At 42.3% G+C, this 228,401-nt stretch overlaps 3 protein-coding genes across 17 annotated transcripts; 2 read left to right on the top strand and 1 right to left on the bottom strand.

Annotated features, from left to right (window-relative positions):
- Positions 1–13,429: 13,429 nt before the first annotated feature.
- CABYR (calcium binding tyrosine phosphorylation regulated) lies at positions 13,430–22,222 on the top strand. Its single transcript, XM_074943115.1, has 6 exons — positions 13,430–13,449; positions 14,964–15,145; positions 15,252–15,305; positions 18,017–18,325; positions 20,610–21,257; positions 22,189–22,222. Exons 2-5 carry the CDS (start codon positions 14,998–15,000, stop codon positions 21,251–21,253), a joined length of 1,155 nt encoding a protein of 384 aa, XP_074799216.1. The 5' UTR covers positions 13,430–13,449; positions 14,964–14,997; the 3' UTR covers positions 21,254–21,257; positions 22,189–22,222.
- A 1,538-nt stretch (positions 22,223–23,760) lies between these two features.
- OSBPL1A (oxysterol binding protein like 1A) lies at positions 23,761–159,563 on the bottom strand. 12 transcript variants are annotated; one of them, XM_074944484.1, is made up of 28 exons: positions 159,482–159,563; positions 149,440–149,562; positions 140,451–140,536; positions 133,260–133,334; positions 128,827–128,938; positions 125,403–125,488; positions 122,741–122,885; positions 121,005–121,072; positions 120,880–120,924; positions 119,022–119,095; positions 118,843–118,906; positions 114,783–114,881; positions 113,085–113,207; positions 105,756–105,837; positions 98,113–98,219; positions 71,936–72,098; positions 56,393–56,570; positions 50,580–50,655; positions 46,687–46,821; positions 45,861–45,958; positions 43,584–43,766; positions 42,688–42,795; positions 42,514–42,603; positions 42,108–42,234; positions 35,235–35,351; positions 34,115–34,238; positions 32,209–32,299; positions 23,761–24,880 (listed from the first exon to the last, which is right to left on the bottom strand). In XM_074944484.1, the coding sequence occupies exons 2-28, from the start codon at positions 149,558–149,560 to the stop codon at positions 24,778–24,780; spliced, it is 2,880 nt and encodes a 959-aa protein (XP_074800585.1). In that variant the 5' UTR covers positions 149,561–149,562; positions 159,482–159,563; the 3' UTR covers positions 23,761–24,777. The 12 variants fall into 12 exon arrangements, with proteins under 12 accessions (XP_074800585.1, XP_074800584.1, XP_074800587.1 ...); XM_074944483.1 differs by lacking the exon at positions 159,482–159,563 and adding an exon at positions 159,063–159,348; XM_074944486.1 differs by lacking the exons at positions 43,584–43,766; positions 159,482–159,563 and adding an exon at positions 159,063–159,350.
- An 18,546-nt stretch (positions 159,564–178,109) lies between these two features.
- Positions 178,110–218,603, top strand: IMPACT (impact RWD domain protein). 4 transcript variants are annotated; one of them, XM_074944498.1, is made up of 11 exons: positions 178,110–178,319; positions 180,666–180,794; positions 181,653–181,705; positions 182,333–182,395; positions 188,346–188,431; positions 192,413–192,544; positions 192,879–192,973; positions 203,978–204,051; positions 208,157–208,247; positions 212,102–212,236; positions 217,973–218,603. In XM_074944498.1, the coding sequence occupies exons 2-11, from the start codon at positions 180,666–180,668 to the stop codon at positions 218,039–218,041; spliced, it is 927 nt and encodes a 308-aa protein (XP_074800599.1). In that variant the 5' UTR covers positions 178,110–178,319; the 3' UTR covers positions 218,042–218,603. The 4 variants fall into 4 exon arrangements, with proteins under 4 accessions (XP_074800599.1, XP_074800597.1, XP_074800596.1 ...); XM_074944496.1 differs by lacking the exon at positions 178,110–178,319 and adding an exon at positions 178,368–178,505 and having other exon boundaries at positions 192,416–192,544; XM_074944495.1 differs by lacking the exon at positions 178,110–178,319 and adding an exon at positions 178,368–178,505.
- Positions 218,604–228,401: the final 9,798 nt, after the last annotated feature.

The raw sequence follows: 228,401 nt of genomic DNA, 5'->3' as shown, positions 1-228,401 counted from the left end.
CACCTTAGAGACTAACAAATTTATTTGAGCATAAGCTTCAGCTCACTTATCAGATGCATTCCTGGTTGTCCATGAAATAACTGCACAAACCACCTCCCTTCTCAGTAATGATCACAAAACAACATCCCTATAGCAACTATAGTAGCTGCCTACAAGGAAAAATATTAGGAAAATATGTAATATATGTTTAGATGTCTTTAGTGCAATTTATTAGCTGGAGATAAGCAGCCGCCAGTGCCATCTGACCAGGTAGCTATTCCTGAACCACCACCAAGTTATCCATGGGCCACAATTTGGGAATCTCCTATGTACTCAACTCCACTAATCTTTAATAGTAAGAAGCAAGATACCAGTATATTGTCTATAATTCTCCATGCTGCAGATATTTAACGACAGTGGTTGATCAATATTTAAATGGTTTAGAACAAAACAAAAAGCTGGGATTTGCAGCCTTTCTATCTTAGTTATAACTTGAGCAGGTGCCTGTACAACACTGCCTCAAATTGTAATGTTTCAAGGTTATCCGATCAATCATTTCAAGAATTAAGTATACTCTGTGGGCCAGAGCCTCATCAAAATGAATAGAGTGCAAATTTATTCTAAATCAATAGGATTACTCCATTTATAACAGAGGTCTGATTCTAGCCCATTATGTCCAATGCACAATCAAAACATTGCAAACAAGTACTCTATGTTGATTCATCAATCATAGGACTTGCCTTAGTTCCACTGAATTGCATGTACCTGTATAATTTTCATCTATGTCAAAGCAAACAAATTATGTAATAGTAAAAATAACTCTGCACTGAACAACTGTGTCCAGTTCTGGTGCCCACAATTCAAGACAGATGTTGATAAATTGGAGAGGGTTCAGAGAAGAGCCATCAGAATGAATAAAGGATTAGAAAACATGCCTTATGACAATAGACTCAACAGGTTCAGTCTATTTAGTTTAACAAAGAGAAGGTTAATCGGTGACTTCATTACAATCGGTAAGTATTTATATGGAAAACAAATATTTAATAATGGGCTTTTCAGTCTAGCAGAGAAAGTTATAACACAATTCAAGGGCTGGAAGTTGAAGCTAGACAAATTCAGACTGGAAATAAAGTGTAAATTTTTAACAGTAAGAGAAGATTAACCTTGGAACAATTTATCAATGGTTCTGGTGGATTCTCCACCACTGACCATTTTTAAAATCAAGATTGGATGTTTTTCTAAAAGATCTGCTCCAGCAATTATTTTGGGGAAATTCTCTGATCTGTGTTTTATACAGGAAGTCAGACTAGATGATCATGATGGTCCTTTCTGGCCTTGGAATCTATGAATCTGTGAACCCCATTTACAAGATACACTGGAAAAACAATGCAACCATTTTAAGAAAGACCAAAATCCTGTAACATAGTGTGTTGCGAATGTATATTCTCACTGAAGGTTAATTCAACCACTGTGCCCAATAAAAAGAACAGGAGTACTTGTGGCACCTTAGAGACGAACACATTTATTAGAGCATAAGCTTTCGTGAGCCACAGCTCACTTCATTGGATGCAAGTGAGCTGTAGCTCACGAAAGCTTATGCTCTAATATATGTGTTCGTCTCTAAGGTGCCACAAGTACTCCTGTTCTTTTTGCGGATACAGACTAACATGGCTGCTACTCTGAAACCTATGCCCAATAGTAGTGCTTCTAGGGAAAGGCAACTGGTAATCTACTGTGCATCTTAAATGCCTACATGCTCAGGGTTTACATCCTGTGCTTGGGCTATACCACTACTTTCTCTTAGAGGAATATCCCTTCCAGTTCTGTGTATTCCATTTGTTGTTGGCAGAGCGTGTTTTCACAAAATGCTTGGTGGTAGTGACCACACACCTACATAGGATTAGAGCAGGTATTCTACTGTGATGTGACTGATCAAGGAGAGAATCCTGAAAGAGACTGTAGGATCAGTATGTTCCTCTCTTATGGTGCAGGAGTCTGTTTCCTAATAAACTACCTGAATTCTCAGCTTGACCTTCAAAGACAATAAAAATACATAAGAGCTGTGCTAGGTATAGCTCAAACTCAGACCTTTCCTGTCCCAAAGTCAGGATTGAAAACATAGATCCTGACAGAGAAGATTTTTCAGAGTTCAGCAAGGGCCACAACTAAAGATGCGTAGACCCTGAGGCTCAGCAGTGTATTGTGGTACCTATGGCATAGCTCCACATGTGACGATCTCAGTAGACTTTGTAGTCTAAGTGGTATCAAGCCGTACAGACTCTTATTGCATCAGATGATGGACAGCTGCTGAGGCTTTCCTGGCTTGGTGGCAGACCAGAGACAAACTGCAATTATTCATAGATTGTTAAGGCCAGATAGGACCATTATGATCTAGTTTGACCTCCTGCACAGAACAGGTAATAGAATTTTGCCCAGTAATTTCTGCAGCAAGCCCATAACTTCTGACTGAGCCAAAGCATGTCTTTTAGAAAGATGTCCAATCTTGATTTAAAGAGTTCAAGTGATAGAAAATCTGCCAGGTACCTAAGTATAAGTTATTCCAATGATTAATTATCATCACCCTTAACTTACACAGGATTTCTAGTCTGAATTTGTTCTAGCTTAAGCTTCCAGCCATTGCATCATTTGTCTGGTATGTTAAAGGCCCTCTACTATCAGAAATCTTCCTATGTAGCTATTTATAGACCATGATTAAGTTACCTATTAAACTTATCTTGAATAAACTAAATAGATGGTTTCTTTGTTGTCTCAGGGTATGTCTACACTATGAAATTAGGTTGAATGTATAGAAGTCGGTTTTGTAGAAAGCGTTTTTATACAGTCAATTGTGTGTGTCCCCACACAAATGCTCTTAAGTGCATGTAGTTGGCGGAGTGCGTCCACAGTACCGAGGCAACCGTCGACTTCTGGAGCATTGCACTGTGGGTAACTTTCCTGCAGTCTCCGCTGCCCATTTGAATTCTGGGTAGAAATCCTAGTGCCTGATGGGGCTAAAACATTGTCACGGGTGGTTCTGGGTACATATCATCAGGCCCCTCTTCCCTCCCTCCTTCCGTGAAAGCAAGGACAGACAATCGTTTTGCGCCTTTTTTCTTGAGTTACTTGTGCAGACGTCATACCACGGCAAGCATGGAGCCTGCTCAGCTCACCGTCACCGTACGTCTCCTGGGTGCTGGCAGACGCGGTACTGCATTGCTACACAGCAGCAGTTTATTGCCTTTTGGCAGTAGACAGTGCAGTATGTCTGGTAGCCGTCGTTGACGTAATCCTGGGTGCTCTTTTAACTGACGTCGATGAGGTAAGGGGTGCCTGAGCAAACATGGGAGTGACTCAGCCAGGTCATTTCCCTTTTAAGTTTTGTCTCATGGCGATTCAGTCCTAGTGCACTGCCGGTGTCTTTTAACCAGCAGCCAGCGGAAGATGATGGCCAGCAGTCATACTATACCATCTTCTGCCGAGCACCCAGGAGATGACGATGGCTAGCGGTCGTACTGCACAGTCTGCTGCCAGCAAGATGTATAAAGATAGATGAAGTGGAACAAAACAAGAAATAGACCAGATTTGTTTTGTATTCATTTTCTCCTCCCTCTGTGAAATCAACGGCCTGCTAAACCCAGTTTTGAGTTCTATCCTTGAGGGGGCCATTCTGTTTCTCACCCCTTTGTTGATTTTAATTCCCTGTAAGCCAACCCTATAAGCCATATCGTCAGTTGCCCGTCCCTCCATCAGGGCAACGGCAGACAATCGTTCCACGCCTGTTTTCTGTGCAGACGCCATACCACGGCAAGCATGGAGCCCGCTCAGATCACTTTGGCAATTAGGAGCACATTAAACACCGCACGCATTATCCAGCAGTATATGCAGCACCAGAACCTGGCAAAGCGAAACCGGGTGAGTAGGTGACATCAGCGTGGTGACGTGAGTGATGAGGACATGGACACAGACTTCTCTCAAAGCACGGGCCCTGGCAATGTGGGCATCATGGTGCTGATGGGGCAGGTTCATGCAGTGGAACACCGATTCTGGGCTCAGGAAACAAGCACAGACTGGTGGGACCACATAGTGTGGCAGGTCTGGGACAATTCCCAGTGGCTGCAAAACTTTTGCATGCATAAGGGCACTTTCATGGAACTTTGTGACTTGCTTTCCCCTGCCCTGAGGTGCAAGAGTACCAAGATGAGAGCAGCCCTCACAGTTGAGAAGCGAGTGGCAATAGCCCTGTGGAAGCTTGCAACTCCAGATAGCTTCCTGTCAGTCGGGAGTCAATTTGGAGTGGGCAAATCTACTGTGGGGGCTGCTGTGATGCAAGTAGCCAACGCAATCAAAGATCTGCTGATATCAAGGGTAGTGACCCTGGGAAATGTGCAGGTCATAGTGGATGGCTTTGCTGCAATGGGATTCCCTAACTGTGGTGGGGCCATAGACAGAACCCATATCCCTATCTTGGCACCGGAGCACCAAGTCGGCGAGTACATAAACCGCAAGGGGTACTTTTCAATAGTGCTGCAAGCTCTGGTGGATCACAAGGGACATTTCACCAACATCAACGTGGGATGGCCGGGAAAGGTACATGACGCTCGCATCTTCAGGAACTCTGGTCTGTTTCAAAAGCTGCAGGAAGGGACTTTATTCCCAGACCAGAAAATAACCGTTGGGGATGTTGAAATGCCTATAGTTATCCTTGGGGACCCAGCCTACCCCTTAATGCCATGCCTCAGGCTTTGGGAGTATATCCAGGGGAGCCGCGAATGCCAGGGCAAATTAATCATTAAACATGCTTGCTTTTAAACCATGTATAGTATTTTAACAGGTACACTCACCAGAGGTCCCTTCTCCACCTGGTGGGTCTGGGAGGCAGCCTTGGGTGGGTTTGGGGGGTACTGGCTCCAGGTCCAGGGTGAGAAACAGTTCCTGGCTGTCGGGAAAACCAGTTTCTCCACTTGCTTGCTGTGAGCTATCTACAACCTCATCATCATCATCTTCCTCATCCCCAAAACCTGCTTCCGTGTTGCCTCCATCTCCATTGAAGGAGTCAAACACAGCTGGAGTAGTGGTGGCTGAACCCCCTAAAATGGCATGCAGCTCATCATAGAAGCGGCATGTTTTGGGCTCTGACCCAGAGCGGCTGTTCGCCTCTCTGGTTTTCTGGTAGGCTTGCCTCAGCTCCTTAAGTTTCATGCGGGACTGCTTCGGGTCCCTGTTATGGCCTCTGTCCTTCACGCCCTGGGAGATTTTGACAAATGTTTTGGCATTTCGAAAACTGGAACGGAGTTCTGATAGCACGGATTCCTCTCCCCATACAGCGATCAGATCCCGTACCTCCCGTTCGGTCCATGCTGGAGCTCTTTTGCGATTCTGGGACTCCATCATGGTCACCTCTGCTGATAAGCTCTGCATGGTCACCTGCAGCTTGCCACGCTGGCCAAACAGGAAATTGAAATTCAAAAGTTCACGGGCCTTTTCCTGTCTACCTGGCCAGTGCATCTGAGTTGAGAGCGCTGTCCAGAGTGGTCATAATGGAACACTCTGGACTAGCTCACGGAGGCCAGTACCGTCTAATTGTGTCCACAGTACCCCAAATTCGACCTGGCAAGGCAGATTTCAGCGCTAATCCCCTTGTCGGGAGTGGAGTAAGGAAATCGATTTTAAGAGCCCTTTAAGTCGAAAAAAAGGGCTTCGTCGTGTGGACGGGTGCAGGGTTAAATCGATTTAACGCTGCTAAATTCGACCTCAACTCCTAGTGTAGACCAGGGCTCACTGTAAGGTAGGTGTTCCAGAACTCCTAATAATTTTTGTAGCTCTTTTCTGAACCCTTTTCAATTTGTTGTCATTTTTTAAAAAGTGTGAACACCAAAACTGGGTGCAGCATTCCAGTAATGGTCTCACTAATTCCATTTGCAATCATAATGCCACCTCTTGACATCTACTTGAAGTCTCCTTATACATCCAGCGACCACATTACTTCTCTTCACCCTGGGAGTACATGTTCAGTTGGTCCACCATGACCCCTAACTCTCTCAGTCACTGCTTTTCCAAGCTATAGGACAAGGACTAAAAGTGTGACTTATATTCTCTATTTCTATATGCATGATTTTGCATTTGACTGTATTAAAACACGTGTTCAAGTGAGCTCGCCTTACCAAGCAAGCTATATTGCGCTACAGAAATGACCTATCATCATTTTCCAGTCCACCAGTTTTTGTGTCCTGTTCAAACTGTAGTAGCGTTGAATTTATATTTTCTCCCAGGACATTGATAAAGATATCGGATAGCCTTGGGCTGAGAATAGGTCCCTGAGAGCCCCCACTAGAAACATTGCATTGGATGGTGATTTGCAATTTACAATTACTTTTTGAGATCTAGCAGTTAGCCAGTTTAATCCATTTACTATGTACTACATTGAGTTTGTATAGTACTAATTTTTTGTATCAGAATATGAAACAGTACTAAGAAGTCTAAGTATATTAAGTTACCTTTATCAACCAGACATAATCTCATTTAAAAAATATATCACATTTGTTTGATAAGATCTAATTTCCATAAACCCACGTTGAATGGCATTGTTCTTTACTGATTGCATCCTATATCACCCTTTCCATGATTTTGCCCAGATCTGATGTCAGGGTAACTGCCTTATAGTTATCCAGGTCATCTCAATTACCCTTTTTAAATATTGGCACAATTTTTTTTTCAGTCCTCTGGAACTTCCCTAGTGTTGAAAAATTTCTTAAATATCACCAATCAAGTTCTTTAGCCAATTCTTTTAAAACTCATGGATATAAGTCATCCAACCTTTTGCTAATTTAAAAATATTTAACTTTGTTAGTTGCTGTTTAACATTCTACGTAGTTACTGCTAGACTAGAAGTATTTAGTTACCTGTAATTAGGAATGTACTTCAAAATTCTCCAATTCAAATTATTGTAATTATTACACATGCAGCTTGCCTAGGGTGGAGAGGCCATGTCAGGGTTTTCCCCTCCCAAATCCAGCAACTGTACAGCAACTGGTGAAGAGCCCCTAATCACTTGCTTAACTGCTGATATCCCAAAATGGGTGGTCATGATTCAGGGAGACAACTAGGCCACCATGATTTATATAAGCTAGCAGAGAGAAATACAATTATGCATCCTGTGAGAGCCCCATAGATGTGCGATTGTGCATGGTTCCATGAAACATTCCTAATGGCCACCTCTATGACAGCTATAGACAGGTGGAGGTGATCAGTCATGGACTCAATCAGGTTGTCTACCTGAATCATGACCACCCATTTTGGGAATCAAAGAGTGAGGAGGTAGTGAATTGGGTCTTTAGGAGTGGGATATGAGAGAAAGACCTAGTCATATCACCTCTGGACAATTATCTGTGGCTTGTGCTCTATACTGGTCAGTAGCAAAATATTTAGGCTTAGCAGAATTTGATTATTTTTATAATTTCAACAGATAATTATTTTTAAGCTTTTTTTATTTTTATCAATGTAAACATTCACAGTTGCAGGAAATTATGGGGATGCCAGCAAATAATTATTTAATGACTGTAGATGTTGAGATTGTATATTTTGACATATGATGTTGACAAAGTAAATATCCCTAAATAATAAGCTTTCAAGCAGCACTTTTCCTGCTTTTACTATCTGTAAATTTTGATTTATCAATGGAAATAATGTTTGTTTGTGTACAGTGAAATTGACATTTGTTGAGATTTCCAGATAAAAATCTAATCCTTTCAATATTGTATTGGAAACAGATTCCTGTTCCATCCACTGATGCCATTTGTAGCAAAATTCCAAACCAAATACAAGAGAGACAAATGGGAAAATCCTTTTATGCTTTTACCACCAAAGACAAATATGGTTCCCAACTTAGGGTGACAGTGGGTTAACCTTTTAGATTCAGAGACTTGCCACATCTGATCACAGAGACCCAAGGCACCTCTTTACACTCCAATTTACGATACCATTCCCTATGAGCATGACTCCTGACAAGGTAGAAGTCTAAAGCTGGGGTGTTTTTGAAAAAGGTGTTTCATCTCATCCTAATTGCTCAAGGGAATCTGTCAGAAAGACTTAGTAACAAGTAAGAAAGGTTTAGTTATAAGTTGTAAAAGGTATCTGAGGATCCTTTTCATGCCCCACACAAAAACTGCTCATTTGCCTTCATTGCTAGGGTCAGTGTTAAAGATAAATTCAAATCCTTTGGCTGCTGTTTTGGCCTTTAATTTAATATACTGAAAATAGACCAGTTTCTTTGCAGTGTCAAGTTGTCAGGTTCATTGCGGCTTGATACACTGAAACCCTTCCTATTAAATAGCCTTTGTATTATAGGCTATTTAATGTTGTCTTAACTAAGCTGATACTTTTGAATCTCTCTGCACCTGTGAGTTAGTTTCTTTCACGGAAGTTCATTTTTCTGCGGGAAGGCACTTCAGCTGGTAGGAGTGAACTTCATGCCCTAATGTCTGGTCCAATTTATTCTAAACTCTTCAAGTAAAAGTGGAGTGGTGGATTTATCTTAGGCTGCTTCCAAAGGTGATAATGGAGTTCGACATAAATGAATCAGTCATCCAGACTGATTTCCCCTTCACCACACATTCTCAACCTGGAAAAGCCTGTCTTCTCAAGCTCAATACAGATGAGTCTTTGTTTGGTGTGGACTGAAGGTCTTTGAAAACCCACCGAGCTTTTTGTTTCAGTTGACACTAACAAGTTTTGCTTTTTCCAAGAGGACTATGTTTAAACATCAGTTGGGTTGCAATTTCACTGTTACAGCTTTGCACACCTGGAACCTGAAAGTTATGTCAAAGCCTCTGCTGTAGGAGGCAGGTGCATCCAGGACACTTGTAAAGCAGCCATTGTGGTCTTTTCTGCATACTAAATCCTATTGCTTAGATTTGGCTTCCAAACTGGAATCCATATGTAGACTGCTTTGCCAGGCAGGGGGTTACCTTAATTGTCGTACCTCCCACACCCATGAATTTTATTTATCTATTATTTTAGTCCTCTATTAGACTTTTAAGATGATGTATCTTATTTCTCCATATGTGAAAATAAATCTAGTTACTCTTACTAGTCATGACCTGTTCACTTTATTCGTTGTTTCTCACTGCCTGTTTCAGTAGTTGGCCTTTTTTCTTTTAGAGACGTACTTGGAAATTTTAAATCTCTCCTTTACTACAACAACAAAGTTTAAAACACAGCTGTGAAACATGATTGTGGGCCCAGATGTGTGTTGTTTGCGTGGCCATAAACAAGGTATAACTGTGCTAGGAAAGCATGTTCAAACCTAGGTATCTACCAAGGTTAAAACATAGCCCCAGCCATATTTGGTTGGTTTCTGTTTTAGTTTTTTTTCTGTTTATGGCAAGCAAACCTACAACAATTATGCTATACCAATACTTCATATTTTAACATGGTTATTTTTGTAGTGTAGTCCAGGTCTTTATTGTCCAAGAGTGAGAAGCCTTTGAGAGGAGGAGTTTCTTTAGTGAAGAGATAATTAGTTATGTGATAGGGTTTTTTTTTTTTCTGATGGTACACTTCTCAGTGGATTACCACGTATGGACCTTCCTACACACCAACTTGTAGGTTCTGTGACTTCATATTAATTTTTTATTGTCTCTTGCTAGGGGAATATTTTCACCTCTCATTCAAAAGGAACTGATCACTTTAGGCAGCCTGAGTACTTCACCAGAGATGGCACAAATCAACTGCCACTGCATCCAGCATCTTAGAACCTCAGAGCTATCGGAATTCTTGCCAAGCCTGAACAGAGATATAAGGACCCAAGAGTACAACAGAAGGTATGTAATTACTACTTTTCAGCTTTCATGAAGAATCTTGTATGTCATGCATATATTTTATCTATGTAGGTCTTTTTCAGAAGTTAGCTTACGAGGTAGTTGAATTTCCCCCCTTAGTGCCTTAATAATCCATTTCAGAAGCTCAAATTAAGCAATTAGAATTAAAAATTATCTTGACAAACTGGAAAAATGGTCTGAAATGAATAGGATGAAATTCAAGGCTATTAACACTCTTTTTAAAGTTTCAAAATATAGGCCCCTATGGTGTTTTGACCAGAGACAACAGAAATAAAATTACAGTATGTGGTTGGATCTGTTACTTGTGAATAGAAAAGGAGTACTTGTGGCACCTTAGAGACTAACAAATTTATTCGAGCATAAGCTTTTGTGAGCTACAGCTCACTTCATCGGATGCATCCGATGTGAAGTGAGCTGTGGCTCACAAAAGCTTATGCTCGAATAAATTTGTTAGTCTCTAAGGTGCCACAAGTACTCCTTTTCTTTTTGCGAGTACAGACTAACACGGCTGCTACTCTGAAACCTGTTACTTGTGAATGAATTCCTACTGAGTTTAATGTATTATAAAGAGCTTTAAGCAACAAAATAATGAGCTGCTTCAAATGTTTAATGGCACTAAAATACTTTGAGGTTTTTGAACTGAAATATACAACTTAGTCTAAATTGCTAACAATATTTGGACATCCTAACCTAGGGTGGTGGTGTTTTTTAAAACCTATCATATCACCCATTGAATGAATTTCTTAGAAAGAATCTGAAATACGTAATGTTCTGAAGTGCTGACAGGCCACATGGTTCACTAAGATTGTAAAAAGGACCTAATTTTCAGCAATTTTATTTTAAAATTGTATTATTTTTCCTTATTTCCTTCATTCCCAACTTGTAAATGTGAAAATATTTCACATCAAGTTGTTTTATAGACTTAAATTCTAACTGATTTTACCTGCCAATTTAAATAGTTTTATTTAATAGTAATCCATTAGCAAAATTAAGGGAGAAGGGTTGAACAACTGCAATATACTATATGAGGTCATACTATTTTAATAAATAAAAAATGTAGAAAACCCAATAATGGTTTGTTCAAGTCAATCTACACAAACTTATTTATTAAGGTCACAAAAACTCCTACCCATACCTCTGACTAAAAGTTCAGATATGACCAGACAGATTAAATGTCCTCAACAAAAGGGAAGTGCCATTTTTATAGAAGAAGGAAGAGGAGGCTTGTGTGGTTGTTTATAGTAGGGGATACAGAAATGGAGTAAAAATGTATTTGGAAATCTTTGAAAGGTAAGGTTATTGAAAGATTTCAGTAATTCTAATTGTCCTTGGATGCCAAGGTGATAGACATGTTAACAGAACTGTGACACCCCTTCTCCTACCCCATACATACCTTTTAAATACACAAACTCAGGCAACTCCACAGAATAACGTTGTCAGTTGACCAAGCCTTCAATGCAATATGCTGATGTCATGAATTGCAATATTCCTTAGAAAGTTTCCTACGAGCTAGATGTGCTGTGTGAGATTTTATTTAAGCACCCACTGAAGTGCTGCTAGCCTAGTGCAGCTGAGTTTGTTGTAGGCTGTGTCTACACTACGGAGTTACTCTGGCATAGCTATGGTGCCATAGCTATGCCATTATAATCCTCATAGTGCAGGTGTGCCTATAATCTATATAGGTGTGATATTAAAACTACAGAACTCTTTCAGCCCCCAGAATGGAAGGGAGTGGGGGAGGAAGGCACATGAAATAAAGCTCCAAGGGCTTGTCTTCACTGCATGGTAGTTTGAGCTATAACTCACGTTTTGCCCCTAACCCAACCCCCATCCACACACAACTTTCTAGCTCAAGTTAAGTGGTGCTTTGAGCTAACTGGCCCTTCAGGGATGGGGTGGGCTCGAGTGCTGCTGATGCTGAAGCAGTGCTTAATTTTTGCCAGAGCTGCACCCTGGCACCTCTAGGTGTGGCAATTCAGAGCCCCAGCAACTGTGCTTGCCGTGTCAGTTATGAAAGTAAAAAAAATTGCTTGAGCCCCAGCACCTCTTTCATTACAAATTAAGCACCGTGCTCAAGCTAGTAATGTAATGGGGATACAGCAGCTGAGTTAGAACGCAACTACTAATCCAGTTACTCCAGTAACCAGTTCACTGGCCATGTGTCTATTCACTTGAATTAGCTCCAAAGGAGTAACTGGACTAATGCAAACTAACTGTTGCAGTGAAGACAAGCCTTAAGATACCTGTAAGAGCCTGGCAAAGCCCTTGTTTATAATGAATTGTCTTCTGCTTCTACAAACAAGCCAGAAAAGAAGTTGCCCTTTATGATGTGGTAATTTGTTTTGGGAGCCTGGTACAGAGGCAGTTGTGCTAGAGAAAGTCTGGTCTCCAGCTGAGGCAGGCCAGATCTGAACTCGTACTGTTCTGGGTCACGTTTTGGCCAGAGCGCCACCTAGACCCAGCACAAAGTGGAAAGTCTGATGAGGGCAGTGAAGGCTAGCACACTGAAACTCTGATTTTAGGATTATGCTGACTTTGACAGTCTGTCATAGTCAAGGAAACTGAAATCTACTGTAGCAAAATCTCCAATCTGTTTTAACTACTCCCCTCGCTTTTCTCCTCTCCTATTATTTTATATGCAATGGGGGTGAGAAACGTTGGTATGTTTAGTTTTTCAGACAAGTAGTTTTTAATGTTGTTCACAGGTGAAAGCCTGAGTTATGTAAGAAAGCAGAGCTAATACAATCCTAGTTAATAGTCGCTACTACAATTCAGTCTCTGCAGTACTTCCTCCTGCTTACATGAAACCCTAAGAGCAGAGCAGGCACTAGGCAAAAGCAGACTAAGCTATTGCTTAGGGCCCTGAGCAGCTTTGTATGATGTGGTGGGGGGAAATATTCCTGCTTAGGGCCCTCAATGGGCTAGCACTGCTCTGCCTAAAATTTCCAGTTTAGAATCGGGAAAAAGCCTATGGCAGCAGCCTCATCCAGGTGCGTTTTGCGGCTGGTTTTTAAAATTTGGCATTTCTGAAACTTTAAAAAATTAGACTGGTGGGGACATTTTTATACGGGCATAAAAACGTAGAAGCTCCTGACGACAAAAGCTCCCCACCCCGCCTCATGCAAGGAAAGCCCGAACTTCTAGTTCGGGTGGGAGGAGGTCATCATGTATCTATCAATCCTTTATTTACAGACGGGGGCCTGGTTGTTTTCAGACGGTATTTCGGTAACCCAGACCCAGCGTGGAATGGTGGAATCGAAGGAGAAACGAAGCTGGGCCCAGTTTGTCAGTTTCTCCCAGCTGCAGAGAGCGGGGAAGCCCGGCGCTGGGAGCAGCGGGCCAAGAAGCCGCCACCTGTGCCCTGAAGCCAGCTGCTAACACGCTCCGGGGAAAGCGCAGGGGCATCCCTGTTTCTCATTGGCTGTGAGCCAGGGGCGGCCACGCCCCTCGCCATTGGTGACCAGCCGGCCAGGGTAGGTGTGTGCGGAGAAGACGTTGTGACTTCACAAATGGAACTCCGTCACCTCCCCTGGCCCCGCCCACCACGACCCCCCACCTATAAAAGGCCCCGCCTGCGGCGGACCCCTGTAGAGGAGGCTCCGGCAAGGGAGGCGGCGGCGGAGGAAGCGCAAAGGTCTGGGCTGGAGCCGCTGACCCCCGCCCCGGTTGATATTCGGGGGCGAACAGGGGGCAAGATTTCGCCCCCTAGTTCGTTCAGTTCGATTCCCCGGGGCCTGTCCCAGGCGGAGAACACGCCCCGGGTGCGGCGGAGCCGGTCCCGGCTGTGCAGGGCGCTGCCTGGCCGAGCCGAGCCGAGCCAAGCCGGGGGTCGTGGCGACGGACCGCGCCGCCCACGGGCACTTTGAGGAAGCGATTAGCTAACACTTGAGTGTAACGCCCCCCCCCCCCTTTCCATCAGGGATCTCCCGGCCCTTCATTGGTGTCTGTGCCAGTCCCACCTTGCAGACGAGGGAACCGAGGACAAGTTTTTAGCTCAGTGTCTCGTAAAATCTGGATTTATAAAATTAGTGGCTGAATTACGTTTAAAATAACCCCAAAGAGAAATTGAAGAATTCAAAAGTCCTTAAGAAACTGGTGATGTCCCTGAGAGCTGGTGCTTTAATAGGAACTCGCTGACTTCGTTTTGGGAAGTGGCTGAACTTTTCTGAGCCACACGTTGGGTCATTACACAAAGTAAAGCTATTTCCCCATGTTTATCTTCCCCCCGCCCCCGCCCACTGCTCAGACGTTCTTGTCCACTGCTGGAAATGGCCCACCTTGATTATCACTACAAGAGGTCCCCGCCCCCCTGCTGGTAATCGCTCACCTTACCTGTTTCAGAGTAACAGCCGTGTTAGTCTGTATTCGCAAAAAGAAAAGGAGGACTTGTGGCACCTTAGAGACTAACCAATTTATTTGAGCATAAGCTTTCGTGAGCTACAGCTCACTTCATCGATCACTCTCCTTACAGTGTGTATGGTAACACCCATTGTTTCATGTTCTCTGTGTATATAAATCTCCCCACTGTATTTTCCACTGAATGCATCCGATGAAGTGAGCTGTAGCTCACGAAAGCTTATGCTCAAATAAATTGGTTAGTCTCTAAGGTGCCACAAGTCCTCCTTTTCTTTTTGCGAATACAGACTAACACGGCTGCTACTCTGAAACATCACATTTGAACGGTCATTCAGGTTTGGGAGTGGGAAGGGGAGTGAGGGATCATCTGGTCATTTGCAAACTGCAAGGAAATTGACACCATTGAACTGTTATATGTTGTTATAATAGAAAACCCATTGGTAGTTAGGTTTCAGAGTAGCAGCCCTGTTAGTCTGGAGTCACAAAAAGAAAAGGAGTACTTGTGGCACCTTAGAGACTAACAAATTTATCTGAGCATAAGCTTTCGTGAGCTACACTTCATCAATGAAGTGAGCTGTAGCTCAGGAAAGCTCATGCTCAGATAAATTTGTTAGTCTCTAAGGTGCCACAAGTACTCCTTTTCTCATTGGTAGTTAGTGTGTCTTGGGGATTGAGAGGGCCCAGAAGAATCAGCATCATCTGCCATGGTGATAAAGCCTGGAACTAGACACGTGTATTATGGGAACCCTAGGGGGCTACACACAGTACTTACTCAGATATTTTTTGTTGTAGTTGTGAGAGAGTGATTTGTCGCCAGTCGACGAAGATGCATTCTTCAAAACCCAGGCTTGTTGTTCCATATGGCCTCAAGACTTTACTCGAGGGAGTGAGCAGAGCTGTTCTTAAAACCAGTCCAAGCAATATCACTGAGTTTGCAGCTCTCTACTTCAGAGAGCTAATTGCATTTAGAGAAGGTTTGTTCTTGCTTATATGCTGTGATACTTATTCAGTACATTTGAAAAACTGTTATTGCAGAATGCTAATCAAACTGTCCATCTTAATTTATACTTTTACCTCCAGAAAATCCTAATTTGGATATAACAGACCTGGTTAGAGAATTTCATTTCACAAGAGGTAAGAAAGGTGTCAAATGCTGCTCTTATTAAGCTTCTGTGTTTTAAAATACAGTGTATTGTGATTAAAACATTCAAACCTGCATGGTCATGAACAATCCCCTTTAAATGATCTTTTGACCATTTTCATTATGAATAGTAACTTAAAGTTATTTAGGATCTGTCATCACAATGTACCTTTACGAAGTATGGGCCTAATTTTATGAGATGCCAAATGCCTTCCTTTGACCCCTCACAGGATGGGACCCTAAAGTACATACAGGAATCCCTGCAGACAGATGCCTTTGGTGCTGCAGCTGGGTAGTGGGGAATCCAGGCTCCCAGTTTAGGGTCTCGTCTACACAATGCTTGTTTTTGGCACTTGAAGTGCCATATTTACATTTAGCAAAGAATTTCTCTGGCAGAGATTGTAACATGACTGTGTCACAAGGGGCCAAATCTCAGTTGTAGGGTACTAGCAGGTGTTGCATTAATGATGTCATATATCAGAAATTAGTCTGGTCTTATTGGCCTGGAGACCCATCAGTCATCTGCTTACATCGTCTTGAACTGACCTTTCACTCACCTATCGAGTCCATTATGACCCAGTCTTCTCGCCTCAGTTTGCTCACCCCTGCCCCTCCCCCTCTATTCAGTTGCATGTGACCCTGTTGGAGTTGTAAAGGAAGTTGTTGGAAAGGTATTCAGTCGTGGGCCACAAAAATGGCAGGCTTTTCTCCTCCCAGCCTTTAGATAAGGGGAAAGGGTGCTTCTTGGAAGCTAAGGGTCTCTTCCCCCCTCCAGTATTTTGTCATGACGCCACAGGCCTGGACCAGGTCTCTAAGACTTGCAAGTTGTCTTTGTGACATCACAGGTAGAGCTGTGCAGAAAGAAAGTTTTGAAAATGCACCTGGCTCCAGCTAAAAGGACTCTCAAACTACTTCGGTAGCTTGGGCTGGTGCTCTGAGAGAATAGATTATTACTGGTTGTGTTTCTCAGAACTGACAGGAGGCCATGTGGTCTAGATACCAGAGTAGGAATCAGAAGATTTGAGTGCTGCCCCCTTACCTGCTACAACTTCGGGCAAGTCACTTTGCCTCTGTGGCTCTGTTTTCGTGTCCTGCTCTGTCTGTCTTGTCTATTCAGACTGTCGGCAGTTTGGGACAGGGATTGTTTCACAATGTCTGTACAGTAGTGCCTAACACACGGACCCCAATCTCAGTGGGAGCCTCTTGGTGATACAGTAAAAACGAATCATAATGACTAACTGAAAGGTAAGAACAATGCAATTTATTAAGCAGTGTGCTGCACACCTGGGCATTAGGTACAGGGAGAATGATCCTCAGCGCTCTGATGCTGTGTCCTAAACTGGTGACTGCCTTTGAGTGGATTAGTCGATATGCCCCAGCACAGAACAAATGCTCCTGGGAAAGCAATAGGGTGGCTGGTGGGGGAGGAAAGTGCTAAGGACACAAGGCAGCTGTTGTGCCTGTAGAAGATCACTTACATGTGTTTATCTCCTATTTTTTCTGCAGCTGTGAAGGGCGCTTTCTGATTGTGGGGCTGGGTTGTAAATGGTGTGTGCATTGAGAGAGGCTGGGTTGCCAGTCAGTGTGTGTAATTTCGAGAGAGTTTTTGCTATTAGAGTTTAAATTTGCCATGAATAGAGGGTTCTAGATTTGTTATAGCTCTTCTGCATTCCTGCTCCTTCTTCCTCTGGAACCTCTCTGGGTGATCTTATCCACACGTGACATTAGGTACCATCTCAACACCAACTCCCTCCCCCTGCCCTCAAGATCTCTCTATCTCTCTTCCCTGCAGTCTCCCACTTCCCTCCATGCGGTGCCATTTTTGCATGTGCAGTGGCCAACAGACTAAACACAATTGAAAAAAGGAGCTCCTTCTCTTCTCCTCCTCTTTTTCATGTTTTCAACCATGATACCCATGAAAATCCCATCAGTTTTTCCTATTTCTCTCTCCAAAATCCACCCCCCCATCTCTACTGCCAAAACCTTGCTCCGCATCTCCCACTGACACATACACGCTGCTTCTTTACGTAAGACCTGTGGGGCAGGGGCTATGCAAACACTCCAGTTTCATGGGATTTGTGATGTGTGTCCCCAACATAATTTGTATGAATCCAGAATGCTTTGATGCTCCAGGTAGGTTCCAAAGGGAATGATACATTTCTCAGGTTAAGTACTTGCTTGTAGTTGGATTGATTTGCCTTTTCCTATCGACTCTTCTGTTTTTTTTGCTCACAACTTTTTTTTTTTTGTGGTGGTGGTGGTGGTGATGGTGTGGGGAAGAAGATGGCTGCTATGATGTGAGGAAAGGGAGGGTGGGTTTAGCACTAGTAAAATTTTACATCTCCTGCTCCATGACTTTTAGCCTGTGTGTTAACAGGCAAACAGAAATCCCATGGTCTACCTTTTGAATCTAGAATGACCTGAGAAATTCACTTGAAAGCAGGGGTAGTCAATAGTTTTTTTTTTTTTGTCAAGGTCCAAATATCTTGGTCAAAGTGTAGTCAAGGTCCCGACTCCAGAGAAAATAATAAAAATAAATAAAAAGATTTCAGGGTCAGTTCAAAGCCTCTGGTGGTCTGAATTTGGCCCGCAATCCGCCTATTGACTACCCCTGCTTTAAAGCCTTGATAAAGTATTAAACAGGCAGGTTGTACAGCGATCGTTGGAAGCACCTGCTAACTTACTGTTGCGTTCTTTTAATTAGTAGAGGGCTGGACTGATAGAATGCCAGAAAAGAGAGCTGACCTTGGAGACCAGTTTATGCAAGATATAAGTGTGGTGTCTCCACTTTCTGAGGAACCAAAACGAAAGGAAAAATCCACAGACACAGAGGAGGACCAGTTGCACGAAGGCCCTGAACCTGAATACAGCAGCAAAACTACCCAATACCCATCGACTCACTGCGAACTTTTAGAAAATGAACCATCCCCTACGGGACCTGAACCATCCCCTAAGGGACCTGAACTTGCCTATGTCCCAGCCGATCCTGCACAGCTTGCTGCACAGATGTTAGGTAACACTGATTCTGTTCATTCTATGAAGGATGTGGGAACAAGTGTGCAGTCTCTTCCTGAACTGTCTCTGAGCTCAGAGAACACAACAGCTGCACCAGTAGAAGGTGCTGCTGAAGACGCTACACTTACCCCAGCCACTGAGGGTTCTGCAGAGTCTGTTAGGCTGGAGTCAGCGGTTCAAAGTCAGGCCTCCGTTGTCCTAGGGCCCTCCAGCAGTCAGGCTGAACGATCAACAAGTGACGTAGATCAAGCTTCCTCAAACCCCTTGCAGGATGAACCACCACCACCTGCTCCTCCTCCACCACCACCACCACCACCTCCTAAAGATCCATTAGAGGCTGTGCCTTCCCAAAGCGAAATTGAGGTTACATCAACCATTCAGGCTATGCCAATACATACTGATGATGAGCCCGCTACTGAAGGAGAGGTTCCACCTTACGTAGAGCAGTTCCCGCAGCAAATAGTAATTCCCTTTTTAGAACAAGTAGCTTGTCTAATAGAGATTCAGCAGCCACTAATGCCTTCACTAAATGCAGGTCAGTTTACATGCACTAAGCTCTTAGATCCATCTGCAGATGATGCAGAATGTGACCCTGAAAGAATGGAAACTACAGCGCAAATGGCATCAGCTGAGCAAGGTTTTATTATGTCAGGTAAGAAAGCCGGATCTTAATGAAAATTTCATATTCCAGGTTAACAGTGCTGTAACTCAATCGCTAAATTATTAAATGCAAGCACCTATGCCAGTGCAAGGCTATGGGAGAGATTGAACTTCCTCACTTTAGGGCACGTAAGGAGCTTTGGTTCCCTCTGCAATCGCCTGGCCCCAATGCACAGATATTAGATCTCTCTGCAATTTGTTCCAAAATGTGTGACTAATTGTGAGTAAGACCTATAACTGCTTTTGGATTAGTGTTGCCTGCATCAGAGGAACATGCGTTCACAGGTTCCTGCAAATTGATTTGTTGTGGCATCAGAGGTGCAGACAGCATTTACTCCAGGAGCCAGAGTGGGAAGCCCCAATACAAAAGGTATGTGGAGGTGTGCTTTTGAACAGCCCTGAAAGGGTCTTGCTGAAAGTGAGCCGCACAGTTTGAGGCAATGGCAGAGATTTAAGATGAAATACATGTGCCTTGTGGCTGAGGAAGGGTGATGCGGGGGTGGCCAGAACTTTGAATGTGGCCTCACTTTGAAAGATTTAAATCCTAGCCATTGCATTAACATAGAGTTTTTGCATTTAAAAAAGAAATGGTGGTGGTTGCCTGCACTGTCCTGTTCTGCAGATGGGTTGAGGTGGGTGGACGAGGCACTTGGCAGGGGGTTCTGCAGATGGGAAGAGAGTCTGGCACTTGTCTTCCTGGTGAGGTGCCACTGGAACAAACTCCTCACCTGACAAGTACCCTATGCACAATCTCTCCTCCCAGCTGCAAACCCACTCTTCTCTGTCCTCTGTGACAAGTGCCCAGCCCACCCCCTGCTCCCAGCTGGAGAATCCCTCCTGTGTCCCCTTCTCCAGTGAGAAGTGCCTGCCTGACTCCCGCTGCTACTGCAGAACCCCTCTTGAGCCCCTTCCAGGCCCCAGGAAAGGTAGAGGTGTTAAGACGTATCAAAGCATGTTACCGAACTATTGTGTTAAGTAACACCAAGGGATTTGCATGGCTGAAGTAAGGAATAACTGTGTTGTGGTGCTGTAGTTGTGTTGGAGGCAGCATACCTCTTCTGATCCCTGTCTGGGTGTTGATAAACTTTCTTTCTGAGATTATTATCCTTTGAAAACATAGGCTGTAAAACGTTAAGCTCCCATGGTACTTTGTGTGGCAGCTAAATAGAAATTGCTGTTAACTTTGGATGTCCAGCTATAAAAAAATATTAGCCTGGGTCCATTTTTCATGCATTTTTCTGTTTGGTTTTAATAAACCAAAACATTTAAGTAAGTTTTGACAAAACTGACTTCTGGGTGGGGGCAGACTGTAGCAATTCCCCTGATGCTGGCCATTCAGAATCTCTCAGGCTTGGCAGCCCAAAAGGAAAATGTCAAAAGTTAAAAGCCACTGAAAAGAGGGACTTAGAACAGGAAGAGTTAACGGTCTCTTTGGCCATAACTCCAGCACCAGTTCTGCTGCTGTTCTTTTCATGTCAGCTATGCAAAAATCCCAATCAGTCTTCTCTAACATGCTTTCTTATGGCATACGTAAGTATAGGCATGTTATATGTAAGAGTTTGCAATATGATTGCAATTCATAGCTCCTGATACCAGCAATTTTTAAAATTTTTATTTTATAGCAATGGCAACAACCGAAGCGGGACAACCACCACCATATTCTAATGTGTGGACTCTCTATTGTCTAACTGATTTGAGCCAACAAGGTCGAAAGTCACCACCACCCCTTCCTCCTGCTGGAACTGGTGCTCCTTATCCCCAAGCAACCCTCTATATATCTAGTGGGAAGGAGCAACAACCGTTCCTACAACAGCAGCTGACACCACAAGGTCCACCACCACAAGTATCCTCTCCAACTTATGTGATGATGGAAGAAGGCAAGAGGGGAAATGCACCACCTTTCATATTAGTGGGCTCTACAGTTCAGAATGTACAGGACTGGAAGTCTATTCCTGGCCATGCTGTCCTTACACAGCATGATACGAGTGCTGTGAGGAGATTCACTACAGTACCTGTACCAGTTGCCAGGCCAGCAGATCTGAAAATGGCCACTCCAAACCCCAATTTTAATGCTGCACAAGAAACTGCTAGACCACCAACCCCCGTTTTTCTTTCAGTTGCCATACCCTTAGACGAGGTAATGTCCGCAAAGAGGGGTTCAGCAGCTGGTGATAACCAAGCAGCCATAAATCCCTTTGCAGGAAGCTATGGTATAGCAGGAGAGATTACATTTACTTCTGGCCCGGTCCGCAGAGCAGACTCGTGAGAAGGTAGGCAGTTTCATATTGTGGTCGGGCCTGCTAGGGAGATGTTCACAACTTAAGTTTTGCTTTATAGTCAGACTTCTTTAACCAGAGGCTGAAGTTTTTGAACTTGGAGGCTTAAAGTTAGGCTCCTGAAATGTAGCCTGGATTTCAGAGTTGCTGAGGACATAACTTCCACTGAACCTAAGCTTGCTTGGCTCTGGCTACCATTCTAGCCACCAGTGTAGTTTGACTTGAAGCCAGTTTGACCGTGGTTGGGACAGTCTAATTCCTCTTATCATTCTGATGCACTAATGCAAAGCTACTATACTTGGCATACAGAGGAAACACTGACCCTCTGTCCCCTAAATGAAAGTAGTGAAAGACTTCTGATTTTAGATCAAACCTTTTTGGAGCAAGCAGTTTTGAGCTGGTTTCTCTGTTGTACTTGGCCTTTGCAAATCCTATAAATTGGTAGTTAGATGAAAATTAGCACATCAAACCTGTCAGATGTTTGAAATGGGAAATCAAAGCAGCAGCCCCATGCACTGTAGATTTATACCCCATGTGCATGGTACATGCAGGTGTAAATTCCATCTTGAAGATATAGGCCCATGAAAAACAGCAGTGTACATGTAATGGTGCAAGGGGCTAGTCATCCCAAGTACAATCCTTAAAGAGGTGGTGCTAGTGTGGCTACACTTCTGATTTTAGCTTGGGCAGAGCTAGTTCAGCTCTGTCTCCTCCAACTGGCATATACATCTTCCAACTCTAGTGTAGGCAAGCCTGCCATGAGCAATGTCTAGGATGGTAGAGTGATATTTCACAGCTGGCCCCCTGTGGATTGGTAGTCAACAGCCCCTCTTCTCGAAAGGCTCATATGTGTGTCAGGGATGAGGGGGGAGAGTGAGAAAACAATGCTCTCTGTACTTAACCAAATTAATAATTTCTTTAACAGGCTAAGAGGAGATGTCATGTGAACAGCCCAGGATGGAAATCTGCATCTTAAAATAATAAATTAACTTAATACAAGCACTCAAAACGAATGCAATCCATTAGAATGCCTTTTTTTTGCATTTCTCGAGTGTTGGCAGAATACAAACAGATTGTTGACGAGAAGTAGATAATGAAGCTTCCAAGGGGGGAAAACATCCACCAGCAGCACAGGCAATGTCATTTATAACCCAAAAGAAAAGAATGCTTCCCCTCGGTGGCAGGGGCATTTGATTGTCTGAGGCCCCTGGAGCTGTTTAGCTAACAGACAAGTGCACCATGTAGTATTTTGTAAACATACATCCATAAGAAAACCACAGAATAAATTGATTTCAAATTAGTTCCACACAATCCCTTTCCAGAGTAGATCACTCCTTATGCAACAGATCTGTTCCTGGCATAGATTCAGAGTCAAAGCTGTGGACTTGACAAACTCATTAAGCAATGTCCTTATACTTGGAATGTCCCAAAACAAAGAAATTACTGCTGGGGGTGTGGCACTAATTCAACACTGTTTATTTATTAAGTGAGGGAGTCAACGAGATTAAGGGTTAAAAAAAAAAAATCTCACTAAACAGACAGATGCAGCCCTGTGCCATACAAGAAACCAGTGCTCGAGGTGCTTCAGTTAAAACCCATTATAATGGACCTTAGATTTGCCATGGAAGACACAGTATAGTTTTGCTATAGCTTTGGAGTCTCAAGTTTATTTCAGTGTCAGTGATCACTTGAGAATGTCATTTCTGGGGGATTTTAAATGTTTAGAGAAGATGCCGATTTTAATTATCCAGCATCTTAATCTTAAGAAAATTGCTTTGTGTTTGTATCTACAGCCCTAGTCTTTATGCCTTGTGAGTTCCCTAGTGATTGCTCCTCCTCTTGGTACCTGCTCTTTTTAAAATGTAGGAAGCAGGTAGTCATCTCTGCCCCAGCTTGAAAATAAAGGAAACCACTAGGAGAGGGGCTCTGGAGTAGATACCAGCTTCTGGATAAGAAACTTACCTGGGAGGTATATGCCACTGAATAATGGAGAGAAATAGGGAAAGAAGCAATCTCTTCAAACACACAACATTTGGAACTGAGTCCCTTCACTGGATCTTAATCAGGTTCAAAAAGCCCTAGGTCAGTGTTTGAGTCAAGGGTGTCACATGAGGCTAGTGGGGTGAGGGATGATTGGGAGATAAAGTTTCCAGAATAATTTCAGGATAGCAAAATCCCTCAAAGTTTGAGACCAACTTTAGTAGAACAGATTACTTGTAGTGATGCATGAGAACCCAGTATGATTCAGCTCCTGCAGTGAGAAAGTGTTTTCCTCGTTTGCTGAGCACAGTTCTTGCCACGGAAATCACTGCAACGACATACTTCATGAACACAGAACTGCAAGCTTTCAGACACTTCAGGCTAAAGCCACACTCAGCAGGATGGCTTTATAGGAGCAAAGCCCTCTACCTGTATCAGCTGATGCAACCCCTAGTATTAAAAAAAATAATGAATCTGAGAAATCAGAGCATTGGAAAGCCTTTATTTAGTAGCAATTAATGTAACACTAACCTCCAGACAGCAATTAAAATAGTATACAAAGAGCAGCTGGAAGCTCTGTACCCCAGCTCTGTATAACCATGTATTTCTATAAGATTTAATGCACCCCAATTAAAGGAGTTAAAGCTGGTGTGTACAGCAGTCTCCATATAGGTGCCTTACTGACTTCAAACCACACTTTCTAGGAGGAAGTCTTATGCATTTGTACAGTGCACACACAGGTGCAGTTTAATTTCTCCAGTAGTTCTGTTCCACTGGGTCCTGATTTTTAAAAAGTTTTTGCAATTGTACAACGATGGTGCCAAGCACCTGTATTTTCTAGTGCAGTGAACAGATTTTTTTTTTTAAACCTCTTACTAGCGTTCAGTTCAGATCAAATTTTTAAATGGCTCTTAATTCCTTAACAAAATGAGGCTGGTAACAAAACATGAAAGAACAAATTCAAAACACTGCACTAAACATGGAATAAATACTTTGAGTAATGTTACCAGCATAACCTACAGCGTGAACATTTGGGGGATAGTAGTTCTGGAATCACTGACCAGAATCCAGGATTCTGAGAGAAAGCCATCTTATGAAAGTTAAGTAAATCTTTACAAAAATAACTTGCCCTCTCCTAGCTTTAAGCACAGAATAGTGCAATTCGTACCTGTGCTTTTAAACATTTCTGTGCCACAATAAATCCACCCCAAAGGGCTGTTGTGCCAGCATAATCATTAAAAGAAAGGATTAATAGAACACCTTCAAATGTTCTATTTGCTATCCACCGAGACTTAACATAGATGTATTCAGCAAATATGGTAGCGCTAACCCATCAGAAAAATGACAGCTCTGAGAAGTTCTGTCCATGTTCTCCTCGCCATAGCCTTTCAAATCTGTACCACCATATTTACTGCAGGAGATACTTAATATCCTGTTCAGTAACTTCTCATCTCTTGGAAAAACTGACTAGAAACAAGGAAAATTAAAAAGATTAAGACTTAATTTGCATTAGTCACGGCCTCCCTTTGACATTTTAATAAATGTCAGGTAAATTAAAGTAGCTTCTGTCCCAGTAGTTGCCAGAGTAAAGCCAGTCCTGTGCACCAGTGTAGGGATTGGGACCTTGATGGAACCACCTGTAAGAGAGGACAGTGGGTCTGTGACTGAACACATTTCATTGTAACAAAGTTCAAAGCCGCTTTGTTGCATCTTTCATGGTGGTTTTCAAACTAGTATACTGAGAATTCAGTGCTGCATCCCCACACTGTTTTAAGTCAGTTCAGACTGTCTTGATTTGCTAGACTTCTCCCTTACAATCCCAGAATGGTTTCTGGCTGAAATCAATGTGGATATGTTGTGATGAGTAGGTGTTAGAGACTGTTGTACAAGAAACTATTTACTTCAAAGCAGTTTTGAAGAAGCCATTTCTGGCATGTATTTAAGAACCATTTATTAAACAAGGACACAAATACACTGCAAACACTGCATTCCTGAAAGCAGAAGTCTATTATTTCACTAGCATCCTGATTTCCCCAAGATTTTGAAACCATTATTTTGGTAAGTGTCAAATACCACAGCTCATGATAATGGGGAGTGGTGATTTGCCTCCCAAGAGCAATACAGCACTCTTGATGGAACACATCATACAGAACAGTTCCAGCAAGTTTTCTGCATAGTTATAAAATACCGGTGTTTATGTGAGACATACACCATAGAGCCATTCTAGGGCATGAGATCGGTCTCATTTGCAGCAAGTTATTTTCATCCTTCCTGGTAGATTCTGCTTGCCTGTTGCTAGAAATACTAGGGTTTCACTTATTGTTCAAGTCTGAGAATGTTTTCAGCTCTCCAGTATATACACAAACAGTGATAGTTACACAGTTGTAAGGTAAGATGTATGAAGGAGCCATACTATTGATAAGTACACTTCTGATGTAGCAGGGAGTCCCCTTTTATGGCCTGAGTGTCAGCAACTCTCCTCCCCTCCCCCCAGCAGTACGACATCATAAGATACCCAATGGTATGTGTTCGTTTGTACATTATACATCAGGAAGCACATCTTACCACAGCCCAGATAAGTCTCACAGGTATTCCCTCCAATACAAACACCCCTATTAACATAACATGCAATATGTCAACCTTCTCCCCAGTCTTTAAATCTGTGCCCCGTTAGTCATCTCTGCCTCACACCAACATCATATTGCACAGCACCAGCCTTCAGAGGGGTGAACTAGATTTTTTTAAAAATCTGCCTGTGTATTTGCCAAACAAACAATGATTGTGGCATCCAAGTGCCCCTGCTGTAAATGGCTTTATGGCTTACACTTCAGCCTCCTTTTGGAGCTTAATTCACCCCAGAACAATCCTTGCTTTGTAAATGCCACTGCAATTAACATTGTCTCAAGCATAAAGGAACTATTCAGCATCACCTTAAGGTTTCGGAAAGATTGAATAAAATGGAAGTTGAGCATATTGGGGTTGTTTAGGAATATAAATTTTGCCTTTTAAAAACCAGAAAGGCTGACAGTGTTTTATATTTATATATACACACAGTACATTCTATTATGGTCTGTTACATAATCAAATGAGGTTGCAAACTGTAGCATGTTCTATCTGGATTTAAAAATGTGGTGACATACATCTACTATACCTTGTACAAGTCTTTAAATCATTCTTATTCTGTGCCAAGTACTAGTTAAGCTGAGCAGGAAGGACTCTGGAAGATGCAGCAAAATCGTTGCACGACTTATATCTGATCTACTACTCATAGTTCACACATTTCAAGACCACAAGGGACCACTGTGTTCATTTAGTCTGATGTCCTGTATAGCACAGGTCATAGAAATGCCCCAATAGAATACCTAGAGCAGATTTTTTAGAAAGACGTCCACTCATTTTAAAAATTGCCAGTGATGGAGAATTCACCGTGGCCCTTGCTAAGTTGTTCCAATGGTTAACGGTTAAGACCCTGTTAAAAATGTACACCTTATTTCTAGTGGGTGGTGCTGTAGAAGCAAAATTTAGTTTACTGGGAATAGTGTTAGGGTTCATGCATCCAGTGAAGTTAGAATGGAGCGGGGGCTAAGGTTGCGAAGGATATAGGGTATACTAGATCAACCACTACCTTGGGAGTGATTGGAGGAGAAAGGAGAAAGGAAAGGAGAGCACTAATATTGCTTGCAACAGCATTAGGTGTTCAGTGAGTTTCAGTGAAAGATATGGTCTTTGTGCCAAGGAGCTTAACACAGTCTTTAGACCATTGGCCAAGGTTTTCAAAAGTGGATTAGTGACTGTTTCTGGAAAAATCAGGTATCAAACAGAGCACCCAAACAAACCCCCTCTGATGTCAGGCCCCTTTAAGGTGTCTCAAATTGGGCACCCAAAATCACTAGTCCCTATGAAAATCCTGCCCATTATGAAAAGAGTAGACAAAAGACGACCGTAGTCGACAAAAGGATAGGGATCTTGCCCGAAGGAGTGCACTTTTCTACAGTGCGTAGTTAATGATGGTTGCACCATAGACTAGTCACTGCAGATATTAAGCTATGTATTCCCTAAACAGAGGATTGAAAACATTCCTGGAAATATGTAGAAGGGTTCATCTCAAAATATGGATTGTTTTCTGCATAATTTTCTTAAATAGGGAGACCACAAAGCAATCTAGCTTTCCATGACCATACCTTGATCTTCTTATCAGAAGTGCCAAATGTGAATGCCATTGTCCAAACAGATGGGTTCTAGATCCTAGCAATCCTTGAAACTTTCCCCCCTCTACTTTGTTTTTTATTTCAAGTAAACTGAAGAATTCCTGATATAGAATGATAATGGGGAAACTGACAGGAAGAGTCTGGAATGCATGCAGTACCTACCTATTGCAATTTGTGTACTTATAGTAGTTGTTAAGGTAAGGAAACCTCGAACGCACACTGGATTATTCACAGTCACTGAAACAAATAAGCCCTGGCATTCTGACAAGGGAGAGGAGACCAAGTGTGTCCAGAACTTCACCATATATTAACTCAAAAGAATTACAAAAACATTGTTCTGTGCTAGTCTTAGAGCAAGCCAAGCCAAGCACTTTGAGAAAGCAAGCAAAAAGTGGGAGTGGGGTGGGGAGAGAAGGAAATCAGACAAGTCCAAACCTGGGACCCTGGGCTGTTGGATGACTTCAGTTGGAAAAGGAAAAAAAATGCACCTCAAAGTTACAACTAGACATTCTGTGTAAAACAAACAGTACGATTACGTGGCATTACCACTCAGAATGTGGGTGTGCAGAAGAGTCGGGTTTGCTTACCAGTGGAGAGTTCTCGTACTACTTATAGACCCAACCCCAGAGGCTATGTGGCACTCCAGAAACACTGCGCTGTTCCGTTACAACGCTTGTCTTGGAATAATATCATTAAACATTTCTCAAAGGATGGAATACAGCCCACCACACTTAACTGTGTGCTAGTTAGCAGAGCTCAACTTCTGGGAAAGAGAAATAGGGTGATGAGCCTCATGAGTCTGGTGCAGAGCCCACTGGAAACCTTCAGCTAGATTTTTCTAGTCTAAATTTCAAAGCAGAATCGTCTGTGTCAGGGTAGAGCTATACTGGCTTGCTAAAGGGTAGGAATGACAGTAAAAGGCTTTGAAAAAGATATACTTGGGAAGGCCCATTCCCCACTGACTTTTCTGAACCATGTTGCAAATTCCTTACTCTCTTAATTCCCTTTTTCTCTATGGGATGGGGATTTAAATCTTCTCATCCTATTGCTTTCCAGGTTCCCTCACATTTCTTTTGCTGTCCTGTTTTGCACAACTACTGTAAAATAAATCCCAGTACTGAGTGCAAAACGAATGAGAGATTTGAAAACAACTGCAGAATAAGTTATTTGTGCCCAAGGCAAACTGGGGTTCAATGGCAGGTAAGGACTGGAAATAAAATAACTGAAATGAGGAGTAGGGAAAGTGCAGTGGGCTGAGTTTTAGGCTTCATATTCCTGCAGCTGGACTTCAGCTGTCCACTCCACACCTTAGATCAGGGGTCAGCAACCTTTCAGAAGTGGCGTGCCGAGTCTTCATTTATTCACTTTAATTTAAGGTTTCACGTGCCAGTAATACATTTTAATGTTTTTTAGAAGGTCTCTCTCTATAAGTCTATATATTATAGAACTATTGTGGTATGTAAAGTAAACAAGGTTTTCAAAATGTTTAAGAAGCTTAATTTAAAATTAAATTAAAATGCTGATCTTACGCCGCCGTCCCGCTCAGCCCGCTGCCAGCCTGGCGTTCCGTTCACCTAGGCCGGCAGCAGGCTGAGTGGGGCCGGCGGCTGGGACTCCGGCTGGCAGTCAGAACCCCAGACCGGCAGCAGGCTGAGCGGGGCTGGCGGCCGGGACCCCAGACCAGCAGTGGGCTGAGCGGCTTAGCCCACTGCCACTCAGCCCGCTGCCAGTCGGGGTTCCGTCCACCGACTCCTGCCAGCCAGGGTCCCGGCTGCCAGCCCTGCTCAGCCTGCTGCCGGTCTGGGATCCCGGCTCTGCCCACACAGAGTAGATACCTACCTTCTCCCTGGTTCTAGCCCATTCTCTTCCTCTCTTTCTGCACTGAGCTGAGGGTGGGAGTGCACTGAGCACAGGACTGGGGGTGAAGGAGCAGGCTGGGGTGTGGGGCAGGATTTTTAATGGCACGCTGCTGCCTGCCGGGGTCCTGGCCTGGGTTCGGAAGCGGGTGCTGAGCGGGGCCGGCAGTTGGGACCCGACAGGCAGCAGCGTGCCATTAAAAAAAAGTCTGCTGGCGTGCCGTCTTTGGCACATGTGCCATAGGTTTCCGACCCCTGCCTTAGATATACCCTTCCTTGACATCAGAAGAAAGGCTAGAATAGTGGCTGTGGACCATTGAGGGCCACAGTGGAGCTTCAAATTCCAGTCATTACACCAAAGGTGGCATGCTGTTGGACACCAGAGGGGTCGTGGAGGAGAGAAGAACGAACAGGGAGGACAAGAAGGTTGTTAGTGTACAGGAATCCTAGCACAGAGGAAATTCCAGCCCACTGCCAGAGTATTTTAGGTTTATTTTAACAGGCACTTAGTTCTCTGCAACAAATAACCAGCAGGTTTACTATCCCAGGTCTTCAAGTCTGGAAGTAGGGGAAAATTGCTGATACTGAGGAGCCTCATTATACTTCATGCTGCTGTGCTTTTGAAGCTGGCATCAGTTTTCAAATTCAAGGGGTGATAGGCACTTTAATCTTCTAATCCAGAAAGATGAGAGCTGCTCAAAGCCCGATAAAACAGACTATACAGTCATCTGATTGGTAACAAGTGTTGGCACAGCACAGCAGGTGCCCCTTCAAATTATTTGTAAAGGGGCCCTGAGTTATCATAGCACTTAGTGCTTCAGGTGAGTAACTTCCACTATCAAACAAGCTGAAAAATGGTATTGCCAAAGCTTTTCAATGGCTTCCTAGACTCAAGCATGAAGAACATTGAATAGCACTTACATCCTTCCTACAACGTGTATTAAAAAAAAGATGAATTTAGGAGAAACAAAAGGAGACAGTGCACAACACTACGACTTTGTAGCATGTGTTGACCGAGTCCAGAGATAAAAATTTGCTTTTATTTTTTGCTTTGAAGACATCCTGTGTGGGTTTAAATTCTTATCTTGTTTAGCCATTAGCAGACTCATCTTATTCCAGGTGGCAGCTTGACTCCTCCGTTAAAACGGTGTTCCGTACAGTGCCATGTAGCTTGTTTTTAAGGCTCTAAATATCCAGATGAAGAGTAGGATACATTCACAGTCTTGGAGGGGAAGGAATTTGGGGGGTCTGCAGAACTGGAGCTCTATTTTACTAATTTATAAAGATTCTAATGACTTGCAACTAGGTTTAGTTGGCAATAGGGTAACAAGAAGCCTGCGTGAAACGCTGGAGAGAAGGGTGAGTCAGTGGGTGGCACTTAGACTCCATGTTCTCTACCACATTATGGTTAATGTGCAACCCCAAAAAGATCAGGGAAAGTCAAATGGATAAATAAATGCTCCAATACCCTTCTGCTTTCCCATATCCCCTACCTACAGCAGGTTGGTGGTAAGTTATTGGACTAAAAGGTTTTAATGTCAAATGCTGGGAGCCCACGTATCCTTATGAGGGACCTATGTATTATGTAGGTCACAGAACTCTCAGTTAAACTACTAAAATTTAAATTTAGAAACGGAAGGCTTAAGATTTCAATTACAATCTGTCTGTATAATAGAACCTAAAAGACACTGGGAGAGCAAGGAGCACCAACAGAACACTTTCTAAAGCTGTTCTTTATTCAGTGAGGAATTCAAGAGCACATGTACATAGAGTTAGATATGTTACTGAAGTGGCTTTTAAGCAAAAGTTGGAAAAAATCTAGCAGAATGACAGATCTTGACAGACGGAACTTCAAGTTTCAAAGTTTTGTTTATATAATCTGCATAACTGGCTCACAAATTGTGGTAAAGTTTTATGGTCACACATCTACTATTCACACAGGCTTATGCCATTCAAAATGATTGGCTTTCCGAGAGGAGACACAAGGTCGGGAGAGACTGTTAACAAGAAAACTTTAAGGTCACACAAACAGTTCAACACCTAGGAATCATGGCCAAGATAGGGTGCAAAGTGTTTCTTGAGGTGGTGGGAGGGAAAAGAGTTATGAAATCTCAGCTCTCATTCAGAATTTTTCCCCAGCCCCCTTCCAGTTGTGACGTTAGCTAGATCATAAACAGCTGCAATAGTCAGGTACATGGACCAGGCAGCACATTGTGCCAACTTGGAGGAAGCAAAACCGGTCATAGGCTGGATAATGTGAGTAGTGTTTTAAATAAATATGCTTGATTGCTTACCAATAGAGTCCTTGGAAAAGGAATAATCCTTTGGTTAGTTTTTGGCACCGATGTGCACCCACAGGAATAAAACTGGGTGGTTTTTAGGGAGTCAGGGATGTGAAGATACATAACTCAATAGTTAACTGGAGGAATCATTACAAAGAGAGGAGCTCCCTTCTCTCTGGGGCCAAGCACATGGTCTCCTCTACTATTTTCATCTACTGATTGCGTAGGGAGATCAAATCAAACCAGAATCTCTTCTATTGCGGGGCAGAGCACACGTGTATTGGTCAGTTGTACAGCATCACAGACTGCACGTGTCACAGGGAGCGGGCGTCAGTGGCAACAGCTGTGTTCTTGATGGAACAAGTGATGCTCAGCAGGCATGACCGGCTGTTTAGAGACTGGTGGGGGGTTAGTGGGAAAATGAAACAAGGCTGATGTTATAGTGAGCCCAGTACATTCCTCACTAAAATCAGGCATGACAAATACTCTGACCAAGATCTCAAATAGGATAGTAGCAGCAGAGCTGAAGAGGTCATCAACTCTTCCGGTGATTGAGAATAACCTGTGTGTGGACAGACACCTAATCTGAACAGCCAAGAACTTTATCAAATGCACTGACCTTGTTTTCCAGTCTTCCTCTGACTTGGACCGGTTTTTGCGGACAGCCCTTTGTTTCTCTTCTAGCCTTTTTTTCTCTTCACTCGCTAGATCTGAAAAGGAACAGAAGTTGAAAAAAAAAAAAATCTTAGTTTCCTGATCACTTTTATTGAAGCCCCTGTTATAAAGACTCAACTTGTTTCCAACACTAATTGAGTCAGATCATGCCAGTTTTAAAAGCCTCCTTTAAAGAGCAGACCCCGCAAAGCACAGAGGCAATATTAGGAGAAGCATTTCTGTTTTAGAAGTAAGGCCAACTAGAGGACAAGCTCTGCCAGTCAGATTGATCAATCAAAGATGGGTCTTGGTGTACACCCAAATTGCGGGTTGAGCCATGACCTAAGGAACCTGAGAATTTGTTCCAGTTCTTGAGAAGAGGGGCTTTATGATTCCCTTCAAAGAGAAAATGGTTACATTACTGGACTGAATTAAGATCTGGATTCAATCCCCACCTGTGTCACAAGTTTGTGTGATCTCTGTCAAGTTGCTTCATATTTGGACCTTCAAATGATCAGAGTTTAAAACAGTTACCAAAGTGATTCTCCTGATTTACAGCCTCTCTAATTTCTCCAGCTCCACTGGCTTATCGCAGCACTCAGCATGTGGCAGTATGACTGCTGAGCAGAAACAGATACTACCACCATTACACAGCTTGCAGATATTGATAGATCGCTGAATGTTAGTACATTCTGTAAATTAAGAATGCAATACTAAATACTTTGGGTAAATATGGATGCAATATAGTATGAGTCACTTCCACTAGCCACAGAATAATCCAATTTCCCGGAAAAAGGTAGAGACTGATTAGACAGGTCAAAGGAAGCAACTTGTCTACACTATATTTTTAAAAGCCTCAAAAGATCTCATTACTGATCTTTGAGAACTCCTCAGTACCACAGCATCACAATGCCCAGCTACTATATAATCCATAGATCTCGAAGTGCTTAAAGCAGGTGAAAAAGTGTTATCCTCATTTTACAGGTGCACAGATAGAGGCACAGAGGTGAAGTAACTTTCCCATGGTCACCCTCCAGGCCAGTGACACAGCTGGGAATAGAACCCAAGTCTTTAGTCCCCGAGTTCCATCCCCACGCTGCTTTCATACATATAAATGTTACAAATCAGAGTATCGAGCACCAAACCATGCTCCTCACTATACAATCATCAGTAAACACTGCACTGACACCATGGTGATAGGCATCTTAGACACTTCTAGATTAAGAGACACATGCAATTTGTTCTAGTTTCACTTAGACTTTCAGAGGAATTGTTTGTTTCTTCCTAATGAAGTCTATTTTTTTCCTCACCCTTTTGCTGTGAATAATTTTAAAGCGAGCATGCACTTCTTTTGAGGGGAAAGCTTAACTTCAGCAGTTTCAATCACATTACTGAAATTGGTATTTTGGATTAGTTGATGTAAAGAGACTATTTTATAGTGGAATAAAGGAAGACTTTGTACAGCGGCAAGTTCTAAACATCATGGCAAACTTCACAACTTTGCTATTGCCCTTCATAAAAGGTCCAATTTAAAAGCTTGACAAGGCAGCACTCTGTGCTTTCTATCTGGCCTCAGTCTCTTCACTCTGATAAATTTAATAAAAAAAATTAATGCTTATAATGAAAGAACGGGTAACATGCCTGGCATAAAGCTTATACATTTAAGCATATTTTCACCTCACCTCTACAAGGATATATTTCAAAGGCATATTCCACCACCACCACCACAAAAGAAAAAAAAAAAAAAAGGCAGCTTATCGGTAAAGATGGCTTTTTATTGTTTAAGGCAGTATCTGTAACCTTTCAGTTGGAGTTCCCAGGACTCTTTCAACTTTGACAAGTTATTTTGTATTTTTATTTTTTAAAGTTACCTATTTCACCATTTTCCATCGCTCGGATATCTGGCCGTAACCGGCAGTCAGTTTTAGGAACAACACTCTCCATTTCTTTATCCAATTCATTCAAAGCCATAGCAAAGCTAGTGAAATTGTACATCTGAAAGAGAGAAACAAAAATTAAAGGATTGCGTTCTGAAAGTTTTGGCTGCTAAGAGTCTTCACACATAAAAAGAGCTTTTCAAAAATCAAAAGAGCACCAATACGTAGTAACATACAACCGTAGCCACTTTCTGATTGCTGAGGTATTATACAGTAGTAATGTGAAGATGCTAGCAGGGTGAAAATGTGCCAGGTATAACTGGGTGAACCTTTATGCTCATGTCTAATTAGAATGAGATCTGACTAGCCAAATAGAGGGAGGGAGAAACAACCTCTTTGTCTTTATTCATCCTCCAGGGGCTTTCCTTACCGACTCTACTAAAGCAACCTACCCTTCTCCCTATATGCACCTACATGACCACCCTGCCCTATTTTATTTTTCTGCTTCCAAATCTCTCTAGCTATACATCTACTCATCTGTCCTGCTCAGCTGTCTGTCCAGCTCAGTAGATCTTCATCACCCACTCACGTTATGTAGCCTTCCTCTGACTTATGGGTTCTTGTACTCCATGGTTTGTCTTACATAGCTTTTGCAGACTCTGCTCCTCTATGGACACCTCTGATGAAATGTCTCATGCACTGGCTGTCCTGCACTAAACCTGCCTCCCAAATGGATGGCAGTACTTAAGTGGCAACAGAGTGGGATAGTGAATTCTCCAGGCCACCGCTAAGTAGAGCAATTGCCTAATTCATCATAATCAGTGATTCTGTGGAGAAGAAGTTAAGCTAAGCTAGAAAGAAGCCATGCGTGCACGCTGGTCTGTCCATCTACAACAGGAGGCCTACATATTCAGTTCCACATTACATAGCTCATTACAGTTTGTGTTGGGAAAGTTCAAGATCATTGCAGCAAAAATTGATTTTACTGGAAAGAGTTATTTTAATCACTGCATCATGAGCAAGGGAATTCAGTGACTAAGATGTTTACTGTACATTTTACAGTTTAACAACAAATTGTCAAAGCACCAAACATTTAACCAGAGCCCTGGCTAACCTGAACTGAATTTGGAGGTCTTGGAGCTATCCTCCAGAGTAAAATACTTCCAGGAACAACATGCACACTTTCTGAATCTGGCAAAGGCATCTCATCTGGTTCTTCAGAATTTCCCACCTATAAGCAGCACAGATACAAGAAAATTTAGCTGAGTCACAATAACCTTAAACACAAACCATAGAACAGTCCTACACAGTGAAATGAGACTAAAGACATAAAAAGGCATGAAACATGCCATCATAGAACACACATTCACTGCCCCAATACTTATTTTACCCCCTAAGGTTACGTCATCCTTTTAACACCCACTGGCTTTTCTAGATGCATGTCAAGATTAGAAGAGCCATCAGCTCCTCAAAGAAATTAAAAACAAAAGTTTTTTTTTTTTTTTTTACATTTATTTATTCCTTCAGCGTGCAGCTACCGAGAAATAGGTGCTTTCAAATCCACATTTTGAAGTTACTATTTGTTTCTCAGCACCATAGAGAACACTCATGTTAGGGATTCCCCCCCCGCCATTTACAATATAAATCAATTTTGGTTTGATTTATGCTGAAAGTGCAGACCACCTTTTCTTTTTCCTCCTACATTAAGGAAACATGCATCCTACAGTCTGTGTATGTGTAACTGCTGTATTATTGCTGTTCAGCAAGTGAGGTCTTCGGTTCCGTTGACATTATGATGTCAACAGTGAAAACATGAAACACATTAAACATATGCTCTTCTGAGAATAGACTACCTAATCTAGAAGGCTGACTGTGAACTGTCAAGGTTGATGCACACTGGCTAGGATGACAGTGCTGTACCACAGTTAATACATTTCTGGGAATACTGCTTAAGTTTCCATCCATATTAGCTAGAGTAGTAGAGGGTAATGATAGGGGTAGACTGTTCTCCAACTGGTTAAAAAGGTGCTTTGGTCCAGCAGCATAGACAGAACTGAAACACACATTAACCAGCGTCCTTAAATTATACTATAAACCTGAAGTCCCAAGCTGTTGGCAGGGTTTGGTAACAGCTCAGTCACAACAGGGCAAACAGCTTGGTCAGTCCCTATACTAGACTAAACCATAACGTGTTATGCTGAGCTACTGGATGACAATTTTTGTCCCAGCATGTTAGTTTATAGGTTAGTTCTAGATAAAATATGATTCCACCCCAGCATGGGAAAAGCTTTAGAGATCTTTGGAGATTGTTTAGTAGAAATCTAAGCAGACAGATGAACACAATGAACACAGTTTCCAGTTATGCATAAGCACAGTCTAAGCCCTGTTGTGAATGAACTTGGTTCTATGAGGGTTAGGCTAGGCAGTGTGGACAAGGCCATTTGCTGTATCTGCATTTCAGCACTCAGAGAAACTTAAGCTAGTGTACGGTTTTGAACCCTTCTGACATGACTTGGGTCCATCCATGCCACCAAGCCAAACTATTAAAACTTGGTTTAGTAATGAGATTATTGAAAACACCAGACCAAAATTTTTAAGGTGGCTGCAAAGTAATCAGAATGTCATGCATAGTAGATTTACTCCCTTGGCTGCTGCCAATGCAGCTCGCAGTTGGATATTCCTGGGCTGTGCTAGCACACTGATTTCCAAAGAGTTGTTAGTATCCATTGCAGAACAGAATGACAAAGAAATTGACGTAAAATGCTACCAGATCGAAAGAAAGAAGCCCTGCATGAATAACAAACTAATCCATAAACAAGGCACCAGACCTTTTATAAATTTTACTGTTCCATGGAAGCTTGTAAATAGTTGGTTGTGTGTTTCAGATTGTGTTTCAATATGCACATACACATTACCGAAGTTACAATGAAGAGTGACTACAAACTAGAAGCACATTTCAGCTGTTCTCAGCAGTTCCCTGGACATCACCTCAATTGATGCATAGAACTGAACAGTGCAGTGTTTCTTAACCAGAGGTACACATACCCCTGAGGGCATGCAGAAGTCTTTCCAGAGGTACTCAACTCATCTGGCGGTTGCAAGATGGGTTTAGGAGGGTTGCAAGTGCAGGGCAGTAGCCCAGAGCCCCATGCCACAGGGGCTAAATTACATGCTTCAGCCCTCGGTGGCAGGGGTTAAGCTTTAGGCACACCACTCAGGGCTCTGGCTTCAGAGAAGGCTCACAAATGAAAAACAGGCTCAAGTATCAAATTTATTTTATAATTATATGGTAAAATGAGAAAAAGTCAGCAATTTGTCTGTAATAATGTGCTGTGACACTTTTGTATTTTTATGTCTGATTTTGTAAGCAAGTACACCTCTACCCCAATATAATGCGGTCCGACATAATGCGAATTTGGATATAATGCGGTACAGCAGCGCTCCGAGGAGCAGGGCTGCTTTACTGCGTTATATCCGAATTCATATTACTGCAAGCGGTTCCTCTGCGCCCCCCCCCCCTTACTTGTTGCGGCCCCGCTCCGCCCCAGCTCGCCTTCGCCTCCTCCCACGAGCGCACCGCAGCTCCGCTTCTCCTCCCACCCAGGCTTGCCGTGTCAATCAGCTCAAGCTCTTGCTCAGCTGATTGGCACGGCAAGCCTGGGAGGGAGGGAGGGAGGGAGGGAGAAGCAGAGCTGCAGTGTGCTCATGGGAGGAGGCAGAGCAGAGGTGAGTTGGGGGCCGCAGCAAGCGAGGGGGGGCACAGAGGAACTGCTCCCCGCCCCAGCTCACCTCCACTCTGCCTCCTCCCCTGAGCATGCTGCCGACGCTCTGCTTCTCCCACCCCCTCCCTTCTAGGCTTCCCACGCCAAACAGCTGATTGGTGTGGCAAGCCTGGAAGGGAAGGAGGGAGAAGCAGAGCTGCGGCGGCATGCTCAGAGGAGGGTGAGGAAGTGGAGATGAGCTGGGGCAGGGAGCGGTTCCTCTCCCTACCCTGATATAACGCAGTCTCACCTATAAGATGGTAAGATTTTTTGGTTCCCGAGGACCGCGTTATATTGGGGTAGAGGTGTAGTTAACTGAAGTGAAACTCTGGGTACATAAGACAAATCAGACTCCTGAAAGGGGTATAGTCGTCTGGATAGGTTGAAAACCACTGGAATAACATACCCATCACTATTCTGTATATTAATAACATTAAAAACTTTCCAGACTGTTAAAATGCCACTCCAGCTTCACTCTCTTTAGGCTTCTAGGATTCCTAAATTCAGTAGTGTCCAGACTTCACCTATCTTACCTGAGGACTGCAACCAGCACACACAAGAAAGCTGACTGCAGCTGCCCCCATCTTTAATGCAGAGGTGCAGTCTGCAGCATGGAAGATCTCTTGAGTTTCAGGGGTCACAGCTGGTCACCCTGGTTTAATGGTGTTACAGCCTTAATATAATGAAGGAGCAGTATTCATTTCATTCAATCTGTCTGTGTGTTAATAGGATATCCATCTCTGCATATAGAGAGAGACCAGTCTAATGTCTCAACATCTTTTTGATTAAAAGGATAGCAAGTTTTTTCACAAAAAGATTTTATCCCTATACAATCAAAGGCTTTATGGGAAGGTCCAGGATAATCTGCTGATGAGACATTGGCCCCCAGCAGCACATCCAAGTAGGTCCCCTAAAGAAAAGGAAAGTGAATCTACATGATGGCAGTACTAAGAGCAGAAGTAGTAGGAAGCCATGAGATTTTGGAAACACTTGCTAGGTGAGGCTTCCCATGGGCTATATATTTTCATGGTACTGAAGCAAATCACTTGAGCATGAAGTGGTGAGACACATCTGATTGTAACCCTTAAGTCACTTGGAAGCTCAGAGTGTGCTTGAAGCAACATCAACTCCTTGAAGCACTGGCACTGTGTCATCACCACTAGAAGGTGAAAAGTGGGTTGCCATGGAGTTTTTGAAACTAAAAGGAACTGAAATCCTTTGTGGTCCTTAAGACCCAAGGGGCTAGATCCGCAGTCAGACCTAGGCACAGCACTTACTTTTTAGGCACCTTGCCACTTGAAGGAACCCTCAGCCATGTACCCAGGCTCTCTATACAATGTATGGGGAGAACGAGATGCCTAAGCATGGGATTCACAGAAATCAGCAAGCTGCCTAAGCTAGCCAGTAAGAAATGCTGAGGGGAAGGGAGGGGAGGGGCCTAAACTGAAAGGTAGCCAGACACCCAGCTTTTGGCCCAAGGGAGGCACCTGTCTCTAGACAGGATTCACAGCCATCAAAGAAATGTAGACCCAGAAAGGATCTTGAGAAATCTTAAAGTCCAGACCCCTGCCCTGAGGCAGGACCAAGTAAACCTAGACCATCCCTGACAGGTGTTTGTCCAGCCTGTTCTTAACCTCCAGTGATGGAGGTTCCACAACCCCCCTTGGAAGCCTATTCCAGAGTTTAACTACCCTTATAGTTAGAAAGCACTCCAGCTGAGGCCTCACCACTGCCGAGTAGAGCGGGAGAGTTACAGCCCGTATCTTGCACACAACACTCCCGTTCATACACCCTAGAATTATATTAGCTTTTTTCACAACTGCATTACATTGGTGACTCATTCAATTTGTGATCCACTGTAACACCCACCAATCCTTTTCAGCAGTACTACCACCTAGCCAGTTATTCCCCGTTTTGTATTTGTGCATTTGACTTTTCCTTCCTAAATGAAGTACTTTGCACTTGTCTTATTGAATTTCATCCTGTTGGTCTCAGACCAGTTCTCCAGTTTGTCAAGGTTATTTTGAATTTTAATCCCGTCCTCCAATGTGTTAGCAACCCATCCCAGCGTAGCTTCATCTGCAAGTTTTATAAGCACTTTCTCCATTGCATTATCCAAGTCATTAATGAATAGATTGACTAGTACCAAACCCACTCGTAGAATTAGGAGCCTAAGCAAAGTTAGTCCTGTTGCAAAAAACCAGCACATGAGAGAGAGACCCTATTTTAGCTAGTAGCCCAATGGTTAGGGAACTCACTTGGGACGTGGGAGACCTGTTTTCAAATCCCTGCTCTGACTGATTTGGGGAAGGACTGCAACCAAGATCTCCTTTCTCCTAGGAGTGCGCCCTATATGGTCACACTCTCTGGCCCAAAGAATATTCAATTTATACAAAATGGAACAGCTTCAACAGGAGAGACAGAATCCCACATCAGAATATCCCATAACTTGGTGATTTAGGCACTCACCTGGTGTGTGAAAGACTAACGATCAGATGGTGAACCTTGTTATATTTATCTGCTCAGTCCTGACTATGTTTTGTGTGGTTTAGGAGTGCTCCAAGCACACCTACTGGATTGGGCTATGCAGGCGAGAGAATGGGGGAAAGCCCAGTTCAAAATCCATGCCAAGTCTTAGACATGAGCTAGGGCACTGAACTGCTTGGCAACATCAGGACTTAGTTGACTTTTTGAATGGCACTGGCAGAAACATAGGTGTCTAGGGGACTCTATTACTGGAAACTTCAGCACCTAGGGAATTTAGGCACCTACAGAGTTAGGCAGTGACTGAGTGGGGGGTTCTCAGGGGCACCCAAGTGGCACCTTCCAGGATGCTATTTGTGCATGCTTTTTTTCAAAAAATAAAAAGAAAGACGATGCTTCTCTTAGAGTCCTGACAGCTCTAAGACACTGTCAGAAAAACATGTTTTCACTAGATTCTTTGTCTAGTTTCATTTGCCAATTTTCAAAGCAGTTGTAGTTTTAATTAACATTCTTCAGAAGATTTTGCATTTTAAGTTATTGTGCCAACTCCCAAGATCAGACAGACTGGAAACCTGATCTGGATGTCAAAGAGTCTCTTCCAGTCAGAGAAGTGGAGGGAAAAAGACACTCAAAAGTTAGCTATAGAGAATGGAATAAAATTCTGACTAGCAGATTCAGTGAAATGGTGTATAAAATTCTCTTAATTAAATGGTGAAAAGGCAAAGTAGGCAAGTATATTTTACTAACTAAAAGCCCATGAGAAGCCAAAAGTAACCTGAAGCTTGAGCTTCGTACACAAAAGTACTTCATTCATAGTAATCTTCAGTACTGCAAGGGAAAACAAACAAGTAGATGGATGATAACAAGTGTGCAGGGTATATTTTTCTTTTCTCCTCCTCCTCCCAGAGGCTCAGAGATGCAGCCTCAAAGAGAGGGTGGTAATCCCCTGAGCTTTAGAACTCTCCTGTACAGCAATAATGTAAATCTACACAGGCATACTTGCCTTTAGAGTAGTTAGAATCTAACAGGGCAAAGGAGTAAACCAAGCATGGTGATCTCCGGTGGCATGGAGCGGTTCTCAGATTTTTAGTAAAAATGTTTTCTCGTCATTTAAGATGAATGGTGGCAAGTATGTATAATTACTACAAGAACCTTCACGGTCACTGGTTTAAAAGAGCGTGTTTCTATTGAAAGAATTGTTAAGGAGTAACATAATGGTTTACAGAAACACGAAGAGTAAGATTTCCTGGACAGTGCAGACTGTAAAAATCCTTGCAAAACTTTCAGAATATGACATTCCTCCAAGTTATGAAATCTTTCTGAACAGACCCTCATCTATCCTGCTTACAGGCCTGAAAAGCATCAGGTTGGAGTTTCCATACTAGATCAGACCTATGGTCCCTCTAGTCCCCTATCCCACCTGGTTACTCCAGAGGAGGGTGAAAGAACCCAACAATAGGCAGATGTGGGGAAATCTGCTCTCATGAAAGTTTCATGTTAATCTTTAATAATTAGATATTGTCTTAAACCCTGAAGCACAAGGATTTTAACCCTTCCAAAACTGTTTGGATAATAGCCAGAATTATTATAATTAATCCATATAATGTGTCCAAACCCTCTTTGAATCTTACTAAGAAAAAGTCAAACGAAAAAATATAAAACAGTAACAAGCCTAAAGGCACCTTAGACTGCTAAGTGTTCTATTGTGCCTTTCAGACACCACCTCTTTACATGTCTAATACCTGTTTACTGTTTTTCTTCTCTTCTGTATTTTTCTTGTCATTTTTTTTGTAAGCTTCGAATGTAGCTGGGTCAACACTGTACAAGCACTCAGTCCATTTCCCATAGAGTGCACAAACTTTCTTTTTGCTGTAAAAAAGACTAATTTTAGGAAGAGCTTAAACAAGTTATGAAGTTAGTTTTAGTGTTTTCAGATTTTAATATTATGAGAAAGGATTCTAAGAACAGATTTAAGACTGAATCCCCATCTTACTGTACATTATAGTTACTAACAAGATGAACACACCCCCGCCATTGGCACAGTATATTGTAACAGTATTTAATTCCAACAGTTCCCACATATATCTATGTTAGAAATTTAAGTAGCATTTTATTAAACAGTAGGTCTAACGAAGACAGGATTTTTACCTTTTGTCTTGAATGTAGCCTTCAACTTTGTGTAACTCCTTCCCAAAAAGCCCACATGGTTTGAAGTTTAATACACACTTCTCACCAGTTCTAAGGAAGAAACATTTAGCTCAAATTACTTTGCAATAATTTGTTTAAAAACGTAGTAAACTAACAAGTCATGTTCCAGCTTACTTGTGATTAGTTATTTCGACATTTCCATACTGCTCAATCCAAAGTTTACCCACAATAATATTATGCACACAGCAAGTAGGATTTGTCCAGGTGTAGGCTTCATCGTGTCTGAAAAAACAAATGGAAAAACAACTGCTGGCATAATCACACCTTTGAACAATATACCTGAGTGACTCTACAGCAAGTATCTGGCTTTGGAACTCTATTAGTTACTGGCAGCAAATCAAGGAAACAAGATGCACCAGCCATGCATGGTGTGGCAAAAACAGGAGACGCTGCTTGATTTTGTTAACTGCTTAGCATGGCAGCTTCAGTGCATCTGCTACTGGCAAATCAATAGGACTACTTACAGTAGTCAAGTTAAGCACGCATAAGTGTTTGCAGGATTAAGGCCTTAATTACCTGAAGCCTATACAATTCAGGGGTGCCAGTGAACTGTACAATTGTTTGGAATGGTGTTCAAGCCATTTTGGTCCCAGGATACGAGAGAGACAAGATAAGTAAGGTAATATCTTATTGGACCAATTTCCAATGGAAGGGACAAACTTTTCAACTTCACAGAGCATTTCCTCAGGTCTGGAGAAGGCAACTGGAGTGTCCAAGGTAAATACAAAGCAGGACACATTGTTAAGCATAAGTGGTCAGACATGCTGTAGAAGACCTTTAAAAATGAAGTGGGCAATAAGGGTTAACAAGCAGTAGGGCGTGTTATAAATTATTGTAAGGAGCCATAAAAGCAGGAAATCTGCAAACTGCATAAAAAAGACTGTCTGCTTTATCTATATGAAATAGTGGATATATTAAAGGTCATCTTACAGCACTGGAGACTAGTATATAAGCCTTTATTCTGCACAGCCTCAAAACTAAAGTCTAATATAGTAATCTGGCCAACTTACTCAAGAAGTTCCAGAGTTATAGTCCCTTTAGGTTCTGCTTCCACACTCTTGCCCCAGAACTTGAGTTTAGGATAGATTGAGCCATGAAACACAAAATCGTTATTTAAGCCTTCAGCATAGAAAGCACTGATTGGTGGGTGATGACTAACTTGTTCTGAAAGGAGTCTAAACCCAAGATCATCTCTAAAAATAAAATAAAAATAAAGTTTTCAGGATCACTGTTCTCCGCAGTTCTCTGAAATGCAAATTTCGTGAGTTTCACTGATACAACTGGTACTATAGTGAAATAATTTCCTTTACCCATTCTGAAACAAAATTAAAGTTATAGCAATTATGTATGGATCTAGATATTTAAGCCACTGATTAGTTTAGAAACACTCACTGCAACACAGATCTCTTTGTGACGCTGCAAGACCCCAGAGGGCCCTGGTGCAAGATAAGTTAGGGGATCTCTTCCTGATTCTGAAATCCACTCCGTCCAGCTCCCACAACGCCCCAATTCAGCTCTCCAACGCCTTTCTAACTTTCCCATAGCCCCAGTCCTGTCCTTCCATCCCACAGCTCCTGCCTAGTTTAAAATGAAGTTTCAGGAAGAGAGGGAGAAAGGAACTTCAAATTGAACTCCTAAACTAGTTATGCAAACTAGATCAAAAAGTTACAGGAATAAAAGAGATGTTTCTACTATGACCCCTAATGCTAAAAAGTCCAAAAGTCAAGGAAGAGCGTTTGCAACAGGTTGTTCCCACCCTGAATACATGGTCTGGAAATTTTAAGGATCTGAATTAGAGGGAGAAAGCTTCTGAAGAATCAAGAGGTACTTTTAAATGGAAAAATAGATTAGCATCTCCAGCATATTATCCTCCCATGACCATTAGAGCAGCAGGTCAAGGAGCCTTTTGATACACTTTCTGTTCCTTGCACTGTACTAGGTGCTGGTACCTGGTGCTTCCCCTTGGGGTAGGGATTCAACACACACAAGGAGGGCCTGCTGGGATGCAAGTCACAGGAAATGGGCTCCCACATCCCTAACACTGCAGCTCAGACCCCCACCCCCAATTCTTCCTGTGCTGGCAGCTTTGTCTCCACTTCCCCCCACATCCATAACCCCCACTTTGTGCTGCAGTGCCTAGGTTCACCCCACCACATCCCTGTGCCCTGCTGCTGCCACCTGTTTCCTCTTCCCTACCACAAGGTGTTCTGCTCCCACACCCCTGCTAGTCCCTACTGCCACTCTGCCAGCTCCCTCATCTTCATCCCTGAACCCCACCCCACTCCTCCTGGCTGCCTGTTCCCATCACCAGCCTCTCCCTCACCCACTCCCTTGGGCTCCTCCTCATCTGCACCCTACGTCCTGGCCCTGCATTAGTGCCTGCAGGGGCAGCTCAGTGCCTGAGCGCGGGTAGCTGTGCACCCTTGCAGCACAGTGCCTGCACCCCACATGACTCAGGCTCCTGCACAAGCTTGGGACAGGGGTATCAGCAGCCAGGCCCTCTGCAGTGCAGGGTGGGCAAGAGAACAGCACATTGGGCAGTGCCACCTGCATCAGTACTGCCACCAGCAGCAGCATCTGCTAGTGGTTGGGTCCCCATAACTTCCAGGGCTCTGGTGCGACTGTACCACTTGCACCATTGTAGCAATGCCACGGTGTCTCTCTCGCTCTCGCCCACCAGACAAGTTCAACAGAAATACTAACAGGCTTAACTATTTTTAAATGACAAAATTTTTGACGACACATTGCAGCATCTGCATTATGTATCTGACTGATGAGACCCCAATGTAACGCGTAAGCAAGAGCGACCCAAAACAGAAGGGTCTTAGTTTATTTTTTAGTTCTTAATGAAAAACATCTGTTTGTATATATTACCTAAGTTTGTGTAACAGTTTAAAGGACATTTGCACAACAGACAAATTGCTTTTCAGGCAATGTGTGTTTACATGGTAAGTCTTTTTTTTAGTATAGATCTGAAACCTAGGTTTATACATTAAAAAACTGATATTTTTCTGATCACTTAGATTATATTAAGGCTGCTTTCAAGTAAAAAAGACACTAACTTGCCTGTAAAAATTGCTCTGGGTTGAAAAGTTGTGAGACTCCCATAAAGAGGAAGTAACAACAGAAACGCTGACAACCTGCACTGTGAACACTTGTAACAGTTGCTCCTAAAATGCAGCCCATTTTCAAACACACAAAGCAATTCTCAAGCCATACAACGTGTTTACATAAACCCACAAATTCCATAACACACACTTTGGTCTTAAATGCAGTTTCTTTGTTACCTGACTAATTCGTACGTCTCTCCAAGAAGTGGGTTGAACGGTTTTCCTGTACGTTCCCACTGTGAGGCAACAGCAGACACAGCAAATGCAGCTACACACTGTTCAACAGAATATTAACATATATCATTCACCTTTTGGAGTTCCCTTTGACACTACTTTAAACATAAAATTCTTCTATTGCACTTCATCTTTCTCTGTTAAATTTATTCTGTCTTTGGCATAAAAACTGCCTCCCAGATGGGCCTGGCAAGTTTTGGAAAGAGTACAACAGACCATAATAGTTTTGCAAAAAGCTCAGAAATATTAAAGCCTTTAAAAATTGAACACACATTGAGTTAACTGAACAGCCCTAGCTAACAGAACTAGTAAAGCAGTTCCATGTGCACCAGATTACAGCATCTCTCCTCTCCAACAGAAGGTTTAACAGGCAGCAGATTTAAAACAAAATTATGTAACTTCTTCACACAATGCACAGTCAGCCTTTAGAACTCATTGCTGGTGGATGTTGTGAAGGCAAAAAGTACAACAGGGTTCAAAAAGAGAAACAGCCAAGATGGTCAGGGATGAAACCCCACGCTTAAACCTCTGACTGCAGAAGCTGGGACTGGATGACAGGAGATGGATCACTCAGAATTGCCATTCTGTTCACTGCCTCCGAAGCATGTGGCACTGGTCACTGTTAGAGACAGGACATGGGCTAGATGGATCATTGATCTGACCCCGTATGGCCGTTCTTATATTCTTAGCTGAAAGAATTTGTACCACAGTCCAACCTGTTCAAACAGACCACCACAAGCATTTTAAAACACTACTACAAGTAAAGTACCTGCATCCTCTCAACTGTGCCAGAAAGTGAACTGGCCTGGTGGATGAGGTATGTATGTTCCATATATTCTGTAAGTCGCTGTAGGAAGCTCAGCGGCTCATTGAAAATAACTGGCATAGTGATCTTGGACAGCTCCTGACACAGGATAGAAATTTGTGTTAAAACTGAAGAGATTAAACACAATGAACTAAGTAACAAGAATTTAATTGGCTTATTAGAGAGATAAGTCACGCTAGCCTAGTGGCAGTACAACACCCCTTGACCTGGCCAACAACTTCTGAAAGAAAGAGACCCACATCTCTCAAGCTAAGCCTCTACCTTGCATTGGTGAAGATGGCTAAAGAGAGAAGTGTATCTATGTCCCTAATGGGGAGGAGGATCAGGAAGATGGTGGGCATAGAAGAGAGGGGATTTTCAGGACTTCAAAGCCTTTCAAAAGAGAACACCAAGATTCAGAAACACTATTTTTAGAATAGGCACAGGCCATCTGATTAGTGAAACAGGCAACTTTGGGGGGAGGGGGATGGCGGGCATGAGAAGCAATAGGAGTAAGCTTCTGAAATAAACCATACTTGATTTATCAAATATTTCCAAGTTAAAAAGGCTAATAAGGTATGGTGTGTAATATGAATAAGTTATGTAAAGTCTTGAAAGAAAACTATACATTCTTGCCTTAAAAACTGACCAACCTAATGAATCTGGAATATTTAATCTCCAGTTCAGACAATATTTATTTTACATCATTTGTTACATCTGTTGGGCAGACTGGTATGATTAGATACTCCATCAAACTACAAAACTCCACTAGAGGGTTAAAAAGTTAAGGGATTTATTTAACTTTGCTTTAATGAAATAGCACTGTAGAACAACAATCTAAGACTCATTCTTCATACAATTCTGAGAGGATGCTGTCAAGTTTCAGCAAGAAGAAAGGGGTTTACTTTCACTAATGGATCTGTTTAATCGTTGTGCTAGATAGTCTTCATGTTAGCTGCCAACAGGTTTTATATTAATCAACCTATGCAAATTAACATCTGAAGGTTTTTGTTTTTAACTCAGACTCATAGATATTAAGGTCAGAAGGGACCATTATGATCATCTAGTCTGACCTCCTGCACAATGCAGGCCACAGAATCTCACTAACCCACTCCTGCAATAAACCTCTCACCTATGTCTGAGCTATTGAAGTCCTCAAATCATGGTTTAAAAACTTCAAGGTGCAGAGAATCCTCCAGCAAGCGACCCTTGCCCCATGCTACAGAGGAAGGCAAAAACCCCCCAGGGCCTCTTCCAATCTGCCCTGGAGGAAAATTCCTTCCTGACCCCAAATATGGCGATCAGCTGAACCCTGAGCATGTGGGCAAGATTCACCAACTCGACACAGTTCCAATAGCAACCTAAGGATATGTCTTCACTGGCAGCGCTTTAATGTGGCTGTGTAGTGGCGGCACCAGTGCTCTCCCAGCTCTGTAAAAAACAAAAAACAAAACCCCCCCCACCCCCACAAGGTGAGTAGCTACCAGTGGTGAGTGTGTGGCTCTCAGTGCTGGTGCACTGTCTACACCAGTGGTTTTCAAACTTTTGTACTGGTGACCCCTTTCACATAGCAAGCCTCTGAGTGCGACCCCCCCTTATATATTAAAAAAGTGGTTTTAATTTATTTAAACACCACTATAAATGCTGAAGGCAAAGTGGGGTTTGGGATGGAGTCTGACAGCTGGCGACCCCCCATGTAATAATCTCGTGACCCCATGAGGGGTCCCGACCCCCAGTTTGAGAACCCTTGGTCTATACTGCCACTTTACAGAGCTAAAACTTGTAGCATTCAGGGGTGTGTTTTTTCACACCCCTGAGCAAGAAAGTTGCAGAGCTGTAAAGTGGCAGTGTGGACAAGGCCTAAAAAATGACTAACCTTCAACTCCCCAAAAAAAGAGAGAAAAAAAACATGTTTTGAGGCAGCCAGCATGAAAATGAATATAACCTAAAAATTTAGTTTAAATTTGGGCCCAAATGAATCAGGAATATCTTCCAAGTTCTAATGATTTATTTCTAAACTAGTCAAGCTTTTAAAAAATTTAAATTAAATCATTAATTTATAAACATACAACAACATTTTGCTCAATTGCTACAAAAGTAAACTTAACATCCAAGTTAAAACCCCTCTCTCTCCAAGGTGGTATTCTAGATAAGACTTAGTAGTAAACAAAGTTTCACAAGTAAGAGTGGGCCTCATTAAGTATGGAAATAAGAAATTGGCAAAGAGTATTTAAGTCTAATAAAAATAGAAAGAATAGAGTAAAAAAAGTCAGAAGACCTATACTTTGACAGATTTAAATATAAATCTTTAGTGTTGTAACATTTTAGTACATGGTCATTTATTCCCCAAATGCAGTTTTTCCTGCTCTTCAATTTCCTCTGAACCTCATTCACCACTTATTTCCAATATGGTGTTCCTACTCTTTGGGAAACACAGAATAGGGAGAAATCTGCCTATCCATGACCAGCACAAACAGATGTCTCAAAGATCTTTGTCAGCCATTTGCCAGAGCAGAGTTTAAGCCTAAGAAAGCGCTGGCTTCATTTTAACTGGTTCCTTCTTCCAGATTGCACAGAAGCCTTTTCAGGTGTCTTTCTGTGAACAGCACAGAGGAGCTACGTTGCAGAGCAAGCTAGACCTGCTGCCAACAGCCGTTTGTGTAGCTTTAAGGTTGCACTCTTATCTGATCAGAATCATAGTGCTTCCTAAGTGAAAGTCCATGTGCTCTGGAGTTCAAAACAACTTTCCTGAGCCATCTTATCTCCTGTATGGACTTTCAGTAGGTTTCTTGCACATTGTGTCTGTTTTCTGATTGCAGTGGAAGGGGAACAAGTTTTTGAAGTTATTGTAATTCTGATAAACAGGAAAAACTTACTCCCAGAAAGTGCTTTCACCTTGTGGCTATGCAGATTCTTAGTAAGGCAACTGTGTAACTTTCAGTTTGGCACATTGCACTTTAGAGAATGAAACCTAATCATTGTGGCCAAGATGAACCTGCCTACATGGTGGGGTTTCATAATGGAAAGAAAAGACGACTTCCCAATTAACCATTAACTAGGAGTGGGCTTAAAATTTATAGATAAGGCCAGAAGGGACCTCTGATCATCTAGTCTGACTTCTTGTATAACAGAGGCCAAAGAACTTTTCTGAATGTATATTAAATATTTGTGACTTGGGGCTCGTCTTCACTATGGGGGTAAATCGACCTCAGTTACGTTACTCCAGGTAAATGAATAACATAGCTGGAGTCAATGTAGCTTAGGTCGACTTACCCCAATGTCTTCACTGTGCTGTGTTAATGGGAGACACTCTCCCGTCGACTTACCTTACTCTTCTCTGGGAGCTGGAGTTGACAGGAGAGCACTCTGGCATCAGTTTAGTGGGTTTTCATTACACCCACTAAATTGACACCCACTGTATTGATTGCAGCACCGATGATCTCCCCGGTAGTGAAGACAAGCCTTAGTTCTAGTCTACATTTATCAAGCTTCAATTTCCAACCACGGGATTGTGTTATACCTTTATCCACGAGAATGATCCTGGCTGACCCGTCACAGAGCTTCCCAGATTTGATTAAACAGACCTAGTCACTAACACATCTGAAGTACTGTGGTGAAACTGGAAGGTTTTCTACTACAAGTATAAAAGGAGACTGGGGAGAGCTCTGGATGGTACAGGATCCTCAGAGGACTAATAAGAGAAAATGCCTTTGCTCTATGGAATCAATTGGCTCTTGGAGTCACCCTTGGTCTTTCTGGTTGTGAGCTTCTCAGTTCACATTTTGGTCCTCTTTAGAGATAGCCACAACCATAACTTATCACTAATTTCTGTATCACAACTTATATATTTTACTTACCATTCCAATACATTTTCTTAAGATACTCCAAATACTAAAATCATTCCTGGAAAACATTGGAGATGGCAAGCTTGTTCTAGAGGGGGGGAAAAAAGCAAACCACATTTATTTTATTAATCTCTTATCAAAATAATCTCAGTTGTGAACAAGGCTGCAGAATGTATTAATATTGTTCTAGTTTTTAGGCGTTCAGAATTGACTTATTGATAAAACAGGCCTACACAAGTTCTTTATGTTATGATAACTTTTGGGAGCTTTCATTAAAAATTGTTAGGTGACTTTCAATCAGTGTCCCTAGAGGACACACGCAACATGACGTAAATACCCTAAACCTTAGTGGTTTTAGTCAAAGAAAATTGTTTCTCTCTAAAGAAAGCAATAGTTCAAACAAATCTATCAAATGCTGGTGTTAAAGGAGTGGAAAGAATTTTGTACATCAGTTTCCAGAAGAGTGCTTAAACATGGTGCTGTCACCATGCTGGTAAAATCTGCCTCTACTTTGAAAATGTATATTCATGAAAGAAGCTGAAGATAATCCAGTTATATGTGAACAGGTTTCAGTTTTGTAGTGTTATCAGCAAAAAGACTAATTAAAAAGTTATATTTAGCCAATAAATGACATTTATTATCTGGACTGGAAAACAGTCACGGATAGAACAGAAAAGTAATGGAACAGATGAATGTACATCTTTCCTTAGACAGACAGGGCTAACATACATGCTTAAGCAAGGTTTATATGTAGTTTTAGACCAAATGGCTTTAGCATGGTTTGGTGCTTGGTGGGTCACGTGGGCTTAACCTAGAGCTTCACAGGGGCGAAAGCCTAGTTCTTTAAGCTGCTAAGACCACATCAACAATGGCCAGCTAAACAACATGAAAGTTAAGCACAGTTTTACGTCTTATGTAAAAGGGACCTTAGTCCAGATAATCCCAATCAGAAGCCTGGTACCATGAAACAATTACCCATATCAGGAAGATAACAAATCAGAAATCTTATCCAAGGCACTCTCAAACCACATAGTGCTAACACCACCACAACATTTCACTCTACAGTCTCTCTTAAGTCGCAAATTTATGTTAACTTTGGCCAAATAGTCAAGCACGTGCCATGCTCCTTTCCCCCAAATTAATGAATTAAGTGTTTTCAGAAATCTTTAGTGCAGCAATTTTTTTGTTCTTTGGTAGAGGTTTAAGTGAATCATCTTCCTTTGCAATAGCAAAAGCATTAATTTCTATGAAACTTCATTTGTTGGGTCACTTACCTCTCTCTTTTGCATGCATCTTTCACTGACACTTCCATAACAGAAAAGCCGTACAAGGGCTGATACTTTAAATTTTCAAAATGTGAAATACTGTTCTCAAAACCAGTAGCTATACATGCATGAAAAGATATTGAACAAAGTCTGGCTTAAAGCAAAGAAATGCCCAGTCTTTTACAAATATATTGCCTCCTACAGTATATAGGAATCTGTGGAAAACAACTTAAGTTCTGTACTAATTTTCCACAACTATCCAACAACATATATTCACCTTTTGAAGTGTGGGAGTTTAGTGAAAGAGGAAATCGGTAACTAATGGAAAGCTCCTTTTGGATCAAACATGAAAGGAATCACAGATCCTTATATTTTAATAGATCTGCTATTCTAAACTTCAGTAATCTGAAATGAAGTGAACTGGTCGTCCTGAAGACTAAGTGTAAACATTTCCTTTGTTGATGCTTTTATGTGCGTGTCCAGAAGAGGACAGTGTCCACCACGTAGTTAAATTTGATTTGTAGTATTTAATTAAAGAATAGACTGGAACTGAGGCAATTTGTGAAGTGTACGTACTATTTAGCAATGAGCACTTCTGCACAGAAAGCTATGAATATATTTTTCTAGCTTGCCGATTTATATAGGAGGATGGTTTTAAGAGAGGCTGGCTGCTAGCAACATATAATCAGCAAGGGATTGTTTTTCAATAAAAGTACCCAAATGTTCCTCTCAAACTCACTCTCGTATATAAATCACCAAGCTAGAAAAAAATCATCATTCCTGTGTGTGAAAGTAATCTTTCATGGATTAAGCCTATTTCCTTCATTGCTTATAATTACATCAGCTAAATTTGAAAGTGATGTCTGCTGTTTTCTCCATAATGTGCTCATATTTATTTTGTTGCTGCAATACCAATTTTGAATGGATCAAAATGTTCTTTCAGGGGTTAAAAATTAGAGACCTAGAGATATAGAAAATTAAAGACAGTCAAATATTAGGCCTAACCATATTGACAGTGTCCCAGTGAATAAGAGAAGGGTTGTAAACTAGAAGTTTACCTTCAGTATCTCTAAGCAGATTTCCTTTCAGAAGTCATTTATAGAAGGCAACCAGATTAAGAAAGTTTCAGAAAGCTAACTTTAGCTTTGCATAATGAAAATATTTGTTCTACTGTAAAGAATAACTAGCAACAATAGTGGCATGATTTTAAAGGGTTGCTCCTCCAAAAAAAATCACTTCTGTCTGAAAAGCATTACCAGTAGGTAAAACAAAAGATTAATATTGTAGTTACAGTAAATTTATTTTTTTATCTTGTTTACTTTATGCATTTGACATTGTTAGAGTTCGTCTCCCCATATACAAACTTTCTCGTGTGTGAGAAAGACCCATGAAGAAAAAACAACAAAAAAACAACAAGTCAGGGAAGCTCAGTGGCAGCTGTAACAAGCTACTTTTCAAACCTTCCCCCCCCCCTTTTTTTTAAATTGGCTTGATTTCAAACTGTGCCTTTAAATTTAAGTGACAGATTAGACTATGAACATTTCCAGACTAGTCATATTTCGGTACCATTCTTTTTGCTGTTTTTCAATCTTCTGGGTTGAAATAAGTGAAAAAGGCTTTGAACACGTTTTAGCTTGAAGAAGTCCACCTCATAGATCAAACTGGCACCACATCTCATTAAGTTCCCAATTCTAATTATTGAGCAGGTGTCCTGTGCTCTATATCAGAATTAGTTATATCACCCATATGCAGATCAGATGGATGCAATGTCACTGAGCAGCATCATATAGCAAATTAGCAGCACATTCAACGTTATCTTTGGTTTCAGAGTAGCAGCCGTGTTAGTCTGTATTCGCAAAAAGAAAAGGAGTACTTGTGGCACCTTAGAGACTAACAAATTTATTTGAGCATAAGCTTTCGTGAGCTACAGCTCACTTCATCGGATGCATTCTGATGTTATCTTTGATATTTTCAAGTTACATGCTACCACCTTTCTAGGAGGAGTCAATGACAATAAGAATTTCAACAGCTGGAGCACAACACTCAAGTGTTTCCCAACAATTACTCCTTGATACAATCAGGTTATTCATATTAACAAAAGTGATCACAACAAGGAATATTCCTCATACCAACTAGCTTTGTTTTTCCATTTCCTTGGCTCATCAAATTTATTCGTATCGCTCTAAAACTGAAATAAAGGCAGATGAGGGCCCAGAATGCTTTTGACAGCAAACATTGGAGAATGGGCTGGTAAAAATGTTAGCAAGCTGGATATGCAACATTTGTTCAAGGATCTCCAGCAAGACTTAAGTTGAAAGGCAAAACAAAGCAAGCAAGAGTTAAAATACTGTATTAAAAAAATCTAGGCCATTGAGATACACTAGTCTGAACAGTGTCCAACGTAAAGGAAACCAAATAAGTAACAGTGCCAGCAGTTACGTCAAACTACGAAGATGAATCTGTTTACTCCTTTTAGAGCCCAATTCAGGAGTTCTCCTCTTGCATATTTAAAGAGAAGTGAAGCTAACAGAGGTTATTAGGTGCGACATATATCTCCCCAAAACATTCTAAGCTTTGTGTGTTAGTTTGATGATCACCATCTAAGTTTTTGCACTTTGAGGACAGACTGCATCTAAAGGATATATTCTAAAATAAGCATCCAAGTAGTCTGCATCTAAACAACATTTTGTAAAAAAGTGTGCCTACTGGTCCAGTTACATAACATGAGCAGAACTGCAGTTCAGTTGTGGTGTAATTATGTCACGCAGCTAAACGCATTAGCATTGACCAAGAATCCAAAGACAGATCAAAACACTGAACAACTTCTTCCGCCATGGAAAGTTCTCTTCGAGGCAAAGTTTAGATTTGCAGTGCTCTGCGGGGGAACCTATTTGCAGACACCAAATCCCAAAGCGTCGCCAAGGTGCCAGGTAAAGAGCTGACGTTACTATGTAATATACAAGATATATTCACTATCTGAGCCTTTCTTCAAGCAATGTGCCACAGCAAATTAGAAATTGTTACAAAAATGGTTACAGCTAAACCAGTTTTATGAAGAGCACTAAACATTAAAGGCTACAGGGCAAGACATGCAGCTAAGGGATGGAAAGGGAGCCTAGTGATCAAAAAGTTTAATGAGACACATTTGTAGGTGGAAAGTGGAGTAGTGTCAGGGGACTGAAGAATGAATAATGGAGCTTAGAGGCTCTAGTCACCTCTTGTTTACAATTCTGACAATATAATTTTATAACAAAACTTGTGGAAACTAGCCAAGCTATTGTTTCCTATACTTTGAGAAAACTGGCTTTCGTTTAAACTTTTCCAGTGGATTGTATTTATATACTGTAGCAAACAAATGCAGCTGTCATTTTTACAGAGGGTCTTAATGGTCCTCTCCCTCCCATCCCAATTTCTCAGGCAACAAAGGGGGGATTACAAGTCTCCATTCTGAAACATCCACTGTCACCGAACATTTTCCTCCCTCCCTCCAGCTGCTACTACAGGACTTTCAGGTGACAGGTGAAGGCACAGAGAAGAGATATCACCAATAATAAACAAAAAGTAGTATCATTAAGAGGTCTTAAAGGAACAACACAGTCTGCCAGCATCTTTGCCTGACCCTAGTACTCAACACTCCTTGTCTTTGCTTGGTTTGGGAGGCGCTGATGTTCAGAGGTGGAACCTGACATCAAGTCTCCCACATTACCATGCACTGCAATGGCCCCAGAGATTTAGTTGTGAAATGCAGATGTCAAGTAACTAAGGTACCTCTTAATGCACTTGAGCGAAAATGCTATTTTAATGCCTGCCTTAAGAAGTATTATCCCATCTGTTAGTAATTGTGACCTTGCTTATTTCCAAAGGGCCAGTTATAGATTGGTACTTTAAAAACATGTCAATGTTGGGAATGAACTGTAATGTACACGTTAAATTGCCTCTGCACTGAAACTTGAGAATAGTGGTATCTATTACATCTCATTAACTCTGGCCCTATTGTCCTCCTTTACTGGCAGAGACATGAACAAACAAAAATGGATTAATTGGACTGCATAAAATGAACCTACGCAATGTACATAAGTTTCAAAATAAAACCGCTGTGTTTAGACTTCAGTTTATTGTGATGTCAAGCTAGCAATATTGCGATTCAGTCTTAATACAAGTAGGGAGATCAAGTGACTGGAAACTAAAAAAAGCAACAGGATGCACAAATCATTAAAAATACATGATGAAATAAGAGCTAGCATCGATTTCAACAAGACTTTAAAATGAGTTAAAACATGTCCATTTTAAAGCATTTGCTATCTATATATAAAAAAAATGTATACCCTTGCTTACTAGTTAAAATGGAATGGTATATAATAGTTTACTTCAAAATGGTGATAGTCTGTTAATGTAGGAGAAAGGATTCCTTATTAAAAGCACAGAGTAACTATCTGCTTTTCATTTATCATACCGCAGGGAAAAATATCTACAATTATCTTTCACAGGAGTCTCATGGTTTTTGCCTACATGGCAATAAAGTTTACAGTATATCTTTAAAAAGAATAGGCAACATCCTACCTGTGTTTTTTGATGCCGTTAGACAGAGACTCTCCACCACCACCACAGACCTTTCCACCTCCACCACGGACCTTTTCTTCGGACATGCTGGAGGTTATTGTATTGTTGGACTCCACGCTGTCCTCTGAGTACGTTGTTACTGTTTCAAATCCACTTAATGATTTTTCAGATTCTGAATCTGCAAGAGAGCAGGTGCATGTTAATGAATATAAACTTCAATGGTAGACTTCACAGACTAACAGAGACCTTCTACCTCATACAAAACTCTGAAACCTAAGTAGGTTACTTTGTTCTGATGACAGCATCCGTCTGGTAACTACTAGTACCTCAAGACTTCTGATACGCCATACCTAGAAATGGATTAAAGGATCCTGGGTCTTTTGAGATGGGGGGGGGGGGAAGGGGGAGAAAAAGGGGAGAGAAGAAGATAGTGGGACTGCGAGGAGAAGTAGATACGCTGGAGGGTAGGGATAAGATACAGAGGGACCTAGACAAATTGGAGGATTGGGCCAAAAGAAATCTGATGAGGTTCAGCAAGGACAAGTGCAGAGTGCTGCACTTAGGACGGAAGAATCCAATGCACCGCTACAGACTAGGGACCGAATGGCTCGGCAGCAGTTCTGCAGAAAAGGACCTAGGGGTTACAGTGGACGAAAAGCTGGATATGAGTCAACAGTGTGCCCTTGTTGCCAAGAAGGCCAATGGCATTTTGGGATGTATAAGTAGGGGCATTGCCAGCAGATCGAGGGACGTGATCGTTCCCCTCTATTCGACATTGGTGAGGCCTCATCTGGAGTACTGTGTCCAGTTTTGGACCCCACACTACAAGAAGGATGTGGAAAAATTGGAGAGAGTCCAGCGGAGGGCAACAAAAATGGTTAGGGGACTGGAACACATGACTTATGAGGAGAGGCTGAGGGAACTGGGATTGTTTAGTCTACAAAAGAGAAGAATGAGGGGGGATTTCACCTACCCTTTCACCTACCCGAAAGGTGGTTCCAAAGAGGATGGATCTAGACTGTTCTCACTGGTAGCAGATGACAGGACAAGAAGTAATGGTCTCAAGTTGCAGTGGGGGAGATTTAGGTTGGATATTAGGAAAAACTTTTTCACTAGGAGGGTGGTGAAACACTGGAATGCGTTACCTAGGGAGGTGGTGGAATCTCCTTCCTTAGAAGTTTTTAAGGTCAGGCTTGACAAACCCCTGGCTGGGATGATTTAATTGGGGATCGGTCCTGCTTCGAGCAGGGGGTTGGACTAGATGACCTCCTGAGGTCCCTTCCAACCCTGATATTCTATGATTCTAACGCACACGCACGCGAAGTATGTCAGTTTTTACTTAAAGTTAATCCATTTTAGGTCTTATTTAAAAGTCAGTGCCAGTGTCACATTAAAACTACTGGCTCAGCCAACCAGAAACTAGTGCTAGTTAATGAAGTCGGTATTTCAGAATTTAATTTTAAATTAACAATTTCTTGTTCTTCCCCTACTCAGATTGCACATGAAGTACGTGTTAAATGTATTTGTTCTAACTTGTACGAGGTGAATTGAAACACACTATTTCTTTTGTTTATCATTTTACAGTGCAAATATTTGTTATCAAAAATAATCTACACCGATTTCAGTTACATATATGAAAATGTAGAAAAACATCCAAAATACTTAATACATTTCAACTTGTATCCTATTGTTTAACAGTGCAATTAAAACCGCAATTAATCGTGATTAATTTTTCAGTTAATCGCGTGAGTTAACTGCAATTAATCGACAGCCTACTTTTTTTTTGGCAACCGCATTACACTGTTGACTCATATTCAGTTTGTGATCCACTAGGACCCCCAGAGCCCTTTCCACAGGACTCCTTCCCAGGCGGTCACTTCCCACTTCGTATGTGCGAAACTCATTGTTCCTTCCTACGTGGAGTACTTTGCATTTGTCCTTATGGAATTTCATCCTGTTTACTTCAGACCGTTTCTCCAGTTTGTCCAGATCATTTTTAATTTCAGTCCTATCCTCCAAAGCACTTGCAGCCCCTCCCAGCTTGGTATCATCCACAAGCTTTATAAGTGTACTCTCTCTGCCATTATCTAAATCATTGATTAAGACACTGAACAGAACCAGACCAAGAACTGATCCTTGAGGGTCTCCACTCGATATGCCCTTCCAGATTGACTGCAAACCACTGATAACTACTCTCTGGGAATGGTTTTCCCAACCAGTTATGCACCCCATCTTACGGTAGCTCTATCTAGGTTGTATTTCCCTAGTTTGTTTATGAAACGGTCATGCGAGACAGTCTCAAAACACTTACTAAAGTCAAGATATACTATAACTACCGCATCCCCCCTATCCACAAGGCTTGTTACCCTCTCAAAGAAAGCTATTTGGTTCGTTTGACGCTATTTGTTCTTAACGAATCCGTGCTGTTACTTATCACATTATATTATAGGTGTTTGCAAACTGATCGCTTAATTATTTGTTCCATTATCTTTCCAGATACTGAAGTGAAGCTAACTGGTCTAATTCCTCGGGTTGTCCTTATTTCCCTTTTTACAGCTGGGCAAATATAGTCCATTTTGCAGTCCTCTGGCATCTCTCCCATCTTCCATGACTTTTCGAAGATGGTCGATAATTGCTCAGATACCTCCTCAGTCAGCTCCTTGAATATTCTAGGGATGTATTTCATCAGGCCCTGGTGACTTGAAGACATCTAACTTCTCTAAGTAATTTTTAAACTTGTTCTTTCCCTATTTTAGCCTCTGCTGTTACCTCATTTTCACCAGCTTTCACTGTGTTAGACGTCCAATTTCTACTAACCTTTTTGATGAACACGGAAACAAAAAAAGTCATTTGACGCTTCTGCCAGTTCCACGTTTTCTGTAATTGTCCCCCCCATTAAGTAATGGGCCTACCCTGTCCTTGGTCTTCCTCTTGTTTTTAATGTATTTATAGAATGTTTTCTTGTTACCCTTTATATCTCTAGCTAGTTTGATCTTGTTTTGTGCCTTGGCTTTTCTAATTTTGCCCCTACATACATGTAGTATATTTGTTTATATTCATCCTTTGTAATTTGATCTAGTTTCCATTTTTTGTAGGACTCTTTTTTGAGTTTCAGATCATTGAAGATCTCCTGGTTAAGCCAGATTGGTCTTTGCCATACTTCTTACCTTTCCTATGCAGTGGGATAGTTTGCTCGTGACCTTAATAATCTCTCTTTGAAAAAGTGCCAGCTCTCTTGAACTGTTTTTTCCCTTAGACTGGATTCCCATGGTATCTTGCTTATCAACTCCTTGAGTTTGCTAAAGTCTGACTTCTTGAAATCTGTTATCTTTATTGTGCTGTTTTCCATTACCACCATTCCTTAGAATCATGAACTCTACCATTTCATGATCGCTTTCACCTAAGCTACCTTCCACTTTCAAATTCTCAACCAGTTTCTCCCCATTTGTCAAAACCAAATCTAGAACAGCTTTCTCCACCTTCTGAAAGAAAAAATGGTTTCCAACACATTCCACTATACAATACACTTGTGATATGCCATAAGACCCCAGAGAGGAAAAGGAAGAGGTAGACTTGCTTATTGTATGTACATAGTTTGTACTGTTGATCACTTACAAGGCTATCTTAACCTTTGACCCCTCTCTGGTCTGAATACAGCCCCTCAGATACTAGGGTCTCATGCCCTTACCTTGTCTAGGATGCAATCTTGTGATTCTCCCACAGGGGGCTGTAGCCCAGGGCACAATCTATCAGCCAGGATTATTCTGTAGGCTTAACTACGTTTGGAACCTGTGACCAGCGGTAAACAGTGACCAGATAGACTTCTTCAAACAAAGTATTGTCTATTTACCATCAAAAGAATGAAAGAGAAAATATGCTTATCTATCTTACTTGGAGGCTTGCTATCCCTCAGCACAGACTCTAGGCAAGTCCCTCTTTACTCCAGACCCCTGACTTCCAGGGTCTGTGAAAGCCACTTCTTGTCAGCAACTCTCCACAAACATTCACCCCCTCTCCTTTTATCCCCCCTACCCACAAAGAGTTTTGTCTCAGCTTCCAGGACTTTTAGTTCTCCTGTGTTAAACTGGAATTCATCTTAAGCTAGTCCGCTGAGCTCAAACAGGGGGTCAGAGATGGGACAAACCAAATGGGTCTACCATTCTCCTGCTTGCATGGAAAGCTATTGTCCTCTTTACTGAGTATCTATTGTCAACCCCTCTTGAATTAATCCCTTGTACTCATACAGTAACCCCTCTCTTACAGCAGTCAGATTTGGAGCTGCTCTAGTGCTCTTCTGTAAAACCTTTGAATATTATATGTTCTGTCACAGATTGATCACTAGAGAGGAAGGGGAATTTCTAACTAGCTGAAAAGAAAGCCAGTCCACATCGTGGAAGCCAAAATTCACAAGTATCAGAGGACTGACCAGGCAGCAGGAGGCCCTTCTAGGCCATGGAACTATAGCTATGTGACAGTTATATCAAAAGTACACTGACAGCAGGCGTGGTGAAGGTCACCAAGACATTAATCAAGGGAAGATAACACGCAGGCGAACCCTGACAGCCTAGGATGAACAAGAGTGCTAATTTCTAGAAAGGGGAATTCAGATAATAAATATATCTGAATAAGAGAAGTTGCAACACACAACAATGCACATGGATTAAACTGAGACCAAATACTAGACCAACACCAAGGCAAGTAACAAAAACATTAGCCTGGGGAAGAAATCCACATATGTCTAAGCAGGAAGCTGTTAACCAAAGATCAATTCTTCAAGTTAATGAAAGCTACAAATGAAGTACAGTGCCACGTGCATCTTTAAACAGCATAACCGCAGCCACACTAGCAGTTTGCAAGGATATAGTTAAAACCATGTTTAGACCAGATCTAGAGATTAAGCACTACATGAAAAGATGAGCCAAATCAGGGCAGTTTTAGTTTTACCAAAATCCAGCTTGACATTTTGTTTTTACCAGTCTAAGAGTTTTGCTTTGTGATTTACAGTCCACGTTTCCCTGCTTACTTGCGACGTTCAGAAAGAGGTATATCACCCCTCACCGCACAATTTACACCTGTTTAGCCAGTTTCTGCACTGCAGACACTAAATTTGTGATTGCAGAACCTCCAAATTTGAACTCAGTTTAGATATGCCTCCTGAAGTCTGTATGGTTACCCAAAGCTTATCCGGATAATTCATCTTGCTAGAGGATACCATTAAGCCTTGGAAAATTGTGTCCCCACACAATACTTCTTCCCCGTTCAAGCACACTAGCTAGGTTTCGGGGAGTCTACATTTAAGTATCTGACTCTGGGATGAAAAGCCACACTGCTGCTATTTAACTTTGTTTTTATGCATTTTAGTAGTTTCTGCATGTTTTCCCAGTATGGGAGGTTAGAGATACCTGGAAATGTTGTCATCTCAGTCTGAGAGCTTGTCTACATGGGGACATCCAGGAAAATTAATCCAAATGAACTAAAAGGTGTGAATATGAAGTGGATAGTTAAAATCACATAAAATCCCTATGTGGATTTTGTTTTTCAGCATTAAAGTGGCCTCAACTAAATTTCACTTTATTCACTTACTTCCAGAATGAATTAAGTGAACCTGAATTGAGGCCACTTTAATTCTGAACAAGGGTGTTCACACATGGGTTTGACGCAGTTTAACCCACTTCAAATGCACTCGCTTTTAGTTTGGGTTAGTTTTCTGGACAACCCTGTGTAAACAAGGCCTGAGTTAGCCTCTGTCAGCAGAGAGTTCAGATTTACAATAAGCACCATTTAATACACTCCAATGTCAAGACATACTAAATCAGAAATGTCAGTTTTACTATAAAAATTTGTTTTGTGTAGGTCAGAGCTCCTTTCAGAATCTGACATAACACCCAATATTTACTGGCCTTCCCTGCTGTACCACTGGATGTTATGATGAATTATACATAAGCACATAAACCAAAAATAGCATTAAGAGAAAAGCCTTAGCAAAATGGCATTTCTTCAGTAACTGACCTCAACGTATTTCTAAAAGCAGTATATAGTAAATATGCAAACAAGATTATAACAGGGACTTTCATTTGTAAAATGCACGAATGTTGTCAATAGGAAAAACAACAAGGAGTCTGGTGGCACCTTAAAGACTAACAGATTTATTACTTTAAGTAATGAGGGCCACAGATTCTAAAATGGGTCTCCAACCTGCTTAAGTTTTGGGGGGCCAAAACACAGACCTGTCAGTTACTGGCTCAGAAATACATTCTTCATGCAGAAGAGTGAATTGAGATGGCTTCTACAGCTAAGACAAGACTGTGTTGTAGCTAATTAAGTTTAAAAAAAAATTGAAATATGCCTAGTGCATAGAAAAAATGGTTACTCACCTTCTCATAACTGTTGTTCTTCAAGATGTGTTGCTCATATCCATTCCAATTAGGTGTGTGCACGCACTGTGTGTACAGTTCGCCAGAAGGTTTTTCCCCTAGCAGCACCCATCGGGTTGGCTCTGGAGCCCCCTGGAGTTGCATCTTCATGGCGCCACATATAAGGCCCTGCTGCCTTGCCAGTTCCTTCTTAGAAGGATAGAAGATTAGGGTTGGAAGAGACCTCAGGAGGTCATCTAGTCCAACCCCCTGCTCAAAGCAGGGCCAACACCAACTAAATCATCCCAGCCAGGGCTTTGTCAAGCCAGGACTTAAAAACCTCTAATGATGGAGATCCCACCACCTCCCTAGTAACCCATTCCAGTGCTTCCCCACCCTCCTAGTGAAATAGTGTTTCCTAATATCCTACCTAGACCTCCCGCACTGCAACTTGAGACCATTGCTCCTTGTTCTGTCGTCTGCCACCACTGAGAACAGCCAAGCTCCATCCTCTTTGGAACTCACCTTCAGGTAGTTGAAGGCTGCTATCAAATCCCCCCCTTACTCTTTTCTGCAGACTAAACAAGCCCATTTCCCTCAGCCTCTCCTCGTAAGTCATATGCCCCAACCCCCTGATCATTTTTGTTGCCCTCCGTTGGGCTCTCCAATTTGTCCACATCCTTTCTGTAGTGGGAGCCCCAAAACTGGATGCAATACTCCAGTTGTGGCCTCACCAGTGCTAAATAGAGGGGAATAATCACTTTCCTCGATCTGGTGGCAATGCTCCTACTAATGCAGCCCAATATGCTGTTTGCTTCTTGCCGGATACTCCAACAGCAACAAACAGCTGGTTCGACTTACAAAATGGCTTAGTTCGTTCAATAAAAAAGGCCAATGCATGCCGCATATCTATGGAATGGAGCCTCTGCTTGCGACTATTGACATGGTGTTTCGTGAAAAAGACTGGAAAGAATAGGTCTTGATTAGTGTGGAAATTCGAGACCACCTTCAGGAAGAATGCCAAGTGGGGTCACAGTTGCACCTTATCTTTGGAGAAAATGGTATACGGAGGGTCGGATCTGAGAGCCTTGAGCTTGGACCCCCTTTTGGCTTATGTAGCCTTTTTGGTTGCAATAACGTTATAGGAAAAGGTAGAGGAGCGAGCACATCGCTAGAGGCTTGAATGTCCCCCCCCCCTTCAGCCTTGAGAGTATCAAGTTACGGTCCCAAGCGGGGGTGGCTGCTGAATAGGATATAATCTGACCAATCCCTTGAGGAACTGCTGCACCATTTCGTTAGTGAAGATGGTGCGTCCATGCTCTCCTGGGTGAAAAGCTAAGATGGCAGCCAGGTGAACCTTTATCGAGGAGTGAGACAAGTCCTGCTGTTTCAACTTTAGGAGGTAGTCCACGACAAAGGGGACCGACGATTGTGTTGGAGGGATACGATTCTGTGAGCACCAAATCGTGAATCTCTTCCACTTGGCTAGGTTAGTCGCTCTGGTTGAAGGATTTCTGCTACCCAGAAGAACCTCCCCCATGGGGTCTGAGCATGTAAGCTCTAGCGGGTTCAACCACACAGCTTCCAAGCCATGAGGTGGAGAGATTCGAGATTGGGAAGTTGAAGCCATGCGCGTTGCTTATCCTCATCCGTGATGAGGTCCGGAACTAGTGGTAGAGTGAGTGTCCACCGATAGCTCCAGTAACATGGTGTACCAATGCTGATGCGGCCAGGCCGGTGCCACTAGGATCACTGAGGTTCCGTCACACTGGATTTTGAGGCGACCTTGTGAATCAGAGGTATGGGAGGGAACGCGGAGAACAGGCAGTCCTTCCATGGAAGGAGAAACACATCTGCCGACAAATCTGGGCTGTGGTTTAGGAAGGAGCAGAACTGTAGGCACTTCCCGTTGGCCCTTGTGGCTAACAGATCGATCTGGGGAACTCCGCACCGCTGGAAGATATTGTTTATTATGTCCAGGTGGATAGATGACTCGTGGTTATGAAAAGACCTGTGAGGTGGTCTGCTAGTTTGTTCTGCAACCCTGGAAGCTAGTACACTCCATACTTTTGGAAGCGTCCTATGCAGAACTCCCACAGTGTGAGGGCTTCCTGACATAGGGGAGAGGAGCATGCTCCCTCCATCTGTTGATATAAAAATATCGCTGTTGTATTGTTTGTCAGGACCAATATGCACTTGCCCTCCAGGAGAGGCCGAAAGGCCTGACATGCCAGCCAGACTACCCTGAGCTCCCTTATATTGATGTGAAGCATCAATTCCTCCTGAGACCAAAGGCTCTGAGTTCTGTGCTCCCCAAGGTGTGCCCCCCACCCTGTGGCTGAGGCTTTGGTGGTCAGACATCGGGATAGATGGGTCCTTGACTAGTCAGTCATCTGCCTTTTCCAACTGACATACATTTGGTAAACACCAGAGGTGCCGATGATAGGCCAAATGGTAGTACTGTGAAGTGGTAGTGGGAACTCCTGACTGTAAACCTTAAGAAGCGCCTGTGAAGCAGGATTATGGAAATGTGGAAGTATGCGTCCAAGTTGAGAGCAGCATACCAATCTCCTGAATCCAGGGACGGGATGATAGTGGCCAGAGACCATTCGAAACTTTAGTTTCTTCATGAACCTGCTGAGATTGTGCAGGTCCAAGATGGGTCTGAGGCCCCCTTTTACTTTCGGAATTAGGAAATACCAGGAGTAAAACCCCTCTCCCCTGAGCTCTGGCGGAACCTCTTCCACAGTCCCCGCTGATAGGGAGGGTTTGTACCTCCTGAATGAGAAGTTACTCATGAGAGGGGTCCCTGAAAGCGGGTGGGGTGGGGGGCAAGGAAAATTGGAGAGAATATCCCATCTCTACTGTGTGAAGGACCTAACGGTCTGAGGTGATTTGGGACCATGCTCAATAGAAATGGGATAGACATTCCAAAAATGGGAAAGAAAGATCCAGTTGAGAGGTGGGTATAATGCCCTCGGGCGCATCCTCAAAAGGTCTGCCTCGGGCCTGGTGGCTGCCTGGACAACCCAGACCCCGTTATTTGGGGATTGGGGTTGGCAATGGCAATTCTGGTTTCTGGGACACCTACAGTTCTGGTACTGCCTAAACTGCCCCGGTATGGTCGTGTCGTGGGTTGAGGCCTAAATTGTCTACACTGGGTGGCAGGGGAGTCTTTCAGACTGTAGAGTATCGAGCCTGTTTTTTCCAAAAATAACATGGCCCCCTCGAATGGTAGGTCCTGAACTGTCTGTTGGACCTCCCCAGGGAGGTCCCAAGGCCTTCAGCTATGAGCATTGGCACATTGTGATGCCCAAAGACATTGTCTGCGCTGCAGAGTCCGCAGAGTCTAACACCGCTTGCAGCAATGTCCTGGTGACCGTCTTGCTCTTATCCACGAGTGCCGAGAATTCTGGATTAGAATCTGTTGGGACAAGGTCCGAGAATTTGGACATTACATCCCATGACTTGAAAGCTATAAGGGCTAAGGATCGCCTGCTGATTTGCGATATGAAGCTGGAGCCCTCCGATGTAGTATATCTTCCTCCTGAAGAGGTCCAGCTTCTTTGCATCCTTAGCTCGAGAGGTAGGCCCTTGCCTTTCCCTCACGTTAACAGCCGTCACTACCGAGTCCAGCGGGGGTGGGGGTTTGTGGTTAAACAAGTATTCATAGCCCTTCGAGGCCATAAAGTACTTTATCTTGACTCCCTTAGCTGTAGGAACCAGAAAGGATGGTGTTTGCCACAGGGTTTGTGTTCTCTCCTGAATGGTCAGGGGAAGGGCCACCCTAGTGGATCCTGGCTGGGGATAAAATGTCCACCATTGGGTCTGACACCTTGGTGACCCCCTCCATCTGTACCCTGAGATTCTGAGCGGCCCGCCTCAAAAGTTCAAGGTGGGCTCTGCTGTCAGGAAGGGGAGGCCCTGAGGATGTTCCTGCCACTGAGGAGGAGCCCGAAATTTGTGAGGCCTCCTCCTGTCCATCTGGCTTCTCAAAACACTACAGTTCCACCCGCAAATTGGAGTCTGCTTTGGTGCCGGCCCCGGTACCGGTTGCAGCGGCAGCACAGTCCATGATACTGAGTGTAGCCGCGGTGCCGGGTGCAGTACCAATTGTGTCGCTGGCGGCGGTAGCGGTGGCTGATGCCTAGGAGAAATCTCTGGCCCTTCTCTCAGATGTGACCGAAAAGAAGTGTACTGAGGTGGACCCATAGGGACTGGTGGAAAGCCCATGGGGTTCAAAAGGGCCACTGAGTCGGCACCTGAGCCAGTACCTGTCATTGTGGTGGCCAAGGTACCGAAGGGAAAGTTTGGGTCATCCCCGCTGACTGGGAGTGCCAGTGGCTACGATGTCAGCTTCCCTGGGACATATAAGTCAGTGTCCAATGTGGATTCCGACGAGCCCGCATGCAGAGACCATGGTGGCACCGTGCCTGTCGGTGCTGGGGAATCTGTGCCGGGGCAATGTAGATCATTGCTGAATCATAGCTGGCTTGCCGCTGGACTTCACTGGTGGCCCCTGAGTCATTTGTGGCCTCAGGACTGGTGCCGTGACACCGTGGCTGGGGGACTGCAGACCTGTCAATGTTATCAGGTCCTGCGCCGCCTCATAACTCTTGGTGTGGAAGGGAGGTCCAAATCCTCCACCTGGGTCTCCTCTGGTGTTTCTGGACCCAATGGTCCCTCCCATGGGCCTGGAGTCAACTGTACTGGCTGCTGAGCTGGAGGGGAGGTGCGGTCTTGCACCCGACTCCCTTCCTTGGGTTCACGTTCCCATGCGTGGGAAGGGGAGTGCCCTCTATCAGTCTTCCTGTGCTGCTTCTTCGGGGGAGAAGAAGGAGGAGACTGAGTGGTGCTGAAATTGATCCTGTGCCGTGCCCGGCACCGGGGAATGCTGGTGCCGACGGTCTCTGACCCCAGAGTCCTTCCTCAGCATCTGCCGGACCAAAGCCGGTGCACTGCGCACTGATGCAGAGGAGCTCAGTGCCGTGTCCATGGGGCTCAACTCAGACTGGGGGTGGAGAGCTGCTTCCATTAGCAGTAACTTTAGTCTGTGATCCCTCTCCTTCATGCGGGGGCGAAAGCTCCTACAGATCTTGCACCTGTCTGCTTGATGGGACTCCCCCATACACTTTAGACAAGCTGAGTGCGGGTTGCCCCGGGGCATAGGTTTCTGGCAAACCCCGCCCGTCTTAAACCCCTAGGTCCAAGGCATGCCCCAGACCCGGGATAGGGACTGGGAAGCGGGGAGGGAAACACCTCCCAGTACCTCAAGTCCAGATGTCTGTCTAACTACAACAATTTTTAAAAACTGTCATTATTTACAAAAAATATGCTAGAGGATTGCTCGAAGACGAGAGATGAAATGCTCCGACGACCGCCACTGAGAATGAGAAGGAACTGGAGAGGCGGCGAATCGGCACGGCCCTATATGCAGTGCCATGCAGGCACAACTCCAGGGGGCTCCAAAGCTGATCCCACGGGTGCTGCTACGGGAAAAGCCTTCCGGTGAACTATGCACGTGGCACGCACACACACCTAATTAGAATAGATATGAGCAAGCACTTGAAGAATATGAACTTTGTTGTTCATTTAAAAAACAATACCATCCCTTACCTTTCCACAGGGCAAGTCAGATCTGTGAGTTCTATTATTTCAAGTGTAGACTTCTACTAGCTCACTAATTTGCAAAACTGCAGGTAAATACTTACATAAAACAGCTCCTACAGAGGGATTTTAAATTGGCTGTTCGCAGCTCAGTGAGGAAGAGAATTTGGCCTAAAAAGCAAGTCACAGCTGAAGTAGCCATGCATATAGGCCGTTTCCTGATTGAGGTACTACAGTGTGCCATACCACCCTCTCAAAGAACACTGACGATGCCTGTGTCACAGCCTGGCCCAATCCACCAGTCTGTTGTGAGTGCACCCAACTGCTGGATCCTATGTACTTCTAAGCCAAATGGGTCTGGACAGGGACTAGTTACTGTTTCCAGCTCTGGATGTGTAAGGCATGCTCTTACACCTCTTGTCTGAGCCTGAGCCCTTCCCTGGCACATGGGACTATGCAATCCTGCCACCCCAAACCCTGGAACCAGGGCCTCAGGCTTCCTGAGCCTCCCTAGTTGCTTACTGTCAGACTCCTAGGCTGTGGTGGTCACTCTGGACTGCTAATTTAATTCTTTCAGGGTCAACGTGGCAAGACCACCACAGAATGGATTCCAAATTCAAACTGGAGGTCATCATGCCACCCCCACACATCCCACTGCCAAAGCTCGCGTGTCAGCTTTGCTGTCCTTTAAAAAAAAAAAAAAAAAGGGACAAAAAAACCCCCCCCACACCCCACAACACATGGAGGACCAAGCAGCCAACTTGCAGATTTCTTCCCAAGAAGTGCATCTCAAACCTACTCCTCCAATTCCCGGATGTTTATTTTTTGGCTATATATAATGTTATTGTGCATGGAATTCCAAGCCACTGCTTTTTCTTTCAGGGCAACAGTTAGGGACAGGAACAGTGGTGAGATATGGAGTTTACTTTAGGGCTGAAAGCTGGGTTCACATAGAGAACTCTTGGCCTCACGACAAAAGCAGCAGTGGTGGTGCTCTGTGGCTACCACTCCAAATTAGAGCTGGCTGGAAAATTGAAATCCCTTCCTGTGGAAGATTCCACATTTTGGAAAAAAAAGTGTCCTGACGTGTCAGAAAATATGGGCTCCCCCCCCCCAGGGGATTCAAGGAAAGAAAAAAAATGTTTCTTGACAAATAAACAATCTCAGCTTCCCAACTGCCCACCTGGAAAGCTCTTGTCAATTTCCCTTTCCTCAAGGCTTTCAGGCAGGCAGCCTGGGAAATGACACTTCCGTTTTCCTGACAAAAGTTGAAAATTTTCAGCTAAGGTGAGTTTTTTCCCCCATGAAAAAGTTCTGTTTGAGAAAAGGGCATTTTTCAACAGGAAAATGATGAACTCCTGACCAGCTATCCTCCTAATTCCAATAATTGTCTGACTGATATAAATGTTATTAATGAAGGCATTTTATAGATCGGGAACAGAGACACTCAAAGATGACCAGTGGAATGGAATACCTATCTTAAAAGGAGAATGGAAGAGCCTGACTTGTTCAGCCTAGCAAAAGGCAGGCTGAGGGGGGAAATAGGATTGCTTTCTGTAAATACATCAGGGAGATAAGCACCAGAAAGTCCGTCCTTTAGCCTGAAAAGATATTCTATGTCAGTACGAGCACAAATGGATATACACCGACCATGAACAAATCCACGTGGGAAACTGGAAGAAGGTTTCTAACCATCAGAGTGAGGTTCTGGAACAGCCTCCCAATAGGTGCATTGGGGACAAACAGTTTTGAGAGCTAGACAAATTTATGAGCAGGATTGCATGATGGGGTTGATTATGATGGTGAGGGGCAGGGCTCGGCAGTCTTGTGGGTATCTTCTGGTTCATGTTTGGAGTTTCTAAAAATCTCATGCTTCAACCGGTAATCTGCAGGAGTCAGGAAGGGACTTCCTGTGCTCAAGTATGCACGCGCACATATACAACATACTGGGTTGTGGGTTTGTTTCCTTCCTCTGAAGGATTAGAGATGGCCACAGCTGGAGACTGGCCCACACCATCCAATATCCCTTTCACTGGTGCTTGGCTGCATCTAACTGATGAACATATGTGCTGTCAGGACGGAATTTTCCCCCAGGTTACATTGACAGCGGCCTTAGAGGTTTTCCACCTTCTTCTGTAGCGTGGGATTCAGTTTGCTTGCCATGATCATCTGGGAACACGTCACTTGATCAATTCCCAGCCACTGCAGGGGCCTCAGGCATTGGTGCACTTTGGTCCCTCCTATTCTCTACCTGTGGAATATAGTTTTAATCTCCTAAAGACTAATAATTTGGTCTAATTTCAGTTGTTGGGTTTAATGAGGGTGCTGAATGGTTGGGGGCTTATAATATACAGGAGGCCAGACTAGGCCCCTTCTGGCCTTAAACTCTGTGACCAGACTGAAATCCCAGGATTTCAGAAAACTGCACCCCAAATCTGCATTATTCAACATCAGTCAACTCCTGCAGTTCAACCACAAGAAATCCTTTTGACTGGAATAAGATGTTATTACACCAGAGTTATGACGCCTAAGTTATAACACCAGACTCAGCTACCACTATGGGTATGCCTACACAGGCATAAGAGATCACAGCATGGCTGGCCCAGGTCAGCTGACTCAGGCTGTGGGGCTAAAAACTGATGTGTCGACACATTCGGGCTCAGGCTGGAGCCCAAGCTCTGGGACCCTCTACTCTCGCAGGGTCTCTGAGCTCAGGCTCTAGCCCTGTGGTCCCCAAACTTTTTACTTTATGCCCCCCTGGGAGCCAAGAGTGGGGCTGTGGCTGCTGGGAAGGGAGGGGAGGGGCGTGCCACAGACAGGGGGTAATGGGCTGGGGCTCAGACTGAGTTCAAACCCTAACTATGTTCAGATAAGAATCTGGACACTTTTTTGATCTAGTCTTTCCCTAAGAACACCCTAAAATATATTTGAAGATATAAAAATACATGCACACATCCTACACCCTTACACCCCAGACAAAATAAACCAATCTTCAGAGAAACAGACCTATGGAGGCACAGATGTCATTGTGCTCAGGTGCTTTTAATTAAAAAATTGCATTAAAATTTTAGTTCAATACTGACATTTAAGTTATGGGAAAGAGAAGGGGAACTGGCACCTCAAACACAGTCATCCATCCCCCAGCCTGTGACTGGGGACAATCTTTAGCTCAATCCATAATGAAACACTGTAAAGAAAGCAAAAAGGTTTCTGTGAGTCATATCAGCTGTAATTGAAAGTTTCTTGGCTTGTGTCTTTACAGAATACCCTTACATTTTACTTGATAGAAAAAGGCTGAGGGAAGTAGTAGCCATTCTGGTGATCAGCCCTGCCACAACCAAAGTTTTGCGAACTCTGCTCCTGGTAGATGGAAACATGCCACAGTTCTAGGCCCAGATTCAGGCGGTACTTAAGCACTTGTTTAACTAAGTACATGAGCAGTCCTGCTGCAGTAAAGCAAATGCTGAAGTACATTTCCATACAAGGTGCCCTAGATGGTACAACTAGATTTGGACCCCTCCCATTTACAAACAGACACACAGACATTTGCCACATGTTCAAGTTCTGGATATTATTTGCTTACCTGAAACAGCATCATAGAACTGTTCTTCACTAAGGATGCTCAGAGGCGGTGATCCTTTAACTAGAGACTGCTCTAATTCATGGTGTTCGGTGGCTAGTGTCTCTAGTGCTTCTGACAAGATCTTGTTTTTCTCCTGCTCATGCTCCAGTTTCAAATTCCTCACCTATAAGTAGACACATGTATGAATAGAATCTATCCTTCAAATAGCTTTGAGAGACACATTCTTGGGAGAGATGAGATTTTAGTTGGTCTTTGAACCAGTTATTTACAATAGAAACTGAAGTAGCTGTAGCAGCCGTGTTGTGTTATTTGTGGATTAAATGAGCGATATTACAGGATAATTCTGTTCCCACATGATGATTTTTTGTCTCAGCATTTTTTAAACTATAGAAAAGTTTCTAGAAAAAGAGATTAAGGTTTATATATCAGAATTCTGCAACGGAATTCAACAGACAGCTATTCGGCTGACATTCCAAACAATTACTAAGTTTTAAACTATGTTTCCCAGATTTGTTTGTAGTCAGAATAAAAAAAGCCCGTTCTAGCGTTTAAACTGGATTTACATGCGGCAAGCCACTTCTACTGTTCTGCTCCAATTAGTATAATCTGAATTGCATTTCTCAGCAGGGGTGAGTTACATAGGTGCAAATATTTAATCAACATTTTAAAAATTGGAGTGTGTTAACCCCTAGAATTACTGTTTTCAAGTAAGTTAAGGAAGTGAAAGAGGTGAGATGAAAGGAGGGGAAAGTGTGACCGGCTGATTTGTCTCTGATGTAATGCTCCTAACACCCCATTGTAAACTGTTCATAGAACAGCCACAAACTGACATGAGCAAGGAGACTGGGGGGGAGGGAAGAGGGCAAGAAGAGACTGGCTAGCAGATGGGTTTTGCATTAAAAACCCCCACACATACTAAACCTTTGTTATTTTCCTGTGGTGCTACAAGTGTCACTCTCTTCTGAGCTCCAAGAACTACTAACATGAAAGCAGTAACATATCCCTACTAACTCTCCTCCTCCCTGTGCTATTCCCTCCTTTTCTTTCCTTTTAGGGGAAGATTTACACTTGGACCTCTCCCAGAAAGCCTCCCCCGCCCCAAAAAGCCCTCCACCTGCTGCCTTCCCTCCAATCCAAAGACTGCTTCAATCTTTGACTTTCTCCACCCCCCCACCCCCGCTCTGCTTTTCCTCGAGATCCCCAGTGTAAAGGCATTCAGCTTCCCCTGCTACCGCCTTTCCCTCATTTCCTTCTCAGGGTCCCCTTCGTATCCCCCTTCGCAGCCCTCCCAGTTCTCACACGCAGTTAACTGAAACAGCATTGGAGCAGTTATAGTGACTCAGTTTCAGCTTATTTTGTAAGCAAGAACTGCTTATGTACCAACATTAACTAAAATTATAAATAATCATAATTTTATACATGTAATTTACTTGCCTCCATGCTTTTTGCAGACTTTTTGCACCAATCTCTGCTTAAACAACGAAAGCTGATTAGGTCAGTTTCACTTTTGTTTATTGCCAAGTTCACTTTCAGCATCATTGTGCTACAATCTTTGGGTCTCAAACAAGGCAGCATGTTTGTTTAAAGTCAGCTGTGCCCACAATTTATAAAAAGATTCAATGCAACACTTCACTTGGGGGTATTTTAACAAAATGTACGTTAGTTTCCTTAAATTTTGCCAGTTGAATAGCAAGACTGTTAAGTTCTTAGGTAGGTGAAATGCTAAAGTTGCAACTTTACCCATGAAAAAAATGTTAGAAAGACATCTGAATACTTATTATGAAAGATTGCAAACTAAAATGTAGCCTCCGGTCTTTACCACAAGATAGTGATAAAGGGTAAAAATTTCAAAATGCATCCAAGTCCCATTTTCAAAAGTGATTTCGGCTCCTAAGTGCCTGTGTCAAATGGAACTTATGCCCTTTTGAAAACTATCAAAAGTAATTAACTAAAGCGAATAAAATCCAGGAAGTCTCAACTAAAATGTTGTATTGTGAGAAGATTCCAGCAGCACCAAAGGATGACAGTTTGAGGAACAGTAGGTGCCATACGTGCTCCAATACCAAGCCCAGTAATTGAGTTTCTTTTCTTTCACGGGTAGAGTCAGAATCTTAAAACAGCTCTTCTACAATCCTTTAGTCTGCTTGGTCATTCATGGAATGTTACTCATAATTGTGTAATGAGTACCATGCCCCAAAAGTGAATTCTCCTTTCTCAAAAATAGCCAGCTTTGCAGCAATAATGGTCTTCTTCCATAAATTGCCAGGCTTCACAGCTGCTGAACACTTATCCAAACAAATACTTAAAGCTCCTAATACCTAAATAAAAAGTTTCTCCCTTGTGGTCCTTGTAGCATTAGACAGCAGCTAAAGTAAACAAAGTGAGGAAAAAATTAGACTATTCAAGTCAATGTGACTGGAAGTTGAAAATTGAATTCCTTTGTTTTAAAAGTTAACTCAGAGGGAAAGGGAAGAAAAAAAAAAATCTAATTTAAGATAAAATATGGGCCCTGATCTTATAAGTTTAATAAAGTGGGCAGATACCTATGTCCACACAGAGCCCCAGAATTTAAAGAAGTCCACCAGTTTGGAGCTCAGTGCAGGACAGGAGACTAAATGAGCAAGTCTTAAAGACGAAGGATGATTTTCAATGAAAGAAGATTCCAAAAAGCAGCTGAAATTCCATAGAACCTACATCCTATTTTAAAGTGAAAAAATTGGTTCTCCTTCCACTTTTAGCCTCTGATTCTTTTACTCTAATTGCAGTTCCCTTGCACTGCCTCCACATAATCTATATAAATGCAACCACCAATGGAAGATAAACGTCTTTGAAGCCTAACAGCCCCTCCCCCAAGTAAAAAATGCAATGTGTTTATTGGACCATTCATGCTCAGTGCTATTTTATTTTCTTCCCACTTGCTAATGACCAGGCATATAATTTACTTCTCTTCTACAAGAGTGCTTCCACTGCTCCAACATTCACAAATCCACCTTGCGATAAACTGCTTGCAAAGACAGGCTACTTTTCTTCAGAACTAAATGGGCCTGGTCCCTGATTCTAACAGCAGGAGTTAGAGCATTGCTCCAAGGCAAGCCACTCCTTCCACTACATTAAGTTCTTGCATATTTAAAAAAAAAAAAAACAAAAAAACCAAACATAAAGCAACTGATTTTTCAATCATTTTGAACTCCAGCCTTCTGTAACGAAAGACTGCTTTGGTTCGAGTCTTACAAAATTGCCCATTTGCTATGTTGGTTCACAAAACTCAGTCCAAAATTCACATTTTGAGTGGAATGCAAGTACAAAATACTGGCTGAGGATCAATGAAAGTAAGTGGACACTAATGACCATCCCTTTCCCCATCAAAGTCTTAACAAAAAAAAAAAAAAAAAAAAAAAAAGTCTGAAAAAGTGTCCCAATAAGTACTGATGAAGCAGCAGAAAAGCAAGGCAGAGCCTCCATTCCAATTTAAAGTTACTTTCCCACTATAGTATCTTCAGGGCCAAAGGCATTCCCACCCCCTGCCTCTCCACCATTTATAAATAAGATTCTATTGGATATTACTAGCATTTCATTCAACTAGACTTTGCAGACAGACAAGGGAACATACTCAGCATGACAGTTTCCAGAGGAGTTTCCTTGTATTTATTTGTATCATTCTGTTTTGTGCAGTCTCATTCATTTGCTTCCCTTCCACCTTTCGTTTTAGAGCAGTAAGAACAAGTTCAGTAGCTGCTTTTAATGTAATCTCACATTGGGATTGAAATGTTATCGATCTCAGTGCGTGCACAGTTCTGGAAACCCAGTCCAAGTACTAGAGCAATGTATCCCTACCATGCATTCCATTCATATTCTCTGTAAAGTGCAGCTTGTGCTAGAGTTGTAGCAGATCAAGAATACAGATTTCAACTATTTCCACTGTTGAATTATGAGAGTTTTGAGATCAGCGAGATGGGTTTAAGACAAGTTAACTATTTCAGTTAGGCTTTCTGTATCATGATATGGGAGTATAAGATTACAGTAACAGTTTGTAAATCTGATAGTTTCAACAATTAATCCATCTAGCCTTATCTCAGAAAGAATGGCAATGATTTTACCTGTGAGACTATGAACTGCACTACTCTGTCACTGCAATTTTTGTTAAAGTTTAATACCTACATGGTCTTCAGTTACATGGGTCAATAGGGCAGGGACCATCTTTTTATTCTGTGTTTGTACAGTGCCTAGTAAGCGCATTCCTCATCCATGACTGGGCTCCTAGATGCTATAGTAATACAAATAATAAATATATATACACCCATACCCACTGGGACAGCATAAGAACTCTAGTTACTAAACAGAAAATTCTGCAGCCTTCATTAGACTGAGTTCAAATTACAGCTGTAAGTGTGAAAAGGAAAGCTGCTGGGCCACAAAGACATTTTCCCTGAAACCTGCTGGTATTTATTTAGAGCAGTTTGGATTAGACTGCTCTAATACAGTGCCCATCTTCCAATTCATATCACATCATATATCCCAATTCAATAGAGCCAATGCCTTATGTGGTATTTTATTTTCCAAGTTAATTTAAACTGAGGTCCATTAACAATGGCATATTCCAAAAACAGGCAGAATCATACCATTGATCTTTGGGACTTCAGTGCCACAAATACATGGGATCATATAAGTGGCATGCTAGCACAGCTGCAAGCAGCCCTATGGAAGTACTACATATCAACCAAGGCCTGAGGCAGCTGGAGAGGATGGACAGAGATGGGAAGGAAGAAATCTAGACTTGTCAGGAAAAAGAACTAGGCCAGCAGCTGTTAAAGATGGAGATGAGTAAAATAAAGTTTAAAAAAGAGCAAGACTTAATTTTTTGGCATTTCTGAAATATTACCTGTCTTTATGGAGTTAAGAGGGCAACATGGCTCATTTAATTTCGCTTTCTGAAAGAACACAATCTTAGACGAGTTAACAGAAGCTCTACATTTGGACATTCTGAATTGTGAAGGATCTTCTTCCTTCCCAAACATATTTCCCTAGAATTATCTGTAGTAATGCCCAGCTTCAAAAAGCACATTATTATATTGCACTTTTCCAGGTATTCATTGTCCAATCTTGTTTAGCAGTCTACCTAAAGTAGCATAGTCTACCATGACAGAACTTCTAGGTTCTCCTCTTATCTCTGCCACTTACTCACTGTGCTAGCTTGGGAAGAGTCTTTCAACTTTCCTTTCAGAGACAGTGTAAAAATACCCATCCTATATCAGAGAATAGTTGAGCCTTCGTGTTTGTAACACACATTAAAAGGCACTACAGAATGGCACATTAGTATAACAGAAAGACTGAAGAAGCTCCACAGCCAGACAGTATTCCTTCAAAGAACCCCTTGGGGAAGAGTACCATTTCAGTACTGAGCCTCCATCAGCCAGAAAAAAAAAAAATTGAGCCATCAAGGTAATTGTGTCTTCAGTTTCTCTTGAGATCTCAAAAAAAATCTAGCAGTAAGAAATCTAGAGTCTTTTGGGAATACTTACTACAGAGGGTAGATAACCCATGAGCACAGGAAAATTACTGCCCACTCAGCAAATGCTCTGTAACAAACACAAAAAGAGTACATTTTTGATCGCTGCTCAAATGCTACTTATTAGAGTCAGGTCACAACTGAAAAAAAGACAGGCTGCAAAATGGTGATGGAATGGCACAATTAAGGTTTGAGATCATGGAGCACCATGACTAGAAGCAACATTACACACCAGTGGATTACCAGCTTTCCGATGGAGGTACAGAATCAGTTTCTAGTTCTGGAGAAGTTCTGGTCTTTAAAACAGGTTGCTTGTTCTTTGGGTCAGCAGTTCTTTCTGGTACAAGACCCAGGCTTTATGGAAAATCTCAGAGGTTGGAACAACAGTGCTGAATCGATGTCCACCCACCAGGCTTTAGGAAAAAAAAATTTTTTTTTTTTTTTTTTTTTTTTTAAAACCTCCCTTTCCTCAATCTTCCCACCTTTAATCAATTTTGCCCTGTTGTCCACTTCAAGACTAGTTCTGATTATCAGCCCTTCAACTTGCAAGTTCTGCATTTCACCCTACTGCTGTTTGAGGAATACTATTAATTTACCAAAAAACAAGTATTCCAATAGACTGCATGATATAATGGATAAGACCAACCCTTTGGACACACAATGTAAGGTGAAATGTCTCTCTAGTTTCAATTTTTTATAACAAAGATTAATATTCTTTTGTTACTCATGCTAAAAATTTTAAATTATTTCACCATATTTAGAACTGCTCATATATGGTTTTTAAGAAAGAAGCTTTTCTTTAGTTTCCCATTAAAAGCCAAAGAGTTTTCGCAGAAGACGTTTACCAAAATCAGAACCATCTTCCAGAATGAAAGTTCTTGCAGAAAATTTTTATTTTGATCTACAAAGCTAGTCTTTATTTTAAAGTGTTGCAGCCAGCTCCAGTCATATGCATCATGAACTTATGTAAAGCTACCAATATAGGGAGCAGTAGGAATCAAAATAGGGGATTCTTTGACTTGTGATATTTAGCATTAAATATAAGATGACCACCAAGGAAAGTTTAAGAGTAAAGTTTAAGTCCGCCTTCAACCACAGAGAGATGTCTGAAACATGCACACAACTGTATGTTCTGTACAAAAAACAAACCCATACAACCGCTACAATGTGGCTCATTGTTTCCCTTGTGCCAGTTTCTCCCCGCATAGTCCAATTATTTTTGTCACTATCAGTTTGAACTAGCGTTGAGTAATTTATCATTCTACTACTTACAGCTTCCACATTTAATATTTGGTGTTACTTGCATCTATGCAGTTCTAGCTGTCTGTTCAAACCTAAAAAGTTCAGCTACATCTAGTGACTGATGTCTTTCAGTATCTTCCCCATTGATAAAATTATCGGAACCTTCCCAACATCCTCTGAGCAGCACAACTGTAAATATGTGGAGATTTCAAAGACGGCACAGAGTCCTTTCTTATTAACTAACATGTTTCTGAACATTAAGAGTCACATAAAGGTACCCTGCAAAGTCAGTGGCATGATGAAGTGCTTTTAGGTTTTCTACTGCATAAGTACATGACTGAGAAAGTTTGGTCTAGGTGTCTGCTGAAATGAAAGCTGAAGCCAGTTGTTACATATACAGCAGGATGCAGTTATAAGTTTATACTGCAGGTACTCCTGGTTTTAAGCATACGTTTGCGTTTCAGTAAAAGCAACTATTCTGGCAGATAACTGAATCATAGAATGAAGACTTATCAGTGTAACAGTTTATATGGCATAGCAGAATTCATGGAGTATTAAGAGTCTTCCAGTACTGAAAAATACACTTTGAAAAAGCTTTCACCAACTTATTGCTTTAAATGGTAGCTTTCTCATAAGCTAACCCACTAACAATAAGGAAGATTACAAACCATCACATTGTGGCCTCACTCTGTCAAAGCAAGACAGCAAGAGCCTTTACTGACTCCAGTAAGTCCTCCTTGTAGCTTTTAGTAAACATTTTTTTCTTAAAACCATTACTGTCATGTTGGTATAAACCAGCGTATTGGAACGTGGAGCTAAAATTGTCATAATCCATCATGCTTTGTTGCAATAATCAGTTCTTGCTCAGAGAGATGCCTGCTCAACTCTGATAACATTTACTGTTTACTCATTTCAGAGAGAAATTTATAGAAAGAATAGTTGTGTGTCACTAACAAGTGACTTATGCTGCTACTAATGGGTACACTTCGAAAACACAAAACAAGATGTTGGGTGATTAATCAAGGAGGTAAGCTGAGCACATTGACGACAGGTAAAATGTTACAGAGACTGTATTACAAAAGCGCATCTTGGTCTGCATCATGGAAATATGGCCGATCGATACCATAGGCTCAGGGTTAGCTCACCACATTGTGCCCAGGATACTTTAGTCAATCCGACTAGGAAAACTCATTAGGCAAAGATGATATTCCTTTCCCTTCCTGGCTCAAATGCAGGAAATACTCACTTCAAATCGAAAGTTTCTTCAGTACATCCACCTAATCTGTAAATCCAAAAAACTAATCCAGGCATTCTGACAATCTACTTCACCTCAGCCTGATCCAAAGCTCACTGAAGACACGACAAGCTTCACTGTGGTGGTGATAGAAACACACAGGCGGTAAATTTCACAAGACTCTCACTGGAGATTTGCCCCACTAGGCAGCTGACACTTCTGAAACAAAGTCCCAAAGTTTCCTGCAGGAACTCTCCACAGCCTTGCAAACAGCCTTTCTATATGCAGTCTGCTATACCCTGACCTGGAATTCAAGAACCAACCCCTTCCCTTGTGGGGTCCATTTCCTTTCCCAGGTGGATAAGGTCTCTCCAATTGTAAACAAACCATCAGCATGGCCCACCCCAGCAGTTTAAAGTAACCCTACTAAATCCTAAAGTTTATAGAAAAAGGTCTAAAAGACACCAGAGTGCTCTCGATCACTGCACCTACCATTATGCTGATAAACCACTTTTCCCCAGAAATTGCAAAAGGCTCAGACTGGGGCCAAGATGCATCTCAGTCAGCTTGCTATCAATCTGAATAAAACTGAGGTGATAATGGTGTGTTTAGGGAGGCACCTAGAGGATTTGACTGAGGTTAGTTAGCATCGCTCCTTCAACCGAGGCCACATTTATGGCCAAAATTCACCATTTAGGGGACTGGTGTATTCCTATTTCTAGATTATCAATATTTCAGTGACCAAGATTCCCCCCCCCCCCCATTTATCTCTGGAAAGGAGACTGACCATTCCTCTTGGACATGGACCTTGCTATCATAATCCCTACCTTTCACATTTATACTTGACTACTGCAATATGTTCTACTGCAACTTCTGAATAGGTTTAAGTTAGTACAAAATACCAACTGTGTTTTGAACTGCGTAGCCCTCTGGGAGCTTGTGACCACACTGCTCCACAATCTGAACTGGTTGCAATTCATGTATTTGTTTTGAACTAAAAAAAAAAGTCATATGGCCTGGGACCATTCTCTCCTTGCAAGATCCTATTTCGGTTAATATCAGCAAGAGTACTGGAACTCCTCTGGTATACAAGAGGGAGCTGCTATCAGCAGGACATTTTCCAAGAAGGTCCTGTGACTGAAATTCACCCCAACCATCCCTGCAGGAGCAATACACCCCATAGTCCGTTGAGAGCCAGGGCGAAGCAAAGGCCATCTTTCCAGAAAGCCTCTGGGGAAGGCTGAAATAGCTTGGGTTAGGAAACCGATTTGTTTCATGTTTTCTGGCCTTGCAGTTGTATTTAGGGGAAGAACTGCTGTTTTGATTCTACAGTGGTTTTTGCATTGTATTTCTAATCAACAGTATGGTTGTCAAGTCTGGGATAGGAACTCTTGCATGCTTATCAAAGTCAAATAAATAACCACAGACCCTTTTCAGAAGGTTTGTTTTTTTTTTTAATTAGAGATTTGCAGTGGGTACACATGTAGCCATGTCCCCCTTCAGAGTATTTTTGCACTTGCCTTTTATTTAGATGACTGAGTTGCTGGAGGAGAGGTTCAGCAATATACAAAAACTCTAATCTGGGGTTAAAACCAGTGATAGATGCCAAAATAGTGCATTCTTCCCCCATTCTATTTACTCCAGTCTTTTTAGTCACATACTGATTAGCCAAAACACTAAGACTCATTCAAAATGAATCAATTTTGTCCATTTCCAATTAGTATTTTATTGCTATGCTATTTTGAGTTGAACTGAAATCAATACGGTTGGTGCTCAACTACACAGTACCTTTGCCAAAAATCTTTGTACATCACAGCACATGATGTCAGCACATCTTTGGGAAGTAGTGTTTTGTTTTAGCGTAACTTGCTGCAGAACCAGAAGCGAGTTAAAAAAAGCAAAAAGCCGCCCTTACAAAATGAGACCCCCTTCCTTCAACACACTACACCCATGAATAACCTCATGCATCAAACAGTAGCATCAGTGGAACTGTTCACATGCATAAGATTACATGTTAAGCATTAAACAAGGTCAAAGGTCATAAGCTTTAAAAGATTTTCAGTGATGGTAGGGTGAATGAAAGGGATGCCTGTGAGAATAAAATGTTAACTTTTACCCACAAAAGGTGTAAGATCTAAAACAATCCCTTGCCACTGCACCTTTTAAACTGGTAACATTTCCTTTCTGATTTTAAGATTTTATAAGTTTAACAAAATAAAAGGAGCGTTAAGGACAAGCTATATTTCCCTTAATACATTTAAATTTTCAAAATATCAATGACTGCAGTTATCAGAAACATTTTCCCCTTTCATCCCTGATGAAAATGAAATAGTTCTGTCCACTTATTTCAACATTACTTGTTGATGCTTTTCCTGTCCAGGCAGCTATCAGGTTCTTTTGCTGATTTTGACCAACTCCTCCACCCACAAAGAAAGGAAAGGAAAAAAAAAATGCTTCTGCACAGGGATTTGAGCATCATTACCAGAGATGTGTTTAAAGTTTTAGAGTAAATGGCGCAAGACTGGCTGCTTTCAATGACATCCTACCTGTAAATTTAGTTCTCAGCACTGCAAGTTCCAGATTCTGAAGCCTCATTAATTACTTATGAAGGCTGGCCAATGTTATAAAAACTGTTCCGTAGCCAATGTTGCATATTTCTTAATCTTTTATAGAAGTGTGTTTGAAAACATTTAGTTTGAGGCTTTATTTCCATGGTATAACTTGCTGGTTTTATTATGTATCTTTGGTAATTGGGGAAGTCTTAAGAAAGATCACGTACCATGAGCCAACTGACCATTTATCATACTCCCAGATACTCCAAATACTCCATCCTACAGAATGGCTGTAGGATGGAGTTGTTCCCCATGAACTCTTGTGTGGATGTGGGAGATGGTGGGTTTTTTTGGGGGGGGGGGGCGGGGGGGCGGAGGGACAGCTCTGGGATGGTTTTTTACAGTCCAAACAGTCAGCTCACTACTTGCATGAAATTTCCATTGAAGCCACTAGGCATAAAGTTTGGCTCTTAACCTACGTGAGGCCATTAGATCTGGAAGACGTAAGAGCATTCAAAGAAAGAACATTTATAGTTGTATCCCTACTGTGATATTTCGTTTGCGCCATTCAGATAATCAATTTTCACTCTAGTTTCTAGTCAGTTTCACCTAGTAGATATATTTGAACACACACCCAAGAAGCTTCAATTAGAGATCAGCTTCAATTAGAGATCAGCTGCAATTTTAACAGAAGAATTTCTACTGGATAAGTGTCACACCATATAATTACCTCCACAAAAGTTATGCCTGTTGACAGTTTAAGTAGACAGGAAACGGTGGGTGGACATGGAGACTGAATTACTCCTTAGCTAAAGAGGTGGCCCTTGTAAGGTCAGGGTGGAGCACATGAGCAGAAGGGTGTGAGGAAGCCTGCACTGTTATATCTGTTTGTAATGGAGAAATTCTGTCTCCAGAGCTGTCAGACCAATAGTTGTCATCAGCACTATGTTGAGTAAAAGAGCCAACTGCATTTGTGAGTACTCAAATACAACAGATAAAGCTAAGTTTACAGTGGCAATGCTCTTCTTACCCTTGCTATCCAGGATATTCATGACAAAACGTGAATACGCTAATATTTTAAGACAAAACCTTCAGGTCATTGCTCATTTGCAGCCATATTCTGCCCTCAATTTTCACACAACATAAGTGACACTTTGTTTGTAGACTGCTGATCGGCTCTGCCCATGTAACAATGCCGTCATCCACCTTTTTGGTGCAAGACCAAAAAACATTTATTCACAGAAGTGTATGACTTAGTTTAAATCTTTTAACAAGCAAATTAAATAAAGAGTGGCATAAGTGCCCTTTACCCACATAGCTTTTACAATTTACTGAAAGGGATTGTGATGGGGCAAGGCCAGATGGCTATAGAAAAGTAGTGGGAGATAGATATATTAGCTCCAGGCTAAAAAAATCCCTGGTACCAGGTAAGTGAAATGGCAGCTGCTCCAGGTCAATTAAGACACCTGGGGCCAATTAAGAACTTTCCAGAAGGCAGGGAGAAGGCTAGGTTGATTGGGACACTTGAAGCCAATCAAGGGCTGACTGAAACTAGTTAAAAGCCTCCCAGTTAGTCACGTGGGTGTGCATGTCAGGAGCTGTGGGAGGAAGTTGTGCTGTTGGAGAGACTGAGTAGTACACACCATATCAGGCACAAGGAAAGAGGCCCTGCGGTAAGGGTGAAGTGGAGCTTGAGGAAGTGAGGGCTGCAGCCCAGGGAATTGTACACGTCATGTTTCTAAAAGGTTAGCTACCATAGCTGATACTATTAGGGTCCCTGGGCTGGAGCCCGGAGTAGAGGGTGGGCCCGGGCTCCTCCCCACCTTTGCCCCCCGATTAATCACTGAGACTGGGAGACAGACTGTGCAAGGAAGGATAACTTCTCCTCACCTCCCTTGCTGGCTTATGATGAAAATGGCTCAGTAGACTGACCCTTGTCTCTAGAGAGAGAAGGGTTAGGTGGAAGGTCACAGTGAGCCTCTGAGGCTAGCGAAATCCACCAGGAAACGCAGGACCCACGGCGGCAAGGACAGAACTTTGTCACAGTATCTGGCTGTTAGAAATATATAAAAATATGTTTTTTGAGGGTGATGTGCACAAACGAAAATAGCGATTTTCAGAATTTACACAGTTCTATCATTTGTGAGTAATCTAGTATTCACCACCTATGCCGTTAACAATACCTGCAATGACTCAAATCAGAATTAAAAAATACAGTTCTCAGAAGACAAGGTAATAATTTGGAAAGGCACAATATTTAGAACCACATTTTAAGATACAAAAGACTTCAAGTTTAGTCATATTCCAGCTGTAACAAAAAAGTTACCAAGTGCACACTGCAGGAACTTGAGCTAAAGCAGACAACAGGCCAAATTCTGCACTGATTTGCACCTTGTGCAATGCTATAGACTTTGCAAGGGTTAAATTGAATACTTAAGTCCACACAGTGGTTGTGTGTGAAGAGGCAAGCTGGAGGTCACAGAGACTGAAAGGCCCACTTTTTGAAGTCCAGCAAAGTTCTGACATGCCTTTTCCTGATTGCCCAGCTTGGCACCCACACTTAGCAGCTCTCCACTGTTGCGTGCAACTGCCCAGCAACCATGCCGGCCGGCTGCACATGCCAGACATGCTCTGGCCTGGAGTAGACAGGAGATGATGGATTTCCTGGGCCTGTGACGAAGAGCTGTGCTTGTACAGCCTCTATGGAGGAGCCATACAAACATGGACATCTACAAGCAGATTTCACAGGGGAGGCAGGAGAAGGGGTATGACAGGGACCAGCAGCAATGCCACATGAAAGCAAAGGAACTGTGGCAGGCATAGCAAAAGGCCAGGGAGGCCCAAAGTCAGCCCACTGTAAAAGCATCAGGTCTGTAACTTAGCAAAGAGCTGCATGCCACACTTGGCAAAGACCCCACTGCCACCCCGCAGAGCACTGTGGATACCTCTGAGGAGCCCAAGCCACAGGCCCTTGGCGTGAACAGCAAGGATGAGGGACATCCAACCTGGGAGTCCAGCTACGGTGCGAGCCAGGATCTATTTGAGATTCCACTGCAGCCCAGTCAGTCAAGCATGGGGGAGCCCAATGCAGGGGAAGGAATCTCAGGTAAGCGTGTAACTGCATTTCCCATTATAATGATGTACTAATGGCACCCCCACCTTTACAGGACACAGCTATCAACTTTTCATTAAACGTATTCATTCTAGAAGAGGTAGCAGTACAACCAAGAGAGGTGGAGAATTATCTGCTTTTTATATCCCTGCAGAGTCAAGCTAAAGGGGCCATCCAGAGCAGTTTATGCACACAGGGATGTCCACTGAAGTCTCCTGAGACATCTAGATGAAACCGTCATGGAGGTGCTCTGCAATCCTCTCCCTCCGTTTTCTAGGGATGGTAGCCTCGTTTCTCCCTCTGTGGAGGAACACTTTCCCATGCCCGTCAGCAACAACTTTGGCAGTCACCACTGCAGTAAACAGATTAGCAGCATATGGGCCAGGGCAGCTTTGCGATGCCAGCAGCAACTGTGCTCTGTGCCTTTGTTACCCTCAGGAGAGGGAGATCAGCTAGAAATCACCACCGCCGGTGGAAAATGGTGCCAGTGTTCAGTACCATTGCCCTATACTCAGAGTTTCATGCAATCAATGACACCAATTTTTTAAAAAGGCTCCAGAGGCGATCCTGGCAATGACAGGCTAGACAGCCTAACTTCAGTACCAGGCAAATAGGTGGAAACTATAGTAAAGAACAGAATTATCAGACAAACAATTTGTTGGGGGAAGCGTCAACATGACGTTTGTAAAGGGAAATCATGGCTCACTAACGCGTTAGAATTCTTTGGGAGGAGGGGGTGTCAAACATATGGACAAGGGTGGTCCGGTAGATATTGCGTATGGACTTTCTGAAAGCCTTCAGAAAGGTCTCTCACCAAAAACTCTTAAAGTGAGCAGTCATGGGATAAGAAAGAAGGTCCTCTCATGGATCAGTAACTGCTTAAAAAAAGACAGAAAAAGGGTAGGAATAAGTGATCAATCTTCACAATGGAGAGAGGTAAATAGTCTGGTCCCAGTACAGATCCTGGAGGGACATGTGTTGTTCAAAATATTCATTAATGACCTGGAAAAAGGGGTAAAGAGTGAGGTGACAAAATTTGCACATAAGTATCTTGAGTAATTTTGTAAGTTCAAAGCAGACTGAAGAATTACAAAGGGATCTTACTAAACTGGGTGACTGGGCAACACAATGGCAAATAAAAATTCAATGGTGGTAAATGCAAAATAATGTACCCTGGAAAACAATCCCAGCTATACATACAAAATGAGAGAGTAAAAATTAGTGATTATCACTCAGGAAAGATCTTGGCGTCATTTGTGCATAGTTCACTGAAAATATCCACTCAATGTGCAACAGCAGTCAAAAAAAAAAAAAGCTAACAATGTTAGGAACCATTAGGAAAGGAATAGATAAGACAGAAAATATAATAATGCCACTATATAAATCCATGGTATGCCCACACCTTGAATACTGCTTGCAGTTGGGGTCACCCCATCTCCAGAAAGATACATTGGAATTGGAAAAGGTACACAAAAGGCAACAAAAGTGATTAAGGGTATGGAACAGCTTTGATGTGAAGAGAGATTAACAAGACTGGGACTTTTCAGTTTGTAAAAAGACAACTAAGAGGGGATATGACAGAAGTCTATAAAATCATGACTGGTGTGGAGAAAGTAAGTGCTATTTTATCCTTCACATAACAAGAACCAGGAACCACCCAATGAAATTTATAGGCAGCAGATTTAAAACAAACAAAGGAAGTATTCCTTCACACAACACAGTCAAACAGTGGCACTCATTGTCAGGTGATGATGTGAAGGCCAAGACTGAAAGCAGGGTTAAAAAAAGAACTAGGGGCTTTTCTTCACGTACAGCGCTATTGTAGTGATTTAGTGAAGACACTCCTATGCCAATGGGAGAAGCTCTCATGGCAGTGCAGTTAATCCACCTCCCTGAGAGGCGCTACCTATGGGAGTGGGAGAAGTTCTCACGTTGACATAGTATGGTCTAAGTGTAGGGTTACGGTGGTATAACTACACCACTCAGGTATGGATTTTTCACACTCCTGAGCCACAGTTATGCAGATGTAGGTTTGTAGTGCAGACCTGGCCTAGATAAGTTCATGGAGGATAGCTCCATCAATGGCTGTCAGCCAAGAAGGGCCAGGACGCACCCCCATGCTCTGAGCATCCTTAGCCTCTGACTGCCAGTGGACAACATGGGATGGATCACTTGATTGCCTGTTCTGTTCATTCACTCTGAAGTACGTGGCATTTGCCACTGTTGGAAGACAGGATACTGGACTAGATGGCCCATTGGTCTGACCCAGTTTGGCCATTCTTATGTTCACTGAGCAACTCCCTCATCCCAGCAAGCCACACTCACTGTGGCTGGATCTGTGAGGGGCACCATGCACAAGCACTCCAAAACAGAAGCGTCAGTAAGCATGTCTTGTTAAAATGTCAGGGGAGCAAGGGAATGGAATTCCGACTCAACTTTCACTTTCCATTGTAACTAGACTGACAAGGATATTTGTTTTATCTGCAGCTGGTGCTGCAGCAGCCTTGAGGGGGTTCCCACGCCACACCGTCAAATCCCTGAGCCAGATAAGGAGGGGGGGGGAAAAGGGAAAGAAAAGACAACGACTCCGGAGGACATGTTCTATGAGAACCTGCATCAGACCATGAGCAAAGGGCTTGGAGGGTGAACACTGCAGACAGCCTGGAGAAGAAAAGATCAGAGAGGAGAAAGGCCCAGATGTTCCATCAAGAAAAGGAGAGGGAGATCCACCAGGACATAAATGGGGCTTCTCTGGCATCAAAACACAGATGCTGCAGACTCTGGTGGCCCTATATATTCAAAAATCCCAGCCTTTCCTCCCTTTACAGTCCACGGATAACTCCATTACAGTACCTCCCTACACCCTCCCCCCCACAACATTCCACATCGGATTAGAGGCCACATTCCTGCCTCTACCACTCTACCCCAGGGGACATTAAGGACAACCACAGCTTCACATACACCAACCTGTAAAAGCTACAGTTGCTGTAAGTATAGGTAAAATGGGGAGAGAGGCATGTCCTCAGGCCCTCAAGGGGAAAGGCTGGAGTGGAGGACCACCCCCCCCCACTCCTAACAGAACTATAAACTACTGAGATAAACTACACTAGAAAGCATGGGAAAACAAGAAGAACTCGTACGCAAGCCACTCGCAGTACGTCAACCGTCACAGGCAGTAAGAAGGAACTGAGGAGGGGCCAGGTTGGCAGGGTCATATATTGAGCGCCATGAAGGCACCACTCCAGGGGGCTCCACAACCAACCCAATGGGAGTTGCTGGGTGAAAAATTTCCGCCAACTGTGCATGCGGCGCACACCCCCCCGACTGGAACGGACGTGAACCAGCACTCAAAGCAGCAGCACACTTTCCATGGTGCACCCCTCTGCATCCACAAGCACTCCTGACGAATACGTGCAGCACCAATGCAAGGAGCCAGTTGTGGATGTGCACAAAATGATACACCAACCGAGGCTGCTTTATGTCAAGGTAACTTGAGTCAACCAAAGGTTGTAGTGTAGGCTTAAGTGTTAATACATTTTGTGCCTTTGGCCGCCATTCTTCCCATCTTGAGCTAAAAATAGTTCTGTTCACTCCAGAGGAGAGGGGTTCTGTATTCTACAGATTGTTTAGTCTCTGCTTGCAGAACCAGATTGTCCAAAACCACATTCCTTAAGCTGTTTGGGCCTTTATGATGTCACAACTGTACACCAACTCTAAGATTTCGTTCTGAGGTTCTAGCCGTAAAATGCTGTGGGGATATTTTGTCGTTTGTTAATGTGGGGAGAGGAAAGATATTTACCTGGGGCAGCCTGTTGGGAACAGAAGTGAAGCAAGGAGAAGAATAAGAGGCTACATTAAAGAAAAAAGACAGTTTTTAACCATCCTTTAAACTCCAGAATCCTGTGTAAAGCAGTTCCTAGTGAAACATTGCATGAATTCCACGGGACTGTTTAATAATGGAATAAAACTAACAAGCCATACTCCATCAGCAATAAGCCACTCCAGTATGTGCATTAGTAAGCAGCTAATGCACTAGAGTGGCTGAGGGCATTTTCCCTTCAGTCTCATATCTCAAGTTGATCAAAGCCAGATTTAAACTAGCCTGTGTGAAAGTTTGTCTCACCCACAGAATTCCACTGTGGTTAAACAGCTAGAGATGCTGAATCTTGCTGATAGAAATTATATGCAAACACACTACCTAGTACAGTCAAAAATCAAATTGCTGAGAGAGGACAACTTTTTTTTCCCCTTAAATCAAAACTCATTCTTCAAAAAAAGTATAATGAAAAAACATTGCATCAACTGAGCTTTTGGCAAGGGGGTAACAATCAGAGTTTGCATTTTAACTATCAAAACAGAAGCATATCAGTTATTTATATGACAGTAGCACCCAGTCACAGGTCAGAACCCCATTGTGCTAGGCACCGTATAAAACAAGGATCTCTGTTCCAAACAACTTACAATAGCAATAGTGCACTGCAAGTGTAAGTCTTTAGCCTCTTTTTTTTTTTTTTTGGGGGGGGGGGGGGCTTTCCTATGCTAATGCCCTATTTACCTCATGGAAATTTGAAATTATCTTGTAGTGCCAAGTAATGCTGGTAGCTACAAAGTATTATTATTATTTTTTTTTATAAAGTGAGTAAAGAAATATGAAACATGTATAATGGTACCAAGAGAAAAACAAAATATATAATGGCACCAGACTTTGACTGTGCAATTACATATTGAACAGGTTAGACTGACTGTGTATCCTAGGGGACAGACCATCAGCTGTTCTGCACACAGCTCACATACTTTAAACCTGGTCCAGGCACACAGGCTTGGAATCAGAAGAACATTCCTCAACCACCCTACTTAAGGCAACTTAAGGCCTTGGGCTTACTGGACTTCAGCAACTCTCTCCCCGTAATTATGTGAAGGAGGAAAGAGGATCCCTCTAACATGGCTAGTTTTCCCTCTCTCAGGACATCGGTGGGAAGAAAAAATTTTAAGCTCTCCTGCAGGGGTGGAAAAGAATATTACATACCATGCTGTCAGGACACACTTTATAAAAACTTGGAGCCAACAAGATGTGCTCAGCTTCACCCTTATGCCTCTTCTCACATGCAGTAGTCCATTTTCTCTCCCTCCCACTCATGTCTTTCAGACTAAACTCTTTGGGTAGCAGGGACCAGGTGTTCTTTTAAGTATTCATATCCTCAGTACAAGGAGCACCTCCGATGCCTGGAGCCTTTGGGCACTAATATAATACGTTAGTGATAAGTTTTTTGTAAGGCTTATCTCATCAATAACTGTCCTCCCATACCATATAGGTGTGCCATTCTTTGATGTATATAGTTACTTTTTTGATATAACCCAAGGTGTGAATTTAAACCAATATGGTTAACCAGGTTAACTGCTTATGTTGACACTCATTCTGGTATAATAAAAAAAATAGTTCTTTAATTCAGTTTGTCACTTGAGAAAAGGGGTTTATCTACTTACTGAAAAAAGTGACTCCTCTAGAAAAGCCTCCAGATTGGGATGTGGCAGGGAATGTTATATCAGTAGGATTACACTGGTATAACTAGATGAGTTTTACTGGTAAAACTTGCTGAAGCCGACAAGCCCTAATTCAGATAGCAAACCCTAATGGTAGGGACTTAAACTTTGCATTCAGCATGGTGATATTGTGTGACATGGACTATGATAGGAAGACCCTTCAGATCTAACAGACAACAGCAGAGAAGCCAGCTGTACATCAGAACATTTTAGCTGTACCAAAGGTCCCAGTCAGTGTCAAATGTTTTCAGTCTAAAGAAAACATATGACTCTTACTCTAAAGGGGCAAAGGAGGCACAATATCTACTTTGCAGCAGATTTTTAGTCCTGTTCTATCCCTTTTGCTGTGCTCAGGTGCTGGAAAGAGAGCAGAAGTGACCTGCAAGTTTCCCACTGGGTGCAAGGGAGAAGGGAGCATCCCCAGTGCTCCAGAGCCAGCTTCCATGCCTCCTCCTTTATGACAGGTGGCAAGTCAGAGGTTGGGAAGAGGGCATGGCCACAGCACACTGCATTCTGGCTATCCCCAGAGGGCACAAGGTCCCTTGTGGATCACAACCAGCCGGTTTAAGTAGAGCAGTGTCCAGACTGCTCTCACCTGAGTCAGGGCTGGAAAAGGGAATCATGGAATCAGTAACTGGTTGCTGGTTCTCAGCTTTATTCCCTGTCTTCCAGACGTCCTGGATGACTGTGAGGCATCCTTCATTAGGTGCTCCTCTAGACTCAGAAAGCCAGTTGAGCTTTTATCCTTCTGTTCCAAGGGTCCCACAAGACTGGCAAGCAATGTAGCAATCAGAGCTGCTCTCCTTACTTTCCTGCACTACACTGAATGGGCAGTGGGGGAAGCTGCTGTCCCTTTGCTACAGTTGCTCACAGTGCTCAGGCCCTGGGCATCTGAGGCTGTAGGGGAGGCACCCCATACTTTCTCCCCATAGGAGGCAGTGGAGCCTATTCAATACACAGTACAAATCAAACTGGGGGCAGCTCAGTTTTCAACTGACAACTGAGTCAGTTACCGCAGTCACCCTGAAGGATAATTTAGATCTCTGATTTTCACAAACGGGCTCCTGAGTCACAACATGGACACCCCTGCGCAAGGAGCTGTACGGGACAGAGAGTTTTATGTACTGGAAGAACATGCAATCCAATTTAAATATAGGCGTGTAAAATGAGAACACAGAGTGAGGCAACACCGACAAACATTTACAAGGCTAGACTTGGGCATAGCTTGAAGTTTCCAAGCTATTTAAAGCAACATGAAACAAATAAAAAGCAATCACCTCTCCACTGGCCTTCTACATAGACATCATACTAACAACTGGTATAAGCACTATCATTCAAATTGCAAATGCATGTATATGAACAAGTTATGCTAATTATGCACATGTGACTAGTGAAGTACCACACCTTGATATATCTACCCAAGTTAAACATACTGTGAATGGTTCCTGACAAAAGTTAGTGCAGAGAATGCACAAAGGGAATGCATTATTTTGGATTATGTACACACCAAGCCTAATATTTGACACGGACTAAAATAATCTGCAAAAATAAACTTGCATTTCCTCATTTACCATCTTTAATAAAATCTTTCAGCCATTTATCAGTTAAATTATCTTTTGGAACTTTTACCACAGGCAGTGAAAAAGATTCAGGCAAGTTAACTAAGGAGAAAACTGTTGAAACTGAAAACAGGCAAGAGTGCAAGTAAGTTCTCAATCTTTAAAAATTTTAATTTTTAATTTTTAAAGTCAATTTTAAGTCAATAAAGTCAATTTTAAAATCCTGTTGTATAAAGAGGTTACTACCTCTGTTACTAATGCCACCTTTGATCATAAGAAGTGAATTTTACCAAGATCTAAATTACTATTCAGCACACTTTTTGTATTTCTATAGTGCTAGAGGATGAAAAAACCAAGTTACATCAGCTTTGCTTTTGTTTAATCAAGCTTCTCTTTCAGATTATTAGTGCTGCAATAAATGAAGTTCTAATACTGTGGAAAATAGATTTTAAAACCTGTTTATACTGAATTTAGATAATACCAGTCTGCAGTTTTAGGATTTTGGGGACATTTAAGTAGAGCTCCTTTAACTGTGCCATTGCTACAGTAATACAATAATTTAGGTTACTAATGTCATTGTCAACAACCAGGTTAAACTGCCCCAGATTGTAGTTAGAATGCAAGTTCAGCTAGGATACTAGATCCAGCAGGAGGGAAAAGCTTGCTTCCAACAAGATTAACTAACCTTGTGCTAGAGTCACCACCGGAAACATTCCAGGTTTCGCTTGTTCTGATGATGGAGCTTCAATGACAAACTAGAGGCTTCAGTAAAAATTCAGACTGAAGATAATCGAATAGCTTCCTAAAATCACTCTTTAGTCTTTTTAATGGTTTAGTGAATACTTTTAGATGCTCTATGTTTAGAGTTTCAGCGTAGCGTCAACAAGGAGAGCAATAAAACCTATTAACTTTCAGAAGGTGGACGCCAAGGCAAGTAAGTGGACAGGTTTGTAGTTGCACAAAAGACACATGAATAAGGAGACGGTTAGCGGCTAAGCACCTCTAAAGCGGGAGGGTCCAGCCTGTTCACCTTGCCCCGTGTCCTGGCCATACGCGGAGGGCCAGTCTCCTAGTGTGCAGGGATAAGAGCAGTCCCTCCCATCGCCTCCACGTCCCGGCCGGCTCACAGGCTGCTGCAGCTGCTCCCCCCAGATTAGAGGGGACGCGAGCGCCTCGGGTACCTTGTGCCCTGGCTGCCGGGTCCCGCAGTGCCCTGGCGCGGCTCTCACAAGACCCAGCGGGGCGCTGCCCGGGCGGAGCTCTCTGCAGCTGGCGGGGGCATGGCGGACACCCGTGCGCCGCGCTGCTGCTGCCGGCTCTCAGCCGGCCGCTCCCGGCTCCCAATCCCAGCCAGGGACCAGGGGCAGTCCCAGCCCCTCCGCGGGGCGTATCGCGAGAGCCGAGCGGGGCCCGGCGCAGGGACAAGCCGGTTCCCCGCCCGGCTCCGGAGCGCGGGGGCATTGCACCACTCCGAAATGCCCCCGGCCCTGCGCTGCAGCCGCCAGCAGGCGGGGCGAGTGGGAAGGGCCAGGGCTGCCCGGGCTGTCGCCGTCCCCTCCCGCGGCCCATTCTAGCTGCGGGCGAGAGACAGAGACCGCGGCCGGCCGGCCGGGTCGGGGAAGGCGATTCCCCAACGCGCGGCAGAAGCTAACGGCGCGGGCTCGGCCGGCTTAGCCCCAGTTCCCACAGGGTCGGAGCTAGCGCTGTGGGTTCAGAGCCAGCCCGGCCGGGAGCCGCAGCCCTTCTCCCTAAAGCACTCTAGGGAGAAGTGGGGTGTGCTTAAAGGGTTGGTCTAGTCATGTTCCTGCATTTACAGCGCCACCCCAGTCCCTCTTGTAAGGTCCCGCCGCCACACTTCGCGCATCAGGTCCATACGCATAACCTTATCCCCACCGCACGGGCCCTTGGCTGATTCCTAAATGCCGCCTTCGCTTTCTGACAAGCTGCAGCCAGGCACTGAGCGACCTTTACCAACTCATCCAGAACGTGCAACGTTTGTAAAAAGGTTTTTAAGGCTTTCTACCAAATCAGCTTTACCCTTCATAAATCACCTTGCCCAATCTGATGTGTTTTTTTTTTGGGGGGGGGGGGCGGCGGGGCAGAAAAGAGAGATCGAGCGGGCAGGCTGAAGTTTTCTCACAATGCAACCAAGAGTTGGAAGCTGAACTCCCATACTAGTTTAAAAATGCAAAGGTGGAAGGCATATAATTTATAATGCATTAGTAAGGACTCTCAGACACAGGAGTACCATTGGTGTATGTACTGTATAATTATGCTACAACTTCACACAGGAAGGGGTGGGCTATGGAGAAGAGGACATTCCTTCTTGCTAGTTAACATTTTTTCCAAAGGTCAAACACTGGACCCAATATGATTGATACACAGCAGCATTCTAAAAAAGTTAACTTTACATTCTAACAAGTTTGCAAGCTGCACTTTTTAGTACCCGAAAAGGTTAAATTATGATACACTAGAAAAAGATCAATTTTTGATAAAAACTAGATAAACTATTGAGCATGAGATAAGGCATTTCCTTCACAACTACAAATTTGTAGAGAAAGGTGGCATTAAATAGATTACTGGCTGCAAAGTTCAACAAAATTAGTGCAGTAGACACTGTACAATGAGTGCGACACTGGACATTAGGCAAGGAAGAAGTCTGATTAAAGAGCCATAAAAAAGGGCAAGGAACTGGGATCTAGAGAGGCTATGAAAACAGGTAGTGATTATGAAAAGAGGTCCAGAGATTGCAGCAGACATGAGTGTCAAAGAAGCCCACAACACATCTGAAAGAGATTCCAAGACCCTTTGAAAATGATCCTTAGTGAAAGGAGTTTGACAGTCCAAGTTAACTCTGCTTTGACTGTCCTGTTAGCAGAGAGGTGTGTGTCAGGAGAGGAATTTTTGAAAATAAAAGTGTCCTGATTTCATGATATCATTCTTGGAATCTCTTCTGCTTATGGTCTTTATCTAGATAGATGTGTTCCATGAATGATACCAACTCAAATATAAACCTTACATGAGAAGAACTCCATTGTTTACACAAAAGTAGTGTGAGTATTCAACACATGCTGGCAGAAGCTAGAAATATGTAGCTAGGGCCAAATCCTTTTTCCAGGGCAGAGCCCAAGAATATGGCATTTGTACTTGAGAGATCAGCAGGAACAGGAAGACTATTCACGTAGCAATAATGTTCCTTTTCTTGAATGGAATTTCCAATAGAAAGTTAAGTTCTGGTTTTTAGTAGCAATATTAGTTTAAGTTGAGCTCATCAGAGACAGGAGCAGTCAACTGAAAGTGCTCTGTAAGGCACCAAGCTCATATCTCCTTTTCAATATTTCACGAGCTTTCTATATTAAGATGTGAGATGGTTAGAGCAATGCTATGAAAAGGAATTAGAATTTTTATTGCCTGGGCATTTTAAGATTCTTTGAATAGTTTGGTAATCATAACAAACACAAAGGGGGAACAATAGATTACCAACATGAAGTACTTATAGTGCAATAATGACAATTATTGTAAAAAACAAAACAAAAAAAAACTTTGCCACCTCTTTCATGAAAACAATTATGCTATCAAGCCCTTATTTGTATCATACTATAAAGGTTAAAAATATGAACAATTTAAAATCTGGTACCCTTTTCTTAGCTTCATATGGTATTTATAACATTACTTTGCTCATTAAAATAAAAACAGAGGAATGAATTTAGCTTCACATAAAGCCGGCATACCTACCAAATATAATCACAAAATCAGAACCACCTCCCTCAATCACAAATGGAGTTTTGAAAAGTAGGTATTAAAGGAAAATTAAACTAGATCTATTACAAGATAAACAGATCTTTCATCACTCATTCCATTATGTTGTATTTTCACTCATGCAAGCATAGCAGGCTTGTGAGTAAAGAAGTAGTAGGTTTGCATTAAGACTTTTCATTCCTATCCAAGCCTTGACAATGGATCCAGTGTGTGGCCCATTGCTAAGGAACTAGAAGTGACTCACAACACCAACACAATCTTCCCTATTCTAAGATACAAATGATGATGAAAAACAAAGCTGAACTGAGGAGAGTGTTATAACAGGTCAGGAGAACAAGTCTATGTATGGTAACTTGGTTATAAAGCACCCGCCAGAGATCAACATTAAAAAACAAACATGCAGTACGTGTGCGCTGAAGTACTGGAATTACACTTGTGATACAGGAGGGCCAGGGAGCAGTGGGAGAGTGCTAGAGGGGAAGATATAAGCTCAAGGCTAATTCATAGATTCATAGACAGCTGCAGCAGGACAGAAGCAGTAATTAAGGCGTGGTTCCCTGTAGACTAGGGAAGGTGGCTGCAGGTTAATTGGAGCACCTACAGTCAATCAAGGCCCTGTTAGGAACCTAATAAAACCCCCTGCTTCAGGCAGACAGGGGGAGGAGGAAGGAGAGAGGACTGGAGCTTGGAGGTGTGTTGAGAGATTTGGAAGTCCTGAAGTAAGGGAGACTCCCTTGACCCCACCATCTAAGGACCGAGGGTAACCCCACCTAAGGGGGATGAGGGTAAGAAACCTGCAGGGGTTGAAAGGGGCTTGAACTCAGAGCAAGGAACAAACCCAGACCCCTCCCCCGCTTCCCTCCTCTACCACCTTCCCGGGCTAGTAGCAGAGCCCTCGGCACCCAAGAGCAGGGGCAAAGGGTGACATCTTAGCTCTCTGCCAAGAAAAACGCAGGACCCACCAGACTAACATCGGCCATCTTGCCACACACTCAATAGTATAAACAAACAGGGTGTTATGACAACAAGCCCAATGAGTAGGGGGTGGTACTGAAACTAGAAATACACACTAGGAATTCCCTGGAATAATAAAAATGCTGTTAATATCTCGGACTTAACCAATTCCAGATAGAGGGAAGAATCTGCATAGGGCCCTGCACATTAGTAACAGTAAGTACAATAAAAAGGACACAGCTTTTTAAAAACTGTCCATGAAAACAACTAAATTGAGAGACCTTTCCAAATACATGTGGAAGAAGGCAGAACAGTTGAAAAGACTATCAATTAATCTGTACAATATGCAAACAAACCCAAGATTCTCTTTTGTATTGATGCCTAGCTGCAGAGGAAAATGCTAATTTCATTGATGTACCAGATTCCACTTGGTGACTAACAAAATGCAAGACAACCAGTCTGGTAAAGGCAGAAGACTTAGAGGTGTATTTGGTTCAGCGCATTAAGTAAGCAAGGCAGCTGCAGGCCTGAAGAGAAATTTGGAGCCTTGGCACATCATGTTTGATGGGGTCTCTGCCCTGCTAGTTTATTTATACCAACACATTTTGGGGGCCCAAGTACAATTGTCCCCCTTTCCTCTGCCTCTCATTAGTTCTGGCTTCAGTGATGCTCTTAAAATAGTTTATGCAATAAGGATGTGAAGTACAGCAATACATACCCCTTCCTGCTTTGTGAAGAGCTTAAGGCAGTTACTCAGAGCCTCACAAGTTTCTTTTGATACTTCAGAGACCACTTCAATTTTCTGAAGAAATGAAGGAGGCATTCCTGAAAGTCAAAAGTAACAAAGGTGAGCTGTTTTAGGAGACATCTTAACTACTGATTTTGCACAACTGTTTACTCCCAAACAGTCAACTAAAAATCCTGTGTATTTTATGTGCTACATCAGTGCCAGAACAGTAGAAAATGCTCTGTCTACAATACAGTGTACAAGTTAATATTAGGGAAAAGTTTCTTCCCCTTGTCCCGAACTTGGGAAAGGTTGCAAAAGGTAATTTATTCATGAGTTGGATACAGTTCCACTGCACAGCTTGGCTAGGAACACGAGATGGGAGAACTCTGGGCTTCATAAGATTACCCAGCCCTAATCTGCGTCCTTCCTTTTTACCCCTTCTCCAGGAGTAAGGTGTAAAGACCTCTCCTGTAAAAGTATTGCATGATCTGTAGTCCAAGGATGGTGTGCAGTAGTTACTGCCATCATGTCAGACCAGGAAGCTGAAGAAAACCCAAGAGGCCACACTCAAGTTGGACAACCAAGTCACCAAAAACAGGAATCAGAAGAGAGACTGGTAGTAAATATCAAGGAGAAGAAGGAAAATCTTCAAATGAAGGCCAGGACAATACCTGATGGGGTAAATGGTACAAACAGCACAAAAATATCCCCTCTTCACACCCTGAATATAACCATCCCAAATGGATATGTAACAGAGGGTGGAATCATTAGCGCTCAGGTCCTTTTGTAACTAATTGTCAGCCTGTTATGCAGGATAAAACTCAAGACTCAAGTTTCCCTTTGTCCTTGCTGTAATCCCCTTATTCATGCATATTAAAAATGGAATTACTAATTCCAAATTAGAAGAAAAAGGTTTATTTCATCTTAAAAATAATAGGGTTCATTTAAAAACCACCACCAGCAGCAACTATGTTGTACATTTGGGCAATAGCAAATTAAAACACCCATACACGCATCTGGTAGCAAAAAGTGATATACCCTTTATATTCTAAGTTGAAAGGAGAGCATGCTCAAGGCTATAGTGGTTTGTGGCAAGCCTGGCTTCCGCATCTGTTACACAAGCCATTTAGAAGCATTATATTCATTGCACTACTGCTACGAAAGCAGACAAGAAAGTAGAGGTAAGTTTGAACTAGGTGTCTGAGTTCGCAGCATTTTGAAGCGGTCAGATGGTCTTGATAGTGACTACACAGGAGACACAAGTACCGCCACAATCAGTCTCACTAAAAAAAGTAAGTACTGTTCTGGTGCAAATACAAGAGTCTGACAATTCAGTGCTGCCACAGTTATATGACATCCTCCAGTGTCTTTTACAAGCCACACAAGAGCAATTTTACCCAGCATGCTAGAAACTACCCTAGATATTACATGAGTGTTTGTACTTTGACACGTTGCAAGAAACTTTTTGGCTTGATTAGACCTATATATATTGTGTAATACAAGGACTTCCATCTCTGGAGCCTCTAATTAAAACTCAGAGCGCACTTAACAGTTCTAACTGTGACTATCAAGTTGGACAGGCACCTTCCAAAATGAAAGATACAGGCAATATTCTACTTTTCGCCTCTCCTACATTCAGTTGCTTTCTTCTTACTTCACCCAAGCTCTTCCTCCAATATTGTTGTGCGTTTGGCAAAAAAAAAAAAATTTAGAACATGGTCCAACTATGGCCAATCTTAGGCTCATTTTAGGCTTTTCCAGTAGTTAGTTCCACAATAGAGGGCCATCTTGCAAAAGTCCCATCTTCAGTTCACAAGAGTTTCGCCTTGGGAAAGGCTAGCTATACTGCCCCACGGGAGCATGCTTGTCTGACACAGTCCGACCACAAGTCACTGAAGTCCTTCAGTTCAAGACAACACCAATTCAAGGCAACGGTATGCGATCTGAGAACAGGTGCAAGCCCAATGTACTGGTGCAATGCTTTCTGTTGTGAGCCACTGAGATTGTGTCCTAGACTGAATATGTGCTGTCTCTCCATTTCAGTCCTAGATAAATGGAGTTACAGACAGACAGTGATAGTTGACAAATACTTGTGGTGGGGTCACCTCCTGAGGGGAACAGGCACAGTTTCCTGTAACATTGGAAATGGAAAGATGCATTTTCTATTACTGCAATTGGTTATCAGGCTTAGCAATAAATCCATACAAGTCTGGATACAATCTGAGGGCATACTGCCTTGACTGATGGCAAGTTAAGCACCTTAGGATCAGAGGTACTAGCTCTCTTCCAACCAGGAAGGACTTCTGCTTTATCTACATTAAATTTCAGGTTGTTGCTCTTCATCAAAATGTTGGTCGTCTTATACTAAAAAATTCCAAGGACTTCCTGATGCAAAAAAAACCAAACAAACCAACCAACCACATGCATGTTGTAAAACAGCTTAAAAAAGGGGTGAAAGGGAAGTGAACAGACCATTTTTGTAATGGAGCCATAGCACACCTATTTCATGCTAACAAGGTAAAAAGGACCATACAATGCTGTAGTTTTGGCCCCATCAGCATGAAGGAGAAGAACTGTACTTTATTTGCCCTTTAATTTGTTTTGAATATTTGACTTTATCACCTTGTATAGTGGTCAGAAACCTGACACATTCAGATGGAAAGCCAGTGATAGACAGTATTCTTCATAAAACTAACTTTTTTACTTCATCTGGCTAGTTTGGACATTGTTAGTGGTCCTCTATTTGATTTCCACTGCATTAAACCCCACCCAAATTAAATACCACTGACTGTTTGACTAACCTTAATGGTTTATTTTTAACAGAGTTTAGTAGTTGCAAAGCCAGTTCTAATGAAATACATATTTTAAAAAGATGAACACTAGCCTTAATATAATTCTGTTTCCAAAGACTTGGAATCACTGTGCATGTCTACTCCTAGAACCAGCTAAAAGTGGTATTGGCAAGCAAACAGAATTCTACAATTGCTTCAATATAGACAGCATGCTCATTTGACAAAGATGTGTTTTATGTAAAAGTTAGCCCTGCAGACAACTTGGACTGCATCAAGGTGGGTTTCTTGTTTGGTAGACCACTACCGGCAAAGGCTTGGCTGGCCACATGCTATCCCGTTAAAGACAATGGGTTTGCACAGGCATTAACAAGCCTTGCGGATAGAGGGGAAGTAGCAAATGTGGTATATCTTGACTTTAGTAAGTAAGGCTTTTGATACTGTCTCGCATGGCCATAACAAAAACAAACAAAATAACCTAGATGAAGCAACTATAAGGTAGGTGCATAACTGGCTGCAAAACCATTCCCAGAGAGCAACTATCAGTCATAGGCACTGACTCCGTGGGTGCTCCGGGGCTGGAGCACCCATAGGGAAAAATCAGCGGGTGCTCCACACCCACCAGTGGTCAAGCTCCCCCTACTCTCCTTACCTTCTCGCCGCCCCCCCCCCCCCGAGCATGCCACATCCCTGGTACTTCCCAGCACTTCCTGCCCCCGCCCCCCCGGCCACTTAACAGCTGTTTGGCAGCACTTAGGACTTTTGGGAGGGAGGGGGAGGAGCGGGGACGCGGCACGCTTGGGGAGGAGGCAGAGAAGAGGTGGAACAGGGACAGGCACTTGGGAAGGGGGTGGGGCGAGGGCGGTGCAGAGGCGGGGCAGGGGTTGAGCACCCATCAGGCAGAGGGGAAGTCGGCGCCTATGCTATCAGGCGTTCACAATGAATCACTTAAAGATTATGGACAATACCAAAGCTGGGAGGGGTTGCAAGTACTTTGGAAGATAGCATTAAAATCAAAACGATCTGGTCAAACCGGAGAAATGGTCTGAAGAAAATAGGATGAAATTCAATAAGGACAAATGCAAAGTACTCCACTTAGGAAAGAACAATCAGTCGCACACATACAAAATTGGAAATGACTGCCTAGGAAAGAGTACTGTGGAAAGGGATCTGGGGGGTCATAGTGGATTATAAGCTAAATATGAGTCAACAGTGTAACACTGTTACATCCCAGAACGATGTTTGCTTTTCTGCATTAGCAGGAATTTTGTAAGCAAGACAAGAAAAGTAATTCTTCCACTCTACTCTGTGCTGATTAGGCCTCAACTGGAGTATTGTGTCCAGTTTTGGGCACAACATTTCAGAAAAGATGTGGACAAATTGGAGAAAGTGCAGAGAAGAGCAACAAAAATGATTAAAGATCTAGAAAACATGACCTCTGAGGGAAGATTGAAAAAAACCCGGGTTTGTTTTGGCTTAAATTGCAGCAAGGGCAGTTTAGGTTGGAAATTAGGAAGTTTTTTCTAACCATCAGGGTGGTTTAGCACTGGAATAAAATTGCCCATGGAGGTTGTGGAATCTCCATCATTGGAGATTTTTAAGAGCAGGTTGGACAAACACCTGTCAGGGATGGTCTAGATAACACTTAGTCCTGCCATGAGTGCAGGGGACTGGACTAGATCAGTGGTTCTCAATTGGAGGTCCCTGAACCCCCCCACAAGCCGGGAGCAGCGCGGAGCTAAAGCTGGAGGGCCCCCTGCCCCGAAGCCAGGAGCGGTGCAGGGCTGAAGCCAGCAAACCTCCACCCCCCAAGCCAGAAACTGGGAGCCCCCCCCCCCATACACAAGCCCTAGTTACCCCCTGCCCATATGTGCTGACTTTTGGTTTTGCAGGTGGGTGCCCCATCCTAGCTCCGCCCCCTTCCCTAAGGCCCCACCCTCACTCTGCCCCATTCCTCCTGTTCCTGCCCCTGCTCTACCCCCTCCCCTGAGCATCTCCTGCCCACTGCTCACTCCCTTCTGCCCTCTCCTGCCTTGAAGGTGAGGTGTTTGTGTTCGGGGGGCCTCAGCCTCCCCCTGAAACTGGAGATTTTCAGCATATTTACACACTTTTCATATTCTGTTATTGAATGTGTGTCTATCATTGGCATCTTAATGTAATTAAAATAGTAATGAAATATATCATTACATCATCATGAATTACAGTATATTAAAATCATTACACTCAGCTACAAGCTGTCTTCACTAACATCCCAGTTTAAAGACATTGTGTTCACACCTGCTTAGGGCCTGTTTGGGAGCTGAGGGCCACTGATGGTTGTGGAAAGAAGGTGGATGGGAGGGACAAGGAGTGGAGAGTCTTTCCCCTCTCCCTGTCCCTTTTTCCTCTCCCTTTCCGTTTCCCTTTCTCTTGTTTCTTCTCTAAGTCCTTGCTCCACTTCCTGATGTTCCCCTTCTTGCTTCCCACCCATGTCCCTTTTCCCATCTCTCTCTGCTCCCCACGTCCTGGTGGCTCTGTCTAGTGCCTGCTCCCACCCACCCACTCAACGTGGCAGAGGAGGTTCCCCCTCCTTGGGTGGGAAGGTTGCCTAGTAGTTAAGGCACAGGTCTTGGGCTCAGGTGTTCTGGGTTTGATCCTCTGCTTTGCCACAGACTCCCTGCTTAGCCTTGGGAAAGTCACTTCACCTCTGCGTGCCCTAGATCCCACCTGCCAAATGCAGCTAATGCTGACAGTGCCTCCTAGGCTAAATCCATTCATGGTTGTGTGAAGATAGGGGAAATGTAGACACCAAGGTGGGTAGATTTGGGCTGAATTTCTCCACAGCTGGAGAGTGAGAGCCAGCTCTGCGCAGGGGGGACGGGAGAGAGAAGAGCTCAGGCCAGTTCTGCACAGAGTGGGGTCTCGGGCTTCTCTTCCCCCACCCAGCACAGCTCCTGCCGGGATCCGGGGCTTCTCCTCCCCGTAATCCACCACTGCACCCAGCCCTAGCCTAGCTGGGCTCCCTTGGGTCACCTGATGCCTGCTGTGGCCGGAGTGAAGCCTGGCTGGCAGAGAACAACCATACACATGGACATCAGCCCAAGAGGTGTAGGGCGGCCCTAGGTGAGCAGGGGCTGGCTGCACTGCTGCTGATAGCCCAGCATTCCTGCCCATGCCTAACCTTAAGGCTTCTTTTTTTTTTTTTTTTGTGAGACTCACTCGGCCCCTGTGGGAGCAGGGAGGTGGGAAACAGCTGATCACAGCTGCACGCAGGCTGCCCCTAGGAAACAGATCAGCCAAGGCACCTGCAAAACAGTTGATCCCTGGCTGCCAACAGCTGGTAATGCCAGTGGGTGCCGAGTACCCAGTATTTTTTTTCCTGTGGGTGCTCCAGCCCCAGAGCACCCACAGAGTCGGCGCCTATGCCCCTTGCCCACACAGAGCCCCTAGATACCCCTTTCCTGCATCCTAAGTGATTTTCAAACTTTTTGAACCGAGTCCCCCCCTTCAAGTTATATTTTTTTGGTTGCATCCCACCAGAGCCCAGACAGGCTGGGTGGCCTCCTGAGTGAGTCAAGGGGGTGAAGGTGGCGCTCCCTCCCTGGACCCTGCTGCTGTGTGAAGCTGGCTCAAGCCCCACCAGCTCTTGCCTCCCCCCAAATAGAAGTAAAAAATATGCCTATGCCCAAGGATGCCCCCAGCCTGGAGCCCCAAGTTCCCTCCCCTCCTGCCCCCTCCGGGCCCTGGCATTTTTAATAGCATATTGAGGGGGGCCTTAGCAAGGAAAGAAGGTTAAGAACCCCCTCAACTCGATGACCTCTTGAGGTCCCTTCCAGTCCTACAATTCTATGATTAACAACTAGCACTCTAATTTGAGCTTAGTACATTTTAACCACTAGTAGAAGTAGTAAGGACTCAAATATACACAAAGGCCAGATCTGTTTATTAAAGATGTTTGTTTTTAAAGCCCCCACTTTTCAGATAAATATAAATTTGAATTCTCAAATTACCAATTTTAAACCTTAAAAATCCATTGATTTCAATTTCATATTATGCATATATGTACAAGGCACTAGCCCGAAACAAGAGCAAGTCAGGATCTCTTAAATTTGACGCCTGTACATAATAGCCAATAGCATACAACAGCAGAGTTCCAGTTAAGTGTCCAATGGAAACAGTATGTGATTTACAAAAATTTGTGAGCTCTTCCCAACCTGCTGTGTCCCCTTTTTATACAAGGACGCTGGAATATATGCCATCTCACTGACCCATTAGTTTCTTTATTACATTTAATTCATCCCCATTCCACAAGGTCAGTGCACCATAGTTTTTTTACTACAATGAGCAAATACATCATACAAATTGAGTGAGGAGAGAAACTAGAAGCAGCAGCTGATCTCTTGGCAGCAAGGACGGTAGCAAGAGGGCTTTTGGTACCTTTAAGGGGACAATAAAAGCTACTGCTCTTGTGTTGTAGAGCCATTTAAATAAGTGATTCCAAAGCAGGAGGAGCTCACCTATACACTGAGTTATCCTGAAAATACTATTTATGACAAGTTACACCATAGTACAACTTCCCGGAGGCTTAAACTAACTGCCTCAATGGATGTAAAACATCAGCAGAACCACTAGCTATTTAGCTATTATAATGGTCAACCTATTACTTACTTGAAAACGGAAGTATTCAGTCTCAATTTCTAATTAAAAAGCAGTGGTCCTATATTCACAGGCATCTTATGTTTCCATTTTGGTGAAGTTTTATTTGACAAAAGGGTGGACTTCCTGATTTTTTACCAAGTGGTTTATTCAACACAGAGCATGTCAAGAAACTGCAGAAAGAGTTACAACTGCTAACAGTGTTACCTTTAGTGGTGTTGCACGATTTAATCATTATGAGGAAGTTGGAAATCTCTTTATCTAGCCTTTGTTGACATGTTTGTGCCTTCTGCAAACAAAGATAAAAAGCTATTTAAAACATGTACCTCTAAATGGAAAAGAACTTCTCACATTCTATTAAACGTACTGAAGTTTTCTTAAATACAAGTTAGAGATACCTAACAATTTGAAATAAAAGTTGATATAAAACCACTTTTTTCTTAAGGTAAATCAATAGATGACTGGTGCCTCCCCATATTGGGGGGGCACCAGCTAAATGGGAGGACACAACCTCCCCATGCATCTCTGCCTCGCCCAGAGCCCCCATGCTCTCCCCCCCCCCACATTACTTACGGGGGGGGGGGGGGGGGAAATGGGCTCTGTCCTCCCACGGCACTGGCTCCCCCCAGCACATTCAGCTGCTCTCCCTGGCAGCCAGGCCCAGGCGGGGAGAGCCTGGCTGGGGAGGCCACGGCGGCAGCCTGCTCCCTGCCCAGGCTCAGCTTCTGGGGATGGGCGTCGAGCACGCCAGGAGAAGCGGGGGACTCTGGCTTGCTTGGCTGCTGTCCCTGGAAGCGGAGCCTGGAGAGGGGGCAGCCTGCCACCCCCACAGCCAGACGCTCTCCCAGGCAGCCACTGGACTGCACCAGGCAGTGTCCCAGCATAGTTGGAGAGGTTCTGGCCCCACCCCTTCCTCTCCCTGCCCAGGTGGCTACTGGGGAAGCACTGGACCCTCCATGCCCCCCCGCCCCAGTCTGGAGCATCCTCAGTGTGTAAAAAAGCTTCATATGTATTTTTCTCTCTCTCAAGAGGCGTCACTGCACACTTGAATGGCTATATCCAAAACCACTTTAATTGCAGTATATAAATGTCAATAAACTTTTTAGAAGCAATCAAGTTTTGTTCAGAGACCAACAGTTACATAAGCTATTTTCCTCCCTATTTAGTCTTGCCTCTTAGGGCATGTCTACCCTGTACTCTAAGCCCAGGCCTGTAGAACACGGACTCTGTTTCCAAGCCTGTGACCGAGCATCCACTCTGCAACAATTGCTAGACCAAGTTCTCACAGCTGTGCTAATGTGACTATATTGCACTACGTAGACCTCTGACATAGGTCTGTACCTTGACCTGCATCCACACTGCAAAGGGACAGGGCTTGGACCTGAATTGTAGTGGTACTCTGGCTCTGATCCATACCCTACAACATGGGTCTTGAGTGCTTGCTGACCTGACTCAGACCGATTTGCGTGGGGACTGAAAGGGGGTTTGGGCTCAAATCAAAGTCCGAGCCGTGCCTTAGCATGCAGTGAAGACATACCCTCATCACAGGCAACCTCCTTCAGCGCTTTAGCTGATTAGAGTGGACAAACGCTGGCAAGTGAAGAGTTAAACCCAGAACACTGGCATGGTGGCGCTAAAGGTGGTATGTTCATTTTAACCTGTTTGGTTAGTAACCTGGTCAACTTCATTTTTGGATATCCAAACGTGCAGGAAGGGGCAGGCACTGCTTCTCAGGATCAGGTCCTTAGGCTCCACTGTAGTTTGGAGGCATCTACTTGCACAAAACATGCCCATTCCAGTGAAGTCCCAAATACACTTTTCTTTTGAATAGTGATTACAACATGCATTGCTGTATTTGCAGAGTAACTAGGACACTTGGCTTCACATCAGATTTGATTTAACATGTTAAAAAAAGAAATAGCCTCTGTAAACTCTCTTTGTAGGGGGAATGTAAAGACCACTCATGAAATTTATGTCTACACAAAGCTTTCTACTGCCAGAGATGCTTCAGTCTCTGGGAGTACAAGTGCGTCAAGGTGATACAGCTAAGAACTCTCAGATTTCACAGCATAAATGTAAGTACTAATGAAGTTTAGTTTAACTGGAGCAGAATTATTCATTAATCATGTAAGTGACATATGATGCAGTTTCTCCAGTAAAGAGAACAGTGCTGTTGCATTCTACAAGTTATTTGGCATGAACTTGTCATAGGACTACATAATATATATGACACTCAGGCTGTAATAAGTCACTTCAAAACTAAAAAGCATCACATTGTACTAGACAACATTTCATGTGGAAACAGTTACATGTATTACCCTTTGTGACAAGAGGTTGTCGGGGGAGAAAGGAGAGCAGGGGTGAGAAGGGGTAGAGCAGTCAAATATACTCTTTAAAAGACCACCACTGTTTGGGCCTACATGTCTAGGAGTGAAAGGCTACTCTAGAACGCTAACCCAGCACTTCTACTCTTCTTTAAGAAAAGAAAAATACCCACCCAAAAAAAAGCCAAAACCCATTTTTGCTCAAACTAAAGAAGGATCAGCTTAAGGTAAAGAATTGGTTTGTAGCCTGAACAGAGAGGGTCCACATAAGCATTTACAAAAGGTGTTCGTCACCAGTTCACTCAAGTTACTTTAACTAGGAGACATATACACTTACTGGCATGGTGGCTCTAAAGGTGGTGTGTTCAAACAGGTTAAAATGGTTAGTAACCTCGTCAACTAACTGTGCGTCATCGCTAACAGAGGCCTAGGGTGGCACAGTGTTGTCTTCATGTAACTTGTTCACTCTTTTTGCGCATGACTAGGACATCAATCATTAACTGGTTTGGGCTGGTCATCTTCTTTCCAGCTCTGTGGGTCAAGAAACTGCACCACCTGCTGCTGGTTCTGTTTTATGTGGGAATCCTCCACAGCCCATCCTTTGCCGGGTTATCAGATTCCCAAATTTTCCCAGAATGCATCAAGGAAGCCTTGTACATCATTACCTACACATTTGTTACAAAAACTGAATCACGTTACTTGTAATCTATTAGGCCTTGCCTGCAAAATAATTTCTATGTAAGCTTCTACACTGTTGCACTGCTACCAGATCAGCTTTGCTAGGGTGTGTGCTAGTGTAAAGTGGCCTCTGGCATTTTAGCTACCCTGCTCAAAGACGGTTTAGACAATGATAGAATTCCAGCAGACTTTCTAGCATTCTAATTGGTGGCAGCACAACAGCATGGAGGTTTGAAATAAAGTGCTGTGGGTAGACAAGGAACAATGGTGACCCTGTCTCATTAGAAAAATGAAGTTTGTAGTGGAGCAAGCTGCGAGGAGATTAGTTTCAGGGGGTTTCCTTCCACTCGGAGATGTCAAATCCAAGACTGAAAACTAAATAGTAAAAAAACCCTGGGGCTTGTTTAAAGACTCTTCAGAGCCCTTGCTGAAAAGTCTTCAAGGAATGAGGAGTTTCAACTATGATTACATACAACTTTATAAAATTAAATATAAGCATGTATATAGTTGTACTCTCCACCCCCTTTCATCCTCTGCATGTTGCTTCTTTTCAAATTATTCTTTTATAAGGTCTTGAGAGGAGGGACTATTTTCTTCCTTTGTGGACATTACCAGAACACAAATAAGGTTCTGTTTTACCAAAAAGCATGTGCATTTCATGTAGTTTTTCTACAGAATTAGGAGTGTATCAATATTAAGGATAGTTAAAAATTTTCCATTAAAAGACTGTTTTGACAACTGGGTTTTTGACTATAGGCTTTTTTGGGGGGGGGGGGAGGGTGGAGGTCGGGAGGGGGTCTGCTTCCCCACATTAAAAATTTAGACTTTCATCAAAAATGGAAAACCTAAGATTTGGAAATGCATCCACAGTGCCTCTTGGGCAGGGTGGATAAAAATCAAGGATTTAAAAAAATAAATAAAATCAGATTTTTTTGATAACATGCTTTTTGAGGGAAAAAAGCAATCTAAAGATAGTTTTAATTAAGATGCATTATAGCCCAAAGATATCTCATCACGGAATAGGGATTATAAATTCTAATTCTACAGTATGAGACAATATATTCATGTAATGTTTAAGAAAAGTTTTGTAAATGCATTCCAAGAGTTCATGGATTAGGGACCCAATTTTACGGGGTTCCAGGGGCTTCTGTATAGATTATTTAGGTTAATCTTTCTATCTACCCAATGGGACTCAGTACTCAGTCATTCAAGAAGATACCATCAGAGATAGTTAATTTTGATGTTCTCAAACTGTGGATTTGTGTCTCCAGAGATAAGAGAAAAATTTTTAAATAAATAAATGTTACTATACCAGAGGATTTCTGTACGATTTTTAATTTTATATAGTTTAAAGATTCCAAAGTAATGTTAATTAGAAGGCTTTTCCTTTCTCTGTGAGCGGTTTGCAAGGCCAAACTGCTCAGCACATCCTGGGACAGAAAGTCTGTTCTCAGAAGAGATAAGACTTTGCAAAAACAACTGTTCCTCGGAACAGCACACAGATCCCCACCCTTCTCCCGTTCTTTATCTTCCTTCAGCGTAGCAGCTGTGTTAATCTGTATCTGCAAAAAGAACAGGAGTACTTGTGGCACCTTAGAGACTAACAAATTTATTAGAGCGTAAGCTTTCGTGGGCTTCAGCCCACTTCATGGAATGCATAGAATGGAATCAATGAAGTGGGCTGTAGCCCACGAAAGCTTACGCTCTAATAAATTTGTTAGTCTCTATGGTGCTACGAGTACTCCTGTTCTTTTATCTTGCTTGTTATGTATGTTATATGGTAAGGGGGTTAAGCAGTTTCTTTACATCCCAAGAGTTGTTAAAGGCAGAAGAGATACATGTTGAAATAAACTTGAGAATGCATGTGAATGGATGCTGTGTGTAAACAGAAGATGAATGGTTAGGAGTGCCAGCCTAAGAGTTAACACTTCAGTATCGAATGGCCAAAGAATGCGCTAAGTGGAGATAACTGGATGACCCCTGGAGGGCAGACTGGAATCCACCGAACAGCCTCAAGGATGGGAGAACCAAAGTTGCATCCGATGAAGTGAGCTATAGCTCACGAAAGCTTATGCTCAAATAAATTGGTTAGTCTCTAAGGTGCCACAAGTACTTCTTTTCTTTTTGCGAATACAGACTAACACAGCTGCTACTCTGAAACCTATGATTACTTGTTTACTGTGCCTCTTTTTGTATTCACAACACACACAGCATTTTGTCTCATTCCCTTTTAAAAGATCCTGTTGGGTTTTATTTTATTGGTATAACAGAGGTGAGAAATAACAGCTGTTATTTCTGTCCTCAACCCTATTGTCCCTCTGCAAATTTGTGCCCAGAGTCCATTCCTTACCTCTCTCTACAAGTGCAAAGTTTCAAAAAGTTCAATGAATAGAAGATTGTTGGGGGCACAATAGATCTGAACAAGAAGTCTGGAGATAAATGTGAGACAGGGACAGGCAGTAGAAACAAAAGTGAAACTGTTTGAGCAGCATATTCTAGAAGTCTTGAAGTCTCTGAGTGTAGCCTTCATTGATTTGAGATCTACCATACCATTCTCTCATTAGAAAGGTAAAAACCTATAATGGCAGCAGGCCATAAAAGAGACCCAGTTTGGGAATAAGAACCATTCAAGAAATATACATTTGCTGATGATGTTTTAAAGAAAATCGCACCAGTGAACTGGAGGAAGTCACTTAAGCACTTGGATTCAGAGACTGTTGAAGTGATAATCTCAATTTTAACAGCAGTAGTTTCTTCTGCTGGTGTAGAAAGAATATTTTCTTGCTTTGGACTAATTCATTCCAAATTGAGAAATCGTTTGGGACCTGAAAAGGCAGGAAAGCTTGTTTTTCTTTTCCAGATTATGAACAAACAGGAAAATGAAGGTGAAGACGACTGAGTTAGCTGCAGAAGCCAATATTTTAAGTTTTTCATATTGACCTGGCTGACAATCAATCTAATTTGTGTGGTTTTTAAAAAACAAAATAAAAAATTTCATTTAACGATTTTAGTTGAAAATAGTAACAAAAAAAACAAACCAGATTTTAAAAAACTTGAATGTTTAACTAAATTCAAAAATTCAAATGCTTGTTTTGTTAAAATATTATGTGTTTGCTGTTGAATACATAATGGTGTTTTAGTGAAATAAAACAATTTAAATGTCTGTCTGGTGATGTTCTCCTCCTAATACAGCATGGAAAGAAAATCCTACAAATATTAATGATTAACCTGTTGAATTGGAGATATTTATAAAGTCATTGGGAGGTGAACTATCTGCTTCAATTATCTTAGGTAAATGAAATAACCAAACACTCATTCATTTTCTGATATAGCTGTAAAACTAATCTGAAAAATTTTCAAAATAAATCACTTTAAAAATATAAAGTTGTACCTTCTAAAAATGAAACCTACATCTGAGTTGTGAAGAACATGTATTAAGGTTATAACAACGTTAATGTAGTTTTAAGAATGCACTTTTATGTAGAAATCCACTATTAAATTGAGTCTTCCTGACTAGTGACTTAAATCATGATTTAAATCAAATCCACTCTGCTGTTGGGAGCTATAGTTCAGGTGTCATACACCCCATCTTCCTCTCTGGGCCAGGCTCCTCAGACAGACTATGATGTCCCACAGCAACCAAACAAAAAGCAAACACTGTGGTACATCAAAGGACACATAATTTGGTTGGGGAGCACAGCCCACAGTGAAAAACAGGGCATGAGCCACCATTTCCAAATTGAGACAGTCTCCTCCAGTCAACTCTAGTCTGTATTTAAAAGATTGCAGTAGATTGCAGAAATAGAAATTAGAATTACAGATATACTTGTTCAAGTTATCCTCAAATAAAGGTTTGCTTTTCATTAGTGTAGCCTTCAATGTTCCTGTCTAGTCACCTTGAACTTTTCTGTACCCTGCTATTTTCCTTTAATACACTAGACAAGTTTTTTGAAGCCAGAAGTTTGGTGATAGAGCCAGCACCACAACAGGAACTCAGTTTCATAGCAAACTGAAGACCCTCTCATAAGTTACTTTGAAGTTATGTGAAGTGCCTTGCATCAAGTCAGTTCAGATGAGGGCCCCATGCATTAAAACCTACTTCTAAGCATGTTATATCAGAACAGTATATTGCTGAGGGTTACAGCCTATAAGTCTGAAATACCTTAGTGAAGACTTAAGTCTTAGACTAGAGGACATGTCAAGTACTTCAAGCTCCCTCTTCTGGCCAAAAGTGCTCAAAACAAACAGTTCATTTTTGTGTACATGTTCTTAAATTACTAAATACAGGCCGTAGTAGTATACATTCACTATTACATGCAGAGTATTGAGCATGAATGAGACATCACAAACTGTATTCTAAATGTCAACAGTATTTGTGGCCACTGAGAACAGCCAAGTAAATGGAGGGAGACATATTACCCAAACTAGAAATGGTAAAGCTGCTCTAATACATCTCCAGTATTCTGTAGTTAAAGACTAGCAAGCACCAATTTATAATTCGCCAGATGTAAAAGCCATGTATTCCCATACATACTTTCAGCGTTTCTTGCAATTCTGCAACAGATACTGTGTCATCATCTTCCTCATCACTCAGCTGTTCTTGGGTACAGTAGTGAGTGCTGTACGCAGAGTGGTCTTCTATTGCCTCCAGCCAGTTCTGAAAGTAAAAGCAGCCACTGCAAGAATTCAGCACACTCATTTTAAAGAGCACCCCTCTACTTCAGCAGCAGCTGAACACTGGCACATGTAAGAGACAACTGGTGCTTCAAAGGAAGCAACAGCTCAGTTACATATTTTTTGTCTTAAAGACTCCTTGAAAATACCTAGTTTTTAGACAGTTAGTCCATTTTCAAAAATAAGTGTATAATACACACAGGAGAATGGCATGGTTATTAAGTTGCTAGACATGTGTTATTTATTTCCTCTCATAACACAAAAACTAGGGGTCACCAAATGAAATTAATAGGCAGCAGGTTTAAAAAACAAACAAAAGGAAGTATTTCTTCACACAACATGGTCAGTCTGTGGAACTCTGCCAAAGGATGTTGTGAAGGCCAAGACTATAACAGGGTTCAAAAAAAGGATAGATAAATTCATGGAGGATAGGTTCATCAATGGCTTTTAGCCAAGATGGGCAGGGATGGTGTCCCTAGCCTTTGTTTGCCAGAGGCTGGGAGTGGGTGGCAGGAGAGATCACTTGGTGATTGCTTGTTCTGTTCATTCACTCTGGGGCACCTGGCATTGGCTGTTCCCAGAAGACAGGATACTGGGCTAGATGGAACTTTGGTCTGACCCAGTATGGCCGTTCTTATGATAGGGACTCTTGATTTGGGTTAGCTTCCTTGTTTTGCTAGACTCCAAGTGACTTGCTGGAGGTCATACAAGGAGTCTGTGCCTCTGGTCCCAATCTCCAAAATCTAGATTATACTTCTCTCATCCTTTGTCTTGTCTATTTAGATTACAAGCTCTCTGGGGCAAGGACTGCTTTGCCATTTTGCTTGCACAATGCCTGGCACAATAGGGCTTAAGTTCAAGTTGGGCTTTGAGGCACTACTGCAAGATAAAATTCAGAGTGACAGCCATGTTAGTATGTATTCGCAAAACGAAAAGGAGTACTTGTGGCACCTTAGAGACTAACCAATTTATTTGAGCATAAGCTTTCGTGAGCTACAGCTCACTTCATCAGATAAAAAGTGTTTTTCCCCAGATTTCTTCATCTCTAGAAACCTTGAATCACGCCTTATAGATGAAGGATAAATAGTATGTTCAATACATTTATTACCGTAGCACCTAGGAGCCTGAGTCATGATAGTGCTCTTATTCCTCCCACCTCCCAGTTTTGGATAGAACATTAGCCCTTGTTTAGAATGCGTGGCCCTAACCACACATCTTTGAACCTATTTGCAAGAATACACTAACTACCTTTCTTGGTTTGGGATGAGGGATTGAGTAAGTTGCAACAGAAGTTTAAGAGCTCAAACAAACAAAAAACCTCTCAGACTACACAGATTTTCCTATAACCAACCGTTTCAGCAGTGGAATAGCAACAAACATACAACTATTCTGAATGCCATGTGTCCATGAGCCAGGTCTCTATACCACTAGTGACTCCAGAAGTATAGTATTAATATATACAGCTCAATACAGAGTTGCTGTATGCAAACAAAATTAGATTATCTCTTCCATCTACACAAAAGTTACAAGATTAGAGACTTATTAAATTGGTAGTTACCTCTCTAGCCATAGGAGGAGAGTTTTTAGGAACTTTAAAACTGTGAACACTGTCATCGAAGCATTTGACATAGAAAAGGCAGCTGTCTGTAGATTTTACCTTTGATTAAAAAAAAAAAAAAAAAAAGATCATGAGTTTACAGACTCCAGAAACAGGCAACTAAGGTTTTAAAAAAAAGTTTTACTGGCAGTTATAAAATATTAGAGCACAGTACTATAAAGTACTTACAAATGGTAATATGGGTTATGTTTGTTCTGGTTTTCAGTTCAAATGTGCTCAGTTTACAAGCAAAGATGATTTAAACTAGCCACCTGCCATACAAAGGGAACTCTGTCTCAGCAAAGCTGTTCCTTGCCCTTATCTCATGCATCACAAGTAAAGGCTGTGCAGACCACTCAACTAAATCTGCACATCCCCAATATCTTCATATTTAAGTCCTCAGCAACCCCTGTGCAACTGCTGCTTTCAGTGGTTTGCAAGGTGCAGCCAGTTGGAACTTAGCAAGCTTATGGATGCATAAAAACAGTCACCCAGCTGGAGTCGGGCATAGTAAAGGCTGCTACGACCATCCACAAGAAGCAGACCTGCATAAAGTAGTGAGTCATTTTTCAGACTAGAAACTCACTTTGAAGAAACAGTTTAATATAGTTTTAAATACAAGCAGTAAGAAACTGGTACTTACCTCCAGTGTTATGGACATATGCAATACATCTTGTACAACAGGTCCGAGAAGGTATGCATGCACTTCATGCACCAGTGCTGGAAAGCTTTTCCTAGCATCACCCACAGGGGCAGCCCTGCTCAGCTCCCTGTGCTGTGAGCAAGGGATGAAGGGCAGAGATGCCCCACCCCCCTCCTCCAGTTGCTTTGTACTAGAAACAAATGGTACACTCTGATGTGTCAAGGAATAAGGGTGGTTGTGTAATGGACGTATGGAACCATCCTGAAAAACAATAGTTATGAGAAGGTACATAACTGTTGTTCCTTCGGGTGCTTGCATATGTCCACTACACTGCAGGTGACTCCAAAGCTGTTACTGCAGGAGGCTGAGCTCACTCTCATTGGAAGAGGGATGTATGGTCACATTGCCTGCATTTGCATTATATCCCTTGAAGCTGCAGACGGTGCATAATGTCTGGTGAAAGTATGAATCAAAGACCACATCACTGCTCTACAAATGTCCACAGCTGGGACGTGTGCCAGAAACATCACTGAAGTGGAATGTTCTCTGGTGGACAGCACTGTGAGCCTAAAAGAAGGAGTCGCTCTTCTTAACGGTATAAGCCACTGCAATACACCTGCATATCCAGAGAGGCTGCCATTGACCTGAGTAACTACTGGTATCCTTTAAAGTCATCTGGTACTGGGGGATGACGTCTCTGGTACCAAGACCTCACTGGAGAAGAGGAAGTGGTTTACAGCGGAGGCAAGGAAGATGGCTGAGTTGGTCTTGCAGTACCAGTGGTTATACCAGAGCTAGCAATGGTAAGTCAAATGCATAGGTGTCAGGAGGCTGTTCAGTACCATCACCAGTCTCAGGATACATCTACACTACAATTAAAAACCCCTGGCTGACCCGTCAGCTGACTTGGGCTCACGGGGCTCTGGCAAAAGGGATTGTTTAATTACAGTGTAGACATTAAGACTCAAGCTGCAGCCTGGGCTCTGCGACCCTGTGAGGTGGGAACCAGAGTCAGTTGGCAGGAGCCAGACAGGATGTCTAACTGCAGCATAGACACGCCCTCAAAGCTGGTAGGAGAAGTATCCCACCGGAGGGAATACTCATATGAGAGGAATTGGTTCTGGAAATTGGAGGCATCCTCCAAGGCAACCAATAGGGTCATTGTGAGGGGCTAGTATGGTACCAGGTCCCAGGCTTGCCTGGGGCAAGCATCCCAGTCCCTGGACAGACCCGTCTGAGCCCCAGCAATGACAAACAGTGGTCTCTATGCTCTTGGTATAGGGAAACCCAAGAGTCTGGAGAAGTCTTGGAGCACGCAGAGAATCTGGGGAAATATGGTGCTGGCAGAGGTTCTCTGTGACCTCAGTTGGCACCTACGCCTGGAGCACAGTACTGGAGCAGCCTGGACAGCTTCCAAGCCAGTAGTACTTTGCGCAAAGGATCTTGAACTGTCCCTATGGAACATGGCAGTGCTGAGTCTAAGACAAGTGATGCCAAGGAAAAGCGACCCGGTGCCTCTAAAAGGCTGTGTCAGTGCCAGGTGAGGATGCTCACATAGAAGCAGACAGCAGCAATACTGACAGGCATAATAAATCTAGCTGCAGCATCAGCCTCCACCTGCGTCGGTACCAACAAGCTGCTGACCCCGCAGCAAATCAGACAAGACTGCTCTGTCACCACTGAAGAAGTAGCCTGTCACGCTGGTCCCTGATAGGGGAACAGGATGGTTGTCTCAGGTCTGAGTGAGTCCGTGCTGGGGTGCAGCAAGTCGAAGGGTGCACTCTACCATCAGTACCTGAAGGATCCTCTATGAAAGAGTCCCATACCCTATGCTTCAAGGAGCCAAAAAAGTGGACATATGCTTATGCTTTGAGGCCAGGACTTTGATTCCCTGGCCTTGAAGAGGACAGTCCTGGAGACTGGGATCTTCTGCAGCCTCTTTCAGCTGACATGACCGGGGAAACACTTTGGGAAGGAGTCTTTGAAGAGCTTCCTTTAGATGACAGTGGCTCCAATGCTGGTCTAAGAACAACTTCTATAAGAATATAATGGAGGCACTCCTCTCTCAACTTCATCCAAGTCTTGAAGACTAACAGATAGGTGATCTACATCTCTGATGTTGCCTTCACCCAAACACTTGAGGCAGTGGGAGAGTGGGGAGTCACTAACAGGTATAGGCTTCCCACAGCCTGGGCAAGATTTAAACCCCCGGGGCCTTGGCATAAGTTCCCTGGTACCAAAGACCCACCAGACTGGAAGGACCCCAAAAGAAGGGCTAAATCAAAATAAAAAAAATAAAATAAAAGATCAATCCTTTTTCCAAGTAATACTAGGTAGACTGGAGCATTGGTGTTCCTTGTGAAGGACGCAGCTATGGATGTAAGAAGGAACTAGAAGGGCAGTGCTGTCTCTGCCCTTTATACTCTCACCCCTACGTGTAGCACTGGGGAAAGTTCTCCAGCACAGGATACATACATACATTCCCCCCCCAATTATGTACATATACAAGCACTGAAAGTAGTAACGTCATTAATGCAAATAGATTAAGTTTTGCTAGAGGCATATATTGAGCACCATATTTCTGAAGTTTTGCCTTTTAAAAATAAGCATAAATGGTTGGCTTTTGCTTTATTAAAAAATAATCACAGGTAGCTCCACTTCACTGTACATTTTTTGCCAGAAGTCTAACAGTTTTTCACATTCTCTTTAGACAGCAGGTATAACTAGGTTATAGTTTAAGATTATTTCAATTAAGAGCTAAAGAGGGGAGGTGTTTTTTATAACCTGATACTGCAGACTTGAGATATAGGCTCAAAGCAACTGGAATAGTCCCCCTCCCAACTCCTTATACTTACTGCTTATTACCTGAGCCCCCAGAGTATACACCCTACACATGGCTTTCTACATGCCCAAATAGTGCCTCTGATATCTAGCTTGCTACTTTTAAGCTGTGTAGTGTCCGACTGCCTCCCCTTGCCAGAGCCTTTAGCTGCAGCATATAGCAGCGCCATGCGATGACAAGTATGGACACAGCCTGCCTTGCACCGCAGCATGTACACACACGTGTAGTGCCTGTACTCTACACACTGCTGTAAGCATAGACCTAACCCTTAGTTACCAAAAGGTCAAAATTCTTTGTAAAAGTGTTATTTCATGCCACATATTACAAACAAAATGATGATTCTGTACTATATATTACAGAGAGGCATCATATAAGGCATGAAATATGGGAAGTTGTCTAAGCCACAGTGATCTGGAAAATGTTGAAGGAGCTGAGCCAGAAGCCATATGTAGTGACTTAGCCAAAGAATTCATAGTCTTTATGTGCACAATACCAGTGTATGACTGGTATTTTAGAAGCCCTGCTTCACATCCTACCGTGCAGACAGCTTGTGTTAGGTGCTTGCATCCTTGGCGACGATTATTATTTACTGCATCAGCCCTTTGGAAGATTAAAATAAATAAATAAAATAAATAAATAAATAAAAATAAATTTTATATTGGAAAGGTAAGGGTCATTAAGATTCTAATTATCAAGAAATTAGTGTGACACTTACTGTTTGCAATACCAGGAAAGGACTCCATGTTCTAGTACTACCCAGTAAAGTTTCCAGCCAAAAAACCTTAAACTCTAAAAGAGAACGTTAGTCATTTCAAAGCCCATGGCTACTCCTGATAACCGATAGCAATACTTGGTGGCTAACAGTCTACATTACCTATAGCTTGCAATTTTATTTATTTTACTTTAAATGTGATCCAAGAGCTATATCTATTAAAACTCTGAACATTAAATCAGTATCTGTTTTTTCAACTATTCTATTTCCTTTCCCAAGAAGTGGGAGAACATTTATAAAAACCAAGTACAAGTTTGGTTGTATCCACAAAGACAACAACATTTATGGCGTTTTAATAAACATTGTTACTCAGTAGGAACCTTCCTGGTCAATTAAGTTTAGCTTTGTTGTAGTTCAGCACTCAATATGGCTATCCACGTCTGATCCCTTATACTGGAGTGGTTGTTAGTACCTACCAGAAAGGTTTCTTATATATTAACATAATCCAACGTAACTCATCTAGCCAATCTGACATATGCAACAAAGAAATTGAGGATGGAATCCAGATAGCAGGAAGTAACCTGAAGGGTTGCCATCTGCACAGTAGTGTCTGCTTTTAAGAGTTCATAGCAATGTTAAGAGATGCCTAAAAATCAAGCCTTTTAATTGCTATTAGATATGGGGAGAGTGCGCTTTACAAGCTGCAGCTTAATATTTTGGTTTTTAGGGTGTAAATAAATGGTTTTGCATTGGCAGTTAACCAACTTTGTGAATTATTATTACACTGAACTTTGGTTTAAGCCAAACTATTTATAGGATTTTTAAAAATATATATACACTTTTCAAAAGTTCTTTTGAGAAAGTTGCTTCATGTATTGTACTTAAACACATCTTTATAGGATTGAGAGGAGTTACATAAAGATTTTCCCTATAATAAATCAGGAGAGCTAGAACATCTTTTGGGGACTGTACAGAACAGAAACGTTGGTAACCTTTTATTACCATCTTCCCTATAATTCAGTTTTCAAGGCTTTTAGGAATGGGCTGTATCCTATGGATAATACTGAATAGCAGTGAACCAGTAGTCAGATTACCTAGATATTTATGTGGCCTTCAAAACTGTAGTAGAAGCAAAGCCCATTTATTAATGGGGTTGATCTTTAAAAGGTAGGCAAGTACTATCCCCATTGTACAGATGGGAACTGTGACACGGGGTAGATGAAGCAAGACTTGTCCAAGGTCACAGGGAGCCTGTGGCTGAGCCAGGTATTGTACCTAGATGTCCTAAATCCAGGACCAGCCTTCCTGTCCGAGGATTAGCAAAAAGAAAAGGAGTACTTGTGGCACCTTAGAGACTAACAAATTTATCTGAGCATAAGCTTTCGTGAGCTACAATGGCCCACCTTGATTATCACTACAAAAGGCTTCCGCCGCCCCGCTCTCCTCCTGGTAAGAGCTCACCTTACCTGATCACTCTTGTTACAGTCTGTATGGTAACACCCATTGTTTCATGTTCTCTGTGTATATAAAATTTCCCCACTGTATTTTCCACTACATGTATCCGATGAAGTGAGCTGTGGCTCACGAAAGCTTATGCTCAAATAAATTGGTTAGTCTCTCAGGTGCCACAAGTAGTCCTTTTCTTTTTGTGGATACAGACTAACACGGCTGCTACTCTGTAACCTATTTCCAAAACTAATCCTTGGATATGCTGTAATACACCTGTCAAGATATCACAGAAATGCCACCATCCATCAATCCCCTCTCAAGAGCAGAGAATACAATCTTCTCGGATAGACTTGGAAAACAGTGTTTGGGTTGTTTTACATATTATGAAAAGGGAAAGTAAAAGAAAACATACCTTCCACAGGAGACCTTCATATCGTTTCAGGCGTTTGTTGATCACCTATATAAAATAAAATATTTAAAAAACTAATCAAACTGATTGTTTCTTGAACAGTTTAATATAGGATCTTTTGTACCCACCTTTCCAATACTTCCTCCAAGTATCTGTTTCATTTCTGCACCTTGGGCTAGATCAAACGGTGTCTGGTCTGTTTAATAACCAAAATAAAATCCAGAAGAGAGTTCAGCTTTAATTAGGAGTTAGATCTGTTGTAGGACATTTAATGCTGTGGATAAGTATTATGTAGTAATTACACTGGATGCATTTAATATGGCATAAGGTTTCTATCTAGCTCAGAGGGAAAGCAATTGCAATCATTTGCTTGTTTGAACACTATCGACAGAAAGAACAGCTGGCGGGAAAGCAGTATACTAGCTATGATTCACTTCCTACAGTAAGACATCTTCTGAACCTTACAAGATTTGCTCACTTGCCAGACAAGAGCAATTCTTAATTGACCAACAAATAATAATATATTTGTTATTCTAAAACCGTGGGCAAATTGAATTTTGCTAGAATTGGTAAAGAAGAGTTTTGCTGGATTACAAAAGCCTAATTTTATTCTAGTCAACATCTGCCAGTTATTTACTTGTAATTTAACCAGAGTGTTACAGTCAATTTAATAAGAAAAGTGACAAGATAAACTTTACAAGTGGGATTGTCAAGAGAACCTGAAGTGACAAAGGAGCATCAGTCCCAATGACTTTCCATGAATTGAAAATTTTATCCTCTGCTTTTACACTGCTATGCTCATCTCTGGCAGAGTCAGCAAAAAGTGACTCATAACCTGTCTACATGGTGCAACAACACAAACTGCAGGGGTGTGAATTCTAATGCACACCAACATGTTGCACACTAACTGGCCCCTGCAGACACTGGTGAGCACTAATAGCTCCCTATTGCATTTTAATTTAGCACACAAGTTAGAGTGCAATAGGGAACTTTTAGTGTACCTCAACAGGGTCTTCACAAGCCAGTTAGCATGCAACACATTGGTGTGCATGCGAACAGAGGTTCTCAAACTGGTCCGTGGACCACCAGTGGTCCACGAGCTCCATTCAGGTAGTCCGCAGATAGTTCCCTCTAAAGTGCACACCTGGGTGACCGCATATGAGAGAATGAAGGGCCACCCACCTAATTAGTGGAGCCGCATGGGTGTGGCTGCACTAATTAGGTGCCTGGACCCTGGAGAAGACACACATGTAAGGTGAGGTGATGGCCTTGGGGTGCGGGGGGGGGGGGGGGGGGGGAATTTGGGATGTGCAGGGCTGCAGCAGCCAGAGAGAAAGAGGTGACTTCCCCAGCTCCAGGGCTGCGGCTGCCGGGGAGAGACGGCCTTCCTTCCCAGCCTCAGCTCTGTGGTTGCTGTGGCAGGGGAGAGACCGTCCATCCTTCCCAGCCCCAGCTTGGGGGCTGCCGTGGCGCGGGAGAGAGGGCGAGACCCTGCCCCCTTCCCTCTCAGGGGCTGCCATAGCGGGAGGAGAGAGGGCACATCCATCACGTTAGAAAGGTAAGTACTGATATTAAAATATCAAAGCGCTAGACAATAGTTAGCCAACAGTACAAACAACATTTGGAAAGATCATTAAGTGGTCCGCTGAGACCCTCAGCAATTTTCAAGTGATCTGCCAAAAAAAAAAAAAAAAAAGTTTGAGAACCACTGCATTAGAATTCATAGCCTACAGTTCACATTGCTGCACCATACAGACAAGGCCTAACTTGCACTTAACAGTTAAGCAGTGGCTAACAAGTACTCTCATAAAATGACACTGGTTTAGTTCCTTTGCTTCATATTTAAACTAAGAACTTTACTTACCATTTTTGTTTCTGATTTTAGAGTCGGCACCATTTTTTAGAAGTTTTAAGGCACAGTGCTTGTGGGCACGGTATGCTGCACAATGTAATGGTGTATTTCCCATCTGATCAGTACAGTTAATATCAGGAGGCTTTGGCCTGTTCAACTAAAAAAAACAAAGACCTATATTTACAGGTTAATTTAGTTTTCCTCTTGCATTACATATAGCCTGAGCGATTTATGGTCAAGTATCTGCTCCCTGCCCCGAAATCTTGAAACGTAGACACTGAAAAGTAGGGTGACGAAAAGGGGTCATGCTATGGGAAGCACGAGGGCTACAGCAGCGAGGTGAGAGAGGTTCAGTTACAAGTAGCTACTTCCCTATGTTCTTGGCTTAAGCATCCCCTTCCCATCTCCCATGTGCAATGTAGCACAGAACTGGCTGCATTGCTATGGTACTCTTAATAGTTTAAATATTTTTGGTTCCTTTAAGAACAGGAAGACAACAGAAATTGAGTTTTTAGAGAATTCTAAAATCAGAAGCCCTGATGGTAAAAGGTTCTGTAAGTTAATAAGGACAATACTACCAAAAATAAATAAATAAAAAAAAGTCAGTGTTCAGTTCATTGAATCTGTAATTCTCTATAGGTGTGTACCTATCACTTATGACCAAGATATCCTCATTTTGTTCAGAAGCATGTCTGGAAGGAGTATAAAAAACTCCATGGGAAAACTCGGAAGCAGTTGCTAATAAAAACCCAGTGCATAAAAGACAACATTCACAGGAAAACCTTAACTCATTAGGGAAGGGATTATTCTGTCCCTCGGGCAGCAGAGTAACAAATATACAAAAAAGGGTTTTAGCAGATTCAAGAGAAAACCAATATGTCTTCTGTAACATGGCACATGGCTAGTAGAGAAACAACTGACATGAGAGTTCCCTACTCTTTTGAAACTATTTGTGTTAATACAGTGGCTCTCAACAGCTTATTTGATCAGGCCTCCCTTTTTTGTGTCTGTAGTTATTTACGCCTCTTCTCCCCAGCCCCCGTACATATATCGCCACGCAGCTCTGAAGCTGGGAGAGCAGCGGCTGCTGGCTGGGCAGCCAGCTCTGAAGGCGGCGCCCCAAGAGCAGCACAGAAGTAGTATTCATCAATATCACTTTTCGCAGAAGACTTAGCACCCCATTGCAACCCTTACTTCTGCACTGCTACTGCCCCCCGGGGCTGACAGCCAGAGCCCTGCTACGTCCCAGTGAGGAATGGGGTGGGGAGAGGCCCTTTATCCCCACCTTCTGGGTGTGCATGGCCCTTCTGCACAAACCCCAGCCACCCAAGGCTGACAGCCAGAGCTCTTCCAAAACAAAACACACAGCTCACACCGCCCTTGACACATTCTTGTGCCTCCTTTGGGAGCCCACCGCATAGTTTGAGAACCACTGTGTTAATAGATAAGGCCAGAGGGGAACACTGATCAGCTCAGACATCCTGTATGTATGCAGGCCACAGAAGTCCACCAAGACTAAGGACAGGAATATTCTAAGTAATTAGCAGCCCCAGATAGAGCTGCAAGGGAACGGATTTATAACTGGACTGAGAAGGGTACATGGTCAAGAAAAATACAAGTAATAAAACCATTTTCTCATTCAAGTAGTGGTTGGAAAGCTCCTTAAGATGCTTCTAAGTATGCAGTCAGTTTATATTTAATACAATTCTGTTGGTAACCTTATTAGTAGAGGTCACACCTCTATAGATTGACAATTTATTGCAACATATTTGATGTTTCTGGATTTCATGTGTCATGAAATGCGACTAGTTCAAAGCTTTAAAACAAGATGGGCTTACAACTTCACCAGAAAGATACCATTTGAATTAAGTTTCATATTTGATCTTACTTCAGGAGAGTTGTTTTAGAAACTCATTCTCCCAACCATTTCAGAAAAACAGGTGAAAAATTTATATTTCCTAGCCACACATTTAAGACATTTTGATTTACTCAATCTGCAAACTTTCGATATGCAGTGAATGAGTACCAGAAGTAGTACAAGTTTCACATTACAAAACAAAAACTTTAATCACTACATGTAATCAATTTTAGTTTGCTGTCACATCCAAGGGCCAGCACCTCCAGCAGGGAAGTGGCTGTTAACCCCAGGGACATTGGTTCAGTATAGATGTTACATGCACTAGCACTAACGTGTTCCTTGGAGGTCACAGAGGAGTAGCATGGCCAGACCTGTTTCTCTTTGAGACCCAGAATCAGCATCTGTTGCTGGCTGCAAGTATTGCAATATACACCAGGGGCAGAATTTGTTTTGTGGTTGAAGATACACCTCAGATTCATTGTGTGTTTTTGAATCTCAGACTTGGTGTTGCATTCATACATTTTGTACTCACTAATGTTTGTCATGTACTAGACTAATTTCAGCTGAAGCAGATAATTCTCATGGTAAGCCCCACGACTGAGGTACTGTAGAAGTTCAAGCAGCAGCACTTCACAGTATCCTTTAGCTAACTCAGGAAGGATATTAGAAAACACTTGAAAATTTTGCATCTTAATCTGTTGTAATAAAAAGGAGAGTACTAATGGTAAGGAAGCACTGTACTTCAGACTGTTGCCTACAATAGGGGTGCGGGGTGTGAAGGTAGCATATGTAGCGAACCTCATCTCAAATTCTTACCAGTGCTGAGAGTTTTGCAGTCTCCCCTTCTCTTGCTGCTCCTAAAAGCAGTTCTTCCAGTTTCCTTTCTTGTGTCCTTTCCACTGCTGTTTTCAAAGTGAAAATAGCTTTAGCAACCACAGTTGTCGTCTCAGAGGAACACATGTAACATCAGCAAAGCGATATCTGTCTAATGAAGAATGTTCAAGCACGGTATACAGGGCCTACAGTTTCCTCAACACTTGTTAACTTGAGGGCTATGCCTACCAGACAGGATGAAATACACTTACAGAGCCATGACCTCCAGAGTCAATTAAATACCATGCAAAAGTCTAAAAGGTGACAAATCACTGCAGAAAAATTCTGAAGTTACTCAAGTTTCACAAGTATTCAAACATTTACCAAGTAGTAGAGGTTCAATAGTGCAAGAAGTATTTGTCCTAAGTTTTTTTCCAATGAATACCGGGGAAGTTCAGTGGTAATATTTGACCAACACTATTTAACCAGCCCTACTTGCATCTTGGATATTTACTTTCTTTCCCTTCCTATAAAAGATCTTCTCTCTCCTCTATTCCCCTTCTCTATCTTACCACTAACTTTTTCCCCACAAAAATCTCATCCTTCTCCAGCTTAACCTGTCAATCTCAAGCAGCCTTCTACAACAAACTGTACACCCAATACACGGCTAAGAGATTTTAATCAGGCACCCAATAACTAGCAACAAACTTACTAGGTACAGCGTAAGACCGGGGTCCCACTCTATGAAGATAGCCTACTTAAGAAGTCAAAACTCTACTATGGCACTTATTGGGATTACTACTAAAGTGCTGACCCTTCACTCTGATTGAGGGGTCCATTCATTAGTTAGAGTCAGATATTAAAAATAAGCTATTTGAAGCTTCCATGACACAACCCACTCCCTCTGACCCCTACCACCAAAGGGCTCCTAAAAAAGTGCACATTTTCTACTATGCCATCATAAAGTTCTGTGGCTGCTACAGTGTTGCATGGGGGATTCTATTTCCCCCCTCCTTTCTTCCTGGTAGTAGTGGTCTGGTTGGGAAGTCATTGCTAGTTTACTCCTCTCGACTGCATTTTGCATCCTGCTCTAATATCTTTGAAGAAAAGAGCTTCTCCCCAGTCAAGCAGTACCAACCGGTGCTTGTCTATGCTATGAGCACCAGCAGTGGAGCCGACTGCAGACTTGAGATGATGGCACAGCACTGGTTTATGCTATTCACATTTGGAAAGTTCTCTTCCCAACCATGAGGGCTAGGATTTTTCAAGCCCTGATGGGTTTGTGTCTAAAAGAGCATATGCAAAAAAGTCTTGCTTTAAACACAATCCATACTACACAGTTCTCCTCTGGACTGAAATATTCAAGCTTTGCACACTTTTTTTTAGTCACACTCCGAGAAGAATGGTTTGTTTTCAAGGAGCAGTGAAAAGACTGCTAGGTATTACTATTAAAGTGATTTATTCACGTCTTTTGACTTCAGATGCATGTAACTGGCATAATCATTTGACAAATTAAGATGATGCTATTGTTTCAACTTTTTGTTATTCACAGATACCAAAACTGATTTATCTATATAACAGAAGGATGTAGACAAGCTTGTCTGTGCTGTAGAGGACAAAGCCCAGGAATTCCTCAGTTTACATATTGATATGTATTCTAGGCATTCCAAGTTATGGAGCCAGAGGTTTAGGCACAATTGTAGGATTTTTCCAGAAGTGCTGAGCAACTCATTGGACTTCAGGTGGAGATGGGGTGCTTTGATCCTCTGTCCAAAACAACAAAAACACCCCCGCCCCCAGGCCCTTAGTGTAGAAACAGTTACATATGTATGCGCTATCTCTGTATACAATGGAAGTTTTTACCATCACAAAATTATCTTGTTGCCCTAATAAATGTGTCATGATAAATCCCACTGGTAAATTTGTTTTCATTTACTGAGGACAGCAGAATTGGATCAAGTGTTTTAATAAGTTTAACTGGATTTAAGGGAAAAAGTAAATCCCCCTGCAGGTTAATCAGACTTTTAGGAAGTCTTGGTTTTCAGACACATGCGGTCAGATTGTAACCATAGCAACAACTGTGAAACTGACATTGTTAGCCAGATTAATAAGGGCTTTAATAAATGCTTCACCCTGAGGAGAAGTGCACTCATTCTAAGAATTTATCTGTAGAGCATCTGTTTATGAGAATTGCCTGTAATCTCATGTACAATTAAGGAATAGCATGTTTTCTGGAAAAGTACTGCTTGGAATGATTTCATCTGGAAATTTTTAGTTTTCTAGTCCTTACTTTTGAATTTAAGAGCCACATGTACCAATCTGTTCAAATTAAAGAATTACATTTGAATTAAGATCAATTATTTATAAAGTCTATTCAGGGTTATGTTGTCAAGAACCCCCATCTAAAAAGTATTCCTGGTGGCAGTACTGGGGCTAAGTGATAGTTATTTTCTTACCTTTTGTTTGCAGATAGCATAGTAGTGAATCAATACATAAAACATACTTGCTTTTTGAAAGCAGTATAGGTCAAGACTTTAAAAAGTAAATCAATTTTGAGTATTCAACTTTTGACACCTTTATGATCTGATTTTCAAAAAACATTAAGCACCTGCTCTCTGGAAGTCACACACCTTTGCTTCATCTCAGGCTGGAGACCCAAAATCACTTGGACAGGGTCTCCACTTTCTGAAATCGTCCAGAGCAAGACCTGGTAAGTTTGTGAATGATTCAGAGTGTCTTCTCCCATTGACCATTTGGTACTCAAAGTTAAATTGGGCAGATTTCCCTTTTCTATTCCCCTGCAAAGATGCCCTACAACCTACCTAGCCTCTTTGTAGGTGAGAATTTTAGAGTGGAGAAATTATTATTATTCTCTAAACACTATCTAGTGGTTAGAGAAGAAGAATTGCAGGAAAGATCCTCAAATCGGTTTTCAATTCCTCTGACACCTAGCAGAGTCACTGATGTCTGAGCAGGTTTGCCCACCATCTTTGCAAAATGCTAGAAATTATGTTTGCATCCAAGTGAAGTGGTTTATATCCCATCTCGTTACACACAAAGCAGCTTTTGTTATCAGCATGTGCTTGGATTACTTTCCCCTATGCAGCGAGCTAGGGCTTTGAGTACTACACAAAGTCCACATCATTAAAGGGCTCAGAGAAAAAAAAACCAGTGTTGCCTTTAAGGCCCTAACTTTGATCAGAAACAGCATTTACAAATAATTTTTAAGGCTTCTTTCAAAGGCACTAACAAACAGCCCTGTTGTACTGACTGGTCAGTGTTCTTTTACAATAGAAGTGACTGAAAATTAGTTTTTTAATTAGTTTTGAACCAGAAGCTATTTTGAAATCAAGTGAACTTGTAGGTGAAGCAGCTTTCTTCAGAGCTACAAATGCTTATGAAAGGCAGTGAAGACACAGGAAGTTACCTTCCAACATATTATTGATCTCTTTATCTTGTGTAACGTCTCTTGCTGTCTGTCCACCCCCGTTAACAATAGACGTATCAGCATCATACTGTAAGAGCAGCATCACCACCTCCTGGAAGAAAAGTTCAAAGTTATGATTTTTATCACAATGGCACTTTCCTAGAACTGGGTTGGTCCACTGTTTTGCAACCCTCCTTTGTGAGCCTAGCAGCGTGTAACCGGTTCACTGCCACAATGAGTTGGTAAAACATGGCAAGGGAAGAAAGTCACAATCCTGTTGTATTATTTGGAATAAAAGGGACCACAGTAAGTTACCTGGACTTGAAGATACACAGCAGTAAAGTCAGGCATAAAGACATCTTACTCAAGAGTGTGAAAACAAACACTTGTAGTAAGGAATCTTGTTCTGGAGAACTTTAAGTATCACTCAAATCTGATCAGAGATGCTGATCAGAGCAAAAAAATGTTTAAGTACATCAGAAGTAGGAAGACTGCCAAACAATCAGTGGGGCCACTGGATGATCAAGGTGCTAAAGCAGCACTCAAGGAAAACAAGACCATTGCATAAAAGCTAAATGAATTCTTTCATGGAGCACCAGATGAAACCCTGCTTTGGGGAAGCTAGCCCACCAGCCCTGCCCCTTCTGCCCCAGACCCCCCCCCCACTCCCATAACAGAAGCCCTGAGGGGCCCCCACAGGACCGGAGGAGCCCCAGCCTCTCCCCCACCCCCAAGTGCTGGGCTGGCCCGCCAGCTGGAGTCTCCTCACTCCCTCACCCACTGCTGGCTCTCTGTCACTCCTCACTCCCCCATGCCCCTGAGGAGACACAGCAGCAGGTGGTGGGGGCCTCGGGAAAGGGGCGGGGCCACCACAGCTCAGGTGTCTAGCGGTGGGTCAGCAGCAGCATGAGAGAAGACCAAACCTTCCCTGGACTATTATACCCGCTGCCCATGAATTCTTACATCTTCTGCAGTGAAGACAGATGTAAAGGGATATTCCCACACCTGAGCCTCTTTTTTAAAAAAAGTGACATATCTGAGGAATTATCCCAGATTGAGGGGTCAATAGAGGAAATTTGGAACAAACTGACAAGTTAAACAGGTAGGGCTCTATCAAATTAACAGCCGTGAAAAATGTGTCACTGAGCATGAAATCTGATCTCCCTCTCCCCGCCCCCCGCCATGAAATTTGGTCTTGTGTGCTTCCCCCCCATACTATATAGATTTCACCAGGGGAGAGGAGAACCAGAATTTCTCAAATTGGGGGTCCTGACCCAAAAGGGAGTTGCAGCAGGGTCACAAGGTTATTTTTGGGGGGGAGCGGGAGTCACTATATTGCCACCCTTACTTCTGCGCTACCTTCAGAGCTGGGTGGCCAGAGAGAGGTGGCTGCTGACTGAGGGCCCAGCTCTGCAGGCAGCGGCACAGAAGTAAGGGTGGCAATACCATACCATGCCCTCCTTACTTCTGTGCTGCTGCTGGCGGCTGCTCTGCCTTCAGAGCTGGGCTCCCGGCCAGCAGCTGCAGCTCTCCAGCCACCCAGCTCTGAAGGCTGTGCCGCCACGAGCAGCAGTGCAGAAGTAAGGGTAGCAATACTGAAACACCCCCTACAATAACCTTGTGACACCCAGCCCCCCAAACTCCTTTTTGGGTCAGGACCCCTACAATTACACCACCATGAAATTTCAGATTTAAATAGCTGAAATCATGAAATTTGTGATTTTTAAATTCCTATGACCATGAATTTGGTAGGGCCCTAGTAACAGGTCACTAAGACCAGATGGTATTCACCCAAGAGTTCTGAAGGAACTCAAATATGAAGTTGCAGAACTATCAACTGTGAACCTATCACTTAAATCAGCCTCTGTACCAGATGACTGGAGGACAGCTAACATAACACCGATTTTTAAAAAAAGGCTCCAGAAGCAATCCTGGCAATTATAGGCTGGTATGCCTAACTTCAGTATCCAGCAAATTTGTTGAAGCTACAGTAAAGAACACAATTATCAGACACATGGATGAACACGATGTTGGGGAAGAGTCACAGCTTTTGTAAAGGGAAATTATGCTTCAATCTATTAGAATTCTTTGAGAGCGTCAACACACACATGGACAAGGGTGATCCAGTTGGCAGTGTACTGGGACTTTCTGAAAGTTTTTGACTAGACTCTTAAGCAAAGTAGCAATCATGGGATTAGAGAAGGTACTCTCATGGATCAGTAACTGGTTAAAAGATAGGAAACAAAGGGTAGGAATAAACGCTGAATTTTCACAATGAAGAGAGGTAAATATCAGGCCCCCCCGCCCACCCCAGGGATCTGTACTGGGACCAGTGCTGTTCAACATATTCATCAATGGTCTGGAAAAAGGCGTAAACAGTAAGGTGGCAAAATCTGCAGCTGATACAAAGTTACTCGAGATAGGCAAGTCCAAAACCGGTTGCGAAGAGTTACAAAGGAACCTCACAGAACTGGGTGACTGGGCAACAAAACAGCAGATAAAATTCAAGTCTGATATGTGCAAAGTAATGCACATTAGAAAAAATAATCCTGACTATACATATAAAATGATGGGGTCTAAATTTAGCTGTTACCACTCTAAAAAGATCTTGGAGTCAAATAATTCTCTGAAAATATCTGCTCAATGGGTTAGCTTTTTTGACTGCCACTACAATGTTAGGAACCATTAGAAAGGGATAAGACAGAAAATATAATGTCACTACATAAATGCATAGTACACTCACACCTTGAATACTGCGTGCAGTTCTGGTCATGCCATCTCAAAGAAGATGAATAGGAAAGGTACAGAGAAAAGCAAATGAAAGTCATTAGGGGTACGGAATAATTTTTATACAAGGAGAGATTGAAAAGACTAGGACTGTTCAGTTTAGAAAAGAGACTACTATGGGGGGATATGATAGAGGTTTGTAATATTATGAATGGTGTGGAGAAAGTGTAGGGGGAAATATTTATTATTCACATAACAAGAACCAGAGGTCACCCAATGAAGTTAAAAGGCCGCAGGTTTAAAAAAAAAACAACAACAAAAAAAACACAACCCCCCCCCCCCCTTACGCGCACACACCCATAAAGGAAGTACTTCTTCATGCAGTAGACAGTCAACCTGTGGAACTTGTTGCCTGTGGATGTTGTGAAGGTCGAAAGTATAACTGGGTTCAAAAAAAGAATTAGATATGTTCATGGAGGACAGGTCCATCGGTGGCTATTAGCCAAGATGGTCAGGATACAACCCCATGCTCTGGGTGTCCTTAAACCTCTTGACTGCCAGACACTGGGACTAGATGTTCTGTTCATTCCCTGTGAAGCATCTGCACTGCCCACTGTTGGAGACGGGATACTGGGTTAGATGGACAAGTGGTTGACTCAGTATGGCCATTCTTAAATTAAGTCTAATTATTCTTTATGGCAGTGATACTCAGACTGAGATTCTTGAGCTGCAAGGGGCTCTTTAATGTGTCTCCTGAGGCTCTTTGCAGCACATGATATTAAAATACTGATTTAATTATTAACCATTCACGATGCTTTTACTATGTTATTAACCAGTTGTAGTGGATAACTATTTTCACAGCAAAATGACTATTTTATTATAGTCTATTTAAAACAGTATGATGGGAAATAAGTAAAAACTAAATATCTTCCATCATACTGTTTAAATATAAATATACAGGTACTATAGTAAATGCAACAATGAATTCACACTACTGTGGCTCATTTGGGTAATGCTGATCGATAATTTGACTTCTGAACCACTGGCATCTGAGCATCACTGCTTTCTGCTATGGTTTGTGAGATTAATAAGTGGTCTGTCAAGTTGTATGCAGAAATAGCTACTTTTCCCTTCCCTCCAAACTGGCTTCCATCTGACAACCAGCATTTACAGCTGAGAGGCTGATTAGTGCTATGCTCCTGCACTAAAGTGCTTTACCCCACGCACATAGCACAAGTGACGTAGGAATGACTGCACAGACAGGCGTGCAGGTAAAGTGCTTCAACAGAGGAAAATGACTATGTTCCCCCTTTCCAGCTGCCAGCCACATCCTGGAGAACAAAAAAGGAAACAGTAGTTATGGAGAAGGAAGACTGAGGTCTCCCCTACCCCCCAGGGGAAAAAAAGCAGTTCTTTCTCTGCCAACAAAAAAAAACAAACCAAACTGAGGATTAGACAGACTAGATTTTAGGCACATTAAAATTAGTCCTTTGGTAGCTTTCTGGAATGTGCTGCTACAAGGATTTTTCCTACCTCAAATGCTTTGGCTTCAATGTGTTACTATTTTAAACCACTTAACATTTTAGACTCCATTGACACATTATAGCACCCTTTATGGGGACACAATCTTATGCTGGGGTTGCCTTATGCATCCTGTGAACCACACAGGGTGGAACACAAGTAGTTAGACAATAGTGTATTTTTACCTTGCGTCCAGTGAAGGCTGCACGATGCAGTGGTGTGTCCCCCATATCGTTTAACACGTTTACTTCTGCACCAGCCTGCCAAGACAGAGACAGTTAAGTAATGCTGGAAACACAGGCAGGTCAATAGGTTACCTCTACAAAAAAATATTACATCCAGAAAGAACTCTGTGTTACCGACACCTCTTGGTTTATAACCTATTTGTCAAGAATGAATTAGGAGGTTTTCTGTGTGTCCCAGTATAGTTGTAAATCAGTGATAACATGGAAAGATTTAGAGGGGAGGAAATCTACAACAAGGAGCCCTTGTGAAAGGGAACAAATTCAGACTGGGGCTGCGTCTACACTTAAGTCACTACAGCAGTGCTGTTCTACTGCTTCAGCGTAGACACTCACGACCGTAACAGGAGGGGTTCTCCCATCTCTGTAGTTAAGCTACTTCCCTGAGACAGAGCAGCTAGGTCAACAGAAGAATTTTTTAGTCAGCCTAGGCTATGTCTACACTAGAGAGTTTACAGTGACGCCGCTGTATCAATGCAGCTGCACTGCTACAAGACCTCTAGTGTAGTCACTCTATGGGAGAGAGCTCTCCCGTCAACATGATTAAACCACCGCCAACAAGCAGCGGTAGCCATGTTGGCAGGAGAAGCTCTCCTGCCGACATAGCGCTGTCCACACTGGCGCTTATGTCGGTGTAATTTACATCATCTGGAGGGGGGTTATTCACCTCGCTGAGCAATATAAGTTATATGAAATAAGGGGTAGTGTAGACACAGCCCTAGAGCGGTCTATGCCAACAGTTAGGATGGCTTATCCACTTTGCTCAGGGGTGTGGATTTTTCACACTCCTGAGTGATGTAGCTGGGTCGACCTAACTTTTCAGGTGTAGACATGGCCTTTGTTTTGCTGTCACTCATCTCCACACACAAGTTGCATACAGCAGCCATTAAAGCTTTAGTTTCACTCCAGTTGAAAGACATGACACTGTAGTACTATTATACACTGTAGCAGAGTCTCCTCTTCAAAAGATTAAATGCGCCATGACTAGCAGGTTTCATGATCTCTTCACTGGCTCCCTGCCCTTTTCCACATCAAGTGGAAACTCCTCTATGCACCATAAAGGCAATGTACCACTGTATTCCTGTCTGAAACTCAGCTCCATCTTTCCCATTCCTTTCCTGCACCTGAGATCCTTGCTCTCTCTCTCACGCTTTAAAATCCCATTTCAAACACTGCACCTGCTGAACCCTGCTCTTAAAATGGTCAGAAAGATCAGGACAAGCTGCATATGCAACAGAACTAATGGGACTATGTGGTTCTACTATAGCTGGGAAACTGGTCTAGTGATCGAGCTCACAAGACTAGAGTCAGGAGAGTAGGTCTATTCCTGACTGCCACAGAGTACCCTAGGACAGGGGTTCCCTATCTCTTCTTTCTGAGGCCCCTCCAACATGCTATAAAAACTCCACAGCCCACCTGTGCCACAACAACTGGTTTTCTTCATATAAAAACCAGAGCCACCATTAAGGAGTAGCAAGCAGGGCAACTGCCTGGGGGCCCATGCCACAGGGGTCCCTGCGAAGCTAAGTTTGGCTTCAGCCTCAGGCGGTGGGGCTCAGGGCCCCAGACTTCAGCCCCCTGTGGTGGGGCTTCAGCTTTCTACCCTGGGCTCCAGCAAGTCTAACACAGACCCTGCTCAGCAGCCCCCTTGAAACCTGCTCTCCCCACATGGTCCTGGGCCCCTGGTTGAGAACCACTGCCCTAGGACAGGTTTCAGAGGAGCAGCCGTGTTAGTCTGTATCCGCAAAAAGAAAAGGAGGGCCACCCTGAGTCTCTCAGGGTGGCAGGTGAGAGACTCACACATTTATTAGAGCATAAGCTTTCGTGAGCTACAGCTCACTTCATCAGATGAATGCAGTGGAAAACACAAGTGGGGAGATTTATATACACAGAAACACCTTTCCTTTTTGCCCCAGGACAAGTCACCGTCTATTTAACCTCCATTCATCACTCCGTCTGTAAGAAGGACACTAGCACTCACCCACTTTTGTAAGACACTGATCCACAGATTAAGAGAATTTGACAATCTCCCCCCTTCCCACCCTGAAGGCTTGCCATTTGTTTACTCTCTGCTGTAAGCAAAGTCTTTGGGTCAGGGACAGTATCATTTGTTGATACTAGCTTTGTTTGTAGGACTAGAGATGGAATCCTTGTAACAAAATCTCAGTCGGTTTCCCAGACCAGAATCTCCCGATTATTAGTTTTTCATGTAGAACCAGATCCAAGTTTACCTAGATCTATCCTTTTTTATTTCCAAATCAGTTTAAAAGAAGTCACCCCTCCCATTCACTGTGTGGCTTTCAGGAAAAAGCAAAAAAAGGGCACATTTGTTTTTGGTGCATGTATCTGAATGCTGCAATTAGCTGTACTTTGCAGATAGTTGGTTAGCTTTTGTGGAGCTCAATTGCCAACACTGGTTATGCCTAAGGCTGCAAGTCAGTCACTGAAGTCACCGATTCTGTGACTTTCCATGACCTCTGGAATTTCTGCAGTGGCTGGTGCTGGCTCAGGGGCTGCTCTAGCAGCAGCAGTTTGGGTGTATGTGAGGGGGCTCACCCCCCTGCAGCTCCTATGTAGTTAGCTGCCTACAAGTACAACAGTACATAAGCACATAGAATTAGAAGTGTAGGACTGGAATGGACTGTGACAGTCATCTTGGGGAGTCCCCTGCACTGAGGCAGGACTAAGTATTATCTAGACCAGTGGTTCTCAAACTTATTTGAACAGGTACCCCTTCTTTGTGTCTTCAGTAGTTTATGGCCCCCTCCCTCCACATACATATACTGCCACCCAGCTCTGAAGGCAGAGTGGAAAGCAGCAGCTGTTGGCCGAGCACCCAGCTCTGAAGGCAGTGCCCTGCCAGCAGCAGCACAGAAGCAAGGGAGGCAATGTGAAAAGTGATCTTGATGAATAGCAGAAGTAAGGGTTGCAATGGGGTGCTAAGTCTGCTGTGAAAAGTGATACTGATGCTGCTACTGCTACCCCAAAGCTGACAGCCAGAGCCCTGCCACCTTCAGGTGAGGAATGTGGGGGAAGGAGAGCCTGAGCCCATGCTGCACTTCCTGGTGAGGGACTGAAGTAGGGGTGGGAAGGACAGCCTGAGCCACCTCCTAGGGGTCGGGGATGGAAATCCGAGCTCAAGTTGCACCTGGGGCTGAGAGACAGCTCTTAACTATAAGAGCACACAGCTCTCACTCCCCAACACATTCCTCGGCCTCCCTTGGGAGGCCTGCCCCAGTTTGAGCAGTTCCCAGCGTTTCTCAAACTGTGGGACAGGAACCCAAAGTGGGATGTGACCCCCTTTGAATGGGGTCACAAGGGCTGGTTTAGACTTGCTGGAGCCCAGGGCTGAAGCCCAAGCCCCACTACTGAGGGCCAAAGCCTGAGGGCTTCAGCCCTGGGCAGCAGGACTCAGGTTGCAGGACCCCTGCCTGAGGCTGAAGACCTTGAGCTTCAGCTTTGACCTCACTGCCCAGACAGGTGGAGCTCAGGCTTTGGTCCTGCCATCCTGGGCAGTGGGGCTTTGGTCACTGGTCCTGGTGTCGTGAAGTAATTTTTGTTGTCAGAAGTGGGTCATGGTGCAGTGAAGTTTGAGAATCCCTGTCCTCGACCATCCCTGACAAATGTTGGTGTAACCTGTTCTGAAAAACCTCCAAATGATGAAGATTCTACAACCTCCCTAGGCAATTTATTCCAGTGCTTAACTACCCTCACCTTAGGAAAAACTTAATGTCTAACCTAAGTCTTCCTTGCTGAAATTTAAGCCCATTACTACTTCCCCTGTCTTCAGCGGAGAGGGAGACTTTATTACCCTCTTTATAACCTCATGTATTTGAAGACTTGTCTCCTCTCAGTCTTCTCTTCTCCAGATGAAACAAACCCAATTTTTCTACAATGTTTTCCTGACCTTCAATAATTTGCTCTCCTCTGGACTTTCTCCAATTTGTCCACATCTTTCCCGAAGTGTAGTATCCAGAACTGGACAATACTCCAGTTGAGGCCTTATCAGTGTTGAGTGGAATGATTACTCTTGTGTCTTGCTTACAACACTCTTGCTAATACATCCAGAATGATGTGGGTTTTTTTGGCAACAGTATTATATAATTGACTTATATTTAGTTTGTGATCCACTATAACCCCTGTGACAAGATGGCCGATGTTAGTATGGTGGGTCCTGCGCTTTTCTTGGCAGGGGGCTAAGATGCCACCCCTTGCCCCTGCTCTTGGGGCAGAGGATCCCGCTAGTGGCCCGGGAAGGTGGTAGAGGAGGGAAGCAGGGGAGGGGTCTAGGTTTGCTCCTCACTCTGAGCCCCAGCCCTTCTCAACCCCTGCGGGTTCTTACCCTCTTCCCCCTTGGGTGGGGTACCTTCGGTTCTTAGATGCTGTGGAAGGGAGTCTCCCTCCCCTGCTGGGGCAGGGTCTCCCTGGTTTTTCAAAACATACCTCCAAGCTCCAGTCCTCTCTCCTTCCTCCCCCTCTCTGCCTGCCTGAAGCAGGGGGTTTTATTGGGTTTATGACAGGGCCTTAATTGACTACAGGTGCTCCAATTAACCTGTAGCCACCCTCCTTAGTCTACAGGGAACCACACCTTAATTAGCCTAGGGCTTATATATTTCCCCTCTACCACTCTCCCTGGCCCTCCTGCATCACACCCCCCAGATCCATTTTTGCAGTACTCCTTCCTAGACAGTCATTTCCTATTTTGTATTTGTGCAATTGATTATTCCTTCCTAAGCACAGTACTTTGCATTTGTCCTTATGGAATTCCATCCTATTTACTTCAGACCATTTCTCCAGTTTGACAATATTTTGAATTCTAATCCTGTCCTCCAAAGCAACTGCAACCCCTCCTGGTTTGCATCACCCATGAACTTCATAAATGCACTCTCTATGCCATTATCAAAATTATTTATGAAGATATTAAATAGAAATTGACCCAGGACAGACCCCTGCGGGACTCCACTTGATATGCCCTTCCAGCTCAATTGTGAACCATTTGATAACTAGTCTTAGAATGATTTTCCAAACCAGTTGTGTACCATATATTTCTCTAGTTTCTGAGAAACTCAGTGAGACAGAATCAAAGCCTTTCTAAAGTCAAGATATATCATCTCTACTGTCTCTCCTATTCCACCAAAAAAGGATATTAGGTTGGATTTGTCAAGAGCAAATCATGTCAAAGCATGTCAACTGTTACTAAACACCTTACTTTCTTCTAGGAAGGTGCTTATAAATTGATTGATTTGCATCATTAATCTTTCCAGATACCGAAGTTAAGCTGACTAGTCTAAGTCCCTGGGTTGTTTATGAAAAGCAAATATAGACAGGTACTACTGTATATTTGCCTTTTTCCAGTCCTCGGGTCTCTCCCTCAACTTCCATGAGTTCTCAAAGATAATTACTAAGGCTGCATGTCTGTCACGAAGGTCAGATTCTGTGACTTTTCATGATAGCTGTGACTTCTGCAGTGGCCAGTGCAGCTGCTCGGATAGCCCCTGGGCCAGCTGCACCAACTGCTGCTGGGGCAGTCTTGGGCCACTGCACCCTTTGCCCCCCAGCAGCAGCATCTTGGGTATGGGGAGGGGGGTCACGGTTGGGGCAGAGGGTTGGGGCAGCACTTACCTCGGGGGGCTCCCCAGAAGCAGCCGGCATGTCCCCGCAGCTCCTAGGCAAAGGGGCCAGGGGGCTTTGTGCACTGCCCCCGCCTCCAGGCACTGCCCCCGCAACTCATTGGCTGCAGTTCTTAGCCAATGGGAGCTGTGGAGCCAGAGCTCATGGCAGGGACAGGGCCCCCCTCCCCAAGCACCCACAGGGCCCCAGCCCAAGTTTTAGTTAGGGGTATATAGTATAAGTTATGGACAAGTCACAGGCCGTGAATTCTTGTTTATGGCTTGTGACTGGTCCATGACTTACCCATGACTAAAATGTAGTCTTAATTGCTAATGGATCAGAGATCTCTTCAGCTAGTTCCTTAAATATTCTAGGAAGTATTTCATCCGGCCCTGCAGACTTGAAGACACTTATATAAGTAATTCTTAACTTGTTTTTTCCTATTTGAGTCTCAGATCCTACCCCATTTTACAGTGATTTTCACTGTGTTACTTATCCAATCTCTAACTTGTTCAGTAAAAGCAAACAAAAAAGCCCTTTAACATTTCAGCTATTGCTGCATTTTCTGTTATTGTCTCTCCCTCCACATTGAGTAATGTGCCTACCCAGTCTGTGGTCTTCCCCTTGCTTCTCATGGATTGTAAAATGTGTGTTATCCTTTATGTCCCTAGCTAGTTTAATCTTGTTTTGTACACTGGCCTTTCTAATTTTGTCCCTACATGCTTGTGGGTTTGTTTAATATTTGTCCTTTGTAATTTGATGTAGTTTCCACATTTTGAATGACAGTTTCAGGTCATTAAAGAAGTCTCCTATACTTCCTATCTTCCCTACCACATTGGGATCATTTGTCCTTGTGCCTTTAATAAGGTTTCTTTAAAAAAAACTGCCAACCCTCCTGAACATTTTTCTCCTTCCACTTGATTCCTATAGGATCTTTCCTACCAATTCTTTAAGAAGGCAGACTTTAGCAAACTCGAAGTCCATCATCTTTATTCTGCTGTTTTCCCTCCTACCATTCATTAAAACAAACTCTATTGCATTTCATGATCACTTTCACCCAAGCTGCCTTCCCCCTTCAACTTCTCAACTAGTTCCTCCGTTTGTCAGAATCAAAACCAGAATTGCCTCTTCTCCTAGTTGCTTTCTCCACTTTCTGTAACAGTTGTTTCCCATGCATTCCAAGAATGTTGGATAAGCTGTACCCTGCTACATTCCCATATATTTTCCCATGCAAATATGTACATGTACAAGCATGTAATTAAATACAAGCATGCACATGACTAGTGGGAAGGATAGTTCATAGTCTTCACTTAGAATTGCATTGCTTGTCTTCAAGTAAACACTTTGCACTTTAGTAGAAAAACCACTTTTCCTGTTTATTTTGAGGTTTCAGAAGTAGACAATAGCTATTGGTCACCTGAACAACTTGTGGTATCATGAAGAAGTATTAATGTTTTTCATGATACCATCTTGTTTTATGTAGGATCTTCAGACTCATTTAGAAAGAGACAGCATTAAGTATACCTTCAGCAAATCCTTGACCACATTGCCATGTCCAAAATAGCATGCAAGGTGAAGAGGCGTCCAACCCAAATTAGATTTACTTCTGCCTAAAAATATGAAACAGAACATCAGGTAAACAAATGCTTTTGTAATACAAGACTGTAGGAACAGTTCAGTGTAAACTGTAACATCTTGCCAACTCTCACACATATAAACAGGCATAGTTCGTCTCTACAGTGAGAGCAGCCATTTATAGATTTCAGGCCAAAAAGGACTGAATATCTAGTCTGACCTCCTGCAGAATAAAATAAAATTCCACCCCCCCACTAATTACTGCATCAAGCCCATAGCTTCTGGTTGAACTAGAGCAGTGTTTCTCAAATGCGGCCACCAGGGGTTTTTCCTGCAGCCACAGCAGCCTCTTGTGCAGAGAAGGAGAGGGGGCAAAGCAGTGGCTCCGCCCTGCAGCACTCAGGGGCGGGCTTCAGCCTCCCCTGGTTCTGCCAGAGGCTCCGGTGACAAGCTATAGTCACCCCCCCCCCCACCTGGCTGCAGCCGCAGGGCTCTGGCAGCGGGCATCAGCTGCAGGCCTCCTGAGGTGGGCTTCAGCCCACTTCCCCCAACTTCAGGGCTTTGAGTTTCAGCCCCCACACAGTAGCAGGGCTCTGCCTGTGGGCTCTGGGCTTCAGCCCACCCCTGACTCCAGCCATGGGGCTCAGGCTCTGGGCTTCTGCAGGGCTGGCCTTACCAAGTGCTGTGGTTCAGAGGCAAGAAGTGGGGTGAGCCTGGGGTCTGAGGTCATGGAAGGGAGCCCAAGGCAATGGGGTGGAAGCAGTGGGGCCCGGGTAGGCAGCAGGGGCCAGGGGCACCAAAATATAACTGTACATTGTTTTTACTATTGAGTCTACAAAAAACCTACATCAATTACAATGATTTGGATATGTAAACATGCATATTTATTTGTTTTTCCTAAAGTTTAATTAAGTAGTTTAGGAAAAAAAATTGTCGGAGCGGCCACCAACCAGTGTTCATGGCTACACTCTGAGGCCGCCAGAAAATTTGTTGTGAGAACCCCTGAACTAGAGCATCTCTAATAGGGCATCAACCTAGCATTACATTGTTGCTTCCATATTTCTTATCTCTTGTGCTTTGACACATATGGATGAAAATAGCATTCTAAGAACTAGTTTGTTTTTTAAATCTATAAGAGTCTAAAAAGCCAATTCCGGTTTCACTGCGTCCATTCCTCTTATATAACCCTTAAGAGAGTCATAGCTAACCCTTACACTTAAGAGCATAGGACACATGAGAAGCCAGTTGGTTTATAACCTGAATTATCTTTATGTTTAAGAATACTATGCACCGGTAACAGCCTTGTCATTGGCAAGGCTTTCTATGTCAAGCAGTTACCAAGAGCATTTGCAATCCATAAGGCATGTATGTTCAGATCTCACTGACAAGGTGCTGGAGCTAACAGAACAGCCAGCTGGAAGTGGACACAGAGCAAAGCTCTTGGATAACCACCATGTATTCTGAATCTGAATAGTTTACCCCAAAGTTGGGACTACCTGTATTTGATATTCACTGAAATTTCAGCTTTAGTTAACATTCACTGTTATTTAACAAACTGGTAGATTTCTAGGTTAAAATTATGCATACTACAGTGAAAGAAATTCCACTGAGCTGGTAACTGAGCTTAGTTTCTCTACTTGCTACATGTAGACAATAAGCAGAGCTATTCTGCACCTCACAAAAAACTGTATATTAAAGATGCATTTAAGTACCAGCCACAAAGCTTGTTACTGGTGGGGGTATTGAGAGGACACAGATTAGTGGTTTAATGTGTAAATTGTAGTATCATCATCAAGTTTTCCTTCATCTCATGTATGCCTTACAAGTAGACCTCTGCAGCCCATACAAATTTGCCAAAGAGAAGACAAAAACACTAGCACAGAACCCTACACCTTTCTTTAAAAAAAATGGGTGTTTAAGATGGGGCTCATACCATAAACTGATATTCAGTTATTTTCCTGTAGTTGCCCTGCTAACAATTTTCAGCATAGATAAGCACCACTAAGGGCCTTTTAACCATAAGGAGGTCTTAATTTAATATAATAGGTTTTCACCCCTACCCAAATTTTCTCACTTTTAGAGCTTTGCAGATTGCTGACCCCCATCCCTGTCCCAGCTGCACCTTCATTTCAAGTGGCAAGTTGAGCCCTCTTATTGTAGGATATTCGCTTACTTTGTTACCTTGTCTTCTCCCTTCCATTTTTGTCCCCACCTCCCATCTGTCTCATGGACCTGCTGCAGTGTGCTGTGGCCACAACTGTAAGCTCCTTGGGAAAGGACTCTTTACTGCATGCCTTCAAAATGGCAACTGAGCCTTGATTGTTATGCAGTATTACCTCGGCGCAAATAGATGCCATACAAATCACTATTTGGCAAGTACAAGGATAGCAAGTTATTGGCAGAAAGATTCAAAGCCACCTCATTACGCATCCTCTAATGGGATTATCAGTTGTACAGAACTTCAGGATTCTAATGTTAGACTAGGCTATGCCAATCTTTTTCAGCACAACCCTAGTTTGTCCTTTTCACTTTTAAGTCTCCATGCAGTCATCACTGCCTCTCAGCCTTCAACAGCAGCATTACAGGGAGGCCTTCCTATTGAATTTTTATACATATTTAGATACCAATAGCAGTATCTAAATATGTATAAAAGTGGTTTATTTATACATTTTCTCATAAGACTGTGAAGCAAATGAGATCCTTATGGTCCCTTCCAACAGTGGTAACCATACTGGCAGACTTCTTGGTTAAGATCACTGTGTGTAGGATAACAGTTTAGGTATGTAGCATTTCAAGATCTACAGCAAACCAGAGATGCCAGTATGCTGCCTCCCCTCCTCCAAGACACCTTCCCGCCCCCGCCCCCCCCCCCCCCCCACACACACACTTCAGGCCTTCCAGCTTTACATCCCCACACCTACATCTTTTAAAGATACTAGTAGCTGGAAAGACTTAACAGATGTTCTCTAGACTGCATGCAGAGAGCTTTGAAAATAACCCTTGTGGAGATCAGGAAGTTCAGCAAAGTTTGGGCCACAACTAGACCAATTTTTGGTTTTGGTCTTACTGAAATGGAATGGTTTCTTTGGGAGCCTCCCCTTTCAGTGTCTTACTTTACATAAAGTTTCCAAGCAAGAATATGACTAAAGAGTGTCTAATGCACTCAAGATCTTAGTTAGAAGTGGACAAACACATTCAAATGAGAGGCCTAGCAATTGAAAGCTATATCCGATTAAATTTAAGCTCTCTGCTAAACATTAGTGCAGTAAGTTACACTGAAAGTCTAAGTAACATTAAAAAAGCAAGTCATGTGAGAAGAAAGTTTTGATGAGACTCCCATGTGGCCAGTTTTGCTTACAACTTTAGTTTCAGTTCAGATTTCGGCTAGTTAAAATTCCATTGTTCATGATTTCATACCAGACTGATGTGGCAGAAAGGCATTTCCCTGCTTCATGCTTTAAAAAGAGGTAACATCCTCAGTCACGGGAAGAAGCAGCCTGGTGAGTGATCAGCCATCCTCCACTAAAGTGACAGCCCAGCAAAGAGAGTTATATGTAACATCTGGGTCCCAATATAAACCCACAAAAGCAAGCACAATTGTTAAATCTGCTTTTTTGTGTTCTGTTGGAACAAGATGCTATATGTAACCTTTAATAAGGCATGGTAACCATCTTATGTTACTAGGACTTGTGCATTCTGCTGAATGTTTGACTTTCTGCTTGTTATGCCTTACTACACTGATTTTTGTCTGTTACAATTTGACACTGTGCTTCTCCAAGGGAAAAGTATTCATTCCTCTAGTACCAAGATATACCGCATTCCATGTTGAATGCCACCAGCAGGTTGTATATCAGTTTTGGAGCAACAACTATCAGCCACAACAAACAGGAGCCTACTGAACAGAAGTGCAAGGTGTGTAGGGTTTTATTTTTTTAATGTTCTATTTTCATTATCTAGAGCAGGATCATCACCACTGAGGGGGCAGGAAGAAGAAAGAGCATAAGGGTTGCCAGAAGTAGTACAGAAGCAACTGAAGTAAACACACAACATGAGCCCTGTAACAATGTACTCTTCAGGAAGGACTTCTATTGTTTCCATCTAATCACTTGCTTGTATATTCAGTGTAGAATGTAAGTAAATGGACTGCTACAACCTCTATTAAGACAGCATTAAACCTGCACCCAGCACCCCTTATTATAAACCCCTAACACACAAAACAGGACATCCATGACACAGAACTGGAATGCCAGCCATGAGACAGAGCAGTCTTTGCTAAGGCCCAAGGCAGAATCTCAGTTGAATTGCACGTTGGTTAGCCTTTACCAGAGTGATCCAGCATGATTTTTTTTAAAAGGGTAGTGGCAAATTGTGCTGCAATAACTCAAATGCAGAAATATAGTTACAATGTATTGTTTTGAAAGGAGCATATTCTAAAGTCCCAGATGCCAATAGTATGAAACCTTCATTTAAACTTAAGGCCTGGGGGAAAAACCCAAGACTATGCTGCCAGTCTGAGTAATGCAAAAGACACCCCAATCTCACTTCTACAAGTTACCCAACAGTATTATGTGTTAACCTGGAAAGTTTTCCTTCTCTGCACAAAAGACACAGTTTCAGGAGTTCAAGGGCAAGAAGCAGCTAGAGTGAAAAGTTGTGTTTTTGCTAAGCAATCCACATTAATGATATGGCCACGGGTATCAGACCAACTGCTTTCAAACACCAAAACACTAATTTTCCTAGCAATTCAAATTAGGTGTCTGGTGCTGTCAGCTACTAGCATTTGTTAGATACGTTCCTCCTGTAGAGCCATTCCTCTATAAGCTGTCTTGGCACAGTTTAAGTCACTCATCCAAGACATTTCAAGAAGCACTCCACTGTCCCCCCCATTCAGTGAGAGTATGTTATAACTGTCTGCACAGATGTGGAAAGCTGATGACAAACACGATCAGTATGGTCATACATCCAAAATTGTCACACCTAATGTCTGTTTCCCTCAAAGAGCTCAGTGTATGAAGACACCGCCAAAATGACACCACATCCTTCATGAGGCAGTTAAACAGAACTGGAAAAAAAAAAAAAAAAGGAGGACTGTCTTGCAGAGATGTCAAAATGTTTTGCTGTTACATTTTCTGAACAGCTTTATTGTTAGAGTAGCGAACTTAAAAGCTTCGCTGTGAGCTTGGACTTTATGCGTTGCTCTAACAATGCAAGCTCCCTTTCTAGCAATAGCACTGAAGTGAGGTAGTTCTGTTGTGAAGTGCAGCCAGTTTAAATTCAGAACACAAGGGTAGCTTCCCCCACATGCTCTAGAGTCACCTTTTGCTTAAGCCTTCACTGTGTCTCAGGTGCCCAGAAATGTCAGCAAGACAGCAGAACCATACCACCTAACAGCTGAGCTCCCCTGTCTAAGGGTGTGGCATTCATATCCTCCCTTCATGACAGCTTAGAGGCTTTCAGCCAAAGCTTTGCACCTGGTCTTCAGGAGCACAAGGAGGAAGCCTGTAGTAGTTCTTGTCTACCCGTTTCCTAGAAGTCTGAAGCATGAGGAAGCTACCAAGCACTCAAGACATCAGCTGAGAGCGCTTCACACCCAACTGCAGGATTGTTTCCCATCCCACCTCCAGCAATCTGGAGGAAAGTTGGATCATCAACCCCTTTATCCATGAGGCTGTGATGCCACAGCAGCAACTGGGCACTTCAAGTCAAACTGAGTTACGACTCCTGTGACAAGACCCTGAAACAGATGAACCGAGAATTCATGCTCTCCTCCTTGTATCTCTACAGTGCCTATCACCGTCCAGGAGAAAAAGTAAAGCATGTGCAATCTCCTCTCAAATGAAAGTGATTTCCCCAGCCCAACCTCATGCAGAACCCTTTGGTTACACTCAGGCTCCTTGTTTTGTGCATCTTTTGAAGTGCAGTGCCTTCAGTTAGAGTTCACTTTGACAGTTTGGTTAGTTTTGGTTACTAAATCCTGCCTGCCAGCTCACGTGTGGGTCAGAGAGAGTGAGAGAGAGAAGTGTTGCTTACTCCAGAAGTGGTGGTTTGGGGAAAACAGAACATTATCTGTTCTAAAGTCTGAAAGAAACTATGGGGGAAAAAAAAGCTTGTCGCTCAGGTAGTTTTTAGTGTAGCTTTATGGAATATTGACATGCCACTGAAGCATTTGTACAGAATAAAGAAAGGGGATTCTTAGCAAAGTGGAATGTTAAATCACCACTATAAAAACCTAAGTAATTTGTCACTTCTCTACCAAATAGCCTCCTATAAGTAAACTTATTAAAAGCCCATGGCTATTGTGTAGCATTTTTGAAGCTTTTAAGTGTCTGAAGGCTCTTGCTGAAAGTTACAAGCACTACAAAAGAGCAAACAGCATGTAAAATAAGGAAGCTAGCACAAATGGCCTTACAGTACCATGCTGCATTTGCTAAAGGGTTATGCCATTGTATCATGGATAAAACTGTTTCAAGGAAGAGTGAGCCAAATTCAGCGGGTGCAAGCTGTTGCAACTCCAGTGAAGTCTGGATTCTTATACCAGGACTGAAGTGGGTCAGCAATTTTTTTTGTCAGCCATCTCAAACTGTTTAGTAACCTGTAAACCATCCATTAGGAGATGGCTTAGTGGAGCACACAGGTAGACAAATATGAAGAATGAAGTTGGCGGTCATACCTTCACATTAAACCTTTGTGTTTTACAAGAAGAGCAGACAATACGAGAAGGTATCAAGGGGAAAACCCTAGAACTGAAAACCCCAAGCTTTTTTGGTCATCAATTTCTTTGATGTTCAAATAGAAACATTACTTTCAGGAAGTTCTCATTAGCTGCCACTCAAAAGAGATCATCCTTCCTGTTTACATTTTGTGCAAGTCACTATATCAGCTACATAGTAGCTAAACAGAAAGCAGAAACATGAAATTGGAAAGGCAATCATGAATAGTGAATTTCTGTACCACCCACCAATGTCAGCAGCACTATTTTTCATTTACACTGAACTCATTTTGCTGGAATAAACAGAAGCAATGAGTACTGGGAAAGAGTGTGGAAGAAGTTAAAGGAGTCAGACCACAAAAAAAAAAAAGAGGATTACCATTCAAGTTGATAGGGAAAAAGAGCATAGGATCAAAAGTTAAAGTTGTATCCCTTCTCCACCTCCCTTGTTTTAGGCAGGACGTTATATAGGGTAGGGAAGTTATTAAGTCTGCAGTGCCTAGTACAATCCTAGATTCGTATTCAATATAGATGTCAGGGTGTTTACTAGCTAATGGATGTTTATTAGCTTAAGGGAAAAAATCTTTCAGTCCATTTCCAATGGAACAAGTATGCACTTCTCAAAAGCAGCACCACTTGGAATGATGCTACTGAAAATCTCTGCAGAGACCAGGGACTGAACCACACCTCAGAGGGTCCTTCAAGAGAAGGGCTGACACATTGGAAGATCAAATCGGGGTTGTTGGCCCAGCTACTGCTGTCTCTGTGTATGTGTGGTGGGGGGGGGGGGGGGGGAGAAGAGGGAGACTAGAAAGACTATTTTCTAGGAGAGATCCAGCACTTCCCCTAAAGTGGAGTTTGCGGTGGACTTTGCAGGGTTTACTTTGTTTTTGTCCCAAATTTTAACTCCAAAAATGGGGTAAGCATGTACAATTTCTTTGAGACTAATGTTATAATATTGTTAATGTTCACACCTGAAAATAAATGAGAATACCATGTCAATAGTGGATAGATACATGTATAACAGAGGAAGTTAATTCAGAATGGGCAATTGAGTGGTGGTATCTCTGTACCTTTGTTATGACAAATCCAGCTGAGGCAAGAATCTTTATGCTTAGTAGTCCATTTGTTTATAGGTGTAAGTTTTCACTGTACATACTGTTGGCTTGAATTATATGCAATATTCTTCTTTAAGAGAGCTTTGCTTTTATCCTGTCTTAAACAAAAAACCCTGCTATTTAAGCCATTTGTTCCCCACTTCCCACTGAGAAGAGAGTGGAACAAATGCATATTCTCTTTTTGGGGATTAGCTAATTAGATATTTTACAGGTTGAGGCATTAATAAGTGAAGCATCCATGGCTTATTAATGGAGAGGAGAGAGAACATGGTGCAGGGGACAAAGCACTGGACTGGACTCAAGATGTCTGGCTTTTATTGCCATTGCTGCCAGTGACATGCTGTGCAACTTTGGTCAAGTCAGTCACTTCACCTCTCTTAAACCTCCATTTACTCTTCCACCCTGCACCTCATCCAACTAGACCATAAACTGCTGGGGTGGCAACTGTCGTGCCTGTACAGCGTATAACACAATGGAGTATCTAATCCCAGCTGGGGTCTCCAGGCCCTACTGTAATGTTAACACTACATTATCAGCTATTTACCCTCTTCCCCATCCCCTCCCTTTCTAGAGTCCCTCTTACTCTGCCCAAGTTCTATAGTTATACACTTATCGCCAACTTCTACAGATATCAAGTATGTAGACTTACCTCTCAAGTGAGTTATAAATGAAGTATTGACTGGGGGTGTGCTCTACTACAAAGACTGAAAGATGCAAGATACAAACAGTTACAGCAGAACATGTTCAAGACTTATTAGGGCATGTCCAATCACTGGAAGTGCTGGCAGATGGCATCAGTGTTCTTTGCAAATGGCACCACTTACTCACTGAAACCAAGAAACGATATACAGTCCAACATATTGGACTCCTGCAGTCTTTCTGGTCCTTTACATAGTAGTGCACTCTGCTTTTACAAGAGAGCTTTCAAAGCATTGTACTTTACCCCACCAGGTGAGGCTCGTATACACACTGCTCTATATGTACATACATCCACGCAAAAATACATGCCTGGTGTGTTAGAGTTTGATGTTTTATCTTTTAAAGGAAAATGAGGGGGCCCTACATCACTTAAGGTTTATAACCTTAATGGCTAAGAGTTAATCATACTAACCTTTGCAGTTGATGTCAACAACTACTTCTTCTTTGTCCATGGTTTCCAGTAGTTGTCGAACCTCTTCACAGTTTCCATTTCTAGCATCATGGAGAAGCTGCTGTTCTGCTTCAGTGCTCATCTCTAATAGATTATAAATACAGACTATTAGTTGTTATAGCTTCATTCCCTCTCTTCCCCAGGACAAAAGTTATAGCATAATTTCATGCCAAGATAAAACAGGGTATAAATTTATTCCAAGCTGTGTCCTCTCCATTTTATTTCACTTCCCCAGTTATTGCAGTTTCCCCTCTCATCCTGCTACTCACATTTAAATTTCTAGAGCTTCCATCACAGGGCAATTGTTGTAAGTTGTCAAACTAATTTTTGGCCACTCTGCACAGGGTATTAACCAAGCAAACAATGCTATGTACGCAAACCATAACTCATGCAGCATTTGGCTATGTGCTCACTTAGGCTCATTCTGCTTGGGATATGAATATTTAGAATACTAGAGACTACACTGATATGGCTTAGGTGAAAGATGTTTACTAACTGGCCGCTTTCAGTTCAGATACCTAGCTAATAAGCAAACACCACCATTGCTACAGATGTCATCTATATATTAAAAAATGACTTTTCCCCTTTTCCTCTATCCACCCCTTAAAACTTAGAGACAACAAAAGTAGTTTATGCTGTTTAGTCTGAGTGCTTGGCTGAGAATTAATTGGAGTCCTTTTAGCAATAGAAATCAACTGGAGAACAGAGCCCATTAGTGTTTGTGGGGTGAGAATGCATAGAAATTCCAATTGTCCACTGGCTGCCTGAGGTGAAAGGAAGGATGAGCCATTGAAATAAGCATCCACAAGAGACTTAATCCTTTATTTTAAAAAGGCCCATCAGTGTGAGGTGAACTAAAACTGGGACTGCTCAGCACTGTTGGGTGCTATTTTAGAGGGTCTTGTATTACCAAGACTGTATGATTGTTGTACTCTTAGGACCTCATAAAAGGGACAATAGCACAATGCTAACCCAATGGAAAAATTTAAGCAACTGGGTGGGCGACAGTACCATTTACTCAAATTCCTCTCTTAAATGTTGCCTTTTCCCCCTTATATACACAAGATTGAGTCCATTTGTTGTCCTCACACATGCACATGTCCCATGAATTATACACCAGAAAACGTGTTCCTGGCTTGCTGCTTACTACAACAGAACTGCCTCAAGATACAGCACAACTCAAAACTACCTGCAAGAAATCCTTAAGTCGTAAGTGAAGTGTGACCTCTTTGAAGAGAGTAAGGGAGCTGCTTTTATATAATAGCCTGCAAAGAGTACTCTTCTGCAATATGCAGTAAGTTACTGTTGCCAAGAACATCAGCAGACTAGCAGGTTGGCAGAGGATAGAAGCCAGGTCTTGACAAGACCACTAGGCACATGCAAAAAAGAAGCTTACAAGAAGTGGAAGGTTGGACATATGACCAGGGAAGAGTATAAAAATATTGCTCGGGCATGTAGGAAAGATATCAGGAGGGCCAAATCGCACCTGGAGCTGCAGCTAGCAAGAGATGTCAAGAGTAACAAAAAGGGTTTCTTCAGGTATGTTGGCAACAAGAAGAAAGCCAAGGAAAGTGTGGGCCCCTTACTGAATGAGGGAGGCAACCTAGTGACAGAGCATGTGGAAAAAGCTAATGTACTCAATGCTTTTTTTGCCTCTGTTTTCACTAACAAGGTCAGCTCCCAGACTGCTGCGCTGGGCATCACAGAATGGGGAAGAGATGGCCAGCCCTCTGTGGAGATAGAGGTGGTTAGGGACTATTTAGAAAAGCTGGACGTGCACAAGTCCATGGGGCCGGACGAGTTACATCCGAGAGTGCTGAAGGAATTGGCGGCTGTGATTGCAGAGCCCTTGGCCATTATCTTTGAAAACTCGTGGCGAACGGGGGAAGTCCCGGATGACTGGAAAAAGGCTAATGTAGTGCCAATCTTTAAAAAAGGGAAGAAGGAGGATCCTGGGAACTACAGTCCCTGGAAAAATCATGGAGCAGGTCCTCAAAGAATCAATCCTGAAGCACTTACATGAGAGGAAAGTGATCAGGAACAGTCAGCATGGATTCACCAAGGGAAGGTCATGCCTGACTAATCTAATCGCCTTTTATGATGAGATTACTGGTTCTGTGGATGAAGGGAAAGCAGTGGATGTATTGTTTCTTGACTTTAGCAAAGCTTTTGACACGGTCTCCCACAGTATTCTTGTCAGCAAGTTAAGGAAGTATGGGCTGGATGAATGCACTATAAGGTGGGTAGAAAGCTGGCTAGATTGTCGGGCTCAACGGGTAGTGGTCAATGGCTCCATGTCTAGTTGGCAGCCGGTGTCAAGTGGAGTGCCCCAGGGGTCGGTCCTGGGGCCGGTTTTGTTCAATATCTTCATAAATGATCTGGAGGATGGTGTGGATTGCACTCTCAGCAAATTTGCAGATGATACTAAACTGGGAGGAGTGGTAGATACGCTGGAGGGGAGGGATAGGATACAGAAGGACCTAGACAAATTGGAGGATTGGGCCAAAAGAAATCTGATGAGGTTCAATAAGGATAAGTGCAGGGTCCTGCACTTAGGATGGAAGAATCCAATGCACCGCTACAGACTAGGGACCGAATGGCTAGGCAGCAGTTCTGCGGAAAAGGACCTAGGGGTGACAGTGGATGAGAAGCTGGATATGAGTCAACAGTGTGCCCTTGTTGCCAAGAAGGCCAATGGCATTTTGGGATGTATAAGTAGGGGCATAGCGAGCAGATCGAGGGACGTGATCGTTCCCCTCTATTCGACACTGGTGAGGCCTCATCTGGAGTACTGTGTCCAGTTTTGGGCCCCACACTACAAGAAGGATGTGGATAAATTGGAGAGAGTCCAGCGAAGGGCAACAAAAATGATTAGGGGTCTAGAGCACATGACTTATGAAGAGAGGCTGAGGGAGCTGGGATTGTTTAGTCTGCAGAAGAGAAGAATGAGGGGGGATTTGATAGCTGCTTTCAACTACCTGAAAGGGGGTTCCAAAGAGGATGGCTCTAGACTGTTCTCAATGGTAGCAGATGACAGAACGAGGAGTAATGGTCTCAAGTTGCAATGGGGGAGGTTTAGATTGGATATTAGGAAAAACTTTTTCACTAAGAGGGTGGTGAAACACTGGAATGCGTTACCTAGGGAGGTGGTAGAATCTCCTTCCTTAGAGGTTTTTAAGGTCAGGCTTGACAAAGCCCTAGCTGGGATGATTTAACTGGGAATTGGTCCTGCTTCAAGCAGGGGGTTGGACTAGATGACCTTCTGGGGTCCCTTCCAACCCTGATATTCTATGATTCTATGATCAGTTACAGAACACTTATTCAGAGTTCTGTGAACAGCATTTACAGTAGATTGAAATAGGAGGGAGCTCTCACTGCACCAGCCAAAAAGGAGGGACAGCAATGGGGGACCATAGCCAGAGAAGGGACTCCCGTTTGCCTGGGAGCTACTCATGGGGAAGGACCCAGAAAGAGGAAGGCTAGGACAGTGAAGGGTAAACTGTGAAAGGTCACATAAAACCACACACCTTGCAACACTCTAAGAGGCTGAGGAAATGGACAGTAGGAGAGGCAAGCCTCCCAAAGATTCTGGTTTTGAAGAGGACAGAAGAGCAGCTGAGAGGGGGAAGGAGGAATCTTCAGGTTGAATCAAAAGCCTCCTTGCCAGAAGCCAGCATGGAAAATTGAGCAAACCCCTCTCCCCGAAGCAGGGACCAGGAAGAGTAACCTGACTGAAATCCCAGTCTGCTGGGATTTCAAGGGGAACATCATGTACACAACTTGTCTTCTCAGAAGGCATTGCCACTGGACCCTGCTGACAAGGCTCTGCCACTCCTCATCTTTTATGTCTATCTCCGACTAACAGGTTTCTGGTAATCTTCAGGTCCTGGAACTAGCCTTTCTTGAATGAGATCTCTTCAGTAAGGTATCATTCTTTACTTTGTCTTTGAGAACTAATATAGATGCATAGTTTCTGTATCCATTGAACACATGAACACCCATAATACTAGAAACTATGTTACAAAATTCACTTCCTACAGGGAAGGAACTCCTAAGCACACGCCAGTCAAATACAGACAATTTAACAATACCATCATACCAGACTGAGTTCATCCACAGACAAGTCTACCACACATTGAGAACAGGTACACACAAGGAATAATGGACAGGTATATTAGGAATACCCAAACCATGACAGTGGTAATGGAACAAAATCCTTATTTTAAGCCAAGAAAATATGGGTGAAGTGTGATCAATGAATAGTCTGGAACACTGCCTCTCAAGCTATGAAGCATGATGCCTTTCCTGGTGGCCCCCAGCATGCAGTGGGAAGCTAGGAGGCGGCGGCCACGAGGAGGGAAATCTCTTATGGAGAGGTCAACAGAATGAAAAAGCAGAAAAGCCACCTGTCCAAAACAAAGTCAGTTCTTCAGGGATATTCTCAATCCATTTAAAGTCAGAGGGACATTCCACTGTAATGTTTATATCACAACATTGCATCATTTGTCAACAATGGATGTTGACAATGTGCAAACATTGCAGTACACTTTCAACATAATTGTTGCAATTCTGCTGTTCCATTTGGCACTATGTCTTCCCTTCCCTGATCTCCAGACAGTTGGGAAGGGAACCCTGCAAACGATCCATTTGCTCAGCACTCCTTCATGCTTATGCAGCAGCAAAAGCTGGTGCTCTTTTGATCAGCACTCTGCTAAAAGCCAGTGTTACAAGACCTATAGAGAACCAGCAAGGCTGTGGAGTCACTTGCCAAGCATCACTTGCCTAGGAGAAACTGACAGAATTCAGAGTTTGTTTAAATCTTGATTTACTATCTCAAGGTAAACAATTTCTGCTCTTGCAACTGTATACGCTGGAAGAGTAATAAATGTATTGTGCTAAAATTAAACAAGGTTTGTTTACTAAGGAACTTCACCATCTAATTGCTTTTTTCTTCTCCTAGAATGAGCTTTATTATTTCTTTGTATTATTGAAGCACCTAGAGCCACAGTGTAAAATATGAACTGGTGCAGAAGAATGCTGACCGGCTATTAGTCATAGCCACTTCAGGGATTATTTATATGGAAAATTTTACACATTTAAGTGAATCTGCCTGTGGTCACTCTTCCAGTTTAAGATTTGAGCTAAATGTGAACTAAAGAAATGTATTCATTTAGTATGCATGCCCACAAAGCAGAGTTTATGACAATGGACTTGAGAAGACAGACTTTCATATCCTATTTGAAAATCTATTAGTTTTAATAGAGAGCAAAGAGTAACAGTCCATACAAGTTACAGGTATTAGGAGTTTAAAGGCAACCCTGAAATTCCCAAGGCAAGGGGAGGCATGCGGGGGGGGGGGGGGGGAGGAGAGAGAGAAATATGCTTCCAAAACCCTTCTCACCAAATTTAGCAGATGTGAGAAGGTGCCACATTGACAGTCCTGGTTACTGAACTCTCTTAATCTACAGATCAGGTACAGCCTGGTAGGAGTACTAAAGATTTCCTTATAGTCTGCCACCAGACTGCCTTATCCCTTACCTGAAGAGGCCACCTTTAAGGGAAAAGGGAGAATTTGTATTACATTCAATCCTCTCTTGAAACTACCAAAATGCCAGCCAGTGGTGGGTGTTTAATGTGCCCACTTACTAATATGAAGGCAGAGACCATTCACATATAGAGTCTTTGAATGGTGGCAGCTTAAGACTTGTTTACACTGGAGAATTGTGCCACATGAAAGTGAAGTGTTATTACTGGCCCATGTGCACCTGCCACATTACAGGGAGTTCACACCACCAATCCTATTTTGCTTGCATTTATCCCCACAGACACTGCAAGTGCATTGCCTTCTGGAAACTTATCCCACATTTCTTGGCACTATGTGCCTTGGCTTGTGGGAAATTAATATGCCCTTGAATGACTGGTGTGCTGCAGGACATTTGTAATACTTAGACAACCAATGCTTCTTATCTACGCTAGTAACTCATTACTAGAGCACTGGCTAAGGATAACATTTAGGAGTTGCACAGGCCAATAATGTTATTTATCACACCCAAAACTCTCCATTGTAGGTGAGGCTGCAATTCTTAAGCCAGGTGGTTTAGTGGTGAAAAAGCTCCATATTCCTTCAACCATCCAGCCACCTGAAGGCTGTACAGTCCAACTGAAGCTGACGGACTGATTCATAGTTTATTTAACGTGAATCTACACAGCAAGAATAAGTTATAACTTGTAATTAGTCATCCCCTCATAACTCCCCCACCCCCTGCCAACACCTACCAACTTGAGAACCAAACTGACTAGCCAGGGTAAACTATGTATGGACAACCATGCCTACCCACAACTCCATCATACTATCAACAATTTAAAAGATTAAGGCAATTGTGTACTATCTTTCAGTGTAATAATTGCCCATCGATGCAGAAGTGTTTGAATGTTAGTAGCGATAAAGGCATCAAGGTATTTGCTAAATAGTACTGCGATAGTTTTATATGCTAATATTGCAAGAAAGTATTTGTCAGATTAAATTTAATAGATCAGTGGCATATGTCAAATTTTATATCTAATACTACTCAAAACACTCCTACCTATAAAGTCTCTTGCTTTTGGAATTCTTCTTAAGATACAGGATGGCTTCTTTTCTGTATGTTGTCTTCAATGCCTGTTTCCTACTCTTGCTCCTACATCTCCTTATTGTATTTCTCTCATCTTATAAGTGTCTGTTCTTCTCCCACACAAAAGTCTCTTTATGGACACAGCCACGAAAAAGGAAACTCAACCTTCTGCTGGTGGCATCTAACTCAGATAATGAAAATGAACATGCATCTGTCCGTACTGCTTTGTATTGTTATCGAGCAGAACCCATCATCAGCGTGGACACATGTCCTCTGGAATAGTGGTCTAAGTATGAAGGGACATATGAATCTTTAGTGCATATCTTGTGACACTAGCTACAACCGTGCCACACAAATGCTTCCTCTCACTTTCAGGAGACATTGTAAGCAAGAAGCAGGCAGCATTATCTCCTGTAAATGTAAACAAACCTGTTCAGCCAATCGCTCAGACGAACAAGAAGTAGAACTGACTGGAGCTGTAGGCTCTAAAGTTTTACATTGTTTTATTTCTGAGTATAATTTTTTTTTGTACATAAGTCTACATTTGTAAGTTCAGTTTTCATGATAGAGAGACTGCACTACAGTTCTTGTATTAGGTGAACTGAAAAATACTTTTTTTTGTTTCTTTTTACAGTGCAAATACTTGTAATCAAAAAATATAAAGTGAGCGCTGTACACTGTTTCTGTTACAACTGAAATCAATATATTTTAAAGTGTAGAAAACATTCAAAAATATTTAAATGGTATTTTATTATTGTTTAACAGTGTGATTAATCATAATTCATTTTAATCACGCAATTGTGATTTTTTTTTTTTATTGCTTGATAGCCATAGTTTGAATATCAACCAGATTCCGTTTCACAGCTACTGTTCACAACTCTGTAGACAGCACTGGAAGCGGACAAGAATCTGGTTGCTTTTCACTCTGCTGCAGCTTGACAAAACTATGAGCAACAGCAGCACTGAAACTGGCCATTCTCACTCAAAGGGTCTGATGCAGTAACCGCTGATCTTATGGGAAGCTTTCCATTTACATCAATGGACAATAATCCTAAAAACAACAATACACTGATTTACACTCGGATAGATTAACACACACAGCACCATGAGGACCTGACACTTCAAACAGAGAGTTAAGTGAAAGTTAAAGTTCTGCAGATTTTGATGGCACTCACATACTGCCCTGCTTTAATAAAGGACAAACAGAAGTAGTCTACTAACACAGACACTCTAGGGCTGCTGCAGTTGCTACTAGGTATGCAAAGGAGAGAAGTTTGAAGTGTCCAACTATAGTGTATAGCAAGCAATGTGTTCAATCTCAAATTAAAGAGGCTAAAATCCAGAGATGTGCACTTTCATAGCAGAGTCTCAGAGTACTCAATGTCAGACTATATAGAAATCATTTCACTCACATCTGAAGCATAAGCAACCTGGGTGAGAACAATGCACCTCTGACAGCAATCACACTGACTTTGGCCGGGATATTTAGGTTAATCCCTATACTCTTAAAGGTCAACTGGCTCTTTTCACACATAGCCAGGATGCTTCACCTCTCTGCAGGAAGACTGTTCCTCACTCAGGTCAGTGAGCTGACCACTCTAAGATACTGGTTCACTTCCATTCCAAGGGAAGAGTGCTATCTACTGAAGCCACCAACACTAATCCATGCAGAACCTCATATACCTCTGAAGAATAGCCAAGAATCTGACCAACTATACTAGAGTTAACAAGATCAATCAGGACCACAGCAAAATACCTAGCTCTTACATTGTGCTTTTTTCATCAGCAGATCTCAAAGGGCTTTAGAAAGGAGGTGAGTACCATTATCATTTTACAGATGGGGACACTGAGGCACAGAAAAGTAAAGTGATTTGCCTGAGGTCACCCAGCAAGCTAATAACAGAGCAGAAGGTAGTACAGTTACAAGGAAGTTCAGAGTTGAGGACGTAGAGATCTTCTATCAGCCCTAAAGCAGCAAAACTGACTTCAAGCCTTACTTTGGGAGTGGTGTTTAGGTCATTTTTGAAAGAACTATTTTCTGGTGCTCTTTGGAAGACTAAACAAGTTTACAGGTCACATTAGCTGCAATACACACAAGCACGTTCAAGACTGGACAATCATGCTCCAACCGCCATCAATACTGGACACCTCCACCCTGACAGCTCTCCACTCAACAGGTGCATAACTCCTATTGTTTGAGCTATACAGCGAGGGGAGGAGGGATCATTTGAATTGTACATTCACTTTCTTGTGTGTGTGCATGTGCAGGGGCTAACCTAACACAGCCGGCTACTTCCTGGGGGCTTGATCATCAAGCAGCCAGTTTAGATTTTTTTCCTGATAGTCTTATGATTTGACAGCCAGCACCCTCTCCCGCAACTTTTAACGAACATTTAACCAGCAGTATGTTGTAATCAGCCATAGGGGAGAGTATGTTTCCTATTGCAAAGGAACAGGGCTCAGCCTCTGGGGACAGCTCTCTAGCTTGTAAAGATGATGCTCATCGGTGCTGGAACTAGGGGTGCTGCCACACATTCTGGCTTGAAGAGGTTTCCATCATATACAGGGTTTACAGCTTGGGTCAGTGGCTCTCAGCACCCCCACCATACAAACTGTTCCACAACTCCTGACCTAAATAGGCAAACTGGGAACGTGAGACGCCTATGGCTGGCTGGGGGCCGCGCTGGGCACCACCAGGAGTGAGCAGCCCAGGAAACCCAGCCACGCACACCGCTGTGCTCTGCAAGGAGCATGCGCTTGCTCCGCCAGCCCCGGGACGGGTCACTAAAGCAGTCCCCCGGGTGGCAGCAAGCCGCCCCTCCGCTTTCACTGCGTTCCTCGCAGCCCTGGGGCCCGCGGCGGCAGGGCTCCGCAGCCCCCTGCACGAAGCGGCTCATCGCTGCATTGTAACCGCTGCAGCGGCTGCTGCTACGCCCCCCCGGGGAGGGCCGCCCACCGCAGGCTGGGACGCACCTGGGGGTAACAACGCCGCTGGGGCAGCGCACCCAACAAGCCCCGGGCCGCCGCCTCACCGCTGCAAGCAGGCGGGCTCACGGCGTCTCGCTCTCAGCCGGCCTCACGTGCCGGGCCGCCCTCCCGATTGTTTTATACTCCACCACCCGGCACGTGACCGACAGCGGGGCTCGCCCTCCCCCGCCGGGAGGATTTCCCCCCTCCCCTCAGGCCGGCTGAGGGACACTCCCAACGGGAAGCTAGAGGGGGCAAAGCTCCTCCCAGCCGTGGCGCCCCGCAACACGCTCGGTGCCGCAGCCCCTCCCGTCTCCCTTGCGCGTGCTCGGAGCCCCAGCAGCTGGGCCGTGGGGTCTGTTGAGCTAGGCAAGCGCGGCTTCCCGCAGGCGCGCGCGCGCACGCACGCGCGCACACACACATACTCTCACAGGGATGGGTTCTGCCCCAGAGGTGGTTCTGCTGCAGCTCCTGGCAGGCTGGGTAAGACGGGGTCTGATCTGCGTCTGAGCCCTCTCCAAAAGCTCTGAGCGTGAACACCCTGGGAGAATGCTGCAGGGAATGAACAGATAAGACCTTGATGTGTGAGGGAGGCTCGGCATATTGAAACTAAACGGCCTAGTGACCTTAATAATAAATAATACTTATATAGTATCGTTCATTTGATGAGCTCAAAGCCATTTAAAATTATGAGTATTCCCATTTTATAGATGGGGAAAACTGGGGCACAAAGAAGTTAAATGATTAGCCTAAGGCCACACACTGAGTGGCAGGGTGGGGAACAGAGTTAGGTTTCCCACCTATCAGTCTCGGACCCAACCATCTATTATCTTACAAAGAGGGCACAATATATCAGATCCAGATATGAATAAAACTGAAGATTACATCCATAAATAGACACAAGAACTCAGACAAATGTAACCCCTCAAAAAAGAGCATAAAGTCATCTGAAAAAATACACTTTTTTTTTTTTGCAGTTACTTCAGCTTATATACAAATACAATAACACCGAAGGGAAATTCTGACTGTACACCCATAGGGGCTGAAGTACTACTTTGGTTCAAGAGCCTTATATCCACCACTCTCTTCCCATCTGTTCCACTTTCTTGCCCATATTTAATCCCTATAATATCTGGCAACTTTCAGTTCTGCCTTCAGCACTGGAGAATGCTCCCATGATGCTACTTGAAGCCTTGCAAGAACATGCGAATTTGTTAAATATTATAGTAGTATACAGTGTTGAGACATTAGTGACTCTGTATTGCATTTAGTGAAAAGTCAGGAGCTACAAATACAGTTAGAAAACCATTCAACCCAGTAGGGTGGATCATCAAGTTCCAGGAACGGGCAAATTTAAACCTTAGCAATGCTTGTGAAACCAAGATGACATAAAGAAGGTGTAATAAAGCATGTATCATTGTAGATTACTGTCTCTGCTTCATTTATTTTCTATATATTAAAATATGATAATTCTAAACATGAAATTGCAGCATATGAAAGGACTGAATATAGTAGTTTGCTGTCTATACAGATGAATAATCAGAATCTGCTGATCTCGTGTTCTGGTTTGTGTTGTCTCTAGTGAATGAGTTCTTTCTGATCTTAAGTAAGGCATCATTCTGCAGATGGGCTTTAGCAATGGGTATACAAAAGAGCTGGTCAGAAATTTTACAACTAAATGTCAAAAAATGCTGATTCATCAAAACCAAAACTTCATGGGAAAGGTCTGATTTCTACAAATTTCCCATTTTGAAAAATTTTTGGAGAAAAGATTCAACATTGTCAAAATGTTCCATTTTAACATTTCCCAAACAGAAAATTCAATTTTTTGCTTCAAAACAATTTTTCATTTTGAAATCTAATTTACAGTAAAAAAAAAAAAAAGAGGTTGAAATCAAAAGAAAACATTTAAATTGACCTAAACGTTCTTTTTTTTTAATTTTTAGTTTGTGAAAATTTTTGAGATTGCGACTTTTTGTCCTGATTCCGTATGGAAATTTAAAAAAAAAAATCTACATTTTCCCAGGACAGGAAACCCATTTCCTGCCTAGCTCTAGTATATACTATCTGAAGGGGTTCACTTATTTCCATGCTCACACTGGCCTCTTTTTCTTCCATATTAACTTCAGCCTTTTTCACATTTTCAGAGCACTCCATAACTGCTCTACCTGCACCTCTCTCCCACACATCCAGCCACACCCTTGGCTCCACCTAAGCTTCTCTCCCTTTGTCTCCTTAGCCCACTCATGGCTTTCTGCCACCTTTCACAATACCCTGACAGCATGAAACAGCTTCCCATTAAAGCCAAGCCCCCACATTCTCTTTCTTCAAAAAAAAAAAAAATAAAATAAAAAAGCAATAACCTACCTCTTCCCAGCTGTAATTACCACACAACACAGTGTCTGTAGAGCAGCCAACTAGACTATCTCATGTTTCCAAATTCTTCAAGGCAGAGTCCTGTTATTTCTTCATCACAGTTTCCCAGTTTTACAACCCCTTGTTGTACACACCCAGCATTGTATAAAGAATAATAATCTAGAGAGTTTTGCTCTTTAAAGTTTGGAAGCTGTGTTGCCATGACCATGGGTTTCCCATGATTTGGGCATATCTTTTCCTTTCTTTTTCAGGTGGCCTGCTGCAGTTAGTAATAAGTGGAACATCCGACAAGCTATTTTGGGGTTGAGTGCGTTGGCAACCACCTTTGGATAAAATTCATGTATATGATGTGAATTGGTTTTGTCAAAGATTTTCTTGTAGCAGAATACATTTTACACCATCTCCTCTGCTGGGATTATTTATCCTGGAAGGGTAAAGCATATGGAGCAACTTGACTGCAGAATTCAAAGTTTTGAAGGATCAAGCCACCTCTTTACCCTGCTCCAGAATACAAGACCAAGGAGAGCCTTGGCTAAATGGGTTGTAAATTCAGAACCAATAAAAGGAACTTCTACTTCATGCAGCACATAGTCTGTTGAATTCACTGCTGCAGGAGGTCAAATCCTGTTACAAGACTTATAAAAGGGTTGGACAATTTAAAATAATAGTGTTAATTACGAGTTAATTTGGACATGGTTTGAAAATAGGAACCATACAGGCAAGATGGTGTAAGGGTGATACTTTATCATGCTTCAGGGCACCAGTGATAGCTTAGACAGCTCAGGAAAAAGCATGTACACCCTTTATAGCATTGCACAATTGACTAACTGTACTTATACTTGCTTATCCAGGGAAGAAGTGAGGAATAATATTTGGAAAGTGTTCTGAACTGAAAAGAGTTAAGATTTACTAAGTATTATATCCCCCTGTATTCCACAAAACGTCTGCAGTTCTGCCTCTGACACTTCATCTTCTTTGTGCACTTCTCCAGATCTTGTTCTCTTTTTCATCTTCAAACTAGAAAAAATATATGTCACATATATTCACTATTGCCAACTCTACAAGGATATTGGATATTGGTAATTCATTACTGAAATATTGTAATTTGATCTGTTGTACAGATGCTATCCTTCAGTAAAATGTTTACTAAATGAACAGTCAAAATGGTAGTGTGACAAATTGTGCTCTAATAGTATGTAGCCATTGTGCGTATGATTCCTGGGAAAGTTATTCCTTTTTTCTAGTTCCCCTTTGCTTGGTGAGGATACAAACATGAGGTCTGGTCATCTACTTCAATACACACACTTTATGCCAGTGTAGGGATTTACACTGGCATAACAGACTGAAGAGTCAGGCCCACCTTCTCCAACAGAACCCTCTATGAACCTTTGTAAAGTAGATCTGAATGCATGCAAACAGGAAGACAAAATGGAAAGGCCTGCCACATGGTCTAACTGTGGGCCCAACTTACTGTGGGGTAGGACTAGTTTGTACTGCGCAAAGCCGTACTAAAGCGAGCTTAGCCAGCCGCTAGAGGAGGCCCCCTGAAGAGGTGAATCAGGTGATATAGAGCTGTTGGATTGGTTATTATGCCATGCCCTTCCCAAATGACATATGGGCATGGCCAGAGGAAAGCGTGCATGGCCAAGGCTCCTGTACTTACTAATGCTCAGTTGCTGGGGTGGCCCCTGGGGCCCATTGACAGCCACCGCAATTTAGAAAAGCTTTCAGGTTTCTCTAAGTTACACAGAAGATTGGACGGGCACACAGATGGCCCCAAGATCAGAGAGGGAGGTGGGTCACAAAGATGGCTTAAAGCCACCTTTACACACAATCCTGCTGAGATGCACCAAATGGTCCTTGGCCACAGCCCAGGATCTGGGCCTGTGTATTGTGTCTTTTTGCTATAATAACAGAAGCAGTTTTGGTTTGGTCTTAAATACAAGATAGTGAATAAGATGTGCATACAATGATCTTATAGCAGTTTCACAGTCATTTAGCCCCCAATCCACCAAAGTACTTAACCATGTACTGAAGTTGGACTGAGATTCACTTAATCAACAGATGGGGTCTAACAAATATTTATTAAGGCAAAACACTCAGCAAATAGTGATCCATTACTTATAAGTGGGAAGCTCATTAGGATGATGTCATCACAGTCGCTTCCAGCACTGGACAATACAGCTTCAACCTCCCTTTGTTACACAAACTTATTTATAACTTTTTATCTTTTCTTATACTTATGTATTAGTCTCTTGTTTCCATTTTAACTCTCCTCCCCTCATTAGGGTTGCCAGGCATCCGGTTTTCAAAGGCGGATCTTGGCTGCTCCAGTCAGCACTGTCAACTGGACTGTTAAAAGTCCAGTCGGCAGCGCAGCGAGGGCCCAGGGCTCCTGTAGGCTCCGTGCCTGCCCTAGCTCCACGTGGCTCCCGGAAGCGGCCGCCAGGTCCCTGCAGCCCCTAGGCCCTGGGGCGGCCAGGGACTGGGAGGCTCTGCATGCTGGCCCCGCTCCGAGAGCCATTTCCGCAGCTTCCATTGGCCAGAAACCGCGACCAATGGGAGCTGCAGGGGTCGAAGGCAGCACGCACTGCACAGAGCTGCCTGACCATCCATGCCCCTAGAAGCTGCAGGGACCTGGCGGCGCTTCCTCAGAGTCGCAGAAAGCACTGCCGGGACCCTGCACTCCCTCCCACACCTCAGCCTCCTGCCAGAGTCCCCTCTTACACCCCAAGCCCCTAATCCCCAGCCCCACCCAAAGCCTGTATCTGCAGCCCAGAGCCCTACCCCCTCCCGCACGCCAACCCTCTGCCCCAGCCCAGTGAAAGCAAGTGAGGGTAGGGAAGAGCGAGTGACGGAGGGAGGGGGGATGGAGCAAGCGGGGGGCAAGGCCTTGGAGAAGGGGTGGGGCATGGATATGGCCTCAGAGACGGGGCGGGGAAGGGGTGTTCGGTTTTATGTGATTAGAAAGTTGGCAACCCTACCCTCCATCAATACAGGTTTAGTGTTAGTTCAATCAAACCAGTCTTTTCTACCTTTTTAGTTACTTTATCTTTTCTTGTTCTCACAAACATGATTACTCTGCAAATTCTTACACATATACAGTTCTTCTTATGCTTACACCATTAAACATTAGACTCTTAAAATCCATAGCAGGCTTCTATTAGGCCTAAGTATGCCATCACGCCCAACATATGGGACTATTACACACTTAATTTTAAGTATGTGGCTTAAGTGCTTATCTGGTTGGAAGCCTTATTCAAAAGTTGACCAAATAAGAATGACAGCATGCTAAATATTATACAGACATCTGTATCCTATCAGTAAGTGATCACTCACTGTTTTTATAGCAAAATGTTCTCATTGAACTATAGATATCCTAAACTAACTGCAATATAAACAGTACCCTAAAAGTGACCTCAGAAGAAGAAATTCCCAGACAAAAAGCTATGTTAAGATGGATGACAGTTGAGAGTATGGATCAGTAACTTAAAGGTAAATCATTACCGGGATATTTTAATTATCCCCAAATCAAGCAATACTAATCTAGGAAATTCAAAGTTAAGGTTATGCTTAAAAGTGTTAAGGACTTGAAAAGTTCAGTTAAAGCACCCAAACAACCTTAAATTCTGTCCTGAAGTGAAACCATGCAAAACCCATACAATTATGATTAGGAGCTTTTATTGTTTGTGCTGCTTTTAACCATTTACGAGAGGTAAAATCCTGGCCCCATTGAAGTCAATGGCAAAACTGGTTACTCTGCACTTGATTTTTACTGCATTTCACCTTGTGTAACTTTTTTATACCTGTGCAAATTGTTCATAAACACTACCAAATCAGAATTCTCCACTCACACCAGCTGTGACATTTTACATCCACTTTGCATTCATTTTGCACAAATGTTGACTTCACAAACTGAAATATGGTTCTCCTAACAGGGTGGATAAAAATCAATGATTTTTTTTTATTTAAATCAGAGTTTTTTTGATAAAATGGTGGTTGAGAAAAAAAACTATCTAAAGATCATTTTAATTAAGATACATTATAGCCCAGAGATATCTCATCATGGAATAGGGATTATAAATTCTAATTCTACAGTATGAGACAATATATTCATGTAATGATTAAGAAAAGTTTTGTAAATGAGTTCCAAATAGTTCATGGATTATGGACCCAATCTTATGGGGTTCCAGGGGCTTCTATATAGATTATTTAGGTTAATTTTTCTATCTACCCAAAGGGACCCAGCGCTCAGTCTAGAAGATACCATCAGAGATGCTTAGTTTTGCAGTTCTCCAATTGTGGATTTGTATCTCCAGAGACAACATGCTTGTTAACAGCAAAAATGTTTTTAAATATAAAATATAATATAATATATAGATAGGTGAGAAATAACAGACCTCAACCCTATTGTCCCTCTGCAAATTTGTGTATACAGAGTTAATCCCTTACCTCTCTCTACAAGTGCAAAGTTTCAAAACGTTCAGTGAATAGAAGATTGTTGGGGGTGGAATAGATCTGGACAAGGAGAAGTCTGGAGATAAATGTGAGAATGGAGGGACAGGCAGTAGAAACAAAAGTGAAACTGTTTGAGCAGGTTTCATAGTAACAGCCGTGTTAGACTGTATTCGCAAAAAGAAAAGGAGTACTTGTGGCACCTTAGAGACTAACCAATTTATTTGAGCATAAGCTTTCGTGAGCTACATGCATCTAGATGCATCCGATGAAGTGAGCTGTAGCTCACGAAAGCTTATGCTCAAATAAATTGGTTAGTCTCTAAGGTGCCACAAGTACTCCTTTTCTTTTTGTTTGAGCAGCATATTCCAGAAGTCTTGAAGTCTCTCTGAGTGTAGCCTTCATTGATTTGAGATCTACCATACCATTCTCTCATTAGAAGGGAAAACCTATAATGGCAGCAGGCCATAAAAGAGAGCCAGTTTGGGAATAAGAACCATTCAAGAAATATACATTTGCTGGTGATGTTTTAAAGAAAATCACACCAGGGAACTGGTGGAAGTCACTTAAGCACTTGGATTCAGAGACTGTTGAAGTGATAATCTCACTTTTAATAGCAGTAGCTGCTTCTGCCGGTGTAGAAAGAATATTTTCTTGCTTTGGACTAATTCATTCCAAATTGAGAAATCGTTTGGGACCTGAAAAGGCAGGAAAGCTTGTTTTTCTTTTCCAGATTATGAACAAACGGGAAAATGAAGGTGGAGATGACTGAGTTAGCTGCGGAAGACAATATTTTAAGTTTCTCATGTTGACTTGGCTAACATAGTCGATTTAATTTTTGTTGTTGTTTTTTTAAATATTTCATTTAACAATTTTAGTTAAAAATAATTTTAACAAAAACTTGAATGTTTAAATTCAAAAATTCATATGCTTGTTTTGTTAAAATATTATATGTTTGCTGTTGAAGAAAAAAATCCAGAATACATAACGTTGTTGTTTTAGTTAAATAAAACAATTTAAATGTCTGTCTGGTGATGTTCTCCTCCTAATACAGCATAGAAAGAAAATCCTCCAAATATTAATGATTAACCTGTTGAATTGGAGATAGTTCACCTCCCAATGACTTCATGAATATCTGCTTCAAATACCTTTGGTAAATAAAATAACCAAACAATCATTCATTTTCTGATATAGTAGTAAAACTAATCTGAAAAGTTTTCAAAACCAATCACTTAAAAATGTACCTTCTAAAAATGAAAACTACATCTATCTCTGAGTTGTGAAGAATATGTATTAAGGTTATAACAACCAACAAGAATGCACTTTTATGTAGAAATCCATGATTAAATTGAGTCTTCCTGACTAGTGATTTAAATCCAATCCACCCTGTCTCCTAACATGAGTGATACCATGTTGATCCTTAGATCTGAAACCCAGTCACGAGATTAGAAAACTGTCTACTAAAGATAAAAGACATTTGCAGAGTAAAATCATCTGATGCAAAGATATCTATCTATCTATTATCTAGTCCAGTGGTTCCCAAACTTGTTCCGCCACTTGTGCAGGGAAAGCCCTTGCCGGGCCGGTTTGTTTACCTGCCACGTCCGCAGGTTCGGCTGATCGCAGCTCCCACTGGCCGCGGTTCGCTGCTCCAGGCCAATGGGAGCTGCTGGAAGTGGGGACCAGTACGTTCCACGCCACTTCCAGCAGGTCCCATTGTCCTGGAGCAGTGAACCTCGGCCAGTGGGAGCTGTGATCAGCCAAACTGGCAGGACGCAGCAGGTAAACAAACCGGCCCGGTCCGGCAGGGGCTTTCCCTGCACAAGTGGTGGAACAAGTTTGGGAACCACTGATCTAGTCCAGGAGTGTTCCTTTTCTTTTGCAAGAATATAAGGAGATGGTTAATTACCTGTTCCTTTGTGTATATTTGGTAATACAAATTAAGAACTAAAATAATACATTTAAAAAATTCTCCTATTCCCCCCTAAATTATTGTTTTTATTCTGATAGGTTTTACATGCGGTTTTCCACATGAGGGTGTTGTTTCACAACACCAATTTGCATTTTAAATGGTCAATGCATAGATTAAGCACCTGTACGTAAATATTTTATTTATAACTAAGAAATATTAATTGTATCCGGTTTAAGGTTTGGGTGATTTTTGTGTGTTCTACGTTTAGGATTAAAAAAATTGTTCCAAACAGCATGACTTTGACCCAATGTATTATCTTACCTTACCACACTGAAGAAAGACCTTGCATTCCTTGTGGTAATTTAGGCCACCGCCACCGAAAGAATGTTTTGGCCCTCCAACTGTACACAAACACAGAACGTAACAAAAATGAAAAGACCCGTTCAAAGAACAGTTATATTAACTCTGGCCAAACAACTGTGACATTGAGGTCATAGGTCAAATCTGAAGTCTTGCCCATCTTGGGAAAATTACCTTTCCAATGACCAAGTACTGAAGAGCTTTAATATATATAATCTAGGATGGGAAAGTTGAATACAGTAGAACCTCAGAGTTAAAAGCTGACCAGTCAACCACACACCTCATTTGGAACCGGCAGTAGACAATCAGGCAGAGGGAGAGACAAAAAAAAAACAAACAAACAAAAAAACAAATACAGTACAGTACTGTGTTAAATGTAAACTACTAAAAATATAAAGAGAAAGTTTTAAAAAAATATTTGACAAGGTACAGAAACTGTTTCTGTGATTGTTTCATTTAAATTAAGATGGTTAAAAGCAGCATTTTTGTTCTGCATAGTAAAGTTTCAAAGCTATATTAAATCAGTGTTCAGTTGTCAACTTTTGAAAGAACAACCATAACGTTTTGTTCAGTTACAGACATTTCAGAGTAATGAACAACCTCCGTTCCCAAGATGTTTGTGAGGTTCTACTTTTTAGTGTTTATATACATTAGTGTGCATTTCTACTCCAAAAAGTGACTGCTTAGAAGAGGCAGCATAGGGTTCTATATTTTTTGTATCTCGATTGCTTTCAAATCAGATTTGATGATTTACAGATAAAAACATGTTTTTTCAAACTGCCAACTGAGCCTGGAATCTGAGATTCAGTTTTGTTCTTTTTGACTCAGGAAACCTCAGCAGAATTGTTCACTAAGTTCCAAATGCTGATCCAAATTCTTCCCTCACTTATATCTGTGTCAACCCATTGTCTTCAAGTCATGAGGAGATACACCCATGCAACCTCATTCTCTTCAATATGGATTCATGGAGATAACTTGGGGCAAAATTTGGCCCTGCAATGATGAGAACTTTGTTAACAATCATTCTAACGATGCATGATCCAGAAGAGAACCCAGTTTTATGTCTCAAAGCATTGACTGCATTGCTAAAAGGAACAAAAAATAGTTCAACTTTATTCTATTGCTAAAGCAAGCAGATATGACTTTGCCAGTGTATATCAAGAGGTGATTCTCAAATAGGGTCAAGAGTTGGGCAGATGTCTATTTACACAAAGATTGAACTAAAGTGGGATCAATCAGAGCAGAGATCAGAACTTGCTCTGCGTTTGGTACTGTCGTCCCCCCCCCCCCCCGCCCCTTTCTGTCAAATATGGCTCAAACCTTATAATTAACTGTCACAGTCAAAAGGTATTCCTAAAATCCTGATATGGTCCCCAAGCCAGCTGATTTTCTTGCTGTCACTAATGCTTACAGAGGAAGCAAAAATTTGAGGACAACGAGGCCCTGTGACAAAGTAATAATTTTTTGAAGGCTAGGTGAAAAAAAAAATGCCACACAGTTAACTTTAATTTCTGACACTGTGTATAGAAGCAGCTGGGCTCCTCTATTTTGTTTTCAAGCAGATGACCAGATGCTGAATTAGTTCATACTCACTTTCTCAACACAGCAATTTTTTTTTTTGCCTAAACTACATACAGAAATCACACATTTGCCAATGCAAAACCATTTCTATCATCAGCCCGTTTTTTTTGAGGAGTCCTTGGTTAGGATCAGAACAATAAAGTAGTCAGATCTAATTTTGCGGTATCTGCGCTTTCAACTATATAACAATGTAAACAGAAAAATATGAATAAAGTATATTTATTTGCTTTCTTTCCAAAGAAATTTAGAGGAAAGGGAAAATGTATCTTATCTTAATTCTTCACAATTGAATCTCTGTGAAACTATACAAAAAGAAAACATTCAAATTATAAATTGCAGAGAAAAGGTGGCTCACATACTTTGCAAAAAATGGAGAAATTAATAATCAAATTATTTACTAATAGAAACGTATTTCAAGACATCTTTACTATCACAGAAAATAGACCAAAAATAGGTCTACAATGGAGAAACAAACAGTAAATTTTAAAAGGGTATATGAAAACTCTACACAATACTGAATATCAGAGGGATAGCCATGTTAGCCTGTATCCACAAAAACAACGAGGAGTCTGGTGGCACCTTAAAAACTAACAGATTTATTTGGGCATAAGCTTTCGTGGGTAAAAAACCCACTTCTTCAGATGCATGGTGACACAATACAGGTGACACTTCTGTAATTTGAGTTTAAAAGAAATTGTACCTACACTTACCATGTTTTTAAAACCTGGAAGACTTATACATTTTTTAAAATGGTCAAGCATCACAATCTTGCAATCAATTTTCTTGCACTAGACATATTTTTCTGGGTGTACCAATACTTGCTTTTTTAATGTAGCTTACTGAAAAAAATATTTTTCAGCATTAATTTACGGGGTTAATTTACTATGCTGAATTCCTTGGTTAAGTGAGCTGAAGTAGATGCAAAATATGAATAACAACAGTGCCAGTGCTCTATGTGTGGATACAACACGTATCAAAAATCTAACTTCATTCAGTAAGGCCCTAGGAACAACTTTTTCATTAGGTGTTTTGATATTATTGGCAGTTCCTGTGGTTTTGTTAGTCCTTATTACAGTTCTTAGAAATGCCTTGTTTATCCGGACTTTTGTGGTGGACAAAAATCTTAGACGAAGGAGTAATAATTTCTTTTCTAATTTGGCTATTTTGGGTTTTGAAGTGGGTAAGTTATATTAGCATAATGAAGCAATGTGTTATTTATAATAGCAATGTTAAAGATATCTTTAAGGCAAATAAAAATGGTTTATGTCACTAAGTTGTTTCTCAGCTTAAGAAAGTTTACCAAGCATACAGTATACTTAGCAGACCCACTTGGAAAAGGTGGAAGCGGTTCTGGACATGCTAAGATAGGCTGGCCTTACAGCCAATCCAGCCAAGTGTGCTATAGGGCTAGCTGAGGCTAAATACCTTGGCTACATTGTAGGAAAGGGGCATGGTCAAGCCCCAACTGAACAAACTGGAAGCTATCCAAAATTGGCCCCGGCCAAATCGGAAAAAGCAAGTCCGGGCATTCCTGGGCGTGGTGGGGTACTACCAGCGATTTATTTCCCATTTTGCTACCACAGCGAGTCCCCTGACAGACCTGATAAAAGCCTGGGGTCCGGACATGGTCAGGTGGACTGACGCTGCAGAGAACACATTCATGGATCTACGAATAGCCCTCTGCAGTAACCCCGTGCTTATAGCCCCGGACTTCAACAAAGCGTTCATTTTGCAAACAGATGCATCTGAAGTAGGATTGGGAGCTGTCCTATCACAGATGGTTGGGGACGAAGAACACCCAATCCTCTACCACAGCAGGAAACTCCTCCTGAGAGAGTAGAAGTATGCAGTGGTTGAGAGAGAGTGCCCTGCTGTGAAATCGGCCACGGAAACACTTCGTTATTACCTACTGGGACGACGGTTTACCCTTGTGACCGATCATGCACCCCTCCAGTGGATGCAGCACAATAAAGAGAAGAATGCAAGGGTGACCAGATGGTTCCTGTCTTTACAACCTTTCCAATTCACCATACAACACTGGGCTGGAGGCCACCATGGCAACGCAGACAGCTTATCACGAGTACACTGCCTGACATCCCAAGTTGCCCAACCCTGTGGTGTTGAGCAGGGAGGGGGGATATGTGACAGGGTCAGGCCAGATGGCTACAAAAGAGTGGCTGAAGGTAGATACATTAGTTCCAGGTTAAGCAGGTCCCTTTTCCCTAGGTAAAAATAACAGGGACCATTCCAGAACACTCAGGAACTTTCTAGAATCTACCCCCCCACCCCCAAACTGCCCACCCCGCAGCCGTGCCCATCTTGCCGGGCACTCTCAGGAGGGGATAATCGGTGACACTGGGTGCGGCACTAGGTAACTCGAGGGGGTGGAAGACCACGAGTGTCGAGGAAGCCCCCCGCTCTAGGCCACCAGGTAACTCAGGAGGGTGGAAGACCAAGCCCCCCCGCTCTGGGCCCAGGCTAGCCTGAACACTTCTCCCTCCTGAAAGCTGCTGTGTTATACCTTCTGTTTGCGTTGTTTTGTTGCATACTTTGATTTGGTTCTTGATAATTCTTGTAATTGTCACAATAAATTTTTTTTTTTTCTGTTTCAATAAAAAAAAAAAAAAAACACTTCTCCCTCCTGAAAGCTGCTGTGTTATACCTTCTGTTTGCGTTGTTTTGTTGCATACTTTGATTTGGTTCTTTGGTAATTCTTGTAATTGTCACAATAAAATTTTTTTCTGTTTCAATAAAAAAAAAAAAATTGTCACAATAAAATTTTTTTTCTGTTTAAAAAAAAAAAAAAACTTTCTAGAACTAATTAAGGCAGGCAGGCTAATTAGGACACCTGTAGCCAATTGGGAAGCTGCTAGAATTAATTAAGGCTAATCAGGACACCTGGTTTAAAAAGGCTCTCACTCCAGTTAGTGAGGGGCATGCAAGGAGCTGAGAGTGAGTGCTGCTGGAGGACTGAGGAGTACAAATGCTATCTTGCATCAGGAGGAAGGTCCTGTGGTGAGGATACAGAAGGTGTTGGGAGGAGGCCATGGGGAAGTAGCCCAGGGAGTTGTAGCTGTCGCACAGGTGTTACGCAAAACACTATAGACAGCTGTGATCAACAGGGCCCTGGGCTGGAACCCAGAGTAGAGGGCTAGCCTGGGTTCCCCCAACTCCCTCTTGCATACAGGAGGAGTTGACTTGGACTGTGGGTCCCACCAGAGGGGAAGGTCCTGGACCTGTCCCCTGACCCACTAGGTGGACCAGCAGAGACTGTGGGGATTGTTCTCCTTCCTTTTCCCCATTCTGGCTAGTGATGAGGTTACCTGAGTGAATGGCAGATTTGAGCCACGAAAGTGGCCAAACTGAGGACTACTGTGAATCTCTGAGGTGAGCAAAATCTGCCAATAAGTGCAGGACCCACCAAGGTAGAGGAGGAACTTTGTCACAATTGTCACACAGTAGAGATTAACTAGTGGAACCTTGTAAATATTGTAGAGTATTTACTGCCTTGTTTTTTCTACTTTGAAATTAAGTACCAATCTGAAAATACCTGAATAATACTTAAGACAGACCAAGTTATTGCAGTGCATGTATATAATTATTTCTTCTGCAATAACATAAGGTATTGTATCATGCTTTTTAGAGAACATAAAGTTGGTAATAGGAATTAATTTTTACAACGTTAATTTTGGATGACTAATTTTTTATCAAACCACAGAATGACTATCTAATTCCAATACCCTAGTACATTATTAATAAACCCTCTTTTAGTTCTGACACTTCAAAACTGTGTTAAAAATGTCAACTTCCATAGCTCAGTTGTTCCTCTTAAACAGTGATTAGTCTGGAAAGTACAACCAATAAGCAGTGACATTTATTTGATAGAAAATTAATAAAGTACAAAAAATGTTTTTTAGATCTAGGGTGAAATTCTGTCTTCACTGAAATCAGTGGCTAAACTCCCACTGACTTCAACAAAGCCAGGAATTTACCCCTAATATGTCAGAGCCCACGCACTGATTTCATGAGAACACAAGAACTTCAGTATAAATTCCAATCTGAAATTTGTATTGATGTATCTTTAATGGTTCTGTTTTTCTGTTAGCACCACATGCAACCTGGACTATAATAACTGCATTTTGCATTTGATTTCCTTCCATAGAAGCATTCTGTATCCCTGTGTAATCTCTCTTATGCCGTCACAGACAAGTGGATATTCGGAAGAGGCTTCTACAAACTTCGGCAAGTTGTAGCCCATCTTATATGCACACCTTCAGCATTTCACATCATCCTCAACAGCTATAATATGTCTCTGTCAGTTACTAAAGCTGTATGTATAGTGTATGCAGTGAGCTGTTAATTCCTACTAATACAGAGATAAATGATATTTCAGATTAAACTGAAGACAATACTATTATAATTTTTCATGAGTTGGTTTTAAAATATAAAAAGTCAGCCAAATTGTGGCTTTAGACCATAATTCAGCAGTGAAGCTTGTGCTGAATATAGAAAACATGAGTAGTCCTATTAACTAAAAAAGCTTTAACAGTATTTTTATATTCTGTGTTTGTGACAATTATTTTTTTCTTTTCAACTCTGGTGATGGAGGCCAGCTAGCTAGCTAGTTATGGCCTGATCCTGCATCTCTGAAATTAACCCCTGGCACAGGCTGGGGCAGAAGATTTAGGGGTGGAGATTGTGTTTCTGTTGGGAGGTTTGATTAACTCTCTGAAGAGGTAGACTTTCATGACTTAGCCAGAGGGCTAGGTTACCTCTGCAACCTAATGGTACTGAGAGCCAGAAAATCATCTGAGGGGAAACTAAGGTGTGACATTTAGGGAAACTGAGGCAGCACATTGGCCAAAAGCCAGACCAGGTATGTCTCTGGTAGTCCTATTGGCTTAAAACAAGCAATCTTAGTCAATGAAACTGCTAATATGCTTAAAGTTAATCAAGTGTTTTGGCGCTTTACTGGATCAGGGCCTAATTCAGGATTGTATTCTACTGCACTCTCTCTTTTTAATCACTTTTTCCCTTGCGTTAATATGCACAATAGTCTGCACCAGCTCTACCAAGCTTTCACTGTATGTCTTATGCTCTTTTAATATTATTTTAGGTGGCTTATTAAATTCAACAGGCAAGGATTTCAAACACCCTAGCTATGATGGTAGCAATTGGGATTTTGCATTCATACCCCATGATGACCCAGCAATTATCATTTGGGAACATGTGGCTGCCTGCAGCACCATAACAGATGGCAAATGCTACACGGAATATTATCTCACCTGGTCTTTTCATCTGTATACTTCAGTCTTAAGCACTTTTATATGAGCAATATCTGTGGCCTATTCCCACATGCACATTTACCACAACATAAAAACACACAAAAGAAGTCAACTGAGTAGGACACCCAGTATTAGCAGACCTTCAGAGAGCAGTGAAGGGCCATTAAGACTTTTTTTTTCTTCCTGGAAAAATATAAAACTGTACATAAGGAGGAAATACCTAATCCTTAAACAGACTGGTAAACCTGACTTCAGTACGGGGCAAACTGCTTGAAACTATAGTAAAGAACAAGACTGTCAGACACATAGATGAACATAATTTGTTGGGGCAGAGTCAACATGTTTTTTGTAAAGTGAAATCATGCCCCACCAATTCTTTGAGCGAGTCAACAAGCATGTGGACAAGGGGGATCCAATGGATATAGTGTACTTAGATTTTCAGAAAACCTTTGACAGGGTCCCTCACCAAAGGCTCTTAAGCAAAGTAAGCTGTCATGGGATAAGAGGGAAGCTCCTCTCATGGATTGGTAACTGGTTGAAAATGCAACTCAGTGTGTGTAATCACATCTTTCTCTAGTGCATGACACCAGCAACTGTAACAGCTTGCTACTTGCAGTTAAAGAAATTCTCTGTTAGCTCAAACAGGAAAAATCTCAAAGTTTGGTGCTAAAGATTTTTGGTTTGATCCCTGATCTGTATATATCTGCAGTCATTATACATGCAGGCTCTAATTTAAGGGAACTGAGGTACATGAAGAGTCCCACTGAAGTCAATGCTAAAGTACATTCCTGAATCATGACCACACACATTAAACAGAAGAGTTACGGATACATTTTTCAAAAGTTCTTCCTTCAAGGAACATTTTATTTGCAAAATGGCTATAGAAACATGGCTGAGGATTTTTTGCCAAGATTGAAGTATCAGTTTGATGCTTAAAAAGTCCTCTACTGGAGGAATGTATCCCACCTTTTCAGGGAAATGGACTCAATTATGAGTCTTTTCTGTCTATAACTACAATATTTTCCATTGAGGTCAAGTATATTCCTTGCAAACACAGAACTCCCACTTAACTAAATGCAAATGCAACAGTACTGTATATCTCACATCTACTCACTGGCCTAGACTGCATAAGAATTTTCACCAAGTACCTACCCTATTAATCTAATGCTCCCCATTATGTAATATATTATCCTGTATGGTTAGCTGAGGAGCAAATTCTGAATGGTGGCAAACACTCTCAAGAAATTGCCCCTCTCTTCCTAATGAAAAGAGAACACTTGCATCACCTATTTAGTTGTAAGGCATTCAAATTTCATTTAGGGTTTTTTTTTTTTAAGTAAATATTACATTTTATTTACAGCATCTCTGTGATTTTAAACATTTACCACCCAGGAATAGTTTTTAAAACACATATCCTAGAAAGGTACAAATCTGTCCATGTCCTGTTTCATATCCAGCAAAAGGAACATGTTACTGATAGTTCTGTTTATGTTTATATCCCACAATTACTGTCCCACTGCAGACTCTGAATGACACTCAGCCCAGCTGATCACTGTAACGTTTGCATGGATGTGAAAGCCGCCTAGAATATCTAGGAAAAAATCTGCACATGCTGGGGATCATAATGACTGCTGTAACAGTTTAAAAAGGACTCCCTCAGGAGGTGGGTAGTTGTTTGGAGGAACCAGACGAAGACAAGGTACCACCTGCAGTGTCTGAAGAAGCTAGGTCTGCCTTGATCACTGTCAATAGGATGGTAAAATAGAAATGTGTGTAGACTGTTGCTTTAAAGTCTTTTTTCTCTCTCTAGATCCCCATATCCAGACTATATCTAAATCTTGCCAATTCTTTCTGCATAACATCTTTAAAGGAGCCTTTCTTATCCATTCACACAGCTAAAACTCTCATCCAAGTTCTCATCATCTTGCATCTCAATTACTGCGACATCCTTCTCTCTGGACATGACAAATGCCATCTTGCTTTTCTCATATGTCCATTCAGAATACTTTGGCAAAGATCATTTTCCTAGGCCATAGCTTTAAGCATGTCACTCCTCTCTGCCTCCCTCCACTGGCTCCCCCTTCTCTATCGCATTAAAGATAAGCTGCTTCTCTTCATTTTCAAGGTCCTTCATGAGTAATCCCCACCTTACGTATCATCTCTCATTCACTACCAAGAAGTTGATGCTTACCTCCAATCAGCCCATGCCAGCCTCCATCGCCCACTTGTTACATTTTCAAATAAGCACCTTCGTGGTTTCTCCTATGCTATCTCTCATGCTTGGGAGATGTTCCCCATAAACACTCTCAAAGCTGCCTAATTATCCTCCTCCAAATCCCTTCTCAAAACTCTCCTCTGCTGTGATGCCAACAAGAAACTTGACAAGTTAGGCTGCTGATGGACTGAGACCATTGCCTATCATGCTGACTCTTGTACTCCCTCATCTGTTTGTCTCTACCTGTTGTCTCTTGTGTTATACTTAGTCTGTAAGCTCTTTGGGGGCAGAGATCGTCTTTTTGTTGTACTTGTGCACTGCTGGGCACTGGGGCCTAGTCAATGACTAGCTCTGCTAAGTGCTACAGTAATATAACAATAAATGCTTTTTCCTGCTGTTAAAATAAACAGTACTTTTGTTTAAAAGGTTGCCTGATCACTACAACTGTAAGCATGGGTGATACAATAGGGTACTGAAGCCCTGGGCCTGGTCTAGGAGTGGGGGGATTGCACGATTCCATCTCAGAAAAGGTAAGGGCACAAGGCCAGATAAGGGTGTGCGCTCAGAGAGACCAGCAAGGGGACAGAGGTGCAGCTGGCCCGGTAACTGTGACACCAAGTCTCTGCATTCTGCACTGGCAGACTCAGAATTATGCGGCAGCTCCAATGAAATGAAAACACTGAGATTTTTATCACCATGTATTAAAGTCTAGAGGCCAAAATCAGGATCGGGACCCATGGCGCTGTGTGTGTTGTCGATCACCTGAAAGGAATCCACGCCTCGAAGAGTTTACAGCCGAGTGACGAGAGGCCGGGGTTGCAAAGGCCGGGCGGGCAGGTAGGGACACAGCAAGGAGGCTGGCCGCGCAGGCGCTAGATGAATGGACGCGGGGTGCGGTACGCTTCGAGGCGAGCAGCGCAGCCCGCACAGCCCCGCACGCGGCCGGGTTACTCCTGGGTAGCTCCGATCGCAGCTGTTCGAGGCTGGCTCCACCTCTCCGGGTCACTCATCCCCTCCCCGCACGGCTCTGTTCCCCCGGCCCGGGGCCACCCTCCCGCCGCTGCCCAGGAGCGGAGCAGGTCAGAACACCAGCGCCAAGGCCCCCGCCCCTGCCGGCCACTCCGGCCGCGCATGCGCCTTCGCACCACGCGCGCCGCCGGGGCGGGGAGATCGTCCTCGCAGCGGCTGGCGCGTGAGGCTGGGAGGGACGTGCCCCGCCCCGGGGCCCAATGGCAGCGAGTGACCCGGAAACGGCCCAGAGCCAAGTGGGTGCTGGGGGCGCGGGGGTTAAACACGCCGGGCTCGGCTCCGGGGACGGTCCAGGTCCCGGCCGGGCTGTGCGCGGTGACCCGGCCGCCGGCGCCTCCTGCTGCGAGCCCTGCCGGGCTATCGTCCCCCACCCCCGCCATAGCCCCCTTCGAGTCCTGCCCCTCACTCCCCCCTCAAACCGCCTCCGCCCCCAAGTACAGCGCCCTGCCCCCCCCCCGGCCTTCACAACCCCCCCCGCCCTCACCCCCACGTACAGCACCCTGCCCCTCAGCAGGCCTTCACAACCCCCCCGCCCTCACCCCCACGTACAGCGCCCTGCCCCTCAGCAGGCCTTCACAACCCCCCCCCACCATCACCCCCCCCCGGCCTTCACAACCCCCCCCCGCCCTCACCCCCACGTACAGCACCCTGCCCCTCAGCCGGCCTTCACAACCCCCCCCACCCAGCCTTCACAACCCCCCCGCCCTCACCCCCACGTACAGCACCCTGCCCCTCAGCCGGCCTTCACAACCCCCCCCCCCCAGCCTTCACAACCCCCCCGCCCTCACCCCCACGTACAGCGCCCTGCCCCTCACCCGGCCTTCACAATCCCCTCCTGCCCCCACCCCCACGTACAACACCCTGCCCCTCACCCGGTCTTCACACCCCCCCCCCCCCCACGTACAGCGTCCTGCCCCTCACCCAGCCTTCACAAGCTTCCTCCCCCCCCCCCCCATGTACAGTGCCCTGCCCCTTACCCGGCCTTCACAATCCCCTCCTGCCCCCACCCCCACGTACAACACCCTGCCCCTCACCCGGTCTTCACACACACCCCCCCCCCCCACGTACAGCGTCCTGCCCCTCACCCAGCCTTCACAAGCTTCCTGCCCTCCCCCCCCCCATGTACAGTGCCCTGCCCCTTACCCGGCCTTCATAATCCCCTCCTGCCCCCGCCCCCCCGTACAGTGTCCTGCCCCTCACCCGGCCTTCACAAGCTTCCCGCCCCGATCCCCACGTACAGCACCCTCCCCCTCACCTGGCCTTCACAACCCCTCTTGCCCCCACCCCCACGTACAGCGCCCTGGGAGGCCTGACCCTGTCCATCCCTTGCCACCCTCTTTCCCCTACGCCCCACACAGGCAACATGGCTGTTACATGGGACTGGGGGCCTGGCCAGTCCCTATTCACATTGTTGTCATGTGTATTGTTGTAACTTCTGGCAGCCTTCTCCAGGGTGCTGGATCCACATCCTTGGCTCCACTAAGCTTTGTCTTAAGCAGGGCTCTGAAACTGGGCTTGCAATCCCTCAGGAGGTCACAAGGTTATTACTTGGAGGTCGTGAGCTGCATAAGGGTGGGGTTGCACTCAGAGGCTTGCTGTGTGAAAGGGGTTACCAATATAAAAAGCCTGAGAGCCACTGGAACGTCTCCCAGCATGGCTGCTACCACTTGTGCAGTTTCACCTTTGCATGTCTGTGTGTTTAATGCTTTGCTATTTAGAGCCACTGTGTATTAAAAACACCAGTGGCTGCAGGAGCCTCATCTATGCTAGGAATGACACAGTTTGCTACCACAAGTGGGACAATGGGAAATTTACCAAATACACTTACTGTTGTAGGCACCAACTTTGTTTTTGTCCGTTAAAAATATGTACAAGCAGGGAAATCAAATGCATAAAGCTACAAAAAAGCAACTTAGTTGTTGAGAGTTTAAAAGAAGAAAAGTCATTAAATTAAAGCTTTTGAACTGTTATTTCCCAAGACACCAGCATCTAAATGTTTTGTCTGCTGTATCATTTTTAAAGAACCATTTGTCCTGTCAATATAATTGGTAAATTCAGAGTAATGTGTTCACATATGCTCCAATCCTGCAATGAGTTCTTTGCAGACTCAAGTGACTGCATAGAGCCAGCTCCATTGACTTTAACTGGGCTCCATGCAGGTGGAAACCTGTAGTATGACATTTTCAGATGTGGTTTTTCAAGTTGATGGTGTCCATTTAAAATGTTTGATGTGTAACACTGAAAAGATGCAAAAATCATATCAATGCAGTAAGTTATGTGTTTGACAACTTTCATTTCATTTACAGATAGGGGCACAATTCTGGTGATTGGGAATTGAGGGTGCTCAGCACCTTAGAGGATCAGGTTCTTTGTCTTTTAACATACTTTTCTTGTAGATGGATGAAATTGATGCTCTCTCATCTATATATGGTGATGACTGGTGTGTTGTTGATGAAGATGAAAGGATATTTTGCATTAAGATTAGTGATTGTTTGGAGCAGCCAAAATGGACTCTCTGTTTGCAGGTATGTTGTTGATACAGAGTTTGGGCCAGTTTCTGCTATCGGAATCATGGAGGGTTGGTCTTTGTGCCTTGTTTAATGGGGCTCCATATAGACTCAAGGGTCTGCTCCTATGGATCCAGTCGTAGGATAAAGGCTTTTCACAGTCTGTTCAGTTATTGTCTCCTTAAAATGTCACTGTCTGCTATCTTTTTCAGTAATTATTTTTGCTTTTTCCACACCCTTAAATATTTTAATTAAAAGTGTATTTCCCGGATAGTCCTTTCATTATTTATCTATTTATACACTGTATTTTGCATAGAAGGGCTGGCTGAATTGGTGCAGCTGGTTCTCTTATTGCTTTATTCCAGAATTAGAAAGAAACCATTTTAGACTGCATTACAGTTCAGCCTTACCTGACTTTGAAAGATTTTCTACTAGGTATTGCAATCAGTGTTTGTAAAATGTTTAGGATACCTGTCCTATATGGCTTTGTACAGTATTACAAGTCAGGAGCACTCCAAGCAATAGTTTGTTGCAATACTTTTTTGTTTAGTGTACACAGGGCTGAAGTGTATATGTATACTTCTAACCTTTTTTCTTTATAGTAAAGGATATATCGTATGCTACTTTATCTGTTCACAGAGTGTAGCTTATATGACACTTTGTTTGTATCACAGATGGGCAAAAGCCTGAATTATACGCTCACAATAGAAATACAGCCTTTATATCATCACATAATAATGGAGCAACCTATGTCCTCCTTTTTATAACACGGCTTACCACCCAAATACTCCAATTGGTTTTGCCATAGTCTGTTTTTAATTTAGCTAGTTTTGGAGGTCCAACCTGATGAATATTTATACTTAATATTCTTTTTAGGTGATTCTGCCTTCTGAGTATCCAGCTGCAGCCCCACCTATTTATCAACTGAAGTAAGTGATGTCTCTTTGTCAACAGATTTTTATTTTAAACATTTACTGCATTTTGTTTCAAATTATTACTATTGCAGCTGCTTGTAGAAGTTTAAGGTAGCTCTCTGGTTGAATTGAATATATATCCTGGGAATTAGAGATGTTAACAAACTTTTGTAAAGTTTACAGTTTAATTTGGGATTGAAATGTTAGCATTACAGGATTAAAGGATCACTGGGCAAGTGTGTTAGGCCAGGATGGAAGCAGGGACAGAGAGAACAAAAGCAGCAGCATGCACAGCTTTTGGGGAGGCAGTGGAGAGATGTTACGTTATGCTAAGAGCAACTCTGGAACCAAGTAAATGGAAAGTGTGTTGAGCCCTCTTCAAATGGAGCAATGGGGTAATCCCAAAGTAGGGCGTTAGAGGGGAGCAGTAGAATATCTTGGAAGACTGCTTACCCTGAGATGTTAGAAAACCAAAATCTTTATCAGTGGGAACGGTTGACAATATTTTGTCTTAAAGGTTTTACTTTTGAGTGTAATTTTTTTAAATCAATCATTTTTTGAGCTAAACAAAGACACCAAAATGCAGAGTTTGTAGGCACTAATTTCATTGTATTTTTTTTTTTTTTTTTTTTGTCATTCTAGTGCCCCTTGGCTTCGAGGACAGGATTATATGGAACTAGCAAATAGCCTGGAAGAAATCTATGTGTAAGTGGCAGAAGATGGAAAATTCTAAAAATTCAGTTGCACATCTCTCTAAACCTATTATGTTAACTAGATTACTCCTGGGGGAATTCTGTGCCAAAAAATTAAAAATTATGTGCACAATATTTTAAAATTCTGCAAAATTCTGTCTTTTAAGTCAAAATAATGCAATATAATCTGTCTAGTTTCAATTATTTTGGTAATTTATTTAAACTATAATACAATGGATGGAGAATGGGAGTGGGGAGCATTGGAGGAAGTCTCCAAACCCCCTCTGTCTAATAGTAATGTAGCTAGTATTGACCCTTTACTTCTAATTGTTAGTCAACAAATATATGCAGCCATATGCTCAGTGTTACATCACAGGCAACTGAAGAGCAAGGGAGGGCTGGGGACTCAAACTCACAATTTATACTGGCTACTGACCATCTCCAAAAAGGTCAGTAGCAAACAATTCATGGAGCACATTTTGATAGCAAATTTTTTCAGTCCAAAAATTTTGACCAGTTCTAATCACTAAAGCATCATAAGCATTTATAAGACCATACTGTCCTTTACAATAAGGCTCCTTTACACCACTCTGGCAATGTAAAGGACCCTTAACGTTTTTACACCTGTTTTATACTCCTGGGGGAATTCACTAAGCACAATGGGAACAATTCACTAAGCAGGCAGGCTGCTGCGTTCTCCTCTGCCTGAGGGAACAGAGCCTGTCCCACGCCCACCTCTTCAGAAATACCCCAAAGCCCAGCCCCTGCATGCCGAGCATGCTGCAATAGCAAGCGAGAGGGACAGAGTGTCTCTCTCTCACACACACACACGACTACCCAGCCGCCACGACTCCCAGGCAGTGATTTATATCTCTACCGGCTGCTCTGGGTGCCCAAACCAACCTGTCTGCGCTGCCAGGGAGTGGGTGCATGACCGCTCTTGCGACTTCCCTTTGTGTCCCCGTCAGAAGTCATTTTTCTGCGAGTAAGCAAAGAAATCTGCTTGGGCCATGAATTCTGCACCCACACAGTGATGCAAAACTCCCCCAGGAGTACTAGATGCGTGAATCAGAAGGATTGAGGTAATTGCTGTAACAGCTGAAATGAAGTAAGACTTCTGCATAAATAAAATAGTCTAATCTAATAGATACTTACTGTACATTTTATACATCTGTTAAATTATTTTGAGAACGGGGCATTATATAAAGTTACAAGCATTAATCTTGATGGATAATTTCTATTATCATTATAATTTTTAAACCCTTTGTACCATTGATATAGAATTCTTTGTTTTGACTTATAATATATGTTAGGTTACTTTTAGAGTTTGGTCCCAGGAAGTCAAATTCCTTATGTCCAATCTATATCCATAAAGTAAACTGCAGGATCTGAAAATACCTACTCAGACCTTTGAACACAGGCAGAAACCAGTTTTTATTAAAAGCAAATGTTTCCTCTAAAGAAAAAGTGAATTTTAAATAAAAGTAGCTTTAGAAAATATTAACTATAAAGCCACTCAGTTGCTAGAAGAGGCTTGTTAATGTAACGTGCAGATAACAGAACTTCTCATAATGTGTGAGAATAAATAAATATTTAGAAATGCTCAGACTGTGTTTTTGCAGGGTTTATTGGTGTTAGCATGGGATAATAGAAACAATAATTTTATATATTCTATTTTATCCAATCTGATCCTAAAGCTTGATATGAACCTAACAAAAGTGAAATACACATTAAGCACTGAGGTCATGTCATTTAATACTGAAATACAAAAATCTTTGGTGGGGACTATGGTAGATTTTAAATGGCAGGAAACAACACTGTAGTTAGTTAGGGCCTGGAGGCAGATACCTTATCTAACTAAGCCCTGGAGAATCTAGGGAGGCAGAATGTAATTACCAAAGTTAAAACTTGAACAGAGTATGGGGGTTAACAGCTCTACTCCTATGAAAAGTGCTATAGGGACCTTTAATGACCAGAGATTCCCCAGCCAGGGTGATGCTTGGCATGGGGGAGTCTCTAGCACGTGTAGATACACAGTAGCTGGCTTCTGCACCTTTTGACCCACAGCATTTGGAACGGGGGCCATATTGGGGCTTGGGGTGCAGTGGCCAGGGTGTGATATACTCTGACTATTCCTAGCTGGGCGCGTGGACCCTTGTGGACCATAGTTAGCTGGTGCAAGTTAGAACTGTCCCCAGGATGGGAATGTGGGAAATGTAACTGGCAATTTGACATTTTCACCCCCCTCTTTGTTTTGCTTAGGAGAAACTGATTGCAGCAACAGATCTGTCCTTCTATCTCATTCGGCAGTCTGTATTAAAAGCAGTGGTCTCTAACATGCTGGACTTGCTCTGGCTCAGTTTTAAGTTGGTGGCAGGAGTGCCCCCTACAGGATTGACTACCATAGCTTTACAGCACTTACTTATTTTTGTAGGGCTCTGAGCTCTAACCTATCCAAACCTTGGATAATCTTCTGTTAAACATAAATAACTTAGATTATTCTCAAATCTTTCACTAATTATTTTAAGTGATCTGTCTGACTTTTAGTCACTGCCAACATGTCTGATACACACTGCAGTGGAGGGCAAGCAGCGTCCACACTTGTCACTGCGATGTGTAGCTATATGCGGCAATGAAAGGCTCCGGCAACCAGGAAGCAATGCCAGGGAAAGGCTCCGGTGGGGAGGGGGAGATCACACTGCTAAAAATATCTGTGTAGATGGAAATGCTGCTTGGGCGGTAAGAGCCTCCCTGGGATTTCAGGGGTGTGAGGCACTCTACTCACCGAAGCCAAGCTTTGCCATCCACACTGTTGTTTATACCTGTGCTAGCTGGGGTGCAGTGTCTCCTTTGCACACTGCCGTAAGTGTACACGTACCTTTTCTTAAACTGGCCCCTGTGCTATCCTGCCCATGAACATTGCAGTTTAGGTGCTTTTTCCTACCTCATTAAGAAGTTTTAGTCATTGACAATACAGATATAACTTGAATAATGTTGGTTTTATATCGCAGAATTACAAACCACAAACAGAACTCTGGGTCCCTTAATATATTAAAAGTTACACATTCAACAAGTGTAGACACTTATTCCTTTCCAAGAGATTCTCAGTATCAGGCTTCTGTTAAATGAACAGTTTAATTTAACATCTTTGGTACAAATGCTAAGAAAATCAAAGCAGCCTTGGAACAGGAACTACCAGAATGGGAGTAGCGTCGATATAGGCAGGGTTTAAGGTGTGGCTAATATTCCAGAAGTCCTCAGGGAGTTGCCTGGACGCATCAGTGACACTGCATGAGATTTGTCCAATCTCACCCATTCCAGAACATTTCCTAATGAGAGTTCAGTAATATGAAATCTGCTATGAAGTGGAAAACATTAAATATAATAAATAGAATTGCTAAACAAAATTATTCATGACTCTGTAGTTAAAATTCTTGCTCTTCATTATACAGAATTTAATAAATTGCAAGTATCAAAAAATGGTACTAGTATACATACTTGTCAGAAAGGAGCATGAAATAGGGTACTTAACTCATTCTAGAGTATGTCTGGATTCTGAGGTCACAGCTACAAGTCTATACTTTCCTGATTCTTTGTTTGAGTCTTTTCTTAATAATATTAGTGCCTAAATATTTTGATTATGTTCAGTAGTAATATACAGATTTACTGAAAGTTTACATTTTTAAACCTATTTTTCTACCCCAGAATTGTACTTATGCATTATTATTCCAGAAGATGGCAGTAACTTGAAAAAAATGATTGAAAGTGAAGCCTGAGTTTGCACATTTGATGCATTTTGGTCTTGTGACCCTGGCAAACATAGAAATTTTAAGCATCTTTAAAAAAAAATCATAATTGGAAAAATTTTGGCCAGTGTTCTAAATTTTCATTTTCTAGTACATGCAGTTTCAGCTTGTAATAGATTCCGAATTCTGTGCAAAGTATAAAAATGTTCCTAATAAGTATTTTCCATTTCTGTGCAAATTACATGTACAATTTTACATGTGATTAGATTACTTCAAGGAAAAATATGATTACGTGAAGGAAAAGCAAGAATATATACAGGTAAAGGTAAACATGCAGTACCATGACTGTAACACCGAGAGGCACTGAAGTACATTTATAAACTTCGTTCTAATTAATTATTTAACTTTCATTATTGGAAGTAAGTTTCACCCTTATCAGTACACTTTCTTGATTTCTGTGTCTGACTTTGTATAATTTTAATAAATTAGGACATTGTCATACATAATAAAAAGCATTTGAGGTATGAATCCTTGAAATAACTCCATATTTAATCAAAATTATTATGAAAATAAATGTACACTATAGAATTGTGGCTCACAAGAAAAACTGATAGAAATTGAGAGACTTATTCCCTGTGTTGGATCTCCTGAATTGTTTGGAGGAAAGATGGATCAACTATTACAAAATAATTAAAAACAAATAATTGATTTAACTTCTTATAATAGTATTTATATTTGCTGTAGCACTCTATCTGCTTTTTTGTACATATGTCATGCTCTCCTTTATTGCTTATGAAAGAATAACTGTACTGTCAGCAAATCTGTTCACCTGTAATTAAAACAAACTTTAGTAACATGATTCATAACCAATAATTGGAATTTTCCAAATTTATTGCCTCTGCAGATCCACACCATAGAAGTTTTGTGCCATGTCTTGTGAGCAGTGGAACCACTTATAGTTATAAAATTGTTTGAAGCTATTTGTGTCTGTCTAAGATCTGAAAGTGCAAAGACCAGGAAATAGTAAAGGCAGTCTTTATAGCAGTTCTTAGTTCCTCTCTACCTTCAAATATTCACCAAAGGCCTTCAAAAAAAGAGTAAGGAAGAATTATCAGTGTGGATCTGCAGAAGCAATACAGCCAGAACTCCATGTACTGATGGGTAATCTATCTTTCTTCATCCTGAATTGCCTCTGCAGATCCACGCTATAGGAGATTATCTAGAGGTATCACAGTCCAGGAGGTGGGTTGAGGAATGCTTAATTAAAACAGATATTAAAGGATTAGCTTCAGAAACCAAGAATTTGATCTAGCTGTAGAATTGGGAGTAATATTTCATTAAGGTAGGAATTGAACTCCAAGTCTCAACTACAGGGCAGCCGTATTTCAAGAATGTAGAGATTTTTCATAGAAGTAGTAGCTCATTATAATAATAAATCTCCTAGAATTTAATTTCAACCCATCCAGTACAGGTACACTGTCAATGATCCATTTAATAAAAGTTTATGTTGAAGGGCTTTTCCCTGGGATTTCTCCCGTTAATCTGTAAAGAGTTGGGAAAGGTTTTGTTCTTTCCAAATAGTAACTATTAACTGTCCAGTCCTGCAGACAGTTATGCACAGACTTAACTGTAAGCACATGAATAATTCCACTGGAGTCAATATGAACTACTGATTTATAGTTAAGCATATGCAGAGTGTTTGCAGGATCAGGGTTTGAGTGTTCTTATAGACTGCAGTCTGTGCAACCTTGCTTTACCTTAAAGATCATGAGGCTTAGGAAAAAACATGGGAGTCAAAAATAGGACCATCACCTTCTGAGTAGGGGACAATATTCTACTGAGGTTTTATACTATAGTATTGAACAATATTTTGAGACATTTAAAGAGGCTTCATGTTCAATGTGGTAATGGGACTCGTGAACGTACATAAATCTCTAGGATGCTAAGGGAAATCTGAGTGGTACCCTTGGAGCTGAAGAAAGCCTAAATTACAGCACCTTGTAATGGACGTGATCAAGAATTTCAAACGGTAAACCACCACTCAGAAAAGAACTCTACTCCCACATGCATGTCTCAATCCTTCAGCATTTCAATATATAATGTTTCTATAATGTACTTCTAAAATTTGTTCATATTATTTATTGAACGTAAATAATTTCCCAAGTGAAGCCTCTGAAAAGGCCCTTTCACTTACTGTGAATTTTGTATAACTTCCAGGAAGAATCTTGGTGAAAGCATCCTTTACCTCTGGGTGGAAAAGATACGAGAAGTTCTGATAGAAAAATCTCAGTCATCTGATACAGGTAATGTAGAAAATATGTGGTGTTTTCTGTTTACTTTTGTTTTAATTTTAAAGTAAGATGCTTCCAGCGTTTGCTCATGTTGATTCTATTCTAGATGGTGTGCGCGTCCGTGTGCACCATTGTTGGAATTTTTTGTCTTCGTGATATCTGTAGGGCTGGCTCTGATGCCCTCGAGTCCTGCGTCACGCCGGTATATGAGGCGCTGCTGGCCCTGTGCCCTCTGTTCCTTCTTACTGCCCGTGACGGTTGTTCAGAGCGCCTGTCCTCTTGCGTCTGCGTCTTATGTCTGCAAGTGCAATAGTGGTTCTCTTCTGTGCTTCATTTCCTGATTGTATATAGCTCCGCTGTTTTTTTCATTATAAAATCTAATGTTAGTTTTCAATAGCCCACAATAAACTGAAAAGTGAAATTTTTGAATATTTGGGTGTAAGAACTAAAAAGGCAACTAGATGTCTGTAGGAATAAATAATGGAAGAATAAATAATGAGATATTAAGGCTTTAATGACTCCAAATAATGTAGGAATAAGTAATGAGATATTAAGGCTTTAATGACTCCAAGAGTGTTGGCAACAACCTCTGGTCATAACTTACTCTCAGATGACAAAATTTTCTTGGCTTTTTAAAAAATGTTAGTTGGCTCAGTCAATTTTTCTCTCAACAGGTTACCATGTTATAAAACCTAACATCATAACTGGCACTCATCTGCATAGAGACGGAACTAACTCATCCCTGGGAGTGATTTCATCCAGGTCCATGTGGATGGATCCTGGAAGGGAAATGTGAGGAAACTCTGGGGCGTAGCAAGGCCCCAGAAGGCCTGGTGCAAGAATAGGTTAGGGGCTCCCTTTCTGATTCCAATATCTAAAATTTTGCTTATCTTTACCATCTTGGAAAATCAGAACATATTTATGTTATCCATAAATACACAAACACCATATACGGGCTATGGTCTGTACATTTTTGCAAGATATTTACACACAAAAAAGTTCTGTTTACACATTTATACAAAATGATCACAGGCAGTGATGTAAATTTTGTAGTGGAGGGCACATTATCTCAAGTTGATACTTCTGTCATGTGTGTCTTGTGTGTGATGTCATCATACGATAATACACCCATATTCAAAACCTAACAAACATTTTACAAATACATTTTAACTACTTGACAATCTATTGCAACAGCAGTTATGAGACTTCACACATTAGTAATACATATCATATAAACATAGAACACACACAACTCAGATTTTATATGCCAAATATTAAACTAAGAAGCGAGGTACATTGAAAGCACATATGTAGTTAGTCAAAAATCCCAAGGGCTTGAGTCACTATTGTGTTACTACAGTTTCAAATTGGTGCACCTGTATTAGAATTAAATGGATGGAGTTACACTGCTGTAAAAGGGGAGTACAGGCAGTCCTTGACTTTGTTGTTCGACTTATGACGAATGGCACAGCACTTCTGAATTGACACCCTGATTCAACTTAGGAAAATTGGTTTTGACTTTACGATGCTCGGTCCCGCAATGGACTGGATTGCGGTTCTGAGTTACGACATTTCAACTTATGACTCAATTTTCGGGAACCAATTGTGTCGAAAGTCCAAGGACTGCCTGTAATGCAATGTGGAACCTTTATACCTGAACCCACAATTTTGCCTGTGAAAGAACTTGCAGTTTGACCACAAACAGCATTTCCTTTACATTCACATCATGTGGCTGGGCACCAAATGCAAACAAATGTCAGATATACAGACTGCTCTTGAAAGTGCAGTCACTAGTCACAAAAAGCAAACACAAGAATCCATACTGCCAGGCAATCAATCAATCAATCAATCAAACAAAAACATCTATTAAAACAACTACATTTGTAGCACTTTTCCAAGATCATGATACCTAGTCCATTTCCCATTACTATCTAAGTCAGGCACTTATGTTGCTTCCATGTCATAGAAATATTTTCTGGCCTAGATAAAAAGCCAGCCTTCACCAACATCTGTAACATCTTCTAAGTACCTCTAAGATACACACTCTATTGAGATAGGGTTTGTTCCCACCCCATAGGGCAAGATTCAGTGGTATGCTCCAGCTACTCAATAAGCCCAATTTAACTGTCTTATCAGATGAGGTTGACAATGGTTTTCCATTGTCAAAATGTTGCATAGGAGCTAGAGTGCAGTAATGAAAATAGCTTAGTTAGGAGAAACACATTCTAACAGAACTAAGAGATTAATTCTAATCAGGGGCTGCTTCCCATCTGTGCCCCTACAGCCACTCAGCTCAACCACAATGGGAGCTGGACACCACCAGCCTGGCTCCCATTCTATATCCCCTTTCTGACCCCCTGGGCCCATAATCTGGCCCCCTGCACCTGAAGCCCATCCCAGCCCCCACCCTCTGCCTGGCTCTTCATACTTGCACCATGTACCCCCCACTCGCCTCCCCACACTCAACTCCCACAGGTTATCCCAGTATGCACCTTCTGCCTGTCCCCCTGCACTTCACACCCCCAGCCTCTTCTAGCTCATACTCCCTGTCTGGTTCCCTGCACCACCAGTCCTCCCTACACAACTTTCCAGATGAGCTTCTCGCTGGTGACATGGTGACTATAGTGCAAATCCAATGCCGCAACCAGGGCAGGGGCTGCGGGCTGCCAAGCATCAGGGCCCATGGGGGCTGGCTTCGGAGTGGCATGTGCATTGGGATGCCAACGTGAAGGCCCAGCAGCATTCGTGGTGCTTCCATTGGCAGCTCTGAGCTGCTTGGTGCCTGAACCACAGCCATGATCATACCATGCTGGGAGCAGGAAGTGGCTGTGGAGAGGGCAGGAGTGCTTCCCTGTCAGACAGCCTGGGTGCCGCTTCCTGGTCCTCAGAGCCCCTGGGAGCATTTTTCTCGGAAGCCCAGCTAGGGGGTGTTTCCTGCTCTTTGGAGCCCCAGCTGGTTGGCTGCTGCCTAGCCAGCCTGTAGGTAGACTGTGGTGAAAGTACAATGATCCCTAAGGTAGAACAGCCTCTGCTGGGTGGGCCCCCATAACCTTATGGGCCTTGATATGACAGCACCTCTCACGCCATTGTAGCTATGCTACTGAGGAAACTGGTACTGCCACCAACCATAAGACTCTCTAATTTCCAGTGAATAAAAGACTTCAGTCTCCAGCACTGTCAGTGTAGCATCTTTCACCACCATGGAACTTAGACGTGACCAGAAAGAAATTGGGAATAGTAAAAACTGAAGGATTTTATTACCTCATACTAGTTATAGTTGGGCATTAGGTTCAGATCTTTCCTACAGTGCTCAACAAATGACCTGAGCTGGAGGGAACAGTCACTAACACTAACTGTCAATAGGCTAAAAAGCTTAGTCTTTATATTTAAAAATAGAGTAGACAAAATACTAAAAGTGCACCGTAGGGAACAATCCTACTTTAGCAAGGGGGATAAGTTTGATAACCTACCAGGCCATTTTCATCTCATTTCTGATTCTGTGAGTAGGTCAGTCTTCACACTTTCTTGACCAAAGCATATAATTTTTGCCAAATTATGTGGACTGTTTTTGTGGTATGGAACTCTGTTTAATGTGGATCACACTTGGATGACTAAACTTCAGTTTTCATTCTGATCTTACTATTTATTTAACAACAACAACATTTTAATCTTTTGATCTAAATAGTAGACAATGATTTTCTTCAGTTTTAAAAACCAATATTAAAACAGAATATGTTTTATAGTCTATTGTATATGGCTACCATACTGCCAGTATTACAATAATACCTTTTAGCAAGATTGCAATCACAAATATTGCACAAAAAATGACAGTTGCAATTAATGTTATTTTCAGATACATTTAATAGTTTAATCAGTCATAAAACTGATTTGTTCTTTCGGTTTTAGAGACTTTTGAGCAAAGTGATCGGAGATTATACTTTGCGCTAGACAACCCTGATAAAATTTGTTACAAATTCTATCGTTCTACACCAGCAGGACCAAACGTTGAGAAAATTACTGAAGAGACTGATGAAGATAATGAAGATGATTATTCCCTGGAATATCAACCAGTTCAAGAAGATACAGTTAAAACATTGAATTTTGTTATATCTGAAAGCCAAGAAGGTAAAAGAATCTCTGCTAATTTTGATATAAAAATTTAGAAGAGAAAATCTTTATATTTCTACTTTTTATCACCATCCTTTGTATTTTATCAAATAATAATGCAATATTTGATTTTAAAAAGTATTTTGTTTCCCTAGCCTATAGTACTGTATAGTAACTATAAAACATCCTTTTTTTGTGGTGTGTGAGATATTGTCATTTCAGCTTTTTCTGAGTTGTTATTTAGAATTTATTTTTATTTCCTAGCTAGCTAAATACATTGTTAGGAAGTTGTAAACATATTTCTCCCCAAAATAAAAATATAAATAAAGAGGTCTTAATTTTAAATCGGTAGATGAAGAACTGCCACCAATTAATCATGGGAACCCAATCTCGGACCGAAGGAGCACTTTTCAGGCACATCTTGCTCCTGTAGTGAGCCCCAAACAGGTTAGTAAAGCTTGTAAGACAGATTTCTATCCTACAGTTTTGTGCCTGATTAAATACCACTGATGTACTTGGAACTATCTGAATGCATCTCTATTTTGTGAAAAGTATATTAATACTGTTCTGATAAGAACCAGTCGTTGTCATTCACTATTTGCTGAATCTATTCCCTGTGATGCTTCCCATTAATGCAGTTGTCCCACCTCACTGTTGAAGAAGGTAAGTATTATTATCACTTGCTTTCAAGTGGACTAGGCATGGGATTGGGAGTGAGGAGATTTGTTTTCTAGTCCTAGTTATGACTCTGACAAATTGTGTAATCTTGGGCAAATAGTTAAAGTGCCTTTCTACTTTGAAAAGGGACTGAATGCACATTAAATTCCTGACTCAACATCTGTAATCTTTTTTGTATTCTTAGTCACATGTTCTCATTTTAGTGATACAAATAATAATTATCTTTCAGTCTCTTTGATACTATATAGCCAATACAGCTATGGAAAAGTGATCTGGAGTCTTGTGGATCATTAACAAAATTCTGTGTCTATTATACCTGAACAAAAACAGAAAACAAGAGTAATGGGTGCAGTTTAGCCTGTTCTATAGCATTACATTTTCTGCTCTTCTTTGGCTGATCATAAGGGGATTAGTTGTTTAAAATGCATGCTTTTGTGGTTGGCATTTACATTTTTGACAGCTGCTACAAAGAGGGGAATGATGGTTAGGGCATTAGCCAAGGACTTGGGAGTTCAAATCCCTGCTCCACCACAAGAAGTTTGTGTGACCTTGGGCAAATCACTTAGTCAATGTTTCTGTTTCCCACCTGTAAAATGGGGCTAATAGTACTTCTCTACCTCTCAGGAATGTTGAGCATAAAATGCATTAAAGATTGTGAAGTGCTCAGATTCTGTGACAACAGGGGCCATATGAGTACTTAAGATATATAGAACAAACCTGTTGGAGGTAATAGAGTTGCATGGTTGTCATGGAGGGTGTAATGTGACCTACAGAATCTTTATCACTTGACATATACATATTATTTTGACTACGGTGGCTGGAGGGGCACTAAAATTCAGTTCTTCTGGATAATATGGCTTCAGGAAAGGAGGGAATCAGTACCACCAATGTTATTTCCTCTTCTTGCTTTAGGTTACTTGCACCTATTGGTCACAGTTCTTAAGCTACGCATAGCACAGATACTGATAGGAGGAAGCCCATAACCAGTGGGTGTGCGCTTCCTAAAGTATATATTTGTGACATGGACACAGTAGGATCTCCACAGAGAGGTACTCATCTGAACAGGTTTTTAAAGCTACCTATGCAGAAAACTAAATAATTCTTCTCCTTTCCTCTCTTCATCCCTCCTCTCAAAATAATTAGGAAATTTCAGACAGATAGGGTTTTGATTGGGCAAAGTTAAAGTGATGGTATGTGTGGTCAAAACTGGGTTCATAACAAAAACTAGCTTCATCAGTAACTATGGAGGGAATAGCATCTATTCATAACACTTTGTCTACTCCACAATATTAATTAACACTTGTAAAGCACTATAAAAATGTAAGGTGCTTTGTAACTTCTAAATATTTTTCAGTATTTCACATTTATTTTTTAACAGTTTCAATTAACCTTTAATATGGTTTTAAATAATATTACTTTTAATTGGTATAGTAATTATTATTTTAAAACTGAAAACAAAGGTAATGGGTAAATGGGTAATGGTAAAATACAGGCAATTTAGCATGTTTTGTAGCATTACTTTTTCTACTCTTCTTTGGCTGAAGGGTTTAGGTATTTAAAATGCAACAGCTTCCATGGTTGGCATTTACATTTTTGAAAGATGCTACAAAGAGTTGACCTGGTGCTTGGAAGATAATTTTTGGTATTTTATGTTTTGAGTTTGCAAAGGGGCTTCTTTACCCGCCCTGGGTCTACATTCATTGGGCATTATTTATTATTCTGACTTAATATTTTGTGTTAACTTATTCTTTTGATATTTAAAAAACAAAAACATGCACATTGCATATATAGTCTATGGAACTGGATTGTTTGATCATTCTGGAATGTATCTTTACTTGGCATCTTTTCTATGTATATACTTGAAAGTATAAAATACTAATCCAATTTGAAAGTGTTATCTCCCTTTGAGTATCCTCGTTTCCTCCACCAAACAAATTAATTCATACAAGATACACTGAAAAAATTCTTCATAAATTCTTACTGGTGAGATGAAAAGCAATAATGAATGCCCTAAGCTAGTTTGTGCTTACCCACAGGAGAAGGGCAAAAGACCAGGAAAATATATGCTTAACCTCCAGATTGTCAGATGACTGTCCCTTCTACTGGGAGGAGTTTAGGGAGAAAGGCTTGGAGTTAGTGTTTGGGCTCCTAATCTCGCAGATTCTGATGGTTCACAGTGAAAGAGAACCCTCTTGTTGTGGTTTCAGAGGTGTCCACTTGGAGGGCTGGCTTCTCCCCATGGTTCTCCATTGGCTTCCATCCCAGCCCTGGCAGTATGTCTCCTTCAGGTCCTGTGCATCCATTGGTTGAGTCCCTCTGAAGTTGTGCAGTAGCAGTTACAGAGGAGCCAAGCTCTTAAGGAGTTAATGCTGTATTAACTCTCAGTTGGCTATCCACTTAGATATCTGCATGGTCAGCTAGGCATGATGCATCAGAAGACTGGTGCTGTTTCACCTCCTTTGGCTCCACCTCCAAAATAATGTAGAAGAAGGATCCTTTAGAGCTCCATTAGAGCTTTTGTGGGATCCTAGGGTGATGCCAGGTAAAAAAATGCCAAGTAGTGGCTACTTATCTCCCTGTATGTCCCAACTGCGAGAGCTACTGGGTTCCATTCCTTTGTTCCCCACACTTCTATGGGCAATCTAGCCATTAGTGTGAAATCAGATTAAGCTGATTTAGTAAAATCACACTGAAAAATCTTCAGATCCATTGTATACTATTGAATTTTATTTAAATCTATTATGGAAAAGATGTGTATGTATTTAACTTTATTGCAGAGTTAAAAAGTTGAAAAAGCACAGGAGGAAATATGTGCGAAGAAAAACCAACATTTTTAATGGAAATTCTTTAGAATTCATTATGAGAGGAGCACACAAAATTTGACATAAACAGAACTTCAGGCATCTAATCTTGTATCTTAGTAACAAGTATGGAAAATTAAATCATTTAGAAATATAAAACATTCCAGATACATCTGTTTGAAATAACAGATGAGATCTGCCCAAATAATGGCATAGGGATTAAAAATAAAAAATCCCCCACGCTTTTGTTCACAATCTGCTGCAAATAAAATTCATGGAGCATCCTTGAAAACTTGTACTAGACATAACTGCACTCACTATCAGTCTGTATATGTTGGATCACAGTTTAAATCTGTGCCATAACAGGTTTGCAAAGATTCATCTGAATGGAGGGAATGATACTCTGTTATGTGTAATATCACCTAAAATAGTACATTATAGATTCTAAGGGGAGAAGGGACCATTATGATCATCTAGTCTGACTTTCTGTATAACACAGGCCATAGAACTTCCCTAAATAATTCCTAGAGCATACTATTTAGAAAAGCATCCAATTTTGATTTAAAAATTATCAGAGATGGAGTATCCACCACAATCTTTGGTAAATTGTTCCAATGGTTAATTACTCTTTCCATTAAACAATTATGCCTCATTTCCAATCTGAATTTGTCTAGCTTCAACGTCCAACAATTGGATCATGTTATACCTTTCTCTGCAAGATTGAAGAGCCCATTATTAAATATTGTTCCCCATGTGAATACGTTTAGACTGTAATCAAGTTACCCTTAACCTTCTCTTTATAAAGCTAAATAAATTGAGCTCCTGGAACCTATCACTAGAAGGCACGCTTTCTAATTCTTCAGTCATTCTCATGGCTCTTCATGAACCCCCTCCAATTTATCAACATTTGTCTTGAATTGTGAGCATCTGAACTGGACACACTGTTCCAGCCCAGTCACACCAGTGCCAAATATAGAGGTAAAATAACCTCTCTACTTCTTGAGATGCCCCTATTTGTGCATCCCAGTATCTCATTAGCTCTTTTGGCCAGAGTATCACATTGGGAGATTATGTCCAGCAGACTATCCACCATGACCCTCAAATTTTTTTCAGTTGCTGCTTCCCAGGATAGACTCTCCCATCCTGTAAGTATAGCCTACATTCTTTGTTTGTAGATGTATACGTTTACATTTAGCCCTATTAAAATGCATATTGTTTGCTTGTGCCCTGTTTACCAAGCAATCCAGATTGTTCTGAATCCGTGACCTATCTTCTTCGTTATTTACCACTCCCCCAGGTTTTGTGTCCTCTGCAAACTTTATCAGTAATAATTTTGTTTTCTTCCTGGTTATTAATAAAATTGTTAAGTGGTGTAGGACTAAGAACCAGTCCCCACAGGACCCCACTGGAAATGGACCCTCTTGATGACAATTCCCCATTTACAATTAGCCAGTTTTTAAGCCATTTACAGTGTGCCATGTGTATTTTATATTGTTCCAGTTTTTAATAAAAATGTTGTATGGTAACAAGTCAAAAGCCCTACAGAAGTATAAATACATTACATCAACACTGTTGCCTTTATTAACCAAACTTGTAGGCCAAGGCCAAGGCACAACTGGAATTGCAGCTAGCAAGGGATGTGGAGGGTAACAAGAAGGGTTTCTACAGGTGTGTTAGCAACAAGAAGATGATCATGGAAAATGTGGGATCCTTACTGAATGGGGGAGGCAACGTAGTGAGAGATGATGTGGAAAAAGCTGAAGTACTCAATGCATTTTTTGCCTCGATCTTCACAGACCAAGGGCAGCTCCCAGACTGCTGCACTGAGTAACACAGCATGGGGAGTAGGTGATCAGCCCTCAGTAGTGAAAGAACAGGTTAAGGACTACTTAGAAAAGCTGGATGTGCACAAGTCCATAGGTCCAGATCTAATGCATCCAAGGGTGCTGAGGATTTGGCTGATGTGATTGCAGAGCCATTGGCCATTATCCTTGGCGATCGGGGGAGGTCCCGCACGATTGGAAAAAGTCAAATATAGTGCCCATATTTAAAAAAAGGGAAAAAAGAGAACCCAGGGAACTACAGACCAGTCAGTCTCACTTCAATCCCCGGTGAAATTATGGAGCAGGTCCTCAAGGAATCCATTTTGAAGCACTTGGAGGAGAGGAAGGTGATCAGGAACAGTCAACATGGATTCACCAAGGGCAGGTCATGCCTGACCAACCTGATTGCCTTCTATGATGAGATAACTGGCTCTGTGGATATGGGGAAAGCAGTGGATGTAATATATCTTGACTTTAGCAAAGCTTTTGATATGGTCTCCCACAGTATTCTTGCCAGCAAGTTAAAAAAGTATGGATTGGATGAATGGACTATAAGGTGGATAGAAAGCTGGCTAGATTGTCAGGCTCAGTGGGTAGTGATCAACGGCTCGATGTCTAGTTGGCAACCGGTATCAAGTGGAGTGTCCCGGGGTTGGTCCTTTGGCTGGTTTTGTTCAACATCTTTATTAATGATCTGGATGAACTGATTAATTGCACCCTCAGCAGGTTCGCAGATGTCACTAAGCCGGGGGGGAGAGGTAGATACAATGGAGGGTAGGGATAGGGTCCAGAGTGACGGATTGGTCCAAAAGAAATCTGATGAGGTTCATCAAGGACAAGTCCAGAGTTCTGCACTTAGGAAGGAAGAATTCCATGCACCGCTACAGGCTGGGGACCAACTGGCTAAGCAGCAATTCTGCAGAAAAGGACCTGGGGATTACGGTGGATGAGAAGCTGGATATGAGTCAGCAGTGTGCCCTTGTTGCCAAGAAGGTCAATGGCATATTGGGCTGTATTAGTAGGAGCATTGCCAGCAGATTGAGGGAAGTGATTGTTCCCCTCTATTCAGCACTGGTGAGGCCACACCTGGAGTATTGCATCCAGTTTTGGTCCCCCCCACTACAGCAGGGATGTGGACAAATCGGAGAGAGTCCAGCGGAGGGCGACGGAAATGATTAGGGGGCTGGGGCACATAACTCATGAGGAGACGCTGAGGGAACTGGGGTTATTTAGTCTGTAGAAGAGAAGAGTGAGGGGGGATTTGATAGCAGCCTTCAGTTACCTGAAGGGGGGTTCCAAAGAGGATAGACCTAGGCTGTTCTCATTGGTGGCAGATGACAGAACAAGAAGCAATGGTCTCAAGTTGCAGTGGGGGAGGTCTAGGTTGGATATTAGGAAACACTATTTCATTAGGAGGGTGGTGAAGCACTGGAATGGGTTACCTAGGGAGGTGGTGGAATCTCCATCCTTAGAGGTTTTTAAGGCCCGGCTTGACAAAGACTGGGCTGGGATGATTTAGTTGGTATTGGCCCTGCTTTGAGCAGGGAATTGGACTAGATGACCTCCTGAGGTCTCTTCCAACCCTAATATTCTATGATTCTAACTCTGCTGATCATATATTTCTCGTGTCCCTTGGCTTCTCTTATCAGTGTTCTACAATTCCTAACTTCTGATTACTGGGTCAGACCAAAGGTCCATCCAGCCCAGTATCCTGTCTACTGACAGTAGCCAGTACCAGGTGCCCCAGAGAGAGTGAACCTAACAGATAATGATCTAGTGATCTCTCTCTTGCCATCCATCTCCACCCTCTGACAAACAGAGGCTAGGGACACCTTTCCTTACCCATCCTGGCTAATAGACATTAATGGACTTAACCTCCACGAATTTATCCAGTTCTCTTTTAAACCCTGTTATAGTCCTAGCCTTCACAACCTCCTCAGGCAAGGAGTTCCACAGGTTGACTCTGCGCTGAGTGTAGAAGAACTTCCTTTTATTTGTTTTAAATCTGCTGCCCATTAATTTCATTTGGTGGCCCCTAGTTCTAATATTATGGGAACAAGTAAATAACTTTTCCTTATTCACTTTCTCCACACCACTCATGATTTTATATACCTCTATCATATCCCCCCTTAGTCTCCTCTTTTCCAAGATGAAAAGTCCTAGCCTCTTTAAACTCTCCTCATATGGGACCCGTTCCAAACCCCTAATCATTTTAGTTGCCCTTTTCTGAACCTTTTCTAATGCCAGTATATCTTTTTGAGATGAGGGGACCACATCTGTACGCAGTATTCAAGCTGTGGGTGTACCATGGGTTTATATAAGGGCAATAAGATATTGTCCGTCTTATTTTCTATCCCTTTTTTAATGATTCCTAACATCCCGTTTGCTTTTTTGACTGCCGCTGCACACTGCGTGGACATCTTCAGAGAACTATCCACGATAACTCCAAGATCTTTTTCCTGATTAGTCGTAGCTAAATTAGCCCCATTATATTGTATGTATAGTTGGGATTATTTTTTCCAATGTGTATTACTTTACATTTATCCAGATTAAATTTCATTTGCCATTTTGTTGCCCAGTCACTTAGTTTTGTGAGATCTTTTTGAAGTTCTTCACAGTCTGCTTTGGTCTTAACTATGTTGAGCAGTTTAGTATCATCTGCAAACTTTGCCACCTCATTGTTTACCCTTCTCCAGATCATTTATGAATAAGTTGAATAGCACTGGTCCTAGGACTGACCCTTGGGGAACACCACTAGTTACCCCTCTCCATTCTTTAAATTTACCATTTATTCCTACCCTTTTTTCCCTGTCTTTTAACCAGTTCTCAGTCCATGAAAGGATCTTCCCTCTTATCCCATGACAACTTAATTTTCGTAAGAGCCTTTGGTGAGGGATCTTGTCAAAGGCATTCTGGAAATCTAAGTACGCTATGTCCATTGGCTCCCCCTTGTCCACATGTTTGTTGACCACTTCAAAGAACTCTAATAGATTAGTAAGATATGATTTCCCTTTACAGAAACCATGTTGACTTTTTCCCAACAATTTACGTTCTATGTGTCTGACAATTTTATTCTTTTTACTATTGTTTCAACTAATTTTCCCGGTACTGACGTTAGACTTACCGGTCTGTAATTGCTAGGATCACCTCTAGAGCCCTATTTAAATATTGGCGTTACATTAGCTGTCTTCCAGTCATTGGGTACAGAAGCTGATTTAAAGGACAGGTTACAAACCATAGTTAATAGTTCCACAATTTCACATTTGAGTTCTTTCAGAACTCACCTTTCTCTTCACCTTTCTTCCATTTGTTATATAGTATTTTTTTTGTTTTTTACAGCTGCCATCACCTCCCCTCTAACCAAGGCTGTTTTTTTAACCAGAACAGCCTTCTTTGATTGTGGGATTCTGGTTTTTTGGGAGATCTAATAAGGTGTTCTTAAATGATTCCCAATTATCATTCACATTTTTCTGATTAAATTGTTCCTCCCAGCTGATATGCCTCACAATTGTTTTGATCTTTGTGAAATTGGCCCTTTTGAAGTACAGGTAGATATATTACTGTTCTGGGCTTTATTCTGCGTGCACATTGTAAATGTGATGAAGTCATGATCGTTTATACCTAAGCTACCTAATTTTTAGTTCTGCGATCAGTTCCTGTTTATTTGTTAGGGCAAGGTCTAATATAGAATTCCCCTGTATTGGTTGAAACACTTCTTGGGTTAGGAAATTCTCATCTATAATGTTTAGAAATTCCAAGGATATTTTAGTATTGGCAGCATAAGACCTCCAACATACGTCATTCACATCGAAGTCCCTCATGATCATGCTGCTTTTTTCCCCTACACGCTGTAGATAGCCACATAAGGAGTCAGTCATTCTGTCTCTAGTATGATTTGGTGATCTGTAGCAGACACTAAATAGTACCCTATCTTGTGCTTTATCTGTTAGGACATTGATCCAAATGCATTCAAGATCATTTTCCTCTGAGTGATCAGTGACTCGGAAACAGGTAATGCTATTTTTTGACAGAGTGCCACTCTCCCTCCCCTTTTGCTCACTTGGTCCTTCTTAAATAGCTTATAACCGTTGATCTTAACATTCCAGTTGTGCAGATCATCCCATCTGGTTTCAGTAATATCAATGGGATTGAATTTATGTTCATAAATTAGCAATTCCAATTCCTCTGATTTATTATTCGGGCTCCTAGCATTAGAGTGTGAGCAATTAAAAATAATTTCTTCTCTTCATGTCCTTTGGTTCTTTGATTAATTTTGTTTTCAACATCTTGAATTTGTGATAACTGAGTGCTCCTATTTCCCCTCTTTTTTACCCTCACCTTGTTATTGTTTGCTATTTATCAAGTTCTCTAAAACTCTGCTAGGTGCCTGATCCACATATAAAGAGTCACTGCTTCTCGTAGCTTACGGTTTTAAATATACAAAAAATGCAACAAGTAGGATAGTAGGGAGGGGAAATAGAGAGAGGACATGGGTTACCAAAACGAAATAATGTGATTGCTTAGATTTATGTGTGTGTCTTGAGGTTCTTTAGAATGAACCTTTATTACATGCTTTTGGGAACCTGACTGATAATAAATAATGCACTATTTTAGGTAAGCAGTCTCAAAACTGATGATTGTGTTCATTATATAATTTAATTGCATCCATTCAGACAAAGCTCTGAAAGTGTGTAAAGTGATATAAATAGTACTTCAATATATATATTTTAAAAAGGAACAAAATTGTTGCAGGAAAATAGGTTTTTGAAGCAGCGTTTTCTTCTGAGATGCTGTAAATGGTTTGTTGAGATCTATTATTAGATCTATTTTTGCAGCGCATTTACTGATTTCACTGTGGGAAAAAAATGGGAATAGCACCATACTGCAAAGATTAATATTGAAGATGTATATTGATTACTCCAGAGAGACATTTTTTCTTTTGAATTAAAAACAATTTGCTTGCCAGGCATGCTTTCTTAAGCTCTCACAACTTTAATAATATTTTGCTTAAAGTAGTATTAATTATGCATTGTTTACTAAAACAGTGTCTTTAGCAAAGCTCATTTCTTTGCTAGACCCAGTTGATAAGGGCAGAACAATTGCAAGTTTGTTTATTTAGACACAGAAGAGGAACTAATATTGATTTACTAAATGATGTTTTTAAAAGTGCTATTTGTTTAAAAACAGAAATAGCAACTTAAGAGATTTTTTTTCTGCATAGTAAAATAAGAACATTACAAAGTCATCAATACTATATATTTAAATAGCTCTATTCTTTCCAGCCTATCAGTTTCTTACAATGTCAACAGTATGCTGAATTGGAACAATAGTCAATAAGAGATGGCTTGGTTCTGCTATTCACATATTGTGTATATGTGTTAAATGAGAGAAATCTGCTTCCTCCACATTTACAAAAGCAATTTTAAAATGCTTTCGACTCATAGAGTAAAGCTCTATGAATAAATGAAGCTCTACTGAATGAACTGGTCATCACCTTTTAAAAAAAGATTAGTACTGTTCCTCACATTGTCCCCAGAATACATCATAGAATTCTAGTAATCTGCTGAGTTTGCAAAATGTGTGCTTGTGAAACTTGTGTAATGTGCAGCTCTAGAGACCATCCCATATGTTCTGTGGGTGTTTCACGTGAACAACAGATGCATTGCATATTGATATAAGAGAGACATATCAGAAAATTCATGCTTCCTTCCAGAAGTAAACACCTTTGATGTTATAGAAATTATTGTATCTTCTTTATATCGTGCTCTGTATAATCACCACTGCTTACATTAGGTAGTTACACCTGCATGTCAAGGGAGTGTGCTGTAGACTGCATAGTGTTTAAATTCTAGAATGGTGAGGGCTCTAGCAATGCTTTTAGGCCCTGATTTTGCAAGTTACATAAACATCTGAATAGTTCCATCTTGTGCTTAAAGTTAAGTACCTTGCTGAATCAGGGCAATCGAGAGGATATAGGGATAGCAGTGTCTGTTCTTCTATGTTGGATACGTTACTTGTTTTTTTAAAACACCAATTTCTTTTGATACATTAAAACAATTCAAGATTAATGTTAGATAATTGTTTATTTTAACATCTGAATACAGATCCTTTACAAATGATGCCTACAAACCCTATTGTTGTTTTTCAAGGTGAAAATGGTTCTTGCCAAATTGCATGAGAATAAGAAAATAGCGAGTGCTACCCACAACATATATGCATACAGGTGAGTGAAGAGTAGAGAATTTTCAGCCTCAGTAACTTTGACCCTAACTATACATTAAGAGTATTAAGTTTGATTATGAGTACACATACTCATAGCAACCATGAAGATCACAGATATAAAATAAAAATCAGAAACTGTGCTATAGGGTCGCATAATCTTCTTACACTGCATTTGTATTCAAACAATGCCTAAGAGTGATCTGCAACTACAAGTCAAAAGTGTACATATTGATTGCATACGGTCTGAAAATTATTGATCATTCTGAATCTACTCATACCCCTTTGAAATGCTATTGGATGAAAACAGTCCTTCCGGCAGAGTCCACTAATTCATAATGAAAATAGAAAGAAAAATAGATAGTAAACATTTTGGGACAGGAACCTCTTTTTTGTTTTATGTAACTGTATGAGACCCCCATCCCTGACTGAAGTCCCAGGGCACGATTGCAATACAAATAATAAATAAGTATGGTACTGGGGAATGGAATGGGAAGAGAAATAAATATATGCACACTCTCTCACACCACATACATGTGCACAAAGCATGGTGAAGACGGACATAGAGGACAGTATATTTAAAAGCTACTCAGGAAATGTCTAAAATCAGTTTGTGTGTGGATGGTACTCGTACAACAATGTTTTATCTCATCCATGTTTCCATGGTCAAAATCCGTTAGAGACACCCTGCTTTGAAGATAATGTACAATTACTATATTGTACATATAAATATAAAGTAAAACATCCCATAAACTGTTTTCCTGGCCTACATTTAAATGTCCTCATTTCCATTTATTTTATTTTGATAATAAAATATTCTGGGCTGAATATTTGCATGCAGGGTTTTGGCTTAGGAAGGTTATTTAATTATTTCCAGTTTTCCAAAAAGACACTTCAGTGGATTTATGTGTGTTTGTTAAACTGTGTGTTTGTGTGTGTGAAAGAGAAACACATACAAACAAACATACATTTTATGTATACTACTTGCACAAAAATCATATTAAAAGAACCATTTTTAAGGTTGCAAAGTCAGGCACTGAAAAGTTAGGAAATACCAGAATTAAGGTTGCCTATGTTCATAGCAGGGTCTGAATAGTGTGCAGTAAATAAGGCCTAGCATCACACACTGAACAGTGAGGATGAAACAAAATATTGTACAGCTAGTCATTGAGTACTGTCCATTCTGTGCACTGAATAAAACAGGGGTCCTGTGGAAATGATAGTATGTGAACTATATCGTAATTCATATGCACCAGAGGAATGAATTAAGGTTGCACATTAAATTCCTGCTCATCCCTGGGCTGGAGCATGCCTAGTGTGAATGGAATCTTCAGAGGTTTGTGCTGTGAAGATCTAAGGCTGAACATGTGCAAATTGTGATTTTTAAAAGGCTTATATCTTGGCCAGGTTTGGGCATATTTTAATAAGGATGACAAAAAGTATGTCCTTGATGTAAAAGTCAGTCTTCTGCCAAATTTCAAGTCCATTCTCCAAAACATGAGGACACTAGAGCTTCTCAAAAAAAAAAAAAAAAAAAAAGGTTGCTAGAATTTTTGAATATAGCCTCATTCTTGGAAGTGGATGAAGCATTTTGGCTGAAATTTTCCCAAAAAATCAGCTAGAGGCAGACACCTGCCATGGAAAACTTCCACCCAAATGGTAAAAGTTTGGCAAAGTTATAAATAACTGAAAATGAGGTCTTATAAATGGGAAGTTGTGGGCAACCTTAATAATAGGTAGGGCTGCTGGTAGCACTCCTTATCCTAAACTAATTTCACATAGGCTTCATATATGACTTGATCTCAGTCCAGATCCATATCACAAAAACCACCATCACTATAACTGATACTAACGGTTATCCCTTGTTGGCAGTCTTAGCAGAGAAGCCAATGATCTGAAACAGCATGCATGGAAACTGACCTAGACAGTTACTTTTAGTGTGGTACTAGCAAAGAGCAAAATGGTAGCAAGAGGAGGCTTGAATACCATGCATGCTATATCTGTCTGTGAACAAAAAGAAAAGGAGTATTTGTGGCACCTTAGAGACTAACAAATTTATTTGAGCATAAGCTTTAGTAGGCTACAGCTCACTTCATCGGAAGTGAGCTGTAGCTCAGGAAAGCTTATGCTCAAATAAATTTGTTAGTCTCTAAGGTGCCACAAGTACTCCTTTTCTTTTTGCGAATACAGACTAACACCGCTGCTACTCTGAAACCTGTCTGAACAGAAGATGTTAGTTTTTACTATTGCCAGTATGACACCTCTCTCCATCACTAGCAACATACACTTTAAACAAAACCAAAAATATCTTATTTTTGCTTCATATTCTTCACCTGATTACACAATTCTCTTTTCATGATTACATTGCTTCTATAATAACTGAGTGTGATGTTACAAACAGAGGTCATTAAATCAGTTTGGGTAACAAGTGACATGATGCCAATTGTGTGGATAATTGTTTGGAACTAGACTGAGGCCACAGTCCTTTCAATATAAATCACCTGTTCCAGGGTGTACAGCTCCGAAAGTGCCTGATGTGTAAGTCTCTCATGCATGACTAAGGCTATGTCATGGAAGTCACGGAATCCATGACTTTCAGAGACCTCTGTGACATTTCTGCCCTGAGGCTGGAGTTGTCAGCAGGCAGCTCCGCAGCTCTCAGCCGTTGCTGGTGGCTGGCCCCCCAGCAGATCCTAGCTGCTGGGCAGCAGGGGGACCCCCGGAGCTCCCAGCCCCTGCAGGCTGTGGGGGTCCCCCCAGAGCTCCCAGCCCCTGTGGGTGGTGGGGGTCTCCCAGAGCTTCCAGCCGCCAAGGGTGGCACAGGGAACCTGAAGCTCCCACTTGCTGCAGACAGTGGGGCTTCCCACGGCTGCCCAGCTGTGGTGGGCAATGAGTGGACCCCACAGCAGCCCAGCCACGGCAGGCGGTGGGAGGCCCCCACAGCTGCTCAGTCGCTTTGTTTGTATTATTTGATTTAGTGTTTAAAGTCTGTTGAGCTGCATGTAGAGAATGTGGCCACAGATTTTATTAGTTTGTTTTATTTTGGTCACATTAAAAAACTTGTAAATAAATTCAGAACTTTGGTGAGGGTTTTCTTTGCTTAGCTTGGGACTTCAGATGAGTTTCTGTCCATGTGTTAGTCCTATCAGACAGAACATTCATCAAATGCTAATAACTCACTACTGACCTGGGAACTGTACAGCATAAGCTCATAAAATTCACACCCTCCCTCAATGTGGAGAGAGATATGCAACAGTTTTCTGCCCCAAGTTATAATTTCCGCACACTGGCTTTAGACAAAACAAAAACAAATTTATTAACTACAAAAGGATAGATTTTAAGTGATTATAAGTGATAGCAAACATATCAAAGCAATTTACCTTAGTAAATAAACAAAACTACAAACTGAGCTTAACACACTAGATAGGTAGGATATGAATTAGCAAATTCTCACCCTGAGTGATAAACAGGCTGGTAGATTCTTAAGGCACAAGCTGCCTTGGCTTTCCTAGGTTTTCATACAAAGGCTAAAAATCCCTCGAGCCTGGGACCATCACTTTCCATAGTTCAGTCCTTGCCCCTCATGTGTTTCCAGGTGTCTTGTAGGGAGAGTGAGGTACCATCATGATGTCATTGTCCCCCTTTTATATCTTCTTCCCACTTCCTTGAAAGATCTTTTGCTGTGATCTGGGTCAAATAGTTCCCACTGTGTAGTGCTATCTCTGAAAGGTTTGTATTGTACAGAGTTCCTGGGGTAATCCTTGTGCTTGTGTGCATTTCCTCAACAAGCCATTAACATTGTTTGGCCTTTTTACTGTTGAACCTGAAAGGCTGTTTGTGGGTATTTTCAACCTCACAACATGTTTTAATAACACATACGTAGCCAAACTTCATAACTTCACATACGATGATAGCACGTACAATCCAATGAGATACTACTGTCTAGCACATCAAGACTTTTAGAATGATACCTCACAAGGCATAATTTGTACAAAACATATCTTAATTACGACAGTGGTGAATGTTGGGGTGTGCCAGGGTGTCACACTGTAAAAATATTAAGTGATTGATATTTTTGGTTAGGTTCTAATACTGTTGCTTGTTTTCAGAATATACTGTGAGGACAAACAGACGTACTTACAGGATTGTGAAGATGATGGGGAGACAGCAGCAGGTGGACGCCTCCTCCATCTTATGCAGGTTAAAGGAAACAAACTTTGTCTTTAGATAGTTTTAAATGTGTTTTAAAATCATAGATTATAAATAAGGCTTACAGCTTTACGCACTTAAGATGATTCTAATTTTTGCTCTGCAAATAGCCCTATAGATTTAGTATTCTATATATTACATGGCTTTAAAAAAAGTAGTTCTATTAGGTAATGATAGGCACACACCAACTCCCAGGTTCTCAGAGTGTTCCCTGCAGTGTCCAGCCCCTTATCCACTGAATACTCATTGAATTACCAGGCTTGCTGTTCCCAAAGGAACAGTACACACCAGCTTGTAAGATTCTACTTAGGACCATCACTTTGCTTACCACCACATCAATTAGATATTTGAGAGAGTTATTCTGTATGGATCAGGAAAGCATAGTTCCCAGGGGAAAGAAAAATGTATGAGCGCTTGAGTAGTAGCAGTTCATAAGTTCCTTTGTAGCTCTTCAGTGAGATCTCTTGACTTCCTGCTTAAACACACTTATGACTGATAATGTAAATCTGCTCTTTCTGTTTTCATTTTCATTTGGGAGCTTGCAGTTTTTGCAGGTTAGTATATCATTTGCAGTCAAAGCAGTCTCTATTCTACTGAAACTTGATGAGGCAAGAAGTTAAACCATAAATTCTACCTGTCTTTTTTCAACTCTTCCATTTTCTTATATCTGCTCTATAGGATACAAAATTACAAGGTAGACTAAATTAACCTCTGCTGCTAATAGAAATGAACAAAGTATTATACTTCATGCCTGAGGAAGAGGATTAGATTCTATGCAGTAACTATACTATGGCTCATCCTTCCCCATTCTCATGAAGAATGAATAAAAACAGTTTTGAGGAAAGTGTAGTGTTTGGGGAACTTTTGTATTGCACCATTTTTTAAAAAACAACCACCCCAGCTCTTGCCCCAACTTGGGCATATTTCTTTATCACTGAGGTTCTAGTGATATGATCTGTGAAGATATGGTCTCCTCTTCTGTAGGACTCTTATCTTGTCTAAGATAAACTAAAACCACTTCAATCAAGATAGAACTTTCTGGTTAGAAGAAACAATATTTTAGACTTACTTTTTAGATTTAAAATGATAGAGAGTTCAACAATTTCCTAATGCCATTTGGCATCCTGCTTACTATGAACAACTGATATCCAGAGTTGCTTTGCTAGAGTTAATTCACTGAGCTCACAATTGTTGTATAAGTATATTGTGAAACATGAACTGTATTGAAATTGTCTCAACACTTCTTTTCTAGATAGTCCCTTTATTCTTTCTTATGCTGTAATTTTTATTGAATTCTTGTTTCCACATACAAAGGCAGAACAATTTGACAATATTTTTACAGTTACTTAAATAAGGTTTCTCTGTACAAATTGCCATATAAAACATATCTGTCTGGGCTAGGTAGCGATAGTTGAGCCGTTGCAGGTGAATTTGTGTTGGATCTCGTGTATCCATATACGTTTTCCATTGGACAACTTCCAATTTTATGCCTGAGTTGCAATACTGTAACTACTGAAGTTCATGGAGTTACACGAGGGATGAATTGGGTTTATTATATTTATCATTACGTGCAATTTGGTCCAGGCTCCCTGACTGACGCTTTCTATCTCAGCTGGTAATTGGCTCTTCTGTACACGTTTCCTCTGATTCCGATCATTCCGTAGGTCATCTTCAAGCTGAAAGTGGATCAGGTCAAGTTCATCTTCATTGCCCCAGCATGGCTGAGCAGTGTTTAGTTGTATGACCTTCCAGATTCAGCCTCCCATATCCCTTCCTCTCCATCCTGACCTCATGCAGAATCATTGTCACAGCTTGCACCCCTTAGTCAGCTCCTTTCCATCTCACTGCGTGGCTGCTTCATGGTTGAATAAGGAGGAAGAGCATTGTTCAGCGGCTTTCAACAGGTTCTATTCAACAGTGGAAAGTCCCTCTACCAGAATTGCCTATTTGGTGAAATAGAAATGGTTTTCTGTGTGGTTGTCGGCCTGCAGAGTTCAACTGATGCTGGCTTCTAACCAGTACTTGCTGCATCATTGGTTGTGGGGCCTTGTGCTTAGCTCATTGAGGGTGCACCTGGTGGCAATTTCAGCATTTCATCCCCCCATTCCTGGAAGATCAGTCTTTTCTGGTGCTATGGTAGTAAGGGTCTGAAAAGGGCTTCTTCATCTCCATTCTCCAGTCTGAGAGCTGGTTCCTCTGTAGGACCTTCACACAGTACTGGCAGCCTTAGTGGGACCTCTGTGAGCCTCTGGCATCTTGTTCCTTTCCACTTTTGTGCCAGAAAACTGTTTACTGGTTGTGATAAAATCTGCAAGTAGAGTCTGCAGATTGCAGGCTCTGATTACAATACCACCTTATACAGAGTTCTCCAAGGACAAATTTACTTTACAGCCACACCTAGCATTTTTATTGAAAGTGGTCTCTTGGCTTTCATTTGAACCAGGCAGTATATTTACCTGTGTTCTTTCCTAAGCAGCATCCATCTCTTAGAGGAGCAGCATCTCCATACATTAGATGTCAGGGGATGTCTAGCCTTCTATCTTGACAGGACTAAAGCATTTTGTGCTTTGCCTCACCTGTTTGTGTTGTATGGGGATTGTATGAAGGATCGAGCAGTCTCTTCACAAATGATCTTCAGATGGATAACATCCTGTATCAAGTCTTCGTATGAAATAGCTTCAACTACACCCTTTGAGTGGATGTGAGCTAATTCTACGATAGCGCAAGCAATGTCACTAGCGTTCCTTGATGACGTTTCAATATTGGACATTTGCAGGGCTGCCACATAGTCATCCATAAATACATTTATGAACCATTATGCCATTACTGCAACTTCCAGAGCTGATGTAAACTTTGGAAGGGCAATCCTGGAATCCTTGTTTAGATAGACTCCGCCTCCTCTGGGTACTGCCTGTGAGTCAGCTAAGTGGAATACATGGCTGCATCTACTGGAAGAAGAAATGGTTACTTACTGACACTGTGGTTCTTCAAGATGTGATGCAGACATGTATTCCACAACCCATCCTCCATCCCTTCTTCATCGGAGTCTAATATCTGGGCTTTCGGAGCTAAGGAACTGAGGGGGGTCGAGGCGGCACAGCCTCATAAAGCCAGGGGAGGGGCTATGATCCGGAGGCACAAGCACTGCCTCCTACAAGTACTGCTAGGCAAAATTCTCTGGCTCCAGTGCACTTATAAAAAGAGAATTGGAGGGTGGGGGGAGTAAAGCGGAAAGATACATTTAACTTAACTGAAAAACACAGGGACTGGAAAAGGGTATTTTTGAGGGACAAAAGAGGCAAATGGCCAATATTTGCCTTACCTTTCTGTTTGAGTGGAGAGATGAGGGTCAAGTCCTCCTCACCAGAATTATTTTTTCAGGGTGGAAAGAGAACCTAGTTCAGATGCGAAGTTCTCCTTACCTTTCATGTCTTCTCCGTGTACTATTGTTGCTGCCCTGCAAGTGACAGCAGCCCAGGCCTGGAGCATTTCTGAGAAGCTCCACGTGCATGTTCTGAAGCTGCAGCTTACAAAAGTCTTCAGAGAACCAGCCCAAGACAATTACCGACCCTAACCCCCACAGTGTTTCAGGATAAAGTTAAAAATGCAGATAGAAGCTCTGCTCATGGGGCAGGGATTCAGGCCTCAATACAAATAGTAACTAAAAATGCACAATATTTAAAAATAATAAATGTGAATCAACAAGTATCCCTTTAATAATATCCCTTGCAAGTTCCTTTGGGAAAGAAAAAGCTTTCATTATACAAAAGAAACTAGTTTCACTGTTGACTTATGTGTTTATCTATTTAAAATAAAGTTCTGGGTTTGTTTGTTTTTTAAAACAGATTTTGAATGTCCGTAATGTTTTGGTTGTGGTATCCCGCTGGTATGGAGGTATCCGGCTAGGACCAGATCGCTTTAAACACATCAACAATTGTGCCAGAAATATACTAGTGGAATACAGTTACACAAGTTCAGCTGTAAGTTATTACTGGAAGATTGACAATGTCGATACTGAACATATAGGGCCATGTACTCAATTTGTATAAATTGTCATCGCTCAACTGAAATCAATGGAGCTATGACAGTTTACACCAGCTGAGGATCTGCCTCATGGTAACCTTTGAGTGCTTAAGCTAAACCTAAGAGCTCAGTTAAAAAGATTCCTTCACTACTTTTCTCCTTATTAAGATTCCATAGACTCCCCTTTGTTTTTTTACTTCTTTGGAATTTTTCCTTGTGTTGTGTAATTTTGGTTTTATTGCTTGTTAAATGTAAAAGTAAAAAAAGAAAAAAGGTTAATTTGACTGCCTTACATGGGTAAAGACTATGGTGTTAGAGATCCCAAGTTAGAGTACGTGCCTGATAACCAAATTCATGATAGGCACCATCATGGTCTCACCATCTCAAATAACCCTGAGATTGAGTGAGGCCAAGTTCTAGTCCCATTGAAATCAATGGAAGCTTTGACGTTAACTTCAAAGAAGTCAGGATTTGGTCTGATATTTATATCTTTTTTTTTTCTTTTTTCTTAAACACCTCATTTGTTCTGATACACTGTATGAATCTCAGGTTATTTAACTACAGTGAGCTGTTTTTCAGAAATGATACAGTTCACTCTACACTGATTGTACAATTCAACATTTTTGATGCTTTGTCAAAGAGAAAGCTGCTCTCAGAAGAAATTTATATGTACAGAAAAACATGTAAACAATTCATAAACAATAAAACACCAGACTTTCCCCGTTTAAAAACTAGATTAGAAGAGTGGAAATCAAGAACAAAGAAAAGACTAAGGGTACAGTTTTTGAAAAGCACCTAAGTGGATTGACTTTGAATGGGACTTAGACTCCTACATCACTTAGTTGCCTTTGAAAATGTTTACCTTACCACACTATACAGTGCTGATATAAACATTTTACAGCTTGATAACAAACCACCTGGTGGTGTTGCTCAAGTCCAGGGTGAAACTATATTCCCTCTCCTATGTCTTCCCTTAACTGCCCACACTCCTGCTTAGCACAGAATCCCAGCAATCAAATGTATATGGTTTTAAGTAGTCTTCCAGAGTAATATTCCAATTGGGCATTACTCCTAACAGGCCCATGAGAGAGAGTAAGGTGGGTTCATGGTTAAAGTATCTAATTTGTAGAGCCCTGTGTGGATACACGAATGTGTATCCGCATCCAATCCGCACGTTGCGGATATCTGCAGATATCCACGGATAAGCAGGGCTCTACACTGGGGGCTGGGCTGAGGCTCTGAGGTATCTCCACCACTGCAGGCTGGTTGGGCAGAGCCATGTGGGCAGCTCGTGCAGAGTTGTGGACCCTCTACCTGCCCTCAGCCAGGCAGGAAGCTTGGGGGGCTGGGACATGGCCGTGGGCTGCTTTCAGCCCCTCAACGCTGCACTGTGGGCAGGTGGAGGGTTGGTCGCAACTCCCCACGGCTCCCTGGCTGGGCTCCACGCTGGGGTAGCCGGGAGAATGGGGGAGACCTGTGAAGCTGCCCAGGGGCTGCTCGGGCCCTCCGCCCAGGGGAGGCTCTTTCCGTTGCCAGGCAACAGCTTTGAGCCAGGAAGAGCTGCGCTGGCAGCTGTGGGGAGCTGCGGCAGACCCTCCACCTGCCCTGTGCAGGGAGCCTGAGCAGCCTCCGACCCGTGTCCCAGCCCCCCAACCCAGGGCAGGTGGAGGGTCTGTTGCGGCTCCCCTAAGCTGCCAGCGTGGCTCTCCCCGACCTGGCTTCGGCTGGGGGGTGGCTTGGAGCCATAGCCCTGACATGATAAGAGCCAGGCAGGCCGCTGTGCGGAGCCACCGTGGACCCTCCTCCTGGCCTGGACGTGGGGCCTGAGCAGCCCCCGACCAGTGTCCCTGCCCCCCATGATCCCCGCCCAGGGCAGGTGGAGGATCTGTTCCGCAGTACCTCACAGCTGCCTGCCCATCTCTTACCGTCAGAGCCCTGCACGGATACAAAACTTGTATCCGCATCTGCACTGCTATCTGCAAAAATGGTCCACGGATATAAAGCAGATACCTGTGGATTTGCAGGGCTCTACTAATTTGAAGTCTAGTGATCTGGGTTCTGGTCCTAGCTCTGCCGCAGACTCCCTGTGTGACCATAGGAAAGTCTCTTAAACTTTTCTGGGTTTTGTTTCCTGATCTGTAAAGTACAGATAATAATTCTTTCTTATGTAATATATTGTGTAAGCCAGAGGTGGGCAAACTGCGGCCCGTGGGACCCTCCTGCCCAGCCCTTGAGCTCCCAGCCAGGGAGGCTCGCCCCCAGCCTCTCCCCTGCTTTCCCCCCTCCCCAGCAGCCTCAGCTCCCTGTGCCGCCAGCGCTCTGGGCGGCAGGGCTGCGAGCTCCTTCCGGGCAGCGCAGCTGCGAGAGCCGCTGGCCTGCCCCGGTGCTCTAGACTGTGAGGCGGTGGGGCTGGCTTTGGCCAGGCGGTGCGGCTGCCAGTCCTGGTGCTCTGAGCAGCATGGTAAGGGGCGGAGAGTGGGGGGGTAGATAAGGGGTAGGGGTCCTGGGGAGCAGTCAGGGAGGAGGGGGTGGTTGGATAAGCATGGGAGTCCCAGGGGGCCTGTCAGGGGTTGGGGGTGTGGATACGGGTTGGGGCAGTCAGGGAATGGGGAGCAGGAGGCTTGGATAGGGGGTAGGGTCCAGGGGGGAAGGTTAGGGGGAGGGGGTTCTGGGAGAGGGTGGTCAGGGGACAAGGAGCAGGGGAGGTTGGATGGGTTGGGAGTTCTGAGGGGGCAGTCGGGGGTGGGAAGTGGGAGGGTGCAGATAGGGGGCAGGGGCCTGGCTGTTTGGGGAGACACAGCCTTCCCTGCCCAGCCCTCCATACAGTTTTGGAACCCCAATGTGGCCCTCAGGCCAAAAAGTTTGCCCACCCCTGGTGTTAGCAATAGTATTTGCTCATACAGGATGAAATAATATTTGCAAAGTACTGAAATAGAAGTTATGTATAAACAGAGGTGCTGACTTTCTAATGTGCTGGGGGGGGGGTGTGTGCTCCACTCCACCCCTTCCCCCAATCCTCCCCCCCACCTCACCTCCACCCCTTCCCTCAAGCCCCCATTCCACCCTGCCCCTTCCTACCCCGCCCCTGCTCCATCCCATCCTGCCTTTTCCTGCCCTGTTCAGCCCCCTCCCCTGAGCGCATACCACCCTCACTCCTCTCCCTCCCAGCTCCTCCTGCATGCCACAGAACAGCTGATCGCGGTGGGTGGGAGGCGCAGGGAGGAAGGGGGAGGAGTTGATTGGCGGAGCCGTCAGCAGGCGGGAGGCACTAAGGCGGAGGCGGGAATCTGGCTGCATCCACCATTTTTGAGCCCATGGAGTCAGCGCCTATGGGTATAAGTACTAAGTATCAAAATTATATTTTCCTCTAATTTTCCCAAACAGTTCAAATTTTGAAACTTCAGGTTCCCTACCTCCTGCACCTTACCATCCATGCCAGCTTCTCCTGCCTCTTAATGTTTCTGTTTCCTTCCTGCTCTTCACTCTAGAAGATATAAATCATGTTTGTAGATATGCATGTATGTGTATAATATGTAATTGCCAACTCTAAAAGGATCCAGGCACCTGGAACCAATTGTTTAAGGGATACTTCAAAAAATCACACTTTTGCATGAAAAAGTCCTCCTACTTCTGATACAAAGTGCATCTAAGATGGTTATAACTGAAAGAGATAAGAATTTTCTTTCCCTCTTTTCTGTTTGTTTACTTTGTGCATTTCACAGCACTTTGTGTATATTGAGTTTCACTGTTTCCTTATATAGTCAGTCCATTTCCTCTCTTTTGTGTGGGTTGTGGATTGTTCATACAGCAGCAGGGGAGAGAAAAATATTCTTTCAAAATAGGAAAATGTGGTTGTAAAACAAAATTGTCCTCAGGGAGTCAGGATTTGCTTTTGGTGTGTTTTTTTTTTTAATGACTTCATTTCAGATTGATTCAGTTCCTTTTAAGGTGTGTGTAATTTGATCTCCTTTGTAGAGGTTAACATCATTCAGTGAAATGTTTATCAAATGAATGCTAAAGATACTAGTGTTGTAGATAGCAATTGTGTCTGTGGTTTTTGGAAAAGTGTTCTTTTTTGCTAATTGTCTTCAGCATAGCAATCAGGATGCAAACATGCTCTTTAATGTGTTCCAGTAATGGACTTTTCTGTTTCATTTTAAATGCTAGTTTCCAGTAAACAATCAAAGGCATTTTGTAAATTATACATGAAATGTGAGAATTGCATGCTAGTAGGAAGGAAACAGGTTTTTACAGCAGGTTCAGATGTGTTTGATACTTACACCAGACATGAGAAACTGGAGGCCCTGCATTGTCGTCAGCTCGTAAACACTGTGTGTTGATTTGAACACGGAAACAGTGAGACACAGACACCATAATGTGATTAAATATGGAGGCTGTATTTTTATTAACAAGTCATACCATACTAGGATAAGCCACCCCACACCCCAATGTATTATAAACCTCAGCGTGAGAGTGAAGGTCACCCTTAGGTCTGCCAGGCACCCCAGACTGGAAGCTAGAGTCCTGACCCATTCCTTTCCTCCATGCTGGAGGTAGGAGACACGAGATGAGGTAAGTCACAAGCTCCATGAGACATAGGCATACCCCATTGCTATTCCATGAAAGTGCTTGGGACCAATGCCCAGGCAGCCTGCTGGGTTTAGGGCCTTTAATTGTACCCTTCCTAATCCACCAGATCATACCAAAGTTATAACAATTGTAATTAAATTTCCTCAAACCTCTTGGATGCCATGTGGAAGGTGAAAAAACTCACACAGCAATTTGCTAATTTCACCAGGTAAGGAAACTGCAGAACTGGCTGTCAAGTTAGCCCCTGGCATCAGAGGAGATCCAGCATTAGTAGCTTAAAAGTGGGGCTGAAACAGAGAGCCTGCAAGGCTTCCCCACCTGGGAAGCAAACTTTATCACTGCCTTTCCCCCACTGCACTAGATGGGAGCCAATCATCCAGCCCTGCACCCCCTCCTCTGTCCACCTACCCAGTGGCAGCAGGAGTGAGCTTCATCCCATACCCACCAGAGGTGAAGGGGGAGTGTGGGAAGCAAGGGGGCACGTGGAACACTGCATTAGCTGCTTCTGGTTGAGATATGTCTCCACTGCTCCTGCCTCCACCAAAACCCCAGCTGGCTATTGGGGTGAGCACTTTCATTCTTTTTTTGGTCCTAAAGTGCAAGATAGTGAGTGAAGCACACATGTTGGTCCACTCCCGATTAACATGGTGTTACTTCAATGAAGTCACACCAATGTGAAGTTATGATGTCTATCTTATCTATTCATTCAGCTCTCTTCCTTATTATCTGAGTGCTTATTGGGGCAGTGCCCAGAGCCCCCAGTTAGGTTCAGAGGTCCATTCTGTTAGGTGATGTAGAGAGGAAGATAAGATCCTTGCCCTGAAGAGCTTAACTGTTGTAAGCGAGGTCAGAGTCAGGGCGATAATTCCTTTTGTAACTATGAATAAAGGTTTTAGAGTTGCTCAAGATGAAAATTTACTAAGTAAGAAAGTTAGGTTGTTAAATATACAAGTCTGAATGATCACAAAATCTCTGAACTATGAATATTTTAAACTGATTACACTATTAAGTGTAGTGAGTCACCTCAAAAGAATGTTAGCAGTACACAGAAAAGCAAAGTGGTCTTTACTAGAAATCATATTTGTGTGATTTTTTTTTTCCAGGAAGAATCATCTAAGCAATTGGGAAAGAACAAAAGAGTAAGAAAGGACAAGAAGAGAACTGAACATTAATTCATTTAAAAACAACATTAAAAAGTTCAGTTTCCACATATTTATATAAAATTATGTATGAATCTTTTTTCTGCAGAAAAGATCCTCAAATATATGTTTTTATTCCACACAAAAAACCACAAGGGCTTAGAAACATTTTCTTTCTGTTCAATGATGGCCTCAGCCTTCTGGAACAGAGAGCTTAAATAAAGGAGTTTTACCTACTCTCATACTTTTAAACTGAGTCCTGTGCATACCCAGAACCATTTTTTTTTGTCAACTACAGTTGATTCAGGCACAACATGGATTAACTGGCCTCCATACCATCAAATCACTAGTCAAGTGCCTGTCTTGGCCTGGGACTCAGTCAGCAGGGTTCTTCAACATTGGGATGAAGACACAAACACTTTGGAATATTGTCTTTTAAAGCTTTCTGTACCAAAGAAAAAAAGCAGATAGCCTATTGCTAAATTGACTTGGAGAGGCTCTCTTGTGTATCTAGTCCTTGAGCATACAATTTGGAGTCTGCTTGATGAAGTCTCAACAGCTATCATGAAGAAAAAAAAAAAAAAAGAAAAAGGTAGCAATCCACAGAATATAAAACTTACTTTGTCAATCCATTGAGAATTTTGTTGCATGTGTGTCAGGCTGAAATTTGTGTAGGTGAGGTGCCCTAAAATTGAAAGAGCCAATGTTTTTGAAACAGGAATTTTGAAATCATGTATTTCACCTAATAATGAATATTAAATATCAAGTATCTGTACAAGTGGTTCTGTTTTGTTAATTGTGTAGAATCTTTCATGCCAATAATTTTCCCCTCTCATAGAGCTTCCAGATTTCTCTCTACTGTTCTACAAATTTAGGTCTTGATCCTGCAAAGGGAGTCAATGGGATTCCTCTTATGCATTAAGGACCTGCCATGTGGATCCTGAGGTTTTTTCCCCTGTATCTTTCACTTGAAGGGATGTACTCAATTAGCCGAGGGTCTTTTTCATCTCTAACTTTTATGATCTTTAATTGCTAGGGTTGATAGTTTCTATTTGAGTTCTAACAATAAAGCCACTTTCATAGCCTTGGCCCACATTAGTGCTATACCACTAAAATTTTCTATCAGTGAGAGGTATGCATTTTTTAATTACATTTATATATCAGCAAAAGCCTTAGTGTAGATGTAGTTGTACCAGCAAAAAAGTGCTTTGACAGTATCATTTATTTTGTTCACCAAACTGGTATAAAATATACCAGCAAAAGCACTTTTTTGCTAGTATAACTTGAATCTGCCCTTGAGTTGCTGGTACAGTTATACCCACAAACATTTTCTACTATAGAACTGGGCTGATTAAACTAGTTACACCAGAGTGTCACACAGCAATGGAGAAATCTCATCACATGTTTAGTCATACCAAAGTTATGGATAAGTTATTTAATGGCCTGATTTCCAAAAGAATGGAACACCCACAGATCCCTTTGCAGCTGTTTAGTTATCTTACAGATGGATTCATTTAAAGCCAAAGTACTGTCCTTTACTTCTAGTAAAGTGACAAATATTCCCAATATTCCAGTGTTTTTCTCAGAGGTAGAAATTGCTATTATGTAAAAATAGGTGGGGCTTCAGATATTTTACAGACACTACCGATTCCAGTCCCATGATGATATGAATGTTTCATTCGTTCCTTCCAGAATGCACACTTTAGCTCATGTTTTCAAAAGTGACTAGTGATTTTAAGTAATTATTTAGATGCCCAAGTTGAGATACCTTAAAATTTAGGTTTATATTTCTCCTAAAATAAACTATAACTAATCAGTGCTTAAGTTTAAGGAAATTGGAAAGCAGACTAGCAAAGCTAAGAGACTTGAGAATCCTTAGGAAAGATTGACATGGAAGTCTCTACATTAGAGCTGTTGCAGATAATACTAAAAATGATTTGCAGATATTTTAGTGAATAAATGTGGTAACTTTGCTAAGATGTTATTCATGGTGTCATATGGTTTGTTGTTTGAATACCTTGACCAATGCCAATTTGTTTATGAAGATGTTAGAGAATCCCAAAAGTTCCATGAATTTTAGCCCAAATAATTATTCAGCTGAAAATTCAGATAAGTGTTGGTTGCCATTTATTTTCCCATTACAAAAGATTGTCAACGAATCAGTGAGCAAAAACAATCCCATCTCTGAGAGCAAATAGTTAAAATGACAGTATGTATATGTTTGTGTAACCACTGGTGTGTAAATCCCCCTCTGTGCCAGTCCAGAGAATAGATGACTTATTACAGCAGCCAGCTACTGAGCTGTCTCTCTTTAGCTCATGCAGCTTCTGGTTTTAGCTCTGGACATTCCCAGTTCAGTCCCCTTTGTGTCACCTCCAGGAGGGTGGCCATCATGCTTGCATTTGTTTCTTCTGCAAGAATGTTAGCTGCTGGCAAACTACCTCTTCTGGACTGATATGATGAGAGAAGTTATATCCTCTTTTTTAAAAAAAAAAAATATTTTTCTAATTTAAATCTTCCTTGACTGAGAAGGAAGTTTTACTTGTAGCTTTCCACAAGATGCTTGTTTTTCAACAAAGCATGAGAGTAGATTTTTGTTCCAAGGGGTTGGGCTCAATCGTTTGATTGCATACACCCCTCTGTTCATTGTCCTTTAAAGCATAGAAGGGCAGCCTAGGTCAGATGTCAAAAGGTTTAGGTTTGGTATAGATAAAGACAAGTGAGATGTTTATTGAAATCTGACAATGAGGATGTGCATGGTGTTCAAGGATACTCTGCTGGAGTACAACTTGTGTAACTCTGAGAATGTGTTATTTAATTCAAGTTTAATGTGCTTGTAAATTCTAGATGGAGGTCAGTTTTGTTCTGATCAGTACATTACAGGGAACCTTTCTAGCTTTAATCTCTCTAGCCGTGATAGTCTGTTAGGTATTACAGCTCTGATGTAATCCACCTTCTTGGTGATTTTGAGATACGGCTATGGGCAATAAAAGGCACAGTTGTGATCTCTAGTATTTGCCCATTCAGAGGAGTATGGGGGGAGTAAGACACCCTCTTTCTCTTCTGTGTGAGATAAGGATATCTCAGGGAAAATCAGCCTCTGCAAGGCTGATTCCCCCCCGCCCCCCGCCATCACATGCAGATTGGCAGGGAATTGGATGGAGATTTCACTTTACACTTTCCATGCCAGTTTAGCTGTGCCAGCCAGCATGTGGGGGAAACAATCTGGGTTGGGGATAGGGTTGGAGTGAGGGATGAAAGAGGCAGTATGTTGAGACTGAGTCAAAATATGGTCCCTGGTCTGCCCCTTAACTCATCAGGTCTTTTGGCAAAGACACAATCTAGTCCAAAATAAATGGACGTTCCTATATTTCACTTTAATAGTGGAACATGTTATCTTAATTAGGTGAATTTCAGTATCCTAAAGGAATAGCCCAAAACATTGCAGTAATATTACTTACTATTGCAAGCTGTAGTGCTTTGGAACTTTGCTGCAAAATATTATAGTATTTTCATAAGGATTTGGATGGATGCATTTAAAAATTAAAACAAAATTTGAATACAGTGCAATGCTCCCTCTCTGAACACAACAATGCTACATTTACTATGGGATCAGCTAGATTTAAACAAATCTTGTAGGACATTAACTGGCAAATGGAATCAAACAAAGAAGAAATGTGCAAAAGTCATTCTAATTCCTTTACATTAAAACCCATTATCCAAATATATTTTATACTTCTAATAAAATATAATGGTGCGTTTAAACAAGCAAAGAAACTAAATGCTGTTAAATGTCCCCTACCACTGTAATTCAGATACCAAATTATGGACTATATACATATTTAATCCAATAAATGTGAAAGGATTTTTCAATAGGCTGGAAAAATTGAGTGATCTGTTTATCAGATGAAAATTCAGAGAGAGAAATTAATATGGCGTCAATCCCTACTCAAGTCATTAAATACAGCCTCCTCCTCCATATAAATATGCCCACAAAAAGGTGCAAATAGCAGTTGGAGAACAGAGGGGGAGAAGGGTGCTTTAAATTTTTTAAATTATTTTGATTGCAATGATTTTGCTGTATTGGAAGCAAATCAGACTGCCCCTGAAACCCAATTGATGACTCTAGGACCCTTAGGTGCCTAGAAACAGTATCTGCATTCCTTTTTCTTGGTGGTTAAATTGAAGTGGCTGTCATTCTGCCAACAGCCCCTTTGACGTTTATAATCTGGTCTCTGATAAAGATTTTTCAAACACACACACACACACACACACAAACACACAAACGTTGTTAGAAAAGTCTTTTCTATCAAGGTGCTGGGTTCTCCATGAGCCAAGGTGAATTCAAAAGGAACAACAGAATACTGAGAGTTAGTTCCTGCTGGTCTTATAAACTGCAGGGTCCTGGGGCCAGATGGTTTTCAGAATGGTTTTTGATTACGCTCAGTGCAAAGTTATTTAGGTTGAAAAAAATAGCATAAAACATTTAATCCAACACTCCTACCATGTACTTGGAATTTTTCAGTACATAAATCTAAAAAGGATTAGTTTGTTCTTAAACCATTTTTATTTTTTACAGGAAATAAAATCATTTTATTAGTCCAACATAGCAATTTAAAATTTTGAATTGTAGTAATAGTTTGGTCTTGTAGTGTCTTAATACTTTGAAAAGGCATTCAGTGCAGTTCTGTTACCTATTACTGTACAGTTTTATGTTTGAAATTCATACTTCTGGGGGAATTCTGCACACTATTTTAAAATTCTGTAAAATTCTGCATATTTTATATGTCAAAACACCACAGTATAATCATACCAGTTTCAATTATTTTGGTAATTTATTTCAAAATACCTGTCAGCAAGTATGTCTGTAATATGACAGACAACAAAAAAGATTCAGGAAATGTTTTTTGACAAATAAATTTCTTAGTAGGCATATTAATACAGAACTTTGAGTTATAATTCATTTAAACTACAATATAGAAATGTATTTCCCGCAGTGCAAAGGCTTGGGGGAATCAGGGCTAATATAGGAGCTGAGGAAGAGGGAAGTAATTGCTGGAAAGAAGCCTTGGAATGAACCTGCAGGGTTGTTGGATGTGGGTGGGAGAAGTATGGAATAGTTTTTTGGGGGAGGAGGAAGGGAGGGAGTTAGGGAGCCTCTCCCATGCTGACCCTAGCCTATCATTCAGTCAGGCACATTTGCCCTGTCCCCATGTGGCCCTGCCATAAGCCATATTCGGCCCCCACCACTGTCTGTCACTGCTATAGCCATTCTGAACCCCAGTCTGCAAACCCCTGCAGCAGCCCAAAGTGCCCCATGCTGTCTGTCCCCACCATATGCTGTGCCTCCTCACCTGCCCCCATTGGCAGGGCACTTTGAGGAAAGCTGCCTCTTCTCCTCCCACTTCCCCCTCTGCAGCTGGCCGCTCCTGAGTAGGAGTGGCTGTGCTCTATTCTGGCACCACAGTAGCCTGGGTGGGTGAAAAGCCTAACTGCAGCACCTCTCTGGTAGAATGTATTTTCCACGGAAAAAAATTCTGCAGGGGACCTGAATTCTGTGCGTGTGCAGTGGCGCAGAATTCCCACAGGAATAATTTCATTATGAATGCCTGCAAGGAAGAAAATCCACAAAACCGACTGTGCTCACTTGAGCATATTCGATTTTCACACCGACTGTCTAGCACGTTGATTTGAATGAAATTTGCTCTTTTTATAGAATTGTCACTAAACTTTTTACACAATATCCTGCTGGAGGCACATGTTCAGCAATCTATTAGTACCAGTTATCTGCCGTAGAAATTCTCCTAGTTATTTACAATTTTATTTAATTCTAAGCTTTCAAGTATAGTTAGTAATAGTCTAGCTAATAATTCTCTCTCCCAGTTTCATTATAGTTACAGTGCTGCTGCAGAACTCTGCTAAGAACTAATGGAATAGATCCCTGGTTAAACTTTGACTACATTAGGAATATTTTTGAAACATTTCTCAGTGTTGCTAACTGTGTTGGGAGCCTTAATATAGACAGCCTGTTGGCTCCCAACATTTTTTTTTTTTTTTTTTTAGCATTCTGCTGATCCATCTGATGGCTGCTTACTGGCCTATGTGAAATAAGTTTATGAGTTTGGTCTATTTATCATACCACTAGAACCTATATGATAATTGGCACTAACTAGCTTCCTTATAGCCCCAGATTGGAGGTACCATACACACTCTACTACATTCTCCCTCCTAAAATTGGTCTTCAGGATCCTAGACCCTGCTTTATTTCTAGCAGTACTAGAGATATTCAAATTAATAGGTCCAGATTCTCATATTGTGTAAACTGGTTAGTATGGTGTTCCACTGATAGGTCTTGTTGCAAGATTGGGGTCTTTATACAATTTCCTTTCAACCCTCAGCAGACTTTTCCCATAAGTGCATTACTAGAAAGAAGTTATTGTCTCATAGTTTTAGATTGTAAACTCTCTTGGGGCAGAAACCATCTGTGTTTTGTGACAATACTCTGTCCTTGCCTCCGTGGGTCCCGCGTTTCCTGGCGGATTTCGCTAGCCTCAGAGGCTCACTGTGACCCTCCATGTAACCCTTCTCTCTCTAGAGACAAGGGTCACAGTCTACTGAGCCATTTTCATCATAAGCCAGTGAGGGAGGTGAGGAGAAGTTATCCTTCCTTGCACAGTCTCTGTTGTCTCCCAGTCTCAGTGATTAATCAGGGGGCAAAGGTCTGGGGGGGGGGGAACCTGGGCCCACCCTCTACTCCGGGCTCCAGCCCAGGGACCCTATTAGTATCAGCTATGGTAGCTGACCTTTTAGAAACAGGACACGTACAATTGCCTGGGCTACTTCCCCCACACAGCAGCCCTCACTTCCTCAAGCTCCATTTCACCCTTACCTCAGGGCCTCCTTCCTTGTGCGTGATATGGTGTGTACTACTCAGTTTCTCCAACAATGCAACTTCCTGCCACAGCTCCTGACATGCATACCCACCTGACTGGCTGGGAGGCTTTTAACTAGTTTCAGCCAGCCCCTGATTGGCTTCAGGTGTCCCAATCAAGCTAGCATTCTCCCTGCCTTCTGGAAAGTTCTTAATTGGCCCCAGGTGTCTTAATTGACCTGGAGCAGCTGCCATTTTGCTTATCCTGGTACCAGGGATTTGTTTAGCCTGGAGCTAATATATCTATCTCCCACTACTTTTCTATAGCCATCTGGCCTTGCCCCGTCACAGTTTGTATAGCGCCTAGTGCAATGGGGTGTTGGGCCATGACTGTGAGGCTCCACGATAATATAAATAATAGCTATAAAGCTAATACAGTCGTCCTGGTTAACGTTGTTCTGTTGCTGATCAATTAGGGAACATGCTCTTTTAAAGTTGTGCAATGCTCCCTTATAATGTTGTTTGGCAGCTGCCTGGTTGTCCACTGCTTGCAGAAAGAGCAGCCATTGGAGCTAGCTGGTGGGGGCTTGGAACCCGGGTGGACTGGCAGCCCCCCCATCAGCTCTCCTAAGTTCCCTGTGCAGCAGCCGCTCAGCAGGCTATCAATTGCCGGGCAGTTCAGCTGTCCCTCCCCTCACTGCCCTGTGCTGCTGCTGCTCTCCGCCTTGGAGCTGCTCCCGGGAGCCTCCTGCTTGCTGTGCGGGTGGATGGGGCGGGGGGAAGAAGAGGGGTGCTCAAGACAGAGGGAGCTTGCTGGCTGCAGCTGCTGTCTCAACTTGCTGATCTACTTAAAAAGGCAGTGTACTTAAGAGTGGGGTCAGCATACTTAAAGGAGCAATGCGCATCTCTCTCTCTCACACACACACACACGGTGTGTGTCTGCAGTCTGCCTCACACACACACACGGTGTGTGTCTCTGTCTCTCTCTGCCATGCTATCTCCCCTCCCTCCATTCATGCTGCCTTTTAGAGTGTGAGGCTACATTAACAGCAATGTGTTAACCCTTGAGGGCTCAGCCGAGTGCTAGTTGATCATTTAACAGTAAGGCATTCCCTGGGAAATATCCCACCTTCTTCCACCCTCTGACTTCACCACCTCAACCAAGTTTCACAATCATCATTGCTGTGTACAGTATTAAATTGTTTGTTTAAAACTTATACTGTGTATATGTGTTGGTGTGTGTGTGTGTGTGTATATATATAGTCTTTTGTTTGGCGGAAAATATTACCCTGGAACTAACCTCCCACACACACTTACATCAATTCTTATGGGGAAATTAGATTTCACTTAAAGTAGAATTTTTCAGGACATAACTACATAAGTGAGGAGTTACTGTAGTGTTTTTGCCTTTAAAGGCTGATCTTAAAAGGGAGCAGTTGGAAGGCAGAACTTGCTCTGTATTTGGTACTTTTCTGTCCTATCAAGCATTGCTTGAGTCTTATAATCAGCAAATGTCCAACAAAAAGATGTTTCCAAACTCCTGACAAGTTTAAACTGTGTGTCTAAGTTAATGGATTTCTTTGCTAATGTATGTATAATAGGAAGAAAAACTCTAGTGGTAAGCAGGTCTCTTAAATTTTCACATGTCTAAATGAAAGCTGTCATTTCTATTACTATATATGGAAATAGTGGGATGCTGCTCCTTTTCATTTTCAACCAGATAATCCCATGTTGAATTAGATCCAGCTAACTTAGTTTAGATCAAACTTCAGGCTGTGGTAACGGGGAAGAAAACAGTTTGTAGCACTGCTTAGCCGTTGTTAAGATCTGTGGTTTGTACAATGATGCCTGGAAATGAGATAATGCTCAAAGTAGAAGTGAGTATCTTCTTATATAGTTTAAATTCTGATATCACTTACGTAGTGTGCAGATTTTGTATGAAAAATAATGTTCTGCATGTCTGTAGTGCCTTCTATCCAATGTTTATCTGAAAGCATTTCGCAAGCAATAATGAATTTACTCCAACACCCTATAGAGTAAATATTTGTATTCCCATTTTGAAGAGGGGTAACCAGAGTCAAAGGTTGAAACCAGCATTTGCAAACTTGGATACTTAAAGTTAGACCCTAAAAACCATTTTTAAGTTTCTGAATAAAAGTGGCTTGATTGTCAGGGTTGTTTCACAGCTTCCAATGAGTGGCTTATGAACAAATAACAATCTAATGTGTGCACACAATTGGCACTCCATTTCTATCACCAGCCCTATGAAGTCATGGCCCCATTGAAGCCAAAAGCAAAGCTCCCACTCACTTCAGCAGGGCCAGGATTTCTCCCGTTTTTCGGAAGTTAGCTTCTGATCCTGGTTCACTAAAGTCAATGCATGCCCTTATTGGTTAACATCAGTCCAAGAAATATCAGATATAATTTTGCTGTATATGAGCTTTGAACTATAGAGACTGCATAAACAGGAAAATATTAGAAAAAAAATTCTGATCTCCATGACATGGACAACATCATTTTATATGTTTGTACATCATCTAGCAAATTGGAACTCAATCCTACAGCAATATAAATAATAATTTGTTGTTGCTAGATAAATACCGAAGAAATTAGAAATTAAACCTATTTTTTCTTCCCTAGAATTAAGTCCCTGCAAATACATGTAAATGGGAAACAAATTCCAGAGAAAATCTGGTGTGCACACTATGCTAAAAATAAAAAATTCTTGTCTATAATAAGAAAGAGTGAGCAAGAAAGCAATTTTTCAAGCCAGCTTTTCTGACCTCCATCAACAAGGATCAGCCTGAAGGAAACACAATGTGATGTTCTCTAACTCGAGGGAACACCCAGCACCCCCATGTTCATCCTTATAAAATTATTATGTAGTATTCAATACAAAGTTTGTCATGCCGGGTGTCTTTGGAAGGCTCATGATGGACTGAGCATTGTTATAGTAATGTTATAGTGATTGTTGTTATAGTAATGTTATAGGTTGTAATTTCATGTATATAGTTATGAGGCTAAAAATGTGTCCTCATGGTTTAAAACAAGCCCAAACAAAAACTCTCCAAGAGCAGAGGGGCAGTTCACACCTCATCAGGGCAGGTATGGGACAAACCCATCCCAGCCTCACAGGAACAAAGGACACTGACCTAGGCAGCAACAAAGGATCTGTTGGACTCTCGAGTGAGTCACCCCCCTTCCTTTGGTCAGTTTGGGACTATGATGAAGTAATGCTCCACCTGACTCTGAAGGGGGGGTGCAAAGCCAAGAGGGAAGAAAGAACATGATAAAAGGGAGACATGTTTGCCATGCTCTTCCTCTCTCTTCCACCTCCATCTACAGACATCACCACCAAGCAACTGAAGTGCTGATCAAAGGGGAGAGCCTGGCTGAAGGGCAACCAGCCAGCTTGTGGTGAGAATCATCTAAGTTTGTAAGGGCACTGAAAGTGTTAAGATCAGCTTAGAATGCATTTTGCTTTTATTTCATTTGACTAAATCTTACTTGTTATGCTTTGAC

Source organism: Natator depressus, chromosome 2 (assembly GCF_965152275.1).
Source record: "Natator depressus isolate rNatDep1 chromosome 2, rNatDep2.hap1, whole genome shotgun sequence".
NCBI classification, from domain to species: domain Eukaryota; kingdom Metazoa; phylum Chordata; order Testudines; family Cheloniidae; genus Natator; species Natator depressus.
The sequence above is the reverse complement of the archived record's forward strand: the minus strand, read 5'-3'. Positions and strand labels throughout refer to the sequence as shown.

What these genes read in the sequence shown, in the direction of transcription:
- CABYR (XM_074943115.1), top strand. Translation starts at nt 14,998, where the DNA reads ATGCATTCTTCAAAACCCAGGCTTGTTGTTCCATATGGCCTCAAGACT. An exon ending in GCTAATTGCATTTAGAGAAG is followed by an intron (nt 15,146 to 15,251) that starts GTTTGTTCTTGC and finishes TTTTACCTCCAG; the next exon opens with AAAATCCTAATTTGGATATA. An exon ending in GCTTGCTGCACAGATGTTAG is followed by an intron (nt 18,326 to 20,609) that starts GTAACACTGATT and finishes TTTATTTTATAG; the next exon opens with CAATGGCAACAACCGAAGCG.
- OSBPL1A (XM_074944484.1), bottom strand. Translation starts at nt 149,560, where the DNA reads ATGAGCACTGAAGCAGAACAGCAGCTTCTCCATGATGCTAGAAATGGA. An exon ending in TAAAATCAGAAACAAAAATG is followed by an intron (nt 121,073 to 122,740) that starts GTAAGTAAAGTT and finishes GTTATTAAACAG; the next exon opens with ACCAGACACCGTTTGATCTA. An exon ending in GACCTCCAAATTCAGTTCAG is followed by an intron (nt 34,239 to 35,234) that starts GTTAGCCAGGGC and finishes TCTCTCTTTCAG; the next exon opens with ATGTACAATTTCACTAGCTT.
- IMPACT (XM_074944495.1), top strand. Translation starts at nt 178,470, where the DNA reads ATGGCAGCGAGTGACCCGGAAACGGCCCAGAGCCAA. An exon ending in ATCTCAGTCATCTGATACAG is followed by an intron (nt 188,432 to 192,412) that starts GTAATGTAGAAA and finishes GTTCTACACCAG; the next exon opens with CAGGACCAAACGTTGAGAAA. An exon ending in ACAGTTACACAAGTTCAGCT is followed by an intron (nt 212,237 to 217,972) that starts GTAAGTTATTAC and finishes TTTTTTTTCCAG; the next exon opens with GAAGAATCATCTAAGCAATT.